At 42.6% G+C, this 210,904-nt stretch overlaps 5 protein-coding genes across 9 annotated transcripts; 4 read left to right on the plus strand and 1 right to left on the minus strand.

Annotated features, from left to right (window-relative positions):
• Window positions 1-3,764: 3,764 nt before the first annotated feature.
• SPATA16 (spermatogenesis associated 16) lies at window positions 3,765-87,560 on the plus strand (the record flags this gene model as incomplete). The annotated part of the gene is given in 12 exon segments (XM_082319006.1): window positions 3,765-3,817; window positions 7,545-8,184; window positions 22,417-22,562; window positions 34,187-34,276; window positions 45,287-45,371; window positions 58,472-58,619; window positions 61,673-61,819; window positions 62,059-62,171; window positions 69,238-69,402; window positions 73,873-73,953; window positions 87,360-87,479; window positions 87,483-87,560. Coding segments are annotated over 12 exon segments (1,866 nt in total).
• Window positions 87,561-99,806: 12,246 nt separating this feature from the next.
• ECT2 (epithelial cell transforming 2) lies at window positions 99,807-126,406 on the minus strand (the record flags this gene model as incomplete). Of its 3 annotated transcripts, XM_082320858.1 has the most annotated exons (24): window positions 99,807-99,896; window positions 103,217-103,363; window positions 104,483-104,590; window positions 106,597-106,751; window positions 108,299-108,437; window positions 109,821-109,940; window positions 110,129-110,207; window positions 111,170-111,251; window positions 111,980-112,076; window positions 113,091-113,201; window positions 114,060-114,128; window positions 115,807-115,926; window positions 116,640-116,776; window positions 118,338-118,560; window positions 118,933-118,995; window positions 119,202-119,317; window positions 120,331-120,461; window positions 120,607-120,680; window positions 121,850-121,957; window positions 123,000-123,089; window positions 123,647-123,829; window positions 124,776-124,868; window positions 124,970-125,049; window positions 126,277-126,406. In XM_082320858.1, 24 exons carry the CDS (start codon window positions 126,404-126,406, stop codon window positions 99,807-99,809), a joined length of 2,745 nt encoding a protein of 914 aa, XP_082176984.1. The 3 variants fall into 3 exon arrangements, with proteins under 3 accessions (XP_082176984.1, XP_082176986.1, XP_082176985.1); XM_082320860.1 differs by lacking the exon at window positions 124,776-124,868 and having other exon boundaries at window positions 118,425-118,560; XM_082320859.1 differs by lacking the exon at window positions 124,776-124,868.
• A 7,525-nt stretch (window positions 126,407-133,931) lies between these two features.
• On the plus strand, window positions 133,932-154,981 carry NCEH1 (neutral cholesterol ester hydrolase 1). 2 transcript variants are annotated; one of them, XR_014228947.1, is made up of 6 exons: window positions 133,932-134,118; window positions 143,599-143,827; window positions 145,629-145,698; window positions 148,135-148,306; window positions 149,773-153,088; window positions 154,696-154,981. XR_014228947.1 is itself a non-coding variant. In XM_082319306.1 (5 exons), the coding sequence occupies exons 1-5, from the start codon at window positions 133,981-133,983 to the stop codon at window positions 150,388-150,390; spliced, it is 1,227 nt and encodes a 408-aa protein (XP_082175432.1). In that variant the 5' UTR covers window positions 133,932-133,980; the 3' UTR covers window positions 150,391-154,688. The 2 variants fall into 2 exon arrangements, 1 of the variants encoding a protein (XP_082175432.1); XM_082319306.1 differs by lacking the exon at window positions 154,696-154,981 and having other exon boundaries at window positions 149,773-154,688.
• A 24,667-nt stretch (window positions 154,982-179,648) lies between these two features.
• TNFSF10 (TNF superfamily member 10) lies at window positions 179,649-190,353 on the plus strand. Of its 2 annotated transcripts, none has more exons than XM_082318986.1 (5): window positions 179,649-179,826; window positions 183,723-183,875; window positions 185,471-185,513; window positions 186,223-186,342; window positions 187,054-190,353. In XM_082318986.1, exons 1-5 carry the CDS (start codon window positions 179,701-179,703, stop codon window positions 187,500-187,502), a joined length of 891 nt encoding a protein of 296 aa, XP_082175112.1. In that variant the 5' UTR covers window positions 179,649-179,700; the 3' UTR covers window positions 187,503-190,353. The 2 variants fall into 2 exon arrangements, with proteins under 2 accessions (XP_082175112.1, XP_082175113.1); XM_082318987.1 differs by having other exon boundaries at window positions 187,057-190,353.
• A 6,100-nt stretch (window positions 190,354-196,453) lies between these two features.
• GHSR (growth hormone secretagogue receptor) lies at window positions 196,454-200,559 on the plus strand (the record flags this gene model as incomplete). The annotated part of the gene is made up of 2 exons (XM_082319382.1): window positions 196,454-197,207; window positions 200,255-200,559. 2 exons carry the CDS (start codon window positions 196,454-196,456, stop codon window positions 200,557-200,559), a joined length of 1,059 nt encoding a protein of 352 aa, XP_082175508.1.
• Between the last annotated feature and the right edge of the window lie 10,345 nt (window positions 200,560-210,904).

Raw genomic sequence — 210,904 nt, forward strand, 5'->3', positions numbered from 1 at the left:
GTAATCTCTTCAAAAATTGCTTTCTTGTCTTCCCAACAGAATTAGGAAATATTGCAGTACCAAAAAAAAAAAAAAAAAAACACCACCATCTCAAGCTTTTTCAGCACAACGTCTCAGTTGTAGGACCAATCTTTGCATTCCTTTTCATTTAGGGATTACCCTAAGCTCACTGGTCTGTTTATACCTTAGGCACACACATACATCCTTGTTCCTCACACAGAGGAATTATTTGTTCTCACAACTCCACTTTCCAGGAGCCTGCTGTAAAAACATTTACCATTTTAAAATTTCCGTTTTCTCTCCCTCTTTCCTCTCAGTGGCCCTTTAGCTATGAAAATGAACCGCTCTGCTCCCGCAGTGCTGAGCTGCTGAATCCAATCGAGGAAGGCTAGCCAGGCTTCACATCCCCGTCAGACACAGCGTTGACCTTTTTTTCCTAATTGACAATGCGGGGCTTTGTGCTAATAGGATGACATCATTACGCAGAGCTGAAATGCTTTCCCTGCTGTCTCTTTTGTCTCTCAGTATTTCTCCCACACTTACAGAGGAAGTACTTCACTAGGAGGGAGTGTAAGGAAGACTAAAAAACATATGCAGAAAACATCCTCGATTTCTCTCTCTTCATTTTTCCTTAGCCACACTAGTTACCCACCACATGTCCTGAGACCTCACTATGTACTGAATCTTCCTTTTCCTTCTTCCAGGTTGTGATCACTGATGCTTCTTTTCTGTATTTGCTTTGCCTCACTGTCCTGAGGTATGCTGCTGGGGAGATTCTGGTTTCTTCTTGATTTTGAATTACAATTGTAGACGTTAGCCTACTGTCCTTTTACAGCTCTAATTTTATTCAAGCCGCTTGTTAGTAAGATCCTCCTGCATCTCTACAGCAATAAATAGTTAATTGAGGTGCCTAATTTTGTGTTAAATTTTTAGCAGTTAACTTTTGCTGTGATACTCAATAACATAAGTTTTTAAAATAATACTTTAAAGAATACATGGAGGGGAAGAAGCCCCAAAGAAATGGAAAATATTAAGGGCTTTTTTTTAGCTGTCTTGTGAGATTGGCTCACCCATTTCAGTGAGCGCTATAACCTTCTAAGATGCTGTCTTAAAGCTTAAAAAAATTGCCTTAATGCTGGTTATAGACTGGCAACCATGTGCCAAAGCATGCAGTCTTGGCTAAGCCAACAAACCAAATAAATACATATGATGGGCTTCCACTGGAGAAGACAGAAAGAGCAGAAGTTTCCCAGGTCTGCTTATCCCCCTCTCCCATGGCTGACAAACTGGGTACTCCTAGCTCATGGTATGTATTTCCAGCCTGCTTCAGTGCCTAATGAAACGGATTAGCTCAGATCCCAGGTACTTCTGTGAATCTGTTTACCCTAAGCTGTTTTAATTTGCACAGAAATGCACTAGGAGCTGCAGCAGTAAAAGAGAAGGGTAGTATTGACCAGCTGGGAGAAGCAGCATCTTAAATCTCTCAGGCTAGCTCTACGGGACCATGGCTGTCTATATCCTTCCTGCGAGAAAGGCAAGCACAAAAGATGAGACAGACAAAACATAGAGCGAAGGGAAAGGATGTAGGAGGGAGAGGAAGCAGATCCCATTACTATTCAAGACTATCCAAAGCGGGCAGGAATAGGGATTTATCTATTTTCCTTTTTTGCCCAATCAACGCCCAACTATTTCATAGAAGACTCCTGGGTTCCTGGACACGTGACAGTGATCTTCATACCATCCTTGCCTTTCTGCATTTAAGCACTGTTCAAGAAGTCAATGACAACCACATTATTAACATACCTTGTGAAAACTTCTCTTGATTACTTTAATTGTATTCCCTATTTCTCTTTGCACATTATCCTTAAAGACACGTTAAGTATTTTAACAATGATTTGTTTCTTACATTCTGTTTCTGTCATTTATTACCTTCAATTTTAGCTAACTTCCATAAGCTATTGTAAATAAGAGAAGGAATTCGAGTTGCGTTACTTTAAACAATAAGCTTAAACTTACTGTCTATGCATAACAGTGCCTAGTGAACTAGCTATCTGATAGCTGTGAACAGTAATTATTAATGGTTTAATATTTCTCTTATGTCTATAGCCTAATGACATTAGCGCTTTGTTGTACTCAGCACCACATAAACAATTAATACGTGTGTTTCAGCCTCAAAGAGCAATTAGGATAATATGGTTAAATCCCTGCAAACTACTATGAAAAAACCACGATTAACGTTGCCAAATTTCAGCCCAGAGCCCAATTTATTACTATTATTTTTACAAACAGGTTAAATACAGTGAGTGAAAATAGTGTTTAGAGCGGAAGTGCTGACAAAACCTTTACTGCAGCAATGTGGACAATGCAGCCGTAATAATGGCAAGTGTGCCCTTATCACAGCAAGAAAAATGTGAGGACTTCTGATTTTGCACTGAATGAGCCATTACTTATGTCTATCACAAAGAAATAAGAGTACTGAACAAAAAAAGATACATTAAGGGTTTTTTTTTTCCCCCCAAAGAAAACTAAAAATAAAAAAGATCAGATGTGACTCAGGCTTTCAAACAATAAAAATAGCAAGATGAAAGAACTAGGTTGCTTCATTGCCTAAAGAAATGGCTAGAATCTTAAAAAGTCTGAAACCTGATTGTGAGAGACTCACTTTATGGGCCGCTAAGAAGGTGCTGACCTTCGTCATCAATAGATTGTCTGAGCCTTTGTGGTATTCAGCAGTAAAGGAAGTGCTTAAAAAGTCATCCCGCTGAAAGATGGACTGGAAAAATCTCCAGTTCAGATCTTGGCATAGCTGTTGTCGGTGTACATGCTCATTCAGAAAGTCTGTCTGTAAATCTAATACAGATAAATCTTGCTTCATTTTTAAGTGATAAAACTGGAGCATCCTCACCTTAGAGATGGATCAGGATATCTGGAATTCAATATAAGTGAAATTATTATAGAGGAGGGCAGCTAATGACCTATCTGTTGTGGGGCTTTGGATGTGTATTGTTATAGTACTATATTTCTCTGTCTGTACTAGAGGACATTGAAGAAGTGGGATAACACTTGTACAAGTACCAGTGGTATAATTTTCCTATACTTGCTCCATAGTTTTGGATGCAGTTTCGCCTGTTCCAACATTTGCACTGAAATGAACTGTAACAGATGACTGCCCTGTGATTTCAAATGGCCTTCTGTGAGAAAAAGACTATTATAGATGAAAGAGTTCGGTTCCTATAACTTTCTGGAAAAGTCCCATCACTGTCTAAGGAGTATATTAATAGAGCAGTTGTCATTATATGTATCTTCTAGCAGGGTGAGTTAGCCTGGGTGGGGCATCAGGCTAACACAACTATATGGTTGCTGGTACACAAGTGAGCTCGCTGAAAGACAGATGGGGTATCTGTGCGCAAAATGCAAGTTTGTTGCCGATACAGTCATGCTCTGGCTGAAAAATGTTGTGATGTTATCCTCTAGAAACCGTGCAGCATCGAACATTCACAGCAGAGAGCACAAAATACAGATGGACCACTAATGACTAGAGCTTCTGGGACAGCAGATGAGGTACAGCCAGACCATCCTGAACGAGGCAGCTTGTACCTTATGCTGCAGAGGAAGTGAAAATAAAACAAAACCGTGACAACAGAAATCTCTGTCAGTTCTGATCCGGGTGGGGGGAGGGAGAATTATTGCTGTCTCCAGATCCGATGCCTAATTTGTCTCTGAGTTTTAGCAAGGCGTTCATGGGGCACATTCAACGTTAGGGCATGGGTCCACTTGGACTGCTGTCAAATGGTCAGCGTAAGGAACCTGGTTCAGAGTAAGAAACAAAATCATCAAGTCCTCTTTCCGCTTCCTAGCTGCCATACCGTCCCCCTAGACCTCCGAACCATGAAAGTGTATGATCTAGCAGGCCGACACTGTAGAATCTCTCCTTGAATTTGCTTCTTTCTCTACAGCCTCTGTCATAAAAGGCAGCTGTGATCCTCAGAAACAGCAGCTTGTGCTGTCTACTGAAAGATTTTACCTAAACTGGGAAACAGGCTTTTTTCTGAAGTGCAGCCCCACAGAATTCATGTCCCAAAGAGCTGGTAATGGCAACGTAATGGTTCAGCTTCAAGGCAGCTTAATCCCCTCTGAGAACTACTAGAAGAAATTCCTCTCTCCTATCTCTCCACTTAAATCAATGCTGAATGTAGCCCAATGGTTCTGCCTTGCTATATGCAGATTCAGGAAGATAGCACTGCAGTCTTTGGTGTTTAGAAAGGTTTTACTTCACAACTGTAAGGGCAAAAGCTTTTTTGGTTGAAATCAAAGTTTAAATTCTGAAGAAAAAAGGGCTCATCAAAGAACTGGCAAAGAATTTAACAACTAGCTGCCAGCTGAAATGCCAGTGTGATTTATCAGCAGGTTCTTCTCTAATCTGATGTGAGATAATAGGAGAAGGTGTTGAAAGCAGAATCAAACCAGATACAGAACAAAAAGCAGAAGTAATAGGGTTCAGAAGATAATGCATATAAGGAAGTTTACGTTATCTAGTAGGCAGGCCACTCTCCCCAAGAAGGTTGTCTCAGATATATTGGGAAATCAACAGACAAAACCAGGGGATTTTAAAAGATAAATGATCTTATGTTTCTTTTGCATTTATATTTTTTTCATGTAAGCATCTCCGTTTGAAAAGATGTGGTTTCCTTGCCAATAGACCCAACAAAATCCTTAACCGTAGTGGCTGGCAGTGCCATCGACAGAGGTCTCTTGGCAAAGATTAACCCTCAAATATGCAGAAAGCTGAACTTGCTTATGACTGATCAGGAGGATCATTCCTGAGAGCTCACAAATTTAGAGTAGTTTCCTTCTGACTATCGCGCTAAATTGTCTATCTATATTCCCCTGCATAGTGATTCATTAGGACCATTTTACAGTAAACGTTTCCAAAATAAAAAACAGACATTTTAACCAAAGTCTCAGGAACATACTTAACTGACAAAGATAATGATTTTCTAAAAGCTTTTCCCTGGAAGTGTTTTTTTATTGAGGCAGTGATTAAAGCAAGCCTCCCTGAGTTATAACGTGCTTCCATTGCACAACCCAAAGTCATGTTAATCAGCTTGAATACCTAAAAATACAATAGGAGCAGTATAAATCCACTTGATACATCAAAGTTCATTTCAGGTGCTGGTCGACCGGAAAAATGTCCATAAGTGATTTAAGAATTATTGGTCTGTATTTCACAGTTTGTACTCTGCTTTTTTTTTTTTTATTCCATAGTAAATTGTTTTAAACTTCTTAAGACAGTTTCATGGCAAACAGTTTGGTCCAGCCAATTTCCCATTCATGCTGATATCAACCCCCCATCAGATACAGGGCTTTGCCTTTGTGAGCTTTCTGGTGAGGAGAAGAGTCCATTAATTTTCCTTGAGGGCTCCTCAGCACTACATGGCTGCTCAGAGGAAAATTCCTGCAAACTTGTATCTGATGTAGACACTTAAATCTCATTTTCTAGAGTCCTTTAGGACCTTCAGTGAACAGCCCACCCAAAAGGCTGTGAAAATCCTGTGTTCCCCACTCCAGAACCTGGGATAGCCATATACTGCATATACTGCAGGGCCACACGGAGGTCCATCACGGTCCCATATCTAACAGTTATGTTGGCATGACATGGCACCAAGATTATCAGGCTCATCCCCTCAGCTGGTGCTGGGGCTGGCTGGAGTATCTCCGCTCCACTGCACAGCGAAGATAAATCATAATTTCCTAAATTACCTAGTGCTGAAGCCAGCACTGAAAAGCACGTCTTCCAATCATTAGGCTATGCTATGGTTTGTTTTAAAAAGGGATTGAATGTCTTACAAACAGGTAAAATTGCTGCCAGATGCAAGTACATTAGCCTTTTCCAGCTGCTTTACTGCCGCCATTCAAAATAGCTTGCTATAAATATGATTCCTTTGAGCTCTATTCTGACAAGTGCGGAGCACTATCTGGGAAGGACCAGTGGTTTTCCATCCCCATTGAACTCGGTAGGAGTTGTGATTGCTCAGCTGAAAAAAGTCTGCTGAAATTACCTTAAATCACACAATTATCCCCTCACCTCTCACTCCTTCTCTTGCAGCCGTGGAAGGAAGAATAAGTTTCTCCACAGGCAGTTCTGCTACAGTAAAGTTTTCAGCCTGGAGGTTGTGAACAAATGGCAAAATCAACAAGTTCCCTGCTTCAGGGCTGGTGACAGTCCTGGCTGCAATCTGGCTTAGCCAGGGGAGGGGGGGGAAACATGACAAAGATAAGAAACCCTATTTACATTAAAATTCAGTATCAGCTTCTCATATGGCCTGAAATGCCTTTGCCTCTTCCCTTTACCCCTTTCTATAAATTTCTGCCCATTGCCTAATGCCCGTTGCCCTAAACAGGTGTGGTTCACCGTACCACAGCATCCAGGACACATTCCAGCAGCTTTTATGAGTGCAGTAGTGCATTCTGTAGGGCCCTCGGTAAAACTCAACAAGTTGCTTATTGTTTAAAATCTGTTTCTGGCCGAACAGAAATGTGTTCATTATGTATCTTTCCTTTGTACAATCTGTACCTGTAGTTAAGCACATTAAACTGGCACTAAACTTATGGAGGTCTGTTAAATGATAACACAGGTTAAAGGCTGAGTGCTTATGCTTCACAAACCATTCTGAAAGACGGTTATCATTAAAGCTATTTACAATTAGACTTTTCATAATTGATGGAAAAACGGAGAAGGAAATTACCTGTGCCTTCCACCTTCTCACTCTGAAGTCAGCAGGGGCAGATGAAGATCAACATTTCCTTTGCATCTGAGCACAATTATGAGTTTACAATGCAGATCAAGTCACCTTTCCCATTGTACAAGAACTAGTGTTGAGAGGAGGCTTATGAACTTGATTCTGCACCTTGTTGTACCAGTTTGAATCCACTGCTGGTTCCTTGAACTGACAATTAGGCTGTTAACTACTGGGGAAGGGTTGCTTCTTAGTACCAACACACATTTCTTTGCAGATGGTTCAATAAGAAATGGCTTTGAGACCCAAATCCAGATCCGAATTTTCCTCAAATGCAGCTGAACTTGGGAGCCCACTTGGAGCTGTGCCCCTCTGCCTGATTTTTTAACTCCCCTCTCTGACTCTGTCACTGTGCTTACCAGCTCTCAAAAATCAGGCCACCGTGATTTTTTGCACTCCATAACAACATACAACGCAAGTCAATCTGTCACAGGGGTTTGGTCGTTTCTCTTGTGATTAAAAGCCTGATTTTCCCTTCTTGTTGCAGATATAACAAACTGATACACTGGCATTACTTTACATAAACAAGCATCCGTTATCGAGAGCTATCAAAAACATTTAAGCAGCCTTAAACTTTTACACAGGAAAGAGAAAGTAATTACAGCGAGTCTGGTATTCCATGTACTAACTATTGAAGGGTTTTCTCCCATAATGGTGCCTACAATATGCCTAGTAGAAAGCATTTGCATGCTTTTTTTTGGCTCTGCAACATTTGAGTATTCTTAACTTTTCTACATTTTCTCTTAGGACTCTTTTCTTTGTTCAAGTTATGACATCAGACAGCAACATTGACTTCCACAAAAATCTCACAAGCATGAATGGCAAGAATGAAACCTCTCAGCAAATGCGTAGTAGTGAGGAGTCAAATGTACCAGCAAACAAATTGAATGATACTCCAGAAGCACTGCAAGAGGTCAAAAACCACCTTGGCGATGCAGCAGCAGAAAATATAAAGGGGAGAATAAAAATGGCAAAGAAAAAGAAGAAAAAACAAAGTAATGACGTAGACAAAGCAAGCTGTAAACAGAAATCGGAACACAATGAAAAACTAGCTGTGAAAAAAGAAGAAACAATGTTAGAGACTGGCAGTCAGTTAAGCCCAACACCTCTGTCTCACATTCCTCTGAAAAGCCTAATAGACATAGAAATGGAGTTGGTCTACACTGATGAGGAGGACATTTCCTTCGAGTTTGCTGAGCCTGTGGTGCCTACAAGCACACAATCAGCGTGTCGTGATTCGGAAAAAGCAGATGCTCCAAGCACACCTAAGGGCAGCGCTTTGCCCCAGCTTGACAAGCAGCTTCAGCTGACCCTCCGGGAAGCCAGCGCTTCCTACAGGCAGAGCAACTACGCGGCCGCAGCGGAGCAGTTCTCCACAGCACTGGAGGTACGGGGTTAAAAAAGTACAATCACTGTAGCAAAGTAAATGAAAGGCTGTCATTGTACTGACTGGGTGTAATAATATCAAAGTGAACACAGAGCACAAACCTGGGATGTGTAGGGTTTAATAAAAATCCTGAGATGCCATTTCATGTGAAATCTGAAAATTAAGAGCTAAAAATAAATCATGGAAGGAGGGGGGCAGTGGACTGAACCAAAAAAGAATCTCAGGTGATTTTGTATTTTTCTCTAAGTCTCCAACTGTATTTATGTATGGAGGAACTTTAAGTCCCATGAAGGGGGCGGGGGGGGGGGACACACGGACGGGACGACCAAAAAAAAAAAAAACAAAACAAAACTCCTCTTTCTAATCCCAGCTCTACCAGGGACAAATGATACCTCAGTAGTCAGGGGAGTTGCCACTCTATCCCAGCTGTCCATGCACTACTGGGTGAAAAGTTTAACCCTTTGGTTAAATAAAAAGTCTGGTTTAACCTCTACAGCATTTCCATCATGCACTCTGTTCCCCTTTTTTCTCTAAAGCCAGAAGATGGCCACTGGATCTGTGTAGAAAGCCTTTTCTTTCTGCATCAGAAAGGACAGGTCCAGTAGTGAGCAACCCCCTCTGCACACAGCTGGCTTTCTCTTCAGCAGCTAAGAGTCCAAAAGCTTTTTTTTGGTTGGTTTTTTTTTTTGTGGAAAGAAAGACTTCTTACCTGCCTGAGATACGAAAGAAATAATATGACCTTGGCTATGATCTTTGAAACTAATCTGTGATTTTCATGACTTTTTGCCTTTAAGTGCTCAAACTTGAGCTGTCTTAAAACAGATCTGTTCTTCAATAAGTAGACATTTCTATGTTTTCCAAAGCAGAGCCCTTTCCAGTTTCAGGCTGAGCCCCTCCAAAAGGAGGTATCTAAAGACCTTTGACATTTTTGAATATCTTAGCCAGCCTTGAGTTTTATCAGTATGCTATGAGAAGAACAGAGGAAAAGAGGGAGTTGGTAACACTCTGGCAAGGTTGCAATTAATTTCACAGGGGGAAGGAAGAGAAAGGAGATGTGGGAAAGCCCAGCAGGTGAGTCAGGGTTACATCCACCAGCCTCCCGGTTCCTGGAAGCCAGAGCTAGCAGCATTTACAGTAAACTGATTGTTCAAAGTTGTATCATTATTCCCAGATTTCTCTAGTGCTGCTAATCTCAGTTAATTATATTGGAAATCCCTTGTATTATGACCATGTAATTCATAATGTGCCAGTAGAAGTCATGGTTCATAATAATCACATAATGGGCAAGGACTTAGACGTAATCAGATTTTAGTTACCCTGTCGTGTTTCCATAATGCTGCTATAAAACCAACATAATCACAAAAAAGCACTAGTTATTTAAACATTTTTATCAGATTGATGTACAGTATCTTTCTCTCTCTTTCTCTCTTTTTTTAAACAATGTAAGATAACAAAAATTGGATTACAATTGCTGGGAACAGACTATGATAAACTGTTTGCTTTTGCGCAGAATGAAATTTAATAATGGCATCAGCCTCTCAATTTTTAGTAATATTAAACCTGTTAAATAGTAGCACTCTGCAGCCAAAGGCTGCTTTCAAAGAGGTAGCATTAGAGCATTTTGAAAACACTATCTCCAAAAGCATAGCTGTCTTATAAACCTTGAAAGATGCCCTATATCCTCACAATTAACCCAGCTGCTAACATTTACTGTGCAGAGGAGCTCTTGACTTTTTCCATGATACATGATGCAAAAAACCACTCTTAGTAGCTGTAAGGATTTTAAAGGCCAGTATCTGCTTCTCAAATAAAATAAAATAAAAAAAAAAAAGACACATTTCCCACTTTACAGGAATATGGTTGGTGATTAGAATAGAGGACTTGCAAGCTGGACTCTCTGGACTCCCCCTAATGTTTTATCTCCACTCTGACCCCAATCACTTCAGCTATGCACTTGACATCCTGAAAAAGCATCCAACTACACTTGTTTCAGTGCTGCACTGCCAAACTTAATTCAATAGCATTTGTAAAACATTAGAGGTTTGCGATTGACGAGCATATATCCTATTCCTATTTTTTTCTACAATATTGAAGGCATTTTCTTTTAAAACTATAAATATTATAGCAGTGAGTGAGTAAAATTAGGAAGTGCTATCCTTTTTAGGCTTTTTTTTTTTTCCCCTGCATTCAGAAATGAGCTGTGATGGGGACAAAAACACTTGCCACTTGAGAAGAAAGGAGTGCTTGTCTCCTCCTAAGAGGCAATAGAAAGGCTAGCTAATAGACATCCTGGTAAAAGAATAAGTAGAGATTAGAGAATTCCTTCCTGGGATTGTGGACAGAGTGATTGGGAAATCAGAACTATAGGGTTGGGGCTTCTCAGCAGTCTCTTAATCCAGGTCTCCTCAGAAGCAAAAACCAGAATATCCCTGAAAGACACTTCTGTACTCTGTTTCTAAAAATCTCCAGTGAAACAGGTTTCTCATCTATATCACCAAGCTGATAGAAACTTTTTCCCAATCTTCTGTCATGAAAAATAGTCCATAATGTTTTTTGTATCTTTGTTCACATGAGGAGCAATTAACCATTATCTCTGTACTTGCAACCTCTTAGCACATCTCTTTTCAGTCTTCTCTAAATTAGATAAATTCATTCATCTTAGTATTTCCTCCCAGGTCACATTTTCTAAACCTCTGTATCATTTTTGTTGCTTTTCTCTGCATCGTCTCCAATTTGTCTATTTGTTCAGGTATAGACAAACTGGAGATGATGCAGGGAAAACCAGAAAAGTTAAGCTACTGAGATTGGAACTGTGGTTGTTCTGCCCATTGCTTTTTGAAGAAATAAACAAAAATTCCTCTGCATTTCACGTGCGTGAAAAAAAGTGTGATACATAACAAGCTCAAAGGTCAGGAAATTTGAAATTATGGTTTCTGGTGCAAAATGTTTACAGACATTTTTTGGATTTAAGGAAATTAAGGCTTTATTCTGACATTACAACATTTTCAGTTAGATACCCTGATCCAGAAAAGCGTGTGCTTACCGTTAAATTTGAATAGTATCACTAAAGTTAGTCTTACCTTACATATTACAAATATCTTACATTTCTTGGCTCTTCTTTAAGCGAAAATGTCTTTTCTAGATCCATCTATATACTCATGTCGTATTATCATTCTTTAGATCACATTGTTTTTCAGATAGGCAAATAACAGGCAGTTCTGAAAGTCTAACACTGAAATTGTTGGATTTGGAAAAAAAAAAAAAAAAAACAAATAGAAAGAAAAACCGAAATGCTTGTTTAATTTAGAGACTTCTATATGCTGCTGATTACCACAGACATCAGGAAGGCAGTGTTATCGAGAGAAGAATTGGTGGTTTCTCACTATTTCTGCACTATTTAGCTATCATTAAATTAACCAGGAGGGACTTAGCGTTAGTCAGCTGCATTATAGTTGGCCTGAGAGAGTAAAAAATAATGCTTCCTTGGAGAACTCTCACCAATAGAGCTTAAGAATTAAGTACTTTCTCTTGCTAGTAAGGAAAATAGCTGAAAAAGTTGGGGCAATAGTCTTCGCTCTTCTACCTCCTAGCTCAATAATACAGCATATTATATATACTATATTGTGAAACACTAAATTTCCCTAAATTTTTGGCATCCATCTGTTGGAACGTAGGGAAATAGGACTTGAACATCTGGACTCGGATATGAAGGGTATGAGAAATCACTCTGTAGCTTAAAACCTCAGTGGAAACCATATATGTATATCTATAAAATCTCTAGCCAATTATTAACAGCTTGGCTACAAAATAACATTAAACTGTTATGAGGATCGAAAGATCTTGTCTCAATCTAATCTCCTAATATCAGAGAGCATAAAAGACTTCAGAAACTTCAGCCTGTTTAAAACCTGCACAAATTTAAATTTCAGACCCTGTTGTTCTGAAAATAATCCTGCTCCCTAATTAAAAAAATAAATGAGAAAGGTTCATGACTGCTGTGCACAGAAAGAAGTCCACAGTATCTCAGCACACAGCTTTCGGCACAGAATATCTCAGAGACACGAAATGCATCCCACGTGTGAGGTGAAGGCCTCAAACAGCGTGTGATTAATTCACCAGAGTGCTGTTGTGGTGCCTTCCACAAGCTGGAATACCTCCATTTTCCACAGATGGCTATTACGGGCACCGTTCCTATGGCAGGGAGATAAACGTTAGTGCCATCTTTTTTGCGCACCTTGAGTTTTTAGATTAACCTTTCCTGTGGCTCATTGCCTTGTGATTCACTGCTTGCAGAGAAGGCTTTGTCAAGACCACGCTCCCTCTTCCAGGCAACAATATCTGCAAAAAGCAAATATTTTGAAAGTGGCTGTGGCACCGGTGCCTCGTGGACATAATTACATACCAATATAGAGTTAGGCAGCACGGCTCAACCAAGCCTTCCATCAATTTCATAATATGAGAAGCAAAAAATTAGTATTTCCTATATAAATACCTACGTGAAAAGAGGTTCATCTTGAGTAGCCTATCCACTGGTAGAGCACATTAGAAAAGCACAGGCGGCTTTCTTAGAGGCATTGCTGCAAGGACAGTCCTGGGAGCACCGTAGGGTTAGGGTATTTGGATGTGCTCCCTGGTGTGACCGTTGGATCAGTGCTAGCTGCTGCAGAAAGACTAGGGCACAGCCACATTTCTGCCCACCCTTCCTCCCCCAACATTGTCTCTTTTGGCAGGTGGGTCTTGAGGTCCAAGAAGCCATCAATGTACAACAATGTGTAATCCCTTGCTTTATGGAGCTCAGAGACTGGAATTGCCGGTCATCCACTGGAATGAAAGGGGTAGAAAATAGGACTTTATATAGTTTTCCTTATCCCCTCTCACCAAGAAAAGCTGTGCAAGGACTAGACACAGTTTAACACCATGAAAGTCCTCAAGGGAAAGCATGTGAAAGGCTAAATATTTATTTTTAGCACCAACTTGCTGGAGCTAAAAAATTAGACCCATAAATTATCTGTCCTTATCATCAGCACAGGTCCTCTAGAAACTTCCTGTGAGTACACGAGGTCTTGGACAGAGAACATCAAAGACGGCAGGCACTGATCCCCCAAAGCCGGAGTGTGAGATGCTGACTTTACTCCCTAGAAACATTCTTTTAACCTCCAATAACAAAGTAGTTTCCAAAATATGGCCTACTCATTTAACTTGCTTAAAAAAAAAAAAAAAAAAAAAAACCTGATAATCAGCAGTTTTTCTCTCCCTATAGTCCCATCACTATATTTTTAGGCTGCAAAGCCAAGAAATTGATTTTTTTTTTTTTTTTTCTCCTACTGATACTTATTGTCTTTTATGCCTGCAGAAGATTTTAGACCAGGAATATGAAGCTTACAGATGGCTCAAATCTAGCTTGTGGGATAGAGTGGGAATCTGTTATAATGATCCATTTGGACATGCTCCCATTTTTTGATCACTGAATTTGAATCTATTAATCTTCTAGACATTTCCAGCATGCCAATCACCATGAACTAAAGCTGAAGAACTGCACAGCTATTTGTCTATAAGGATTCCTGCCCTCGTTCTTCTTGCCTGAACTGCTGTTACATATCTGGCTTATAAAGTGCTTTTTTCCTCAAAGGAATACTATGTGTTGACCATAAAACAATGTATTTCCTCACTTTTGTGTGTGTGTACAAGAGCAAAATCCCTATTCCAGAAAGGACAGACAGTGTATTCCAATCATTTTGGTGCCAAAGCAGATCAGTCAATTTCTAATTAACTCTAATTGGCTTCCCCACATGTTATTAAATTATTTACCTGGAGGTGACAGGTGCTCAAAAGCACCAAACATTTTCTCCATACTTTGTAAATGCTAAGCAGTATAATATTTGATTAAAAATAATAATCATCCACCACTTGTCACTTACTTACAATCAAAAGCCTCATTGACCTGAACACATGCAAACCACGTTTTACAATCACTGAGAAACAGAGACAAGGTCCATGTAGTAGATTCCTCAGTAGGTAACACAAGGGAAAAATAAAAAAAAAAAAAAGAAAAAAGAGAAAAAAAAAATAATTGGGACAGGCACTAGCCCATCTTGAAAGACATGGGCTCAGACTTTTGCTCAACAGTCAGCATCATGCATGGCTCAGGGCATGTCCCTGCTGCCTGGATCCAGAAAAGGCTTCTCTAAAAGCTGGGCAGCTAAAAATCTTTAGGTGCCTGAACCCCACAGCTCCCCGCCCGTATCACAGGCGTCGTGATACCCCATAGCAGAGAAACCCAAATGCGCGATGCTACCTCACATCTCTCAATGTAAAGCGATGCCTCGAAGTGGAGTTTCTTTTCTGTCCAGGGCCCCAAGAAATTGGAGGTATTTATCCTCTCAGCTGCCATCTGCTCCTGGAAGGTATCTTACAGGAACAGGGAGGGCAGAGCAATTCATGTTTAATTTGTGGCTCTAGGTGCTTCCTGGCTAGAGCCAACGCAGCACAAAAATGCAATGACAATCAGCTTAATTTATAGGGATAAAATTAGGCAAGTTAGGAGACGGTTCAAACACCAAAAGCAGCTAACACAGGCAAGCGGCAGTCACAGGAGGTGCGCCGTTAAAGAATTTTCTATCTGAAACGTCTTTAAATCATACTGCTGCATACCTACATAGACTCTGCAGAGGAGAGACAGAGATGCAGGCTGAAGTGGGCACCGAATTGGAAAGTGTTCATGGACTGATTTGAGAGTAACTTTATCCATGAGGACAGTTTAGAGAAAATGTGTTATTAAAGTACTTTATTTCCATTTAGAGATTCACACAGGCATACACAGACAGTAGGTGGTGACAGCTGCTACCAGAACCATTTGTTATCTTACTCCTGTTCAGCTTTTGACAGTGTAAAATGAATATAAATGCTGAAAAGCTTTACAGAGGTGAACCAAACAATAAAAAGTAGGGGGGAACGAATTCTGGTTAGGTTACTTTAGGGAAGAGCTTTATTTCTGTTTATTCCTGAGGCATGGATATGTGCGCTGTTTCTAATATTGACAATACTGTTGAGAAAATTCTTGGTGGAGTTCACCAAATCCATGCCATCCGGAGGTAGGGAGAGAGGGGAGAGCTGACCTTGCAGCTAGCTTTAATGTCATAGCCAGAAATGGCATGAAAATAAGGCTTCAGCAAATTATTGCTGTTCCCTAATAATCCTGTCCATCAAAATCGAGTGAACCTTTCACATAGTTTGCCTTAATAAAAGTGCTGGTGAGATATCTCTGTGTTTGGACTTAGCAGTCGCAAATCTCTTGGCATCAAAGGGATTAAATTAGTTGGCCTGAAATTATATTGCTTTTTCCAAGCAATCATGACAGCTCTCAAAATCTTGCTACAATATAGTCACATCACACCAGCTGACAGTTGCCTCCAAAAAAAACATTCATTTTGGCCAGCTCCTCCTGTGAACACTACCAACAGACTGATGCTCCTGCTTCAAAGTCCAATAGGCATTTCGAACTACAATCCTGTCAAGAGGAGGTCCTGGGATCAGTTTTGACTTTTGTCTGATTGTTTGGTTTTCACATGGAATATTTACACCATCCTCGGTTTGGTTTGATCTTGGATGGACTCACAGTGAAGGACTGACAAATTTTGTACTACAAACGCAATCTATAAAGGAGATTTCAGTATGTTGTACAGAATATAAAGTTCCTCGGAAACTATTGTAGTATATTGATTCCACAATATATGTTTCATTAGAGAGCTTTGGGGTTGGTTCTTTTTTTTTTTTCTTTGGCTTCTGTGACTACTCCTCTCACCCTGGCAGTACTGATAACGGGAACACTCCATAAAACAGGGACTGGTAATGAGAGGCACAGATTTGTAGCACAGCACACAGATTAAGCTGAAGTTAAACGGATGATATTTTCCCAAAACCTTTGTTCCCGACTTAATGCTTCCAAAGCATATTATTTACAATATGAGGAAGACCCCTAAGTTTGCACTGCGGGGATGTAAAGCCTTTATCTGAAGTTGGGCCAATAAACAGGAATGACTTAGGTTTAGGAGTGCTGCAGGGAACATCGTTAGCGTCTGTGGGAGGGAAAGATTCACGTCAAGTTTATTTTTATAAAACAGCATCCACCTAGAAATGAGCACAAACTAAAATGCTACATCCTCTGAATTTGGTGGGCACTTGAAATCTCATTTTTGCAGAGAGCTCTTGTCTCCAAAAAAGGCCAGAACAGTGACAGATATGCAAAACCTGTCAGCCTTTGGGGAGCAACAAATTTAGGTTTGAACTTCTCTAACATTCTGCCCCACCTGCTCACCAAATCCCTTCCACGCACCTCTGGTTCCTGCAAAAAGGCTGGTTGTAGCCGAAGAAGGAATTTAAGCCTAGACATAGACAGGGCTTAAGATAAACCCAGTGGAAATGTGAGGAGAGCAGGCCCACCATACTTCATGGTGAGGGCAAGCAGCCTGTTAAGTTCATCTGGTAGTCAATACTCACCTGATCCATGCTTTTCTGGCACACAGTGGTTTTCTGAATAGAAATAGGGATCATTTCTCATAACTCAGCATATCTGAGGTATGTTGGGCTCTCAGCCAGTTCTGTGTAACTGATAATATGCCCAAGATAGCAAATGTGTCCTGCACACACGACTACTACGGAATCCAGTGCTAACTCTGCATAGAGCAGCTAATACGCCAAAAATATCGTACGTACATATTATTTGAATTATCCATTGCAGAGCACACTGCAGGAAGCCTAGCAAATTTAGTTCGTCTTACCTGACATCTGCATTCATATTTAGTAGTGAATTATATATTTTCAATATGTTTTCTAGCAAGTTATTTACACAAATCTCATTAACAATAAAGACAGGGGGTTTATATACAATTCCTGCTCTGCTGACTGAAATTGCATACCAAGATGTCAGCATGACTTTGAATAGAAGCTGGAAAGTTATGCTGCATGAAATCATATCATTGAGAGAAAATCCTCTCTCTTTTTATTCTCCATACTGGCTTTTTTTTTTTTTTTTCCTCTCCACTGAGACAAAACCACCATTAACTGGTTCTTTGTTACACTGGTTTCCTGCAGTATTTTTGCTGGTGCCTAATAGCTGTAAGGACTGCAATACAGTGCAATATATAAAAAGCAGTTTGTTTTCAGCCCTGTGTGAGGCTTGCTATCAGGCTTTGAAAGTTATTTTCAGAAGTAGCCTTCCCTAGCAGACATTTTCTGGGATGCAGTTAGTGTTCAACTTGCCAGGTGCCTGATGTGCAATGCAGTGACGTTACCAGGCTGATTACTTGGATGGCTCTGAAGTGAAGGCATCTGGTTAGGACTGTTGGCTAGTCAGAAGAAAAGACACTAATTAAATATTTCTTGCCTTTTCAGGTTTGTCCCTCTGATTAGCCACTCTAAAAAAATCACTCCAGGGAAAACGACAAAGTTATCTTTGAAACAGAGAGGCATGATTAAACATTCAAAACATTAACAAAAAAAAAAAAAAAAAAAACAAAAAACAAAGCAAAACCCAAAACAAAACAAAAAAAAACCAAAGCAAAACCCAAAACAAAACAAAAAAAAAAAAAAAAAGAAGAAAAAGCAAAGCAATCAGCTCCAGCAAGGCTAGCAGGTTATTGCTGTATTCATACTAATTCTTAACCCTTTCAGTCTGGTAGAGGAAAGCATGAGTGATCTCATGGAAGTTGCCGAAGAATCTCATCGCCGCACACCATTTGACCAAATTTACTTCTTTTCCTGAGCTAAATTTGCTATCAAATATGTATCTACATCCACACACGTAGATGGGCATCTATTGGGCATCTTACTCTTTAAGGCAAACCGTATTGCTGAATTAAACACACACCAAACCTATAGTAGTGATTAGTAAACTGTTACCATTGCCCCTTTCTTACACCTGAACCTTTCACCTTGTTTTCAGTAACAACAGTTCCAACACGCCAATGTACAGATCACCAGAGCTCTAATTTTATTCTTCCAAATTATACACGTGCTAACTAGGAAGCTACCTTCATGTCCACTGTTTTTTTTTACCAAAGTTATGGTGGGTTTGGGGGAATGTTTTCTCCCTTTCTTATTAGCTAACGCCTGGGAGGTCTTTAACTCATAAAATTTGCTTGCTTGCTACTGCCAAAATTAAAGGCTTAATACCACAACAAGATCTATGCTAAGTTCACAGTGTCACAGACTTTTTCTGTGACCTTTGTCAAAGTACTTTATCACAGGCATTTATACAACTGCGGTTTCAGCAATATATTTATAGGGTCCTACACATTGCAAGAGAAACCTCCTTTATCAGTGAAAGCATAACATAATTAGCGTCAGTTCACCACTAATACAAAAATTGCAGGTAACACTTTCATTCCTTACATTTCATTTATATACTTGGTAACTCTTTGAGTGGGATAACTCAGCAGTCTTCTAAAGGATGCACGTACACAAAACCTGCACGATGGCCTCCAGCTGTAACAAGGGCCCCTATGAAAATATAAATATCCTTTGGTAGGATTTTTTTTAATTAAATCTTTTTTCTGGAAAAATATTCCTATCTACTGACAGGGGTACTCTCAGGTAGACTGACAGTAAAAAATGCTGTTAGATTTGCTAGCTATAGTAAAGGACATAAAATGGTACATTGCAGGTTTTTAACCCCAGATTGGCTGTAAAGCTTCAAATGTTTGTTTGCTTCCATTTCATAGCCTCTATAACATTTAAGATATTGGCAAGCTTTCTGCAGACCAAAAGCTCAAAGTCTTAGGTAAGATGTACCCCTAAATTTCCCAGTTTGGAATTAAAATAAAATTCTGTAACATAGCTCAGGGAAAAGAAACCCTCAATGGTACAAAACGTAACTGCCTCGCCAAGCCCACACCTATATTTGAATACCCTTGTGAAGGGACCTTAAGGTATTCAGAGGAGTGAGATGGAGCTGCTTTTACCTTTTGCTTTAAGCACTCCAAAAACACCAACAGCCCTTTTGATCTTCAAAGGTAGTGTTATTGGACTGCAGACTACAGCAAGATAAAGAAAACTCAGTTCTGCTAGGTGAAACATGAAAATTGCAAACAAATCTCCTCCCTGCTCATTATGTCTGTGCATGGCACAGCCTTTCTTCTTCCCTTGCTCTCAGTCCAGCAGGGTTTCCCAAAGTTACAACAATCTGTAGCTACAAAGGCTCCTTTGGATCCCCAGGAAATTTTCCTTTTTCTCTTCCCCTTTGAAACTCAGATGCAAGTCTTTCTACAACTCTCCTCCACATCCCCACCTCTGCTGCAAAATCCCACCTCGCTGCGTCCTTCCTGCCTAAGCCCTCCCCTGAGAACCTCCCCAAATGAGCTTTCTCAGGTGGTTTCTGGCACTGTCTTTGCCTCACCCCCCAAAAACGTTCAGTCAGACTTAATATTCAGTGGCAGACAGGACAATGCAAGGCAACAGTCCTTCTCCTCCTGCATAGCCAAGTCCGTTTATCAGAAAGGCCAGCAAAAGACAGCAAAGGGTGATGAAACACACAGAAAAGGTAGCATCTCCATCAGCGCCTGGAAAACAACGATGTGCTGTTCAGGCTGCGCTGAGATACTTCACCCAACAGAAACCTTTTCCAGTGGTGTCCATACTGCTACCAAAAAAGTCCCTTCTACCGGCAAGTACATTTAATTGTGCATCTCACTAATACCAGACACTAGGGCTATTTTGTATATTCATATCTTTTCTGCTTAGTACAGAAGGAGCCATTTCTGTAAAATTAAGTTGAATCTTATTTTTGGTGCGTGTTGCTGTTGTTTGTATGGAACTAGTGTGGAGAGGTCTATCTCAAACGCATTGATCCGCTGCAGAAATGCTACACAAAAGTCAGGAGAGAGTTTGGGATGTAAAAAGTATACGACCTAGATGGTCCCAAACACAGGCACATCCCTTTAAAATATTACTCTGATTTTGTGAGATTAAAGATTGAGTTATTATTCATTTCTTTGAACTCTTACTCTGAGATGTCTTAGAAAAGACCTGGCAGAACCCAATCTTTGCTGTATTTAAACATACTTTCTGAATCCTTATCTGTTCAGATATGGTTTACAGAGACTCGCGACTTGGTTTTTGTCAAAGATAACTGAGGGGTTACGCAGGTCTAAACATAACTCTTCATATCAGCAGTAAGACTCAAGGAAACTCTGAATTGCAGCACTTTATACTGAAGGGATCCCTAAATGATTCTTTTCTTCTCACAATCATTCAAGAACTTGAAAGTCCGGGGAGTAGCCTCAAATCTCTCATTCACATAAATTTAACAGAGGTCACAGCATGGCCAATTCAGCTGAAAAGTGTTATTACAGAAAAACTGGATGATACTTTTATGTTCACTGATGTGAACATAATTCTCTGGGTCTTTTAGCTACATATAGCATGTCTTATCCATAGAGACACTTCAGCAGATATATACGGTACCATGAGCAAAGTTAAAAGTGATGAATTTTCTGATTTATAACTTCTACAGATAACAAGATGATAGAAAATCTTAAATGTATGGGTGTTATTATATACACTGTGTAACTTCGCTCAGCAGAGAAGGGATGTGACAGAAAAAAAAACATTTATCACACCTGAACACTTCCTTGAATGATCCTTGTTGCCTGTAAAGAATTGAGCTGATCTCTAACCAATGCGTACATATCTTAAAGATAGGGTTAGCTTTGTAGGTGCTAAGTATGGATGTAGGTCTATAATCCTTCTTGCTTTTAAGGATCACAGGTGGGAAGAAAGATGCATATATAGAAGAGCTTTTTTTCTTGACAGATTTAATCTTCTAAAGACATCTCAAACTGCTGAGTTGACATTGCACCTCCTAAAGATCAACCACTGGATTGTAACTACATAGGCACAAGAAACTAATTATAACTAAACTCATTAGTGATGAGGAGCTAGGCAAACGGGCCAGATCCTCCTCCTTCCATTTTAAAGCTTTGGTGGCTGGCAAAACTGGACTGAAGTGAGAGTCCCTTGGTTATACCCCATTTAAAGCAGCGGCTGCGTTCATCCACATTAGGCTGCAGTTGCATATCAGTGCCGTAAGGGTCCTCAGCACTGGTCTCGGTGTGATCCAAGGGCTTAAGCACACAGCCTAGATAAATATTAATTTGTTAATCTTCATTAGAAATCTACTTTTAAAGCCAATTCGCAGCGAAGTGACTTAGTCAGATGAAATCATTGCACACTAAACAATCCTGTTAGGGATGTTTATCCAAGCAAAGGACATTCAATTGCATTTTCATTAGTAGCACTATATGGTTATCGTCCTTAAAGACAAGGCTCTTAGACTTAATCTATTTGTTTACACTTGTGTCTAATTGCTTACAGTTGAATTTTCTTAAGACCTAAACGCTAGTTTTTACTACTCTTTGGCATTACAAAATCAGGTTGCATGTAGATTAATGAAACAAAGATTTGAGGACCGAAGGTGGTCCTGCCCAGTATCATAGCTCTGCCAGTGCTGAGGACTCTCCGAAACTTTAAGGGGTTGTGGGTTATCTAATTCTAGAGATGCACATTATGAAATAGAACATTATTTAATGAGAAAGTCACTGGCTGTGATGAACAGCAGGCTATTTATCTATCAGAAAAACAGAAAATATGATGTTTTTCTCTGCTAAATTCTATACGGCTCAAGAAGATGAGAAAGAGATGGTTGATCTCATCCTTTTTACTTTCTATAGCAGTTTTCTGGAGGGACAAGTCCTCCCATTAAATGAGGGGGAGGGTGTCTGGTTTCCTTGCCTTGTATCACTCCCTGCTGTCCTCCCCGTGGGGCAAAGGCAGCAGAGCCTCAGGCAGAGTTCACCACTGGCTTACTGAAATAAGTAAATAGCTGTCTGAGGCTCCTCCTTCAGCCTCAATCTCAAGACAGCCATGGATTTGGGGAGCCTGAAGTTGAGTCTTTATTTTTTAAAATGGGGAAAAACATAGATTCTTTCCTAATAGTGCTTTTTAGTTTTTAGCTTATATCATCTGCTCTCTTGACTATCCCTTCCAGGAAGATGACACTGCATTTTATATTATGCTTACATGTATTTGTACTGATTTTTGTAGTGCTAACTTTAGCTAAAGTCAGGGTATATTTTATGTAGAAGTCAGTTTTCTCCGTTTATCAGTTACAAAAAGGATTTCTACCTAACAAAAGCTGTATTATAACATTAGTAAATAACATTTTTGTTTCTTGTACAGCTTTGCAGTAAAGGTGTTGCTATAGACAATCCCTCTGAGTCATCTCCAGAAGCTATTTCCAGTATCGCCAGTTTTGTTGAGACAAAGCTTGTAACCTGCGACTTAAAACTGAGGAAGCCTGATGATGCTCTGAATCATTCACACAGGTAAAAATAAACATTGATTAGATACACTGCTAAGACTGAAATCAAAAATTAAACAAAGACTATGGAAAAAATCTTGTGCAGGAAGAATCAGTCTAATAAGGAGAAAAGAGGAATCAATAAAACACAACTTACAGATGGCACTGATGTTTAGATTGGACTAATTCTCTAAAATTTGAGACATTAGGCCACAATAGCCATGGAAACATTTACTGCTTTGATAATGCAGTCGGCAAAGATATGCAGGTGAGTCACGTACATAGTTCAGGGCACCCTGAAGATCGAAGCTCGACAAATATAAACATGTTCAGCCTTATATGACAGTAATGATATTATGAGCTCTTGATCTTTTTCAAGCCAGATTAGGTCAGGGATGGCTTCAAATTATTTTCATTACATAATTCCTCATGGGCTCGCTTGTGATCCACATCAAAGACCAGCACCACCAGCAATGCATAAAGAAGCCAGAAACAAAACTTGCACATGGTGGAGATGAAATTCCCATCAGTCCCAGATGAGTTAGGATTTTGCTGGGTTTGTGCTGCCTTTAATTAGCAGTCAGGCACAACGATAGTTTCTGTTAAGCACGTGCATGTCCTGCCTGCAACACTTCATTACTGAGGTCTCTGTTCATTTTTTCCCTTGTATGAGATGTATTAGGATGGACACCACAATTAGTGCAGGATGGGGATTTTTTCCCTACAATCACCTTAAATGAATGGAACTACAAAAGAGTAGTTGCAACAAAAGAGGAGGCACATGCTTGTGCCTAACGCACAGGAGACAGTGGTGAAGAATAATGCATTGGTATAGAAATGCGATGCCACCATGGCAGCAGGTTCATTTAGCTACATGCAAAGTCACGGGAAGTCTGAGAATCCTGACTTAATGGCAAGGTCTTCATCGCCCATCCCCGGTCATCCCCACACCCTTTCCCAAGCACTTTTTATCTCTAAAGCTATGCCTACCTGGAGCCTATCCACATTGTGGGGGAGCATCCTTCGGACTGGTCCCAAGTACCATCTGGGTTGGGGGCCTGAATGCCCATGGGTGATTAGAGAAGAGTAGGTGCCCTCCTAGGGCACATCTAGTGGGCACACAAACTGTATTCCTTTCAGGTGGAGTATTCTGTTAGGTGAGCCAAAGCATAGGAAGTGGGGAAGACTGAGATTCCCATTAAAAATAAAAATAAATAAATAACAACAACAACAAAGTGCACTCCTCACACAAACTAAAAACCAACCACATTTTTTCATGGCTTCTCAAAGACCATCTTAGAAAAGAAAAAATATACAAAGTTTGACTGGACTCCCAACTTTTGGAAAAATGGTAATGATCGCTCTCTTATTCTAACTGTGATTTCCAAGAACACTAAAATAAGGAAGCTATTTGGGCAGTATAAATATAACTAGAACAGGCAATACTTTACCTCCTTTAAAGTATCTTGATTTCAAAACAGTCAGATGTATTGACCCCAGTGCTACAGAAACTAAAGCCTATTCAGACGTGCTTTGGTTTCAATTGTCTCAAAACAGAAACCATGACCTACAGAAACCCATGACCTACACAGAAAATAAATGCAGTCAGATTGAGATCACTGGAAAACTGAAGTAGGGAAAAAATTTTCACTCTTCTTTCATATATAATTATAACAATTTGTTCTTAACTCCTTTAGGTACATAGCACAAAGAAAAGTGACAATCATCAGTAATGCCTATTTTCAATATAATTCATTTAATAACTTGCAGAATGGGAATAGATCTACTGACCATGGTTGTCACATTGTAAAATGCAGGAACTGATACAATAGTATAGCAGTAAAAAAATATTCTGAGGCATAATTAACAAAGACAAAACTTGAAATATAATCAATAGCTATATTTTTCAGAAAGAACAAATAAATTACTCCGAGCTCTTCTACTAAAAATAGCTTACTGCCATTAGTTAACTAGTGCATATAGAATTTCTATTCCCATTGAGTTTTTATGTCATCGCCACACTGTAATGGTTTGCTGGTAATCCTTTGGCATTAATCATGAATCCAAATTAAAATATTTGTTTCTGCATTTATTTGCATTTACTGAACTATTCTTTCTTTAATTTCATGTAAATTTCACAGCTCCTGCATTCATTTCTGAAACCTTATTAACCAAAAATCAGCTTTAATATTTGCGTACATAGTTGTATCAAATATATAGAAGCAGGTTTTGCTAGGAAGAAATCTTATGAAATATCACAACCAGAGAAACAGAGAAAAATAGAGAAAAAATCCAGCAGCTTGGCTTTAAAGTGTTCAAGAACAGGCATCTTCAGGGGAGTAGCTTTCGCATTCGTAAGAAAGGAAAGCGAGTACAATTTATATCATCAGCTTTAGATCCTGTATGAGAAGGATCCAAGTCTGGGTCCTCCTGAAAAGTGGAAATTGTATTCTCTCATTTCTCAATATCAAAATTTAAGGCTGCTCTTAGCATCACTGGCACAATTGAGGACAATGGCTGGGTTCTGATCATTTGTCAGGCTGATACAAAAGATTTACCCTTTGCAATCAAATACTATTAAAACCACTTCTCATCTGTCACAGCTCTGAACAAACGTGCCATGGATTGACCTCACCAAGCAACATCTGCAGTAACCTACTTGACCACCACTTTTCATCATCAGATAGCCATCAAAATAATTCCTAACTTGCAATCTGAAGCTATAAAGTGAATCACACAATATTTACATGCCCTATGGTCCTGTTGGCCCAGGCATTATGGCATACTAGGGTTTAATGATCTTAATAACCCCATATGGCTTGCTGAGAAATTAGATTTTCCCTTTGACTGCAGAAGGCAATTTTCAATTATAGCAGATGGCAAAACAGTGAAGGTCTGAGAAGTCAAGAACTGACTAAGAAACCTCAGATTAGTACTTAGGCCTTATGTTGCTCAGCCTAATAATGTCAGTGGTTGAATTTTTGCCCCAAATGAAAACAATCTTGAAGCAGAGCGCAGCATTTCAGCAGAGCAGTCCCCCAATTATGCCTGCTCTTCAGAGGGCCAGGCCCAACAGAGAAATCCATAAAGCTGCAGTCGCATGTGGAAGAACAACCCACAGTGCACCATGCACACAGCTCAGCAACTGTTAAGATTCAATTTTGATTGAAATTGGAGAGAGCAACGCTGAACTCCATGACAATTGAAGATGGAGGATCCTTCAAAACATGATATACACGACTTTCTCAATAAGACTCCGTATTCCCTTGCAGTTTCTTTGTTTATTTTGCTTTTTTCCTCCAAGCAAGCTAAAATTAGTCTACATCGACACCACGTGACTTGCTGTTTGCACATGGAAAAAGAACACAGGAACTTTCTATTGGAAATAGGCTTTTTGCTGCTGCACTAACGCTTCCTCGGCTGCTCTGGTCCTCATGGCACACAAGATTTGAGGAATGACAGACACGTGGCTTGATCCAGTTGCCTAAACATGGACTGCTGTTCATAGAGATCCTGTACATGGATCAAGCACTAGAAAAAATGGAAGAGGTTACTGTCACCTACCCGGCAGCAAGTGACAAAAAGGATTTTGTTTCATTTCTGCCTACTTTTGATCACTCCCTGCCTAGCTGCAGTGGGGCTGCTGGTGCCATAGGACTGCTCTGGAAATAAGCTCCTCAGCAGAGGAACAAGGCTGACTGCCTTAGGTGAAAAATCGTAACTCTTCCCAATGGGCTTGCCATCGGGCCAGTGGAAGCCCATGCCTTGTGACAGAAGGTGCGTTGGGAATTGCCATCTGGAAGGATGTTTGCAACCTGCCTCCTCCCAGAGCATCCCTGGGCTTCACTCCCTGCCCTCCTTCCCTTGATCTGGAAATTGTGGATGTAAGGGCCAAGGGGAGGAAGAGGAATCAGACATTGTGGTGTTTCTCTAACATTACCTCTAAGTAACGCCTGAAAAATATGTTCATGATAATGAAGTCTGCTGTATAGAGCTATTAAAAATCTTTGGGGGTTAGCAAAGATTTTCCTGTGTCCTTGCAGACTCTGCTCCGCAGCATGACCCGCTGCCAATTTTCTCCCTCCCTCCCAGAAAGGCAATGCATAGAGAATGTAATAAATCTGGAAAGCTTTTTCTGCTATGCCTTTTTATGTGTTCGGTGGAAGGCAGGGCTCTCTAATGCCTCTTGCACAATTCATAGGGAGACACATGAAGTAGAAAATAGCACCTCTGTTAAGTAGTACACGATTGCTTTAGCGATGACTTAACAGAGGGAATCTCTTCTGGAGGCACAGTAGGGGGAAAAAAAAAAAATCTAAAACAGCTGAAGACTCAGAGATTTAATTCTAAATCCTCTGCATTTTTCCCCAGTGACTTTTCAAACACTTACAAAAGGTTTAAAATAATTATTAATAGTCAATCTTTATGCAATATTTGTCAGAAAAAAGGCATCTCAAAACTTGATCAGTGTATTATAGACAGGATAAGTCAGGACTCTTTAATCCAGTTTAGTTCAGAACTTTCAGACTAAAAATTCAATATTCAGCTACTTCTTCATTCCCTAGCTTCCTTATTTTGCACCTTTAAGATAGGACTATATTAAAGTAAGTTGAAGAATGGAATTCTAGTGAAAAATTAAATAATCAAAAATAAATGATGCAATGACGCTATGATACAGTGCGGCCAGTGGGCATTAAAATGGAGACAGAACAGAGGAGCTCAAGAAGAGCACACATTTTTAGGTAGAAGTAGAAAAACTGAGAAACATAACGGCTGATGCTGCTAATCTGTGGGAAGTCTGTAGTGTAACGTATGCTTCGCTCTAAACTACTCTCCTAATCTCTTTACCTCCTCAGAAAAGGGAAGAAAAAGAAAGAGAAGAATTAGCAGCATCTAATTACTTCAGCAATTGTGTTGGGCATATTGCAATATACATAATAGATGAGATATTATTAATAAAAAGCTATTCCATTGAGATACTCTGGATAATATAAACCAGAAGTACTCTTAAAATAATTCCTTCTCATGCAGCATTTCAAATATTTCTATGTACTGCAACTTTTTATTACTTTTTAAATGAGAAACATTTTCTCCGGATTCTGATACTTAACTCTGAATCATATGTTATTTCCAAGTTGGTGTATCAGTGACGTGGTTCCTATTTTATGGGACGAGCCTTCCTCCGTTGAGGTCAAAGGCTATATTCCCCTTGACTTTGATGAAGCTATATTGCAAAAACATTTATCTACACAACGTGTGGTGGGATCCTATTCAGGAAAGGCACATTTGGGGAAAAAAATGCCCTGGAAGAAATACAGTTCCTCACAGAGGGGAAAAGTCTAGCAACACTGAACTGTTTTATAAGAGTTGAGATACATGACAGCAGTCCTAATGGCATCAGAAAACTTGGTGATCAGGAAAGTGGTACTTGTACAGCTGGAAAGTGAGTGGGCAGTACATTATGCAAACAAGACAGGGAATGCAGAGTATCTCCACTTGTATTAAGATGTTTTGGAAGCTTTGAAACAAGATCTTTCTAAATATCTTTTTGTTCTGGACCAGAGAACATTCTCCTTTTTACCACCTTCACAGCTGAGGAATCAAGACCTGTATAGCACATTTATCTTATGCTTGCAATTCAAAGCAAATTGCTGCTGCAAAACCTTTAGCATGGCAGTTATATTTCACTTTACTGACAGAGAAAAGGCGTTGTGTGAAACCTTTTTTGGGAACCCACACTTCCTCCCTTCCTGTCTGTTTAGGTATGAAAACTTCGTGAGATGGTTTCTTCTATGCACTGAAGGTCCTCAACCGTAGATGCCATAACTACACTTATTTCTGAAGGCTTGTACAAAAAATCCAACTGCACAAAGACAACTTAGGTGTCCTCTTTCAGTGTAGGAGGATTTGGTCCTGTTCCTTGATCCACCTAACTTTCATAGAAGCTTTTCTGTCTTGGCTTGCCGCTGTTGGTTGGGTTCAGTGGTGATGACTGTATTAGAAGGAATTCCTAATGATTTATCAGATTACCATCAAAGAGACCCATTCTGATCTCTGCCAGTTTGCCTCTATAAGCAGTATTTAGTACAGCTGCTCTTGTAGCTACATCTACCAAGTGGTCCTTGCCTCTTTGTCCTCCAGATTTTTTCTCTCTATAACACAGTTATCTAATTTTGCATGTCACTTCTTTCAAAAGAGAGTGGCCAGGGCAGGGAGGGAAGGGTGCTCCTTCCTTCAGGAAGCAGAGCATTCATGCAGGTGAAAAAGGTCCCCGAGCACAGGGTGGGCACAGCCAGACATTTGGTGCTGACAGGAAGAAATCTTCCCCGTGGACCAATGGGTCTGAACCTGTCCAACCACCACCAGACTGAAAGCAAGCTCAGAAGAAAGGCCCTACCTCCCTCACGTCTCCCTTCACTTGGCTCTCCGCACCGCAGACACCCTCCTCCCCCCTTGAATTATTCACACCCGCCAGTACTGACACCACCACCCTCTTGTCCTCTGGGAGAAAGTGCTTCTGCATGCCTGCTTTCACAACCCTACCAAATATTGCCACCAGCTTGTTGCAACAGGGAGGTTTTTTCCCCTCTTCAGGATGTCAGCTTTTGTAAACTCTCACATAGGGCAAAGGAAGCCCGCAAGCTTTTGTGTATCCAAGACACATCCTTCAGTTCCCTACGACAGCACCGGGAGGAGAAGTGGTTTGGAATACAAAGTGGGCTGCAAGCAAATGTACCACCACGAGGTACCCAAATAAAACTTAAATAAAAATCATAACACAGCTGCACAGGCAAATTGCAGGAAAATATGATGAGGTTGATTCCTGGCTACCATAGGGTTCAGGAATTTGACTGCCTCTAGTAGAGCTGAACTCTTAAACCAGCCCTTGGGATCACAGAACGGAGCATGGCAGACTCAAACAGATGTACGACTAGTACTACACTGCAGATAAGAAGCTACCTGCCATATAGATGAAACAAGGAAAAAGAAGAAAGTTGAGGTTCAATGTAATTGTACAGGATTTGTCAGGTTCGTCTGTAAGTATATTGGGCCTGGATCACCAGCTGTACTGATTGACAGTATTCACTGAAGATAAAAGCATTGTATTAGTCTACAGCAACCGAACACATGGTTCTGCTGAATACTAGTTGACACATTACTTGCACTGACATTGCATTTAATGTTGTGGTGAAGAACGCCTCAGTGACTACATTTGTACAGTCACTCCGTACCAGCGACACGTGGACGTGCCAGCACAGCACACTGCCATACCAACCCGTGCTAGTTTTACATAGAGGCACATATTGCTTCAACACTGAATTTTTACTTCTGATAAATCACCTAATTCCTCTCCAATAGTCAATTATAGTTGACTATTAAAATGCATTTGTACAGAAGACCACACTATATCATACGAAGGTATGGACAACCAAGAAAAAGAAAAAGCTCCTGCCATTCTAATTAAAGAAACAGCTGCATGCATCTCTATGAACAAGCTAGCTTTTACTCACAGTACTAACAAGAAAAATGAGTTTATCTGCTTTAGTGGTGAAGTGCATTTTTTCACTTGTTTCATCTATAGAATCATCTCATTGACTTTTTCTTGGCCTATAAAGGCCAAACACGAATGATGTGGTGGATAGTAACAGAGGCACTTTTTCATGTCAGTCAGATTAGAGTTAAATCCCCATTGCATTTGGGAAGGAATTCAATAGAGAATGTGCACCTTAGAGAAAAGGCGATGTGATTTCTAGCAGCCACTTTTGATGTAGCAATCCGAATTTCTTGCTGCACCTGTTTTCTTAACACCGGGCAGTAAGATCGAAAGAAAAACTTGGAGAGAAAACCACAGACCAATGTGTGCATCTTTGATTCGCATACTCCAATTGCTATGATGGGGAGAGACTTGATGCCCTCTTCCCCCACTCACTGTTTGAAAAAAGATAATAGGACAAACACTGTATTATTTTTAAGAGACGATGTCAAGATGAAAAAATGAAAATGTCAAAAAAGAGGCTGATATACGGCATTACTTAAGGACTGGTTTGTTGAGAAAAACTGACCAAATGATTTACGAAAGGCTTTTAACAGGGCAGTCTTTGGATTACAGCGAAGATGAAAAATAAATGAAAATCTATTTCAAGTTTACTTTAGCCTAGTCATTTGACAGATGGGGGCAAAACCTGGCAAGAACACAAGTTTTAATCTTCAGATGTAGTGACTTTATTTGCAGTTTGCGGATCAGAAGTTTTCTCTGTGCAAAATAAGAGCTATCCGTTTTCAGACATTTCCTGTTGAAACTATTTTTTTTTACCTGAAGCTCCCATGAGAGGCACGTGAGTAAAAAGTCCAAAGGACCGATGCTTCTGCTCATGGCACAAAACACGACACACAGAGATTGTCCTGACTGTGTTGCAGCCAGTGTGTCCACCACCTTCTTCCCTTCCTAATTCTTCTTTCAAGCCTCCCTCTTGAAACACATCCCTTCTAATTAATTACTGGATTAACCAGCCTAGTATCAAGACTGCTCATGGCTGGAGGTGGATCTTGGAGCATGGACTTGTTCTCAGTATGCACAGCCTGGCACATTTCTGCCTGGCCAGATGGGTCCCCCATCTGCTCTTCTTTGAAGGAGAACTTCCTGAAATTAGGGTTTTCCTCTTAACCTTTCTTTGTACGATTCCTTTGCTCCCTATTTTCATTTATTGGTTTTTTTCCTTTTCACCAAAATCACCCAAAACACACCAGAGTCAGATTTAAAAGCCAAAAGGATAGCTCTGCACAGTTTTAGCGCACATCTGGCGTTAGATTAGCACCGCTCTGCATCAAGGCTACTAAACTGGAGCTGCATCAGCACAGCAAAGGACTACTTTGGGGTTGAGTAGTAATATAGCAGAAATTATTTCTAGTGTATAGGCTACAGAGAGCCTAGCAACACCAAACCGAACTGCCAGGAGTCAAAGGTAGCTTTCCAATGTTTGCTCAAGCTATTAGGGCATACTATAATGTTTTCCGATATAGAATTTATAGATCAAGAGATGAAGTTGATCTTTTTGAGACTAGTAAAAAAGCAAGATGGAAAAATGGAGAGCCGATACCTAATTCTTTGAAAATCTGCTACAGTTCTATATTTATTATAAGCCTATCACAGCACATCCTTCTCAAAGACTTACAGAAAATATGTTGCTAACTACCAGGGAATTATTGATTTTTTAATTTTTTCCCCTCATAGTGCTATTGCTTGGCTGTGGTAGAACCAATAACTGGGGGGGGGAGGGAAGCAGAGAAAAAAAAAAAAGAGAAAATCAATATCACTATTATCAACTGTTGACTACAGTTCACAGCAGCAATAATCTCCTTTAAAATAGCTTGCAGAAGTACCAGTTGTCATCTATGTAAGGTATTACTGTTTTGGTCAAATCATTAAATGCTGATAGTATTTGATCTTTTGGTGATTTTGTTTTGGTTAAATTAAGTTTTGGTGACCATCAGTATTGTCTAAACTTCAGATCTGAACCATGTTTGGCTGAGAACTGCAGCACTTGCTGTTGGCATTATCTTTTTGTTACTGATAGAGTGATTCGTTCCCCCCACTAAGAGCAACTAAACTTTAACATCCAGTACTGTTTTGTACATTGTATTTTAGTTCAGTATTTAGATGTGCCTTCAGTCACTAAAGTCTGCATTTCTTCCAGTAATGGCTTAAGTTACATGATACCATTTGTTACTGGTTTTCCCCCCACACCTTCCCAGAGAGAGAGTTCCTGCAGGGTAATGCTTTGGCTCAATACAGTTTTCTGAGCATTTTTTCAAATGTTGGACTGGGAAAGCATAGTTCTGAGATGGTTCCTCGTTCCTACACCACTTTCATAGGTCTTCATCTAAGGCCTGCACCTCCAGAGCACAGAGCAGCTCTGCTCACACAGAGCAAAGCTTTACTGTGCCAGAAGGACAGAAATGTCTCTGGTTACACCTAACTTACCATTTTGGTTTGGCGCAACAGTAGGATTGTGATGCATTTCACCCAGTTTCCTCCATTTTCTGCACAGTAGATGGTTCACAGACCGATTTCGGCACTCACAAACTAGATTATTAATTTCAGAGAAAGCTACCTGCATGTTCTGTGTGAGCTGTGCACAAAATACATAGGTAACACCCAAGGAAGACACAGGAATCCAAACCAAGGGCTGACCTTCAAGGCAGCTTTGAGCAACATGTACAGGGACATTTTGCTTAAGGGAACAGAGTAAGTCTAGTCTGAAATAAAAGCCCCAACTGCCTACAATATAGATGTAATGCCTACAATATAGGCCTCAACATTAGCTTCTCTGATCTACTGATCCACTCCTAATATATCTAATTACTTGCAAATATAGATGTAACCATTCAGAGCTTTAGGCGTTCTTCTGTATGCCTTGGAGAAAATGTCTGCAGAGTGAATTTGATTCACAAGCCTACAGCATCTTGGAGACACTTTTAGGTTTCAATTTATTCCGAAAGTTCCATCTGAAGGCTCCAGAAGTACAGTCCAGGAGCGCGGAAAACATATAGAAAAGTTTTTGGTCTTCTAAAATGCACAGGGTGTTTCCTTGAATGTGAGTTTATAGCTAAACCTGTTTACATGTCTATTTATGTCAGCTTCAAGACAATGAATAAACTTTAATAAATGATTTTGTGATGAAGATGACTAGTTCTGTGGTTATTAGTAGACTGAAATCACAAGAGCAGTAGTATTTAATGCTATCACGATATCCAAAACTATCAATGAGGAAGCAAAAGCCAGTTTGCAAGTGTCCTTTGCAGTAGAATGTAGTGTTAATCTCTTTGTTGATGTGGTAAACTACTATTAAATACTTGACATTTGTGATTACATGCATGTTTTATAAAACTTTGCATCCTAGGACACGCTTTATGTACCTTTTTTTCCAAGCCCTGGGAGAAGTGCTGACCAGAGAAGCCAGTCACTTGTTGAACAAGTGGAACTAATTAGATGTAGAAGGAGCTGTCACTCTTGCCCTCTCCCTGCTGACATCAGAAGGATACTCTGCCTGCCAAACTAACTGCTTAGTTTATGCTGGTTTTACCCTTCCATCTTTTCCTGATATTGACTTAAAGTCTGTAATTTCTTACACCTGGAATTGCATCTATTAAGGTTAAGGGTCTAAGAAACATGCCAGGGTCCACCCACATACAACCTATCACTTGTACAGAAAGTATTTTAAAATCTTCCAAGCTAACACTAAAATACATTCTAGATGCATGTTTTTTCCAGGTAGACAGGTCAGACAACTGCCACTCATGTTTGTGGAGGTAGGGGTTAACAAGAAGTTGTACTGTATCATTTTTGCTTATCTTATCTACAAGCTAAAGGCAATATAGCATATTACCACAGGAATTTTTTCTAGAACAATACACAAAACCCTAATGAAACTGCATTTATGATACAACCTCAATAAAAATTTTAATAACGCTTGTTCACATATCACAGCTGTCAAGAGAGAGTGATAGTTCATATTACATCTGAGACATACGGTGTTGAGTTGTATAGAATAAGCGTCTACAGTGTGTGTCTTAGTCACAGTTTGATTATTAGCTTTGAATGATTTAAGAATTAGAAATCTAAACCTGTTCATCTCTTATCTTTTAAAGGAGCATTATTCTGAACCCAGCTTATTTCCGGAACCACCTGCGCCAAGCTGCTGTGTTTAGGTGTTTAGAGAGATACTCTGAAGCTGCAAGGTACTCTGCTGCTCATGGGTTTCTAATGGTTTCTCTATATCTCTTTCATTCCAGCTCTCAGTAGTAAGGATATCATCTTATATCCAGGCTTTTCCAAAATCAGTGGGAGCTTTGTATATATGATCTCACATGCAGCAGAGCTCCAATCCTCCCGGTTGGCGTAACATGAATAATCCCAATTACGTCCCTAGTTGCAGTTAGACTAATGCATGTAGGAGGACTTACTCATTCTCGGGCACAGGGGTGAGCCCTGGTCAGATCCCAGGGCTGCACTGGCACAAAAGCTATATATACACAGCCATCTCCCACTCCCTGGTTTCCCCATAACCCTGGGCAGAAGCTCAGGTGCACGCCAAGTGGATGGGGGGGAAAGGAAAAAAAAAAATTAAAAAAAAAAAGATCAAGATCTCAGGGTACACTGTGGTAGGCTGCAAAATTTAGCCTGTGTGCAGCTGATGAGATTGCTGGTGTGAACGGGAACTGCTGGCAGGAAGAAAGTCTGCAAGAAGAAGCTCTGCTTGTATGCTTGCAAAAACGCTGCCAAAAACTAAAAGTTTCAACATGCAGCAGAATTTTTTAACATGCTTAAATGAAAGAAATGCATGGGGAAGTGCAATGGTGACTTGCTATGTATCGTCACTACTACTGGCATTAGACACTTACAGAGGACTGTTCAGCTGAAGACCACAAGTTATATCACAAAATATTTCACAAATCATTAGCTAACTAATGGCAGAGCAGTCAGTGCGAATTAGGCGTGAGACTGAAGGGGTCACTTTGCTCATCATTTAAGACAGATGCTAGTGGTAGAGCTCTGAAGCTATTAAAATAGCAGCAAAACAGTTTGTACAGGGAGTGGAAGAAGACTTTATCCAAGCAGAGTTGCAGAGAGGATTTGGGAAGATGAACTTCAATTTTCTGCGCTAGACTTCAACCAAAAACTCCAGGACGAGCACTTTGCCTTCTGCAAGACACACATTGAGATTATGTCAAAGTAATCTCCACCAGCTTTCACACGTCAGGACAGGGAGAAGAAATTGGTTCCCCAAGACAAGGAAAGAATTTTTCTAAATTTCTTTAGAAGCATTATATCAGATAAACCTGGAATATTCCACTTGACCATAAACCCACCCACGCCTTTTTTTTGTTTTTTTAAAAAACAAACAGACAAAAAACCCCAAACCAAACAAAAAAAAACCAAACCCAAACACAGCTCACTTTTCAAACAAAGCTGTTTCAAACTAAGAAAGGGAAACATTTTGTTGAAAAACAATGAAGTGTTGTGATAGCTTCCAGATCTCCTTTTATATCTCACTGGTAACAGTCTCTTCTTCCTAAAATCTTGTTGGGGTGTTGATTCAGAGAGAAATAATTATCTACTGAATCCTCAGCAGCTGAGGTCCACTGATCAGCCAGAGAGTTGAGAGCTGGGTTAGGAGAGTATGTTGCTTTGTGACAGGTGGGGAATCCTGTCCAGGATACTTTCAAACCCCAAAATTCACTAGTATCCCAACAGGTGAAGTGATACAAGGGGAAATGTTTGGGCTGCTGGAGAGGGGATGGGGAAGAGGGTTTTCCACTTGAAACAGTCACACTGAAGACTTTCAAAAATAATAACAGTAATAAAAGTTAAAAAAATACCCTTTCAGAAACTGATCTTTTCTAAGAAGCAATACATATAAATGCCCATATTTGAGAAGACAGTATGAACCAAGAAAGTGTTCATAAATAGGATTTCAAAAATAAAAAAAAAATTGTGCTTGGTGTTACTGCAGATAAGCAATCAGTAAGTTTACTACATCAGCAGGCAAGAGGGAACTGTGTCAGCCTTTTTTCCCCACATTGAGTAACTTTCAGGAAACTAGATGATTTTAAATGAGATTATGTATTTGTAAAGGAGAGGAACATTCTGACAGACTGAATCCAGAGTGGTTCCAAAAGCAGTGACTATAGCAGTATTCAGAGTTTAGCTTAGTTTAACATAGTGTTATAGCAACTGTGCGGAGCTGCTTCTGCAGATTGTGTTAAACTAAGCTTAGCACTACTTCTGTCATCTCACTGGAGTCACTGGTCTTAGTGGAACCCCATTAATGGTACAGAATGTACTCTGCTCCTTACAGACAGACCATGGCATACAGATATTCAGTTGCAGTTTCTGGAAACACAAACTTGGGTTTTGTTAGCATAAGCTGTCATTTACTTCTGCTTGCTTTTTGCACAAGAACAAGGTCACTGTATTTATTTTTCTGCTTTTAAGTATCCCGTGCTTTCCCACCCCCTCATGTGATTTTTAAGTTATTGCATAGTCCATTAAACACAGCCAGAACACTGTGTGGGTACGTGAACAGGAGTGGCTGGTTGTGAACACGACCGCTTGGCACAAGCAGCATGGATAATCACATTTCACTCAGCCTACCTATCAAGCTGAGATCCCCTGAGATTTTTGTCTCCAAGGAGGCACCAGACCAAATTCTTCTGTTCAGAGAAAGTCATAGGTTAGAGCGGGGTCAACTGTAATTTAAGCATCTCTCAGGTTCCTCTGTGTGTAATTTTCGCTAGTACAGCCCAGTATCAGGAGAATAAGCCTATGAAGCAGTCTAAATGCAAGGACATCTGAATTAATGTAAGGAGTCTGATACGCCCATATCTGCATCACTTCTGAGAGTCTGATACGCCCATATCTGCATCACTTCTGAGAGTCTGATACGCCCATATCTGCATCACTTCTGAATTTTGTCAGCTGCATAGCGATTCCTTCTGGATAGCACTGTGATAGGATGCCACCACGGAGAGTGCAGCCTAAGGCCGTTTGGCATTGTAAAGCAATCCTAGAAACACCACCGTGGGGTCACAGCATCTGCAAATGATGAATTTCAAAGTGCTGCAGCCACTTTCACTAAGATGTCAGCTAGTAAATATATTTCTCCTCTATTGGTATCTCTGATGTTAGGAGACTGCTCTTGACAAACACAGTAAAGATTTAAACCTCAGAAGGGAGAAAAGCTATTTCAGTTGAAAGACCATCTTGGCCCTTGAACAAATGGGCATAAATGCATTGTATATAAATTTAGTCTGGAAGTTACCAGGAAGTTTTAGGCATTAGAAGGCATTCAGGCTTAGGGTCAGCCTCCGATAGCAGCTACTGAAAATACCCTGCCAAAGGACACATGGGTCACACCTGATCTAAAGATCACTTAGTAACCAAATTAGAAATTTCAGAAAAGGGTCCTGGGCTCACTTCTGTCAGAAAGCTGAGAAAATGCTCTTGGAGAAGGCCAAGGAGACCCCAGCCTTCCTGGCAATATAAGGACTGCTGCCTTAGGGAAGGATGAGACAAGGGATATGTACGTGCAAGGGGACGCGTAAGCCACAGAAGAACCTGGGAGGTCCATGCTGTCTCTAAGGACAGAGCAGCCAAACCACCAGCCCCTGCTTTCAAGGACAAGAGTGCTAAAAAAGGAACATGCACCCAAGGCCGAGCCTCGAAGCTCCCGAAGGAAGAAGTATCGGAGCCTGTGCATCCTTCAGGTCCCCAAGCTGTGACCCCACAGCTGCCTGCTACACATCTGCAGGAGAAGGTCTAACCACATGAGCAATAAGGCATGAAGGCAATTTTTCGTCTTTACTCAAATAGCGTAGGCTATTGCTGACACTGAATAGCCTTGAATCAGTAGTAAGGTGAAAATTTGTAACTTACAGAAAAATATGGCCACCTATTTGCTTTGAAACTGGAGGTTTAAGTACAGAAGGGATTTTGCCCCCTTTTTATCATTAAGCTGCATAGCTCTCATCTTTATGCTAATCAAAATGCTGTGCTGATTTAACAGTGTCACAGTGTTCTGTGAAAAGCTTAAGATAGCTCTTTTATCACCAGCTAGAACACTAGTGACTTGAAATTAGTTGTATACATGTAGGGGAAAACAGACTGTCTGTCCCTCTGCCAGAACAAACAACTCATATTCATCTGACTGCATAGAGTAGGGGTAAGCAATCGTTAAGGGGGAAGAAGCTTTAGGATCTTAATAGCTGTGGTATGGCTGACTCAGCTTTTTGACATTCCCATTAAAAAAAAAAAATCTAGATAATCCTATCAGCTGAAAAGCAAACTAGGTCTGCAAGTAGTAAACCTCAGCCCTCTACATGAGTTCAGGTCTGTGTCCCCTTTTAGTCAGACGTGAAAATTTAGTGCAAGAAAGCTAGGTGAATAATTTGGGTTAGTTTGTATGTCTAGTTTTGTTTTACAAAGCATACAGATGTACTAAGGAAAGATATAGAAATAATTGGGGACACAAGCTCAAGGAGTCACCAGCTGCTGGCCTCTTGCACACACTTGCATCTGTGCTACCCACCTTTGCCTCCTGCCTGGGCTTTCTCTTGGAAAAAATAGAGGAAAGTTTATATTCTTTCTCTATCCTAATTGTTTCAGTTTTCCTAAACTGAAATAAACAAAACAACAAAAAAAATCCAATTCTACAAAAAGAAAAAAAAAAAAAAAAAAACCAAACAAAAACAACCAAATCAGTTGTCATAGGGGCAGACCCCCCACCCCACCCGTCAACACCCCGAGAGCCCCTCTGGGGCCCTGCCCTTCACCCACCCAGGCAGAGCTCCGGCAGCCGGGGAGGGTTATTTTTACACGGTTACTTTGGGAACTGCCGGGGGTGAGAGCCCGGCGGCTGCCCTGGGCTGGGGAGCTGCACCCCGAGGAGCTGCTGACCCTCGGGGGCTGCGGCGGGGAGCGGGGGCACCGGCTCTGCCGGCAAGGGCATTGCACGGGGAGGACATGGCGCCCAGGGCTAGGGAAGAGAATGGATCAGTTTTTCCCAGGCACAGGAAAGGATCCGAGAGCTTCTGCAGGTTTTGTGACCCCCCCGTCCTCCCCAGAGTAACACTGTGAAAGGGGTGCTTCATAAATTGGGTCTTGGGAGGCAGCTCTGGCAAGTGCTGGGATCAGTCAAAGCCCAAAGGAAAGTCCACGCAGCCTATTATTTAATTTGTCACCAACATATGATGTTAGCCTGTGTCTAGAATTACCGGCCATTATTTCTGCACCACACACATTATTCTTTATCACTTGAGATTGTCCAAGCGTCAAACAACAGCTCGCTCAGACAGGGTCACATCAGAGGCACAAGGCAGCCTTCAATACTAGTTTTTCCACACCCCCTGCCAGCAGTAAATCTGAACATTGACAGTACAAGGTATGTCCCTAACCCAGGGAGCATGAGGTACAAAGGGATATGAGAGAGCAGAGCAAGCACGGACCATGTCCCTCTGAAAGTTTCATTGCATCTCTGTTACAAGCAGTCCATCCCAGCTACCCCACCCCTTCTCCAAACGGCTCAGTTGGGAAGCTAACACAGGCCTTGGGGCCTCCCACACCTCCTGGGATCCGTGCAGCGCATCCGTGCTCACCACTGCTGGTTTCATACCGGGTCATGGAGAGCCCAAGGTCTTGCTGGGCTTAGCAACCTGTTTTCGTGAGCATGCTCTGTCATTTTGAAAGGCTTGTCCTTTCCCCGTGCATCGCTCAGCTCACATTTGTAAAGCATTCTCCATGTCTTTACATGGCAGTTGCCATTAAATGAGAAATATTTGTTACCACTGCATAGCAATCTCAATACAACGCAGAAAGTTGTTACCTGCATGCAACCATGGGACAGATAACAATAAATATAATAAATGCATTCTAAATACAGGCACCATTTTCCTTGCAGGAAACTTATTTCTGCTTTCTAGCAATGGGCTAATGACCCAGAAACTTCAGCAAAGACAGCGAGCATACCCCATCACCAACCTGGAAGGGTTTAGCAGGAGTTCTATAGCAGATTCCCAGTGCATTTAAGGTCCACTGGTGAAATATTTAAAACAAAGTTTTAGCCAGTCCTCTGCAGGAATTAGTAACATCAAGGTGTTATGCATAGATGACATAACTTTTTGCCCCATTTTGAGCCTAGTCTACATATAGATAAATCCTGACATTAGTAATTTCATTCCTGCTCAATATTCTGCAGTTCTGTTTATCTCTCATCATCTAAGAGTTTCCAAGTGTCGCCATTAAGTAATGAGTTTACATTTATTTAGGATATATGGAGATGTTTAAAAATTAACTTTTTTTTTTCACTTTTCAAATAGGATAATTTCATTAAAATAACTACTTCCTACTTATTGTAGTTATAAACATCATTTTCCTTTTCTCATCTCAGCAGAAAATAAGAAAGGTTGTCCAGAAGAGAGCAATAGTTTATTTTGCATCCTGTCTCTCAGACTCAGTGCTATTGTGTTAGAGATCTCAAATACCCAGGTGTCTGCATGAGGAATATGAAAGTTCCTGTTAAACTGAAAAAAAAAACCCAGAGATACACTTACCCTTTCCAAACAGTAGGTCTGCATTGGGCTAGCATCACATGGCAGTGGCCCAGGCCTTCTATTAGTACCATTTACTGCAGATCCAGGTGAGATCACTTGAAGCAGGGAGCAAAGGTAATTTTCTGCCACTTATCAGCCTCCTGATCTTAGCAGCAACTGGGGCTGAATAGCATAGAAGAGTGAAAGTTACTTTAATGTGCATAGGCTGTGATTATTCCTAAGGCTCTGCCATCTGCAGAGAAATCCTCCTCTCCCCTTCAGGGCTTCTTTCCTTTCTGTGCAGCTCAAGGGGAGCAGTCAAGGCTGAAGGAGCTGACCTTGAGTCTTGCCCTCATATTTTTTCTAGTGTTTACAGTGGTGAATGAACACACAAGCATTTAGCAACAATGCTAATTTCTTGTCTTCTTTGGCAGTGTAACACTTTGTTGCATTCCAGAAAACTCCACATATTTCTTATACCCGTACCATTGATTTTCTTGTCACAGACTTGCGTGGCTGCTGCGAAGGCTTTGGCTGTACACTGGCTCTTAGTGCCAGCAGCTGTCATGCAGCAAAAGCTACCTCTGACTCTTTTATTACAAGTCCTATGCATTACCGGAGATGGGCTGAGGGAGACAGTTTAGGATCTGTGGTGTGCTCTTTGCTTGCACGTATAGAAATATATCTTATTGTTCTGCACCACCAAGTGGCCAGATTGCAAGACACCTTGGGATCCAGGCTTACTACATTAACCCAGATGGGTTTGGTTATGTTGTGGAAGTTCATACGGGCCCAAACTAGCAACTAGGAAAAAAAAAAATTAATCTAAAGCCTCATGTTTTGAAAGAAGGTAGTGTCACATTTTCTCCGGCATCCTCTAAGGTGTTCCTGAAGGTGTATGGTCAGAACTACTTCAGTTCTCATGTCAAACGGAGCTCTTTGGTGGGCTATCACCTGAAACTCAGGCATGTTTTAAGTATTTCGAACTAGTAACTCAAAATTGGCAGATGGTTCTGTAAATATGAGGCCAATATGTCTATATATCACATGAAGTGATCGTGTCAGAAGTAGGAAGAGAATGCACGTATCTTTGTTCTTTACCTTTAGAGTTTAATCCTGATATCTTTAAAAACTGTAAAAATAAAACATGGCATTTCATCCAGAAAAATTCATCACATGGTCTAAATGGGAGCTATTTTCCCACTCTTTTCTACCCTACGTTCCCTGTGCTCAGGAAGGTTCAAAGTTGAACTCTTAAGTAGTCACTCTAGAGGTACAAATCAGAGTGAGGTCTCTTGCTGCCCAACATCACTTGTCCAAAACCTCCACATGATGTAACAGCTGATCCCAATTGACCTGTACTGAAACCTCTTCCATCCAGCTCCTCACAAGCTCCCATTTCCCCAGGACCTGTGATTGCAGGAGATGGGAAGGAGGACTTACTCTGGCCCTTACATACTGCTAAAATGCTAATATGGTTGTGTATATACTATCCTAAGTCATGTATAGTATATATAATATACTAATATGATACACTTCAGACATGACTCATGTTGATAACATGATGAAAGAAAAAGATGCTAATTAATTAGTTTGGTCACTGGCCAAGGATCTTAAATAATAATTTCATAAACAGTATTTCTTGAAATGATATTTTACATAAGTCTCATTTCAGAGTGTCTTATGCACTTGTAAGTCTCTTACTGAAAGTCTTTGTTATCTGGATTTTTATGGGCCACATGGGTAGGTATTCACTGCGAGTCAGGAACCCAGCTCAGTGCTTTCTGCCTTCATGTATTTCGATGGGAGCCAGGCTTTTAACCTGCCTAAATATCTCAATTGATCCCTTGGTTTCTGAGTGTTTAGGTCCCTAAATATTCTTCAGTGCCCAGCCCTGTAACCATATTCAGACAGCGTAATTTCACCTGTGTCCCTGCATCTGGAAATTCATAGTTCTGTATTGCATGTGTCACTGGTTCTGCGAATTGAGCCTTGGAGGCCTTCAAAGAAAACTCTCTGACTTGGGCACATTTGGGGTTGGACACAGGCCATCCACATAGAGCCTTAATGCTTGTGTTTCTTTTGAAAGTGGAATTTTTTAAGTCCCTTGTAAGCCCCGAGGTCGCAGTAGCAAGCGTTGATCCTGACCTGTGTGTGCTCCCTGATGGCCGAGGAACTGAGAAGCAAAATTGAGATGGAGGCACTCGAAAGGCTTGGAGGGGTTTTATGTATGTGCCTGGCCTTTCCTGATGCAACGCACGGCAGTACGGGAGAAATCTAGCAGGGATAAAAGCAGGTGTTGAAAAACTAAACACGAATGCTTGAAATGTAAGTAAGTGTGCTTCTTATTTAAATAAGAACAAATTAAGAAGGAAGAATAAAGAGGAAAGGCATTTGTCTGGAGTGCAGCGATGCCTGGAGACCTCTGCCACGATCAGAGTGACATTGTGTTGAGCACGCTGCGAAGAATTAGCAAAAGATTGTGCCAGGAGGACTTGCACCCCAAATAGGTAAATCAGTCAAATATGATCCTCCGCATTTTACAGCTGATGCTGAGAAACAAAGATGAAGCGACTTTTCTGAGAATTGATTGCAGATTTGTCCAGGGCTCTGTGCCCATCTCCACCTGGGAGCAGAAAGCGTTGGCTACCACGGAGGAGTGGGAGGTCACAAACTGGATGTTGTGTTGTGCTGTCGGTGGGACGGATCCTCGCTTTGCCAGTCCGTGGCCTGCAGCAGGGATGGCAAAGCACGCTGCCGGTCTCTGTGTACCCAGCTGATTGTGTTCGACCCATGGCAGCACTCCCGCAGTGGCAGGCAGAAACAGGGTGATGCTCGGGGTTAAGGATTTGCCAGTTTTCATCTTTGAAATGGCAGCAGCTGGGGGACACTATATTTATAGGAGCCCAAATTGTAAATGACCACTTGCAAATGTCCTTTGACTCCAAAACAGACAAGGCTTTAGTGCTTGAGAATTGCTCTAAATTTAGATTGAAAGTCCCTTCTTTCTGACGAGGTGGCCGCAGGAGGCCACCACCACTGGCGTACACTGCTAGGGACTGCAGGACCAGCTACTGCCGTTGTCACAGGAGCTGGAAGCTTTGTAGACCACCTCTAGCAGACCAAAGATACAGAATAATGTGACAGATTTGTCTTCCCCCATTTTTGTTCTGTGTGCTTATTTCCCTCTTACACCTCAGGACACAGGGAACATCTTTCCCCAAAACCGTCACCGGCACTGGGTCAAGCAGGCAGTGCTGGATGCTTCGCTCACCTTCGCTGTTTCATCCATAGGATCCATATGTCATTCCTGGGATTAAACCCTGGCACCATTTGGAGTCAGTGAGAGGTTTGCCAATGATTTTCAGGGCAATGAGGATTTCATCCTTTGTTCATCATGTGCCGGCTGGTCTAACAACGTTCAGTTAGAAACCGCTCTTTGTTCTAGTGCAGTCAAGAGGATTTTTGCCAATGATTTGAATGAGCATTGGATAAAGCTTATGGCTAAATCCAGTCCTTATGCAGAAATCCATGGATCCTACAGAATTGCTTTTCTCCCAGTGAAATTAATGGGAGCCGTATGAGAACATCTAAGGGAAGATTTAGTTCCTGTTTGTAACAATATGTTACTCTCTGATACTGGGCCTGCTTTGAAATGTTTATTGTTAAATCCGTGTATTTTTGGTTATATCTCGTTAAGAACATAATACAGCCTTGGAAAGTACATTCTGAAAGGGTATTACAACAGGATTGGGATTACTGTTTGTGAGACACTTTTAACTAGGAGGAAATTTCAAATTCAATTTACAGTAATGTCAAAGCACAATTAATATATAGGCAATGATAAGGGGAACATGCAGAAGTACACACTGATAGCACTACATCAACAAATAAACTTTTGGTGCTAGTAATTAGGTACACAAGATTATTATATGTTTAATTGACTAAAGTGACAATTTGGAATTACATCTAGTCACATTTAATTGGATTTGGAATCTCTAGAGGAAAGGAAACGGAGAGCAGTGTGGAGAGGCAGCCATAAAAGCAAACTGATTTTCTAAAGTCTGTTAAGACTCTGCATTAATATCCATTGCACAATAGTTTTTTAATATCCCTCAGTCTAGAAAGAGTAATGCAATGATTGTCACAGACAGTGGGAGTACTAAAGCATACTCAATTAGGTAGCAAGATAGCTGATTACTTTTGGTTTGGGGTTTTTTTTTAAGATACAGTTTAATCAAAGGTGAGCTATGTCTGAGTCTGCCATAGACAAGTGATGTTCTCCGACTGCCGAGCTGCAGGGTGTTATACGTGTTGATGCTGTCCTAGAAGAAATGTACTTACATGTAAGTTATTTTACCCGCAAATATTTGAAAGCAAAAAAAGAAAAGCCAGACTAAAATATTGTATAGCAGTCATTAAATCTTTGCTCAGATTAAAATATGGAAAAGCTATTAAAAGAAAATGTAGGGTTGCTTGCTTGCAGATAGTTTAACTAGCGAAAAAATGTCTACAAATGCTTATCTTAAAGTTGGACAGAGAGTTATGTGTAATCTTCTGATACGGACCTCATGTTACACTCTTTTAATATTACCTCCTTTAAATACTGCTATATACATCCTTCTCTCCCTGTACACTCATTTATTCTGCTTTTGTCATCAGGAGCGCCATGATTGCTGACTATATGTACTGGCTGACAGGAGGCGCTGAGCAGCGTATAAGCAAGCTCATCAAACTGTATTGGCAGGTAAAAATTGATAGCCCAATGAGGAAGGAGGTGCCCATCTCACTATTAAGATCCAAATGAAGGATTACTGCTTAAAAGACTGCCGACAAAGGTAGCTCTTGGGCATATCAATCAACAGGACACTATATAGTACTACCGTATTTATAATGAAGTAGATTTTCTTGGACTAATTTTAAGGGCAAAATTCAAGGTTGTTAACCCTTGGCTCATACTTCAATTTTATGGACTGCTATAAAATTTAATTCTGGATACCGTATGGTCCCCTAAGCTATTTTTTGTGAAGTCTTCCTACCTTAGTGACACTTTCCTTTCGCAATTTGCATGATACTAATCCTCTGACACCTTTCCAAACTCTTCAACCGGAAGGGGAGGAAAAAATGACTGTAACGAATGGTCTCAGAGGAACCTAAAGTGCTATGTGAAGGATGGCCCGGTAAGACCCCGGTCTACAAAGATTACTTATGTGGGGAGTAGACCATTGACTTCAATGAGACTCGTCTCTTGAGTGATACTTATTTGAGATGGCTGTTCAGCCACATCAGCACAAATTTAAGTTTAAGGGTACCCCCTTCTGCTCTGAGGAGAGCTCTCACACACTTGGAGGTGAATGGATGCTAGGTCCTTTGCTGGGAGAGGCGTATTGCTGCAGGATCGTGTCACTGCCCGTGGTGTCCCAGCCTTCAAAGCCCCGGTTTCAATGCAATCAAAGTGCGTTTCAGAGGGACTGCAGCACGTGGGCCTCAGGTGGTGGAAGACCCTTCTGCCTCCCCGAGCGGACCTGGCCCTCGGGTCCTCATTGTCCATACAAGGAATTTAATGATACTAGGAACAATATATGTCCCTTGCAATAACATTTCAGAGTCTGATTCTCATCCCGTTTATTTTGGGTTTATTCTGTGAGAACATCTGGAACATCTGTACTTCACGTGAAGTTGCAAAATATGTTGACATAAGCCAGACTAATAAAGATCAGAATCTGGTCTTTTACCTTCACTCACACGGTAAATTCTTCCTTTTTAAAACTATTATTAGTTGCACTTTTATTGGTAAAATGGAATAAATCTCAGTTCTGAGAGCTGCTGAATTTCAGTACTGCTGTGAGTGCAAAGTGCATCTCATTCAGAGAATTACCCACTGGGCTAGTGTTTGCAGTGCCTGTGAACTTTCTTATATGCTTTCCAGCAGAGAATTTCTTCTGTACAGAACAGTTTGATTTTTTTCCCCACTGGGTCAGACTCGTTTAAAATCTTGAGTTCACAAACAGGTTTTATGAAGGGGTCATTTCTTCGAATGGAATGCCTTTTTTTGTCTCTTAACACTGGTATCCATTGACTTCCCTTCTTGATGTCATGGACATGAAGCTTCAAAGGATAAATCTTTAAAGGAGGAGCTGTCATAGCTCTCCTCTCCCCCAGGGGTGCAGAGTGTCCTGCCATGTAACAGGGACAAAAAAGTGGCATGAAGGACAAGATTCATCATGATGCCTTCTCAGAGAGTCCAAATCAGAAGCTGTGGTTGGGCTAAGGTGGGAATGAACCAGACCAGAAGTGGGGTTACTGAATCGCTTCCAGCCATTAGCATCATCATACAATATTAGCATCATCATACAAAATGATTTTGGCTGTGGTAGGACTTTGGTTCATCTGTGCTTCGATCCGGAGCTCACAGCTCATTTCTCTTCCTGATGGAGAGTTTATGCGTGGGCCTCCCTGGACCTCCATGGTACCAAGAGGCACCACCATGCTGTTTGTGCCCCATTCCCACTCCTCCTCTGCCTTTCACCTGAACCTGAGCTGCTGTCATCTTTGTCTGCAGAAGCTTTGAAATGTCAGTAGAGATCTAACCATTTGTTTGGTCCCCCACTGTGCTTGATTTTCACTGGGAGACAGAGATTGCTCTGCAATTTTGTGCCTTTTGTGCGTATGCCTTAGCGTGGGCTAGGCTAAGGATTCAGCGGTATCTATATGCTGACACACACGCAGTAGAGGCAGCTGGGTGCCCAGTACCGCTCCCACTCAAGTTAATAGCTAGCACTTAAGAAACGCTGTTCATGAAGATATATCCTCGGCACCAGTAACAACCATTTCCTTCCCAGGCTGATGAGTTCTGTGCACTCAGCATCAGGGGTGACTTCAATGTCATTAGAGCACACAGCAACAATTATGCCGTACGATGTAGCATGTGACACTGCACTGGGACTTTCCACCACAGAGACACCAAGCAGCGGTAACATAATCTTTTTTATTAATATTCTCTCTATTTCACGGTGTAAAGCTGAAAATAACTTGTCACGACTGTACATGCTCATGTGCCTTTGTAACCAAAGCAACAGCTATTGATGCACGCTTTTCTTGCTAACTACTCCTCTGCCCCAGAACTCGCTAGCGTTGGCTCACAACCGTGAGCAAAATTTTCTGAGGGGGAAGGCAGTAGATGCCGAACAGGATGGTTTGTTTGTTACTTTTGTGAAAAAAGATTTTTAGATTGTCACTCTTCACTTTGATCAGTGGGTCATGTATATAATCTTCTGATGTGTCATTGACTACTTTTGTTTCTTCTTTTCATCATTCTTTTAACTGCTGGAAAAGGCTTTTCCTCCTCATAGCCTGTCTTTTACTTCTTTCGTAGCTTCAAAATGTACAGACCACTGGAATCCTTCAGCCGATGTCTTTACTGCAAAAAATTCAGGCCCTTAATTCACATCTGTGAAGCTCTTTATTATTTATCCTGCTTCTAAATCACTGCTTTTTCTTCTCCTGATCTATTCCTCATGCTCAGAGCAGTCTTTATCTTGTATCTTCTTTGGTTTTCTTCTCCTGATTTTGGTTTTATACTTTCTTTGAACTTCTTCTATCCCAGACATCAACTGCCAGGAGTCCTCTCTCTTCAAAACTCTTCTCAAAACATCCTCAAATTGCTCCCCTCCCCATTATTACCTTTTACACATTTCTTCTTCTTCAGCAGCGATCTGTTCCATATGACTGTATACCTCCTCTTAGGCACACTGCAAGGTTTGTACTGTCAGATTTTTAAGGCCAGATGGGCTCATATTGACCAATTATCTGACTTTCTGCATAAAAACACCCCAGAATTGCACCCTTACCTTCTTGCATCTGTGCCAAAAGAGGAAAGCGGAGACTGGTTTTGAGGAAGGTATGCAATCCCCATTTAGACAGTTTAATAATAGAATATTTACCATAACCCATCTAAAAGATGATTTGTTACATGGTTGTCCCCTGTTTTTTCCCCCAGTTTACAAGGTGGGATCTTACTTGTCCAGTCCAAACTTCCAGCAATTTGTATTACGCATTCATCTCTGGAAGCTTAAAGATCCTTTAGTACTTGTTATCTTCTCCCTGTATATGTACCTATGGATCATGATCATGGCAACTTTAAATATTCTTTTTGATTAGCTTTTTGATTAGCTGTCTTTGATTATCCCCTCTAAAGTAAATCATCTATTTCTGGATCTTCTGTACAGTGATATGCAATATCTAATGTCCTGTGTTGGTTTTGAATATTAATACCCACCTTCCATTCCACTCTTGAGATAAAGGTATAATGCTGACGAGAGGTGAAAAAGTAATTTGCAATGGATAATATTATTCAGTAAGTTGGGCTGCCTTCTCTTTGCAAATATTTTATTCCATGGATTAAAAATATACATTCCAAGTTAAGATATAATCGAATGGATGGGCTTTTTTTCATAACCCACTACAGAATATGCACTGGATGATTTGTGTATTGGCTGTTAGATTAAAAATAGGTGAGTTAAATAGAGTTCATCACAATAAATAATAATGCAAAAGTTATTAAATGTGTTATGGTAGGTATTTGCAGAGTGGTAGCAGCAAGACAAAGTTTAATCCTGCTTATTACTATAGTCAGGTAAGCTCCCTAGCATTTATTATCAGCAATGCAATTTCGCAGCTGGTAATAGCAAAACAAACAATAGACTTGAGATATTTCATCTCATAGAAAAAGTCCCTCTCCAAACTGTCCAGTTTTACTCACACCTTTGTAAACTATTTCCACTGGCTAAATACTGTGCAATATACTCTGCGTGTTTCACTTCATGAGTAAAAAAAATCACACCCATACTACAATGTCAAAAATGCCCACGGTTGTCAAACATGAACTTTGCAAACATCTTGAAAGTCACAGCCTGATTCCACCAGTATCTGGCACAGCCATCCTACTATAAAGTGCCTTTATTACCTAATTTATAAACATCTCAGGCTTAACTCATTAGCACGCTACAAATTTAATTGCTTTTATTATTCCATTATGAAAACCATGTGGCCTATTTTATACTGAAGGTTTGGCTCTAGCGTCCATTATGCACTTATATCCAAAGTCAATCCCATCGAGCCAAAGTCTTACACTAAGTGCCGTTGCACCAGCAACGCATACATTGCAGAAACTAACAGAACCCCAGGAAGGCATTTCAAAATTTGTAGGTGTGGATCTGTACACTTCCATAACCATCTGTACTAAAAGCCTTAATTCCATAATGTAGCCAATGTGTATTTGCTACAGCTCAAATGGAGACCTTTCATTTGCATTGGAGCAAACTGGGCTTTTAGCTTTAGTTCCAGTTCAACCCCAGTGTTTTGGCCAAGATTGCAGCCATCACAGAGCTGCTCTTAGCACACTGAAGATACTGGCTCTGTGACTGCTGCACGCAGAGCTCACGAACTTGTGTCTCTGAGAATATTTCTGTTAGCTAAACTCAACGCTACAGAGAAAGCTTCCAGTAGCACATGCATTGGCTGACACAGAGGTTTGGGTATTCAGGCATTTGTTTTGCTCTCTCATTGCTGTTATGAACATCAGGTGCCTCCATTTCAAAAATCTGGGCTGTTGCAAGCACAGAGCGATACAAACATCACACAATAAAGCAAATGATAACCCAGCCCTGCAAGGTGCCTGAACACCTACAGTGCAGCGATGAACGCTGTCAACTCCTTTCGAGCTCAGCTTTATCTCACACCTTGCGGGGTGACGATCCAAGGCAAGAAAGTTAAAAGGAAAAGGCTCTTCGTAGCCAAAACCTCCTCTGCAGTCTCAGCCGGCAACGAGGCCCGTCAGCCGTCCTGCGTGCTGACGCTTGACCCGTGTCCTGCGATGGAGCGTGAGGTTTCCAAGCTGGCAACGGCAGGGATGTTTTGCAATCCTCCTAATGGAATGACTGATAGGAGCTGACAGGCAGCCTCTCTGGGCAGCCTGGCCATCATATCGCTGAGAAAATGTATTCCTCATTAATTCTTGAGGCTATTTTAGCAGATCATGCTGTGCCACACTTCACTGCAGAAAAGTCCCTTCTTTAATCAAATCTGGGGGAAAATCCCATTGAGGTCAATGACTGTTGTGTGTACAGGCAGAAGTAAGTGCCTAATATGCGTAAGTCCATATTGCCTCAGAGGTCTGCGGAGCTTGTTGTTGCTTTAAGAATTAATTTTTAATTTTCTCATGTCAGAAAAGAGATAATATTTCTCTTATCCCTCTTCATAAAAACCAATAGGAAATCCTCCGTCTTCTGCATCTATGGCCATTTTGAAGGACAACACTCGCCTTGAAGCACTGAGCTTTTAATTTTCTGGTGGAAAATTGGGAAGTAATGATTTTCCTCATCCTGCACATTAGAAGAACAAGAAGATTTTGGCCCATAAGCAGGAAGATCAGCTCGTTCTTAAGACACTGCACTGGTATCTAGATTATCTCAGTGCATCTTCTGACCAGTTCATGGGTTTCCTGTGTTCTCATTGCATCACGGCTGAAGCAACTTGTTAAAATTAAAATTACTAACATTTTTTCAGGATAGAATGAGCCTCTTCCTATGTATGCCATTTCAGGGATTCAGACTGGTCTGGCTTCGGAATACACTATTTGTAAGATATAACTCTCAGCTGCAAAAATTAGCTTCATACTGCTCTCAGGTACAGTAGTAAAAATATGGAGTAATTGAAAACTGGATTGAGAAGGCAAATAAAATAACATAACAGAGAGTTTCTATCACGTTGATACTGATTTGGGAGCTTTTTATTGCTGTTGTTATTGCTGATATTTCCATTCCAGAAACAATTCTACATGTACAAAACCAAGGAATTTAACATTTTTCTTGTATTCTTTCTTCTTTAATAATATCTACCTCCACATATTTTCTACCTACTTCTATTTTTCTGCTACCAGATCATTCACGGTAGAATAATTGTTGCTTGAATCATACTTATATTTACATGATAAGAGAAGTTATTAGTTTAAATGTCACAATTATTAAAACAGATGGATTAATTGTCTCTAATTTCAGGAAAGATGGATTTATTTAATACCAGCTGAATCTAATAGGCAACACATACCTTGCTGTAGTTGGTAGCTGTTGAAATCCCAATATGAAACAAAATACCAACCTAATTAGGGTTTTAACTGTTAGCAGAGGCCCATAAATCATGTCTCAAAGATGTTCAACAGGAACAACCTGGCCAGCAAAGCTCCAGGCCATTTAAAAAACCCTACAGGGCAGCTCAGAAGTAATGTGCATATTTCACAAATGGAATTTTCAATTCATTCTGGCTTTTACTGGGTTGCAAAGCAGAGCCTTAAGATTTACAAAAGAAACTTGAGAAATCAGCATAGAAACCCAGCCATTTTGTGCTGGTCTCAGGCCCGTATTGTTCCCTTGTGTTGCAAAGCTCCTTAAGAAGTTACACAGTCATTATCCTCATCCTTTTTTTGTATACCATCTCCTTTCTTTGGGCAGATGAACCTACAGGCAGGAGTTTGTGCTGTTCCCAGGACTGTTACTGGTTGTGTGGCTTTCCCTCTGCACACCTGCTCTTGAAGAACTACAGAGGACATCACACAAAAAGAGATAAAGTCGCTTTTCAGAAACATCTCTATATACAGTCAACTTGTCTTCTACTAAATTAGCAGCCATTCAGCCACATAAAGTAGTTTGCTATTGCAATGACTCAGGCATGATTTTTCGCTGCCCCTTTGAACAGTACTGTCCATTTTACAGGCTAAGCACATCAGTCACCATCTCTGGCTGTCTGATTCATCTCTTCACATTTAAGTCACGTTCCTAAAATTTGTTGAGCTCAGTGCTGGGAAGGACAGTTACTTTCTGCATTTTAGTTTCCTTTTCTTTTTTTTTTCTCTTTTTGGGCTAAAAGCCCTGAAAAGCCCCTACAGCAAGTATCCCACATTTCTCCCAGGAGTATTTCCCAGCCAGGGTCACTCCCAGTCTCTCAAGCACTTTCCTGAATCACTGGATGGCTGCAGCATCCAGGTGTTGGCCAGTGGTTCCCACTACATTCACATAAAGCACTCAGCAATGCTCAACCTTTAGCTCTGCCTGTCTGAGTTAAGGTGTTTCTCTGAGCCCAGGCTACCAAACCTGTTCAACTGAGCACAGTTTATAATCCCCTTTCACAAAAAAACCCTGCTGTTTAAACAGTGACCCATTCCTGACACAGCGGGAGCCGTGCGGAGCTGACCCAACCCCCGCCGGGGGCTTGTGATGGCGAAAGGCTTCTCCCAGCGCTGGAAGGGCAGTCCTGCTGCGCAGAGCAGTCACAGTGAATTGCCTTACTGCAATTCGGGTATTTTTCACTATGAAAACTCTCTTATCCTTAAGAAAGGGGCAATATTAACAAAACTGGTTAAAAGCTATATTTTTGGCCAACAGCTTCATGTAGAAGATAATTGGCCTGTTCACGAGGGTAGTTCTTTGATGTTTGCACCCACTACCACACTGCCCCGTTGCAGATTTATGTCTGCCTCGGTTACCACGCCAAGGAAGCGTGTCTGCACCGCAGCGAGCTGGGTGGCCGAGGGCCTACAGCACAGCGCATCGGTCACGCTGACTATGCACGGGAGCTCGGCTCGCTCCGCTGGACCGGCTCTGCTCACATCACAGCGTCCCCGGGAGCCGCGAGGCCCCGGCTGGGACAGGGGCAGGTGGCCCAGGCCAGAGGCCACCTCTGCAGGGAGGCTTGGAGCTAGAGGTCCTGCCTGGTACGGATACACACGGTAGCTACCGATGGCAACAAACCGTAATTCTAGCAGTAACAGGGACTCACCTTGTCAACGCTCCCCACCAGCCCCACAAAGCAAATATATCCCGTTTCCTTGGTCTCAGGGTCGCTCCACCGTAGCAAAGAAACACTGAAATCCTTCACATTTACCCCACGCTGCAATGAAAGGGTAAGATCCTCCGTTGGCAGCAAGCGATACAAGAGCTGAGGACTCCCGTGGCAAAGTCTCCGTGCACGTGAGTTTGTGAGACTGGAGGACAGGCTTGTGGGCAGAGAGATCCCCAAACTAGAATTGTATTTCCACAGTTGAGCTCAGTCCCTGCTTTCCCACCTGCGGGCATCATGGACAGGGAGTTTCAAGAGCAGCCTCCAGCCTTTTCCATACTTTATGTATTCCGGGGTTTTTCTTTAATGAATAGTGATCTCTTTGGAAGGATATAAAGCATGGATTTCTTTTCTCCCAAAACATAAAGAGATACTTATCCGAGTATCAAACAGATCTTGAAGCCTAAGGAAACCCATCTGCAATACGTCTGCCTCTGCCTTTCAGAAGTCAGCAGAATACACGGATCTATCGCTGTGGCGCTCTGCAAATCCGCTTTCAAAATATACCGCATACAAAATAACTCGCAGCGACTTAAATACGTTAATAACTTAAGAACCTAAATAAGCTGATATTTGATGTGACCTACATTAATGGGGAGGCATTACATGGCAGATAAGCAGAAAGTTCTCATCTATTGTATAATACATGATTTATTCATACCATAAACATATTGAGAAAAGGATATGCTCTGGCATTCTGTCTACTTATTTTTCCCGCAGAAAAAAAAAAAAAAATGATGTAAGAAGATCATGCTGGTGAGAAGATATTCATATCACAACAGCAACAGACTTAGTGGCAGGGCTGCCAGATACTTCTTTATGGTTGGAAAGATATAGAGAAAAGCACATAGGTTGCACCACAGTGCACCCATAATTCTAACTACCAGCCTAAGAGTGGAAGCAGTTCATAGAAGAGGCTAATGGCTTTACCCTGACTGATACCATTGCATTAATAAAAATCATCAATAAAAGCATCAATTCCTGCTGTACTGTAAATGAGACAGTGGCTGAGTGTGCACTGCAGCTGCAAGATAAGGCACTAGAAAGATATCTAAATTTTTGGCTAATTCTAGATGTCAAGATAATTGGATTTTCCAAATTAAACCTTTCTGTAGTTAAAGAGGATTAAGGTTAGGGACTGTAGCAGGGAAAGCTACTGTCACTCTTATGAAGAATTTTTTGCTACAGTGCCATTTTTCTTCTTCTATGTCTGCTCTAAGCAGGCAAAATGGCAAGAGTTTCATAAAAAATATGGAAGTAGTTATATCATTTGCCATCAAAAGTTGGCACGGGAAAGCTTTGTTTCTTGTGCATCTACCTATTCATTTTATGAGCTCTTAACAGAATTTTAGTGGGTGTTGAAGGGACAATATGAGATTGTTTAGGCTAAAGTTTAATTTTTATTAAAAGGTCTGTGAAATGTAACATTACGAGATGTGGTAGAATGCAAGAGTGTGGCAGAACCAAGGTGCTCAGAGAAGAGGAGTATGTGTTGTTGGGTCAAATATATGTTTAAACCCTTGATCAAAACAAAGTTTGTTGTTTAGGCATGTCTTTTGGCTTTTTAATTGTCGTGATAGCAAAGTACATCCCTCAAACCTTGTGATGCTTGTGTTTCATGAAGGAATTAATTGGTATTTTAATAGAAGTGCTGACAATATAAATACTCCTTGAGACACTTTGTCTCCAGATGGTTTCTCTGCAGACTTTCTCTGATTCCCCACACTTCCAAAACAGGGATATAAACCTCCTGACATAGCAGAGCATGAGTCAGTCCCATAACTACAAAAAGAAATCTTCCCTATCATCAGATTACTCTGCAGCCTTTTCTTGAGTGAGTCCTTGCATCTTTGCTGAAGCAATAGATTTTGTCCGCTGCTAAGGTAAACCACCAAATTCAGTGGACTCATGTCCATCGTAGTCCTTACATTATTGTACATTGCTAGAGGAGCTCTTTCTTATAGTTTTAGGTCATCTCAAGGACTTCACTTTTTCTAACTGCTGGAATTGAAGGTTGGAGTGTAGCACCATGTGATGAGATATCACTGCAGAGCTCACTTGCAAGATATGCAAAAAAAAGTCATCTTTCTTCATCATCTTTATCACTTTAGCAGCTACGCCCATACTCATGAAAGAACCTGCCACTTCTTCCACTCCAAGGCCAGAACAGCAACATCCTCCCTGGTGTGTCTGAGAGGACATTGCAGAAAGGACCCTTCGGATGCAAAGACACCAAAACACGTGCAAATGGGAAAAAACAGTTGTCCTGTCCTCTCTGCAAGGACTCTTGAAAGTCCATTGGAGCCCTTGCAATCCTCTCCACAGTGTGACTGTATCTTGAGTAGCTGCATGGTGTACAGCACGACAGATGATGTTCTGTAGACATCCCTGTTTTCTGGACACATTGCCAAATATTCACCCACGGGTAGGGACAGTGCATAAAGGCAGAAAAATCCTTAGGGATTTCATCATATAAAGTTTTCTCCTCCAAAGTTTTTATGGACTGAAGTTTTATATCCTTAAAGACTTTACCCCGTAAAAATCCAAGAGGATAATAAAACAAATAGCATCTATGTCCAGGGTCAGTAGCTTGGGGAAAAAAAATGCTCTTGGGTAATAATAATACCTTCAGTAGCAGTATTGACCAGAAACTACGGATCTATTCTTTTCCCTGTTGGCTGACATTGTACCGTTACTGCCCTCTGAGCTAGTCGCTACTTGCATGCTGTGCAGAGTGGCCATGGCTACATGGCAATGCAATGATATTATAGGCGTGACTTTGAACCGTTCTTGAGGATAATAAAGGCAAAGGTGAACTTTGCAGGCAGAATATAGAGCCTGTCTGGTCCAGCCGCTCGTGTTTTCATCTCACTGCCTCACTCCATGTATTTTAAATCTGAAGTGTATGGATACGCCCAAAACCACATTCACATGCTCATATTAATCCAGATTAGGAAATGTCTGCCAAGCTATAGAAAGTAAGCAGAATACCCAACATCTCACACAAAATAAGGCTGACCTAATTCTGTGCCTATATTTACACATGAAATTCACAAAGACTTGAACAAGTAGGCCTCTGCTTTTTTAAAAAGGTACCTTGGAAAGCTAGATTGGTACCATTGCTTTTGCTACTGATCCTCTAAGGGCCCTGAACAACAAGATAATTAAAGTCCATAGAAATATGAAATCCTAAAATCACTTTCCTATAAATCAGTGCAGACTGGTAAGTATTCCCGCAGGGAGGAACGGGCGCGGATCCATTCATGGGCCCCTGAGCTCTTGGCAGGAGGACACACTTGCTATTTTCTGGTCTGATACCTCCAGATCTGTGGCATTAACCACGGATAACACAGCTGTGCCTGTGGAAAGCTGGAACTCCTCCTCACCGGGGGGGAACGTTATTACAGCCCCGGGTGGTCATGATACTATTACACACATTTGAAGCTTGTTAATTTTCCAGGGCTAAATACTGCCCACTCCAGACTGCTTCCATTCCAGTAAATGCAGGATAATGGGCTGACTAAATATAGCAATCTAAAGTATAAACAAATCCCCAGTGACACCCTCGACATCCAGGCAGAGTATTCAGTGTAAGAGCACTCAGGGTACACATATGGCAGCCTATCCCAATATCTGCTCAAAACAATTATAGCATTTCTATGGTATTTCTGCACACCCCATACCAATAAACAGGATGGAAATAAACTGCCATAAGACCAGATCAGAAGACCTGTTGTCTGAAGCCATTAAGGAGAAGGACATAGATACTTAACTAATTGGCACTCTCAGCCTTCCGTTGTGGGTTGGTGGGAGCAGTCGCCAGCTCGACAAATGACTCACGGAGGCACACTACGTCTTGGATAATTTTACACAGGTGGAGGATAGACTGGAGAACAAAAGTGAGGACTTGTCAATAAAACACCAAGCTAGTCCCGTGACGATACTTTCTGTGAATCACTTCGGTGTATAAGGCGATCTGGGAGATTCATACACCCTGTTAAAAAATATATCTCTTTTCCTCTCATGCTTTTCTGACCATCTCTGTTAAGCTTGTGCTAGTATTGTCACTATTAACCATGTTTACGCTTTTGCCAAGGTGCATTAAGGAAGCCTTGCAGTTCCCCGGTTTCCAGAAAGGACTGTCCTTGTCAGGAAGGAATCTTTGCTAGTAACAGATGCAGCCGACGCAGCGCCGAACGTGGTCTTACCCAAACCCCAACCCAGGAGGAACTGCAGCTCAGCCTCCCTTGCACTGATGGATACGAGCACCGAGCAAGGCTCTTTCCAGGCCGGTAGCTCCTCCTGGCAGTTTCGGCCCCAGTTCATTGGGGTCCACTGAGTGTAAAATCCACCTCTCTGCATAAGACCAGCACAATGCATCATTTGAGTCATTTTTAAGGGATGACAAGGTTCATAAGCTTCGTGTTGCCCTCTGCACAGGAGTGAATTTTACTCTTAATGCAAATGGTGTTTAAATGCAATATTTTAAGACTAATATTCCATATAGGCACAGTGTCTGATTCATGCCAACCCAAGGGATAATATGAATGCTTAGTATTGTTTAACCAGCTCCCAAGGACTGAATAAAACCCTCAGATGAAAGATGTGACCTTCAGAGAGCATGGAATCACTTTTTCTTTTCATCTAAAAGATAATTTGTCTAATGCTTTTCTCCTCATTGAAGACATAGGCTCGCTGCACTGAAAACTGTTTACAAATGTTCTTTCTCCATTAAATTGATTTTCTGAGTATAGATAGGCAGTGTTTTCTGGAACTAATTTAAATTCCCCTCTAATTAATATTCAAGACCAAAATATGTTATCTTTGCATGACTGTGCAATTACTAAAGGGAAAATATCATCTGTGAAAGTAATTATTTTTCTTTTTTTTTTTTTTTTTTTTTTTTTAACTAGCCGTTAACCAACGTGAAATGTGTCATTTCTTTGCCTTTTTTAGGCTATGATTGAAGAAGCCATCACTAGAGAAGAATCTTTTTCGGTTATGTACACACCATTTGTGACAGAAGTCAAGGCTGACAAAATAAACAAGATAAAGGACATGTTTGCTAAAAAGCACCCTGATTACGTGGAGCACATATATACAGGTAACAGCAGATTTCACATGCTCTTAAGCGCTGCATAATGTTTGTGTGTACGGCTGACAAAAAGAGTTTGAGAGAGTCTGGAGCATGAGCCTTTACGTTTCTACACTTCTGGGGGGAAAATTAACTTCTGAGATTTGCTCTGTGATTGCACATGATTTAGGTAATCAAATTGGTACTTAGGCGAAGCACAGACTTTACACTGCAAATCCCATAAAGATGATTTTTATCCATGAAGCCTCATGTTTCAGTTGTTGAATTTCATTATTGCAACTAATCTTTTGTTCAAAGGTGGATTTGCAGTGTATGGTGGTGACAGCGAGACCTGCGTTCGTTCCCTTTTCCGCGGATTTCCATCAGTCTCTGATGGTCATCTCTGCGGCAGGACCTTCCCTTCCCAAAAATATCCTCCCTTCTGTGAACACTAATGGACTGACCACCACCTTTGAGAGCATCTCAGCTGCAGGGAGGGGAATAGACAGCCAGGTTTCCTTTAGCCTGTTGAAGACAAGTAGGATCCAGAGTGAACAAGGGCTTTGCGGAGCCCGTTGTCATCTCCTGGTAGAGTGAACTCAAGTAGCATCTCCTGGAGAAAACAGACACTTAAATTCTAGTGACCACAGCCTTATTTCAAGAGGAATGGGCATGACATTTTGGCAAAAGAGAGGCAGGGGGATAAAAGGCATCGCTTACTATCATTAACCTGGTGACCTGGAACATAGTTGACCCTGATAATGCTTGGCTTTGAGTTGGTGATTGAGAAACATAAAGGGAAAAGTACATTTCTCAGGTCAAATTCTGGAAAGCCTCTATCCTCATCACACAAAGTAGATGCGTAGCTTCCCCCCACCCCCCACGAGAGTTACACCCAGGTCAGAGATGATGGCTTTGTCCTTGCAGCACCGCTGAGCCCCAGCACTCTGCAGCTAAATAACGTTTCCAAAAGAATACACATTGTATTCCCTCTTTGGGGAGGAAAAGAAGATCTATTTGAAAAACACAAATAGGAATTAGGAAACAAAGTGTTTACCACAATACTGTGCAAATATTTAACACAAGTAAACTTGTTTCGTTCATTTTTGTTTTGCTTTGGGAAACCAGTATAAAACTAGATTATGTTTTGCAAGTTGCAGACCACTCATGTATTGGGTTTCTGGTGTTAGCTTTGGGGTTCTTCAAAGACGGAAAATGAGGACTTACTTATCTATCAGAGAGGCTGTAAAATCCCTGTCTACAATTTACTTGCTGATGTGACTTCATGGAGAATTTCCAGGGACCAAAGTATTGGCATTAAAAGGAGCACAAAATAAAACTCCCTGAATCTGATTTTTAAAAAGATAAATTCATATTTCACGATCTCCTCAATTTACAGGAAAAGTGAGACTTCAGGAACACATAAGCAGCAAAAGTGTGCAAATGTTGCACTGAAATTCAGCGTGTGTGCATAAATCACTGAATGACTCCGAAAGCGTCACCAGTCATTTTCTCACTCCTGCCAATAAGGGAAAGAAAAAAAAAAGGGGGGGGTAAAAGATCCCAGTCCTATAGTACTTCAGTCAATTATAAAACAAATTGAATAGACCCAGTTCTCCCCTCAAATATGTTTGTTTACAAAAATCTATTGGTTAAAAGACTTGCTTCCATTTTACACAAACTTCTCTGATTGCAGGCTCTGGGATACCAAGGTTTCTAGGAATTAAATGGGATAGATAGCCAAGAAAAACCAATATGGGTATCAGGCTTTTGAGAAAGCAGCGATGTGAGAGGTCTCACACAGGCAAGAGCTCTCCCGACCTCCCTCCTTTCTGTCCTTGATGCTGAGATAACTCAGAACAGTGTTAGATGAAGTCAACCTAGTAGGGGTTCCTCAACCTATCTATTCAGATCTGACCTAAAATCACACTGCCCACCAAAAAAGCCATCACAAGCAACAAGTTTAGCTCAATATTGCTGTGGTACCACTGAACATTCGACCTGCAGGTCTGTATCTCACATTGGTGCAATTAAAAAAATGAGCTAAGCCCCATTTTAACAGTGGGTGTGAAATACCAGACATCTCATAAACATGTTATTTTAAATAACCTGCCTATTCTGTAACAATCATCCGTCTAATTTTAGTACAAGTTCTGCCAGAGTGTAAGGACTGAACTGATTTCGAAGTTTTCCTTATTCCCAAGGAAAAGGAGCAGATACGCATTTAAATCCAAGTATACAATGCAGTTTGTCACAAAATTGAGAATCCATCAGAAGCAGAACATGCTGCAAGGGAAATATCAGGTCCACTCGCTTTGATTTATATAGGGGTAAGTCCGGAGAGCTCTGAGTGGGGTTCTCCATTTGTCACTGTGACCGCACAGCCTGGCATCTTAAAAGCAGAGCTCACTGAAAACAGAGCACTCCTTTGCGAAAAGTGACACTGACATTCAATCTAGGTTTATTTTTTGCAGGGGAAGGGGAGGGAGGAAAGGACCGGTCTGGTTCCCTAAGCAAAGGTGGTTTATACAATTGCTCTGAACATCTGTCCTCGCTGAGGTCAGGGCAGACCGACTCAGCTGATACACAGGGGGTTTGGCAGCGACAGTGGCAAACTCTGGACAAGGCACAGCACAGGGGGATCAGAAAGGACATGCAGGAAGCCTGGGATTATGGTGGTGGTGATGGTAAAAGCACAGATCTGTAGGTAATCAAACCTCATAAATTCCAGGAACAACAAACCAGCTCTTTTGCAGTTAAAAGATCAGGATGTTATGTTACTGAAGTGTTGAGTTATTAATGCTTTGGATGATCAGCATTGAAAAGTGCATAAATGGGAAGAACATGATTTATCTTATGCATCAGCAAAATTTAAACTGTTGATGAAAAAGGTTGCAAAGTCTGGAATTTCAAAACCCAGTTTATAGCTGGATGGGCTGGTTTGGTCACCTTTGTTTTGGCAAGCTTTCTGGATTACATTTCACTCCTCCTCAGACTTCCCGTTTTTTCCTCCAAAAAAGTAACTTCTCTTGCAACCGAAAAGCAATGCGACAGTGGAAATTATTTTCCTTTCCCTATTTCAGATCTTCATGGAGTTCACATCTTGCCGCAGACAGCTGAGTGGCCGTCTCTGCCTCCCCAGCAGTACCTACTGACTCTGGGTTTCAGAAACAAACATATAGGAAAAATCTTGGAACGGTGGTCATGCAGAAAACTGCCAATCTTTTCAGGTACACCAACTTGCTTAATAGCTGTGATAGCTCAGGGGTGACCTCCCTGATCCTTGCTAAATGAGGGGGGTCGGGGGCTTTCTCGGGACCCATTTCTCTGTGCCGGCAGGCCTGACTGTCCAGGCAGCTCTCCCCATCCTCCTCTCTCCCCCTCCAGTTTACCCGTCACCTTGTTAGATCCTCTATGGAAAATGTATGTGAATAAACACAGTATATGGTTTTGTGATTTCATTTCCTAGACCGGAAAGCACCTTTCAGTCCTCTCACAAAAGAAGAAACGAAAAGATATTGGGATAACACTGGGAAAAAGATCGTGCCGGTAATGGATTTTATAAGAAGCACCAAATTAACCGTGAGTATAAAATTCACTTTCTGGTGTGTACTTTGTGTGGCAGCAGAAGCCTGTGCGTCTGTGAACGACGTGCGCTTTCTGGTGGGTAACTCACTCTGCACACGCTCCTCCTGTGTCCAGAAGTGCTCAGTGAATTGCATTAGGAACAGAGTTCAACTGGGTTTTCTATACTTTTAAAAAGTAGCCCTAATTCTCTAACAGTGTACCCAGTTTATTTAAAAATCACGTTGCATGGAATTTTCTCAAATCTTTATGGCCTATTAGGTTATATCCCTACTTCACATAACCGCCAAAACGAGTCGTTATATTTAATACGCATAGTATACTGCACATATCACCAGGATCTCCATCAAGAGTTAATAATTGCTACTTGAAGCTTTTCTAGTGACTTAAATCCTGATCCCTATGTAGTCAAGTATGTGAAATAACCTTCAAATCTGTTACAACCATATTGAAGGTATATTAGTTAATTCTACTCCATACTTTCTGCAATAATGTACACAGCTTTTTAGCACCATGGCTTTTGATTAGCACAAAAGGTCAAAAATCAAATTTGCATGTAGACTAGACTGTTTTAATGCAATTCTTAAATTATTCTCCTGAAAATAAGTGGAAGAAGCCTCTCCTCCCCAGATTATGAATGCTAATGTTAACGCTTTTTCCCTAGCAATAACAGTTTTTTAGCTTTCTGTATGTTGAAGGAATCAGAGCCATTTCCTCGTCAGGGGTGTCTTAGCAAATCACAGGATTTATATTCTTAGGTTTTGATACCAGATAGGAGGTTGACAAAAACTGCTACTTAGCAACCCCCTAGCAAGGAAGAAACATTAGCTAGATATTTGGGGAAGCTGTATCTCCTTTAGTCTCAGAGAGCAGCTGCTGAAACAACAGTAAGTGCTTGAACTCACATGCTTAGTGGGAGCTAAAGGTGCTCAGTGCTTCGCCAAAATGGGCGCTCATAAGGCATCTATATCGGTGTGAGGCAGGTGGAGCAGGCGGAGGGCAGACGTCCCCCAGGAAACACACAGCTACTTCTTTCCAGTTCTTTCCTGAAGCCCTGTGCTATTGGCTTTGGATGACCAAAAGCCCGAGTTATTGATGTGCAGGCTAATAGAAGTGGCATCTTTGCAAAAGTGAAATATCTGTTATTGCCGTGCGCATTGCACTTCGGACATTTAAGAAGCTGGAAGTATAAACAGACGGGGGGTGGGTACTGGATACAGAACAAAATCCTAATCTTTCTGAAAGCCTCAGTAAAACTCCAATTTTTAAAATTTTTCTCAGCCCAGAGCTCTCTCTTTGGGTATAACATAGAGCTTTTAGAGATGAGATGCCTCTATTGCAGTTATTCCGTTTCTAAAGAGTACCAGGAAGAGAAAAAACTTTGAACTAAGATATCTTTTGAATTTCCCATAGCTGCCCTATTCTGTAAACGAACTTGGAGGAACAGGACCACACGGTTCAAGCAGAGATACATGGCATCTGGTACCCAGGGTACAGGGAAAAGAAAACAAACTCTTCATGTAAGAGATGAGAGCAGAGTGGTGTGTTAGGATTGCTCAAGTCAATCCCCACTAGCTGTATGAATTTACACTGCTCCTACACAGCAATATTTTCTACCGGCTCTAGACCTGACCTCATGCATTTAAATATTCTTGCTGAAACAGAAGAGGGCTCCCAAAAATATAGGGTGAAATCCCAGCACCACAGAAGTCACCAGCAAACTTCCCTTTTTTCCAAGGAGGTCAGCATAGCAGCCACGTGGTTGAGGCAAGGTCTACCCAAGAGCCACCTCCAGCGGCAGCAAGAATGGGATAACAGGCCTGAATCGTGGTCCTATAGATTTATAAGCAGCCACCAGGGAGTCAGTATGGGAGCTTTAATGGAGAGGAGGAAAGCCCCAAGACAGAAGAAATTATCACTGAGTTAGAACAAGCAGCTGCCAATTCCACGTCCATTATCAGTGGAAACATATTCACTTTCTCTTCAGTTTTCATAGCCCTGAATGATCCGGGCAAGACAGAACCTCTGACCCAAAGAGCAAATGACAAAGCCAATTATACCTGATAATACAGATAGGCACAGAGCCAGAACTGCTCTGCTACTGCTGATTAAAATCTCTTTATGGGCCTGGCAGAGATTTGGCCACTTTTGCTTCCTTGAAAGTATTCCAAAATTTTCTTCAACTAGAAATACAATTCCAATGTATTTCCATCACACACAAACTAAATTAAAAGCTTCCAGAAGACAACATTCAGGTACAGACTCTGGCTTTACAACTTACTTTAAGAAGATAAAAGAATATATTTTTTAATATAACAAACATTCCTTTCTGCTCTCTTCTTCATTTGCAGACGCAAGCATACAATCCAAAATGCTTGTCCTAATCAGATTTTTTTGGACAAAAATATCTCAGTGCTAAAGCAGAGCTTATTACGCCATGGCAACACAATATAAGTCAGTTCTTGCACCTCAGTTTTGCAGCTACACAACTTAGAGTTAATGATGTGATTTATACACTCACCACTTGGTAAGACGCAAAGTTAAAGGTTAAAAAAGCAAAGCATTTTCTATTGCCCCCCTTTCTCAATAAAAAACAGCCAGTCCCATTTAAATCAAGGGGGCATTTGTGTATTGTAAAGCAAGAAGCATGTGACGGAGGATGTCGCAGTCTGGTCCCCACGCAGCATCATCTGCTGCTGGTGGGGAAATGCCATAAACCTCATCTACCCAGAAATACAGACCACGACACAAAGGTTATTGTATGTGCCTTAAAAAAATGTGTATCAGTCAGACCTTCAGCTACTCGTATTCCAATCGAGATTACCAGCACTGACAAGTGGTTATTCTATCAACTGATTTCACCAGGGTAATTTCTGCTGCTTTGTACACACCAGTTTGCCTTTCTCCTGCTGTAGTCCCATGTCGATGGCACATGATACTACTCAACAGGAGAACCAGTGGCCAGAGGGGCTTATTAGACTGCTCGTACTATAAAGGTGAACAAAACCTACCATATGATTCACAGCATGATGCATATGTTTACAGATCTCACTGTTTTGTTGTCTATTTTTTAAGTAGAGGGAAAGTGTTTACTACATACAGATTTCAGCACACACATTTTCTGGAGGATACCAAGGGCATTAAAGAAACATTATGATGGATTTTTTTCCGCTTGTTATTGCAATACACTACAGAGCTGCTTGCAAGGCACAACTTCATTCAGATTTTGAGCTGAAAAATAGCGGTAAAGACTCCACAATAGAAAAGAAGAACTACTGGGGGGCATTCCAGATTTTTGTGAAGTGGTGCACTTAAAGCCGATGGTTAAACATGCCACGCGTACTGGATATGACAGATCCTGCTTTAAATCCAGGCTGACCAGCCACTTTGCTTTTCTGTTTCTTTAGCACTCCTAGCATTCAGCAATTAAACTTTATTTATAAATAGAAGTGGCAAAACGGATGACTCCTTTCTTGAGCATAGAGAAAATCAGAAAGTGGGGGTATCATCCCAAAATTCTCAATACATGAAAGGACACATGATTCACACCTCTCACATGCTCTCCAGCTCCTTTTTGCAATGAAAACCTGTCCTGTCTTTCCTCGGGTTGTTAATGCCGGGCATTTAGCAATAGCAGGCAAGCTCCATCCAGAACAGGATGATCTGGTTTTTGGAGGTGCCTTTTCATCCCAAGGTCAGAGGAATGAAGATGTCCCAGGGCTGAGCCTCAGGCACCAGGATCTTATTGCTCTCCTAGAAGGAAGGTCTTTAAAGATGCCTCTGGGGATAAACAACTTTTTCTGTTTGTTTGTGTGTTTAAAGGGAATCCGTGCAGCAAAAAGTTTTCTGGGGAAAGCTCTGTCAGAAGGACCCTCGCCTCAGGCAAGGCTGCCCATTAAGAATAAAGTCCTAAAGAGAAAGTCCATCAATTGCTCATTTTTACTTATTTCTTTAAATTCTCCTTGGAATACCAGACAACAGGGGCGAGACCCATCTGGAAAGTAACAGCATCATAATTTAATCATTTATTGTCTTAAAAATGTTAGTGCCTTTCTAACCAGGGTGCAACTGTGACTCCACATACTGCATTTGTTGGTTACTTTTCTACCTGATTCCTCAAATGTGTATCTTTCCTCTTTATTAAAGGAGCCAACTCTTTTCCACTGAAGTCTCCATTTAAGTTTGCTCTTTACTTAACCTCCACTGTGCCTACTTGAGCTGGTTTCATCTTCATCTGATTGCTTGGCCACTTTATTATGTTTTTTACTGCAGCTTAGTAGCCCCTTGAATTCTGCTATAGTTCATGTAATTCTCATCATGTGGTTCAGCTCCCCGTGGAATTTTTTCCTCCTGCCAGCAGCAGTTATTTACTTTCTCTTTCTGCATTTTTTTATTGTCACTGAAACGCCACCTCTGACAATGTTCAACCTCTCCTAATCCCTTAAAAAAAACCCCTGCTGTTGGTTATTTATTTATTTATTTCCGACCTACTATAAACTTAAATAGCATTGCTATGTCCACAGAGTGCATGTTGGCACAGATGCCCGATATGTTTCCCATAGCTACGTGGCATGCTTTCATATTTTTCTGGAGAGTCAAGCAGAGAAAAAATTGTTTTCTTTTTGCCTTTACTTTCTTCATCATTGGAGAAGCCCCCAACAGACACAGCATGATGAGAGAGGATTTTTACCTGCTTTCTTAGCTGATGACTCAATATACTCCTTTCTTAGCGCTTACACTAAAAGGTTTTGGGCGGATTTCAAGAATAGCAGGGAAAAACCTTTTGCTGCATCTAAAATGTTGTGAGACTATTTCATGGTGATACAAGCTCTCTTTCTCATTAACTGATTGCTTCTCCTTATTTTAATGCACGCGGCTCTATCTGGGAACATGGCTATCTGGCTTTCAAACACCGATGATCAGGTGGAGATGGGGCTCCGTTTTTTCCTTGCTTTAGTGCCCTGCTAACTAGACTGTGTCAGACTTACAATTTCACATATCAGAGATCACAGAAATGTGTTTTTTTTTTTTTGCTGATGTCTCCTACTAATATAGGTCAGGTCCTCAGAAAAGGACTCTCCAAGTGATAAAAATACTTTGTAAGAAGGCTTTCCTGGTCCCCCTTCTTAGAGGTGGGTCAACAGAAGTTCATAAGAAGGTAGGCCTGGAAGGGCTCTCCTGGCTCCTCAAGTCAAATCACCTGCTATTATACAACTTTGTGTCACATAAAATCCTAATCATGAATTGAGTAAAATACATCTTAGAACTAGTTAGGCTTTGTGCCTTTTCTACTCTTAGTGAAACACTGCAGACCTTCAACCTGAATTATAAGGAGCCCAATTGCCACCCCAGTCTTATTTGTACCTATTTATACACAATGGTCCTTCTGTTATCATTTTCTTTTATCTCGTCCCTTTTCAGTTTGCTCTCTTTGGAATTTAGCCCTGCATTATGTTTATTGAGAAGAATAATAAGCTCTTGGCATTTTCATTAATAGACTAATCAAACCACACTTCTCTCAAAAGAGGTATCTCCTACCGTGCTGGCTTCTCTGCTCCATGATGCTTGGGTTTAAATTAACCTCTCCAAACACAGCTGACTGGAGCTATCTGCAGTACTCCAGAGAACTGCTGACCAGAGCTCCTCTTCCCTGTGCAGTGCCTGATTCTCTCCTTCAGCTAATGGAAATACCAGTTCATTGGCTCAGCTCTTTATTTTTCAGTTGCTTTCATATCTGGAGCTCCCAGATTATAGCTGCATTCCTGCCATTGGTCTCCAATGCATTGTCTTTTATACTATTTTACAATTATATTAGGTATTATATTAAAAGAGATAAAATTAACTATACCAGGATTCTTTGTATTTTTCTAGACTGAAAACTAAGCTTTTTTCCATTATTATTATTCTTGTAAGATGTATAGAAAGCAAGAACAGCATTGTTACTAAATTCTTAGACTTGATACAAGAACTATGTTGATAGTCATTTTGATAACACTTGATGCTTGCCCAGTGCAAATTTCTGCAAAACCAAGGTCAAGGTCAAACCAAAAGATCAAGATTTTTTGCCAAGAGAAGTTCATTTTTAAAACAGGACACCATTTATTGAAAAATAGATGTCATTCAAAACTTTCCATTCACCCTGTTCAATATACAATTGGACTTAAAATCACCTACCTGGAAGCGTATGTAAATGGCAGCTTCAGTGTGCCACCATGTGCAACTGCCAGGACAAAGGTCTACTAAAAATAATGGAAATTATTTTGAAAATTGATGCCAGGTCTTGGAATTTCAGGCACTTAAATGCATTCAAAACCCTGATTACATGAATGGAAATTTCACTCGGAAGGGCTGAGCATTCAGATATGCAATGGCTACATCTTGTCGGGAATCTAGGCCAAATTGCTTTTGAAAATCTCAGTAGGGTGCTTATTTGCATTTTTGGCAGCAGGATACTTTTGAAAATATGGTGGTAAGGCTGCCATCCATCAAACACTTCAGCAGGTGCTGAGATTTTATGCAAGCACTTGGCTGAGTTTCTGTATTCACATGCTTAAAATTTACCATGTGCCTATCTGCCAGGAGGATCAGAGACCACCTCTGCAGGTTTTAGTCCCTCAAGGTTATATATTTGAAAACTATGGATTTGCCTAGTCTGCAAACAAACTGTAAGCTGGCACACTGCACGGTTTCCCTCAACCTCTTCACTGAAACTTTAAAAGCAATCCATAAAAGTCAGATAATATTTAACAGAGGGGATTATGGAAAAGCCATTTCCAAATGAGAAAATTGCATTCATGTTTGTTATCTGCTGTCTCCCCTTCTCGTATATTATGACTACATATTTATTTTTCTAGTACTACTAGAGAGACTGTGTAAAGAGAGTCTTTTTTTTCCCTCTATAAAGATTGTCAGCAGCATTATCTTAAAGGTGTTGGATGCCATATTGCTTATAGTATTACCAGCACAAATATGTATGATGATAAGCCTCAAGGCACAGGACTCAAAGGATAAGTGCGTTTTCTGCGACTCTCCTCTAACCTACTTGCTTTTGCTGAGAAAACAGGACGATCTCTGTGCTTGTTCACGTGGGATAGAGAAGTTGCATTACGCCAGCCTCCTCGGCCGTTTGCAGAGAGTCGAGGAACAGTCCCAAGTGATTAATCAAGCGATGGCTGAGCTAGCAACCCTTCCCTACCTGCAGGACATCAGTCAGCAGGATGCCGAACTGGTAAGTATTTATTTCTAATACTTGTTTTGGCCTTTAGAGGCAGGGAGCCAGGGAGGGAAGGGCTGGGGCAGAGCACTGCGCTGCAATTTGCTCTGGAAGTCATTTTTCGAATGTGCAGACCTGAAGTAGTTTTAAAATCCGACTGCAGTGCCTTGTCAGAGGAGGAGCTAATCACCTGCAAGGATGACTTTTATAGAACCAGCATGACTCATCTGTAGGCATATTTTTAAAACCTCTTCTTTTCCCCCAAACCTCCCCAAATCAGTCTGGGAAAATGATTGCAATTATTCAGATCGTGCTACTTTAAGATATCTAACATCAGAAGCCACCTGCAGCAAAACAGGCCGAATCTAGTTAAAGCTGAGGAGAGGGAGGAAAGGAGAGAAAAGATTTTCTTTACTGGCTCCATCTACGACTTGCTCCCTGTCTCTGAATAAACCTGTCTACCTGCTATGCTTTTGTTTTCCCTTTGTAAAATGAGGGCAGTGATACTAGCAGGGCTGTTGCAAGGCTAGAGTCATTAATAGCTTGATATTGAATATATCGATTACCTGCAATCAGAAAGTACCGCACGGTTAATTCTTCCACGAGGCTGTCGGGTTTTCTGATGGGGGGGGGAGCTCACATACATGCAAATTTTCAGCATTTAATTCTAGAAAAAAAAAAAAGTCCCTCCACAGTCCCTGCATTTAAATGCAGTCCAATTTTGATGATCCAACTTCAGCTCACTCAAAACTCTTGGTTTTCCGAAAGCCGGTCCCTTGACATTTGTTTGCAGTCCTGCAAAGCTCCTAAGCTCTGTAGAATTAAAGCTTCACAGCAGCTTGCTTTAGGGAAGACGAGCAGCGGCCTGCAACTGCAGGAGGTGGTTGCCAGACTTTGAAGTCTGGGCTCGAGATAAGGGGAAATGACATTGCAAAGAAACTGTGTTATTAAAAGACATTCTCCTTTTGATGCAAGTTTTCTGGTATTAAACTTCAGCAGGCCCACATTTCAAGGCTGACTAAAGGGTCTTGAGTTATTGGTACATATTTCAGTGATAGGTTTTTCTCCAGGGTACAATATTTTCAGTACATCATACGTTAGGCACAGGCTATTGCACTGTTGCCTGTATCTTGTCATGTAGTAATCATAAGCCTGACCTCCCTGGAAAGCTTTTTGGAGGAGGCTCTAGGCCACCCAAGACAAAGGTCTTCGGTCTCTCAGGGGTAGGACTGGGCAGAACGAAGGTCCGTGCTGGGAGATTTAAGTGACAGATTGTAAATCTTTCACCAAAGCCCATATGCTTTGTTTACCGAGCCCAAGGTAAAAATGTTTTTTAAAAGAGTAAAGGCAGAAAATTTCTAACAGCTATCCTGTCCAGAGCATTAAAATGTATTAATTCAGCATTCATTTATTTTTCTTTGTCATGTCACCCTGTTGTAAAATATAACTGTAGTCTGTGTGTGCAAATGGAGGCTCGGATGTTCTGTAGCTACAATATTTTAGTAAACTTCAGGCACCACAGCGTTAAGGCACAAGACTGCAAGCAAGACCTTGCAGAGCGGCTTCACCAGGGAGTGATTAATGGGCTTTACCTTTCCTGGTGGCATCAGCCCGCATGGCACAGGCTCCTCTTCTGCCAGTAGGGACCATTTCCCTACCTCGGCGCAACTGCCTCAAGCACGGAACATTGCTGCCCATCGTTGGGTCTGCACATCCAAACCATCCAGGGAGCAAGCGAAAGATCCTCATTTTCTCAGCCTGCCTGTCATCCTCCTCATTTCACCGGGGTCCAGGCAGGATGAAACATTTGCAGGACTGGTGTACTGGTGTGATTCAGCAGCCCTCAATGGATGCTACAGAGGCAACTGCGCCATGTCCGTGGGCTCAGAATCACAGCACCATGCTGTCTCCATGTGCTTCTCACTCTTCAGCAACATTTTTAGAGATACCTAAATTTTTCCATGAAGAAAACTGAGCTGGCCAAATTCTAATCTCACTTGTACTAATAAAAATTTAAAGTAATTCCTCTGAGGTCATTCTGACTTTATATTGGTAAAACTGAGATAAGACTTTATGACCAAGCAAAGCAGTTAAATTGTGCGAGTTAGAAAATGCTAAAGATGCCAAATGTTTATTATCACATACAGTATAAGTTGTATAAAGTTTAAAACACACTGAATTTATAATAGTGCGATTTGCACTGATACAGCAAGGATCCCAAAGGCATTTCAAGTATAAACTCTTCTCTGTAAAAGTCTTCCTGTAACTAAATAAATAGTCCTAACCTATGGCACAGAAAACCTCAACTGAGGCCTTTTTAGTCACTATTTATTCATAGACACCAGGAAAATAAAGATTTTCGGTTAGCTTGAATAGTTGAATATAAGTGGGGAAAAACCCTGAAGAAAATTTTTCCAAGGTTTGTGATTTCAATGTCATCATATTTGTACATCATAAATCAAGATGAAAGCTTGTTAAAAACACAGAAATCTATTTCTATTTAAAATCAAATGAGGACAAGCTATTTTAAAAAATGCAGCATTTTTCCTTGGAGAGGCTTTTCCAAAAAAGAACAGCTTTGGGAGAATTACTGTGGTTTGCCAACTGCCCGCTCTTGTAGCATGCACATTTTCTCTACCAATAGAGCTGGTGAAAAATTTTGGGTGATAAAAATTAAAACCAGAACACACGCTGGGCACTTTTCACTGGCATATGTCAGTATCGGTGAAACTTTAATTGGCAAGGTTTCTTGTTTTAACTTCTTGCCCAAAGCAGTGAGGTCCCCAGCTTGGTCGGAGCGGTCCCTTGGGGGTGACAGACTGATGTCCTGGTCCCTGCCCTGGTGGGTGCTGTTCAACCAGTTCTTCAGAGAGAATCACTCCAAGAAAAGCAATGGAGAAATCCTCCCCTTCCCCTGACCGGTTCCTCCTCTGCCTGGTTTGATGCAGGATCTGTGCTTTGTCCATTCTGCCCTTAATACCCTTAATCTCTGGGCTGTGTCTATTCTGGATTCATAGGAGGAGATTATCTGTCATAAAAGTATTGTGATGGAAAATTTCTGACAGGTTCTTGACTCTTTTTGCGTTAAAGTCAGAGGCAGAAATTTACAGCTTTATTTTTCATGAATACTAATGCATGACCAAAAAAAAAATAAAAATTTTCATCAAATGTTTGGACCAATAAGATACAACTTAATGGCTACACAAGCACAGAGAAAGCAGGCTTGAACCAACCACAACAAATCTATTTAGAGATTCAAAAGAAAATTCCTGTATCCTTTATCCAGTGTTGGGACACAGACCAAGAATTTTAACTTCAAAAACCTGAATGCGAAGGTAAAGTCGAGGAAATACAGATCTGCTCCTTGAATCTCAAGGCAGCATTTTTATATCTTGCACAGATGAGCCTAAACACGGATGGTTTAAGTTTCATCACCTTACGTACTCATATTAGACGGCTGCCCATCTAGGTACAGAAAGAAGAGAGAATTTCTCTATGAATGCTTATGCTTATACTGTCCAGTTCCTTGTAATGAGTAACTAATTTGGGAAGAGACACTAAAGACTGTTGTTTGGGTTCACTTTAACAACTAAACATGTTGGAATAGACCCAATAGAGCACAGCAAGATCACAGGTGTTGTTAAATACAAGTTTTTCCCAGTTTGCTCCTAAACACTGATGCTAATGGCTGCTCGCGGGAGGACACCCAGGATCCGACCCTTGTCTCTCTGTTACTGAATTAAGAGCAACTGAAACATTTTCAAGCGTTTGGGAAGGGTGACGGGTGAGGCAATGCTATGACTAACCTGGAAGGGTACTGGAGTGAGGCAATACTACAACTAACCTGAACTTTAGCCTTCCCTCTAACACTAAGGACTGATTAGCAAGTATTTTCCTACAGCTTGTTTTTATAGTTCACACTAGAAATTGTCAGCCTTGTTTTTATGCTCTGTTATGCTGAATGATGGGGAGAAGGGAGGGTTTGCCAAAGAAAAAGGATAGTAAAAGCAGGGAAAATGAGCTAGCTACTTCCAGCTACAGTAAAAGCATCTCAGCTTTAGTGTTGTCCTCTTGTGAGGTTTTACATGCTGCTTTAAATTATGATACATTAGCCTTGGGAGAAAATACTAAAAAGTATTCATGTACGACGCAGAATATCCCAGACAGCTAAAGAATGAAATGTGGAGCCTTTATTCTTTACGACCCAAGTCTTCCTTTACTAAGTATAAACATTTACTGCATTAAAACATATAGGCTTAAATAGAAATTTTCCAGAGGATTTTTTCCCATTGTTAAGTATTTTATATCCACAATAATACAGTGTAATGGCTGAAGCAAAGATGAGGTGGCAGGCTCATTGTGTGAAAGATGAGTAATAAAATCATCAGCGTACAAATGATTTTTTAATTAGGTTTTAATCTGTGTATTTAGAGAAGTTATTTCTGTGTGAATTCCACACTGATAATTTTTATCTTGGTGCCACAGCTGCAGTCGCTAATGGCAGATGCCATGGACACCCTTGAAGGAAGAAGTGATAAAGGACGTGTGTGGAATAAAATTCAGAAGGTAAAAACCTGCAGCAAAGGGCAGGAGAGTATATTGTTCCTTGGGGAGTAAACGTCCACCTGAGTCATATCTGTTCAAAAGGTAGAAAAGAAAGTAGGTGCCATTTGAAACCTGACTGCATGCCTTGAACTGTTCACACAAATACATATTTATTATTTGCTTTAGCCCCTATGGCTGGTCTTTGTCCATGTTAGTCTCACGTGGTTATCTAATGTAAAAAAAAAAAAAAGAATAGTTTATTATTGGCCGATAATTATACTTCTCTTCCATCTTTGTCATATGGGGTGCTGCGCTAATTGGGGGGGGGAGTTGTTAGGCAATAAAATTCAGGCCAACAAATTAGGTCTCTTAGTGGAGCTCAAATCGGGCTTTGGTGATGTGAGAGGTAAAAGACATGTAAATGCCTTTCTGGAGCCTCTGCGCAGCAACCGGTCAATGTAATTCTTAAAGGCTTTGTGAAATGCAGGGAGTCTTGTGTTGGTTCTCTGTACGGATGAATCTGACTCAACGTAATGAATAGGTCAGGCTGGGATGTAATAGGAGCATCTTACATTTTTACAAAGCCTTTCAAACCAGAGCAAATCACAGCTCTGGGCATTCAATACCATTGACATTCAGCCACTGCTGAGGAAAAGGATAGCAACACATCACCAGGAAGGGAAAACGTTGCTAGCGCTTCAAAGTACTGGTCTTACCCTACGTCTTACGGCTCCGTCAGATCCCAGACGGACGCAGGCTCACTCTGGGTTGTGGCTGCGGTGGGAGGCTGGAGAACAGAGGGTTTGAATTTCTGCACTGGCGGGACTTGAAATTGTCCCTGTTTAGGATTTAGGGTTTACAGACCGATCTCAGGGAAGATACTGAAAACCCAGACCCTGGCTGCACTGAGTCAGTGTAACCAGGACAAGCAAATAAGACAGAGATGTCTGAAAGAAATCACCCGGGTGGAGGGTCAAGGTATTTTCAGAGTCTATATTTCCAAGTGATTTGAATTAAAATTTCAGAAGGCATCTCCTCTGAGAGAAAATCTGAGTAGATGTATTGCCTTGGTTAGCTGTCAGAGCAGTGGCTCTTAATAAAGTTTTCGAAGCACAGAACGTTTTCAGAAAGTAACCAAAACCTAAATGCCCAAAATTGTAGACAGACTGGGTTTCATCCCTTTCAAACGCTCGTGAGGCAAAACAAAGGATAAATATTCATACCACTTTTACATTGTGCCAGGATAGTCTCTAAATCTCTCACACTTGCCTACAGATCATATGAGAATCTTTTGCAACACAAATGCTATGTACGATACGAATTATATATATTTCTACAATTACATACATATTTCCTGCCAAATATAATAAACATTGATAACTAGATGAATGCAAAGAGTCAATGATATATTTACAAATAGCCTATTCCCTGTACTTCTCTAGCACTTGTCCTTCCCATTTTCAGACAATAGACTTAAATATGAAAGATAGTTTTCCAAAGTTTTTCCAAAAGTCAGGATTTTAATCCACAGTTAAGTGTTTGAATAACCAACCCAATTTTCACAGCGCTGAATGACCACAGTTCAGAGGCTGCTGAGGAAGGATGGCGACTGAAAGTTAGACCAAGTACACAGATACCCTAAATATTTATTAAAGGCTCATTAAAAGTTTGTTGGTGGTACCAAAAAGATTCTCACGTATTTCAACAGACAGTGGCTAATATTTCATTGTAAATTCAGTAAAACAAAGTATTTTCTTTCAGTGTATTCATACGTTTGTATGTACATCCTTTATATTTCTCTGCATACTTTTAGCACATTCTTGACGGAAATCAAGCTAACATTTAAAAATGGACTGGTATCCTATATTATGCCACATAAATCTGTGCATAATTCAATATTTGGGAATAAAATTTACTGAATCCATGAAAACCGCTCTCTGCCATTTTAAAATTTGCTGCTTCAAAACTTGTTTGCATACCGAACATAGTTTTGCATTTCATTTTTGGCAACTCAGATCACTATTTGATTTGAGGCATCTTGTTCCAAGCGGAACTCACTGTTTGTTTCATAATACAAAAATATTTTTCTATATTATATCAGAACAAAGAAATGAAAAGCATCATCAAATTTCTTTTCTACTTTACTTTTTTCCAAAATGTAATTTCAGCATATTCAGCATGTTCTTAGGAAAAAATTCTCTTTAAATAGAGGAGACAGGAAAACACTCAGGGAGCCTGGGGGGTTTTGTTGGATTTTTCGTTGGTTTGTGTTGTTTGTTTGGTTGTTTTTTTTTTTTTTTTTTTAAATCAGCCCTAATTAAGATTATTATGCTAGGTTAGAGAACTCTAATACATTACTAAGAAGGAAGATTAAATCTGATGATTAAAAATTGATGTGGTGCGGATTACCACGTGTCGCTTGTGCTAGAACCATTTTGAAAAGTTCAGTATTTCTCAGTTCACTCATCAGCTGATGCTGACTGTAGAAGCCTACAAAGAACCTTCACACAGATCTAGTTACAAGGTAGTTATTTGTATTTTTGCTATTGAATTAATTTACATATATTGGAAAGCAAAAGAGAACATAAAGGAGTTTATACAACCTGCTATAAACACAAAACTCGGGAAAGCTGACAGCGACACTACCACCAATGAAGTTTGGCTTTTGCAATAGAAACAGCTGTTGCACCTAATGAAAGCACTCAAATTTTTTTCTGTAATGCAGCAGAATTATAGCAGTGCCTATTTTCCAAATGGTTAAAGGGTCTGTCAGAATTGCCATTACAAACCACTGTTTTCAGAGTTTTATATTCTGGAGTCGGCCATAAAAAATTCATTCAGGCTGAAATCTGACATAGAGGGGCACAAAGCCTGACACACAAACACTTTTCCTTTTGTCACAGTGGAGGGCTTATCAAATTAGTTTGAAATTAATCTGGGCAATTTTGAACTTACAGGACTGACAAAGTAGTAATATATGCGTAGCTTCAAGTGTTTTGGGTGCTGCGCTGCTCATCCAATCTGCTGACAAATTTACGTTTTTAAGTGAACTAATTTATCAAATGGGCTAATTATTTTTGGAAGCTTTAAATACAAAGAAATGAAAAATGACCTCGTCATTAGCTGGAGAAAAGAGAACATCACTGCACAGAAGATGCCTTTCTCAGTATTACCAGGCTACGGACTCCAGCCACAAGGAGAGCTGACCCAGGAGAGCCTAGATTACCTTGGGAGATTAAGAAACATCCTCCTACAGAGGCTTTACGCACGTACTAGATATCCCTGAAGAATGCCCTGGAGGCAGGAAAAACAGGCCGCGTCACTCTCCCAAAATCCCTATTCTGCTGGATTTTACTGACACTTTTGCTTGCAGTCCCCTGGATAAAATGTGAGCTTTGTATTAGCGATTTGGGAAAACAGACACCTGTGTCTAAGACCTTTCAAGCAATTACTGGAGGGCCTGAGTCCTAGTCTAGTCCAGCAACATGGGCAGGCCTAAAAAAATTTGTACTGCCTTCCTTCTTTTTATAGTTGTCAGAAATTCCCGAACTGAACTTGCTGGTGGCCAGACTGCTGGGCTTACAAAGGATTCAAGGCACCATACTAGGGCTTAGGAATTTGGGGGTTTAGTTACTGGCTCTGTCCAAATTCTGCTTTAGGTTGAGTCACGAAGGTACTTAAACATCACACTTCATGAGAACAGACTTCTCTGAAGCCACCTTTATAAACGGGAAACCCTCCTAAAGTAGTCAGCAGGAAACACCACGGGAAAGAGCATCAAACCCCCTCTTTTAAAGATGTGTAAGTCTTCACCAGCAAACAGAGGTAGAGATGTATTTTAGCTTACTGGACTTTGAAGTGTAAATTCACTTCTTAATTCAAATTATTATTTTAACAAGACTGACTTAGCCCAGCGGTTTGAGCAATGACCTCTGACGCACAAGACTCAGCAGCAATCAACAAGAAACTTCCAAGAGAGACTGAGAGGAACCAACCTGATAACTTGACTCACAAGACTGGGTCTTAAGCAAGTGGAGGCACTACCATCATAGCCAGGTCTGGCCATTATCAACCAGTTTTTCTGCTGACAGAGTTACACATGATGTAAGTGAAATCTGCTGTGAACACGGATGCTGGGACTAGCGGTAAAGCTCGGCCCTTAGTAACTCAAGGAACCAGGTCTCCACACAGCCGTTGCAGGATTCTATAGCAGCCCCAGACAGGCAGAGGGGCTTAGAGTATCTCAGATACATAAAACAGCAGGAAGGCTCCTCCTTTCCTCTACAGAGCCTTTGTTTCTCTGCAGTCTTGTGAGAGAAAAAAATAAAGAAATAAAAAGACATTACTTTCCTATCTCAGAAGAATAAATTCATTAATGAAGCCTCACAATATTGTTACAGTGAGAGGCATTTCATTAAGTAAATAAATACTTTAGAGCCTATCAACCAGAATCTTTTGACATCCAAAGAGAGGAGAGCCAAATTAGTGCAAGTGCCAGTATGGCTCTGCTGCGCCTATGAAGATAATAACATAGTTCTACTTCTCCATTTAGCCCCTAGGCTTTCCTAGCAGTTCCATAGGATCCTCTTACCATCATCTGAACAGCCAAAGGATAGACAGGAGTTGGCAAATAAACACTTTCCTACACTTCCACATGCGAGACACTTCATAAAACCTTCACATCCGAGTTTACCTCAAGGGCATCACATACTTTGCAATTTAGATAAGTTATTACGCCCATCATTTGCTGAGCTCAGTGGAATGCCTGTTTCATAAATCTGAAAGCAGAGCAAACATGGATGAGTGAATAAAAGAACAGATGTAACTTACATAAGGATAAGTCTATAACAAAAGCTGCACTAATATATGTGAATATGAAATGAAGTAAAATTAGCCTAACATATTATATAATCTTTTAGCCAGGCACCCAGATTTTCAGTAGTTGACCTCTGCTTACTACATCTCTGCCTTCTGCAACAGCAGGGGAACACTATCTGATGAACTGTGCTCTTCCGCTGACATTATCTCTTAATTGAAAATCAAGCCATGGAAAAGGGCCATAGACTTGCTAGGCTTTCGGTCAGCCAGAGGAGCAAGGAGGGAGATTCATAGTACGTTGATGGAAAGTGGACGTGTTGCTGAATAGTATTACGCTGGCTACTACGACAGTTATTTGATGTATATGACTTTGTAGCGTCTTGTAAAGTCATCCAAGCCCATGCCACAGCCACCGGGAACTGTGCTTGTTCTCAGAGCACGCAGGCTTCAAAAGTTGTTGCATTTTGGTGCCTTGAGTCAACTTGGCTATTCCTGAACTAACAGAAGGAAAGTGGGTCCTGGTTTGTGCTCATCTCAGGGCTGTGATGCGGCCGCGTGTTTCACGAATGCATGGACCCATTGTGTAAAGGGAGAGGGAAAGCAAAGGATGGGAAAGGATAGGAAAAGCACAGTTTCTGGAACAGGAGGGGAGGTCTAATGCGCAATATCTAACATGTAATGAAGTCAGAAAAGTGCAAATGCAAAAGGGAAATAACGTTAGTGGCATGGATTCAGGTAGAAGGAGAGTGAAGGAAATGAAGAGCAGAGCAACCAGGTAGAAATGCAAAAAAAAATGTCGTTAGAGTTGACCAAAGATTGACTTCATGCTAAGATTAGGGAAAACATATTAAGACATTCTGGAAAAGATTAACTCAGAATCAGCAACAGCCTTGAGGGACAAGAAGAAACGATGGCACAAGTTTCTAACCTGGCAGTGAGTGAAGTTTTCAGAACAGGCAGAGGAAGTTAGGAGAGTGCGTGAGCAGAAAATGAGATCTGCCCCACTGAATCTGAGGTGATACAAGAGAAATGTAGGCAACCAAAGAGTCCCATTAATAAATTCAGCCCACTGTAGGGACAATAAAAGCGTGACAGCATTCGCAGAGCTCTTTGTGTAAGAGAGAGGTGACAACGGGATTTCAGGAGTTATCAATACTCCTGGTCCCTAAAGTAAATTCCTGCCCTTGTGGGTCTGTGGTTCTTTGTCTCACACACAAGAGAAGAAAAGATGCCCCAGCAAGATGCTTACATGGCTCTCAGCCAGATTGGAATAAGCAATTGCATGCTGCCCATTTCCCACCCTCCAGACACCAGTATCTAATATAAGGCTGAGCTATTTAGTGACCACACACTAAACAGCTATACCTCCTGATCACAGCTAGACCAACATTGCAATATAAAAAACAGAGGCTGTGACTCTAAGAAACAGTGAGCTTTCAGACGTACAAGGTTTTATTCCAGTCTGAAGCAGACGCGGGAAGTTTCAAGTTTGCAGTTCCACACCAGAAGGAAAATTTCTGTACGTAAAAGCATGTTTTTTAACAGCTAAATCAGTTGTCTAATAACAGACATCATCTCTGCCCATCATTCTTAGGCCATCGCAGCCAGAACAAAACACCGCTAATGCTATTGGGAAAGAGTGTTTTGTTAAGAGAAAGGCTTTGGTCTATTCCACCAAGCTATAAGGTGCGGTAAGTCACCGGAATAATTTTAAATAGCAGCAAATCTAGCAACTGAGCAGTAAATGTCCTAAACATTGGAATAATGTAGCTGGTTGTAGCTGCCCGGCAGTTAAATCACAGGCAATTCTGGGCATTAACAATCCCCACGTAAGGACTTAGATAAACGTTTCCCCAGCCCTTGCTAATCATGCTGTCAGTTATAAATGAGCAGTCTGCTTACCTGCTGCCCTCTACCAGAGAAGGTCTCCAGCTTTATAAACACTTGCTACCAGGTATTGTTACTGCTGTGAAAAACAGCATGAGTCAACAAGACTGCTCATAGTAAACACCGCACTGGACAGTGATTTCAGGAGAGCTTATAAAATACAAAAGGACCCTCTGAGTTGTAAGGTAGTTGATACATGTAATTCATTACCAGCATCAATATTATTTTTATTCAGTTCCTCATCAGCAAACACTCTTTCCAGCATCTGCTTTTAGCATTGGAGCTTTGCTAGTTCACTAAGAACCTACTGGCAAACACTGGTTTTCAGTGTTTCACTGAACTCATTCCTTTACGATGGGAATGCACAACAGAGCTGTCCGTCAGACTTCTTTCTTTAAAGAACGGCAGCGTGTACAAACGAGGCACGTGAAAACACAGAAATGGAGCATGAGGGACAACGTATTTATCTTTGGCATCGGCATCTGAAGCTATGAACATTTCCAGAAGCAGGTCCAAGGCGAGAGCTGGGCTGTCAGTTGGGCTACATCGCCAAACAAATGTAGGGAAATGGCTTTGGCCTGCCCATGGCAGTTCAGATCACGCGCTACTGTGTAAACCCACTCCCTTCCAAAAGCAACCATAGCAGCTCAAATGTGCTTCACTTAACACACAAACAGTAAAATCATGATTTTTTTCCCCAGATACTGAGCAACCTGTGTTCTAACTGACCTTAATGGAAGGTACAGATTGGGGTTTCATTTTTATTAAAATATCAGTAGCGTTTCTCAAGCATATGCTCAACTTTTCCTCCTTACTCTATACAGCCATCCCTACTTACTCGTAGGCCCTGCAAGTACCATTCCTTTGGTTATATTCACTCCAAAGAGTGCTTTAGCAAGTAACTCTGGGAGACAAAGGAAAATGTTGAGAGGTACTTCATGTTTAAAGGCAGCTCATTTGCCTTCTATTACTAATAGCTCCCAAGTAATAAAAATAGATCCTGTATGCCACAAGATCCTTTTTGCCTTTACATGTTATTTATAGCTCCTGCATATATTCTCAAAAGCACCTGTTTCTTATTTGAGAGTGACTCCCCTGATTTGTATTGGATTTAGGAAGTTTGGATGTTTAGGCATGATAGAGAATGCATACAGATGCATCCATGCGAGACATACTTTTACGATTTTACAGTTTACAGAGTCTGCTTCCTGCTTATCCATCTACATTTTTTTCTAAACAAAGTTATTTTCCTACAGGAGTTTATCCTTGTGGGATCCTGGCTCTTTCTCATTTCATTCTAAACTCTTTAGCAGGTACTATAACTGATATTTTGTATTTGTATTCAAATTCATGCCGATCTTTTAAAAGACACAGGTGCTTTCAAGTTAGCTTGTGACTAAAACAGCTCCCCCATTTTTGGATAAGCCACGAAGCTTCCTTTGGACCGTCAGTAAGCCATCAGACACGGACATCTGTTCCTTGGAACAGCCCCCTTGCAGCAAAGGTTGACAAGTTTCGTGACATCTGTGGCCCATCAGGACTTGGACAAAACCACGCTGAATGATGAATAGTCTTGCAGCGTTCCCTCATCGTAGCTGGTACATATCACGTAATTAGGAACCACATGTGGGATGTCTTATCCCGATGAGTGCATAGGAAGGGCAAAGAATATACTTGCATTGTGGCATTTCAGGGCAAAACCAGATGCATCCAGGCAAGTTCAGAAGCAACTGACAGGGCACTACCAGCCATGCAGTACGTTTTCCAGAAAAGGAGATGTGAACTTGCCATAAAGCCCTGCTTTGAGGAGGAGGTTGGTCTAGATGACCTCCAGAGGTCCCTTACACTGAAATCTTTCGATGATTGTAATTCAGCTGCAGCCAGCGAGTGCTGCTTACATATCCCTCCACGCCAGGAGCGAATCAATCAGGATGGCATCCAGAGAGCGGGGCTGAACGCTCACAGCAGCCAGGCTCTCCCCTTTATCCATCACTGGACAACATGTTCAAAAGGGCAGGATTAGAAATATTTTTGTATGCTCCAAACGAGGCCTGTCTTATTCCTTATCTTTGTGTGGATCTATATAACATCATTTTCAAAAACTCCTGTAGGTCTGAATCAAATCCTAAGCCAAAGCGAAACCATATATTACCTTGCCTGATTAGACCCTCTGCAGTTCATCCCTCCAGCTAATCCCAGCGCATGGCCTGCTACCCAAAGAGCTCTGTGTTTTCATTGCATAAACTGCATTAGATACCTGCACCAAAACCATAAGTATCTACAGATTCTGTCCAACCTTAGATATCGATGTAAAACCATTTCAGTTCAGAATGAGCTGATCACCTCAGTATTGGCATGGAGCACAGATCATTTTCTTCTCCCGGCAAACTCAGAACTGGAATTCAGAGCAGGCTAATTGACTTATAGTCCATCCAGGTACTTCTGGTGCACTATTTATGCTTTTCACCTTCTCACTCTGCGTCAGAATAAAAATACCTTGACGTGTGTGGCACTGAGGAAAGGCAGACACAACCTCACCCATTCACCCAATTTTCCCCGAGAATAAAAGGGCAGAAATACTTTTGAGACGTGGCCTGTCGGTGCCACAGCTCTGTGCTGGTGTCTCAGCAACACAGCAAGGGCTGTGCCATCGAGGCCGGCAGCTCCTTGGTCTGAGGGCACACACGGAGGTTTCGTCCTTCCCATTCATTCCTCTGGCTTAAAAAATAGTGTCATTTCCTTCAGGTGGACCAAACAAGTTTACTTTTCTTGTCCTGTTTCTTATTTTCATTCAGCCACCAGCCTAGAGATCTCTCTATCCTAACTTGATTCCCCTAAGCGTTAGGCATGCAGACCCAGCGTTAGCCCATTGCTTTGATTCCCCAGGTACCTTCGTGGACTCAGGGGTATAAAACTGAAGGCGGACAGTTGAAATGCCAACGCTATGTATCTGTACTCTTGCAGAACCCCAGGTGTGTTCTCAGTGTTAATTCCCTTGCTTTTTGTTCTGCCCCTCCCCAAATCCACAATTTCCACCATTGATATCTTCCACAACATATTAACAATGCAAGAATTTGAAGCACAAAGGAGAATTTTGGGGCAATATTAACATAAAGAGCACAAAACAAACTCTACTGAGAACCTGGTTCATTTTCAAACTTCTGTCCCCAGACCCCTACACTTCTCTGCTTAGCTTGACCCCAAAGCACCTATAGGTACCGCACCGATGTGCTGTGGACTAAGCGTGTAATTTGCTTTAAATGCACCTTTTGTTTCCATTTCTTCCCTCTTTCCATTTGATCTTCATTCTGTCCATTCCCTCTTTTCCCTGCTCCCTCCAGCTGATCCCAGGGGCCAGACTAAAGATAGAGTGAAAAATTCAGTGAAAGAAATAGGGTCAGGAGCAGCCTGAAATCAGGAGCTAATGAGGAAGAAACGGGAGGAACTTGAATGGAGGGGCAGTCGTGCTCTGAGGAGCCTCTAGCTGGGCCAGGGCTGTAGACATTGATCCAACGCAGAAATGCTGCCACTGCACTGCTGGGAGTAACTGGGGAGGAAAATACTCAGGATATCTTGAAAGTAAGATGTCATAGCAGTGGAAGATTAAAAATAGGCTGAAGCCCAATTTGTCTTCATAGGTTCTCAGGTCACCAGGCACTTGAGAAAAAGACCATAAAGACACTGTATATCTGGGTAGATGGGAGAAGCCTGGTTTCATATGTTCAGGAGAGTATTTAAGGGACTTCACTCCAAGGCAGCAAGTTCAGCTACCGAGAGCTGAGCACAGCCCCTGCAGATGGGATGCGATGCTGCTGACCGCTCCCAAGCACAGACCGTGGCACACGGGGACACTATGTGGGTCAGGGGATCAGAGGTGGGGAAACATAATCCGAGTACAAATAGTGCAAAGGACTGACCCGACGATGTTAATCACTGTGCGGGTTGGGATCAGACCCGAAACGAGCCTCACATGAATCACTGGCTCCAGGGAATACTCCTCTGTGAACCAAGTCCTGCAGAGCTCCTCACTTGAGCTTCAGTGCTGCTTTAGCTTATATGTGCTGCAGGGTTTGGCTATATAACCCTGGGATTCGGTCTCAACATCAGTCTGTGGCCAGTTATTGCTCTGCTTGGGAATAAGTCACAAATCTTTTCCAAAATCCACATTCCTACAACGGCTGTGGCTCTAACACCAATCACATTTGGCCTGGTTACAAACCAGGTGCTTCTACCTACTCCCATCCACATGGATTCCTATTTAAACAGTTATTGGGGAAGAAAGAAAGAGAAGGAAAAAAAGAAAGTGAAGCTATTGATTTAAAAAATTTGCATTTCCCAATGAGAGCCCCAAAGGTGGCTCACTGCAGTCAGACAGCAGAAGAGCGGGCACAGGGAGGTTTTAAATCAAGGCGAAAAGGCAGAACATAATGCTTCCAATTTACTTTCTTAAAATGAAATGTGCAAGCTAAAAAGCCATGAATAAGCACTACTGAACACTGCAGCCACCGAAAAGAGATTTTTAAGCTATTGCCCCCCCCTTTATCTTGTCAAGAGACTGTATTTTCATTGTGTTCATATGGTAATTTAAATCATGCTAGGGCTCAGAGCATACAGTGTAATTGTAAGTCAGCGAGGGTTTGAATGCCATCACTGCTGTGCAAATAACATCATCAGCTCATCAGCTGTGTCAGTAACATTGCAATTATGTAAGCAACTATTATTTCCACCCCTGATATGCCATATTAGAACTTATTTTGGGGGCTGGAGCTGACAGGTATTCTATAAATATGAAAAGCACGCAACAGCAGCCAAGCCACGGTTCAAGGTAGGAACATCAATCCAGCAGGGCTTTCTGCTGGCATCACCAGCAGTGCAGGCACCGCTGGACGGTCCTAAAGGAGCTGCTATGAAAATTGGTGCTTTTCTGGTCCTCCCTTTGCCCTCACCCCACACCCTGCCCATCACCCGGCACCCGTTTCCCTTCCTCTTACCACCCTTTGTGCTCACCCAAACACAAGCACTACCCCCAAAATGGAAAAGATACTACTTTTAACCGCAGAAGAAAGTTGCACAGACATTTTAATTTGGTCTGTTGCAGAAGAGTCGAAGGGGTTTGGTGGTTGTTTTTAATATGGCTAAGCCCCTGAACGGGAGCTTGGCATTGATTAGCCTTTCTAAGACTTCCCATGTGCTTTTGGCCAGATCAATGATTTCCTAAGCTTTTCTTTCAGCTTCTTAAAAATGAGGCTAGCACGATGATTCCTTTCTCTAATCCTCCGTGTGTTTATATGGTGAGCACGTCACAGCAGAGCCAGCCCGCAAGGCTGTCTTCAGAGAGCCTCCCCGCGCTCCCATTGCAATGGATCTCTTGGCAACGGAGGAACAAAAGCCCAAGAGCAAGTGCCTATCAAGGTTCACTAGTGCGGTAGAAAACTCTTATCCACAGCATCGTGGATGGTGCTACGCAAAGCTGATCCGCTGAAAACGTCACCCTTGCAAGCTTCGTGGGGAGGAGGAGGCAGAGCGCCTCTCCCAAACGCGTTTCTTGTGCCCTCAGCACCCCAGGGAGGCAGAAGTCATGGTCCATAAACTTTTCTGCTTGCCTTATTTTTCCTCTATCAGACATGCACACCCCTCACCAACACAAACCATGGCCAGAGCGCACGGCAGAGCTTCAAGTTCAGGGCTGAGGAGCCCTTTAGTAACAGCTCAATATATGAATAAATACAATAGGAAGCCGCGCTCAGACTAATTCACAGTCAGCTGTTCTGTGTTATGCCTAAAGAAGCAATGCTCCACTGAATGCGTGTCAGGATGATAGATTAGGACCTTTTTTTTTTTTTTTTAAATATATCAACTTAAAATGCAATTGGGAGATTGATTCTTTAGATCCTCACATTATATAGGGTCTAGGTCTTGAGCATAACTCAGTGTGAAGGGAGATGATTCTCATCTTCACCTTACAGAAACGCTGCATATCGCAAAAGCTGACAAAGGGTATGAATAAAGGTAAGGTATGGGGAGAGATAGCCGTAAAATTATGAATGCCTGGTATTTACAGAATACCTGTACACAGTACTATTAATCTATATTTTTGGTTGTTTTGAAATCATCTCCGCAAGGAAGATGTGTCTATCTGAATGTACTCTTTATTAGAACAATTACGTTTTTATTTTGGAGGGACACCGAGGTCATTTATTCTTTTACTGTATTCTCTAGTGTATTATATTCATGGGAAAACATATTTATTCAGAACTTCATTTTGATTTAATAGAAAAATGGTTCTTGCCACAGCAATGTGGAATACTCATTTTTCTCCATGTGTTGATTTTTGGCATATAAATGCCAGAAGCCTCTGTTCTCTTTCCTTATCAAGAAAAACTTGCCTGAGATTAATTCCCTCATCATCCCTTCCTTTTAAAGTGGCTGTTTTTCAATGCCATTTAAAGACAGAGTTGTGATAAATTCCTGTTTTCAATGTACAGGTTTCAATGAAAGAGTCTATTCCACAGCAGTAAAGTAATTGAATCCAAATGGAAAGGGACAAAAAACATAATTTATGAAATCAGGTGCTGTTACTCCAGCCAATTGTATGAGAGGTGCCTTCATGTCTTTTTCTTTCTAAAGACAATTAGTTTTGAAATAAACTAATTGCAAAAGTTTTTAAAGTTTTTATAGAGGGGAAGGGACATGCTTCTGACACCACTTCTTTATAATTGCAGATCGGGCTAATTGAAGACTACTTGTACCAAGTAGAAGACAATTACTTAAAGAACAAAAGGCTGAGAGCAGCTAGGACGGAAAAAATGAAAATGAAGAGGACTCAAAGTGCACAGCAACATTAGAGCCTAGGAAATACAAAGCTGTCCCTTACCAGCCCTAAAGACACGGCCACACAGCAAACAAGAAAATTAACACTGTAGATATTTGAAAGATAGGTCAAAAAAAGCCACCTTTCCACTTAACAAGCCTTCCCCTCGCTATGGGGTATCTTTAGCAAGACATTCCTGCACTTCATTAGTCTGAACTGACTGGAATAAATGTCCGTGAAAGGCTTATTTTAAATTGTCTTGTTTATTTAGATAGTAACACCCAGCCCAAAAGGGGCCCGTATTTTCTGCTCTGAGAATATTCTGCATCTGAACTCTATCAAATCCTCCTGGTTTGATTATCGCCCAAGAAGCACTGAAAACAGGGACCCCTCCATCCTCAGCTAAGGGGAATTCAGCCTCACGTTGCCTTCTTTCCAGGTTAATGCCTTACACTACAGATATTGGTACACTCCATAGGTGAAAAGTGGCATCCTGCACCTTAGGGCTGTGGCAACTACAAGAGCAAGAAACACGACACTACGAGAAGAGAGAGGGAAAAAAGGAGCCCAGCTGCTCCCCCGTGGTTAAGAATGTGCCGTCCTTCACTCTCATCTGCGCCCTAAGGATGATTTTTTTCCCCCATTAGATGGTAATTGGGTTTTTTTTTTTAAAAATGCCCAAACACTCCAGGGAAGGGAAGAACCACACCTGCCTTCTCCAGTGCAAATCTCTTGGTTAAGGATCAGCGACACGTCTTGCACTCCCACGGCAGCAGCCTGTCACGCAGGCACATCTTACATCGCTTTGGTCTTCAAGCGAGCGCGGGTTCCCAAATCCTCCGAGACCCGTCATCAGTGAGCAAAGCAACGCACCTACTTTTCAACAGAGATCACCTTAGCAGGTGAGGTTTGACAGGCATCCCCAGCTGATGTGTGCAGTCTCTTTGAAGGCTGGCGTTTCCTTTTTGTTCACTGTGTTTACTTTGTAAGAAAATAACCTCACCCTATAAAACCAGCATTCAGTTTGTTACATTCTCTCATTAAAATGTGGCCTTAAAACAAAAAGATAGAAAGAAAGGAAAAATCCACCCCCCAGCCCTAAGATTTAATTAAAAAGCCAGGGCCTCAAAAGCATTTAGCCACTTAATTCCCACTATCTATTTATCACAGATAGGAGTCTAAATCCTAGAGATTTTTAGCTGCTATAGACCATCTTCCTAGGCTCTCATAAAAGATTTTCGAAAACTAAGAAAGAACTGGCAAAAGCTTTGATGGTCCTTTGTTCATTGTTAACAGAATAAGTATAAAGAAATCTTTTTGAGAAAATCTGAGCTAGCTTGAGCTCCTTAAACATGTGGGACAGAGAAACGAAGAATTATTGCCCTTTGGAGACGGCATTATTTTGCTATGGAGTTGGTTTTGTCAGGTGAAGTTTTATGACACATAGTGGCAATCATCCATCTCTGATGAGCAGACACACACTAAATCAGAAAGACTGCTCCCCACGGACCATCAAGTCACAGCCAACACACAGTTTGGTAAATCACGAGGCTCTTAAGCAAACACTCTTAATTTCATGCAAGCTGGCTTACAATTCTGCAATATTTAATGCAAAATCAGGTATTTTTACCTAGAACGATGAAAAAGAATAAAGTGCACTGAAAACAGGTGATCTTTGGAAACAAAAAAGCAACATTGCCACTGAAAAGCAGTTGTCTGTGCGACGTGGACAAGTTGACCTGAGTGCACGGAGAAAGATGTACCGGTCTCATCACGGAGCTTTGCGAGAGACCCAGATCTAAGACAAGATGCGACATTTCACTTTTCAGATATCAGGTAGGGTGGAAAACCTGTCTTACACTGCAGATCAATACATCACCGAGAGAGACAGAGAGAGAGGCCATAGCTCAAATCAATCTGTAAGGTGTCGGAAACATCGTGGCCGACACCTGGCTCCAGTGGCCTTTAGCCTCCAGAAAGCCAGAGACGAAAGCGGCTGTCAGGAGATGAAGGCAGCTATGAAACAACACAAAGCAAACACGAAAGGAGCCTCTGTCAGAGAGAAGGGCGTTGCTGTTTTCCAAAAATAGCCATCTGTAATGCACAGATTCCCAGGCCCAAATCCGCGTAGTTTTTTATTCAGGACTCGCCGAGAGCCAACTTTACTCCGTGAATGTAACCACATTTTGGCTGGACAACGGGGAAGAAGGGGGGCAGGGGGAATTCTGCTGCTTGGTGCATGCAGTATAGATTCTAAAGCATGAGATGCACTGGGATCACCTACAAAAATTAAAACACAATAACAGTAATTAATTTGCTTTTTGTAGAAATTGCAGGCTGTGTTATACTGATTCTCTGGCCGCTTAACTGGTGATTTCTACAGGGTGATGACATATACCATGGCTCCTCTCATTCACGAAATATTATTACAAGTTGGACTTCATTCCTCATCCTCCTTTTATTAAGGGCACATTAAAAACAGTCGGGCCCATGGCTGCTGTGGCTATTTCAGCCTCGTACACAAGGACACATCTGAGACCACTCCCCAAGAGTTCCACTTTCAGGTCACTTCTCTTTCAAAGCCTAGTTTCCAAATGAATGATGGGGTTTGTTTCCCTCCATCACAGAATTTTTTTGTCACAAAAATGATTTATCTGTTGACAGCTAGGTTCACTGGCCCCAGGCAACTGATGTTAGTTGAAACCACTCAATGAAAAAGCAAAGAACACTGTACCAATTTAAAGAAAGGTGAAAAAAAAAGAAAAAAAAAAAAAAGGTATAAATACCCTCTCCCCTAAGACTGCCTCGTAACTCTTCTGCTTGCTGTTGCAATCTTTGCTTCCTTGTAAATGCCAGAACTTCTGTACTAAGCCCTGGAAGGGACAACGGGCACAAGCAGGGTCAGCTCCTTCGGGTGTTAGGTGTATGTTTACTGTGGGTTACAACACTAATTACGACTCGGAGAGGTAGACCAGACGGTGTTTGGTCTTAACAAATGCTTTTCACTTTCACTACTTGTGAAGTTTCCTCTGTCAAAGGGGTATGATAAAAACACCTGAGAAATACAAGGTTGTGATTCAAAGTGACGGAGAATGGGTCTGCAGCTAAAGTATTAAATTAAACACACCACCAGAGGAAGACGATGAAACGCGTTGATGACATCCAGTGGAAGGGACTAAACGAGGACAGGCGCTAACGACAGCCACTGTGAGGGATTAAATCAGGATTCTGCTGTTGCTAATCTCCCTCTGTGGTCAATGAGAGGGACAATACTCAGAAAATAATTCAGAGTACCTCAGTCATGCTCCTGCCTCTGCCAGTATCTCCTTCCACCTCCATTTCACATCAAAGGTGAAGGAGAAAAGAATGGTTACATCAAGTTTACCTTCAAATTTGGCTATAGAGATTGCAAGCTGCTGAGAACAAGGACTGTCTTACAGTCCACTCTAGGTGGCCTCCTGGGAATTAGCATATTAATACTTCTAAACAAAACACTGCTTAAAAAGCAGTCTCATATTAAGAAATCTATAAACTAATCATGAGTTTATTGACACAGAAGACATCGTAGGGATATTAGGCACCACACGGTACTTCCAAAACAAAGTCCATGGCTAAAATTAGAAGAACCTATATACATGCACACTGTATTATACTTATAACCCAGCTGAGAAGTTGTACAAATGTAACCTGTTGCTTATTCCGTGGCTAGATGGGATCACACATCTTTAATCTCAAAAACCAGAACAGCAGCAGGCCACAGTTTTACGTTTTTCCATTTCAACTACAATCATTGTCACAAGAGCCAATTTCACGTTGGGCTGTTTCTTGTTCTTGTTGCAATTCATCATGAGAAGACATGAGATCTAAGATACCCTGGCAAGGCATAGTCCATGAATAATACAGCGCGTTACTTTGACCTTTTCAGTTTGCTTTGTAGTGTGATTGGCCAACCCTTCCTGTCCTCCCCTGTTAACCACCCCATTAACCTGGGAGGAGAAGGTGGAACGGACAGACAATTAGCCAGCAGAATACTAAAAAGGTTAACACAGGTGCACGCAGCCCTGGCTTTCTTGAGTTTTAATAGGTATTAAGATTCTGCAATCTCTTTCCTCTTTCAAAGTCCGCAGGGAAAAAAATAAGAAATCGCACAAGATGAACTTTGTTCTCATTTCAGATTATAATCATGTAGTTCCTTTCAGATGTCACACTTGGATGATTCTAGTTTATGCGTGAATAAACCGAGAAGAATGTTTATTTTTACCCCTCTCAATATGGAGAACATTCAATTAGAGCGGTGAACTTTTTCTTAGAAGCTGGTCATTCTCGAGTAAAGGAAAATTGGAGAAAGTAGAGGCAAAAAAGCTCCATACGGCAGCCGCCTTTAAAAAGGTCACGCTTGCTACACTAACTGCACGAGCTGAGTCATTCCAGTCGTTTCCTAGTCAAAGAGAGGAAACGGTGGAATTGTTCCATCCTGCGGGCTGTCAGCGGCAAGAAGCGTTATCCCGGTATTCACCGAGACCGCCAGGGCCGGCGGATCTCGCATGTCGCAGGCACGTGGAGAAAACGAGGCACAGTAAGTCTTGGTGGAGTTTCAGAAGCGCCGGGTGAAAGCAGCTGCCCCGTTTCTCTGGGGTTTCACGTGTCTTTGTAAAATCCTGCCATTTTTTTGAAAGGTCACGCCATCACGAATGACACAAAGTTACATAGGCAAGCATCAGAACACGTTTTCTGAAGCCTTGTAGTCAAAGGACCCAATTTCAAGACTTGACATGAGCCTCTTTGCTCATAAATATTTTCTAACGTTACTCTGGTGGTTCAGTTACGATGACCTGGGATAGTTTGTTTTTCAGACGCTGCCATATTCTTGTCTTCGTACAAATGTGTTATTTTGAGTTGCTATTAATAGCAATGATACTAAACACTTACTTTAGATGGGAGAAGTCGGGGCAAAGAGAAAAGGACCTTTCTGCTAGCCATTAGAACACCAAACTTTACACTTGTTACAGGTATTGACCACAATAACGCAGCTCCTTTTTTATTATCTCACAGTAATAATATAGTCTCCATTTTGCTTAAGGTTAACAGTGCTATTCAGACAGAGAGAATTACTAACAAAGAAAAGATAAAGCCTTAAATTATAAAAATTACTTTCGTGGTTTCTCTCTGTAATACATTTTAAGTCCAGAAGGGACCATTAAGATCACCTATATGCCAAGGATTTTTACATTGTGCTTTTTGATCTATGGGATCTCAAGTAACATACCATTTCTTTTGACCCTTGCTCTCGAGCATTATCTTTGATGGATTTTTACAAACTATGTACTGAAATATTCACGCACTTAGGGGCATGCTCACAAACTGAAAGAGATTAGAGAAGCGTAATTTTCTTTCAGAGGCACGGTTGTTCTTTTCAGGATAAAAGTTTTACTGTGGTTTTGTGACAATTTCAGTGACGGAAATCAGCACAAAGAAAAGTTTATCAGGCTGCAATATCTTTAATGTGTTGATTTGAAAAGATCTGTAGCAATTTTAATAAGCTTTTATTCTTGATTTAAAGTCTGGAATAAAACTGAATATATCTGGACATTTAGCGAGAAAAGTTATAGCAGCTATTCCATTCACCAGCCGTCCATAAGTCTACCCACTGCCCTTCAGGACTAGACGGACACCATCATCACGAGAAGACCTCCCAGCCTCAACAGCTCATTTCTACAGATCACTATCACGAATTAAAACATATCACTGATTAGGAGAGTAGTAATCCTGCCAAGAACCTGATTAAATTCTGGGTAGGTTGACTAGAAAAGGCAAATGAAGATAAAGAAGAAGAAAGACAATCCATTGCTGCGCTTGTTCTAGTGTCTGGGTGACCTTGGGAGCACCTATGGCAGGGAATGAAGTGTCCCCTCCCGCAGATAAAGGGCTAAAAATCCGGTTGGTCTTTGTGCTCGCTAAATGAGGGCCGAGGTGATCCGTAAGAGAATGAGAGCGCCAGGAACGTGCCGAGTTGTTACGCTGCCTTGAACAGTTTCTCTCCAAAGCCTCCTTTATAAGCAACACAGCAGTAACTTTATTTTTGAAATATATTTATCCACACCATTGTTAAACATGCCCTAAGAATTTTTGTTTTCCAGAGGGATGAGACCATCGGCTTCTACATATCAACAAACAAGCAGAGAGAAAGGTTTTTGTTAAGCTACGGAGTGGCGGTTTTTGCGGGGGTAAAAGCCGGATGTGCATAAAGCCGAATTCTGCCAGTTAATTAGTAATCAGCAATGATCTGTCAGTCAGAGTTACTGTAATTCATGAACTGTTAAGTCAAAGCAAAAATGGCAAGTAATTAGACTGTATCCATTAGAGCTTCACTAGCACTCACTCATAGAGCTAGGGTTTCAATCGGAGGAAGAAATGGAAGTGTGAAACTCCTTAATATATTCAGCTTTTTAATTAGCAATCAGCGCTGATTTGTCAGCCATACCAACTCTAATGCACGAGCCATTGAAACACAGAAAAAAGGCACATTTTCAAAATCATTTATGCTTATATTTACATTCTCTCCAGGCTGAAACATTGGAGAAACTACTGAAATATCATCTTTGCCATCGCAGAGCAGCAGAAAGCATGTAGGAACTTTCAATCGCAGATAGCCAACGAATTACTGACTGCTTGGGTAAAGACAGAAGTTGAATATTTATGAGAGGTAGTTAGTATCTCCAAACACTGACAAATAAACATTAGCGGTTTTAACTGTACACGAAACAAAATCTCCAAGAGCTCAGGTAATACAATTTGTATTCCAGTTAATCCCATTTTAAAGAACCCATTAATAAATTGATTGCGTGCTTACCAGGCTGTTGCGCCTTCCTGGATCTCTGGATGGAGAGGGAGGTGGTGGAAGAGAAGTGCAAAAAGGGGTCCTTTGCCCGATCTTCGCAGGTGCCAGGGAAGCCTGAGCTGGCGAGGCAGAACGCAGCCTGCTCCTGGGCTTTGGTAGGCGCAAGATTTTGCCTCCCCCAAAGCAGGACGGGTTCTACAGCGCTGCTGGGGAGCTGAGCAGCAAAGCTGGGCTCTGCAGCGTTAGGCCAAAAGCCGCTTCCTTCTTCCTCAGCCCTCGAAGGAACTGAGGTGCTGGAGGGAGAGGGGGAACGAGAGGTATAAAGGTTCTCCTCCTTCTACCAATAGTAATATAAGTATCAGAACTTTAATTGCTTAATTTCGCTAATATAAAGTACTCCCACTAGGCCTCCCTATGTAGGATAAAATTAAAAAGGATGCTTCGCATCTCTTTGTGAGCATCTTTTTTTCACTACTTCATACGCATACGTATTTATATAGGCAATAACTTGCCTCAGCCACAAAGGGTAGCTCCCGCTGTACTCAGACTCTACTTAAAGTCAGTGTCAGTGTATGGATCAGCTGATAAAGGCACCAAGACAGCTTAAACTAATTACAATTTGCAGGTAGGGTGGTAATTGCACTTCTAACTGCCTAAATTAGGCATACAAATGCATGGCTGCGTTTGTATAGAGGCTGATAGAATACTCTGTGCCAGCTGAAAATTCAGCCCTAAACAGTGGTAATGTTCTTATCTAAAAATTACTTTTGTTTGCCTAACATCTGACAGTGTTACATCTATTTCACCTGATGTTTAATTAGTTTGTTTTCATGGTGTTCTCATTTCCATTTTAGCTTTTCTTACTGATGGGAGAGAGCAGGTTTCCAGCTCTGCACTTAAAACCGGTCCCAAGGCAAAGAACGTGGCACCAGTTTGCCTTCGCCCTTCCGATGTCAGCACATAGAGCACTCAGCCAACATTTTAAGCTCTCAACAGCTTTTGTGTTTTTAAAATACATTCTAGCTAGCCCCTGTTTTGTCTCTGATGGCTGGCTTTCAGCGGTTGTAAACATCCATCTCGCAGTGGAGTTTTCAGCTCCTATTTTTGAAACAGCAACCATTTTTCTGCAAAATACAGGTCAAGCCGTCCTGTTGAATCTACAACGGATTCACAAACAGGTGCTCTCAAGCAGCTGTAATCTCTCCACCTTTTCTCTTTGAACAAAAGCCTATAAAAGATTAATCATCTTAGTCCATAAATGCTTTAATAGCTTGCTGTGAGTGGATGCTTATGAATTCTAGCTATAGGTTTGTGAATGGCTGGAGCACTCAAGCCCAGACTAAGCTACGTGAGGAAGTTCACGTGAGTCAGGTACCACCAAAAGGAGAAGAGTTCAGCTCCAACCTGTGTCCCAGACTCCTCTGGTCTCTTGGCCAGCTGCTGCCTTCTTTAATATCTCAGCGTTTTTTCTTTTTCTATTTTAAGCAAGCAAACAAACTATTGCCTCCTTATAGATCACCCTGCCTCAGTACAAGCTTTAGTCTACGTAGTCCCTTCAAACTACCACCCGATAGCTATACAGGTTCCTTAAACACCGTTTATAGTATAAACCCTTCGGCTGGGGCTGCACGGCTAGAAGGCGCGTCCCCTGGGTGGTGGATAGGGGATCCCTCTCTGGAGGGTGCACCGGATAAAATTGAAGAAGGTGCCGCGAACCAACGCAGCCGAAGGGAAGGCCACCCTGACAGAAAAACCACTGGCCCTCCAAGTCATGGGGGTTGGGCAGGAGGCCAACGACCTCCTCCCGGAAAAAAAAAATAAAAAGTTGCAGAAATGACGAGCATCAACTCGGAGATGGAGAAAATCAGTAATGAAGTGAGGAGGAGAAGATGGAACTGGATCGGTCACATCCTGAGGAAAAAAACAGAAGACTGCGCTGTGGCCCTTGGGACTCCAGAGCACGCAGCCGCAGACCGATCGAAGTGGAAGAACGATGTTCGCGCCTTGTGTGCCTCCTGGCACTGAGAGAATAAATAAAAAAAAAAATATAGGTAGGTTGGTAACACAATACACAACTTTCTCAAAACATTGAATGGCACGCTTAAATGAACTCCACGGCGCTGTACATACAGCACACCTACTCAAAGGCATTTTCTTCTTGGAGCACTGCTACCCAGAACTTCAAGATACAGGCATTAACAGGGGAAGCAAGCATGCGTGCTGCTAGAAAGCGGCATTCTCCTTCAAAGTTTGGATCGCAAACGGACAGCAAGCCATCCCCACCTAACACCCACCCAAGAGAAGACCCTTTCCTTTGATAGCTGCTCTTCAATTTTAAGAGGCACCAATTTAGAGCAATGGTTAAGGGTAAGGATTCTTGTCGCAATGAGCACGAGCTCATTGAACTGATTGATTTTGTACGGCCTACAAGAAGAGGAGGTTGCGTTTTAAACAAAGATCATCTTTTGACCTCCTCTTCAGAGAGTTCCAAACCTTCTGAATGAAGACAATTCTCCTGTACGCTGAATGTGCGCTGGCTAAATCTTTAGCACGGTGGTAAGTGAATGAGAGCTAGGTTAGAAAGAAATGTCCTTTTTATCCCAAAGCTCGTTCCTTAAAGAGTTGCAGAACCGATCCCATCGTTTTACCGATGCAGAAACCTCAGCGTAAAGACGCATGAAATTGTACTTAATTCAACTAAACTCTCTGAACTGAAGTTTAAAAAACTATTCAGATTGGAAATGTCTGTATCATGATTGAAGCTAGGTATTGTACAAAACCAGATGACTACTGTTACTCAACAAGGCAGCTAGATGGTAAAAGTATTGTTTAAAATTCTGGTTTTGAGAACCAGTCTCACCTAAAATTTAAAAGAACACCAACCAAAATACCTCCCCAAATTATGCACTTGTTCTAATGCTACAACGCACGCATGTAGTACTGGAAACGGAGAGGGTGCAGGCAAACCTCTCATTTGCAAAAATTCTTTATTTTTGCTCGTTTCTGTTACTCTGGAGCACCCCCTTTTCTATTTGCTCACTAGTAGTTTCCCCTCTGCTAGCAAACTTCAAATACTGTCATGCAAGACAAAAAAAATTGGGTCAGATGATTCCGACTTTTTTCTCCAGCATCCAAAGGACTTGTTACACTAGGTAATTAGACCGAGAACAAGTTGTCAAATCAGCAAATCAGTATTAACTATTACCTATGAGCTTGGTTTTTTAACCCCAAATCTCACTGTTTTCACTTCTATCTCACTGAAAAGCTTCTGATCCTCTGAGAGGCAACAGCCAAAAAGCAGCTGAGGGCTTCAGTACAATCCCAAGATACACAGTGGCTGGGCATCCCCCCGCCAGTTTGGGGCCAAGCGTGCCTTCAGTTCACTGCTGCTGGAGTACATCACCTAGAGCGTTGTCAAAGAGCAGCAGACAAAGTAATGAATACAGTGGCTGTTTTAAATCCTCGCTTTTAATTACAAGGAGACTGAGCTGCCCCTTTTCCCTCAGTCCTAAGATTTTTTTTAACACTACACAGGAGCACCTCATGCTGAAACCTGACACAACAGGTTAAGATAATAACGCACCCAGAACGCAGGAGGGGTAAAGTCATGCTGGAGGCAGGTAGAGGCTTCCTCCTTTTTCTCCTTCTTCCAGGGTTAGCAAGACTGAGCAGAGCTAGCTCCTCCATTAGAAAGGTGCCTGCAACAGCTGAGGAGCAGCAGGACTCGGCCCTCCGAACAATCATTTTCCATTCGTTTAGCACCAACAGAGGTGTGCAGTCGCGGTAATGACAAGATTAGGCAATACAGTAAGAACTACAGATTCAACTGGGTTTGAGCGCAAGTGAACTTGCGATAGAAGCTAAATACAAACAACCTGGAAATTAAAGACAACCAAAGGAGTGATAGGCTGATATTATCATAAGTTTGCATGGAGTTTACCAGGCTGAAGCTGCCCTTCCAAAAATGACAAAAAAGAAACCAAAAACTGCTGTTGATGTTTTAGCATAGTATTTATTGAATAGTTCATTTCCTAGAGCCATTTTATTATGTGTCAGTGCATATTTAGCTCAGATGCTTATTTTGAATGGATAAGATCAAAAAAAACCCCAAAACGTGGATACATATATGCAGGGGAAGAGGGGAGAATGGTGAATATATTAAGGGGAAAAAAAAAGTTTGGTTCTGGCAGATTCAGGCCTACCACGCTGTATGCTTTCTTAGGCATAGCTCTATCGCTACTCAGAGTACAGCTGTAGGCTGGAGCCCAACACAACACTTTTTATGTGAAAAGACAAAGCAGACTCTCATAAAAGCCTGTTTAGCAAAGCCACAAGCGGTGTTATTTTAAGCAGTTTATTTACATTGCTTGGATTGGCAAAAAGAGATATAAAACCAGTTAAGTTTGACACATTCAGAAGCATCACTAATTACATATAGACATAAAGACAAGACACTGGTAGTTAAAAAGAAACCAGAAGTTGAGAACTCCTGCTAATACAGACAGACAGTTAAACCGTTAACAAAATGCAGAAATATACATATTTAGATAGTTCCTGAGATAGCACTGCATCATACTAGCTGTTCAGAGGAGATGAAAGAAGTGAACATATAGTTTTGAAGGAAGACACAAATACATGAGAAAGCCAGGTAAAAGCCTTAGGAGTACCAGACCTGCAATTTGACACACCAAAATTGGGTCCTCACATTACGATGTCACACCAATAATCCCACGCGTTAAATAACGATTCGTTAACCAAGTATGTGGAAGGTGTGGGGTTTTGGGGGTTTGTTTAACAGCCCTACTAAAAGGGAGTGTAATTATTTTCCTCAGACTTCCACTTCAAAGAAATTGAAAGAATTCAATTGATTATATTTGGTGGTCAAAGCTAGTCATAGTCTTTAAACTTACTGTTCAAATAAACCCACGTAACATACCACTGTGGTACAGTGAGGCTGCAGACGACCATAATCACAGAAGCTCAACTCTATTTCTTTATAAACAACTACATTTATAAAATATCTGGAATAAGCAGCTGTACAACAGGTTAATTGTCATACTTGAAAGGTCAGGTACTTCATAATGCATCTCCATCTAAGAAATCAACAATTCAAACATTAGAGTGCTCTGCCAATTGATGGAGTTAGGCAAGCATCAGAGTCATCCAAACCGGCGGTAAGTTGTGCGAACATCATCTTCATTTCAAAATCTGACAAACTAGTTTCTTGCCTAGAGGGGACAATTTCCACAGAAGAAAATGCTTCCATTATGTTGGTGAGAAAATAAATTTGGGCAAGGGAATACTGCGTCTTAAACGAAGACCAAGTTCCTTATTCCATTGATTAGCTGATCTGCTTCAATACAACTAAAAACCCCTTGTGATTAACTTAGTGTTATCTAACATTTTGCTAATCATTGCTAAGTGCTAATGACTAAGGTACCATTAATGTCAGTAACAGGTCATTTGAACAGCCAGCTGCTTGTCAGTCACTACAATACAGCATTGTATTTTAAACCTGCTTCATATCAAGTGGGTTGTTGATCGACTTAATGTATGACTCCTTTTTTCAAAGATTGAGGGAAGATTGACCAAGGAAGGAGAAGGAATACCCTGTTGGGGAAGAAAAAAAAAAATTATTTGATCATTTATTAGCCAATGTCAGTAGTGCAGTAGCCCTTTCTCAACCTTGATACATAGTATAAGGAATGTAACGGTACAGAAGCTATTTAAGATTAGCAGCTTTTGAAATTAATGATTCAGCATTTCTAGATTTTGAACAAAGTTAAACAGCACCAAATGAGTAGAATGCATATATTTTAGAAAAAAAAAAAATGCAGATTTTCCCTGTTACCAGCCTTGAGAGATTCAGAATGCAAGAACATGTTTTTGAAGAGTAGCTGTTAACCAAGTATTAGCATACATCCTGCATCACACTTTTTGCAATAATAATCTCCCTCCAAGTTGAAGGCAAGACACATTATGATAATCTTAGAGAAATGGAGCTCCCCTTAGATCCTACAACTTTCTGTATTCTTAGCAGCTTTGAGCCCCAAATTTGATGCTGAACACAAGCCTTCTTGGCTACAGAAGGCAATAGACAATTGATTTGACAATTTGACAATGATTCATCAAAGCTTGCTTTAGCTGCGCCTGGATGGGCACAAACTAGGCAAAAAGCTGACTTTACTGGTGCTAGGAACATAGGCTGCTTCTGGGACTTAAAATTACAGTGAAACCAACACATCAATATGTAGCACTAAAATTCAACCTCTTTGGATCAGCTGAGATTTTATATTCTTTTTACCTTAGACCTCAAGATACTTTCACAAGCAATCTTCTGTTGCTCTTTATAGCACAGCCAAGCTTTTCAGCATATAAACAGGTCATGGTAGTTAGGCAGCTTGCTGCACCTGCATGCTTCAAGAATCTTCTAAATAGGGATATTTTGAGCAGGTAAGGATATACCACTTCACTATGACATCTAATGCCTGTTTATGGCACATGTTCTATTTGCAGTCACAGGCAATATTTGAAAATTAAATCCTAAACTCCTCTTTATATAGCAGCTCTTATTAGATTCTGAAGTATTTTATACAGGATATTTTTTCTATTTACAGATAGGAGAACAAAAACTTAAAACCCTAGGCAAAATTAGCGGCTCAAAACTTCCCTGAAACCAAGTTATTAAAGTCCTCAGAACTCTGGCCAGCGAGCTACACTGCCACTTGGACAACTGAACTGAAACAAGTAGTAATTCAATTGTATAGAAATGAATTAAGAAAAAAAACTCAAAAATTAAAGCTAAAAGGATTTGTGAAAGAATTAACTTTGCACCCAGAACCAGAAATAGAACTAGACCACGTGTGAGTGTTGACTCCAAGCCCGTGCATTAGAACAAGTCAAAGAAAAACCCAACACCATTTAAAACATCTTGTGCATTCTAAGGTCTTATATAGTTGTACCATGCTGTCTTAGTTGAGAGGAATCAAGATCTTTTGCTCACTTCATGCAAGATGGGCATTAACAGTCAGGGTTTGATGTACAGAATTTTTCAGCACCACCCTGGTTATCTCCAACATCAACACAAGCGGTAGTAATAATAGGGATAGGACATGATCTGTCCAAGGCATGACCATTTAAGCTTTCCAAGTTGGAAGAGGTTTTTTCTTCTACAGCATTTGAAAGATGAGTATTTGGAGAGCCAGGACACAGCACAGGTCGAGGCCTGGAATTTTGAGAGCTCCAATCAACAGAACTGGAGCAGTGGACATTAACAACACATTTGACAGATCCATTTAGGCTGCACGTAGAAGATGAACGAGCAATCTACAATTAGGAAGGGGTTCAAGAGTTAGTCCAAACAAGAAAAAAATCCAAGCATCTAAGCTTTGTTGATATTTTTACTCTACAGTTTTTCTACACCAAAAAAAATCCCCACATAAGCACAGGCCAGGATTTTATTTAAATAAAACAATATGTCCAAATAACAGCTTTGACTCTCTCAATGGACTCAAGACAGGTTTCCTGCAGCTTTAGTTTCCTACTCAAGAACTGCACTTGAAGGGCTGGAATCCAAAGCTCTCTTTTCCCCTCAGCCTTATGATTCATCCAAGAAGGCTTTACGCAAGTTCAGTGGTGTGTGGGATAGGTTAAGAAACCACAAGACATCACACACAACATATGCTCTGCTGCCAAGCTGCAGCTTACTACCTCAGAGGTCCAAGAACTCTGGGAAGAATTTATAATAGGAAAACAGTTTTTACTACTATAAGTTCCTATCATTTTATGGAAAAAAGTATTTTTGTATGGGGTAGACACACACAGAGAGAAAAGTGCATGACTTGCATTTTCATGAGAAATGAGATACTGTATCAAAATGAAGACAGAATATTAGAATTCAAGAGCAATTGTTGGAGCAATCATAATTGAAGGAAAAAAAGTCTCTACGGAGAACTGGGCTATAGCCACACTGGTAGATTTTTTTATTTCTTCTAAAGCAAAGAACCATGATACCTCCTCCCTTATTAATTCATATTTTCTCATGCCTATCTCATGTGGGAGAACAGGGCAATATCTTTACGTTGTACAATTTAATGGACATTCAAACATACTGAATTTTCTCTATATTAAGGTACTGACATATCAGGCAGGATACACAGGAAATCCTGTTCTCGGCCTTCTGTCCTACAAACTACAGACTTCAAAGTAGATGTTTACTCAGCATACAGATTTACTCAAACAGTAGAATAAAAGCGAAGATGATGAAAAAATTGCTCCAAATCTAGTCTGCTTTACTAGACTGCACTAAGAAATTGAGTTTGACCTAATGTGGCAGAAGAGAGCTGCAACAGGTAGTCAGCCATAGCAGAAGAGTTGCAGTATGTAGAACAACATTATTATTTTACCAAGTTTTCTTAAACATGTATAAGGAGAGAATTCCCTTGCCTTTTTAAAAACTCTCAGGCTGCAGCATCTGTATTTCTCTACCCTTCCTTCCCAGTTTGTTTCACAGGATGTCTATCATCTCACTGTCTTCATTGATACTTTTACCACACTATTCAGGGTTGTACACCACATTTTTATATATTGTCCAAAATCAAAAGCATGAACCAACAGACGACTGCTGGAAGTTTCTCGCTCTCTCAGAAGAGTATACATACTCCATCTCTGACAAAAGAGGTTTTTTTCCCCAACTTAATTGTACACGGTAACTCCCAGTTTCTAGTACATACAGCAGGTTCTTCTGCATTTTCAGTAAGCTGACTCATTAAACAACACTTGCTCAGAAAATAACACATCTATGAATGTAGTTAAAATAAGTTTTTCCACTGTGGATCTTGAAATTGTTAAAGCAAGATCAGCACCAGACATTAAAATAACTGCGATCTTAAAAAGGTTACTTATTTGGCCTGCACAGCCAAATCACTTACCGCTAATGACGACGTACTAGTCAGTCGGCTGCCTATATAACTCTCATTAGCTGAACTGGGACTTCTTCCTTCTGTTGCACTATGTGACATTAAAGCCCTTCGAAGAGCTCTCTTTGGTGTTTTTGAGAAAGAAAATGCTCTTGTAACCTGAGGAGTTTGACAAGCAGTTATACACTGACAAAAATCAGGCTGTAATAACTACTACAATATAGGCTACCATTCAAATTTTGAACATCTGTAGGATGTATATCAAATGTTAATATGACTGTCTCAAAACCAAGCAAGCACACCCGCAAGGTGATCTGAATTTAAGGCTCCCCATCACCCCTGCTCTTCTCACTCTGTCCAAATATGAAGACAGCATGGTTGGGGAAGAGGGCAGAGATTCAGGGAGAAGTCAAAATATGGTCTAGTCAACTAGGCTTCCCCACATTCCTTGGGTTCTGCAAAGTCAGGCCCCCTCCTTTAAGTTGCCCTCAATTTAGTCTTCAGCAGCTTCCAAACTACAGCAGCCTCTACCGTATTCTAAGAAACAGTATTATCATTGTGAACATAGTAAGCCTGCTGAAAGGCTGCTGAGAATGGGGAACGGATTCCTCCTTGCTGCATCACTCTGTCACCCCTTCTCACACGCCACAGACTTTAGCAGGACCAAACCCAGCGCACAGCCAGCATGACAGAGCAGACAGGCAGCCTTCCTCCTGCCTCCCAGCCAGGTCCTCTTAGCAGAACAGGGCACAGTTCCTCAGTCCATCAGTTGAGAGCAGCTAAGCCATACATAAAGGAAAGCGTACACAGGCAGACACCAGCATTCAGCACTTATTTCTTTGTTATTTCAAGTCTATTTTATTATCAGGACACGCATACTCTACACCCATCCTACTTTTGAACGTACCTGAATTTAGATAATTGCATGCAGCTTTAAAAGTCCATTCAATATGCTAAAAATAGTTACAGCTGAGGGTTGGGGGGTTTTGTATGATATTTAAGAGATTCAAAATATTAAACTAAGTTCCATAACAGACTCAGAAATGACTACATAATACCTATGACCATAATACTTCAGATACTCCAAAACCACTCAGTCAAAACCTCAAACACTCCCCACCTTCTTTCTTTAAGGAGCTTATACTTAAGAGTTTTAGTTCAGATTAAGTTTCTCCTGTCACTACTGTAAGTACTACAAAACACCTGAAACAGGAATACTAGCACAATTCCCAGCTAAAGTGGGGTTTACTGTAAAGCACTATCTTTGCAGTATCTTACCTTTTTTGATGTTTTCTTTATTGCCCTGGATGCTCTGCTTAATGTACTGTCCATATCTTTAGTATTTACTTCAACTGAATCAGGATCAGCAGTATAAATGAGATTTTCCTATAGACAAAAACAGTCTTAATAATGGTTAACAAACACCAGCACTTGTCAAAATATCATTCTCTACTTCATTAGGTCATATTTAGACATTTAACTGCCATATTCCTCTATACTTAACTCTTAATATACAGTTAAGCAGCTATTTGTTTTCATGCCATTTCACGAGATTAACTGCTGGTGCAATCAGTTTATGAAACCACTTCATCAGTGGTTTTACATTTGGTTTGTTTGATTCAGTTTCAATTTCAGGGTTGACCAAAGTAAAGGCAGTAGTTCTGAAGTATACATGGGGAGTTTCACCCATATACACCCCTTTGTTTCACTGACACATCTAGCACTCTTCTGAAGTAGAATCCTGATGGCTCCGGCTGTCAAATATTAAGACAAAACCTTTCAGCTTAAGCCCAATAGATGTTCCAGAATAGCCACAAGTTTGGTTGTTGTTTTTTTTTCTTCATCATGCCTCATTCTTAAACTCTAGCATGTGCAAAGCAATCTCTGGCTAGCTACGTACAAAACTTGGGGTACAGGGGGCATGCATGGGAGTGGAAAGCTGCTGGGGGTTTTTGTCGGTTTGGGTTTTTATTTTGAGAAAAGACAGTTTACCATAAAAAAAAAGGTTTGGGAAAAAAAAAAATCCTAAGGACACCAGACAGCAAGCTGTATGGCTGTTCCTAGTGCCTACGAAGAGTAGTTAAAGCCTTTACTGCCACCACGTGGCAAAGTCAAGGCTATCTCATTCTCACATGGTGCTACACAGTTCTTGAAAACCAGGGAAAAGGGGAAGTGTGCTTAAATTGAAGCTCAATTTGACATTTGAATCAGCAAGAAAAGAGGTATTATATAGTTGGTACAAAGCAGTAGTTACAGAAATTATAACTAATAGGATTCAGCACAGTAAGTTACAATTTGTCAGCATACAATTCTGAATGTCCTGGGGCAAGAGGGAATGATACATTTATTACACAAAGATTTCATTTCTATTAAAAAAAAACCCCAACATTTTTCCGCCCCTTTGTGTTATACGTAACACAAGAGACTGAAAATGGGCAAGATAGATTAAAGTAAACTAACACTTCTGAATCAGTACTTTTCCTACCCAGTACCTAGAAAGGAAGGAAAAGCACAAAGCCAAGTTTCTTGTTCCTAAGTCCCTAGACGACAAGCTAAACAAAATAAAACTAAGATGCTATTTTGATTACTTAACTACCTCTCCTGAAACAAGCATGTCTTTAGAAGTCACAGACAACCAAATATTGTACAGTAAGAGTACAATGCAGAACATAAAACATTTGCAGCTCTAACCCCAGTTGTTTCTGCTATATGTACTGCACAAATTCCCAGCAAATTTGGATGACTGATACGCACACACTCTTACATAATTAAAACATTAGCTGAAAGTCTCTTGCCCTAATTGGAGAGGATCTACTCTTCAAATGAGTAGTTTTCTGGCTGTGGAAAGCCCACACGCTGAACTTCTAAAAATGTGAGGAGGCCCATGGCTCCTTTATTTAATTGTTTTCTTTGTTTCCTTGTTTTAAGGTTGTAGGCTTCTGTCTATAGAGGGAAGATGCTTCATGTCTCTTACGTTATGGTGCCCATGCAGATAAGGTGCAGAACAAAGAACTCAACCCAACACAGTTAAACCAAAACACATGATTCAATGCTGGGACTGTAAATTGAAACATAGCTGTGAAAGAATCAAGCTGAAGACAATTCTGTTTATATCTGCAGTGCAGAGTTTAAATTATTTATAATTAATTTGTGATGGGGGAAGGGCACGATTCTTGATTTTTAAGTACTTACTTAGCTTCTGTAGAAGCTAACTTCCAGGCTGTTTCCTTTTCCACCTTTTAACCACTCACTTGCAAACGTGCTAGCACAAATGTTTTCTGCTCTACTTCACCTCAAGCATGTCCACTATTAACAAGTTCTTTAGCTTCATATGCTCCAAGCCAAAAAAGGAGAAATGGCCCCAATCAGCAACACTGTTCCAGAGTACTTACTGCATCTGCTTTACAAATAGTGTTAGCCACGTGCCGACACAACATCTTCAACCAGTCTTCTTTAGGAGGTTCTTCAGTTGTCATCTGGAAGCTGAGTAGCTTGTTGTTGAGTTCTGTAGGTGGCCGCACAACTAAGGCAAAGGCTTTGTGGCAATCTACAGTTCATAAAAAAAGAGGCAAGGAGTTAAGACAAAGAATAACCATTTTTATATAATTCAGGGGGGGATCCTTCGGAAGAGTTAACCCTCCATCGGCTAGGAGCTAGAGGCAATATGATTTGGTGCAAGGATTTTATCTTTATTTACACAATAGCTGTTCTATCACTTGCAGGAGCACCAAGTTCTGTCCACATCCTTCATCGAGAGGCTGCAATCAGCTGTTCATGCAACAGTTATTTATTCACCCAATAATCTGTGTACTATAGTCTACAGACTAGTTAGTCTTTACTGGATATAGCAGTAAATATCAATTTAATTGTCTAACTCATGAAATGTTGGACAGATCATTTCTTTATCAGAGAACAAGGAAAACAACATTTACCCTATTTTGTAAAGCAGAAAAAAAGCAAAGACATCAGTGCTATATATGACACAATAAAAGTCAAGTTACAACAGTTTTACTGTTTAAACTTGACACAGATTGCTCACTTGATAGCAGAAAATTAATCCATTGCTGATACACCTTTATAACAGACAGCTGAAGCATGCTAAACACAGTTAAGAGAAAGAAAAAAAAAACTACCCACTGGAAAAGCAGTCCTATAAGAGAGCGTATATAAGAGAGAGTAGCTGACCTCTCCCAAGATTCGCATACTAAAGTTCCTAGCAAATATTAAATGGTATGCTTACAAATCACCCCCATTGCCCAAGTCCCAAAGTAAACTTAAGTATTGCACAGTAATTTAAAGAGAATTCTTAATAGAGAAACCCTAGAGTACCTTTTAAAAATGCAGGTAGGGCATCACATTTACTACCTACCTTCTTTGCTATTTTTATTTTTATTGGGTTTCTATGTTCAGGTACTTCAGAGAACATAAAGCAGAACAAGTATGACGTGCACACCATCACCTACAGTGAAATATCAAATTTATCTTTCTAGGGTATAGATTAGAAACTAGTCTGACTAGGCTTCTTTAGAAGTCACTATCAAGGCTGGAACAGTATCGTAGCATGAGTTCTGCTGCTGTAGCAATGCACTACTTCAGTGAAACCCCTACAGTCTCAGTATGGCAAAGCAGCCGCAGAAATTAAGTCATCCAAATCTTTCTTTTAAGATGCCAAGCACAGCTCCTCCTGAGCATCATTATCACCAGTTAAATGAAGATTTGGTTTCACAGCAACAGCACTTGTCTCTGGTCAGTCTAATGCTCTGGACTGAAGTTTGGATTTTTTGGTTTTGTTTTGTAAATCCAGAGCTGTCAAGTATACTCCTCTGTTTAATTCACACTGCCATTTGGTTGGCTTATGCTAATGCCATCTAGTAGTTCTGCCAAATTCAGCATCCTCCAGCGATTCTTGAAAAGCCAAAAGGTGTCAGTGCAAGGAATTCTCAAGCTCATACAGAGCTTCAAACAGAAGCTTATACTAAAAATCACCTACCATACAACAAATATACCTCAGCATTCTATCCCACAACAGACCTTCATCCTTTATACTCAGAACCAGTTTTCATTAGCTGTCAGAGCACTTCAAAACATACACACCTTCTGTCTCCCTGATGTCTAGGACTTTCTTGATCTGGGAGAGAGGCATGAGAACAACATGCTTGAGAGATGCAGGCGGCCTTGTGTGGCCATGCGGACTCTTGAAAGCACCGATAACTTTATGCCGTTTCCTCGCAATCTGCAGTTAAATAAAAGACAAAGAGGTTAAAGTTAGAAGGCCTATTTCCATTGTTTTGTTTCCTTCTATTCTTTTACCTTCTAGTATACAGGAAGGCACAGAAAGCCTTGCTACAGAAAACCACTAAGGAGTATTTTACTCTGTTTACTCTACCACATAAATCTTTAAGGAACTTACTTATCTCACTATTCACTGCCTACAGTTAAAGTGGCCCAGCGATACTTGTTACTTAGCATCAATACACTCCCCTCAAAAATAAAATAAATTAAAAAAAAAAATCAAGAGGGGAAGTAATTTTGCATTATAGACATCAATTCTACCCTGCATAACAAGCAAGGGCCCTTTGAAACCTACCACAAGGTAGTCTAGATTTAAACAGAAAGTACAACGTCTATATGCAGGAACCAGCTTAGGCTGTGGTGTGAGGCGTCCTAGAAATATCACTTGCTGTTGCTTATGCATGAAGCCATCGAGTGGGTTTTGCGGTGGAGGTTGGTCAGTCGGTTTTTACTTTACATAAAAAAACATGTAAGATAACTGTATTAAAGTAAGGTATTTTCAGTTGTTCATATCTTCTAGAAGAGATAAGCCAAGAAGCTTTATTAAAAGTGTTTTAATTTTCCTTTCATTTTCCTTTCCTTCCTTTACAAGAAGTGATGAAGCTGAGGCAACTTGACTCCCAGGAAGAGTTCATCACTAGTCATAACACCAGGCTTTTGTCTTTAAGTGCTGCTTAAGGCAGCACTAATTTTGGATTATTTTAGAGTTGGTCTTCTATGAAGACAATGTTCTTTACTGCTGCAGACAGTAACAAGTACTTTCATAAAGTGTCCTTTACAGCCTCAGTTTGTCCACATAAGTCTCCAAAACTCAGTTAGATTACTTTTCCCTCATAGTTCTTCCTAACATACTGTTAGTCTAAGGCATTTAATATGTGATTTTTTTTTTTTTTGTAGCCCAAGCAGAGACAGACCTAACACAGAGGCCCACTATTTACTCACATTAAATATGACTCAACTTTAAAAGGGCAAACATCCTGCTGAGCCAAGGACTCCAGCACTTTTTCATCCACTGGTACTACTCAAAGTGCTATTCAGATAAACATTTATTTCTTAATATATTAAGCTGCTTTTAAATTTTTGATCTGGCTGCAAGACATTAAAGGCTACATTAACACCTCTCAACCATCCAGAATTTACTAGCTACTTGTGTTGGCTTATACAATAGCTAGTGGAAAGGCAACATAAGCACATGTTGAGCTATCAGCTTTCTGTGACTTAGAATTCTACTTCAAAGTCTTTAAATTTTACTTGTTTATATTCCTATGTAGTGTCAAGCCTTTTACAATTCAGTTCATGAGATGTACTTATACAGTCATCTTACCTCTAGGCAATCATTGAAGAGAAAGAGCGTGACCTGTTCTCCCCTGTCACAGAGGTCATCACCAAGTGCTACCGTTTCCAAACGCTGAACTAAGCTTCGGTGAGAGGACAAGAGATTGGCCTAAGTGATAGAAGCAAAAAGCTCATTAAGCATTTAGTTCAAGTGCTGGATTACTGCTTGCTTACAACTTAACGCTGGAAATCTGTTTAAACCAGCACCACTGCATTTTAACCTCAGATACTTTTGCAAAGGGAGCAAACTAGTGCACTATCATTTTACAGGTCTGCAGCTTCAGAGAAATTACTTACTGGACATCCATCAACTTCATAGACAACATCGAAGAACTGCCTTTGTGCCTCTGTTTTTCTTTTGTCTTCATTAATATGTCTGAGGAAAGCATATTATATTTATCTTCAATATCAAGCAATAGTAAATGAACGGACTGCATTTAAGACATACAAAAAATAATGAAGCTAAGCATTCAGAGATACAGTTTACACAGCAGCCCGGGAAAATACAAAGTCAACCACACTTGCTCATTGAAGCATCCAAATACCATATGCTAAGCACATAGGAAACTCCAGACCTAGAACAATATTTTTGTCATGTTATCAGTAGTTGACACACCATTCAGTTAATATATAAATTCCCCCCCCCTGCCCCATAAGATCTTGAACTAGAGACCAGCCCAATGAGGTTCTTTACAGCCGGCATTTTATCCCCCCAAGTCAGGGCTGCAGCTCACCAAGCAGCAGATGCAAGAATAATTACAATTTAAAAGTAGTTGTTGTTAGAATCGGACAAAGATTTACCCAATTAATACAGGAGGTCTCATTGCTGGAGACATACGCTACACTTCAAAAGAGGTGAGACTTACAATCTAAACAGCTTCAGCTTTAAGCTAATTAACTTGTGGAATGGTGCCAAGAATAGCTAATACAGGACCAGAAGAGAAACTAATCTTCCACCAATAGCGTGTCCTTTCAGTGGATATATGCACAGAAGTAAGATTTAAAGACAAAACACCTCTCTTCCATTCTGGAGGGAATAGATAGAAATCGGAGTCAGAACAGAACAGAGGACTCAGGAGGTTCAGCTTCACGCTGAGGCAGGGAGTCAGCAGAGGTTCAGGTAGAAGCGCTGGGTAACAACGCCACAGACTCCTCCGAGAGCTCTGGCACAGAATGCCAGAGTGACAACAAGGGCCAAAGGGAGACTGAAGAACACATACAGTTACGTATACTTATATGGAGACTAAAGTTATGGCAACAACACACTAAGAGCAATTTAGAAGGAAGAGAGAGATCTAAATGTATAACAGTATGTTTCATAGAATGAGCATCACTTACGTCATCACTTCCTTTAATGATTCAATAGCTCTCTCTAGAGTTATTTTATCTGGGTTCTCTTCTGCTGTATGCTTCTTAATATCTACAATTAAAAAAAAAAAAAAGCCACATATTAAAAATGCCTGAAAAGAAATACAAAAAATTTCAAGTTTAAACTGTAAGTCAGATAAGATGACTGGGGGGCTGGGGGAAATCACAGCTATCCTGGAGTCCAAATAGCCTTGATTAAGTGGGGAACTAGGCTGAGCAGCAATTGTCCATGCACCTCATTAAGAAAAAACCCACCTACAATACAAAACCAATCCCTCAAACCATTCAAAAATCACCAAGACCATGTGCCATTTTTGTTGAAGTGCAGAGACGAGCATAGAAGCTTTTCTAACTGAAGCAAAGGGTTGTGGTGTGGTTTTTTTATTATTATTTTCATTAATGTAATCATTATTACAGCAAATGGTTGCTACCAGGTGGAACACATGAAGCTGTAAGCCTTGTCAATACGAATTGCTCTCTCATTTATGCTAGCTACATTTGAATCTCAATTGTACTTGTATTGGAAGAGACAAAACTGTTGTCAGAGCAAACTCTTCTTCTACCCTTATCCTGCAAATACATGAACAAGTGAAATTTAGTCAAAAGTATGCTTTCTTCAGTAATTGGTCTTGCTGACTGCCATTAAGCATGACTAACTCCCAGAATCAGGCTTGTTTTATATGGAGAAAAGCTGTTGCTAATTATGACAAAAAGCAGACATTATCCTGGTTTTTACACCCTCGCAGACAAACTAATTAAAAAGATACATCACTAGATTACCATTTAGTAGTAGAGCAACACTAGGCAGCCTTTGAACAGGGCGGATAAGGAGTTCAGCTAGGCTTTGGCGGCCACATTCAGGTTTAGCTTGGTTTATCTGGGGAAAAGAAAGGGGAGAAAGGCAATAATTCTTACTTTTGTTAAACACACACAACCAAAAATCACAAACTAGGAGAAAAACTGGCTTCCTTGAAACTAGCATTGCAGTAAAAGTTTGAGAATCATTTACCGCAGATACTCAGTCATTAAAAGATCATGTTGAAAAACACGTTATATTCAAATGTGTGCAGTATTCATCACATGATTTATGTTCTCTGAATGTCTAGTTTTAAACTGTCCATATTATCAACCCCTCAGTCCTTGTTCCAGATGCTAATACAGAGTGGGACAGGGGACAGCCTGTTCTCTTATTTGTTTCCCCGTCTTTTAGATATCAATACTTGGATATAATTCCTGGTACCTCAGAAAACATGAGCTGAAATCTGTCAGTTTGATTACTCCACTGTTTGAGAGACACTTGTTGGATATAGAAGAGGAGTTCAAGCTATGCTGTGCTATTAATCAACTATGTACCTTTATCTGAAGAGCTCAAGAGTCTTAAGACTCATCTTCAGATAACTCTTTCTCTGAAGATCATCTTCCTGTTAGATCTCCACTGTTATGCTCCTATTCATTAGTCACAAGAATGTTGAGAAATTCTACCTCCCTGGAACTTCACAGCTGCCGAAAGCGAATTAAAAGCTATTTCAGAAATACAAGTGTTTTAAACACAGGGAGGGGGACCAATAAAAAGTAGCAGCTCTAGTTACCTTGACAGAAAAGGGAGGACGTGTATTTGGGAGAAAGTACTCAGAATGCACTTTTTCCAGCAAAAAATGCGTATAATCAAACTACCCTTAATAACAGAGGAGGAACCTGGACCTCTTATGAAAGAGTCTTACGAGGAGCTTGAGGGATTGAAGTTCAAATCCTCGTATTTCTGTCTCACCAAGAGATGCTCACATTCCTCCAAGTTTCCAAAATTCTACATTCTTCTATCTACTGCATTAAGTAGTTTATTTGGTAATAGTCTCCATGTTCTACTCAAAGACTTAGTTCTGCAGACACTTACCTTTAGGAAGGCATGAAACCTTGGCTTCTGTTTTTCACATCTAGTAATAGTCTCCTTGCTCATTTCGAAGAAATTCACAAACGGAGGGTATGTTTTCAACAAGTCTTTTGACTGAAAGAAACAACTGTTACGGCTGTGCTTTACATATTATGTAGCATTGTACATATGTTCACATGCCCTGAGCCATACAAAGCTGCTCAAAGGCACATTTCAATAAAGAATAATAAAAAATGTGTTGTAAACCCATGCATGTTCGCAGAACAAGTTAATACATTTTTGCATGCCAGATGCCCAAGATTCAATGCTGCTGATTAAATGCAGACTGCTCTCAGATACGTCAAGCACACATCTGACAATCTTAGAAGGTGCCAAGCAGCTCAAGTAGAAGGCAGATTCTCACCTAGCAAGATGCTTTTGGTGAGAATTTTGGAAATTTCAGACAGGTACAGGCTACTTATGTTAAAATGCATTGCGGCCCCAGACCTAGCTTTCCTGGTCTGAACATTCTGTACTTGGGGAAACACAGAGTCCTTATTCACTTACACATTTCAAGTCTTGAAGGCAGAACACAAGAAGTTTCCATGAAAAGTTATTTTCCTAGTTATTTACTATTGATCAGAGGTAACAGATAGCTAAGGCTACAAGAAGAGCCACTTTTAATGTCTGAGTAAAAAGCATGTCTGTAGTGCTGCAAATTACAGTTCTCAAACTGTATCTATTTGGAGTTTTACCCCCTCGTACAAGTGGACAGACACATACACTTGAACTTGACATGGATCACCTATACAAAGTATATCATCTAACTCAACTGAAAAGTCTAAACAGAAGATACAGTGATACAAGTTAGTGTTCTTTCTCGCTCAGTAGCGCTTTGCTTGTGTTTGCTAGCTCCTACAGATGGATTATTTGTAAGGCATGATAATAGCTCATAATAGCTCTAATACATAAAAAAAGGAAACAGAAACTTACATATTTAAGAATGATATCACCAATACTTTTGCTTTCAGTCCAATTCACCATAAGATCTTCCAGGTCTTCCTAGAATACATGCAGGGATGGGAGGGGAAGAAAATAAGATGAGAATTAAGTGCATAAAGCTGTAAGATGGGATCAGTGTTCTGCCAAGCACATATAATTAGCTGTGTGTTTCCATATGACAAAACAGGCAATCCTGAAAGTGTGATGTACAATTTCACATGAAACCCTTTCAGTCTACGGAGAGCTGAAAGCAAGAGGCCTCTGGCTTACTGAGTATATAGTTTTGAATCAAGGCAAGCAGAGCCTAGCAGTGTTATCAGCACTAGCCAACTCTGCAACAAGATGACACTGCTGTGTCCAACCCACTACAGAACATATCACAAATGATTATTAAAAAGAAGTATACACAGAAGACAGTTGAACCAATTGTAATTAAGAGTGCACAACTAATTTCGGACTCTTAAATCCATAAGATAGGATTGAAATAGATTTCCCTCACTTGCTGCACCAGAGTGTTAAAGAAATTGAGACCAAGCTGTTAAGCCTATATCAGCTTGATAAGGATCAAGCTTATTCACTGTCAGCTAATAACAGGGACAAAAGGGCACAGCTGAAGGTTCAGGATTCACCTTAACTGGAAAGGATTCACCATTAATATTGGTATGGTGCTGCCACTTCTCTATCTTTATTACACCAAAGACGAAGGAAAACACAACCACCACATCTAAGCAACTCTGTCTACACTGCATGCTGCAGGTGAATTCTGCTTGACACATGGACAGACATGCTCTACTTGCATCTCAGTTGCAGTGGGCGCATATCAATACCTACCGTGATTAACTAGACTGGATCCCAACAGCTAGAAAAAACCGAAACAAAACAACAACAACAAAAACCCAAACCACCGAGTTACAGGCAGTCTGCAAGTCCCTCTATTTTAAAGCCCACTGTGAAACGCAGACAATAACAGACATATGCCATTATTTGAAGGAGATTTTGTGACTTTATATTTGAGGAAAACTTGCATCGTAGTCTATGGTGAGACCCAGAGATGGGTTCAGAGAGCGTGTGCAATCCAGATCAAAACGTAAAATAAAGCCTCAAGAAAACAATCTCATAGGGAATTCTAATCAGCTCTTATTAGGCCTTGGTACAGGTCAACCGCTTCAGAGGCTGAAGTGCAAGCCAGTTTTACAAGCTGGTAGTTTCTGACAATTAGTTCAAAGCCAATTAAGGAGGGATTAGTTCTTCCTACCGAATGATAGAAGTCTCCTTATATGAACATGTCTAAAAGCCCAGGAAAACATTGATTTTTTTTTTTTATTCCATAGCTTTAGCTATCCTTCCAAGAGTCCTTGCTTACTGCTTTAACAGCAACATGCATGTTATAAGCACTTACGAGAGTTAGACTACCGTTTGATACCACTGGCCCTTTTGACCAGTTTTGTATCTGTTACAGAAAGCCTCCTAGAGGAAGAGGTATTAAAATGGGAAAAGGAGAAGCCAGCTCGTGGATGGCAATCTTAGTTACATGCACAATACTCAGACTTCAGATCTTTCTAAATAAGTGTTAAATCTTAAAGAGTACTCTGGATTTGCACATAATTCCATAGGTTGAACAGTATGTAACAGCACCAGGATGAATCTATACCTATCCAGCAGATACAACTTAAAGCATGCAGAAAAGATCCAAAGTTTATATCAAAGCTTCCCCTGCAGTGGAGAAGTTGCATCTTGCCTTGATTTTAGTATGCACATCAAGAATATCCGGAATGCTGCCAAATATAGTCTTAATCTCTTCCTGTGCAAGGATTGGTCCTCCAAGTTGTCCTTCCTTCTCCAACGGAACTTGAAATAACTGATGAATCAGACGAAAAACGTTAATGCCCTCCCAACCGCCACACATTGTGTTAGAAATAGTTACGAAAGCAACAGTGTTTTCCTTCCAGATCATACTTTCCTGCAGTCACGATCTTGAAATACTCCCATTTAGCAACAGTGGGTTACAGAGGAGTGGTTTTAAGATACAAACACCGAGTTCAATACGCACGGAGTTTGATACATCACTACAGTATAAGCCCCTTTCATGTACTTTACTCACACACATCTTAGCTCATTCTTTAAGTAGATAATCAACTGCAATGGAAACAAACTTTCCAGAAATTAAGCTCTTTCCTGTAAGCTGTTTGCTATTCTGCTCTTCTTAGAATAATAAAAAAAAAAAAAAGGTTTTTTTTCCCCCCCTGCCATCTCTCTCTATTCACTAATATCTTAAAAATCTGAGCCATGAAGATCCTATTTTCCTGAAGCTTGGAATTTCCATACAAACTGCAACTCCACTGCAGATCCCAGATTAGAAATTGTATTTTCCAGCCTTTATTATTAACAGATACTAAGCATTTTCATACGTCAGTAAAATTACATGAGACTGTTTATATTGTCATCTTTTTGTGAACCTTTGATGCACCCAAGCCCTCAAAAGCCTGCAGATCACAGGTTGAAAATAATCATTGATGTAAACACTAGGTGTCTTATTACAATTGACCTGTACTTGCTTTAAAACCAGCTTACCTGAATGATTGTTGTTAGAATATCAACGTAATTACTTTCTGTCTGATACAATTCCTTTGCAACCTGCCATCTTGCAGACTGCTTTAGTGGAAGAGGAGTTGAGTTTTTGGAAGGCCTTGCACAAGATTTTGGTGTTTCTGATGAAGAGGTGTTCCCAAAAGAAAAGAGAGCTTTATTACAATAGAGTCCCTTAAAAAAGCTCACCTTCAAAGAGAGAAAAAACCTTCAGAATTTTTAAGGGAAGATAGCTTTTTTTTTTTAAGAAAAGGCTATTCTGTAGATTATTCTATAGTTATCAGAGCTCTTTCTAGAAGTGGCTTTCTTTATTACAGTCTAATTATAGAACAGTAGTTTTCCTCAAAATTAGTCTGAAACTAGTAAGCCATTTACAGGCAGGTTAGTGACTTAACCCTATTACATTTACTAGGAAGTGAGGATTAGGTACTGAACATTATTTACATATACACTAGGTACAAAAGTACTTTTCTACTTTCACTTTGCCATGTAAACAATTATCTTTCAGCTACCTACCATCCTTGCGTTAGGTACATAGCTCAAAACCATTTATTAAAATCAGTCCTTGCATGCAACACTTACATTTCATCCTATTGGGGGGGGAGAGGGAAAGACACCAGAAAGTCATTTCTCTTAAAGCTAAAGTCAAGGTCGACCTGGAGCAGTCCATTAGTTTTAAATACTTGCTCGTGTATTGGACCTCAGAGACCTGTACTCACTCATTCTGATGTCAAAGCTCATTACTGTCACAGTTACTACGAATTAAGTACCTTACCTGTTGTTTTCAAAATAGCACTTTTTCCTGAAACTGTCTACTGATGCTGGATTAGAAGAAACTTCCGTACCAGGCATTACAAGAGCGCTAGCATGATCTAAGAAAGCTGGTCTTTCAGAGTAAGCTGATCTTTCCTGTATTCCTTCTGAATTATCCCTTACAGGTTATGCCTCACTGAGATTACTTATTTGACTTGTATACAGGAGCTTTTTAAAAGCAGTAGTAGCTCCAGATACCTCCTCTATATGATGGAACTAAGTTTTATCGCTTTGTTTTTTTTAAGCCTCTGATATTAGCTTTTGACTAACCCACAATTTTGCAGTTTCTCCTCTTCCATAAGAGCCATGTGAAGAGACATTAAAAGCTCATTAACCAATCAAAACCAGTTGGTGATTTATATTCTTGTGAAGTTTTAGACATGACAGTTCGCTGGCACAAATAGTGTTACCGCAACAGAACTTTTCAAAGACCTAGGAGGACTGGGCTTTGCAGGAATTTTCCCTTTAATTCTTTTAGAAAAGAATCTTTGTCCTCCTTTCTCCAAGTACCCTACTGGAGAAGCTTTTAGATAATTTACTGTCAACTATGTTGCTTATTTGCTGCAGATTTTCAGCAGAGCATTTGAAGCATTTTGGAGTAACACTGTATGTACTTCATATTTATCAACTCCATATCTTTTCCTTCGGGTGTGAATATGCTTACTGTGATGACAAGAGGCAGCCTGGCCTCTGCCCATGTCTGAACTCTTCAATTCTGCTTTCTGCACGCTTCAAAAAGGAGAATGCCTGGAATTACTTAGGAAATCTGAGGCAAAACCTGTAAGACTTCCCTGCCATTACCGTTACCACTTGTATGCAGAGAGCTCTTAAACATTGCAAGTGTGTCTGAATGAGAGTTTTTAGCTCTACCTCCATTGGTAGTGCTCGACTCTGGAGTATTAGAAATATCCAGCAAGGACCCAATAGAAAGCGAATGTTCAGCTGACGGGCGTTTCCGAGGAGGGAACGGTGACATGTCTGTTTCTCTGGTCAGTTGTGCAAGAGTTTCTTTCAAACGGCGTCTTTTACGGTTGCTGTTTGGAGTGTTCAGAGAAAGTAGTGACACAGACTTCTTGAGGCCAGGGCTCTCTGACTGTAGTAAAAGAAAGTTTAGTTTAGTGTTTGTCTGCTGTGTCCAGCTCGAGTCAGTGCAAAGGTGAGTTAATTGTGGAGATCACCACACAACACAACTCTTCTTAGGGAAGCCAGGAGAAAATGGGTGAAGCCCTTTTTTAAAAACTGGAAACCACACTAGTGTTTAGTTTGACTAAAAATAAGTTCAACCTTTGGGAAGCAGAAAAAAGTTTTTTCCAAATTAGTATTCTATGTATAAAATTTATAATATATTATCTGGAACTTAAATGCTGCTTTAAAACATTTCATCTCTGGCCCCACACATACTATTGCGCATGCTAATTTTACCACCAAATGCATGCTGCACATTACGTGAGAGAGTTCAACATACCTTCTCAAATAAATACATGGACTCTCCAGCTCTGGCATCCATTTGAATGCTTCCCCAGAACCACTAAACGAAAAAAAGAAAACACACATTAAGAACACATTACAGGGCTTCACCCAAAGTTTGAAATATTCAAAACAATATATGTAATAGTAAGGCAGTTTGCATACTAAATGCAAACACGTGGCTTATTCTGGGGAAGGAGGGGGGCAAGTATCTTGCATACCGAGTATTATTTAGCAATATTCTTTCAAGAATTTGTCAGCACTAACCTCTTGCTTTACAACATAAAGTTTTTTTAAAGGTTCAAATGGAAGATCTTTTACTGTACTTTCTTCAACCACTAAGTGCGTACACCTTTCATCACCAACTGGTAAATAATGTCCTCCTAGATAAAAAAAGGCAAATTAGCAAGACTGAAGAATATTCCTGATCGGAATTAGTAGCTCACTTGATAGTTCTGTGGCACCTATCAATAATGAGAGAAGAGACAAAGAGAGATGAACTCTTCAGCGAGCTGATCAGTTGTTGGGCTTACATAACACCCAAAATATTAGCAGCAGCAGACAGATTTTAGGAAATAGCATGTAGCATGCAGTAGTAAATTAGACACAGAAAGTTAAGAGTACATGGAGTTCAGAGAGTATTTAAACCTGTCTGGCAATAAATGCAATATTCTTCTGGAAAGCTTTTCTTGTTTCTTGGAAGAGCAAGCCAGGAACACTCACCCTAAAGACATCCACAAGCTAGAATCTGTGCATGTCACAATCTAAGTAGCTTTAGGTAAACAGATCAGGGAAGGAAAAAAAAAAAAAGCAAACCCAGCCAACTTTCATCTCTTTTGAGAAAGCCTTGCTGTTACAAGATTGCTCCATTCCTCTTTCTATAGTTCTGTTACATGCAACTCTAGCAATACAAGGCTGGAGACTTATAAGTTATCTGTTACATCGTTACTGTCAATGTGATTATTAATATTGTACTACACTACTGAAAAATGGAACGCTTCCAATCAAGTGTTTTACCAGTGATGATTCATATCAAAGTTGTAAACATTGTAGATGCTTTCTGTGAATTATGTAAAGATGCATACCACAAAACTGATTATGAAAACTGAAGCAGAATATACATATTATATAGCAAGTTTTCCAGGATACCTTCAAGCATCCTATAATTACTTCTTTTTAAATTGTCTAGTTTCAATCAGCCTAGGAAGTTTGAAGTCTTCAACAGCTACCAGAGCTTATGCATATACTAACATCTAAAAAATCAATTTATAGCTCTCCAAGTTGAAGAGTCTTCTGTAATGCTTCAGGATCCACAATCCAGCATTTCAGCTTCAGTGAAGTATTTATCAGCTATAAACCCCATTCTTTCCACAGGTCAACTTCCATAAACAATAACCTTGCATTTCTGTCATTTCTTCCATGTTAGCTTTCTCATCATCAGAGAATCCAAGGAAACTTAACATGCAATCCTGGAATGGAGGAACCTTGAACTGATTTCTAAACTCATCGTCAGCCGCACAGAAATCACTGGGGGGGAAAAAAAAAAAAAATAAAAAAATAAAATGCACAAGAAAGTCACTAAATCAGTGCTACATCACTGTTTAAACAGAAGCTCAGAACACTACAGGTGAACAGGATGCAAGGCTAAGGTTGAAGGAAAATAAACACTTACATTTCATTCCTTTTCTCCCAAGCCTTATAAATCCACTCAGCTTTCACGATAGGAGTACCAAGACTTACAGCAATCTACAAAACAGGAAAAGCACAAGTTGTACCAAGTATTTCCATTTAAGTCTCTCCCATGCCAAGAAAAATTTGTAACCTTGTTTTCACTTTTCAAGACAGATACTGCAAAAAGCGAACGTATTCCTTCAAGAATCATGTCCAACTGTAACTCCCAAGAGTTAGAATGTATTAATTCTTCAGTGACTAGGAGATCAGATCCATAGCTATTTTGGCACTCACTCAAAAGTGCACCATTTTGTTAGTCTGATCCTTCATCACTCACAGAAACAAACACCCAAATCTCTGTTCCAGTAGAATATGGGATCTTTTTTCTGCTTTTGATACTTTGTATGAAGACAAACATCCCGGCCTGCTTTTACCAAAGAGAAAGCAACTATTCCAAAGGTAATTTCCATGACTGCTTGAGAGAGATTGTAAAGTTTTCCTACTTTCTCCCTTCAAGTTGGCAGAAAGGAGTGTTTGGACAGAGTTCGAAAGTAGGTCTTCTCTTCCAACTGGAAGATTAGAAAGACAGACTAGGAAAAAAGCAACAGCCTACTAACAATTCAAACAAGGGAGACTCAAAAGATACAGGCATTGCTATGTCATATTCCATCGTACAAAAACCTTGTATTTACTTGTAAAGTGCACATACATGCCCTGAAGGATTCCCTTTTGGTGTTGTCGGAAAAAAAAACCACACATATATTTATACATAAAGGAAGATTTGAATGCTTACACATAAATTAAAATAATTTTTAAAAGATGCACACAAACTGAGTACTAAAGTTTGTTTGCAAGTTACCTCAAAGTTTATTGTTTGGACAGTCAAAAGAAGCAGGTGTGTTGATATATAACACATGTTGATATATAAACAAATGTTCATCAATGTCTTAAGTACCGATAACACTGATAACATCAGTACTTAAGTATTTGGAAACATTGTGGTTCTTGTTATTTAATAGTCTATTTCAAAATCTCTGCATTTAGGCAAGTCATATCATTTAGATCTCTAACAGAGACAAAAACATGTCAAAGCTCAACACCAGATGAACTCAGGATTACAAGTCATTGCTGTCAGTACAGGAAAAAAACCCAGCAACTTACAAGCTGAAGTATAATTTACAGACCTAGTCTACAAGAGCCAAATTCTGAAAGTTTCCATGAAGTACCAACTCACGGTTACATACTCTGAATTTGTCTCCATGTGTTGAGTTAGCCACCAGATGTGTCACTTTTGAGCTAAAGTCCCTTCGAATAATTCCACCCATATGATGAACCAGGGTCACTAGCTTAACCTGAAAAATAAAGATGAAATACATTTTCAGTATAGCTTTTGAAGTGTACAGTACAGAGCGAGAGCAGTACAAAAATAGTTTACAAAGCAAGCTACAGGAGGTTACATTAAATGTCTAGGAATAGAAATGCTCCGATTTGTTCTTAAAACAACTTGTTCACATCTACAGAAGATATAGCTGATACATCAGAAGAACTATTAACTTTCCTTTTTTAAACATTTAATACAGCCTTGCTGGGTATCTTGAGGAAGACTACCCAAGCCACCAGTACTCTTGCGGTCATCATACCTAATGCCTTCACCTTTTCACGCACAATAGATTTGAGGCATGTTACCCTCATTGACTTAGTCAATTCTACCTGAAGGGGCAATTGCCAGAATTTTCATAAGATTGCAATTTGTCCAATTTGAATCTAACAGATCAAACCTAACTATCCCTAACACTGGGCAAAAGCTTTTGTTTTGGGTTTTGTTTTGTTTGTTTGTTTTCAGATGAAGATGTGGAGCCATATTGTTGATTCCCAGGTTTCCAATAGGGAAATTAGCTACCAACTGCATCACTGAAATGGAAAAGCAAACTGCTAGAGCATCAAACCACTTCATACCTGGATACGTCAAGACTAAAGTCCTGATAGCATGATAGCATGGCAGCAAGATAACATGTCTGCAAATGCTCTGAACAGGACTACAAAGCTTTACTCGACCACACTACTACCTGTACAAATAACAAGACGCTATTGGGTAAACGTCATCTTGTCTGAAGCCTAAATCTACAAATCTTTAATCCCTAATGAATTAGAGCTGTTGAATGACATTCAACAAAAAAGTGACCAAAAATGGCATGGACAAAATAACTTGGATAAGGAAACAGCTTTGTTCCCATCCTCAAATATCACTGTCTCTGGACATGCAACAAAAGAACAAACAATTCATTCCCCCATACAAGCTGTAGTCATGGTTAAACCCTATGGGTGACAGGAGACTATTTTGAAAATAAATTTAACATAGTTTTACCAATCCAAAGGAAAAAGAGAAAGTCTTACTAATTCATCTTTCTTTCTGAATCCTGTAAAGCACAGTACCAAGTTCAACATACTTGCACAGTACAGTGGACGACAGCAGAAAGGTAAAGGCTGAAAGTAAGAAGTAAGCTTATTAGTAAAGAGCATACTGCTTCCATCAGTTTTAACATTATCTTTAATACAGTACTATTGTTCCTAGTACTAAAATGCATCAGACACTAGTCCAAGTCTGTGCATTCAGTTATACTGCAGCTCCAGACCTGCCAGCGTTCTGATAAAGTAACTAGAGCATCCCCCAAGTTCCCCGGGTAGCACTCCGTCCTTTTTTACCTCCCCAATCCATCCCCTCTATGTGACAGCCTTTGGAAATATAACGTCTGCTGGAGCATCATTTGTATGCTGCCGTTCCTAATGGCACAACCCCAACTAGTGGGTCAACAACTCCCATAACTACTGCAGTAGTTGTAGCCTTACTACTGTCTGCCTGTGCTTTCTGACTACACGCAATATTCTAACACGCTAGTAGAAACTTGCTTTTCTTAAAATTCTCTTGCTAAGAATATTTATGATGGATTGCCAAAGCAAAATAGATTTTGTTTTGAACACTTAATATTTAGAACTCACTGCACCAGAGAACTGCTCAGCTGATTTCAACAGAAAGCACATACCTCTCCTTTTTGTGCACAGTGCAGTACTACTGGAGGTCCAATGACACGGCAGTCTGCTTTGCAGAGGTTGTTAAAGACAGAATCTTGGAAGTCTGACACAACGAAGATAGTCTCAAATTCTGGGGAATCAGAATCTTCAAGCTCTTCTATCGTGTCTGTCTTTATGTAGGGCACTTTAATTTCCTTGATTTATGGGGATGAAGGGGAAAGCATTATCCAGGCAACATACGCTAGTGTCAAAATTCAACTGATTTTTATTTTGGACCATTAAAAAAATGTATGATTCGGATTTCAACAGAGACAGACTCTTAGGATTTGTGAAAGCTGAATGAGATGCACTGTTCTCTAGCATAAGAATAGCTATGAACTGCACCTAAAAAAGAATGTCTTAAAGCAATTCCTGCTTCTGAAGAATAAGAATTCTAGTTACTTTAGTAGTTTACATATCAGTTCACACTGATAATATAGTATTGGAAATATCTATAGATAGGAAAAAAACCCACCCAAACTAAGCACAAAGATGAAACAGAATTTCAGACAGTCAGAACAGCTTAAGCTACTTTTGGATGCTACTAAAAAGTAGCATCCAGCTTGCAACAGCAAGCTCCATGCTGCATAAGATCTAAAGAACATAAGTCAATTTTGTTCATTGCTTGCTATTTTTAAGGGCTCTAAAAATTTGGTCTGTTCCAATTTCAATTATTAGTTCCAAATTTTATTTTCTCAGTTTTTTCAGATCAAGAAATGGAGAACCACTTCTTACACTTAAGTTTAAGTGCAGCTTTCAATTGAAAGAGAAGTCAATTAATCAATTACGAAGTCAGTTCATAGCAAAAACTTATGTGTTGACTGAATATAAGCATGCAGTTGAATGTCTCCATTGATATTTCTATCCCCCTGTTAGAAAACACCGCTAATTAAGAGTTGCAGATACTACTTCCATAGGAAGTGAGAAAGTGTTTGTAGAAGTGTGTCAGTTTTGAGAAGCTTTAAGTGACACCATCAGAAACATTAGCATATACTGTGACCATTATGCCCAATTAATATAAATTAAAGCGTGTGCACATTTCAGTCCCAGTGAAGTACAACATGCTGCATGCAATCACATGTGCTTAATTGCATGACATACCATATGAATAATACTTTTTATTAGTTTTTCTTCTGATTTACCAGGACTAGTTTCCTTTATCTTTATCACTGGTACTTCCATTATCTTAATGGTCTGTGGAAGAGGAGAACTTTAGTACAGAACCAAATTGGTTACTGGAAGTCTAAAAGCATACCATCTCATTCCAGTGACTGTTTTATCTTAGACCCACATACCTCCAAGGCTTTCAGAAGCTCCTCACGTTTCCCTGCTTCCTGAACCAAAACCACTCTCGTTTCGATTTGAGGCATTTCCTCTGTTTATAAAGAAACAAGGATAATATTCGTATTTTAATAGCAAAATCCATGTTAGGTCTAAAAATCAATCAATAATGTACAGAAGAATACAGGCAGACTGCATCCTTTCAAGATACCTTGTTTAGCAGGAACAAGCCTGAAAATAAGTATTACCTCAACAAGCCCATACTGTAATTAAGGCATACTCAATTGACTGTAGAGCCTAAACTTTCTAGTAGATAGGGAAACAAGATCCTGCAACTCATGCCCAGTTACTTTACAGTCAAAGCAAGAACATGCAGGAAGAGTCAGCAAGGGTAAGGGGAAAAAAATTTAAAAAAAAAAAATAATAACCAAAACACCACACAAAATAAACCCCACCAAACACACACAAAATTATTGACTTAATGCTTCTAGCAGAATTAGATACCAAGACTTGCTGGAAAATAGACAGCTGGTATCTTTTCTAGTTTCTGTGCTCCTGGCTGACAAGGTCCATTACTTCCTAGTAACTGCTCAGTTTCACCAAGGAATATCAGAACTGAAGTTAGGTATCTTGTTCTTTTTATCCATGTAATAATAGCCTTTCAAAATATTAGGAGGAAGGGACAAGTGTTGCCTCCATGTCATTTGCACCAAAAGACTACCACTGGATTTTGGCTACTGCATTGCAGGAAAACAAAAATACCTTTTCTGTTATTTTTTCACCCCAAGATTTGGTCTTGAATTAATTTCAAGCTCAAGACTATTAATCTCTAAGGACTACCTGTAATCCTACATAACAGAGTAGCTGTAGTTTCCGAACACTGGTGTCAAAATATCACCTGGAATGATTTATTCCATAGAAGAGGCATCAAATGGGACTAACAGATTTCTGTACATTAGCCAGACGACTCATTTGATTTCATGGCTCTAACCCCAGATTTTTATGACGAGTTAAAAACTAAGACAGTCCCTTTGTTGGTAAAAGGATACCAAACCAACACCCTTTTGGCTACCCTACATGCAATTCTGTAGTTCAGCAAAGCACTTTTGGTTTTTCAAAACTACCAAACACCTACAAAGTAATCAGTCATTATAAAAGCATAGTTAAAATATATATATATATAATATATATATATAAAAGCATATATATATATAAATATATATATGCTATATATATAAATATATATATATATATATATATAAAAATATATAGTTTTTATATATATATATAAAAGCATCTTAAAATAAGCTTCTGCCATTACCTTCAACATCCAAAACAGATCCAGGAAATACATTCTCTTTGGAGGTTTCTATAATTTTTGAATCAAGAACAGAAGAATCAGCCAAGAGGCTCCTCCCGGTTTCAGATACCAGCGTACTGTTGTCAGCCATGATTATCTCTTGTTTCTTTCTTCAACAGCTAGAAGATAGAGGTGCTAAACTAAGTCACAGTTGCAAACAGCTCATTAATAAGAGTTCTATGACTAAGGCAGTCAGAAGTAACTTCAGACTTCCGAAAACAAAACAATTAGACTCTTGTTCAAATCCCACTCACACTGATCGGGCCGTTCTGAGAGAGTATTAGGAGTCACACAATTGGTAGAAAGGGCTGACAACAAACCTGTCACAGAAACGGTTCTCAGCAGGCCGCTTACCACAGAAGTAATTCATTTGCACAGAAAGCTGCAGAAAGGGTACTTCAACTCGGAGCAGCGGGGAAGCACTAACTCTAGTGTTAATTTTCAAAAGTTTCATCACAAAACGTCAACAAACTAAGAGCACTTGTTTGCTTCAGTGATAAACTCTTATAAACGAGATTTGAGATCAAGGTTAGCATTGCTAAAGTAAAACATTAGCAGAAGAATTAGGGCACATAAAGCATCTTGCTAAAATGTGATTTTTCAAGTGAACTGGCTAGCGTTACTGCTGGTTCTACTCCCTGGGTGGTCATTTTTATGTAACCACAGTACTTGCTCAAGGAAAAATTAGGTTTCTCAAAATGCATGAGAGCCTCTACAAAGTTAAGGGACATATATATGTCTGTGTGATCTAATCTATTGTCCTACATTAACTGTAATATAGTAGAAGTATCCATTCATCATCAGATAGAGGCCTTCTGTCTTCTCACAGACAGAATATATCTGTGTTCTCCCTGCCCAAACAAACTTGTCACATACTGGAAAGGCCGAATTCATATTCTTCTCATATTTTGTACTGGTAGCTACCCGAATCTTGTACCAGAAAATTTGTTCCAAGACACCTGCCCAACACATAGCACGTTTTCTTTTGTGCGTGAGGCAAGAAGCACGCACTTCCTGTGATTCATCGTTCACGCAAATTTAAATGTTTGCATAGTGATATCAGAAGTTACCTAGAATAACCACGGTATCTGAACTGCTGTAGTGTCATAACCGCCTGTATCGCTTTAACTGAAGTCGTTCTCCTCATGACTGCAAATGCCCCTTTAAAACAGTAGCCACCCAAATAATACATTAAAGCATTGTCTGAAAGAGGACTCATGAAGTAGTAAAGCCCCTGGAAAATAGCACATACTATTTTTCAAGTTGTGCAATGCCTGTTCAATTACATAGCAAAGTAAAAATCATTTAAAAAAAAAAAACCACAATGGGTGTTTTGGCACAACGGCAATATAGAAAAGAGTTTATCTTCTAGAGTTTAGGAGATCACGTTTGAGACTCTTGGACAGGATTCATGTCTTCATAATATATCAGGTAAGTTCCTAATATAGCGATGAGCAATAAGTCAACACCACAAGCCTATCATAATTCTAGGCATATTCAGTTATCAAAATTGCCACCTTAGTTGCAATTTTAATGTCACACACAGCTGTGCAGGCTCTGCGGAATTAAGTTTCCTAGCAGTAAGTCCCAGTCACCCAGCTAGTTTATCTCAGAATAGCTTGAGACCTAGCAAGAGGAAAAAGTAACTTTAACCAGAAAGAGTCCTTAGGGATCGCCCGTCCAGAATGTTATAAAGATACCACTGGGAACTGTTATACAATTACTCCTTCTTTGGCAGTGAGGGTGGAGGAAAGCATAATCTTGGAAGATTCAAACCATATTGTTAATAATGATTACCACACAGGCAGTTATATGTAACATCAGACCAAAAAAAAAAAAAAAAACCAAAACCCTCCAGCTAAGGGTACCATTAAATTTAAATCCTACAGATTACTTTTAAAAAGTCTGAGACATCAATATGATTCCTGTCATGTTGCTGTTGGTATACCTAACAACATGTATATGAACATGCACTTACAGAGAACTTCATAATACATTTGGCAGAAGCCCATACTTTGGGCTGGGCATTGATTTTCTTTATGGCTTTTCCATTGTATTTATTTATGGGGTTCCATTCTGAGTGTATTTAAAAAAAAATATTCCCTGCTTACTGGTCACATATTAATTAATAACATGATACTAGTCACTAGACTTACACACTGAAAGCGCCAAGATATGGAAGAGAACAAACAGCACACAGAAGGTACGAACACAACAGCTTCCCCTCACGTAAAGGAAGAGAAGGCAGAACACCATCGCTGCAGGGTTCGGGCACACCTGAATGCCCTGACAGCATTACGTTACAAATGACCTCCCAAGAGTTTGCTGAAAGCCTGAAGGTCACAGAACATCCACACGCCAAAATATGTTTTTTAAAGCAAGGAGACGACATTAAAAAACTTCCCGTGTTGCTCATTTCCCCCCCGCGAGGAACCACCCAGGAGCCTGACCCCGCCGCCCTGCTGGGAGGCGGCCGGAGGCGAGGTGAGGTGAGGTGCCGCCAGCCACTCTCACCTTAGGAGCCAGCAGGTGCCAGCGGGCCCGGGCCTCCGCTCTGCCCAGGGGAGGCGGCCTAGAGCGGGCCCGGAGCCGGAGCGGCGCTGCCCCGAGAGGCCCCCGGGCCTCTCAGCTGGCCTAGGCGCAACCCCCGGCCCGCCTCGGCCGGCCCCGCCCCAGGCCGCCCGCACCCACCGCCGTCCTCCTCCTCCAGCCCCAGCCCGGCCCCAGCCGCCCGCTCCCAGCGCCCGGGACCCAGGGCCGGCTCCCCCCTCACCGCCGATGCCACCTGCCGCCAACCGCAAAGACAACCTCCGCCATGAGCGGCCGCCGCCACCAATTCAAAAAGCGAGCCGCCGCACTAACCGCGCCGCGCATTGGCTGCCGGCCCCACCGCCCCTCTGTAAGCCGCCACCTCATTCGGCATCTCTCCGATATGTCCTGCCCCCTTCCCCTCCCTTTTTGGACAGCGCTTCACCTTCTGCCCTCTCTGATTGGATGTCGCACCTGCCGCTCATAGCTGGACCGTCTCCCATTGGCCTTGGGACGCTTCCTGGGCAGACGAACAGGCCTTGTTGCGGTACCCGAGAGCAGGTTGCTGAATGGGAGGGGGGTGCTCTGCGCTGATTGGCTGCTGGGGGGTTTCGAACGCTTCCAACGGCCGCGGCGGAGAGACCCGGATGGAGGCGGCGGGAGGGCGGGAGCGGGCGGCCGCCGGCCTGAGGCGCTGGCCGCCTCCGGGGCACGGCAGCTCCAGAGCCGCTTTAACAGGTGCCCCGCGGCCGTAGGGAGATGGCAGCTAACGGCCCGTGGTGTGTGCGGGAGGGCTCGTCCCTCGGCGCGGCTCCCCTCAGCCCGCCGGGCCTCCCTGCGGCAGCTCCCCTCGCCGTCGTGTCCGGGGCTCTGCAGGGCGCAGCCGCCCTTCAGACCGCCCTCGGGCACCACGCAGAGGGGAGGATAAATAATTACCGTGGCCACCGTAAAAATATTAACGCTATTAATAATTTAGTAAGCTCTGCCTTGCCGAGGATATTCGTGTGCATATATATTCAGAATAATCAATTTATAGGAAACGAGGGAAAAGAGCTGACGGGAGAAAATACGACTGGTCAAGATGAAAGTCAACTAGCTGACTCAATGGCACCAGCCCCAAAACAAGTTAATTACACCAAATGCTTTACCGTCCTTTTCTTTCTAATTTTCTCTAATACTAAAACTTCCTGATCTGGAAAGGAATTCTTTCTTGCTCAGCATCTCTGAAACCTGATTTAGCATGATGTCTCACTGGCTCCACGTAAAAAGAATGAGAGATACATTTTCTATTTCCAGAATTTTCTATTATATGCTAAATTCTTATATGCCAAATTGAGTTCTTAGATCTTATTCATTTTTTTATATTAAGGATTTTTATAAGTTCAGGCAATTATAGTATTAGTTCAAATCATTTTGATTTTATTAGATCAGGCATTTTCATGACTGATCCAGCAGCCGGTAGCGCCAGTAAGAGTCCATTGACGTTTCACGATTTGGAAGAAAAACACAATAGGCAAATGCAGAAAAAGATGATAGCAGGTGTTGCTTACGTGAATAAAGATTTGCTTGCGAGGGACACATAAGTTAGGATTACTTTCTTGAGGAAAAGATTTCAGAATAACAGCCTGGAAACCAAGGAGGTCATTTCAGTTTTGACACTTGAGCCAGCCAATTCTTATGCAGCCATACAATTACTGTACGTGAAAAACTGTATTTCACACAGAGCAATTGCAACAATGACGTACAGTCAAAATACAGCCTAACCTGAGGTCCTTTTGTCACCTCGAAGTACCAGTTTGGGCCATCATTTTGCAGTTCCAGGCCAGGCCACCCTTCACTGGCTTTTCCCCGTTCTCTCCTTTCTTTGCACTCTTACCAAGTCCTTTCCAGCCAGGTCTTCGTTTTCCCTCACGCCCTCAGCCAGGTTTCTCCTAGGTTTGGAACAAGTTCTGTGGTACGGTTTCTGGAAAAGATACTGGTGATTGCACACAAATTTCCACTTGACCTCTAGATCCTGCAAAAAGCTGTGTCAAACGATGTGCCTGCAGAGACAGCAGAGGCATATTTATTGGGGCTGAGGATTAAGGGGTGATGCATGCATCACTTCCCAGTTAAAGGTTTAAAAAGAATATAAGTGATACCTAAACATCAGTACAGGCTCACTGCGCATATGGAGACTGGCTTGGGCGTTAGCCATTATTTTTAATACACTTGAAAAATTATATTAATTAATTAAATTAAATAATTAATAAATTAATTAAATTAAAATCTTATAAAGCAACTAGGACATTCTGATGAAACACCTGAAGCTATTCTTCCTGGGACTGACAGAACGTAGCCAAAGTTTAGGTAGCAATCTCTTAAGAAAAGTGGCTAAGATTTTTTTTTAATCATTAAGTGCATTTATTCTCACTAAAGTTTAGATCAGGACTGATGACAAAAATGATGACTATTCTTTATACCTGACATTTAAAAATCTAAGTGTTTTTCTTATAAAAGGCTCTGAAATAGAAACAGCTATTATTTTTCGTTGTGTAAAATGTAACATGCAGTTGAAACTTGCTGTTCCTTCCAGTTCTCTAGACATCCGTAAGCCAGGAGTATAACATTTATTTAATAGTTAAATAGTTTCCTCTCGCAGTAACACCACAGGGAGAAAGTTCCAGGAGATAATACTGTGAAAGGAGCGCCGTCACGTCAGCCTGGTGGGAGCAGGGATCTCTACCTTGTGGAAGAAGCCAAGGAGGCCACATCAGAAGAGCTGATGGGACCCCGCGAGGCCCCAGGGAGCCCCCGCGGCGTCCCTGCAAGTTGGCTCTCTCGCAACCGGTTCTTGGCTTCAGGGTGTGAGTTTACGTAGGTCGACTGCTCATCCCCGAGATATCTTGCAAGCATTTGGGGGTTTAATTTATCTTTTTTTTTTTTTTTTAAAGAAAGAAATCTTTCTCAGACCACGGTGTTTTATTTCTTCAACCAACCGACTTCTTTATAAGCACCTGAAAAAAAAAACAGGTTCCTCACAGAGCTATGGATTCAGTTTAGCCAGAGCAGCAGCTTTCAAAATGTGAGCAAGGGGGCAGATCAAGCGCAAGATGTGCATGGGGGTCAGTGGGCGCATGAGAAACCTCATAAAAAATTCCATCCAGCCTTTTTATCTCTTTTTCGAAGAGATAAGTAGATGAGAGAGGAGCGGGACTAGGCCCAGTTTTGCCGGAGGTTTGGGAACAATGATTTTTGTTGAAATTATTACACTCAAGGATGCTGGGTGTGGACTTTGGGAGGGATGCTTGGGAACGCCAGGGAAGGGGAGTATGCGAAGAAGCAAAGCAGGCAGGGGAGCAGGGCACAAGGGAGAAGAGAAGGCGTCAGCACAAAATAACACAGCAAGGGACGACGCGGTATAAAAAGCTTGAGACCTCAGGAATCTCACCTTGGGCTGCTTTCCTGACAAAGCTCGTTTCCTCCTCAAAACTTGACTGTGAGAATTACAGAAACTCCATCTGCTGCTGTTATGAAAAAAGGTTAAAGATGCTTGAGAGTCTTATTTCCTCACAAATTCCAGAAACTTTCTTCTGCAACCTTTAGAATCGGCAAGGTTTTACTTCAATTCCAGCAAAGCTGGCTTAAAAGCTGACCTTTTACTTCTTAGAAACATATTTTTCTTTTATTACCTTTTCATGTCCATTTTTAAAGGCAACTTGTCCTTTCCAGGACTCTATTTATATTTCTACGTGACTTTTTAGTACTGTGAATTCATTTCTAAAAGCAGTGTTATTGTTAAAATTTGTGCTTATTCTTTTTTCTGCATTAGATTCATAATGCATCTGAATCTGGCTATTTAAGTAAATATTTTAATTTGCTGAAGATAGCACTGTGAATAAGTATTAAGTAGTCATTTCTGTCAAGGCTGAACTCTGTCGTATTTGTTATTTCCTGCATGTTGCAGAGAGAGGGGTTTTCTCCGACAAGAAAGTGCTTATGGGGATGAAAAAGACCTACTTAGAAAATTTTGTCGTCTTAGGTACAAGAAATGTTCCTGCATTAAATCAAAATTTGTTACTGACCAAGGTTAATTAAAAAAAAAAAAAAATTCCCAGTCCAAAATAAAATTACAAAATAAACACTTTTTTAAAAAAAAAATCTCCTTTCCGGAGTTGGTTTGTTATGTGTTAAATGGGAAACAGCAGAGTTTCTTCAGCTAAAATAAGGGCGGCCCCGAGTTCCTCCTGGAAACACGCTGGATCTGGGATCTTCCCGGAAACACACTGGATCTGGGATCCTCCTGGAAACACGCTGGATCTGGGATTCTCCTGGAAACACGCTGGATCTGGGATCCTCCCAGAAACACACTGGATCTGGGATCCTCCTGGAAACACGTTGGATCTGGGATCCTCCCAGAAGCACACTGGATCTGGGATCCTCCTGGAAACACGCTGGATCTGGGATCCCCCAGGCTGACTGGAGTCGATCCCGGTTGACGGCCCTCGTCTCACCCTCGCAGGCCCCGGGCTCAGCGAGGAGCCAGCTCTGCCTGGCCACTGGTGTTCCCCCCTGGCCCGGCCAAGGGCTGCCATGGCCACCTCCCGGGGAGCCACGGCCTCCGGACAGAGCCGGCGGGGCCCGCGCGTGGGTCGGGCTCGCTGCGCCCACGAACCACACGGGTGCTTTTGTCAGCCGACGGCGGGCAACGGGGTGCGGGCCCGGGCGGGGGTCAGAGGGAGGCACTGCAGCTTTTGGTGGCCTCGGGTGGCCTTGGGTGGCCCAGCGCACGACGGAGGGCCTCCGTCAGCCCGCGGCCGGGGGCCAGGCAGCCTCGCGTGGACCGGCGGGGCGCGGCCGGGCCGGCGAGGCCGGGCCCAGCGCCTTCCCCCGCGGGAAGCCCCCGGCAGCCCGGCCGCTCCCCTCAGGGGCGGCAGAGGCGAGGAGTCCCCGGCCGAGAGAGGCGGGCCGGGCGGCGGGCGGGGCGGCGCGGCGCGGCGCGGAGGCGAGGCGCAGATAAGGCCGCCGCCACCCGCTGCCGCCGCCACCCGCTGCCGCCGCCGCGCAGCCGGCGGGGACGGGAAGGCCGCGACTTCCTCCGGGGGAGGCCGGCCCCGGGGCGGCGCGGCGCGGCGCTCCCCGCGGGGAGCCGCGGCGATGCGGGCCGCCTGGCTGCTGCTGCCGGCGCTGGCCGCCCTCTCCGCCTACTACGTGTACCTGCCGCTGCCCGGCACCGTGTCGGACCCCTGGAAGCTGATGCTGCTGGATGCCACCTTCCGGGCGGTGCAGCAGACGGTAAGGCGGCCCCGCTCCCGGCCTCGGTTCGCGCCGCGGGCGGCTGGAAGCGGCGGCCGCGGGTTGCGGTGCCCGCCCCGCCTGGGCATCCGCGCAGCGGGAGGGCCCCCCGGCCCGCACAGCCCTCCCGGCCCCCGCCGCCCGAGGGGGCCCGGCGCACCCCGAGAGCCGCGCCGCGGGCCGCGGTTTGCAGCCAGGGCCGAGGGGGGAGCGGGCGGCATCCCCCGGCCTCTGCGGGCGGCCGGAGCGGGGGCCGATCCCCCTGCCCCCGCTCCGCACCGCGTCCGGGCGGAGGAGACGGCGTTGGGCTGGAAGTAACGCCCTGCCTGCCCAGGGCAGCCGGGCTCCGGGCAGGGTGGCCCCGGGCTGCTGCCGGTTTCATCCTGAGCTAGGAAATCAAGCCTGAGCGTTTCGGTAAAGCTGGCATCCCGTCTGCTCCTCTGGGTTTCATGGTGCAGGTCCCACCAGAGGTGGGTTAGTCCGGTTCTCAACTTGCAGGCTTTTGGTCAAAGAAAGGAATGAATCGTTTTCATTCTGATACATGAAGTATGCCATTCTGATACATGAAGTATGCCATTCTGATACATGAAGTATGCCATTCTGATACATGAAGTATGCCTTAGGGAACGAAGACACAGGGAAGCTCTTTCCAACATTAAACTGCCTTGATTTGGAATCGTGTTGCTAAACACAACTCTCTGAATGCTTGATTTTGTCGCAGGACACCCGTGACAGTTATGTCACGTCATGAAGTCTCCCTCGTTTTCTGCCAGTGTTTTTATGCTGACATGAAACAGATCAGTGATCACAAACTTTCTGATAAGGGCTTTAGCTGTGAACTTTATTTTCTCCTAGGACGGTCTGATCTTTTACAAGGACTGATCAGTCACGGTCAGGCCTGATGTAAGGTACTAAGTATGTGAAAGTTTGTTTGGGTTTTTTTGTTTGTTTTTAAATTTCCCAGCAGCACTGCAGTTTACTAGGTTGGTTCTGAAATGTACAAAACCTTGTACTTTGAGTGGAAGAGAGCATCAGCATATTCAAAAAAGGATTAAATGAATTAATGGACAGAGGGCCCGTAAATGGATACCAAAAGGACTAGATGGGAACGTACCTTCTGTGTTCCTAATACAATAATTGCAGATGCTGGGAAGCGTGAGGAGAGTGGACCACGCAGTGTCCAGACTTGTCTATTCTGCCTGAATAGCTTCTCTGGTTGCCGCTGTTGGAGACAGAGTCTGGGAGCAGACAGACCCCTCATCTGAGCCGCTGGGGCATCTTCTCATGGTCCAAATGTAGTGCTGAATCCAAGCGTATCTCTAGGATGAAAGGGTAAAACCTGTTTGCTTGCATAGGACAAAACCTGTTTGCTTGCATACCCGCCCGTATGTCTGCTACGAAAATTACGCAGACATGGCCTACAATAGCTTCATTCTTCAGTGAAATCTATGGCTTGACGTTCACTTGCTCCATGTTGTTCACTCAAGTAACGGAAGAGCAAGCGCTCAGCTTGACCGAGTTCCCTGATGGTAGGGACAGAAGGGCCGTCGTGCCCCCCCAGCATGCTGCCTGCAAAACACCTCCTAACAGCTCAGCCGGGAACACCTGAATCAAGTCCATAACCTCCAGCTGAAGGAGACCTATCTTTAGAAGATCATATGACTGTGACTATATATATGTATATTGCTATTGGCTTATGTACACATTCCGTTTGTTTATGTGGTATGTTGGGCACAGGCAGATGAATCCTGGTGCCTCTCGCTTGGAGGCTGAAGGGTATCTCTGTTGGGATTTTCTAGAGGCCATAACCCCAAGGGGAGCTGGCGGGACAAAGCCCGACGGGTGGCAGCTGGGGCAAACCGGCAGGCAGAGGTGCCCACATCTGTCCCCGCTCTCTGGGGTGGGGAAGTGGTGATTTCTTAGTCGTTTACCTCTCTGGCCTTAGAAATACAAACTTCTATAGTGAGACAAGTTACTAAACAAGTAACAGTTCCTGTAACATAGCTTACAAACCAAAGGAAGGAACAAGTGAGTTTTGCACAGAAGAATAAAAGAAGTGAGGCATTAGAGGTGCCCTGAGTCACCCAACAGGTAAGCCTTGGGGCATTCGCTTCCAGAGAGAAAGAGAAGGTGCTTTCCAAGTGTTCAGAAGTCTTTCCAGCACCAGACACAGCACAAAGTCAGGAATAAATGACTGACATTAAGAAGGAACTGTGAACTGAAGCTAGGATTGTAAAAGTTAAGCCGGAGTATTTACTTTGTTAGACAGCTTTTGTGCGTGTATATAAAATAAAGTCTATGTCCTTTTGTAGAGTTCAGCTTCTCCTTTCTTCCTCTACCAGCTATTGCAAGACCAAATGGTTTAACATTTCGGTCAATGTGACCATTGAACTTTCACCCACTTCTGAATGTATTTTCAGCTTGCTATTTATTACTTTCCTTTGTAGGTTTGATAGCAGACAGAAGTGCATTTCTGATGTTAAAATCTCTGAAATGTACTGTAATCCTTTTTTTCCAAGAGCATGAAACAAACTTCATGTGCTTCAAATACAATTGATTGTCTTCTGCTTATTTTGAAGTAGATTCGTGAAGACTCTGACAATTAAGCATGACAATTTCCTGTTAGGGATAATGCGTTTGTTTTCTCAGTGCATTAATAATCCCTACCAATAAAACCTAAGGCTGTCACTGGCTTTCGGTGTACTAATAATAAGGTTTTGCATTTCCATGTAGAGTTTTGTCCCAGTCAGCTACAAATTTAATTTTTACAAGCTTGGGACTGACTCAGGGTTCTGGCTCAGCATGAGACACTGCAACAAACCTTCAAGTATAATCACATGGTTAAAAAAAATGCATAATGCTTACAGGGCAGTTTCTGTAGTAGGTTTCAAAACATACTACAGAAGGGGACTGAGACTGTTGTCCTAATCTTAAACTGGGGGGAACAGAGATAGGAAGAGATGGAGTGCCTTATCTGAGGTCACAAAAATTCCAGTGGCGGAGCTGGAAACTGAGCTGGCTTTTCAGAGCCTTGTTCCTGCGCCCTCTTTAATGGCCCGTGCTGCCCCAGAATGAAAACAGAGAAACTTAGACTTCAATAATATTAATGATTTGATGTGAAAGTGCTCTCATTCTCAGTAAAGAGAGTAATTTGCCCCTCTCACCTGTCTCAAAATGGGACATGGTGACATTTTTACAGAAAACTGTGATATAACAGTGATACATTAGATCAGAAATGAAGAACTATGTACATACATATGTATACAGGTATGTCAGAACTCGGCTTCACTGAAACTTGGACAACCACATAAAATTAATTAGGGGATTGAGCCATAGATTAAACCATAGTTATTGTTCTACTTGGTGTCTGTCAAGAAGCGTATAAAGCAATGTTTCATAATTCTGCTATTAACAGTGAGATTGATACAGGCATTTTTCACTCCTTCCTCTAACCACCCTCCCTTAACGGAGTAAAGAGAGCAGCATATGTTTATTTAATAAGCCCTTTGAAATAAGTTATTTCTGAACACCACTGCCAAGGTAGTTGCTATTCTGGTGCATGGCAAGGAAGACGGGATTTTTTGGAACCGGGACGGCTGTTAGCAGAGGTTTGAAAGGACAAACGGGTTGGTATAGAGGCCATCAGATAGACGCACGTGGAAGAAGCTAGGCAGCTGTGCAGGGGAGAAAACTACCCTCATATTTGTCCTCATCAGCCAAGGGATTCCTTCACACTTCTCTGCCACTCCGTTGCTTTCGGAATAAAATCTAGGGCATGGGACATCAACATTCAGGGATAGAGAAAACAGTAATTGGCTCTTTCTAACATTTTCATATCTATCTACCCATATATTTCAGCGTATGCAACTTCTGGACAGATGTAAATCATAGCTGCAGCCAGCCAAGTAAGTTGATGTTTTTGCATGCGAGACGACAGTCTTGGAATTGGTTTACAGCAAACCAAGGTGTTAGCTGCGGGGTTTGGTCTCACAGCAGTGGCACCTGAGCAGAAACTGAACCACACTGGAAGTCCTATTTGCAGTGGCAGATAACTTCTGTCTCTATCTAGTATAAAATCAGATCATCATGGATGAATAGGTATAAGCACAAAACCTTACACTAAAATGTAATCTAGTTTCTGCTTCTAATTAATAAACTGTAGAACAGTCGTCTTGGCTTCTTTTCAGTTCTAAAGGAAATTCATAGAACTAAGAGCACTTGTCTTTGAGGACTGTCTTTATATAACAGCGCTAAAAGTACATATTCTTTACTGGGCAATAATGCACTTGCGTTAAGAAATGATTCTGTAAAATAAAAGAAAATAGACATTCACCTTTAAACAGGATAAACTGCCTGAAATGCACACAAAACCAATATGTTCTGCACGCAGCTAAATGGGGAAACAATCCTGTTTATTTTTCACTAATCTCTATTATTGACTACAGATACTGTAGTTGGCATTTTGGACTCCAGTGTTACAGAACTGTGTTTTGCAAAGTGATGCCAGAATTGCGGATCGTGTCTGCGTCTTTTAGAGGAGGAAGTTTAGTCTTAGACAGTTCAGTCGCCCGGTTCCAGCATCATAACTCGTTTGAGTCATGAGTGCGATTTGGCTCAGTCCCGGGTAGGGTTGTATGAAAAAAGAGCCTCAGCTGGTTGCTTAATTCCCGATCGCGCCGAGGCCTGAAAGGTCAGCGCGGGACCTCGGGTCTGAGCAGCTGCGCAGGCAGCAGAGGCAGCAGCCGATGCGTCCGGCGTGGCTTTAGAGGCGCGCTGCCTTCGTGTGCTGCCCGACTGCGACCTGTTGCGATAATTTCACGGCTAAAGGTCAGAGACGTGAAGCCGGACAGTGTCAGCTAGGGAAGTCATACGAGGACAAAGAATCCCAATGTCCTGAGTACTGTTAGAGGTTAATAAAATGTTTTTTTAGTAATACGGAACACATGGCTAGTGTAGAGTACAAGGCCGTGAGGGAGGTGAGCATAGCAGGAGTGAGCATCTCAGATTCTTCATGAAATTACCAGCTGAGGAGCCAAGAGAAGAATCCTGATAGTTGAGGGACAGGTATTGGTGATTAAAGGTGAGGTAACGGTGCCTCTCTAGCAGTTCTTTGTTCATTCTGTCTGCTTTTTATCACAACCCTGACTCCTTTCTTCACGTGTTGAAGATTTTCTCCTACATCAATTAAATCTTTCCAGATCTGGTACCTCTCACCAAAGAGCTTACCAGGAGGAAGGTGGCAGTCTTGAACAGTTTAGTCTCTAGGGGGTCCCTGGCTTGTCCCTACCTGAAAACCCCTGTTACGGGGATGTCCTGGTAAGCGAGAAGGAGATTGTGGCTGTAGCGGTTGCTCTGCCTGACTTGTTGGAGAGCTGGGGAGCATTACAGCGTGAGTGTAAATCACACTGCTGCCGAGGCAGCCATGGGTCATGGGGAGCCAATGGCCCCAAGATGAAAAGCTGCAATCAGAAACGAGCAATGGATTGTCAGCAGGGCTACTGTAATGCATCGACAGTGGTTATTTGCTGAATTGGCTCAAACGCCACCAAAACACTCACGTTTGCCTCGCTAGCCTGCCCGGCCCTCCTCTCCTGGGGTCCTCCTGCTCAGCCAGCTCCGCCTGGCTGCCCACCAGCTGAGCGCTCTCGGTGCCCGTCAGCACATTTCTCAGTCCAGCCCATAATGCCGTGAAGTTCACCAGCCACGTTTCCCCAGTTACCTGTTCGGAAAGCAAAAATGTTTATTCAGATGGATGCGTAAAACCAGTCGTTACATGGGAAAATGTGGAGCTGTGACCCAGGCTGAGCGATGTGCCGTGCCTGTGGCTGGCAGAGCAATTCTGGGCTAATTGCCCACAGGGCTTTCATCTTTATACTATCTCCTCTTTTCTATGAGTTTGTCTTTACTTTTTTCTGTAGTCTCTTAATTTCCCCCTTGTCCTTTTGCTTTCTCTTCCTTTTTACTAGCTTTTATTATAACAGCACTGTCTTCGCTCCCTTTTCACCAGAGAACATCACTATTTCTCTTTTCTCTTCCACATGCATATACACACACACACACATAATTCCCAAATATATTTAAGTGCTATATTTGATAGCCTGCAATAGGCCCCCATGTTGTCACAGGAAGGGTGGTAAAAATCACGAATACCAGCAAAGATCAAACCAATTCTTGCTCGCATGAGACGATGGGATACAGTTTTATAATGGATTTAAGCCAATCCAACTGTGGACTGCTGCCAAAAGGGCTGGTTCCATCCTTTCCCCCACTCCCTCTTTCCTGCCTTGGGTTATCAGTAAGATGGTGACCTGAAGTTTAATGTTGTTTACCTGTTTTTGCTGGGTTCAGCAAGGCTTTGCGTTCGTTAGTGCCAACACAAGAAAGGTGCCAGGGAAGCACAGCCAGCAGGATGGGCAGGTCTGGCCTACGGGCGGCAACACAGTCCTAGAAGAGAGCGAGCCAACCATTAAACACATCTTCCTCTGCCAGTGGTTATATTACAGAGCGATAAGATACTCTATATCTATTTTAAGTATTTCTTTATAGAGGAAAAAAACCATACAAGAATTTTATTTGTAAGGACTTTGGACAAGACTAGCTCTTTGCCAGCAAAAAGTGCAATCCTGATGCCTTATAAATGACAACCAAATAGGCTGATTAGATAGATATACTTACAAAGAATCTGTCTGATAAGTGCTTGGCAAAAAAACTGCTTATGCCTGACAAAAAAATTAGGACTGTTGCTTTCGTGCCCTGATGTACAAAGCATCTCTTCCAGGTTTTTGGGTTTTGGATTCTTGGAAAGAGTGATCTATTATAGGGAAAAAAAAGGCATGAAAGCACGTGATAGCCTGCAGATGGCCACGGTGCTCCGTGGTTTAAAGAACGGGGCAAAACACTTCTCGGTAAACAACACTAACCAGCCTTGAAAATAAAACATTTCTGATTCCAGGGAACATGTGGTAATCTCGTCTACAAAGAATGTGAACCAAAGTGGGAAAAAAATAAAATGGGACGTCTATTGCAGCACAGTCAGGCTAAAAAAAAATCTACAAAAACATTGTTTTCCCTGCCAGTATCTCTAAAATTGTTTCCCAGTGGTTACCTTCCCCGGGAGCCTCCATGGGGCACACAGAAGATCAGATCTTTAGCTGGTTACATCAGTGGCAGCCCAACAAATTGTCTGCCAAATTATTAATAGATGTATTGCTCTTCAGATTTCAAACTCAAATTGGGTTTTCCTTTGGGAATTTTTAAGTAACGGTGTGAGAAAAGCATGATGTGAAATTCAGAGATACAAACAGCCTTGTGAATTCAGCATTTCTTCCCCCTGGGTGGGTACTTTGTGCTGCTTCTCCCAGAGAAAAGCCTTGCAGTATAAAGAAATGATATTCCATGCAAAAAGCAGCAAACATTGGATTCCCACGAAACTTCTCAGCAGGGTGATGTTATCACAAGCTGAAGCAAGAAAAGAAAGTCATTTTTGTAAATTCTTGTTTTGGAAGTGGATTCCTCTCCCTCCTCCCGTAGCAGCCCATTGTACTTGGCATAGACTTTTTTGGGAAAAATGTCAAAAATTGTCTTTTTCTACAGCAATCTGCAGTGGAAGTGGGGCTGTGCAGGGCCTTTTCTATACAGCACCTGACTGAAAGCCAAGATTTCATTTTTTTTTATGTTCAAACTAATGATGACAGATTAAAGAGATACATGTAAGGAGCTGGGGCTATAGACCTAAGGAGACAGATCTTCTTTGGCATGGATGCTGCTGAATGCTTCAAAATTTGCTTTTCCTCCGGAGGTGTGTGTTTGCCTCCATGAGCCCTTCCTTCACCGTGAGCAGGCGCTCCTGGCAGAGCGCTGAGACCTGGCACTGAAGGGGCTGCGAAAACGGTACGGCAGAAGTGTAGTAAAGAAACCCCAGTCCAGAAAATGAAATAGCTGTCCTTGTGAACAGGTAATAGAAACCAGAAAGAGACTGGGAAACTCTTATTTGCAAAATCATGTCTGTCACGAGGAACCAGGTTTGGCTTCCACTTAGTTTTTGTACAGGTTAAACTATGGCAACTATCCGTTCTTCACAACGTGAATGCGGTCAGACCGGTACCTGCGTGGCCCCGCTTCTCAGGCATCAGCATCTTTAATTCACCCTAGCAGGTTTGCGCTGTACTGGTGGTACCGGCAGAATTAAAACAGTAAACCGGTTGTGTGTAGACAAGCTGCATGGCTCCTAACAGTACACTTGTTCTTCCAAGTATCTGCTACCTGTATGTAAAATAAAAGGTCACAGCTGATGGTTTTCTTTATGGTCCTAAAGATACGTATTAGGCATATGTATTATTTACCCCTCAACTTCATTGCCTTGACTGAGAAAGTTGTACAAAAGGCTTAGCCGATTATGCGATTTCTAGCCTTCATCACTAGGCCAGAGATTAACTTCGTGAAAGGGGAAAGACCCCCACTACTTTTTAATGGCCAGTCTCAGCGTCGTAGTCCCCGCAGCCCTTTGGCTCACCCTCTGCTGCCCCTTTTGCACCAGCTAGGGAATGGGAACCAGTATGCGCTACAAAGTGGGCAGGTCATGCGTGGGGAGCGGGTCGTGACCATTGAGGCTGGAGGAGTGCCTTGGATCCCAGTACTGTTTGCTGAGAGAAACATGTTTTTAATCTATTCAGGGCAAAGTTTAAAAAATAAACATGAAAATAAAAATCCTGGATAGCCAAAAGGGATAAAATCTCTCTCCCTCTACCATAAGGGGACAGAAAGATCAGATCATTCGTCATTTTTGTAGTGTTTTACACACCCCCACAAAAAAAGTAACGCATTTTAGTCTCTGGGGTTGACTGGAAAAAAAACCCACTAACATGCCATGGTTCTTGGATAGCATTTCAGATCCCTCCCAGTTCAGCAGGTAAACATAGGACAAGCCAATAAACAAGCATTATATTCCTTTGAGACCATTCCTGTTTTCAAATTGCTTTGCAATCCCTGAGAACTTTCTTAATTCGGAAGTGGAAAGACTTATGCTTTGGGGTGGAACAAGAGAAATACTTTGCATTTTTGATACATTACCACCACAAAAATTTTGCCTGTGTGGCATTGCCCTCTGCTGGCACTGGTCTGAGGAGCTTCACAAGTCCCATAGCAGAGCATGCTGGTGAGGTTCCTCTCCTTTTGGAGATGTCCTTCAAAGGCAAGGATCTGAGTGCTCATTCACAGTTGTCTTGATCCACGTCGTGCTCGTGGTTTGATTTATTTTGACAACAGAGAATCTGTTATGGACAGGGTTTTGGTTTAATACAGCTTTAAAAGCATTAGAGGTCTTTGATAATCATTCATTTTCCAGTGAATATTCTAATAACGCATATTCGTTTTCATATAGGACCTGCCCTTTGAAGACAGTTGCATTAAACATCAATGCAGTATCATATGATATGCTCTGAAGTGACAGAAATCTCCTTTTTTCTCCCCCCCCTCATCTAGTGTCACCTGATTCACTACCTGAGACTCAGCCATCACTTGATAGTTCTGAATTATTTGATTTGTACCTTTGACAAGCTGAAGTCTGTCTCCTCTGAAGACGTTAACATCACGGATGCTGTTTTTGACGGTGTGGAAGTCAGAGTGTTTGAACCTCCTGCGAAGCGAGATGAAAGGCTCAAGCGCAGCGTTGTTTACATCCACGGAGGGGGCTGGGCCTTGGCAAGTGCAAGTATGTGTCTGCCAGTAATTAAATAGGATTCTGGTCTGGTTTTCTCCTAGCAGAAGCCAAAAGCTGTTTTTCCTGCCAGGGGTGACAATTTTGCTAAGACGTACCTGAATTCAGTAGTAACTGTCTCCATTCTGGTAGATCAGCTCTAAGGAGGGAGGGGGAAACATATCGTGAACACGCAGCAAAAATGCGTATCTTATCTGAACATGAGCTGTAAAAGGACCAAAAGGTTAATTTTGTTACATCCTGAGAGGACAAAACAGCTTATTGTTTAAATTCCTGGGATGCCTGGATGGGCTGTTAGGGCCAGTCCCCCGTTTTCTACGGTCACGTGCTAATGTCGATCCTTGGTGATTAGGATGCAGTGTAAGGGTTTTGCCCCATTTTCACACAATAATTAGTAGAAGAGTGGGCTGAACAACACTGCATGTAACAGCATTGCTGATGTTTGGCTCTTAAATAGCGCGTACGTGGGCATACATGCTGCTGATCGCAGACAACGGACAGTGTGATGAAGGAAATGGGTAGAGGTTGGTTCCCGTCCCATGGTTTCGCCCCCTCCCGTAGGGGACCACTGCCACCACTAGCAGAAATTACCGTGAAAATTAATGCTATTTACTCCAATTAACTTGGAAGCCGCAAACATGATCAGAGAAAGTAAGGTATAGCTATAGACAATGATGAGTTAAACCACTGAGCCTTCCATGGCGCGCAGGAGGAGAAAAGCCTTGGGAGGGGAAAGGGCGTGCGGTTCTCATGGCTGCCCCGAGATCCAGATCCGATAGGAGTCTTCCCCCATCTCCTTCCCCATTGCTCCTGAGACACCATGAAGTCCATACAGCCCTGGTGCGTTCTGTGGCCTCATCTATAGAAAAAGAACATTGATGGGGTTTTCCAAAATGTTCCAAAACAAAGACTGTATTGATTGCATTTCAACTATGCATGTATAAGACCATGATTTAAGGGAGATTTAGGTTCCTAAAGAACTTTAAAGTCTGTCCTTCACATGCCTTTGGAAATCCCAGTCTCTTTGCCCTATAGCCTATAGCAGTTCTTCAGCTCCTCTTCCTACAGAGGAATTGTGCTTTGAGATGGGTTTTCTTAGGCCTGCCTAAGGGACGTTTGTTAGCATCCTGCCCACCTCATTTGTTCTGTAACAGTTTGCATGTGACTTTTGTTGTGCAAAAGTTTATATTAAATTACTGTGCTTTGTTTGGATGACCATAACTCAGCTATGTCAGATGCTATCCTCAAATCCAAGCTGCAGAAGTTAATGGCACAAATGTTACAGCTAGATATTAAATTCTAAGACTAGATACTTTAGAAAACACTTAATGTCTTAGTATATTTTATAGTACCGGGAACCAACGATTAAGTAACTGGAAAGGAATAAAATTAAAGAAAATCAGTCCACTGATAAATAGGATAGCTGTGATTAATCCTCCCTTAAATGAGTAGTTCAGTTGACGTTAATAGGGCAACTCATTTGAATCAAAGCAACGCATGCTATAATAAAATGAACAAGCAGCAGTGACTCATACAGTGATAACTGTCTCTGGATGCTAATGCCCCCAAGCCACTGGGTACCTTAAATTCTGTGCAACTGAGAGAATTGTGATAGGTGGATGAAACGACATGCCCCAAGTCACCAAGAAACAGATGAGAAAGCAAGCATTAGACTGCAGGACTTCTCAAGGCATGAACTGTGTTCCTTCTGCTACAATATCTGTTTGGCACTTTATCTATTGCAAGCTGATCTCATGGACTCACACGTCCCTAACGCTATGTCCTTTCGTTCCAGGAACAAGCCTTTATAACAATCTCTGCAGAATCATGGCTGAATCTCTCAATGCTGTCGTTGTCTCAGTTGAGTGAGTAATCTAAAACTAATCAAGTCATTTTAAGGTATTAGAAATATGTAACGTAGTTCATTTAGCTTTTCCCTTGTTACTGGCTTGCGTATAACGCTTCAACTTGGACAATAATTCTCTTTACCGGTCTGATATTGTTACACTTTTAAAATTACAACAAACTGGAATGGTATCAAAAATTCATTTGGGTTTCTAATTATTGTAGAGGCCATTTTAGAAGGCAGAAATGTGGGAAAAGAGAGTAGCACTTAATTCAGTTGGACAAATACTAAAACACAAATTTTAATGCATCTTGCAATTGTATCCACATGTAAGGTGTGCAGCTAAAACCTGAGATCACTCAAGTGCCAAGTTACGATTCTGTAAATACTTGTGAACTTTAAAAACAATCAAACAAAAAAAACAAACACATTTGGACAAGATTTATACCTGAAGGAAGGCTGAACCACATCTCCATGCCTCCTCGTGTAGGAAGAGGGACTTTTCCCATCCTCAATGGCCACTCCCACTGCTGCAAGGTATATTTTAATATATATATATTAAAAAAAATAGGGGGTTTTGTCTATATATATATTACTAAAATATATATATTAACCTGCTCTGAAGTCTGTCTATAAACCACAGTTTCTAAGTCATATTGAGCAAGGGTCTGCAACATCCAAACTCGCAGATCGCTTTACCCCTGCTCCTTAAGCAGAACGCACCGTGGGCTCTGGCAGTTTGCTGCTGCTCTCTCAGTCTCCCACTGTTGCAGTCATCTCATTTAAGCCTTGTACCCCACTCGAGAGCAGAGGACTGCCAGGGTGCCAGACGACAGAGAAGCAGGGCTGCTTTTTTAACTCGCTGAACAATTCCAAGGTAAACAAACCTCTCAACTAGCTAACTACATTACCTAGATGACTCCAACTTGATTGCTACTTTTCCCATCCGTGTTGTCAACTTCAATATTTTCTTTTGCAAACCCAATCACTTGATATAACTACTCAAGTTTCCCAGCTACAGTTGATTACATACCAAGCTCTGCGATCTAATTGCAACTTAATTATATGGAGTTGATGTTACTTATTCAATACTTACAGCGTACTTTAAAGGGTCGCTTTTTTTTTTACTTCTTTGTTGTTTATTAGTAGAAACAATGAAAAGTAGAAAAGCAGCTGTTGGGTATTCCAGACGAGCAGCAATCACAGTATTGAAAAGTTCCTTATTATTCCTTTTCTGATTTATGGTGGTATAATTCTGCCTGTTTCTCCGAGTTATTGTTTACCTCTTCTCCTTAGCCATTATATCTTTCAGTCAAGGCGTTTGTACTCAATTAGTGAAGACTAATTAGATTTCTCATTGGTTTAATTGCACGTCTCGCTTTCATGATATACGCACAGTCTGTTATCCGGTTTTGCGAGGAGTTCCCAAAGGACTCTCTCATATTCCTTTGTAGTTGATGCAATACACAGATTGCTTTCTGAAAGCAGGTCAGATTTGGAGTTTGAAACACTTTTTGCGTAGCCTAAGAAGTTTAAAATTTATTCTGCGTATGAAACTTCTTTTAGCTTAGATTCTGAAGAAAATGTTTTGAATCAGAAAACTGGATTTTGTCTTGCTTGTTTTGCTTGGCTCTACTGAGAATATGTAAAATCTGTTGGTTGAAAAGCTACAAACAGAAGACATGCTTTATACCATAAGGCCTAGTAACAACTCTTAGATTACAAATTTTTCAGTAAATATGAACAGACTTCTCCTGCACCGTTATTTAGAAACTGAGAAAATCTCATGATCATCTCAGCTGCTGACTGTTCCTGGGCAAACTGTTTGCTCTCTGTGCCTCAGTCTCCCCACCTGCACAATGGGTATATTCCTGCCCCACTCCTCGATAAAGGAGAGGAATTACTGACTCTGTTGCATTGGAGCAAATTGCTATTCACTTCTTGGCTGTTTTTTCATTTCATGGCACAGAGGCATGGCAAGGCTCATTCTCTCCTGAGCACGGGTAAAAATTCAGGAACCAGAACTGCTTAGGTGTCCACTCAGTGGAATCTGTTGCACGTACGGGACTTACTCTCCCTCGTACTAGTTAAGGTGGGGATCTGGATCAAAACCACCCTGATTGTAATGACTCCCTTGCCAAGGGTGTTTTAAATATTAATTCATTTTTATAATGTATGATGAAATCCTGTATTGGGAAATGCTAGGAAAGTGCTGCACAATTTTATACTATCTTGGTATTATTCATATCGAGTAGGTTCATATTAATCTTTCAGAATTAGAGCATTAATTATAAGATTAAGTCTTACATAATTATTACACACCTCATATTTTTCCTGTAATATTTATCCTAATTAAATAGTTATTTGCCATTAAGGAGTACCTGATATCCCCTTTTAATCCTGAAAGAGAGGTATATTGGCGCTAATAATTGTCTCTCATCTCTTTTGTTTGTAGATACAGGCTGGTACCAGAGGTGTGCTTCCCCGAGCAATTCCATGATGCTCTTCGTGCTACTAAGCATTTTTTGCAGCCTGAAGTCTTAGCCAAGTATTCAGTTGACCCAAGTCGAATTGCAATTTCTGGCGATAGTGCAGGAGGAAATTTGGCAGCTGCTGTGTGTCAGCAGGTAACATCCAGTGTCTGTTATGTATTACACGACGACAGTCCCCAGTTCAGTGATGCATATAGGTTGACAGATTCTTTGTGCTGTGTCATCACAAGGTGATGTGCCAACCCTAAAGACAGAATGGTAGAAAGCCAGCATCTAGGCACTTTACAGAAGAAAAATGAGTCAATCGCAATATGAATGACATAGCTTGCAATGTCTTACTAGAGTTACGAGTGGTTAGGGGCCAGATTTTAAGAGCAAGTACCTAAATGACTTTTTACCCCTTTTTCTGGTGAATTCTTTATTTTTCTAAGTAGGTAAGAAAGAGGTACATGTGTAATTTATTGCTTTAGCTTCCTATTTTTAGATGCTTGTCTCTGAAAATATGTTTTATTTCTTTCAAGTACAAACAAAGGACAAAATATACAATAAATGAAGCTTAATTCTGTTAAATTGTCTTCCTGTAGCATTTCGCAATTTTAAGGAAATTTCTTTTGTGTATCTGCAGTTTAAATGTAATCTCAATTTAATCTAGTAAAGATTTTAAAGGCAGCCTGGGGCGAGTCATATTTTTCATGGTTGAGTAAAATATTATTATTAGCTTTTTCATATTGCCATAACCACTGGTGATAAGAAAGCGGATACCATGTCTAGGCAACTAATTATCATGACAACCTTGCAATATTGAATTAGGGTGAAAAAATGAATAAGGGAGAATTACACTAAAAGTTTCACTGTCAAGGACTGATAAACATGATAGTACCATGTTTTGGAAGCAGCATTCCTCATTTGTTTCCCTGATGCATAATTCTTTTTAAATCAGGGATGTAGGCCTGTTTCAGGGAGAGGTTAAATACACTAAGATTCTTCAGCCTGAAAAAGAGACAGACAAGATGAGATATGATAGAGGACTGTATATCTTGTGTTGTAGATGAAGCAAAAGAAGTGTTTGCTGATTCTTCCAGAAAAAGATTAGCGGGCACCAAATGTATAATTGGTAGGCTCAAATCAAATGCAGATGGCAGGTTCAAGTCAAAGACAGAGAGCTGCTTCTGTACATGGTGAGCCTTTGCTAGAGAAAACTGTGGATGCCAACAGTTTGCATATGCTCAAAAAAACAATTGGATAAATTCATGGAAGAAAAATCCATTAAAAACTGTTAAAAGCAAGAATGGCTTCTTTGATTCCGGAATTCCTTCAGTCGCAAACTGTTAAACTGGGAACTGCATTAGCTAAATGCCACCTTACAATGTTTTTATTTTCTTCTTCTGCCACTGATTTCTGTTGGAGACAGGATACTGGGTCTGCCTGAATGGCCATCCTTGCAAGAGAAGAAAAAGATCAGGCTGCTAATATTTCAGACAAAATAGCAACATTACCTGCATAAGAGCAGAATTTGGCCTAAAAATTGTCAAATGAATGGTGGCTTGTATGAATGTAAGGTTGATATTGTAATATAATTCTATCCTATATTCTTCCCACAGCTTAGCAAAGATGAGCATTTGACCATCAGACCAAAACTGCAGGCCTTAATTTATCCGGTCCTTCAGGCATTTGACTTCAATACACCTTCTTATCAGCAGAACATGAATATGCCCGTTCTTCCTCGTTATGTCATGATCAACTACTGGATAGATTATTTCAATGGTAATTATGACTTGGCTCACTCACTGCTGATTAACAACCACACTGCTCTTGACGTTGGCCAAGCTCTCTCTTTCAGAGGACGTCTGAACTGGACATCTCTACTGCCTTCATCGTTCAAAAAGAACTACAAGCCTGTGATACAAACCACAGGCAAGGCTGAAATCATCCAGGAGATACCAGCGCTGCTTGATGTACGAGCAGTCCCACTCCTTGCAGAAAACGAAACTCTGCAGCTGCAGCCAAAGACTTACATCCTGACCTGCGAGAACGACGTCCTGCGAGATGACGGGGTGATGTACGCCAAGCGCTTGGAGAACGCCGGCGTGGAAGTCACGCTCGATCACTTCGATGACTGCTTTCATGGCTGTATGATATTCACCATTTGGCCTACTGATTTCTCTGCGGGCGTTCAGACCAGGAACAGCTATATAAAATGGCTGGATGAAAACCTCTGAAGAGAGAGTCTCTTGAGAAGACACAGGGTGCGCGACTCTGGTGTCTGTTCTTGCTAAGGAGCAAGCAATGAAGAAGTGCACTTTTCCAAATTCAGACTTTATCTGTTCAGCTGCAGCTGCTGGGGGTTACAGACCACTAACTACAGTGTTCACTAGCTCGATAGGCCTTGCCCAGCAAAGTATTTTGAGAAATACTTTTTCAAACTCTGATTTTTTTGTCCCCCTTTTTTCAGATGACAAACATAAGTGTTGAGCAGGGAGATCAGCATTCCTGTAGCATTCTTAACTGGCTGCGACTTTCAAGCTTTGACTCTCAATTAGGTACAAAGGCCACAATTTTCAAATTTTTCAAAGCCAAACACCTACACCTACATCTGAATATGTAAAAATGGGAGCTAGTTTTCAACAGTGGTGAGCGCGCTTGATGTCAAAGAAAGCGTGAGCACTCTCACCTTTGACAGCAGAGGCATGCATTTGAATGTCAAGCATGGATTTAGGTGTCGGCTTTTAGGCACACAGACAAATGGCTCATTTAAATTAAAAAAAAAAAAAAAAAAAAGCTCTTCTGAGCAGTTAAGATGATGCTAGACAAATCTCCTAGCCAAACAGCAATTCAGCTTTGGAATTTGGTCTTTACTGCCTTTTAGTTATTTATATTTTATAAAAGCAGAGGACTAAATATATTTTCAATAAAAAGTATTACAGCATACATACAAATATATAGGATAAAAAACTATGCGTAGCAGCAGAACCCAGGTTGTTTATGTGAGTGAGCTTCAAAGCTGACTACTTATTTGGTTAAAGAATGTGACTTCATCTGTGTTTAAAGCCTCAGCTTCATAACCTCCTTACAGAAAACACTGAGCATACTAAAAAAAAATCTACTGTGTGGTTTGCACTAATGTTTATAATAATAGTAGGTTTTGTTCATTGACTTTTCTTTTGTGCTTGTGGTGTTTATTTTATTTCATGCTTCCTGGAAGGAGGGAAGCAAGTAAAGAGGAGTGTGCTCTAATCTATATGGAAGATTTAAATTTGAGCTTTGCAGCTAAACTTTGTCTGTCTTGTAGACTGCCCCAAAACGCTAGGTAAGGTAATCTCGCTATTTTGCAGCAAATCTCTACAGTTTGAGCCAGTCCATAAAATTCAGACAGGCGGGACAGGGAAGTGAAACCACTTGCCACAGCGTATATTGTCCAGGATGCTTACTGCTTGCAGAAATGAAGGTTGTGTCAAAAGCCCAGTGTTTCTAGGCAAAGAGGAGAGAACGGCTGCCCCGTGACTAAACTAGTGGATTAAATTCCTCCTCAGCTTTACCACAGACTTCCTGAGGGACCCCAGGAGAACAACTTAATCTCCTTATGCCTCACTTTCTTCTTCTGCAAGAGAGGGAGCAGTAATTTCCTACCTCACAAAGGAGCTGTGAAGCTGAACCCACAGGCGCTGGTGAAGCACAGGGATGTGACGGTGATGGGCAGGCACGGAACAGCTCCCGTAGCTTTTGACTTTCCATCCTTCTCTACCAGCTGGCTCCGAGCAGCCTGCCCCGTGACGGGTGCTGCTGCTAGGATGCGGGTCCTCCTGGCCAGTTAGCTCAGCTCGGTCCTGGCTCCTGCGAAAGCACCGCACGGTGAGGCTTCTTGGCTCTTGGGAGATGATGACAAAGGCAATTTCATTAGAGCGTTGCTTACAGCAGGATTCTGAAAAGTTCTTCAAAAAGAAAAAAAAAAGGCACTGGTGGATCAGTTGCCTTCTGTCATTTAAAATATATACAGACCAGTCTGCTTTCACTGGTATTTAAATTAAATAAGAGAATGGCTTTGATGAATCATTGCTTCCTAGAAATGTCAAGTTGTTAATGTGGTTGTATGTATTAAGAAAAGCTATTAATGAGACAAGGCCTCGATGTAGGCTCAGTCATGCAGGCTGAAACTCATTTCTGGGCATAGGTTCACACGGAGGTCACAAGCCAAAGCTTTTTCAACAGTGGCTCGGATTCTTCTTCCATTTATATCATTACAAAGACTCAGTGGAATTAGAGCAGCCAAGTGACAATCTGAATTAGAATAAATTTTGGTCAAGATATCCAATTAACACTGCAGAAGAATTCAGACTTTTTTTCCTGGATTTAAACCCTCTTTCCTTCTTTCCCCCATAAACACAACTTCAGTAGATATAATTTACACTTAGCAACCAAAGTTATGTCCATCCTAAAGACAAATTACTAATCTTGAAGAAGGGTCTGCTCCAGCGTCCTTTCCACTCTGTGGAGTCAAGCTCCACTTGACTTTAGACCATGACTTACAGAGTCAAAAAATATCATTACACTGAGTTGTAACAACAGGCTTCTCCCTGGCTTTCCAACTTAAAGAGTAAAGCCATGTCAGAAAAGATGTAATTTATATCCACCTGCCGTCATTAAAAGATAGTAGAAACTGTAATACTGGAAAAAAAAGTGGTTAATATTCCTATAAATTCTATAATAATTAAGTTTGCCTGAGAGCTGTCTGCAAAGCTTTAGATCAGCATTTGTTTATAGCTAAGTTATAAATATCTGCTATGAAGCTATAATATAATTACTGCTGTTTTTTTTTTAACTGAAATGAAACGGAGAGCTGGAATGTATATTCATGGCGTCGGCTGTAAATTTCCTTCATGCACTGAAGCACATTAAAGCCTTGGCACACGAAATGGTGTAGTAAGTATATAACTGGACTGAATGTGTTTACTAAGTCCTCACCAGCTTGACACGACATCCAAGATTGCAGCACAACTTGGATGAGATGATACAGTATTAACTAGTTCTGTCAAAATATCTTGACTACTTTTATTATGCAGCTATTGGTTTAAGTATGTGATAGCTGCAAAGATGTGTGATGGATCCTATAACATATAAAAAGAGGTCTGAGTTCCAGCTATAAAAAGACCTTTTAGTATATAGCTGCACAAGACACTTGATTAAAATTCAGTGTAAACCTTGAAGTAAGTGTTTGTCCAAGCTCAGCTTTCCTCCTGCTTTGCCTTGTTCTCCTTTGCACGCAGTCCCCGTGCCCGAAGTTGAAAGTTTAGGGTTGTTTCCAGCTGAGCTGCTGCAAGCTCCTAGAAACCAAGCGCTAACTCAGCTGAGAGCTCAAGCGGGGCCGGCAGGCATGGTTACTGATGCCTGATAGCAAGAGAGTAAGATTAATGCATGTTACGACATCTGGATTTGTTCACGTGTTTAGTCCTACATCTCCTGAAGTGTGTCCTTAGGCGTACCCAGCACCTTCGTTCCTTGGTTATTTCAGAAAGCGGTTCAGGGCACTTTGCCTATTGTAGGATCAGATCAAGTATTTGTAACAATATTTCACCTGTGCGTAGTAAAAAGTTAGTCTTCTAAAAGAAGATAGTCAATAAATTTGTCTGCTTATCTTTTCATTAAATGAACAAGTATGGCTAACTACTTTTTGAAGATTGCTTTTCCCCCCCCGCTCCTACAATTAGACTTTATATCTATCCATTGCAAGAATACCTTGTTCCTGATGGCCATCAAAGCATTCAAATGTAAGCTTTAAAACAAAAAGCTCACATAACAAAACCTATAGTAATTTGGATCCTTTCATAGACCTGGGAACTGTATTAGCAGGTCCTCAGTGTTTTGGCCAATATTCACAGGAATAAATAGATGTTTTTGTCTCCATAAGTTAGGACCTCTTAAAGGATGGGTGTTCAGCAATTCTGAAAACCCAGACCCATTTAAAGATGTTTCATGGTGCACAAAAATCACTAATAACTTGAATTTCCTAACCTTCGTCTAAGTAACTCCAAAACTGCATCCCTAGCCAGAGCAGAAAGGCCATTGGGAGTTCAAGTCCTACAAACTAAAAAGAAATGCTTTATCTTTAAAACATTGTTCTGTAGTGTTTGGGCTGCTATATTTTTTAATTAGGTGCATCATGGGTATATTTTTTAACCTCTTACTAAACTTTATTAGAAACTTTTTCAAATAAACATATTAGAAGTAGGTAAACCTGTCTTAAACCTTTTAGGCTGCTATGATCTGTAACGATGTTGTTAAAAAACCCAAAGCCAGCTGGTTTAATGGGTTTAATGTTCTCTTATTTATGATGTTCAAAACCCCAAAGTACAGCATACCTGATGTGAATGCATTCAGTATCTTGGGCATGACCATTTTTTGCTTCTTTCCCAGTGCAGGGGAAAGATCTTGTAAGATCTAATTAGCAACTGCGATTGAAATGTGCTACCAAAATGAAGAAAAAATAAATAAAGTGAAATATATCTGTGATGTTTTTTTTTTTCCCCCAGGACCGCTGATTTTTTTTTCCCCAGGTGTACAACATTTCCAGTTTGAGTTTTCACTTAGCAGGGGTCAGTGAAACAAAACTGGAGACCTCGGGAGTTCCTGAAGAAATACTGAACCAAAGCCAGGGGGTTGCTTTCAAGGCAGGAAACCTCGCCTGCGTGCCCATGCTCGGCGAGGGGGACCTCCTCCTGCTCCATTTCTGCCAGATGATGGACGGTGACCACATTTGCTGGCGTTGAACAGTGGACAACACCTGCACTACTGCTGTGCCTCTCTTTCAAGATAGACAGTGGAGCTCGTGTTCTCCATTCTCATCGATAAACACATTTTTACATGTTTATAGATTATTTACATGTTTGAAATCTGTTTTAGCCAGTGAAAGTCCTCGTTCTGGTTTCATTCCTGTTTGCCTTCCTTTCACATTCTTTCTGTCTGAACTATTAGCCATTTTCTTCCCCTGCTCTCTCGTTTATTAATGGTCATACCAGCATTGCTTTTGAAATATCCTAATGTGGGGGTTTGCCATTTTGTCCAGCAGGGTCCTGTGACTTTCACAGAAGATAAAGCTTTCCTCCTGCTGAAAAAAGTCCTGGGGAAAAAAGGTTCAAGGTACTTACAAGCCTATTTTTAAGTCAGCGGGAGTCATACTCCTGCTTGCCTTAAATTGAATGCATTAAAAACAGGCTGGGCCCCACAGAACGTTTTTTTTCCAGTCATGTTTTCTTAGATTTAGTAAAAAGCGTGACCGTGCAGGGCTTGGCAAGGCCAGGGCCGTGCCTCCCACGGCTGGGCGCAGCCGTGCGCATCACCCGCGCCGGGTGCCGCTGCGGGAGGATGCGGAGCGAGCACCCGCTGAAGGACTCGCCGCCGTCCGTGCTGCGCTTCCGCAGGCGCTGAGCTCCCACCTCAGGACTGACAAAGCGCCTGGCGCAAAACCCTCAACAGCACCTTCAAACGGCATTAGCTGACTACGTGAGGCACCTTAATTCAAGCCCACACAGCCTCGTGCCTCTGCATCCAGAAAGCCCACCCTTCACCCGCATCCCTCCTGGCTGCTCCTTGCCTCACGCTTAGAAAACTCGCTGGAGCTGGGCCACATTTTATTTTCTTCATCCCCATGGGAGGCACACATTTTCTCCTTGCTCTTAATTCCATTTTTTCTGGCACTGATCCAATGGCATTTGTTTCTTTTATAAATGTTGTTTAAATAGTTGGCAGCACATCATTAATAGTTGACTAAGTTTTACCTCCAACGTAAATTTAATAATTTTTCACAATGATTTTCTACATCATTTTAAAATGTTTATCAACTGTTCAACAGGAAGACAGGCAAAAGAAAACAAAAAAGAAACCCTGCAATGGCTCCTTTAAAACTTGTTTTTACAGAAACTATATTTTAAATAACTCTTTCTGGCTTTATATAAGCAAGAGAACACAATATTTCCATCACAACCATTTGTTCTTTTCTGAAGCAGAATCTCTACAAACCACAGCACTTCCCATTATAAGACAGTCTAGGGATATAAGAGAAGCAGAGTTTTTGTTAAAGGAGAGAATATATTTTATATTAAAGAGATTTAAAACAGCAACAATAATTGGTGCTATAGAAAGCTACTCCTCCCACAACCGGTGTGCCAGTATCAGGACAGGTGCAGCACACTCAGTGCCATCCAGATGTGGGATTCACAGTATGGTGCAGGAATAAAGAAAGGGAATTTTTACTGTTAACCTAGCAATTTCATTACAATCGAATTTTAAGCTGAGGTTTTTAATTAAAATATAATAACTCACACTATAGCCAGCAGAGGGAGCATTTAAAACAAAGACTCATTTGAAAAGGTGCAGCACATTTGTAAAAACACACTGTGAAACCGAAAGCGTTATTACGGGAACTGCACCAAAACATTTGTGGCAACCCAGCCCCTGACTTGTGAATTCACGCATGGACAAAGCATAAAACTCATGCTAATGGGAAATTACTCAGATTTCTTGCAACAAAAACAACAACCTCAGAACCATTCCTCAGCATGACTCGCTTTCAGTCCTTGGCACGCCGTAAGCATTTTTTTCAGGCGACCTAGCTGCTATTATTTAGATTTTGCAAAGGGGTTGGGGTGTGTGCGGTTAAGCCAGGTCTCGCTGTAGGCACCCGTGCATGTTTTTAGTCTGCAGATCCGAAAGGGTGAGGGAGTTCACCGCGGGGAAGTCTGCCTCGCTGCGCCGAGGGCACGGCTACGTGCTCGTGGAGGGCTGTATTTTCAGGACTATCTATCTCCATTGCCTTCATCTACATCTGGCTTTGTCAGTGAGGGATACACAGAGGCATAGCAGCATCTCCAAAGATCTATGGCGAGCTGTGAGTGCCCCTGGAAATGGTTGTATTTCAACGCCCAAGGGTCATACCTGAGGAAGTGGGGCTATTTCTGCCCTGGTGCCATGGCATTTCTGCACTTTTAATGGTGCATAAGGCAACTCATTGTAAGAAAAAGGCTATTTTCACAGGCCTTGTGCACCCTGCTCCTGACGCTGGGAGGAAGAGAAGGCCTTTCTGAGAGCCCCACTGGCAAAGCAGCCCTGACGCTCTGCTCTGGGGCCCGTGGGAGCCAGTGTTACTTGGCACCGTCAGCAGTTGAGCTTTGGGTTATTTTAGCGATCAGATGAGTTACCTTTGATGTTTTTCACCATTCGACCACATGCAGAAACTCCACTGTGTTAGCTGTCGTCGCATCATCTGCTCCAGCGCTTTCATCCCTGTGATGCAAACATGCCATGGGTCATGAAACACTGCAAAGCGAGAAAGGTGCAGCAAAGCAGCAGCATATGTTTAGTATGACTCTATCTACTTCTGAGGGGTTTCTTCCTCCTCCCAAAAAACCATGCCGAAAGGCATGCAAAGGCAGGGGTCAGAAATGCCGTCTCAGCTCCCTGCCGCAGCCGGAGGGGCCGGGTGTGAGGGGTCAGGGGCTGCGCCCAGCGCCGGGGCTCCAAAACTGCTGTATTTCCTTTTGCATTCCCATTTTGCGTTGCCATTTTATCTGCAGAAGTGGAACAGAGCTTATCAGGCTTTCAAAATATCATACCATTACATCTCGAATCCTGCTTTTGATCATCTGTGTGGATGGTCAAAGGAGGGAAGATGCTATTTCTTATTTCACAGTCACTGCAACGCGTTGGGGAGGCACAGTCTAAGCCTGGGTTTGAGCACAAAGAGACAGCTTCTTAGTTCAGGTCCTGTACGATCTGCTCAGATTCCAGGTGATTAATCAGAGACCGCTTTGTGGATTTGTATTTAATGTTAAACCCCAGAGCGCTTAGCATACAGACAGGGCATCTTGTATAGAAGGACTCTCTTTGGACACAGACGTAGACTTCATTGGGTGTTGTCCAACTCCACAGTAGAACTATGAAAATCAAAGACAGGGCTACGAATGTGAAAATGGCCTATGCACTTGCATGGCTCACCATGAGCGATACGGTGAAGCTGGTGAAACAGAAGCTTTCAGCCTGAGCCAATGTATATTTTTAAGCACGCTCTAAGGAACTGCTTATTATAAATTATATTCCTATATATATTTATACACATATATATGTGTTGCAGTAGTACAAACCTAGAACCACTTCATTAAGGTTACAGACCGACTCTAGGCTTCTTTTTACTTAGACTGAAATGATGCTATTAGCATGAATTTGGGCTCAGGCCTTCTATTTTAATGAGCGTTGTTGTCTTGATTTCTTGGGCTGGTGATCTTCTCACCTGATTGAGTTTCCAAGGGAGCGTCTGAGTTTAAGCAAGCTCCGAAAAGGTCTGCTAACCTGTCACCGTGCGGCATGTGCTCACTTACCCGTCCCATCTCTTTGGGCCTTTACTTCAAAATGTCAATCCCAATTTTAACTTAATTTTCAGTGTCACTTTGAAATGCAACTTTATCCTGAGCAGAGTTTATTCTTATCGTGGCACCGCTCCCGTGCCTGCCCAGAACAGTACCTCCTGAGCTGTGAAAAGTCGTTTACTGTTTGCATATTAACCCAGCAGAGCCAAGGCGGCTGGGTGCTCTTCCTCCTAAAACTTCCTCAACAGACTTGTTTACTAACCTGTGATCAGTTAAGGGGGCAGGGTTAACTCAGCGCCTCTTTGTCTTTGGTGACAGGAGTTTACTTTACACAAACTATACTTGCAGGCGTCCAAGCAACTCAGCTTGACCCAACCTCAGTTTCCAGAGCTGGAGTTGGGAACAAAACCGACTATCCTTCAACTTCCAAATCAGTCAGGGCACAGAAATCATTACAAGCTAATATGTGCCAGGATCCATAATGGACTTTTGCAGTCACTTATTTTCCAGATGAAAAACAAGTTAAAGCAGGAGGTGCTTTTCCTGTTAATACCTCATCCTTTCCCTAAGCAACGTCTCAGGAGCCAGGGGATCTTTACCGCGTGGGAAGAAGGGCATTTGAGGGGGAAGACGAACGTTTAAAAAGCAACCAAACCAGCAAGGGCTGGAGATGAGCTGGGCTAAACGTTCATGCCTCCACTAGCCCCGGCGGCAGCAGCTCTCCCATGGGCAGAGCCAGCCCTCGGCCGGGCAGGGGCGGCTGCTGACTCCCAGGTAGGGCTGTGGGGAATTCCACGCTCCTGTCACTTCTCCGTTTTCTCCTGAACAGCGCCTGGGCCCGTGCCAGCCCTTCAAAAAAGGGCGAGACAAAACAATGAGGGCGTTCACTCACTCAGGCTTGCAGGAAGAGACCGTGAATTTAATCAAAACAGCTAGTCTGCAGCCTAGGGAGCCCCTTTTCTGCTCCCGAATGGAGCTGGAGCAGGCGAAGGCCGGGATTCATGACTAGCCCGGCGCTCAGCTGCATATGTTTCATTTAAACAACATGATTTCTATAGCCTGCCTGTGTGCAAGGCATGGCACAACCCACCAGTTCAGCAGAGCGTCAGCAGTGTTTGTTCAGGTAAGGATTTTAGCACATAAACACACCACCATGAGCTGGCACTTGCACTGACTGAGCAGGTTTGCTATTTTCTTCCTTGGCAGTGTTCCTACAACACTCTGAAAATATTATACTCCTCACAGCAGCTGAGGAGACTTAGCTATTTAGTAAAGAAGAAATTAGATGACTGACATATTGGCATTTTAGGACCTTAACTACAGTCTGCTGCAGCCAACAGAGGGACCGATGTTGTCCTAAGGAGCTCCGGGCCCATGGCTGATGGAGAGGGAGCCCCCAGACCCCAGCAGCAGGTTGCCACTGCCCCAGCTGTAAGGGCCTGAAGGCACCCAGCATCTCTTGAGCTTTCTCACAGCGAGGTTTGAATAGGGATACAACTAACTCAGGTTATAAAACTTTTGCCCACGTATTTATAGTTGCTTCATCGAATGTGCTGGTGCCTCTGACACCAGAGCAAGGAGAGCACTAGCTGGAACAAACCAACCTGGCGTACAGGGGATGTTACTATACTCTTTTGAATAGGCAAACTACAGCACAGGTAGGTAAGGTCGAAACTTTCAGACTTGCTGCCTTCTGCGAGATAAATTGATCAACCAAGGAAAGAAGAACACGGGACTGTTGTCCCTTATCTGCTCCGCCCCACTGCTCGGCTTGTTTCCCGTTCCCTGAAATGTTTGAGAAGAAATGAGCTGGTGTGGTTTCAGTAAAGGGTGCTTCAAATATTAAACAAGTCTGCTGCTCTAACTAATAAGGAAGGAGGCTGGGCAAAACGCCCTGCCTGTTTGCTGGCTCGGCCTGAGCTGCCCTGCCCTTCTGGAGCCCCTGTAAACGAGAGGTCAGCATCCCTCTTACAAAGCCATTAAAAAGAAATCTTGGGAAATGTTAGGACCGAGTGCACATCAGGGTAGTTCTGCTCTTCAGCAAAACCTTGCTAGAGGTATCCAGATTTCACCAGCCAAATACAAATCCCTTCCAATTAAGGAAAAGTGTACTTTTACGTGCTTTGAAGTATCCTATGTATCTGAAGTTTCATTTGCCCTGAGTGTAGAAAGTTTCGTTTATGCTTTCTCTCTGATCCATCTTGAGCAATAATCATTGAGTGCAATGAGTCCAACTGGGCAAAGTTGCCTGGATTTATACACTCTTTTACAACCCTTATCAGGACTAACAAGAAGGGGTGAAATGTTGCAATCAAACAACCCACAGTCAGAGATATCACCACTCCTGACACTACCATTCTTAAAAACACTCTTCCTCCACTTTATGCCTGTAATTTCAGCTTTTTATTATTGTTGGGATTGAATGCATCAGGTGTATAACAGGTTTGCATGCAGCACAGCATGCAGGGCTGGAAATGCAGGCCCTGGCTCATTAAAAAGGCACCTTTTTCCAGCCAGCCCTGTTTTAACTCTGCAGAGGTGCCAGCCTATCTGTCTTTCCTCACCTAACTGGAGATGCAGATATGCCACCACAGAGCTTGCCTTCTCCGGATTCATCCTTCTTTCTTACCCTTTTATTTCTCCCGCGTGTACCTCTTCGTGCTTTAGACATTTGTTTTCTGTGGAAACACTTTCTTGGTGGCAGCCATGGGTAGGGCGAAGGTTTAAACTGAGGGTGACAGGGATTTCTGTGAGGTCTTTGCCATAAAGAGGCAGCAAGTCTCTCTTGCAATGGTGTGTTTCTACCAGAGGTTGAGAGGTATTTTTAAAGCGTTTTGTGAGCAATTCATACGACTCTAATACATATTCTCACCATAAAGAAGGCCATCAAGCTCAGTGGTTTTAGAGGCACTAGCGTGAGGCATTCTTGGATTCTCAGACTCACCGATAAGGCAAGTAACCTGAGTTTGCACGGTTAGTACTATTTCAGGCTTTTTTTTGTCTTTTTTTCCCAAGATATTTTCAGAGGGAAATAACCACAGGAATTTAAGTGCTGTGTTCAACAGCGGTGCATTTCCCGGCTTTCCAACTTACTGTAACTACATTCTGTGTAAGAATTTTGCTTTTCTTTGACCACTTATTTTCATTTGGGAATGAAGAGCGAGGGACATCTGCACTCCCCTTACCTCAGTTTGCTCCTCGGAGGACACCCGCCGTGCGGCTCCCAAGCCCGCGCTCCCTGCTGAGGTGCGTAGGTAGGAAGGATCTGCCCAGATCCTGAGCTTCCCCTCCGTACCTTTCATCACAGTTGAAGACAACTTTGTTTATCCGCAATAATTCCCATGGTGCACCCAGCCAAACACTTGCCTATCTAAAAACATTATCTAATAACATTGTCTAGGTATCCACAAACAGTTTGAAGCTTGAATACTGTTTGCTCAATTCAAGTTCAAGTTCAGACCATATTCACCAAGAAATGTCAGGTGAGGTTTTCCAGTATGGTGACATCTTCCTTTTCCTCCCTTATGCAATTAGGCATGCAACTTGCTCATTCCAATTAATGTAGTCTTTTGAGAAAAATAAAATCCATATATGAAATCTAATAGCACAGGTAGATCTGCAGGGATTAACAATATGAAGGAGAACATTGTCAAGCATATAATGATATTTTGTGGTATGTTTGCTACAGCTAATGCTTTTAATTGCATTTTCCGGTTTAATTCTAGTAGCCAAAGGCTCAATGTACAAGGCAAATAAAAGACAGGATAATTGGCATGTCCAAGTGCCTCTTTTCAACATAAATCAGGCAGACAGCAAATATGAGTTGAGCAAGGAGATCACCGTGTTGCAGTTTAATTCACTCAAGATTTTGCCAAAATTAATTTTACACTGCAGGATGGAAAAACAGGCCTGGGAAACACATTCAAAATGTCAGGAGGGGCCGGAGCCACAGCATTGCCCTTCCACATTAACATTTCACGCAAGTGTGAGAAAGCTCATCTGATCAGGGAGGAATAGGATCGGATTGAGCCGTCTTGCTGGGTGCACTTCCCCATTCCTTACCTTTGCCAGAAGATGCATTACTAAAAGAGTATTCTGCGATTACAGGTGCAATTACTAAAAGGCTTTTGAAACAGAAAGACCTTCCTACAAACCCAACAGCAGCAACAGATTTTATTATTCATGCCCAGTTGTTTGGGTTTTTGTTAAGACAACAGCCCTGCAAGTGCACTCAGAGGTGAACTATCACACTATTGCAACCGGCGCTTACACAACAGTGCGTGTGTACACAGGGAGCTAGCTGCAAGGTAACGATTTTGACTGCAAGCCCTCTAGGGCTAAGATTATCTTTATGGGCTTAGACACACAAATACATTACCAGAGCTTTGTTTTTAAGTCCATCAGAGTTGCAAGGTGAAATATGTAAAAAGGTAAGTAGTTTTCCTTGAGTTTTAAACCAAGCTGGTCTTTCTCCTGTTTGATCTACAAGTCCAGCCAGAGTAAATAACTTTGAAACTGCTAACATGCATTAAGCATGGTAATATGCTCATCCGCCTGAGTCCTACACACTTTTTGTTTGAAGATTGAGTAAATAGGTATTCCTGCTTATCGACGCTGCAGAGCTTGCACAGTTTCTTTGGAGAAAGCCTGATTCTCTAGGGCTTTGCATGGCAGCAGCTGAAACAGCTGGGCAAATTCCCTGCTAGTGTTACCTGAAATATTTCTATTATTAACTTTGAAAGAGTTTCACCCCTTCGTGCCAGCAGACAGTTGACTCTACTGCATGTGCATTATGTTCTGAGTACCAAAACTCTGGCAGCTCTTCACCAGTTTTTTTTAAGTATTTTTACTAACGATAAAGAAAACATGTCTGTATTTGGCTTCTCCGCAGATTATTTGGCCACCTAACCTAGCAAAACACTACAGTGATGCTGTCGATCACATCCAGTTTTGGAAAGCCACGCTGCGTTGAGTACAGTATTTCCAGGCTGTAAGCCATCAAACAAGCCTGTTCCTGCTGCAGCTCATGTGGCTTTTGCTATGAACTGGAATGAGGGCAGGACCACATCCAATGCGTGGTCCCAAAGACACTCACATGTATTTCAAACCCAAAAATCATCAGCTGTAAAAACAAAACATTTGGGGAAACTCCAGTCAGGGAGCAAACTGCCAAAAAATCTATTCTCTGTGTACGTGGAGTTGTTTTTAATTCCTGTTTTGCTCTGTGGCCTGGCCCAGGGCAAGGACAGGTGAGTGTTAGTTCAAGGGAAACAGTGGGAGCAAGCAGCTGAGGGACAGGACAGTCCCTTTTCAGCATCAACAAGCCATTAGCTTGGCTTTGCTTTAGTGTAAGGCTGCACCCTAACATTGCAATGCTCGTTCCAGTCGATCCCTCATCATATTACTGAAGACCAGCTCCCGAAGGGTGTGACATTTCTCCCTGGCTTGACGGTAATCCCATGAGCTGAGCGAGTCTCCGAGCCCAAACCGTGCCTCTGCGTCCGTCCTGCCATTTCTGCAGGGATCGCCTGCGTGGCTGGGTCTCGGCGCGATTACCTGCCGACGTCGCAAGCGCAGAGGTCTGTAAGCAACTTTACACACTCTTGCATTTAGTTTACAATCTTCAGTTCAGATCAGTGTTACTGTGAGCGCTTCTTTACAGTCAAAAAGGGGGTGTTACGAGGGATGAAGGCCAGATGTTCCATGTTTATCCAGTGTCAGTGATTTCATAACACTTAGCTTGCAAGTCATGACTAGATTATTTCAGCTGCCAACGGCACAGCCCAAGCATCAAGCTGTGTTCCCTCCGCTCGGTGCACTCACAACTCTCAACTGAGTCACAGCAATGTTAAATTACCATGATTAGGAAGAAATACTTCGGAAATATATATTTTGCCTTTTGAAAACTGGATTTCACAAATAGATAACCCATAACCTTAAAAATGCTCCTCGGGGGACAGAAGTTCAGCCTCTGGAAGCATTCAGCTTTGCGCTGGTGAGCGAGTGAAGCGTGATGCTGACCACCGGCTGACCTTTTTGCTGATGCTGCCTGTGCCAGGATAAAGCACGGATCCTTCTGCGACTATACAGATTAGGCAGCATTGATACTGTTAGATTAATTCATAGTGTCTTAAGCCGAACACAACCTAAGGCCTTTCTATTTACTTGAGCTAATGCTTCCTGCACCTGACATTTCTGTTCAGAAGATGTATCTTGTCTCAGATCACCCAACACTTAAACCCTGCGCGCTTCTCTTACCTTTACAAGACTTTGGGACTCTGCGGTAACTGCTGAGACTCCACCAAAGAGCAGAAATTAGGTGAGAAACTTTGGAAGCCAGGCTGGACATTATGACTTCTACCTACATGAATCTGAGAAAAAGAAAAAGGTGAATACAATAGATTTTGCCAGAACTGCAAAGTCTGCAGGTCAGTGTAAATACACATTAAACACCCATCAAGCCCCTGTTCCCGGCTATCAGAAGTAGAAAAGAAACCTGATGGGGATTTTGGAGAGTTACGTGCTTATCAAACGGTGAACCGCATTTGCTTGAAAAATATATTGTCTATGTTAAGAAACTTTAATACCGGGTATCTTATATGCAAAACAGTAACTGGTTCAACCACAGTAGTACTCCATCTGGGGATGCGTGTCCTCCAGAGTATTTAAAGCACAATAAACAAAATTTTGCTAAGTGCAGCAAAGCACAGGATTATTGTGTGCTGGCAGGAATTGCACAGACTGTGTGCAGGTATTCAAATATATGTATATTTAGATAGTAGCGTGCATACTCATACACCTCTATACCTATGCAGACATGGAGATTTTAAGTCTGGAGCAGCACCACGTGCAAGGATTATCTGATTAGTAGAGTTTTTAAGTAATCTGTTTCTCATGACATTCCTTCCCTGTGCAAAAAAAAAAAGCTGAGGTTTGTCAAGGTATCAATAATTCAGTCTTAAAAGTCAATTCTCACAAAGTGCTCTTCAGGCACGAATCCTTCATAATCCACCTCAGGGGGAGGTGGATGCTGAGATCTCTTCCACCTGATGGTCCCCTTGAAGACAGGGACACACTGCGGTAGAAAAGCTGAATGATTTGGCTGAAGTCAGAGGAGAGATCCAGCAAAGAGCCCAGTGTAGCTCTCGGGAGCTCTGGGCTGGCAGGTCTCTCCCTGGACCACACATCTCCATCAGTTTGATGCGTTTACTGTCTACAGCAGCAACACTTCATAGAAATAGGTGAATAATCAAGCTTTGATTAATAAATGTATACTTTTTAAAGAAAACAGAAGTAAGTTTCCAGCCCTAAAAACTGTAATAAGAAGTTCAGAGCTCAGAAAAACCCAAAAGCAATGGAAGGGAACTCCAGATGTTTTCTCTTCAGACCTTTGGGGACCTGGCAGCCTGTTGCTCTGGGGAGGATGCAGCCATTCAGCCTTCAGCCAGATCTAGCCATGAAACCATAAGGTCAGAGGAAATCTTTTTCTCTCTCCATGCACTCCATCACGAGCCGCGACGAGAGCTGTCGGACTCTGGAGGCTCGCCTCATATAACACGTTACACCTGCGCTGGCTCTGAGGAGGGGAGCGGACAGAACCAATAACTCACAGACATCTTTCTAGCGGGATGCAGGCAAGCACCAGCAGCTTAAATGTCAGATTGAAGACACAACTCCCGCTCGTTGTACGCTTGCAGGTCATGCCTTCACGTAGAGCATCAGTGAACCGCTTTGTTCACGTACAAGTCTCTGGATTTAAAACCGTTATGTGGCCATGAGGATCAGACGCAGCCTAAATCAGACCGACAGCAAACCAGGATAACGAATGAGGAATGCAATTTACCCTTCAGGCCCTTGTTTTGATTTACAAAGTGCAAATGAAGCAGAAGTTACTGCTTTTTTCCTACAAACCTTGCCTCGGGAACATTTATAAAATTCTCGAGATTTCCTGTATTGCATTTTAGAAATCATAATCCAGAGCCCCTGGCAGCCAGCTGGCTGGTGACATTACCTCTCTCTGATTGAAGCAGAGACTTTCAACAGAAGGAAAAAGGTCGTCAAAACGATTCTGATGTGCAATAGGTACTTTTCTGAGTAAGGCAATGATGCCTCTGTGAATTCACTGCCTCTAACCTTCAAAAAGATTCAGTGTTGAAGAAAACTGATTCACTTTGAACACAAAGAAACTTAAAAGCCAAAGCAACTTGTTGGGTGGCTGCACCAAATTCTCCCAGCTCCTTTCCTTGTAGCAGATATGGGGTTAAAATTCCCAAAGGCAACAGAATCGACCTGATTCTGCAAGTCCCTGTGCTGCTCTTGTTCTTTCTACGATGTTTGTGATGGTGAGGAATAGAGACCGGCATCAGGGACAGGCTGATGCTCCAGAGATGGAGCATTGCTATTCTACACTGGGACTTGAACCTGGGCTCCCATCTACCTTGGTCCTCTTTTAACAGGAGCCTGTTCCTATGTAGCCCACAGCAGGGGCAGGAAAGTAGGCACTTGTTTGGTGGAGAGAAGGGGATTCCTCCATGTGCTTAATCAGATGAAGCACCAAAACCCACCTCAGGAGCTGGGGCTCTGTAAATACTGGGACTTGACTCAGTTCTTTCAAAACAACGGGCAGGAAGCAGTACTTGAAAAGAGTTTTTACAAACAATGTGCTCACATCTGCTTTCCTTCTTACCAAATCTTTCCAGCTTGCTAGCTTCCTTCTCCTGCTGCCACAGCCCTCCTCCAGGCTCAGACCCCAGCCCTTGCCCTGCTCTGCAGGCATATTTACCTACCTGGGTTAACCCAGGGATGTTGAACTCTTTGTGGGACACTTCAAAGGGCTTTACTGCATTGTCCTGCTAATGCTTTGTAAGCATATTATCTGCAATCTCTGCTATCCCCATCCAGCTATTGTGCTCCCTTTGGAATAAATGCCTACGTAGCCATGTCACAACCCAAGACAAGCACAAGAAAACAAACATTACTACTATAAACACTGTTTTTCTGTTTATAATTTTCAGGCTAGAAATATAAGCACTTACACAACACACTTATACCATAGGCACTTACGCAGTCAGGCACTTCCAGGCTCCGTTTCATTTGCCATAACAGTACAAATCGGTTGTCAGGAATGTGTGTAATTCTTTTCCAAAGAATTTCACTCACTCTGAATGTGGACATAGGTGGAAAGTCTGAGATTTCAGTAGGCATGGCAAGCTGGGGAGAGCTGCTGTGCATCTTCGGTTACATCCTCAAGTGACCCTGGAAAATATTTCTGAGCAAAGAAAGAGGATATGACCACAAAAAAGAGGCTATGTATGGAATATTTAGAAAATATTTCTAATTTCCATCCTATGAATGTCTTGTAAAGATAAGGAAATTGCTGTTTAATAGTAGGTTCCATAGGCGAGCTGCAAAAAAGGGCTCTCTAAACGAGCATCCATTGCTTGCAGACAGTTTATCAGTTTTAACCGATAGAAAATTAGGAACAGCACCTCTTCCTTGTGACAGGGAGGTACTGGTGGTAAATGTCTCTTAAGAAGACACACTGAAGAAAAGTAAATATAGTTGTGTGCAGAGATGAGTGCTCTTTGGGTGTCCACTCCCAACATCTCCAGCGTGCTCTCTCCTCTGGGGCAATCCTGATGGAAGCAACCCTGATAACCCTTCTGGCTAGATTTGTGACAGCAACTCACTGCCTTCTGCTATCCTGTGATTTACATAAAATCTGTATATCCATCAGCAATCAGCAGAACAGTAGCACTGGCAAACATGGTGAGCTATATAGTAGTCTCACTGCTCAAATTAACATTGTAATTTCACGGCCCGTTCTCCTATTTCAGGTGGTAACAGGGAGTTCAAAGGTCCTGCGTGTCCTATTTTAAGAGCTAAGCTGTAACCTCAAAAGGTCTCTCTGTTTAAAACTCACACCTACCTCACGATAGTCACAATTAGGCCATGAGGTGCGTTTTCCCAGCTCCACCTTCCACCTCTCTCTCTAAAATACGTTTCAGGGCAGAAGGGCCTGTGTTTCCCTAAATAAGGCAAATATCCTTTGCACAGCTGGGGGCTGGCACGGAGTCACGTCGGCGTAGTTTAAAGCTGGTTCGGAAGCCGTGGTGGAAGGAAGTGTGTGAGTGACCGAACTTGGGAACTGAAGAAGATTTCTTTCAAACCTGGTTGAGAAGGGGCTGGGAGCTGTAAATCGATATTGCCATTGGGACGGTCAAACCACCACGTCGGAGAAGCTGTTGGTGATGTCTCTCAAGCTGTGTCTGACCGACCCCTTGCTTGGCCCTGGATGAGACCTCCCAGAAGGGTGCTACGGCATGGACATACTGTCCTAGTGCCCGGGGGGCACCACAAAACGTAACAGAAAGTGGGTACAACTGAGGCTTCACGTACAACTTCCTTCGCAGAGAAGCATCGTTAAACATGAAACTGCTGGTAACAAAGACAACGAAAGCAAAACCAAAAAAAAAAAAAATCCTTCTGGAGGAAATAAGTATTGTGTTTCTCGTAAATAGTAGTTCTTATCCAAAAGGAATATTTCATAACAGATAAGCATTGGGCAGATCTTTCCCACTAATCTGATTGACAGGTGAGTTTCAGCAGCCTGAGAATACTCCGTAAAAATTTATAACAGGGGTAAATAGAAAGCCATTCACTGAGTCTTCTTTTTTTCTCAGAAGTATCAACTGAAAAGAAACCAGAGCCTGGAGATGAGCCAGATTCGACCTCTGCACTGACAAAAAGATGCTGGAGTAGCTAAGGCTGATGCTGGATGGGCAGCTGAGCCCATCTCACGGCCAGGGAAGGGTCCTCCTCGCCCGGCGCTGGCTCCCACCTCTCCTTGCACTGCCCCGGGCTTGCTGGGCTCTTCAATGGGCCAGTCCTTGTTGCTAGCCCAGAAGCTAATTCTCTGGCTTTTGGCCAGATCAATGAGCTATACTGGCTCCGATGAGCACCAGAGCTGATCCAAGGTTAACAGCAAGATCATGGGGCCAGGAGCAAGAAGGAAGCAAGCATGAAGCAGGGCTTTTTTCTCTGAGAAGGGGTGAACACATCTAACACCGCACTGCATGTCTCATAAGCATCATTCACCATTTGTGCTTTATACGTATATATAGGTATCGTATCCTACCCAATTATCACATCCCACCCCACCACTGATGCCAACAGCAGCTGGTTAAGAGGAAGCCGTTATTTCTCTGATGCCATATCATCGTCTCCTGGTGTTTATCTTTCGCAACATTGCATCTGCAACATTAAGGTCCACTTTTTAAAATTAAGCCCTTGAGTCACTCTCTTTTGCATGAGGCCACTCCGTTTCAGTGCTTCTGTCTGCCACCAGAACACTGTCCGTGCTGGGAAGGGCTCTCTGCTGAGAGGTATGCTGTTATGTAGTGATATTTCTTCTCTAGGTGATTAAGGACCTAATTGTCCCAAATATATTACTGGACTGTAGCCTTATAGAAGCCAAGGAAATCAAGTTCAGCTGCCTCCAAAAGCCATCGAAAGGAACATATTATTTTAAGCTAAGGCAAGCCCCTAGGTAATTGTTTTAATTGAGTCAGTCATGGAGGTAGTTTTACAATCTAACTGTGCTGAAGAACTATTTTACTGGCTGACTGCAGTCATCAATTATTTTTCAAGTGCCTTTTGGTGATAATTCTTCCTAGTTATAAAGAAATTACTTTTGTATTTAATTTTTCCATGTAAGCATTCTGTTGCAACATTTCCAATTTTTTCTTATCCCAAACCCCACAAATCCTTAACCAGCCTAACCAGTATGTACTCACAATCCAAAATGATCCAGAAGAGGAGACTAAAGAAGTGCAACATTTTACCCAGTCAGATAGTATTGACATGCAACGTAGACTTCGAGCTGTGCTTCTCCATCTCTATCTATGTGTGTCCATGTATCTTTAATAAGGACACAAACATCCTCCACAGCCTTCTCCATGGCAATCTCATGCACTGATTTTGCCAACGCAAGTTTTCAACACTCATCAGTAAAAAGTTTTGAAATGGTTTTACTATTGCGAAACATTTTACAGGCAAGTCTGGATTCCTTTAATATCTGGGTTTATGTCTGAACCTCCAGGACATGCCTTTGCTGTATTTCCAATCTTTCCTCCTTCACTGTAAAATCTGAAAAATTATTTTTTTCTTTTGCTTATGACATCTAAGAACCTTTATAAACTCTAGGAGCTGAGCCTTAAAAAAGGTCAACTACATCAAGATGATGTCATCATACGGACATTTTCTTTGGCAGAAAAACTGATTTAAGTGTTTCCTCCCATCCTTTACTGCCCTTATGCAGTCTGCCGTGCTTTCAGCTGTGTCCTTGCAACGGTTTGGTGTCCCTGCAACGGTTTGGTGTCCCTGCTGTGAAACAGCTCCCAGAACACCCAGAATCAACACAAAACTTTTTCAAAAGTGTTTTTTACCTTCTCCTGCGATCTGTCTTTCTTTGCATGGTGGCCCCACTGACAGTTGTCCTGCTCAGCTCCAGCCCAGCGCGGGAAGGACCGGCCGGGCACTGCTGCTGGCCCTCGCCGCAAAGGAAACCTTGGTAAAAGAAGCAAATGCGCGAGGGTCCGGGGGGCTGCAAGGCTTGCCTGGCTCCTCTGCAGACACAGGGGCAGTGGGGATTTGCAAAGTCTCCAGACCCTACCCACCCCAGGCCCCTTGCACGCACCCTACGTGTTACCTCTCGTAGCCTCTCCCTCTTGTTGCACGACCTGGTCCTCTCTCCTTTTCCCTGATTCAGAAATCGTGCGTACACTAAGGTGAGGGCAGCATTTGAGGAGCTTGTATTTCCAGCTATAGAAAGACCCAACAACCCTAAAAATCCACTTGGAAGAACCATCTGAAATTAGAGGGATTCCTGAATCCTGTGCAGTCTGGTCTGAGGAGACACCTGGGGTAAAGAAGGATGAGACTTCGAGAAGACTCAAAGCACCTCTGTGAAAGCTCTTTCCTTCTAAGTGTTGACATCTTACATTTTGTTTTCAGCTGGACTTTATTTGCACTACCTGAATAAACGTTCTAGTTAATAAATCATTTAACAGCTCTGTGTGACCAGAGTAGTAGTTAATCTGCTGATATTGTTGTGGTGTTCAGACAAATAAGAGTAATGACTGAACAAAGTTGAATACACAAGTTGGGAATGTTTTGCTTGCTGAGATACGAAAAAGTCTCCAGGGTTTGCTTGGTGGACTACTCCTGTATTAACTCACATCTCAGCGCTAGCTAAAAATTAATGGGGAAAAACAAGTGCTGTGGGTTGTTCAGAATGAGACACAGGGTTGCATACAGCAACCACTGTCATTGTCACAGCTCTGCACCGCTGATTTTTTAAAAAAATGCTATGTCCTCTGCTTTAAGATTTTTTACATTAGCTATTTATTGTCAGGAATCTTTTCCGACTTCCTTCCCAAGTAAATAAGGAAATCCTGCTTTGAAGAGGCTGGGGAAGTGTTTATTATATGTTTTTTATTCCCAGACACTCAAGTTCTTGTTTTGCAAATCTTTCTTTAACTTGAAAAATTTGAGTGAGGAAAAGCGAAAAACTTAGCCCCAAGAGTAAATACACTACAGCTCCGTGAAGTACACTGCAGTTTACTTTTAGTTAAATATTGTTATAGTTATAAATGTTTTTTTCAGTTAAATATTACACAACTTTGGAGTAGGAATGATGAAACTAAAACGCATATTGGCCCAGGAGACAGCTTCGCTTTCTATTCTTCTTCAAGCCCTTTCTGTTTACTGAGTTTCGGTGCCGTACAAGCCCAAGAAAACATCTTGCACCTGGCAAAATTTGCCATCTGTAAACAACAATTCAGGCTCCGTCCCTGTGCTAATCTGACCACAGAGCCGTTTTAATACTCTCTTTGCCAGTAGCTGTGGGGAACTTCTGCTCCCCACTATATAATGACCCATTTTTCAGGACAGAAAGAAAATGCCTTTGTGGCTCAGTGTCACTGAAAATACAAACTGGCCACCGAAGATCCAGGTACACAAAAAGGTAGTTCTGTAACTCCATTATAACGTTTGCATGACATTTATGCAATCCCTTCTATAGCATAAAACCATGTGTATTTTTTATCACCGCTGTGATATGATTGGCACGTTCACTGAGTCCAATGTTTTCTTTCAACTTTGCTTCAACTAACTGATAACTCAGCAATCTGCACAAGTCACTCAAGTTCTACCAGTCTTGCACTGACCTCGCTCCCCTGTGTTTCCTGCTCGCCAGCCTCTGAAGTTTCCCTCTCTTGCTCCGGACAGCCTTCTCCAGCCCTGACGAACCTGGGTAGTCCCCGAGCTCTCGCAGCCCCCCTCAATTCCCAGCTGTTAACCTGCAAAGAATCGCATCTGAGATGGTGCAGGTACCACTGCACCAAAGGATTTAAGTGTTTCCCTAGTGAGAGTCACTACACCCCGCTCCCAGAACGTCCTCCGTGTTCCTCACTCAGGGCTAAATAGCTACAATATTCATGGCCACATTCTCTTCCTGGTATTGCCTATTTTTTATACTACTCACACAGAATGAAAGACTGAGCAGATGAGTCTTGCTACTGGCATGAACTCTGGCAATAGGCATAAAAGAAATGGTAGAAAAACCTTTGTGTCTTAAAATAATTAGATTGAAGCATGCAGCAGTTCAGCAATCATCCAGGAGCCCAATCCACATGCCACAGATCAGAGCAGTCCACAATACTTCCCAGTGTCTGTGTCGGGGCTAATGCAGAGACCAGCATATGCAGTGTCCGCTTCACCTGCTACCAAAATCCCTCCCCAGAGCAAAGGAGCCACCAAGCAGTCCCAAAGCCTCCACGGCAGTAGGACACAGAGTGAATAAACCCAGAAAATGTACACACAGCAATGGGTGTCACCTTCCATGACATGATGCTCTTGCCATAAATGCGTAGGTGTAGTGGGTGCAAATACAAACCAACCTATTCCCCACTTTCATTAGTATATCCTTATGATGGTTGTGCTGGTATAAATGCAAAAACAAATCCACATATGGATTAAATATGTTGTAGACCAAGCCAACCAAGAGCGCAGGAAAACAGATTCTGCTGGACAGAGCTGAGAATTTAACTTCACTCCATGTTTTTTCAATCAGAAGAGAGTAAACAGTCCATCCAATGAATATAATACAATATACGGTCCAATCCATTATGCTCTTTTTCACTAGTTACAGGAACAGGGAAGGGGTTTCATGTAAGTAATAATCACCCCCAGCTGCTTCTCCCCATTTCTTCTGCACCCACAGCATTTTGTCGCCAGCTGGGAGAGCACATCGGAGCGGGAGCCCCGGCCGCAGTGCCGACAGCACGGGGGCTGCACAGGGCAGGCTCCCTCAGCGAGGAAGCAGAAATCTCATTCAGTTCTCTACCTTCAGCCTTGTCATTGATTTTAATCTGTCCCAGGAGGGAACTGTAGCCCAGACACAGACAGACAGGTACGTGACAGACGCTTTACCATGAAGAAGCCTCCAAAGAAGTCATTTCTTTGCATACATATTTGGCACCCTAAAGAGAAATATTTGTCTTCCATTATCAGTGGAGGTTAAAAGCACTCACCTATGGTAAAGATAATCAAATTTCACGCTTCAAGGCTTAAGCTGATTGCTTAACAAGGCTTTGCTATGTGCCAGGGACAATTCTTCCTCTTTCTGAAATGTTGCAGAGGCAACAGCGGTGTGCAGAGGTGTGTTATGGGTTTCCTCCCAGCTTCCCCCGGAGCTGGGGCTGCAATGCACCTCTTTCAACGTTATCACTTGGTGAATATAATACAGAGAGAGACTTAAAAGCGGCTGTAAACATCCCCTTCGCTCCTTTAGCAAGGAGCCCTTAGCATCATCTAGTGCTTCGCACAAGTCTGGTCATGTAATAAGGTAACAGCCGCACGGCCAGATCCAGCCTTGGGATCTGCACCTGAAAGGAGTTGCTTCTGCCCTAGTGATCTCGAGGGACATACAGGAAAGCATAGCCATATAGCCCTTACAATGGGTATGTATGTTACTCTAATGATAAATTCATTTCAACTATTCCAAAATGAAGTTTTTTGAAAATTTTCTTTAACCAAAATCTTTCACCCTAAGACAAACAGAAATTTTGAAATGTGAGACTTTCCCATGGAACTGAAATTCTGAGTTACAGCACCACAAATAATAGTTAAAACAGTGCCATATAAACCATTTACATTAAAAAAACATGACAAGGAGTCTTGGACCAAGGCATCCCAGTGAAAGGAATTGCACTGATTCACTGAGGAACATCCAGGTTCTTTGCTGGGACATGCCTGGTGACAAGCCCCGGCGTTCGGCTCAGCCAGGGAATGCCAGAAGCGCAGGTACCACGCACAGTACTGCACCCCCAGGCTGGGGTTTCACCAAAACCCACAGAGAAGTTTAACATCAGGAAGGCGCTCTTTCCTTTTTAAGCCACAGCAACCTAATAAACCGGGTTGGTTGCCCAGGACAGCGTAAAGCACAAGAGATGAGTTTCCAGAGATGCTGCCAACAAACCTCAGATCCATGGTTAATGATCTTGTGAAGGTGTACAGATCTGGAGAATACTGCTGCCACTGCTCCTTCGCACTCGAGACCTGGCTTTCTAAGTACAAACTTTTTGTAGAAAGCTAAAGTACTAGTTCTCTTAAAGATGAAGAGTGCTTATAAAGGACACTATACTGGTGGAAGTACCCCTATCTAATTGACATAATGAAAAAGCTTAAAATATATACAGTGCATTAACAGGCAAAAGGTTAAGCATTTTGTCAACTAAAAATGAGAGACCCAAACTTAGATCTAGAGTGCTAACTCTACAGCATTATTGGAAATGAGCGTGGCATGCATATGCACATATATTCCCTGCTCTATTTATCAAATCCATTGCTTGGGGCATTGAGAGAGATACGGCAGGTCTGAATAAATTCACGCATAGGTGCATTTTGGGCCAGCTAGACCATTGCTGTTGTTTGTGTAACGCCATCGCCAAAAAGGGCATTGCACTGATAAACAGATCCTCATTCTGATCCCATGACAGTATAAATCACGATTAACTCATGAATTTGCAATGGTTTGCAACTGACAGTAAAACATGAGGTCTGAATCTGGCGCATGGACCACGAAGGAACAAACAAACCGCAAAAGCCAAGCTGCGATCTGTCCGGCACATGTGCAAAAAGGAGGATCTCTGTGCGAGGTTAACTCCGTCCTGGCTGCCACAAACCATGCTTTTTGTGCCTGCTTCATGGGGAGGCTTGGCAGGATGAGGCTGTTCGTGGCCCGTGCCCCGAAGCAGAGCCCGGCAGTGCCCCACGCATGCATTCGGTGGCTGCGAAGGTGGGCAGAGAGTGCCCCTTCCCCCCGGGGAGGGGAGCAAGCACAGCGAGTTCTTCCTCTGCTCTCACAGCCTCACATTCAGCGGCTTCACGGCAGGGACCAACAGCTGAAGTGGCAAAGCCCAAACCGACAGCAGCATTCCGGCATCTTCTGCTGGGAATCGGGTACCTCAGTTAGGAGTTCGCTTGTGAAGGAAGACTTAAATGGCCACAGCATCTTTGGTGACAAAAAGCTGAATGTCAGCCACGCTCCCAGGAGGTGGAAAGCTACAGCCGGAAAGCACAGCCGCGAGGCTGCTCTCCTCTCCAGCACGGCTAAATTCCCTCTCCTCAATTACATGCTTTGATACCTGCGACGAAAAACACGACCTCCTTTGCTGCTTGGCAGAGAAATCGATGTCGAGAACCGCTACGTACCAGAAAGTCCACGCTGCTTTCTCTGACTTGGAAAAGGAGCACAGCTCTGCTGTGCTGGGGCTGGCAGGGAGTGACAGCAGTGGCAGTAACAACCACCTGCATCCCTGGGAGAAGTACACGTATAAACGCGTGTGAACCTCTTCCCTCCTCTGAAAACCTCTCCATCGCCCCCACCACTGCAATTGGTGAGGAAACAGAACTAAGGACTTTTTCAAGACACTCTTCCCTTCATTTGTATACCTTTTCGGAGCCATTACAGATTCCTACTAGCCACACTGCTGGTCAGGCACAGCAGGTCCAGTGCCAGGTGTTTCCCTGACATGCCAAGTATCCCAGGTCCTGAGTCCACAGGACAGATTAAGGTTTATCTCTAATTAAATGGTTCACCGAGTAAGCTTTAATAGGATGAAGGAGCCAGGAAGAATCAGAGGTTTTGCTGGGGAGCTGCTTCAGTCTAACGCCACACAAATGAACAGATTTTTGGTTTGTTTAAACAGGCGCTCACAACATTCTTTCCCACTGGTGTCATGACCCCAACAGTTTTACTGCGGTAAAATTTCATCAAAACAATAACTTTACACTCGCAGAACCTTTGAACCAGATTATTTTCAGCATAAGTTTACACCTATTGGAGACAAAAATTGACTGCAGAAAAGTAAGCACTGAAAGTAGCAAAGATTTTCAAGCATATGCGATGGTGAAAACGGCTGGAGTTTCACTCTCGTAATATCCTATGTTGGTGTGAAAACCCATAAATATTTTATCATTGTACAATGATATTTTAAGATCTGAAAACTTCAGAATGAAACGTGACACGATCATTTTTGGAAGAGGCACATCTGAGTGCTTTTTTTCCCTTGTTTTCCTCATTGGTCTTTTCAAAACAAACTTCATTACTTTTGCCTTACAACGCTGGCACTAACTAGAAAAGTAGTATATCAGAGACATAAGGAATATCCATGGAGGATTTCAGCTGACGGGTCGGGGGGACATGGACCATGCCTGGTAGACGCCTACAAGCTGAGTACATGGCTCTTGAAAAATCTTTCATGAATTGGTATGTTTACCCACAAAAATAGTTCTGTTACGAGTCATAGGTTGGGGAGAAATCTGTGAAGAGGCTGGAAAAGCACCGAATAAAGACCAACTCCTAAATGTCAACAACAACAACAAGAGTGCTCCTCTTCTTGTGGTGCCCTGGGCTTCCTTTCACTTTTGTTTCTCTTCTCTTTGAAAGGAAAAAAAAAGTTTTGTTTCCTTCCAAAGACCTAGGACCTCCCTGAACATTTGTAAGGAAAATCCACACAGACTCTCTTCAGCAGGCAGGAATCGTCCTCCAAGTTTACCAACTTTTCGTTGCCTCTTCACACGGCTCCCCCAGATGAAATTTCTTTCTTAGGAATTTATAAATCATGATAAACAAAGTCGAGTGGAGGCAGGTTTTTTTGTAGGATTCTTTTGTGCGTATGCTAAAATCTGTTAGAAACTCTTGTTCTGGAGCTGATGCAAAGAGCTACTTTGCATTAAGTAAAAGCAAACGGGAGTCCCACTAGCCCCACTCAGAAAGGGGCTGGGATGCCGCAAAGCAGAAGGAGCCCAAAAAGTCACGTTTACTTTGCTGAAAAGTCATAGGAGATCATGAGCTCACTTTCAAGAAAATGTTAATCCTCCCCATCTGACATATGTGTTAGAATTACACAGATCTGAACTGTTTTGGCACGCGGATTGAATGCTACAAAGAGCCAGACAAATAAACTGCCTGCTGCCACGTCAAACAGGGATTCGGGGATCATTGTGCTACATTATGATGGAAGAAAAAACATTTACTTTCCCTGTAAATGGTTGAATACAATGCAGTTAGGTCTTCTAAAGATCTCCTCAATAGTCAGGAGAGATGAAGAGATCTTTGTTTTAATTTTGCTCTGTAATTATACCGAGAACTCCCACCTGCACCCTGGCACGCAGGTTATGGCTGTTGGGCAGGGGGCAAAGTTTTATCCTGCCCTGCAGCAACAGCCTGAAAGGGAACTAACTCAAGTCTCCGCATTTGGATTTGAAATCCCGATTCTCCACGGCTGCACTGTCAGCAGACCATACCTCTGCTGATTTTACAGCATCTGCAGATAATGATGAAGTTGCTTACAATCCGCAGTCTGTGTGAGGCGAAGGTGTCAAAGCCCCAGTGAAAGTCAACGGACATATCCTAAATCATGCACTTGCCTTTGGAAAACTTCTATCTGGGCTCAGCGGTTTGGAGGAAAGTTTGCAAGAAGGAGTCTTTGAGGTTTGAAAACCAACCAGCCAATCAGCCAACCAACCCTCAAAGTGACTTCAGATAAAGCAAGCCCAGGACGTACCTGGCATTCATGTACCGTGACATTAAGCATGTCGTGACTGGGGGGAGAAGCAGTGCTGTCCGGAAGGTTGCAATGGCAGCACTGGACTGGAGCTCATGGTACAGGTACGGGTTACCAGCCTGCAGGCACCTCTCTGTGATGCACCAGCTCTACGGGAGAAGGTACCGAGAAGGATAAACTACAGTAGAAGATCATAGAATGTCTCCAGTTGGAAGGGACCCATAAGGATCATCGAGTTACAAGATAGGTTGAATTCAGAGGGACAAGGACCATTTACATAAATGTAGATGTAGAACTGGAGGTTCCCTAATGCTGAAAACAAATGCACTCCCTGCCCCAAAAGCAAACACGGGATATTGTTTGGTCTATTCGCTCCACTTCTAAAATTTGCCCCAACCAAAAAAGGGTACAAAACCCAAGCGACCCCTGGAAACTCACCAAGGCACGAAGGCATCACGGAATGATAGAACCAGGTTGGATGGGGCTTTGAGCAACCTGGTCTAGTGGAAGGCGTCCCTGCCCAAGGACCAGATGATCTTGAGGGTCCCTTCCAACCCAAACCATGCTGTGATTCTATAACTCAGCTTGGAGTTAGGAAACTCTGGGCCCCTCCGTACTCAACCACAGCTTTAATCTCTTTTAAAAAATCCCATTTCCACCATTCCCTACTGGAGATCGCTCAGAAAGGTTGCTCGGAAATGCCCCGCACCGTGACGGCTGGCAAACGGCTCCTCGCTCCAGGGGGGCGGGCAGGGGCTGGGGCCCCCCCGGCAGGACCCGCACCCCCAGCACCCCCGCGGCGGCCCGGCCCGGCGGGGCGGCAGGGGACGGGACGGGGCGGGGGGAGGCAGCGTCCCGCCCGCCGCCGCGGGGCCGGGGCTGCCGGGGAGGCGGGGAGCCGGGGCGGGCAGGGCAGCGCCGGGCTGCGGGGGGCCGCACTTCGCCGCGGGACAGCGGCGGTGAGGCCCGGGCCCGCTCCGCCTCTGCCCCGGCGGGCGCAGCCTCCGCCGAGCGCGGCGCGTCCTGCGGCCAGCCCTGCCCGGCCATGATGCTGCCCGCCGCCGGGCCCAGCCCGGGGCAGACCTGCGGGGCCGTGCTCGTCGCCGCCGTGCTCCTGCAGTCCGTCTGCGTGGCCGTCACCTTCCTCTACTTCACCAACGAGCTCAAACAGGTTGGTGGGGGCGGCCGGGGGGGCCCGCTCTCTCCCCATCTCCCGCAGAAGGGACCCCGCTCTCTCCCCGTCTCCCCGCAGAAGGGACCCCGCTCTCCCCATCTCCCGCAGAAGGGACCCCGCTCTCCCCATCTCCCGCAGAAGGGACCCCGCTCTCCCCGCCTCCCTCGGCGGAGCCGCGGGCAGCGCTAACGCCTTTGCAGGGCGGCAGCCCCAGCCCCGGCGCCCCCGGACAAAGCTCCGCTCCGTGCCTGCTCCTTTGTCTGAGCTTGCGGGGCCCTGGGTCTGCGCGCAGGGGAGGGAGCTCAAGGCGAGGACAATTAAAAAGTTTCTGCCTTGTTGCTTTTTTTTTTTTAAAGAAGTTAACAATTTTTTTTTTTGCAGAGAAGTAGCAAATGTGCTTTTCATTAGAGCCCCAAACTTGCTCTCTCATCACATTGCGGTGCCCCACCAGCGCTGCAGAAGCGTTAGCAGGGCTCGGAGGACTGCAGCAGCAGCAGGCTCTGCCAGCTGGGTATTCCTATAGACAACGGGGAAAAACGACTGAGAAAAGCCGAGGTGCTTTTTAAATACCTCCTCTAGGAAAAGACATAGTTTTAAGACAGTGACTAATACCAAGGGAACTTCACCCAGACAGCAAACACCACTGAATTGCTCAGAATGACTTGTAAAAGACCCATTGTATAGGCAGATGCTTCGGTTTCCTTGCAGCCACCCTTCAAGCCTGCTAGCTGCTCCTTAACTCTTTCCTCTTCCTGCAAAAGACCATTTGCATTCCAAGGAAATGACATTTATTTATAGTCCCACAACCCTTTATGTGTGTGGTCCTGCTTTTCACTGACCCCCTGGTACCCGGGGTTTCCCCGAGTGTCTTGCCCAAAGTTTACTGTCCTGCTGTGCAGTTGTACCAGCCTGTCCCTCTCCCTGGCACTAAGGTAAACCTAACTGCAGGTAAGTCTGACACAACTTCAGAAAGCAGTGCATGAGTTAAAATGTTATCTTACCTGTGCATTTATTCCAGACCAGATTTAAATAGGTGGAGTCTTCTGAGGTGTCAAAGTCTGCTGTGAAGCAAATGCTAAAGCATATACGGTATTCTACAATATAAGTCAATGCTCATATTTTGGAAATGTATAAAAGAGATTTTCCTGCTAAGTTTGTAGCTGTGGCTGTCCCAGACTTGGTGAAATGGGGGAGTCGCAGAGATGTGTTGATTTTATGAAATCAGGTTCCATAATACTGATAATGAAGAAAAATATATAAATGCATTCTCATCTCTTCATGGATATGGTCCAGAGTCCTTCGCTAACAGGCTTGCCAATCTTAAGTAATTAGTAACCACACTTATCTTTCCCCTCCTTTTATTCAAATATGTACACCTGGGACACAACCACATCTAGTGATACTTGCCCAAACTACAGCTGACTGTTTCTGAAGAATAACAAGCCTGCATTTGGTGTGAAAAGCTAAATCTGCCCACACTGAAGTTCTGCTGGGCTACAAGGGAGGTCGCTGGCTCTGGAGGGGGCCTGAAGCACATACGCTTGCATGTGCCGCCTGGTGCACAATAAACAAGGAAAACGCTTATCTAGAAACACAGTCTGCTACCCCACGTCCACATGGTGCATGTGGAATAAATCTCAAAAGATAAACTGCGATTTTTGTCTGCCCATTTTCTTCCCTTTGTTGTTCACAATATCTGCATTTCTCCACCTTCGCCAAATTACTATGGCTGCACAGACAGCAGATATTTTCATCTTTACAAAAAGAATAATGTAAAACGAGCAGGTTTTTTTTTTCTCGACAGCTGTAGTAATCTGAGTCAGACTACGAATAGGACCATTTGTTTAACGGTTTTTGCTATGGGAGGAAGTGCTGAGACAGGAGCACAATAAAGTTCATTATGCTTCAGGATACAGGGCTGCAAGGAAAATATCCTGGCTTCCTTCTGTTTTGAAAACACAGTCCACGCACTACGCCTAGAATAGGAGGGAAGCTTTACCAGATAGCTTTCCTGCAGGACTTCTGTCCTCAAGAACCTCAGTGCTACAGATAAACCTCATTTGAGCAAGTCTTACAACCCCCCCGATGCCTTGCTTTCTCTACCGGTAAAACAGAAATACCAATCCTTCAGTACCATATGGTGCTGGTACAAGTCTGCCTTCCCTGAGGATTTCAAAATGCATGCAAAATATTGTTCCAATGCCAGGATAGTAAAGCTGTTTGGGGGGAAAAGTATGCCAGGTCAGGAAAAGGCAGCAGTGCAGGACTGTTTGCTTCCAGATCGTTGGGCAAAGCTCAGAGGTGAGCTCTAGCAGATCCAGTAAGAGAATAAACTAATATCTCCTCTGCTCACAGATTTTTTTTTTAAACTCAAACTACTTTGTTATAGAAGCTAGTATAGGTAAAGCTGTCAGAGCCCTTAGTTTTAAGTGCGTTTTTACCTTAATAAGCACATAATTTTAATCACTTTAAGTGAGTTCTTGAAACAAGAAACCTGATTGAAGAATATCACTGTACTTCTCAGCAAGGACACAGAAACCTGCACAGATGCTCATAGCGGTGGCCCCATTTCGCTTTGGTGCCTACAGAGTACAGCATCATTTCCAGTATTAGGTGAAGGTCAATAGTCTGCTGCTGCAAACTGAGGGGCTGCTCAGCCCCTTAGGGCTTGCAGGGTGGTATGGGTGAATTCTCCTAATCCTCCTGGAGCTGAAATCCCTTCCTAAACGCCTTTGTTTTCTAACAGGCGGGAAAAGGATGGAGTGTGAAGGAGGAGGTGCCTGCATTTGTTGCTTTCAATACCCCAGTCTCAAGGACAGCTGAAACCGGTACTTCTAGAATAAATGTACCTGTTTAGCTAAGCTTCTTTAACATAAGAAGAGTGGCATTTAAATGTTAGAAGGAGTCCATCTGAATGCTTTGCATGTTTATTGCTGATTGCTCTTTCTTCCCAGTTCCTGTAGTGCTTTGCTGGCACAACAAGCCTTACCAGTCGGTCTAGCTGATGCAGCAGCAACCGAGTTCAAAGCAAACAGGAGCTGATCTCCGCTGGGATGCGCTGGAGGCAGCTGGGGTTACCTGCTCCTACGTTAAACAACAGCGCCAGCTGGAGTTGTCTGCATCCCTCGCCCTGCGGATGCAGCCGGGCTTGGGAAGAGCTTGCTGCTGGGATACAGACTCTCCCAGTCCGATTCCCTTGGAGTCCACAGGAGTTTTGCCACTCTCTTCAAACTCATTTCTCTTTATCGGAAGAAAACATGCTTTCTCTATGGCTAGAGAGTATAGCTGTAGGCCCATGTCACAGGCATTCAGCATTATAATTTTATTTGGACCCAAATGTCATCTGTGTTGTCTGGACTTTGTTCTGGACTATTGGGTCAAATACAGTTACAGAGAGATCCCAAACTGGATGTGGGGAGGATATGGAGATATATCAGCAAAAGCCTGGATTGTCAGTGGCGTTGACTGAAAAGACAGACTGGAAAATACTTTTAAGGTCTGATATTTGATTTCATCCTCAATAATTTGTGAAGAAAAATCCCTTGTGCGAAAGAAATGTTTTTAATGCGGAACTAGAGAAACTAAAGAATTCAAAACATGAGTGGTTTGGGTATTGAATTTTCACAAAACTTATTTGGTTGAGTGCTGGATACCAAATTTATGTCCGTGGGGATAATGTAAGTATATTTTTGCATATTAGGTATGCCATCGTAGTTAAATAAATATGTAAAATCAGGATGAGTTACTTGTGCTGTAGTCATAACTTGCACCATAATAGCAAATGCTTTAAAGGAAAGTATGTTCCTAAGCGTAGTGAATTTAGAGCCATCCTACAGCTGAACATCTGCGAGCACATCACAGGTGAAAAATCCTGGCTTTCCCTTCTGCTGCAGCTCCAGGACACGTACTCCAAGAGCGGCATCGCTTGTCTCACGGGGGAGGAAATCGGAAATTTCATCCAAAACTTGGATCTAATTGAAAACGAAGACAGAGCAGCTGATCCCTGCTGGCAAGTAAAGTGGCACCTGGGAAAGTTAATTAAAAAGGTATTTGGGAGCCGACACGCTGAAACAGTGTGCTTGGTGATACTCAGAGAATCCTAATAGCAGAATAAAGGGGGGCTCTCAGATTGTTTTGTTGCAAAGCAATAGTCAAGCCACAGCTTCAGCTGCAGCGTGCTCGCACTGAAGCCAAAACAACCCATGACAGTGGTTTCACTACGTTCAGGAAATAATAAAGCAAAGACAATCGGTTTTTACTAAGCGAATTTCAGTGATGGGTTGGCTCGTCTGAAATACCTCAGGGTAGAAGTGTTTGACTCGAGCTTGTTTTCTCCCTGACCATACAGATTGTAGTGCTAGCAGAGGTGTCGCTCCCTCTTTGGGAATACAGGGAGGCTGGCATGAGAAAATGAGATTGAAATGTAGCACGGGGAGAGGTAAAAAGGTGCCTGAGGAATGGCCTAGTCGTGAGCTCTGTAACGTATTAGGGGAGGAAAGAGAGCGAGCACACAGCATCGGGCACAGCACCTTCCCAGCTCAGCATTCAGAGAAAGCCATCTCCTGCATGACTGACACACGAGACATACAGTTTTGGCTACAGAGGGGAAAATAGGCCAGGCTGAAAAATCAGAAAGGCTAAAATCTTCTGGAATGGTTTTCAAAATCTCATCTCCAGCACATTAAAAAGCTCATCCATAAAAATTCACTGCTGGCTGAAACTCACCTGGCAAATCTTGCAGCCCAAAACAGACCCTCTCTTTGCGTTCAGAGATCTCGGCTCCTTTGGTGGAAGCTCTGCTGGTGAAGTCCCTGAACTTCTGCATAAAGAAAGCATTGTTTTATTTGGTGGACATTTACACATCTAATATACCTACTGGCTCCCTGATTGCTTAAAAAAAGATAGCCTGGGTGCTAGAAATAATAAATTGAGGATGAGGATGAGGATGAGGATGAGGATGAGGATGAGGATAATGATAATGATAATGATAATGATAATGATAATAATAATAATAATAATAATAATAATAATAATAATAATAAATAGATAAACAGAAATGTGGCAGGGCAGAACCCATCAGTAAGCGGCCTGTGTTAGTCACCCAGGTAAATCATCTCAAACCCTCAGCACGCTTGCTGCAGCTGCCCCACCGTCGGTAACCAAGCTAGGTCATTTCAGCAGTCAGCAAACAGTTATAAAGAAGGGAAATGCAGAAAGTAAGATACGCTGGCTTAAGGGCTTAGAGAGATAGATAGGTAGAGGTATAAAAATAAACGAAATTTAATTTCTCAGAGCTAAGATCTCACGGAAGTGCACACTGCTGAGTATTCTGCAAATGGAAGCAGATGCTTGTAGACTGTATCGCTTCTTATTTGAGAAAAGCATGAGGGTCAAATTTTCCAATAGACTTAAAGCCCAGGTGGCTGAGCTTGAAAATGTTTTCCCACATATTTTGTTACATAAAAGATGTAAACGTAGAAATACGTCATTGCAACAAATTCATACGCTTTTTTTTTTTTATTTGCTTGTTGATCAAATCCAGAATACCCTTTATTCATGAGTTTGAGAAAGGAGTATCTTTTTCCTGCACCTATCTGTTTCTGCTGAGAAACTAGTTCGTTTTCTCTGTGTTTGTTGGCAGATGATGTCGAGAAGCTACGAGGAAAACATATCTGCAGTCAACGGTATTATAATAATTTTATTATCTGTGGCAAAAAGGAGCTGCTAGTGGCACCTGATGTGCAGTGATTCAGTTTTTTAGAAGTGTAGAAAAGACTGACTAAGATCTTGTACTGGCAGCAAGTCATCAAAAAAAGGATTACTTATTACGAGAAGGCAAATTTTCAGGAGCCAGAAATATGGTCGAGTGGGTAGAGCAAGGTCAGCGAGGTGGATGCAGAGGACTCGGTCCCACGGTGCTCTGGGGACATTAAACGGCCTGCTCGCCCGGGAACAAGCAGCACTGACCTGCTCCACGCATAGATCAGGCAAGGAATAGCTCTGCTGAAGCTCATACAGCTCTAAACACGTCGAGCAAAAGCATCACAACCTCCAAGTGGAAATTTGGAGGAAAGATTGTGAATACTTAACCATAAAAGATACCGATCATGAATGTGAAAATTTGGTGCTATGGGTTATTTTAAGTTGTCTGTTGGTAAATTTGGGGTGGGAGGAGGAGAGAAAGGACAACAAAGAGGCATATAAAGATATTTCACGGAGAGCAAGAGCGAAAGAGACACTTGAGCCTTGTTGGCCAATATACAGCATTCAGTCTACGATTTAGTCAATTAAAAAAATGACATACCTGTTCCTGAAAATCAGGTCAGATGGGACAGACGTGCTTTCTAACGTTCTTGCTTCTAACGTGAGGCTCCTTTTCTGGTCTTTCCTTAGCTGAAAGAGCCCTGACGCTGTCGCACACCGATGGGCAGCAGCCACCCCGCAGTCCCGTCAACAGGATCGCCGCGCATCTGACGGGCAACAGCAATAGGAAGAATTCCCTGTCCCCACGCAGTAAGGAAAAACCTTTAAAAACAGTTAAAGATCACAGAACTTACTCTCTCATTGCTAGCCTGGTGCTTATATATACTTTTTAATACTCACTTTGAGTTAACAGTAAGAAACAAATCATAAAAAAGTCGTCTTGTTCTTAAACAATGTTTTTTTCAGCTAATTCTTGCAGAACAGGGAGAAAGCCCACTCCCTCTGGGTACCTCACTAACTTTTCTTCTGGAACCTTCGTCAGGGGAAAAAACATAAATATCCTTCTTCCTAATGTTAAGTTTCCCTCTTTTCTTCTCTCTAATTTCTTTCTGTTAGTTGTGTGAGTCCAGCTGCTATGGTGACAGACCTATTAGAAATGGGAGACAGAGACAGGAGAGGCTTGACATTCAGGCCATGTTAATGAAAGGCTTGGTAGGGTTTCTACAGCTTTGGAGGGTATCAGACACAAATGGATATTTTAACTTTGTTACTAAGTAACACGATGATTTTCCTCTTATTTGGGAGCACAAAAACTAAAAATAAAAGTAGTTCGTGTGAATTCCCACATAGAGCTAAACAGCTTCCTTCTGGACCTTCAGGTTGTTTTGAGAACGGCCCTAGCGAGCCGCTGGGAAGAGCAGGTTTCCTTACGTCATTGCTAAAAACCAGACTCCCCGACTCCAGACACCTGGCTTCACTACCTGCCTTTTAATTTAACATTTTCTCTCTATTTTTCTCAAGTAGATTCCTCGCTCAGAAGAGGGAACGGACAAAAAATAAACAACTGGGAATCGTCAAGGAAAGGCCACTCTTTCCTGTACAACGTGGAGCTGAGAAATGGCGAGCTAGTGATACCCCAAACTGGGTTTTATTACATCTACTCACAAACTTATTTTCGTTTCCGTGAAAATGAGAACGAGGATTCAGATTTGTTGGCACAAATCAGGAACCCCAAACAGCTTGTCCAATATGTTTACAAACTGACTAATTACCCGGAGCCCATTTTGCTCATGAAAAGTGCAAGAACAAGCTGCTGGTCTAAAAAGGCAGAATATGGACTCTACTCCATCTACCAAGGTGGTGTGTTTCAGCTGAAAAGAGAGGACAGGATTTTTGTCTCTGTCAGTAATAGTGACATAGTTGACATGGACAAAGAAGCAAGTTTTTTCGGAGCCTTTATGATCGGTTAAAAGATGAAAAGCATACTCCAAAGGAGCCAGTTTGCATAGTCAGGACCAGCTTAAAATTCTGTAAAATAGGGGATGACAAGCAGACAGTGTAGCAATACCGCCAGTACCAGCCTCCCCTTTCTCAGCTCACTCAGCGCGAGGTCCGACCGTGCCGAATGCTCCCCGGCAGCCGGGCGGGAGCAGCAGCAGCTGGCTGCAGCTGCGGATGGCGATGCTTTGTGCAGGCACGGGCACCAGGGCTCGCTGCCCAGCCGGGCTGGGGGCGTGCGAGGATTTCACACGCCACAGATGATACCTTCGGCCAGAACCCCGGGCAGGTAAGCGCTCGCCGCCACCTCCGCAGAGATGCTCCACACCAGCTCAGCCACGGCAGGTGGGATGGAGGATGCTCTGGGTCCGGTTACTCGAGGCTGAGACTGGACATCAAATTTTATTCGTGGTCTCCGTTGGGACCCCGTCTTGAATATCTCAGCTCCTATAAGGAGCCTTTGCAAGTAGTGCTTCCCAGATGCCCGTGGAATTACTCTGGAAGTTTTTGTCTGAATCTAAGTTTTACAAAAGTGAATGGCCGGCAGAAACAAACTGCTCGTCTTCATCTCATCTAACAAAGCACTTAAGCACCTAATTAATTTTAAGCACACGAACAGTCTGACTAAATCAGAGTATTTACATGCTTGAAATTAAATATGTGCTTAAGCATTTTTCAGGATCATGGCTTGAGTAAACACATTAGTCTGTCTTAATCAGGACATTGTACATAAAAACAGCTGCTGAAATGGCACAGAAGAGGTTTTGAAGTCAATCAGTATTTTGATCAGCACATTATGATAGTGCCTATTTACTTAATTGCTGTGCCGCAAACATTTCACCAGGCTTCCAATAGGTTCGGTAATGTCATTGCTGTTACACTTGACAGCAAGTACTTGATCCAGAAAAAAGGTGTTTTTCTGTAAATACTGAATTCTATTAGACATTTGCCACAAATTAAGCATGACATGGTTCTTCCATGTTTATTTGTACTGGCCGGTATTTGGTAGGATGTAATGCGGAATAACACACCCCGATGACTAATATTTTAAGGAAAACATACACAACTATCCGTACTTAAACAAGAGCCGCAATTTGGGTAATGCTGTTTTGATTTTTATTTTATTTTTAGGAACGGGTGGAAATTTTTCATTTTTTTTAAAACCATAATTTTTTCAAAAACTGACCACTATATTGTTTAACTCTATGAGTAGAACTATTTTATAGTAAAAAAAGAAAGGGAAAAAAAGATGTGCAAGTGTAAGCTGTGCGGACTAGATCCACAGCATAAATCGGGTAGCGGTAATCGGCACGCCTGCAGCATTGTCAGTGGAGCGATACCACTTTGCCCCACGAATGCATTTTGCCCAGGTCCAGAGAAAACAGTGGGGAAAAGAAGGTGAAGAGAAAATTGGAGGGGAAGGAAGACAGTTGTTCTGCAAGTGTTACTTTACGTCAACAGACTGATGCCAGGAGAAAATCTGCTTGTCTATTTTTTTAATACACTAAGGTTGCCGTGGGAACCCTCGCATTCACCTCCACATTCGGGTGATTAAATCACTGCACGGCCCTTGCATAGGGGCCTCATGAGTAAACGCGCATCATTCACCTTACTACTGTGTCAACAAGAGGAAATGAGTAGACATGAGCCCCTGCATTTGTTTTGTCATTCAGAAAAGCAGGTACGGTGGTTCACTTAAATACCTGCGTTTGAGCAGCAAGAGAAGAATTTCAGGAATACCCTCCTTTTGACAAAGAAACACTGCCATAAGCCTTAAATGATGAGTTTTAACTTTTGTCTGCTGTTTTAACATAGCATCCTATATACTGTTTTCAGTGGTAATCCAATATGTGCAATTCTTCATCGTTTACTGGAACGCTTGGGTTTGCCTCATTCTCAAATAATCTGTTTCAACAGAGAACAGAAAATATTGCTGCAGTTTTCTTTCTGATTTCAGTATTGACTTCAGAAATTTTCTGCCTGCCAGAAAAGGCTAGGGAGAACAAAGCCATTCCCTACATGTCTGGATGCCTGCTATATTGGAGAAAAGACTCTCGTAGGTTCTCCTTGCAAATGGACCGGGCTTTTCGATCCCAGCACAGGATTGACCTGTGTTGTCAGGTTTGAGGGTTTTTTTAGCAATTTATTGTATTAAAAAGTTAACTTTTTTTTTTAGAAATGTTATTTTAGGAGCTTATTTGAAAGAAAAAATTATTTGAACTGTGAAAAAGTATTTCGGATTTACTGGTGGCAGCTTAGAGTCAGAAACCCTCCCTATGGCTAAGAACCGATTTGTGTAACGTAGGAGTCGTGGCTGCTAGAAAGGACTGGAAGGGAACCGTGGGGGACTCCACAAACTTGCAGCTGATGCTAAGACAAATTGTCTATTACACACAGATTTTTTTGCTCCGTGTTCTCAACTCTCAATATATAACACCGTGCCCGCTGTCACTTGGGGAGTACTCCCTGGCATTACCTTCTTTTTTATCTAACTAACTGTACATATTCGTCTCTGCATGCAGAGCATATTGCAACAGGGATCACACTGAATAATCCAAAGGCGTGCTTGCCAGATTTTATCTTGGGGGGAGATTATCAAGCAATATCAGACAGAACACATTTGAAGACGAATGGAAGGCTATAGCAACTTCTGTTTGTACATTTGCACCCTGAATCATACTTTTCATCTCACTTTATGTTGAATGGCGAATGTAGCAAATTTTTATTTGTGGATAGAGGTTGCGGTAACGTGTAAATATTGTAATTTTTCTACATTCATTTTTCTACATTCATTTTTAATAAAACATTTTTAGTAAATAGTTACTTAGTCTTGCAGTGATTATTGCTGTCATCCTATGGCTTCCATAACAACAACCCTGTCTGAAATAATTTCTCTGACATTGGCTGGTATCAGTTATAATCCATGAAATGCCACAAACGGTGGCAATGCAAAGGACGTAATGCAGACCACCGAGCAATGCCATATTGTGTAGTGCCATGGAACAGGCTTCCAGACCCTAGCTGGTGGACAGCATCTGGAAGCAGTACACTGAAGAAATCACTGAAAATGATCTCCTGACCAGAGACTACAAAACGCTGAGCGCTTCCCTTGAGGTTCTTCTCGTGTTTCTGGGCTTTGGCAATTATTTAACCACTGGGACATCTATTTAGTAGGAAAATATCTGATCCTTACCCATTACCAATCTACGGTAGAAGACATATTCAATTCAGAGGGACAAGGACCATTTACATAAATGTTGTAAAGCAGCAGTAAACTGGAGAACCCCTGATGTTGAAAACAAATGCACTCCCTGCCCCAAAAGCAAACACGGGATATTGTTTAGTCTGTTTGCTCCACTTCTAAAATTTGCCCCAACCAAAAAAGTGTATGAATCCCAAGCGAACCCTGGAAACTCAACAAGACACGAAGGCATCATCTAACCGGACCCCCAGCCCTGAGATGGGAGAGGGGCTGGCTTCGTCCTGCGCGTGCATTGAAGGGCTACGGCTGGAGCAGCAGCAACGTGCCGCAGCAGGGAACCCGGTTGCTCTTGGGGGACAAACCCCCAGGAACGTCGCCCCGACCTTAGCCACCCCCGAAGACCTCTGTGTGTCCCCTTTTGACATCGCCTTCTCTCAGCAGTTCCCAACAGTATCTTGTTCTCGCTGTACTGGGCTCCGGCAGCCCCCCACATCGCTGTTTTACGCACTGCACATCTACGTGATTAGCAGAAGGATGCTTGCCTCCCTAATGGATTCATAATCTAAATACATTTAGCTCAGTGTTTGTGTTAGGCTTTATTCGGAATAGACGGGCATGCCTCAAGCCTCGGTAACCAGACGAGTAGGTCTGTGTGTGCGGCTCTCCCCACCCGCACCGAGCCCCACTGGAACCAGTAGGCCATCACCCAGGAGGAGCAGCCCCCACGACCACAGCCCCAAATTGCACTGGGGATGCCCACAGGCTCTAAAAAGCAATGATTCCTTTCGTAGAGACTGCTTTTATTTCAGCAGAGGGTTCTCTCTTTTCTGGTGTTTCCATGGGAAAGAGGACATGCCGGCTAACTGGCTTGCATTGTACCTTTCATTACTTCATAGAAACGGACTTCTATTTTTTGCCTCTCTTTTCCTTAGTAAACGTAATTATTATTGTTTGTATCGCAGCAGCATTCACTGCCCAAGCAGGATCAGGGACGCATTTGTGGTACTTCATGCAAACAGTTAAAAAGCCTGATTCAGACACTGAGATTTTGAGTCATAATTTTAGTTTTCAGATTACATCTAAATACTAGGGTCTAAGAAAAGACTGAATGTAATGATCAATATAACACAAATGAGCACACTGAGACAAGATCTCATTCATCCCTCCAAGGCACCTTGTGCCATTCAGCAGCAGAAATGGAGGATAGATTAGGATATCTGATCCAATTTTCAAAGGTTGGGGTTTTTTTCATGTAGATTTATATGGAAGTTTATAGCAATTTTCATCAGAATCATCCAAAAGTTGGTTCTCCATAACTTTTCTCTGTATTAACAGACTGAAATTGCATGCTATGCCACATGTTAAAAATCATTAATTTTCCTCTGATTGCCAGGGTACCACAATTAACGGCCTGACCACCGCATCACTTCTGCTTCGTAATACCACACCTTTTCCCGAGGCATTAATAATCCCAATCTATATAGACATTTCCATTAACACCTTCTGAAAGTTTTGGAGGTGGCATTGAGCTGGGACACTGGGTCGTGACAGAAACGCTGTCAAACTGCTTGTGGTCAGTGAGACGGGGCTGCAGCTTATGGCAGAAGCCTGTCGGTTTAAGCAGCTTCCCATTTTTATGGGCTGTTCCACCAGAGTTAAGATAAATCGCACTCCTTGTCTTTGATGCGCATAATACTTTTGCGCTGAGCACGTCGTGTAGGTAACATTCACAGCATTAGCAAACATTAGAGAATCCAAAGTTGTTCAAACTGCCTTTCAGAAACGGGGAATTTAAACACAATGGAATCCAAGGCACAGATTCCTCCTCAAGATACTTTTGATTTTGTCTGAATTTCAATTCTTCAGCTCATATTATGCTCAATTTGTATTGAGTCACGGGTATTTAGCCCATATAAGTACTGGGTGAAGATGAAGTGGATTAACTGCAGATTTGCTGGTGAATTGAGCCAAGTTATCGCTCCCCATTTAACATGAGCTAGAAGTGTCAACAAGAAAGTATGACCGGGAATAATTAACTATGCAATCCCATCCTGCACCTTCTGGCGCTAGTAGACCTCAAATCATAATGGATATTAATAAACGCATGTAAGTCAGGGGCCCATCTCCATCCAAAGCCAGGACAGCTTTGAGTCAAAACCTGCAGGTCTTTAGAAAGAATGTCCAGTGATATTCAAAAAAATGCAGGACACACCTCCTACTGCTCTCACGCCAGAAATTATTTAATAAACGCTCTGTACTGTTAACCGAGCGTAAACCCACCGACGTGACCGATGAACCATGTTCTCTCTCCGCCTGGTGAACAAGCCGACCGAGGAGGGACACGGACGCCCGCGGCGCGACCGAGCGGCACAACGCGCTGAAGCACGGCGGCAAGCTACGGCTACAACGGATGCCTCTGAAGCAGCGGCGTTAGAGCACAGCCTTGCTGATTAATAAACACGCACTGTTTTCGAGTCTCCTCGCAGATGTTTACTGCCCTATAAACAACTGTAAAGTCATTTGAGCACGTTCTGGGTTTTACGTTATTAAGCTGGATTCCCGCTGTTTCATCAGGGCTACTCACTGATGATAGTTGCTAACCGGTAACCTTTGAAAGCATGCACCAGGTGCTACCTTCTGTTCTTCAAATACCTTTACAATAAAAGCCAAAACATCTGCCCCTGGACGTAATCAAAGTGCTTCTGCTTTTCTGCGCATTGTTGGAGCCGCATCATATTTAAATGGGAGGTCTCTCCCTTAAAGTCTGTTTTCCACTTTCGGCATCTCTCCACAACAAAACCGTAATTATTCTATACTTAAAGCCTTCAGATATTTCCATGACAACAAACAAGGATATAAACAAGAATTAAAACTTTATTGGATAAGAAGAAAACGGAAAGAATGCAACATTGGAGAGAGATTTCAAAACTCCATAAATACAAACTCTCTTCTACCTCCCCTCCAGTGCTCAACACAGCTTTAAAGCTACTGAAGAGAAGCACCAATATTTTAGGAGTTCCATGAAAGGTAAATGTCCATTATAATGCGCTTCTTAACAATTATTTTTTAAATAATTTTTGGCTAAAACTGCGAATAAAAAGTACTTAACTTCTGCCTCTTTCTCTCCGTTTCTCTCACCCCAGTAACATCAGTGACTTCAATCTTTTCTGCAGTTGTTAAGGCAACATAAAAGTACTGTTCTTGCAGCTGAGGGCTAGCAGGTAACTTTCTGGAGCCTGACGCCATCTCCCCTCACAGCTCTTACATCGTCTGTCCCCACCATCTTCCCCACTGGCCTTCAGCATGTGCAAAGCAAAGGCAGGAATGCATTATCGTGCAAAGTTTGTGGGATGTCAGTTCTTTATATCCCACAAAAATCTGGCCTGCAATTGCCAAAGGAATCAGAAAGAATCAGAAAACCGGAGCTGCTTTTCTTCTCTCTCCGCTGACATTTTTTCTGGCCCTGACCCCATGAAGGAAAAGCAGCCGGAGAAGCCCTTGACTCATGATACCCTTTAAACAAGGAAGGATGGATGTTGCTGGACTCAAAGCACAACTGCCATTTCTGAGCCAAGTGCCTCATCACTCAACGCATCAAACTGCCAACGCAGTAAGTGTTAATTCTGTGCATTACGAGCTCAAGCTGTCCGGAGTATACGAATCTGGTGCTACCTCACTTTTGGCTACTTGGTTTTGCTACACACACCTCAGTTCAAGTATTATTTTAATAAGGAATACACTTTTTTTCCTGAGAAAAATGAAAGCAAGCTTTTCTCTCCCCGGGGAAAGAGAAATGGTCATTTTTGACAAGATACAGCTCAGCAAAAACTGGAAGAATTTCATGAGAATGAAGGATCCTCTCTAAACAGAAAAGTCACATTTATAGCTTCAGGTCATTTTCTCTGCCAAATATCAACATCCTGCAGCTAATGCCACTGGTCTGAGAATTTATCGGGGGAAAAAAAAAGAGCGAAATAATTCTTTATAATAATACGAAGTATTTGGCAGCCTAAATACAGAGACAGTTACCAGCTCCTCCATAATATAATGCAATGCCATTTAAATTAGATTGGACACAAAATTGTAATATGAAATAACTGTACATTGGTGGCATGCAGCCCATGATTTTTCTTCAGAACCACATAAAACAATTATATAGGCAGCTGGATAAACAAAGTGAGAAGCACGTTAGGCTCGCTCTTCTCTTCAGCTGCAATTAATGCATAGCCAACCCCCATAAAATTTAGCAACTGTTGAGTAACTTGCTACAAAACTGTCTCACGGTTCAAGAGCAGGAATGATGAATACCGATTCCGATGAAACTGCAAAAATATATCATCCAAATTAGGATAGGGACGAGGCGCTAAGGCTAATGCTTGCATTATTACAGAAAGTAAATTAGAGAAAACAGGCACATTCCGAGGCAGAGGCAGCGTAACACAGCGTAGTGTCGCACCACGCTTGTGCTCCATCCCTAAATAAAGCTCTGCAGCTCTGGAATAGCAGTGCTAGCAGATGGCGTACACACGTATGCGAGCGCACCCTGGAAAAACAGCATAAAACTGTTTCTCAGCTGAATTAAGGTAGATGCCAGCATGGATTCAGAGCGCCCGTCACCACCTGAGAGATGGGGTACGAGGGAAGGGGGGCAGCCCCTCTAGAGAGGTAGACAGGAGCGGAAAAAGCTCGTGCCGTAGCACGCTCTGACGCTTTGCTGGGACAGGTCGGGAAGGAGGAGAGCGAGCCCCTCTGCAGGTGTGCTGGGGGGCACGTTACTGGCCCCAAGCTCACCTTGGGCTGCTTCCACCTTATTGTTGTACCTTGGGTACAACATTACCCTTTGTGGGAGTCTGCAGCTGGGGAAACGCAGTGATAATGTATGTGTCTGCAAAGGGCAGAGTGTAGGACAGCAGAAGCATGCTGAATCAAAATTTAATTGTAGGTAAATCGTATAGAAGAGGGTCATTACTGCAGCTTCACTGAACTGGAGCCTCGCCGTGCTCCTGCCAAGATCCAAGGGCAGAGCCAAGACACGAAACGAGGAGACGGTAATTGCTGTATTTCTGCGCCCACCGCCACCCCTCCACGTGCCCTGCGCACCCCTGCGCACCCCTGCGCACCGATAATCCGGTACCCGCAGCGAAACGACACCCGAGCCACCGACCAGCGGAAGGCCCATGAGCACAACCGCCCTCCGCAACCGCGACCGGCGGGCCCGCGCCCGCGCAGGCAGGAGCGGTGCGGGCAGCGCGAGCCCGAGCGACGGCAGGGGCGGGCAGGGCGCGCTGGGCCGGCGCTGCCTGCGGCTGAGCAACGCTCCCGCCCGGAGAAGAAAGTTTAAAAGACGATGCCGGGAGGGATTTCTGCAGCCGCCCGGGGTTTGCGCTGCGGGGCTGGGCCGGTTCTTCGCTCTTAGCGGAGCCCCGGGGCAGCGCGGAGCCGCTCCGCGCCCGCGGAGCCAAGGCGCCCACGCCCGCTCTGACGCGCCGGCGAGCGCCAGCCCTCCCCGGGGCCGGGGGGAGCAGCAGCGCCCGGCGAGAGGCGGAGCGGGGCCGCGCTTCGCTCCCCGCCCTCCGCACCTGCCCCGGCAGCGCGGCGGAGGGCGCGCAGCGGCGCGGAGGCAGCGGCCGGGCCGGGGCCGGGGCTGCGCGGGGGGCGCGGGCTGCGCGGGGGCGGCTCCGCGGGCGCGCAGGGCGGTGATGCGCAGCCCGCGGCGGCAGGATGCGGGAGGGGAGCGCGGGCGGCCGCGGCGCGGAGAACCGGACGGGCGGCGAGCCCCCGCTGCACCTTTTCCCCGCGCCCGTGCTCACCGGCATCACCGTCGCCTGTGTCCTCCTCTTCGTCATCGGGATCGTCGGCAACCTCATGACCATGCTGGTGGTGTCGCGGTTCCGGGACATGAGGACCACCACCAACTTCTACCTGTCCAGCATGGCCTTCTCCGACCTGCTCATCTTCCTCTGCATGCCCCTGGACCTCTTCCGCCTCTGGCAGTACCGGCCCTGGAACTTCGGGGACCTCCTCTGCAAGCTCTTCCAGTTCATCAGCGAGAGCTGCACCTACTCCACCATCCTCAACATCACCGCCCTCAGCGTGGAGCGGTACGTCGCCATCTGTTTCCCCCTCCGAGCTAAAGTGATCATCACCAAGGGGAAGGTCAAGCTGGTCATCCTCTTCCTCTGGGCCATCTCCTTCATTAGCGCCGGACCCATCTTCGTCTTGGTGGGGGTCGAGCACGAGAACGGCACGAACCCCCTGAGCACCAACGAGTGCCGAGCCACGGAGTACGCCATCCGCTCGGGGCTCCTCACCATCATGGTCTGGACCTCCAGCATCTTCTTCTTCCTGCCCGTCTTTTGCCTGACCGTGCTGTACAGCCTCATCGGGAGGAAGCTCTGGAGGAGAAAGAGAAAGAACATCGGTCCAAACACTGTTATCAGGGATAAGAACAACAGGCAAACTGTGAAAATGTTAGGTACGACTCTTCTTGCTCTGTTTTTCCAAGGGATGTGTGTGCCTGTGTGTGTGTGAGAGAGAGAAAGACTGGGAGAGCTCTGGTAGTTCCCCACGGGTGCTTCCAAAGGCGAGCGTTTATTGAAAATGTTTTCTACAAAGGGCTGCACCTCAAGGTATTTGTAGAATAACTCTCCTCCTTCCTTAGATTTATTTCTGACCGGTTTGAGCTGGGGACTCTCAAACAGTTAAGCAAATGTTAATAACAGTCACCGACAGGGACGAATACTGCAGTTACAATTAGCTAGTGCCCCGGAGATTTTTGAACGTGTCTGCTCTTTGGTTGTGGATACCGATGTTATTTACAGAAGGATAGTTTATGTGATTTTTAAACAAAACTAAACCCTTCTCAAACCACGAAGTTGAGCTGCAGGATATGATGTGCCCTGAGTTTTTAGTTTCACATGAAAAGACTATCAGGGTTTTATCAAATCTCGGTTATTTACTAGGTGGCTGTGTAAGCTTTTGAAAATCAGTCTGCATTTTTATATCGGCAAAACAGCAGCATGTGCTGAGCAGGGAGCATCGTGTCTCCTTTGAGGTCTGTGATCCTGCAAATTCTCAGTGACTTTAAGAAAATAGGATCGAGCCGATGGACACTGTCATTCCTAACTTGGTGTATTGCCATTGCTGAAGGGTTTAAACAACAGTTAGTGCTGGCAGATGGAAACACAAGTTTTAACTTACTAAGTCAGTGCATGTGGTGGGAGTTTGATGCGCAGAACCAAAAAGTTGCTCTGCACTTTAGCATCCGAAAACTGCAGGATCCTGCTGCTGCTGCGTACTTTTATTCGAGCAGAAAGTCTTGCGCAGTGCAAGTCATCCCCTGGATCTCGGTGGGGACGAGATGCTCTGCATGGAGAGGCTTTCACGGGCAGCAGCTCTGCTGTGCTCACTTCAGCCCGGGTGAAGCGGTGGGCTGATGAGCTAGCCGAAGAGGTGGCAGCGTGCCCCGAGTACCTTAATCGCTAAACAGGAGCCTAACTGATTTTTTTGTTCGCGTCCTGCTGTATTACTATGCAACAGCAGGGAGAAGAATAAAACCCGTGCCGTTCTTTGTGCGCTTTCAGCTACGTTTTATGATCAATAGAATTACTTCAGTCTGGTAAGCGTGACCTTGGAAGTAATTCATCATTTACACTTCTGGAGTTTCAGGATTATGAATCTCTCCTTACAATAAGTAAATTGCTAGTTTATATTACTACCATGTTTATGTTTCTGTATACTTAACCGCAAAGAATTTTGAAATAAGAACTGTTTATTCCTGCCCTGAAGTGTAGCTGCAAGCATTACAACAATTCGGACACCTTTTTTTTTTTTCTTTTACAAGGTCTGCGAACAGCAAAACAGCGGCAAGACTGTCCTCTGACAGAGGGCCAGTAGTCTCTAACCGATAGCAGTCCCATCTCTGATGGAAAGACGGAAAGAAAAGAAGTTAGTAAGGGCTCAGCACCAGCAGATGCTCAATGCAGTCTGGTCTCATTGGTTTTAATGTTCTGCTTAAAATTTAGAAGGCACTTTATAAGACTTTAGCAAGTCATGGCACATCAAGTAAATGGGATTAGCATCAACACTTCTTCTAAATTGTAGAGAAAGGTTACGCTTCTATGTCCATAGTTAAACACCTGAATGTACAGCCTGCCATGCAAAGGAGCTATCCTACCCCCTTCCTATTGAAATCACTGTCATTCTGCACGCACGAAGATTGAACTGTCGGAAGCCTGACTAGGGATGTGCATGCCCACACGTGAAAATATTGGCTATGCTTAAAATTCTGTTTGTAATGACCATCGTGGCAGTATTCATTCTGTGGATTAAACTCCAGAGCACACTTGTGAGCTAGGGAAACGTTATTTGAATTTTGTACGTGAAGATACTGCGGAAAAAATGGAAGTGGTTGGCTCAAGAAGATGCAGAGCTGGAAAACATACTCTGAATTTCAGCTCTGTGCTTCAGAGTCCACCATAAGTCCTGCATAAGTGTCCACTTAAACTTGGGAAGGCTTGTTCAGAAAGTTTTTGGGGGAAGGTGCCGACAATCATCCCTCTTGGCTCTCTGAATTTTGTCTCTCTCTCCTGTGACCTGATGCGAGCAGGCAGGACTGCTAACACAAGCGAACAGGCCAGCTGGTAGAAAATGCTTCAGAATGTCAAAAAGCCTGGCTCGAGTTCCCTGGTTTTTCTCTCGCTGGTATATTCATAGATTCATTCCAAGCAATATGAAAAATAATAAAGGTCAAAAGCACACAGAAAATGAACAGAAAAAGTTTCCCTTTCTCCAGGATGGAAATTCAGATGGGCCAGTGTTCAAAGACACGCATATTCCTATTGCTCTACATGTGTTATACTTACATATAAATGCAACCATAGCGATAGTGTAATATTACAGATATACCGTGTAACTATAACTGTGCAGTTACGTACTATATATTTAGTTCTACTATTCTTGGAGTAACTCACGTTTTGAACCATGGACAAACTGGAAGGGGGCACCACTCCCGTTCCTACCTTGTGCTCTGCAAGTCCGGGTCCTGGTGGTTTGTTGTATTTTTGGACCTTCGCCTTAAACACTTTTGCTTCCCAGTGTTTACATTCTTCATTATAGCACAGTGTTGAGTCTATCGCATTACATATAATTTCCTTTTGTTAAACACTGTGGGTGACACATTGTTATACTTTTTTGTCACCATTCTGATTCTTAATTCTGTTTTTATAAAAGCATTTTTATAAAAATTTTATAAAAGCATGTTTTATAGTTCAGAAGTATGCTACCTCAGACTAGGCACGCAGCATACAGGCAGCCTGTTTAGATGTGATCAGTATGCATTAAGTATTGCTAATTTATACTCCCAGAGAATGTATTGCGAGACACAAAACCAAAAACTTCTGGGATGCATTTTCACACTTTGTGGTTAATTTTTTAAAGAAATAGAACTTTAAAATAGAATTTTAATCACCCGTGTTCTAATACTCATACTTAACACAATTTCTTCTGCTGTTTTTATTTTAGTTGTGGTGGTATTTGCTTTCATACTCTGCTGGTTGCCTTTTCACGTAGGACGATATTTATTTTCCAAATCCTTTGAAGCTGGCTCCTTGGAGATAGCCGTGATCAGCCAGTACTGCAACCTGGTGTCCTTTGTCCTCTTCTACCTTAGTGCAGCCATCAACCCCATCCTCTACAACATCATGTCGAAGAAGTACCGCGTCGCCGCTTGCCGGCTCTTTGGACTCAAACCCCTTCCAAAGAAAAGACTCTCCAGCACGAAGCAAGAAAGTTCGCGCGTTTGGACAGAGCCGAGCCTTCTCACATGACACGAGATTCCAGCGCCGGAGCATCGCTTACCAGTATTTCCCAGAAAGCCATAACGAGGGAGAAGGAGGGCGAGGAACACAAATTGAAACGTTAAAGCCGGTCTTTCGTCGTCATCTGGATTTGCTGTAATGTAGGCAGTTAAAGATTTAAAAAAAACCCAAACCCTAAGCTTTGAGACTATAAAAGGAGGCGCACTGTCACAGAATTTGGCAACACTCAAGCACTATTTTTCTGCTGCTTTTGCCCATACGATTTTTTAGCGCTGGCTTTAGCAGGAGAGCTAGGCTTTACCGTTCTCAACAGGCAAACATAGCCCAGTTCGCTTGAGAGTTTGTGTGACTTCAGTAGCAGCTAATTCGAGCTGAATTTTTCCAGAGGTAACTTTAGTTTTGCTAGCATATAACTAGACCCTAGAGAGAGAAAATTGAATTGCCTTTTTGGAGTAGTAAACATGGAATTTGATACAATTTTCATAATCTTAATTTTTAAATAAAGTAACATTTTTCTCTGAATGAGGAAAATGATTTCTTAAAAAGAAAAGGAGAAATAAAATGGATAATTTTTAAAAATGCTCAAAATAAATGACCTTCATGTCATGTCCTACTAGAAAGGAAAGGAAAAAAATACCTTCGCGGAAGTGGCTTGGAACATGACTGTGCTGAAATATTTTTTTTTTTTTAAATATATATCAGTGGGACAAGGACGGTGCTGACTTCAGGACTGCAGTGATGCTATAAAAATATGGAATGCAATCTCCCACCAAAGTCATATATTTTTTTTTTTACGAGCTAAATCACCTGTACTTGTTCTGTTCAGCTTGACTGTGAACGACTTGATGTGTTTGAACTCGGAAGCTTTTAGCTGGTTTTGTGTTTGTAACGCCTCTGTGGCTACCTGTCCCTGTGCCGCGCACCACCGTACCCCCGCGCCTGCTAAGGACAGGTCTCCCGCCTGTAAAACACCCCCTGTTTCTGTTTAAAGCCCGTCAGCCGGTTACCGGTGCCGCGTCCCCCCACAGCCCGGTGTGCAGTCGTACTAGTTTGCTGCAGTATTAAACTGAGAACAATTTTTAACCACCGTGACCTGCCAAACTAATAGAAAAATCTGCATTAAAAGACACAGGCAGACACATTCTCATACTTGATCCATAAAAATCTTAAATTCAATTGATTTTTATAACTCAAGTATGCCATTAAAAGGCAAACCAGAACGCTTCCCATCCTTTATGCTAATAAGTATGTCTTATATCGCATCTGTTGTCACACCAACACGTAGATTTGCAGTCCAGCTCATAGAGCTTTGGAGCATGCATGTGCAATAGCAGCTTTCTATTTATTTTGTTCTAGTATTTATTACCAGCTGGTCCACGACTGATTCTCCATAATGAATTGTCTGTTAGCAAAAATCCTGCTGCCTTCAAACTCCTGTTAACGCTGATGGGCCATTTTCCGCCTGTTACACCTTTAGCTGACGGTGCTGCTCAGGTATAACCAAAAAGAGAATTTGGCCTCTTCTGCATATACTGTGTCTTTTATATCACCCAGTGCTTTGCTAGGGCCAGGGGCTGATGCTGCTCCTCGGTGTGGCACCTAAGCCTGCCTTGCTCCCCACTCCAGCGCTCGCAGCGAGCACAGGTTTGATGTAGGCAAACCTATAAATTAAGGGGCACGCGAGCAGCAGCACTATCGGCTCCGCTCCCGTTTCGTCTCTAACCGCGTCCGCCTCGGTACTCACTTCGTTCTCTCGCTCGTTGTCGACTGACAAATGGATCTGATGGCAGATGTCATGCAACTCAGGGAAACAAGAAATTTGGGAATCTTGAAAAGATTGTGAAGGTGTGAGCTCCCTAGTAACGTGTCTGTGTAAATGAACCGATCGCACACCTAGCGCCACATAAGTGTTTCAAATCTCAGCTGTGTCTGTGGTATTAAATGTGAACAGAAAAAGAAATAAAGTGATGAGACCCTTTATAACCCTACCGGGTCCGTGGCGGTGGAGGATCTGGTATGATTGCACGGAGAAGCGGGTCCCCGCCGGCTTCGCTCGGCACTGCCACGCACCTCTCCTCGCCGCACAGGAGCCGGGCACGGCCGCGGGCGCTGCAGGACCGGCAGCAGGCAGAGCAGGCAGGGCAGGCACCCCTCGGCGTCGGGACGGGGCGTGAAACGGGTACCAGTGTCACCCACGGCATGCGGGACTCCACGCTTGCTCCGTCCCCGGCGAGTAACGCCTGTGTCTGCCATCGGAAGCGATTCTGCGTGGCCAGAATGGTCCCACGCAGGCTCTTACCTAGCCGAGAAGCTGCATCACTGGGCTTTAATTTTTTTCCCAAACCTGTATAACTAACTTGATTAGGCTACTTTTTCTGGTTTTTTGTTCTTTTTTTTTTTAAACCGGAATAACTGTAACATTAAAGCCCATTGAAGCCCTGTATAGACATTCAATTTCTGCATATAAACTATAAATCATAGAATGGTTAGGGTTGGAAAGGACCTGTGAGGTCATCGGGTCCAACCATTAACCTAGCTGCCTGGTCCGCCTCTAAACCATGTCCCTAAGCACCACGTCCACATGTTTTTTGATCGCTTCCAGGGACTGTGATTGCACCGCTTCCCTGGGCAGCCTGTCCCAATGCCTAACCACTCTCTCCGTGAAGAAGTTTTTCCCAATACCCAACCCAAACCTCCCCTGGCACAGCTTGAGGCCGTTCCCTCCCATCCCATCGCTTGTTCCTGGGGAGCAGAGACCGACCCCCCCGGCTCCAGCCTCCTTTCAGGCCGTTGCAGAGAGCGATGAGGGCTCCCCTCAGCCTCCTCTTCCCCAGGCTGAGCCCCCCCAGCTCCCATACAAACAATTTCATTTAACCTAACATTGCATCAGGAGAGTCTGCAAATTTTAACTATACCAACACCATGAAATTGCCCCAACTTTGTGTATAGAACCGAATTTAAAACATTTAATCTGGGGTCACAAAAATCGGAAAGAAGGGGACTGGCTGCTCATTGCGAGGGAGGACAGGACGTCTTCCTATCTACTTAGGAAACGGACTTGTTTCTGCAAGTCACCAAACACGTAGCCAAATCTAGCAAAATACACGCATTTTTATTAAAGAGCAGCCACTTTGATGAGACTCTTGCACAAGCAGGGAAGTATTTCAGATCTAGCAGGGAACATTTAAGCATTGACCACGCGCTGTAGCTGTCACCCCTGCGGCTGGCACTATACCATCCATTAGCTTTGCTTCCCCCGGTACCAAACGTTTTCCATACAGAAATGCTGAAGCCAGCGGAGCAGCACTGGCATGCGTTGGCTCCGGGTGGTGAATAGGGTCTGCTTCTTCAAACAGGTACCAGTGCATAATGAACTGCCTTTATATGGAAAATAAGAAAAAAAATCACCTGGATAACCTTCATTTTTGCATCATAAAAATCAACTATTGTCAAATGCCTGCAGAAAGATATATACCTCCCCACCAGCACTGGTGGGTGAACGTGGCATTGCTGGCCTCCACGGTTATTGCCTAAGTTGTAAGAAATAACTTCATCAGAGGGGAAAAAAAAGGGCAATCAAGATTTCAATAGCATTTTTTACCTAAGAACAGCTAACTGAAGTCAGTCCAAGACAGGTATCGTGAATTTGTCTTGGGTAGTAACGTGGGGCAAGGCTCCTCCTGCCTTGTCTCCACCGGGTTTCACCCCGGCAGAGCAGATGCCGCCGGCGGAGAGCGCGGTGGCAAAGGACCCGCCTAGGCAGAAGCAACGCTGGCGCTGGTTTAATCGTCTCTCTCACCCGCGGCAGCTGCTCCGTGCTCGCAGCGGACGGCTGTACTGGCAAATACTTTCTAACAGAGACAAAGCATTTCTCCTCTCTTTCCCAGGGCATTTCTGCAGCACCTCACGTCCCCGGCATCTTCTCCCCAAAGGCTTCCCTGTCTGAAGGAGCATGGGGGTCTCCCCCGCCCCATTTTGGGTCTGGACATGGCTTTTGAGATCTGTTTTACATGGAGGGAAGACAAGGGCCCTTGCGGGCGCTGGGCTGTTCATTAAGTGTGGCAGACAGGGTAGCTCCGCAGGAAGATTTCTTTCAGGCCGTTGAACCATAGGCTGCATTTCTGGAAACTCCTCCCTGTAGGAACAAACTGGGCCAGATCTGACTGAAAAAAAATGCATAGGGGCTTTACGAGTCAAAATTTTGCTGTGTTCCCATTGACCTCTACATGAGCAGCCCGTATAGGAAATAACTAGAGATTCATTCATTAAACAGTTCAAGTTTTTAAAGGTTTTCTAACCTACATTTTGTACCACAGGTTCACAAATAAACAGGAATAATTTGGCTGCATTTTATTTCTTGGCAACATGTTAAATTGGTGATGAAATAGGTCAAAAGCACTTTACCAGAAAGCTTCATTCATTTTAGAAAAGTACCTTTGATGGAGGCATGCACAGGCAGAAAATCATGTCCTATTGTATTTCTTGCCAAAAAGAAAATACACTGGAAAAATAGCACTTAGATGTCAAGTTTTGAGTTGATAGATATTCAGCATTTATGTAAGTTTGTGTCGAATGACATTTGCATAAGTCCTATTTAAAGCAGGAGCCATTAGATACCTGGGTACCCAGGAGAGCCTCCTGTCCGGCGCGGACCTGCTGCCGCGGGGTGCCGCAGCCGGCTCCCTCCTCTTCCTCCTCCTCCTCCTCCTCCGCCGCGGGAGGGAGGGCGGCCGCTGGTGCCGAGGTCCCTTCGCAGGTGGGAAGGCAGCTGCTCCCGCAGCGCTGGCGGAGGCATCCCCGCGCCCATCAGCACGGTTCCTTACGGGGCTGGTCGCAGTCCCGCTGAGCCCCTCAGTCAGTGGCTTCCGATGGGCTTCCGTACAGTGTGTATCGTTTACAAAACCCCTGCGGCCTTGAGGAAGTAAATCCTGGCTTGAGAAGTAAATTTGGTACAAAGAAAATCCACCTTACTCCTCGTATCCCAGTGATGCCCACGTTTTCACCTGCACGTACCCTGAACCACCCTCCTCACCCCCTCCACCTGAAAGGCCTGGTGAGTAGATTTTACCCTCACAGCTTTTTATGAACAATATTAGCCCAATTTTACAAAAAATGGAATTAAAGTACTTGGCATTTTAACCCCTCGCTCAAACCACGCTGTCCGGGAGCGACGGGGTGCGGATCCGATCCCCTCCCTCTGGGCGGGATCCCTCGGGCCGCGGGCTGCTGCAGGCAGCTCTGGGCATCGTTTCTGTTTCCAAGCTGTGCCGCTGGCCCAGGCTGCTCAGCGCAGTAGCCCGAGATAAGCGTTATATGGGAAATAAGTAACCTCTGGCTGACACTGCAGCCTCCGGAGAGCTCAGCCAACAGGACCCTGAGCGAGGAAACACAGGCGATGCTGCCGAAGCCCTGCTTCTGCATCCCTACCATTAATAACAACCAGCGGACACGTACCCGTGGCGGAGGCAACACCTACACCCGCAGCAGCATTCGTGTCTGCACATGAACTCTTACACCCACCCCTGAGCCTCTGCACATGCAGGAGCTTCCCGGAAAATCCTCCAGATAATCCAGATGGATGTATATCCAGCAGATGCAGTTGCAGGAGTTGGCATGTCCTGGGAACACCTGGCGTGATTTACACTGTTTTATGCTATTTGCTGCCAGGCACGTTTGGCTGGAGGTACCCACTGCCCAGCCGTAACGCAGGCAGTGCCCGGAGGAGCTGGAAGCTCGTCGGGCGTTAAGGCGAAGTCTCTCTGTTCGCTGAGGCAGGTCCACCATCCGCGTAGGGCAGTGGTGCACAGCTCCCCCAGCCACCTCCACCCACCCACGCGTCCCCACCTGCCGCACCGCGGCCGACTCCTTCCCAGCTCCGCACAAAGACCAGGAACTTCACGGGAGCAAAATCATTTCCTCACGCAGACGTGCTTGCCAATGGCTTTTCCCTCTGAAACGCGATTTCTGGTGAGAGACAGGTAAAACCTCCAGGGGCCTGGCTTCACGCCCCATGTCCTCAGCCAAACTTTTGCCTGGAGCAGTTTGTTGGATGATGGGGTCCAGCTTTGCCAGCTCTGTCAATCAGGCTGTGAAATCACAGTTTCAGTTTCCAGAAGCCCTGGCTGCTGCCGTTTAGGAAAAAAAAAAAGAAAAGCGAATGTTAGATCACAATTTGTCTTTTACCTGTAAGTTGTGATTATGCAAGTACAGTGAAAGAGGATGAAGAAAAAGATAAGTTTAATCCCTCTTGCATTAATGAAGGTTTACAGGTTTCTGCAGTCACTTCTGCTTGCTGTTGAACCTTGAGGATTATCAAACGTCATTTATACACTTGCTGGGCTTTTTGCAGGCTTTCCCAGTGCTCATCCCAGCAGAAAGGTCTCTGTTCCCTTCCAAGCCCAGCGCTTGCGTGTTACTGCCCTTCTCGATCTGAGTTGCGGACTGGTGCATGCCATGACTTGTCAAGTGAGAGCAGAATTCAGAGCATCTCATTAACTCTATACTTGGACCAAAAAAAAAGAAACGTTTACTTCATTTCGGAGCTGCGTGTGGTGACGCTGACTGCAAGTTTCTCTGAGCCCTTAAAACGCATTGACTTGGTTTTGCTCAGCCAGAAAAGCTCGGCTCTGCAGCAAAATTTTGGAGAGCAAGAAATGCCTCCAGACTCGCCAGGTGCGCTTGCTGTTGCAGCGCTACCTGGACCCGACCCTAAGAGGTTACGAAGGCTCTCTCCCACTGCCGGCCGCGAGCGGGTTTGAGGAGCAAACTGGATGTAGGCAGAGGACTATAAGCGTCGTGCAGTGTCCCAGCAAACCACCCGGTGGGATGCGAGCAATCCCCGGTCTCTTTAGCCTTCCCTGTGTTTTGGGGCATTGGTGGAGAAGCACCTATGTCCTTCACACCGGGTCGGCTCCAGACAGACATCAGCGGTGAGAGCTCTGCCTGCGCCCCACCTGCCCCTCACCAGGAGGGTACCAGCTCCTAAATCAGCATCTCAAGTGAGCGCTGCCCGGTTGCCAATCTACCGCTCTCTTGTTCTGTGCACAAATACATCCTTTTGAAAGCCTTCAGGCTGCTTCTCTGGCTGTACTTGGAGATAAAACACTTGGCAATGAAGGCATTTTATTGCTCTCCATGCTTGCTTTGTTTCCCTCACTGGGAGTGAAATGAAGGATTGGTGACGTGTGCGAGTCCGTAGGATAAAATTGCTCTCAGAAATAAAGTACCCCACGCTCAACTTCAGAGGCTGATCTGAGGGCACAGGAGATGCTCTGCCAGCATTTGGCCCCATTTTGAATGCTGCTGGATCAAAAGATCCAGCGTTGCTGCATTCTTTTCTTTTTTCTCATGTTCTGATTGATTTCCACATGATTGCAGTGCCATCCATGAGAAAGAAAAGGCATGGCGATTTCCAAGCCTTTATTCACATTGTTCTTCTCTGCACAGTCTCCTTCCACAAACGACCCGGTGCTGCAAATCATCCTTCATTAGGGCAGGCAGGCAGGGAGCCTAACACCACGAGCCCTTTCTGCAATAAGCCCGCAGCACGACGAGCTCCAAGGTGCAGAGATTTAAATAGCTTTTACACACTGGTATTACAAAAGACAGCAAAAACTCATACTACAAATTCTCACCAGAAGTTAAGGCAATATTCATGATCAGACATGGGCGTGTTCTCTGCCCAGTCGATAGCACCTTGGTATTTTTATCAAGCGGTGACAATGCGATTGATTTTTATAAAATTCGCTGTGCCGTGCCAGGGGCACCAGCGTGGGGCTGCAAAAGGTGCAATCTTCGGAGCTGGCTGTGATCGAACACGTAGTTTTGAACCCTCTGAACTATTGTTAGTTCGTGAAGAGGGAGGCGGGTGGCCAGCACAAGGGTTTCCTTCTGCTGTGGTTGGTGCCGCGGCTCCGGCGGAGATGCGCTGGTGTGGGGCTCATCCCTCGGATGAGCGGCTGCCTTGGGCGCTGCCTGAGCATCTCCGGTCTAATCCTGATAATATAAGGAAAAAAAAACCCATTGCAGCTATACTCAGATCACAACAGTGGTTTCTTTCTCATAAAAAGCTAACCTGCAAGGCTAGCCGATGCCCCAGCCCGTGGTGTACAGTCAAAGGCACCTCGGACCAGCTACTCCTGCCGTGGTGTACCAACCCACAAGAGGTTTGCACTTACCTGCTTTCTCTTCGGTCTTTGCTGTGGTCCTGCGCCTGGTTTCCCACATCGCAGCGTAATTTGGAGTCTGCCATGTAGCCAGAGCAGTGCCATTGCCATAGGCTGTGGTGAGGCTTGGATGAAATGTCCCGTCCTGCACGGCGGGCTGATGCGAGCCGGAGGAAGGGCCTTGCACCATCTCTGCCCAGGCAGGGCTTATACAGAGAGTGACCAGAGGTTTGTACACCTATGACGCTTTTGATTTCAAAACCCTGACGTCAATCACATCACACTTTAAACAAGAAAGACACGAGGCAGCGCTACAATGTGCAGAAGAAACACCTGACCCTCACACTGGAGAGATGGCAAAGACAGGAGCAGTAGCAGCCTAAGCACCGCGATCCAGAGCAATCGCAACTTTAGAGCTACACCTAACACCGTACAAAGTCCACGCAGCAGCATCCCAGGGACTATTCAGCCCTGCTGAGTGCAGAGACCCACTTTTTCTCAGTGTGCCGAACCCTGACGTGCTGCAGCGACGGCCAGGCAGGCACGGAGCAGCATCCCGCGATGCCCGGGCAGGCACGGAGCAGCATCCCGCGATGCCCGGGCAGGCACGGAGCAGCATCCCGCCTGGTGCTGCCCGGGGCCGTTGATGTGTGCAGCGCTGCGGAGCCCTCTGAACCCGGGACCCTGCGACCAGCTCACAGGCATGTCGTGGAAAGAAAGGGCACCTGGGCTATAAATTAATAAATACAATATTTGCACTGGATTAGGGAGAATTTCTCAACTCTGTTCACATGTTAATCCTCACGAGACTTCTGCCTCCCTGCTGTTTGCTCCATTTTATTTGTAGAGAATAATAGCTTTCATATGACAGAAAGTGAGAGATGAGCTAATAAAATTACCAAGAAATGACATCCACTGAGCACACTGACCCAAGCAGTTACCTATTACCCATGCTAGTAGACCTAAAAATAGTTTTAATTGCATGCAATACCATCTATGCCAGCAATTAGTACAATAAATATAACTACTCAAACTAATAGCAGCACATTCACCTAAATAACAGCAGATAGCAGGCTAATCCACTGAGTTTGAAAGCACCTTGTAAAACCTCTTATTTTTTTTATTTCGCCCAGCCAAGAATCTGCACATTGTGGGAGAGCAATTGTCAAGAGCAGAAGCAGATGCAATCATTTAGAACTTATTAAATGTAATACCGATGAAATAGCCCTTTCAAGGGATGTCAGCTGGCTTTTTCTGCCCAGCCATAAAAATATTGAAACAAAATGTCCATATCCTCCTGGCCGGCTACTTACTCGTGGTTCTCATTTCTGAGACGAACAGGAGAGAACATTTGTATCTTCACTCCAAGGCAGGTGAATATTAAGGACAGAGAATATAATTCTACACCACTTCAATAAAGCATAATACATCATGAATTCTGCAATAATTCTAGAAAAAAAATTGCACAGGAAATACGATTTATACATCACATTTCCACACTAATTTCTTTATGGCTTTTCTCTAATACCCTTGGGTGCAGACAGGTCCAACCAAACCATCCGCTTCACGTAGGTGTCACTGATGCTGGGGGGGATCTCCCCGTCTCCCTGGGCCATAAATTGCTCAAGCTTTGCTGAGATCTCGAAGGATCCATTTAGCCGTGGCACAAAGGGGTAAAGATTAGGTTGCAGCTGGAGTCTTCTTTAAAAACATGGACTGGTCTCTGTTTGTACCGCTTGCTTAATCCCAAACAAGCACACGTGCAAGCAGAAGAAGAGAAAGAGGTTTTGGCCCGGGTCTGGCAGGAGCTGAGCAGTTCAGCTCCATCAGCTTCCCGGCGGCCAGTCTTTCCCTCAGGTGGGGATGTGGGTGGGCTGCGAGCATCAGGACTCATCCCACCACTTTCTACCCGTTCAAGATTAACTCCCGTGTGTCATCCGCAACCTTAAACTTCAGCAAAAGGACAAAATTACCCTGGGGGCATTGAAGAGCGGTGGTTTCCGTCACCTGTTAGAGACGGACACAGGCTGGGGCTGCCTCCTCCATTCACCCACGACTCTGGATGGACCTTCCCCCATCCCATTCCCTGCCCCACGCGGGAAGAGGAGCCGCTCTTTCCCCACGGATGCCAAGCACATCACAACGGCGTTCCTCCGTCCACACCACGACTTAACGCCGAGCCTCCACCA

This window comes from Platalea leucorodia, assembly GCF_965183815.1.
Source record: "Platalea leucorodia genome assembly, chromosome: 8".
Lineage (NCBI taxonomy): Eukaryota > Metazoa > Chordata > Aves > Pelecaniformes > Threskiornithidae > Platalea > Platalea leucorodia.

Coding starts and splice junctions, on each gene's coding strand:
- NCEH1 (XM_082319306.1), top strand. CDS start 133,981: ATGCGGGCCGCCTGGCTGCTGCTGCCGGCGCTGGCCGCCCTCTCCGCC. Junction 143,828..145,628: donor CTGGGCCTTGGCAAGTGCAA/GTATGTGTCTGC, acceptor CTTTCGTTCCAG/GAACAAGCCTTTATAACAAT. Junction 148,307..149,772: donor CAGCTGCTGTGTGTCAGCAG/GTAACATCCAGT, acceptor TTCTTCCCACAG/CTTAGCAAAGATGAGCATTT.
- TNFSF10 (XM_082318986.1), top strand. CDS start 179,701: ATGATGCTGCCCGCCGCCGGGCCCAGCCCGGGGCAGACCTGCGGGGCC. Junction 179,827..183,722: donor TCACCAACGAGCTCAAACAG/GTTGGTGGGGGC, acceptor CTTCTGCTGCAG/CTCCAGGACACGTACTCCAA. Junction 183,876..185,470: donor TGGGAAAGTTAATTAAAAAG/GTATTTGGGAGC, acceptor GTTTGTTGGCAG/ATGATGTCGAGAAGCTACGA.